The 243,912-nt window shown below is 51.2% G+C and overlaps 9 protein-coding genes, 1 long non-coding RNA gene and 1 pseudogene across 12 annotated transcripts in view; 6 read left to right on the plus strand and 5 right to left on the minus strand.

Moving 5' to 3' along the window:
* Ankmy1 (ankyrin repeat and MYND domain containing 1) overlaps positions 1 to 13,783 on the minus strand; it is a 52,235-nt gene extending 38,452 nt beyond the window's left edge. Inside the window, exons 1-3 of the mRNA XM_032899781.1 lie at positions 13,536 to 13,783; positions 4,023 to 4,182; positions 656 to 842 (exon numbers count right to left, since the gene is read on the minus strand). Coding sequence (XP_032755672.1) covers positions 656 to 842; positions 4,023 to 4,165 — 330 coding nt within the window. The 5' untranslated portion in view covers positions 4,166 to 4,182; positions 13,536 to 13,783. The remainder of the gene's footprint in view (positions 1 to 655; positions 843 to 4,022; positions 4,183 to 13,535) is intronic.
* Dusp28 (dual specificity phosphatase 28) lies at positions 9,802 to 11,485 on the plus strand. The gene is made up of 2 exons (XM_032901659.1): positions 9,802 to 10,517; positions 10,668 to 11,485. The coding sequence occupies exons 1-2, from the start codon at positions 10,149 to 10,151 to the stop codon at positions 10,788 to 10,790; spliced, it is 492 nt and encodes a 163-aa protein (XP_032757550.1). The 5' UTR covers positions 9,802 to 10,148; the 3' UTR covers positions 10,791 to 11,485.
* A 45-nt stretch (positions 13,784 to 13,828) lies between the features above and the next one.
* Positions 13,829 to 23,380, plus strand: Rnpepl1 (arginyl aminopeptidase like 1). The gene is given in 13 exon segments (XM_032901658.1): positions 13,829 to 13,960; positions 13,963 to 14,435; positions 17,709 to 17,849; positions 18,467 to 18,618; positions 19,005 to 19,121; positions 19,347 to 19,582; positions 19,784 to 19,852; positions 19,855 to 19,896; positions 20,275 to 20,387; positions 20,661 to 20,769; positions 21,373 to 21,603; positions 21,683 to 21,825; positions 22,344 to 23,380. Coding segments are annotated over 13 exon segments (2,169 nt in total). The 5' UTR covers positions 13,829 to 13,923; the 3' UTR covers positions 22,650 to 23,380.
* Positions 23,381 to 36,048: 12,668 nt separating this feature from the next.
* Positions 36,049 to 48,300, plus strand: Capn10 (calpain 10). The gene is made up of 12 exons (XM_032901660.1): positions 36,049 to 36,347; positions 39,251 to 39,382; positions 40,561 to 40,757; positions 41,529 to 41,746; positions 42,849 to 42,990; positions 43,681 to 43,847; positions 44,072 to 44,334; positions 45,111 to 45,313; positions 45,456 to 45,717; positions 47,181 to 47,380; positions 47,567 to 47,612; positions 47,863 to 48,300. The coding sequence occupies exons 1-12, from the start codon at positions 36,207 to 36,209 to the stop codon at positions 47,890 to 47,892; spliced, it is 2,001 nt and encodes a 666-aa protein (XP_032757551.1). The 5' UTR covers positions 36,049 to 36,206; the 3' UTR covers positions 47,893 to 48,300.
* A 2,339-nt stretch (positions 48,301 to 50,639) lies between these two features.
* On the minus strand, positions 50,640 to 50,718 carry LOC116899778 (annotated as a pseudogene).
* Positions 50,719 to 52,213: 1,495 nt separating this feature from the next.
* Positions 52,214 to 53,214, minus strand: LOC116899652. Its single transcript, XR_004387747.1, has 2 exons — positions 52,969 to 53,214; positions 52,214 to 52,277 (listed from the first exon to the last, which is right to left on the minus strand). It is a non-coding gene; the product is annotated as an uncharacterized LOC116899652 (long non-coding RNA).
* Positions 53,215 to 53,321: 107 nt separating this feature from the next.
* On the plus strand, positions 53,322 to 73,604 carry Gpr35 (G protein-coupled receptor 35). The gene is made up of 2 exons (XM_032901661.1): positions 53,322 to 53,480; positions 72,662 to 73,604. Exon 2 carries the CDS (start codon positions 72,672 to 72,674, stop codon positions 73,590 to 73,592), a length of 921 nt encoding a protein of 306 aa, XP_032757552.1. The 5' UTR covers positions 53,322 to 53,480; positions 72,662 to 72,671; the 3' UTR covers positions 73,593 to 73,604.
* Positions 73,605 to 91,091: 17,487 nt separating this feature from the next.
* On the plus strand, positions 91,092 to 95,879 carry LOC116899654 (aquaporin-12). Its single transcript, XM_032901662.1, has 3 exons — positions 91,092 to 91,698; positions 92,977 to 93,093; positions 95,582 to 95,879. The coding sequence occupies exons 1-3, from the start codon at positions 91,092 to 91,094 to the stop codon at positions 95,728 to 95,730; spliced, it is 873 nt and encodes a 290-aa protein (XP_032757553.1). The 3' UTR covers positions 95,731 to 95,879.
* Positions 95,880 to 98,920: 3,041 nt separating this feature from the next.
* Positions 98,921 to 183,488, minus strand: Kif1a (kinesin family member 1A). Of its 2 annotated transcripts, XM_032901665.1 has the most exons (50): positions 183,369 to 183,488; positions 164,993 to 165,156; positions 159,363 to 159,439; positions 158,353 to 158,532; positions 157,659 to 157,724; positions 156,796 to 156,974; positions 155,523 to 155,634; positions 154,395 to 154,472; positions 153,571 to 153,636; positions 152,926 to 152,943; positions 150,043 to 150,118; positions 148,600 to 148,678; positions 147,715 to 147,857; positions 147,220 to 147,246; positions 145,860 to 145,993; positions 144,599 to 144,678; positions 144,230 to 144,305; positions 142,434 to 142,513; positions 141,919 to 142,025; positions 140,832 to 140,915; positions 138,633 to 138,813; positions 138,488 to 138,560; positions 138,216 to 138,309; positions 137,322 to 137,470; positions 136,784 to 136,962; positions 135,054 to 135,191; positions 134,050 to 134,304; positions 129,323 to 129,441; positions 126,470 to 126,555; positions 125,504 to 125,642; positions 125,236 to 125,404; positions 124,984 to 125,074; positions 124,469 to 124,587; positions 123,603 to 123,658; positions 122,738 to 122,846; positions 122,212 to 122,278; positions 122,029 to 122,113; positions 119,522 to 119,627; positions 117,296 to 117,322; positions 109,163 to 109,277; positions 108,117 to 108,250; positions 107,014 to 107,075; positions 106,515 to 106,660; positions 105,908 to 106,108; positions 105,306 to 105,383; positions 104,767 to 104,891; positions 104,002 to 104,154; positions 103,237 to 103,429; positions 102,333 to 102,451; positions 98,921 to 101,893 (listed from the first exon to the last, which is right to left on the minus strand). In XM_032901665.1, the coding sequence occupies exons 2-50, from the start codon at positions 165,096 to 165,098 to the stop codon at positions 101,851 to 101,853; spliced, it is 5,379 nt and encodes a 1,792-aa protein (XP_032757556.1). In that variant the 5' UTR covers positions 165,099 to 165,156; positions 183,369 to 183,488; the 3' UTR covers positions 98,921 to 101,850. The 2 variants fall into 2 exon arrangements, with proteins under 2 accessions (XP_032757556.1, XP_032757555.1); XM_032901664.1 differs by lacking the exons at positions 117,296 to 117,322; positions 157,659 to 157,724; positions 158,353 to 158,532; ... (1 more) ...; positions 164,993 to 165,156; positions 183,369 to 183,488 and adding an exon at positions 110,374 to 110,397 and having other exon boundaries at positions 134,050 to 134,328; positions 156,796 to 156,994.
* A 27,663-nt stretch (positions 183,489 to 211,151) lies between these two features.
* Positions 211,152 to 221,112, plus strand: Agxt (alanine--glyoxylate and serine--pyruvate aminotransferase). The gene is made up of 11 exons (XM_032899633.1): positions 211,152 to 211,490; positions 211,572 to 211,764; positions 213,198 to 213,262; positions 213,804 to 213,904; positions 215,047 to 215,117; positions 216,068 to 216,152; positions 217,068 to 217,163; positions 217,826 to 217,895; positions 219,777 to 219,872; positions 220,257 to 220,385; positions 220,758 to 221,112. The coding sequence occupies exons 1-11, from the start codon at positions 211,260 to 211,262 to the stop codon at positions 220,863 to 220,865; spliced, it is 1,245 nt and encodes a 414-aa protein (XP_032755524.1). The 5' UTR covers positions 211,152 to 211,259; the 3' UTR covers positions 220,866 to 221,112.
* Positions 221,113 to 226,472: 5,360 nt separating this feature from the next.
* Positions 226,473 to 236,405, minus strand: Mab21l4 (mab-21 like 4). Of its 2 annotated transcripts, none has more exons than XM_032901667.1 (6): positions 236,270 to 236,405; positions 235,064 to 235,789; positions 231,539 to 231,764; positions 230,155 to 230,308; positions 228,646 to 229,002; positions 226,473 to 227,754 (listed from the first exon to the last, which is right to left on the minus strand). In XM_032901667.1, the coding sequence occupies exons 2-6, from the start codon at positions 235,590 to 235,592 to the stop codon at positions 227,662 to 227,664; spliced, it is 1,359 nt and encodes a 452-aa protein (XP_032757558.1). In that variant the 5' UTR covers positions 235,593 to 235,789; positions 236,270 to 236,405; the 3' UTR covers positions 226,473 to 227,661. The 2 variants fall into 2 exon arrangements, with proteins under 2 accessions (XP_032757558.1, XP_032757557.1); XM_032901666.1 differs by having other exon boundaries at positions 235,064 to 235,813.
* Positions 236,406 to 243,912: the final 7,507 nt, after the last annotated feature.

The raw sequence follows: 243,912 nt of genomic DNA on the forward strand, positions 1-243,912 counted from the left end.
AGACTGCAAGAGGATGGGGAGGACATATGTAAAATATTGGTTTCAGGGCATGCCACGGCTGCTGTGCTCCGAACTCATAATGTCTGTGGCTACCTGCACAAGACCTGCCTCAGATTCCAGTGCCCCAGTCCTAGATGAGGAGCTATTTATTGGCAGATAATGGCTGTGGGGATGAGAAAGTCAGTTCTTGTCTGGGTTGTGGCCACTGGCAGGTTGCCCTCTGCTCCAGTGGGGAGTCCCATAGCCACGTAAATGTGAGGAACACTAACTGGACACAGTGAGCAACTTAAGAAAAGAGAGGGGACGTTACGATGGGAAGGGGACATGTTGGATGGGCTGGGACATTAAGTTGGGAAGGTGACATGTTGGATGGGTTGAAGAGAGTGGAGAGTGGGTAAAAATGATGAAGACAAACTGTATACAGGTATGAAACTGTCAAAGAATAAATAAGAATATTTTAAATAATAAAACATTCACCTAGAATTAAAAAAAAGACTATCTTCTTCAGTCATAGCTTCCCAGACCCCACACCATGATGTGGAAATGTGCAGAGAACTCTGGAGTTCTGTAGAAAGCCTTAGTCCTATCATGTAGGTCACTTACAAGGTCCACTGCACCTGCTCTCAGGAGAGAGAACTCTGCTGAAGCTACCTACCTCGCCTGTGGGCCAAGAGAACTCGCCGTGTCCAAGCTTCATGTCGAGTCCGAACTCCCCTTTGTAAACACAGCCATCCTGCCATTCCTGAACCCCTTGGATGAGATGCATGTAGGTCCCCTTCAGCTCCTCCTCTCCCGTGGTGCCTTCAGACTCTTCATCCTCTCCGAGATTCCCTGGGTGGTTCCTGGAAAGACAGAAGGCTCGAGGAGGAGCAATACAGAGCACTGGAAGAGTCCCTCTACTCAAAGCACTGCCCTCCATCCCACACCCCTCTCCAGATAGCCCCAAGGCTCCAGATTTCCTCAAAGAGAAACTGAGGCATACAGGATGTGATAATTGCACAGGAAATGAAGTCTGAAGAAGGGGCACAAACTGACAAGAGTAAGGACAGGTGAGCCCCTCTAGCTATTTCCAGACAGATGTCCCACAGAACAGTTCTCCCTTCTGAGCTGGCAGGACGAGCTCCAGGCTGGGCAAGAAACAGACCCTTGAACACACAGGTAGGTCCAGGAAAGGTCTGAGGACACCTGGAGGGGTAGTAAACTGATAGGCAGAGGGACAGATGCAGAATATGTATACGACAGTAGGGAACGGCGTACCCAAGGCAGGTTTGCATCACCCTGGACCTTGTGTTGAACTCGGCCTAAACCCACTCCCCTCTCAGCCTCCTCTCAGCTCTCGGGATGCTATGTGCTGATGCCTCTGTTCTGGAGACTCATCCCAATGTCTGGCTGGTGGCTAGGCTGGCAGCACACAACACGAATGGGATCTCTCAGACCCCATGATGATTACTAACCTTGGTTGTCAACTTAACTATAACTGGATCAACTAAAACCCAGGCAGTTGGGCACACCTGTGAAAGATTTTCTGGATTGGACCATCTGAGGAGAGAAGATTCTTGACAAACCAGGGCCATACCATCTGGTTGCACCGTCTGGTTATCCATGTTAAAGGACATGGGAGGAGGAAGCTTTTGCTTTTGCCTGCTTGCCCTCACTCTTGCGGGCAAGTTCATCTATCCTGCTGCCGAGGCGTTCCTTCACTTCTTTGGTATTACAATGAAGACTAAAGATACACAGAGGAAACGTCCACCTGTGGTCTGAGCAACTACCAGATTCTTGACCTTTCTTTCAGGAGACGGCAAATGTTGGATTACTCAGACCATAGCCTGTAGGCCACTTCATATATATATCATATATGTGCGATCATATATATCATATGTGTGTGTATATATGTATGCATATGTATGTATGTATAATATAAATATATTATATATGTGCTAAATATTATACATGACAGAATATGACATATATACTCTGTCAATTCTGTTCTGTTAAAGAAGCCTGACAAGCAAACCCCGGACCCAGTACACTAGCGAGCTCTTGAGAGCCTGTGAAGGGCCATTGAACCTAAGCTCAGCATCCACCCAATAAAGAAAGACTCCCACTGTGAGAAGACGAACTATTTGGTGTATTATATTATTTCTCTATCATTATACAGAAAGAAGCCAGGAAGGACAGACGCTCAAACTCTCATGATAAGGCACTGTTGTAGGCTGTCATAAATTCTTTACTTTTCCCCTGTCCCACAGGTCTTCCTGTGGCACCAGCCTGCCTCGGGCTTAATGTGTAGCCTATGATGATCTTGCACTTCAATCCTCCTGCCTCCACCTCCGAGGTGTGGGACTGCAGCCACTCACTGCCATGACAGGTTTGTGCAGATCTGGAGGGGTTGAACCGGGCTTTGTGCATGCTAGGCAACCTTAGAACTGAGCCTTGTGCCCAGCCCTGAGTTGGGATCTTAAGTTGGAATCATTAAGGATGACCAGTAGCTCAGAAATGTCCTTCCTATGGGTAAGTGATCCAAATAAGTTAGGCTCGGGGCCAATATGACTATTCTCATAGGAAGGACACCTTCTTTGGGGGCATTGGGGCACACAAATGGGAGATAAAATACACAAGCCAGAGAGAGGTCTCTGAAAGGACATCGAGCCCGAGGCCCTTCGCTCTTGGGCTTCTACCTCCGGTGCTGTGTGAGGGCGGAGCCTGTATTGTACCATCTAACCTTGGCACCTTTTAAAACAGAGATATTAACGAAGTGAGACGACCTGGCCTGAAGTTCCTCCTTTCCAACATGGCACAAGGACCACTTGGATAATTTTTGGAAAAGGCTATCAATAAGAGGAAAGGAAGGGAATGTTTTTCCTGAAAAAAAAAAAATAATTGTGAAGTCAATCAAGAAAATTAGACCATAACTGAGAGAGCTATTAAGGCCGGTGAAGAGGCATCAGAGATGGGCGGTCAGCTCAGAAGAGGCCCAGTCACCTGGCTCTGCCATTTCCAATTGCTCAACCTAACTGGGCTCCTGGCTCCCGTCACGATTTAGTTTCCTCAGCTGTGAGATAGACACTGTGTAGTCTGCTGGGCAGCTACTGCAAACCACCTGGTTTTATGAACTGGAAGCTTCAGGCCCAGGGATCAGTGTATTTGAGCTCATGAAGTCTTGCGTCCTAGAACCTTGTAGATGCGCGCTCCGGTTGGTCGGCAGAGAAAAGATAGAGAGGCAAAAAACAAGGCAGAGCTCCAGTCTGGCCCCTCATGTTATAAGAACTCTAGTGCTATCATGAGGCTTCACCCTCATGACCTCGTCTGAATTTAATAGCCTTCCCAAGTCTAGTCTCCAGGCACCATCGAATTGGGATTAAAGCATCAACAAGTTTTGAGGTGCAGAAGCATTCGACCCCCAGCCCATTGCAGGGGCAAGTATGGTGAGTGCCGGGCAGGTGGGGGAAGGGGGGCATTATAGCAAGGCTCTGCTGAGGTTCCTGGCCCAAGCAGCCTCTACAATTAACAACAGAGTAGCAAAGTAGGGAAGGGACTATGCTGCCAACTGGATGGAATGGACTCATTCCTTCAGCGGCCTGGAAGTGGATTCTGTTGACAATCCTAAGATCAGGAATGAGATACCAGCTATCGCTCCTGCATCATTTTTCCCCTTGGATCGGTATAATATTGAGAGTTTTCTCTCTCCAGGGACTAGGCTAGGGAGGGTAAAAGAACCTTTAGCAACTTAGTAGTCGTAGTAGTAGTAGCTACAGCAGCAGTAGCAGTAAAAAAATAGTATTGCAGGCAAGGTCTCACTAGATGCCCTAGATGCCTGGATTGCCCAGTGTAGGCCAGGCTGGCCTTAAACAGATTGAGATCTGCCTCTGTCTTCCCAATGCCATGATTAAAGTAGGGTGCCACCACGCCAGGCTCCCTTTTTAGGGAATTTTTAAGGACTGCCCAATATTAAATTCCAGCTGATGCTTGACCGACCCCATGGTGCTAGTTACACCTCTCTGCCCTCGAGGGCCCCCCTGCACCTTCTGGAGAAGAAGGTGTAGCTCTTCGAGGAATCCTGGCTCTCAGTGTTAGGAGTCCGACCACTTTGCCCCTCCAGACCTCTGGAGCTGAAAGTTTTCGAGCCTTGGGAGTCCAGGGTAACAATAGAACGAACCTCTTCCATCTCTCTCCTCTTCAAACCTAGAAACAAATCTTTGATCACAACTCGCCCTCAGGACCGTGGACAGTGGCAGCTGGAGGAACTGCCCGCAGTCCTATCCACTAAGCCCTATCCTCTTAGGAGTCTTCTAGTAGACCCCTCTAGCTCCTGAGGGATCATGGCCTTCAGGGGTGGGAGTGGGGACAGGTTTCCCTAGTGTTCCCAAGAGCGGTCGCCACTGTAAGGGCCGTCAAGACCATGTGGGATCTAACCTTGCCCACTGACCTCAGCAGACAGACATTTCGGTCTAAATCACACCAAGCATCTCAGAGCAGTGAAGCGTCTCAGAGTAACCAGGTAGACTGAGCACAAAAGCGCGTCACGTTGCCATGGAGACGTCCCTCCCAGCCACAGCCAATCCCGAGCCAAGTTGTGCTGACTCCTCCCCCATTCAGACCGGCTGGGCAAACCTCGCTAATTGGCCAATTCTCGAAAGCAGTGTGATTGCTACCGGCCTATTTCAAACACCACCAATCCCTGAGCTGAGAAAGCAGGCTCTGCCATTGCTAATGCCTTCTGTGCGTGCTGGGTCCACGTGTAAGACGCTCTGTGAATTAGCCTCTGAGCCAGAAGCTACCAGCACTCACAAAGAAAACGCTGGGCGGAAAACACTGGGGCCAAGGCTTCCTTAAGGCCTTCTGAGTGCTAAGTCCAGCTTTATGCAGTGGGTGGAGCCTGGTCCTGGCAGAAGGGAGAAAACTCAGGGAGAGGGGCTTCCAGGACAGGATGCACAGGAGTACATGTCCAGAGGCACAGTGAATGGCTGGATACCAGTGTGGTGAGGTCCCATGGACCTTGAGAGGAGAGGCAGATATGAGGCTGGGCCAAAAGACATGATGTGCCAAAATTATATTTCTTTTCACATATGCACACATGGATACTTAGCATACAAAGATCAAGAAGCTATATTTCCAGTTTGTCATACACGTTCCCCAGGCATAGTGAGGGCTCATCCCAGCACTTACGAGGCTGAGGCAGGAGAATCACTGCAAGTTAGAGGTCAGCCTGGACCAGAATAAGACCTTACATCATCCCAAAATATGCAAAAGGAATGTTTTCATAGTATGCTAACATTCGTTTTAAAAAAAAAAAAAAAAAAAAAAACCCTAGTAACACTAGCTTTTTAAAATTTTGGCGAATTGGTAAACTTGGCAGATTCCAGGGGTTGATGATTGGAAGCGGATCTCAGGCCAATTTGCTTTCAGCAAACTGGCGGCTTTGGTTGCCAAACTGGGTGTCTGCAAACATGAAGGTTCCTACTGAACCGCCGCTGTCGCTGTAGAATTCAGTGATTCACTGGCTGGAAATGAGGCTTTTCTACTAAAACTGCTGAAGACCGAAACGTTGACAAAGAAGACGACTTGAACTCTCCACTTAGACCCGGGTTTGACACTTGGAAGCGATGGTGAGAAAAGTGGGATTCCCAAAGGACTCTGTCTCGATTGCCTAGAAGGCGACTTTAGGCTCTCACAAAAACTGGAAGACAGACAGTGCAGGGTGCCACTGATGATGTGTACCCATCAATTGGCCCAAGCCCAAAACCATTGTCCGAGAAAAGCACATAAATATATGTGACATGTGCTGAGTGAAAATTCTATTGTTTGAGGGGGCTGGCCTTGCTGCTGGCGTGTGTGTGTGTGTGTGTGTGTGTGTGTGTGTGTGTGTGTGTGTGTTCACCCTGTTTTGGCCCTTGCCTTTAAATAACTTAAGACTGACTAGATCAGGTGTGAAAATGTCTGTACATAGGGAGCCATAGAAGGATGAGGTAAAGGCAGGCTTTCTGATCTACCCTGGCATTTCTGAGTCAACCGATCTTCAGCAGGCCTGAGGAATGGTGTCTGTGGGCCGTTCCCATATGCTGCTGCTACAGTAATGTGGTCCATACTCAGGACTATTGAGTATGAGGGACAGTAGGGGCCTCACAATCCAGGCTGAAGGTTGAACAGCAGGGCTGTTCTACATAGAACTATGCTGCCCCATGTGTCTTCTCAGGGGCTTAAACTTTTAGCTTTCAACCCACGATAAGACTGTTAAAGACAGCAACACATTATCCCAAGACCTCTTTTATATTGTGGCAAAAACAGCTCAGAAGTGGTCCATAAAGAATTTACCCACTACATGCATACACCCAATAATTGGCTTATTCTGTTCTTTTCGCTATTTGTGTTGAAAACTAAGTATGTGGGTCATCACCTGTCGAACTGGTTTGTCAACTCACACTAATAGTCAATCAGCACAACTGGCCAGAGTCAGGACTCCTCTCCAGAAAACCCCAGCTTCAGAAAGTATATTCCAGCTACCCTGGGGATAACCCAGAGGTACACAGACTTGGTAACCAACACATGAGTTCGGTAGAGTTGAGCATGAAATATGAGATCAGAAACTTTGGAACAACACCCACCTTCAGTACCCTCTAGGGAAGCATATGGAGAAATCTCAGAATAGGATTCCAAGTCTGGTTTGATTCAGTGGTCCCAAACTCTACCGACTGCTTCTCCCAGTCCCCTGCCTTTACCCAAAGTTGGCCTCCATGCTGGCCACTAGATAGGACAGAAAAGACTTTCACACCCCTCCTCATTCCATCAGCCCAATCCCATTCCTGAGGCCCTCTGTGATGGTTTGAATAAGAATGCCTTGCACGGACTCATGTTTGAATGATTGATGGGTAGTTGACGAAACTATCTAAAAAGGATGAGGTGTTGGGAAAGTATGTCACTGGGAGAGTATGTCACTGGGAGTGGGACTTGTGGTCTCTAAAGCACCCACATTCCCAGTTAGCTTCCATGCTTGCTCGATCCCCTGCTCCCCCCACCCCACCCCCGCACCTGTGGTTGTTTCATTACTGCCTCTGAGCCGTACCTGCATGCTTGTTTTATGCTCTCCTCCATGATGGTCATGGATCCCTTTACCGTCTATAACCCTGAGCCCCAAACTAAGTGCTTCATTTTATAAGTTGCCTTAGTCATGAGATCTTAGCACACAGCAACAGAAAAGTAACCTAGACAGCATCACAGAGTGAGCCTTCCCTGACATATGGGAACATCCAGAGCTGGGGATAGAGGAATCTACACCTGAGTGGGTGGCCCCTATAAACTAAGGGAATATCATCAGTAGAAAAATACCATACCCAGCTAAAGATTCCACAACACTGACTAGACAATCAGAATACCCAGACCACAGAGAGCTGGAGCGTTACAGGTCCAGAGTTAAATGTGGGCTCTCATTAGTGCCCCCTAATGGCCATGCATTGCCCACATCTGCTTCTGGCAAAACCCAGCCTTCCTCTGGAACTTGTGAAGCTGGTTCCCCTCTACCAAAGGAGCCATTTACTTATGGCTGTCAGAAGGGACAAATGGCTATCCTATTAGCACGCCAAAGCACATGCTGGCCTCCAGGCTCCCTCGGTATCTCAAGTATTGTTACACATTTCAGAGTCCATGCTTGGTGTGTTTTATAACAAAGAAAGAACCAGGGTATGTTTGATAGACAAGGTATGGTGAGGTGGAAGGGGGTGCCTCTGCGGGCCATGCTGAGGCATCCCTTTCTCCTGAGGCACCAGCCACACAGTGGGTATAGCATAGAATAGTTTATTCAGGGCATGAGGAGGGGAGTTGAGGGAGTAGAGACAAAGGCAGGGCAGGGGGAGAGGGGAGTGGGGAGAAAAGGGGAAGAGAGGGAAGAGAGGAGAGGGCAAACAATCCCTTTAACACTGAGTCAGGCATACTTGGCTGTTGCCAGGTAACTGTGGGGCAGAGCCTAGAAGGAACGCTGGCTTTTCTCACCTGTCCCTTGCCCCAAACACCCCCAGCTCATAGGCGTCCTCCCGCTTTCCCATTGTCCTTATCACCCTGATGTTTCAGCTATGCTCCGTCTTTTGGCCCCTCTTTCTCAGTCCTCTTTTCTCTTTCTCTCTTGTTCTTCTCTCCTCCCAAGGCCTAGTCCAGTCTACTGGCCATGTTCAGTCTCCTCCCTCTCCCTCCCTCCCCCCTCCCCTCTGGGTGTGGGGGGGGGCGGTGCACGCTCTGGACTCTTCCAGATGCCTCTGGCTAGACTCTCCCCCATTTCTACAATAAAAACCTTCTGCTGGGCACATCTTTAATCCCAGCACTAGGGAGGCAGAGGGAGGAAGGTCTCTGAGTTTGAGGCCAGCTTGGTCTGCAGAGTTCCAGGACAGCCAGGGCTACACAGAGAAACCCTGTCTGGAAAATACAAAATAAATAAAAAATAAAAACCTTCTGTTTAACCATACCTTGGAGCAACCATGTCCTCAATATATACATTAAAATGTGTGACTATTAGGTAAAACTGTTGGACTGTACTGACAGACTACTAGCTCCCTCCAACCCAAAGGCTAAGAAACGTCACCAGAGAATATCTGACACCTATGCCAAATTTCCCCATTCTGCCGTAACCCACTCACCTGATGTTTCCACCGATGTATTTGAAAAATGCCTTAATTTTGTTCTGTGGCTATAAATGCTGCTGAAACTTTCTACACTGGAACAAGCAGTCTGGGACAATCTGAAGCCACACTGCCAGCCAGAGCCATTTATACTTTTTTTAAAAACACTTTATTTATTCTCTCTGGCAATTATTTATACCTTCTTAGACAACAGTTCTTTTTTTAATATTTATTTTATGTATATGCGTACACCGTCTCTGTCTTCAGATATACCAGAAGAGAGCATCGGATCCTATTACAGATGGTTGTGAACCACCATATGGTTGCTGGGAATTGAACTCAGGACCTCTGGAAGAGCAGTCAGAGCTCTTAACGGCTGAGTCATCCCCCCGGCCCAGGGTCATTCATACTTAACTCATTCCCTTGAGATTGGAACTGTTTTCTGACCACATATTGCTTTCCTGTCCCAGTCAAGTCATGTCAGTTCCTTCCTTAGGGAGTCAAAAGCGTAAGATAGCTGCTGCTAAGGCCTCCTCCACCTGGAGTGGCAGCCAGGCTCACCTGGGTGCTTAACACAAGAGGAGGACCAGGCTACAGGCTACAGTCAAGACCTGGGAGTCACCAAGACCTAGTAGTAGGAAAACAGTAATTTTTTTTTCCTTTTTGGCAAGATTTTTGCGGATAGGGATGTAAGGCGTAATTGAAACTGACTTCTGGTTGCAAATTGTAACCATGAAAATGAAACCAAAAGTCGTCACTATTATAACAATATTGAAACTGAAATTAACTAAGTATCTAGGGCTGTGAGATAGTGGTACTTCACGAAAACTAGTCTCTAAAATTCTGGACATTCGAAAAAAATGACTCTCATAGACACTAACTACTTTTATTTCTTAATTTTAAGATTACTTCTGTGAGCGCTTGTGTATATGAAAGGGCACACATGCGCAAGCACGCAAGCGCGCGCACGCACACACACCGGGCAAGTCAGAGGACAACTTGCAAAAGTCCGTTCTCTCCTTCCACTGTGTGGGTTCCAGGAATAGATAGAACTCGGGGTTGTCAAGCTTAACAACTGTGAGTGCCTTCACCCACGGAGCCATCTCCACAGTCTCACTTTCCTTTGGGAAGTCACAGTACTGACCCAAACAACTAACGGTTAAGTTTTTTAAAAGGTCTATGAAGACACAAATTCAGTGGTAGTTTTATTGTATATGAACTATGTTTTACAAAGAAAAACTTGAGGGCGCCAAGGAGCAATTTGCTAGAAAGTATTTAACGAAAGGGAATAAAGGGGCAACTGACCAGTGGCCTGCTGTCCTGGGCAGAAGGCCCACACTAAAGAGGCTAATCATCCGTCTAGACCAATGCGGATGACAGGGCCTCCCAAATCGCCAGCTGCTGTCCCCACCCACTGTCAACAGCCAATCCCGAGCCGAGGACAGGAAAGGCTCCGCCCAACGAACTAGTGAGGTCGCCTCCTAGTGGCCAGAGAAAGGACCTCGCAGCTCGCGGCCCCTAGATGACCCTAGGGTCGCAGGGGTCATGGGCACCTCTGAGGCCGCACAGCCGCCGTTTGCGCGCGTCGCCCCGGCGCTCTTCATCGGGAATGCGCGAGCCGCGGGTGCGACGGAGCTGTTGGTGCGCGCGGGCATCACTCTGTGCGTCAACGTCTCCCGCCAGCAGCCCGGGCCGCGCGCACCCGGAGTGGCCGAGCTGCGCGTACCCGTGTTCGACGACCCAGCTGAGGACCTGCTGACACACCTGGAGCCCACTTGTGCCGCCATGGAAGCCGCGGTGCGCGACGGCGGCTCCTGCCTCGTGTACTGCAAGAACGGCCGCAGTCGCTCAGCCGCCGTTTGCACCGCCTACCTAATGCGGCACCGTGGCCACAGCCTAGATTGCGCCTTCCAGGTGCGAGCTCCAAGGGGCGGGTCTTCCGGGGCGGGTCCCACAGAGAAGGAGTGGTTTTTCCGGGACGGGCTCCACCCTTCACACTCGGGGCGGAGCCTCTACACCCTCCGCTGTCGGTCAGGTCTCTCACCGGAGCTCTCTTGATTACAGATGGTGAAGAGCGCCCGCCCGGTAGCCGAGCCCAATTTGGGTTTCTGGGCTCAACTGCAGAAGTATGAACAGACCCTTCAGGCTCAAGCCATCCTGCCCCAGGAACCCACTGATCCGGAGTAAGCCGCACCATTCAGCTGCTGGGTGACCAAGTGTCTACACTTTTTCCCTTTTCCACTAGGCAGCTGGCCTCGGGTGTTGCCCCATCTTGACGGTAGTACAAGAGTGTCCACTGAATAGCGAAACTTCGTTTATTCGTCAGGTTTTGGTCAAATCCAAACCAGCAAGCACGTTTTAGGTAGAGAAATTGCGTGTAGAGTCTGGGAAGCCTACAGACAGTTGATAGGGAGCGACAAACCAGGGTCCTAGCTGCCTGCTCCAAGGGAGTGCCTGGGTTAGTAGGCAGAACCTCTCTGCCTCCTGAATTCTTTCTGGTCCCTTAGACCTGAACAGAAAGTCTCCCAGCAGATCATGGGCCCACCATCTTTGGCTTACAGCTGCTATGCTGTGGAAGGGAGGCGGTGCGGACGGCGGCTGAGCGACTGCGACCTAGCATTGCCAAGCTTCCATTATGCCCTATGCACCATCCTCCCCAACTGGCCGGCAAGCCCATCAGTTGCCACCTTGTGTTAATTGCTCTTGTAGTTCACACAGCCTGGTTTAGACATCTGTTTCCATAAGAGCCCTGCAAGTGTAGTCAGGCTTTAAAGAAGTAGTGGGTGAAGAGCAAAGAACAACCTGGGCTACGTGTGTAAATTACAGATGTGTGTCCACCGGTTAATCGGTGAATAAATAAAATGAATAACCACCTCCCCCCAGTTGCTATTTATGGTTTCCCTGTTCATGGCCTCTGGAGCCTGAGTGGTTCGTCTGCATCAGCTTCTTCTTGCAGGTCATAGTCTGTCACCATCCAACACAATAGCCCCTGTTTGCCTCCCACCTTGTAGGGAGCACCAGCCCACAGGTGTGAATGGCTGGCGCTATCCATTTCAGGACTGCCGCACAAGCTGATCTGACCACTGAGCTTCCTCCCCCATGTCTCTTATGCTTATCCCTTAAAGGAACCATTGCCACTGTCCCCATTCAGCCACTGAAGCTGCAGTAGCTTGCGGAGACCAGGGCTCTATGCCCAGGTTTTCCCCCGGATTGTGTAGCTCATCCCTGCTACCTTCCAAGAGGCCACTGCTCTTCCATCAAGGTAGGGCATACCTCCTAACCTGCCCTACCAGAGTCAAGTCACTTAGAGGTGAGGAAGGTACAGGGACATAATGCCCAGGTTGAAAGTTATCTGTGGAGTGTATCTGGAAGTTTTTATTTCCACCCGCCCAGTTCTTGGAGCTATTCAGCTGTAGCTTTAGCCAGACCCAGCTCTCTAAACCTCTGCCTCAGGGATTACAAGGGCCCCTCTCCAAACACTTCTTAGGGTGGGGGATTGGTGGGCGGGGTTGGAGTGGGGAGTGTGCCTTGGGTGTAACACTGACTGTAACCACAAGGGGGCTCTCCTGGTAGTTTATCAGTGTTAGAAGGACAGGTTCTTGGACTGGGCACCATGAGGATGAAGGCATTTGAGGACTTGGAGTTTGCAGTCTACTGACTCCACATTGCAAAATGTCCCCTTGGTCTCCAAAAAGCCAAGCTGGCTCCTTATATAAATACAGGGTAGCAGCACACCCAGCACACTGGTAGAAGTGGAATATCTGGATCAAGGCTGCCCTATATCACAACTTCTGTTTGCAGAAGGAAGTATCACCAAGACAGAAATGATAACACCCGCAACTTCTGCAGGTACAATTTGACACTGGGCTTGGGGTACCCCTACAATCTACATCATTCGGACAAAAGGAACCCAAGCCTACAGGGCAGTCCAATTGAGTTGAGAATAGCTTAGTAGATAATATGGTGGACAGGCTTCTGGACACCTGACAGTAGCAATAACCTTAACTCTGTGGTCTCTTCACACTTTTTAACCCAGCTGGCTGCATACACTCCATATACAGCCAAGGATGACTGGGAACTATTGATCCTTTCATCTCCACCCCCCAAGTGCCGGTCTTCCTCCCTCTAATCCTTCCTTGCCTCTGAATGATGGTGTGAGCTTTGGGGTTCCTGCAGGGTCTGAAATGCGGGCTCCAGGAGTGATTCCATGTACTGCCAGCTAAGGGGACGCATGGAGACTTGAGGGATCACTGCTAAAGGAAGCCATGCTTCCATGTTCAAGCCGCACCTGCAGCCTGCTCTCCTCTTAGCTGTGCCTCTCACCTGTGGAAGAAGGGCTGGACCACTTGCCTTCTATTTGGGGAGACTGAATCCAGACAGCTGGGCACTCCTCAGAAATGACACTACAGCCACACTATCAGAGCAGGAGACAGAGTGTCTCTCTCCTGAATATTCATTCCCCCAGCCTTAAAAGTCCCTCTCTCTCAGAATCTGTTTCTGCCTGCCGACGATAGATAACAGGACACCTCTGTCCACACCTTGTGTTGGTCCTGGTATTGGACACCTCAACTTTTGAATAGTCTTGTTGCGCTAGTCTAAAATGTCCCTGCAGCCCTGAAGCCCTTACATTGGCGCCTCAAGACAGAACTGCGTTCATCAGTGTTCTCTTCACTCCACACACACCTCGACAACAACCAAAAGCCGATCCTAAAACTTGGCCAGTGTAACTGACAAGCTTCTTTTTATGCCTAACTTGTATCTAAATGGCCACACCTGTACGGACTATGTACTTGACAGGGGTGCATTTTCCCCAAGTTACTTTGCACCCCATGGCTACTGCCCAGGCTAACTGGAGGACTCAAGGGGGAATCGCGTCAGGAAAACCATAAGAATCGTTCCCGGAGTCTGAGGACGGACTGGAAGAGGTGTCACCTGCGTCCCTGGGAAAGCGACGGTCCCGCCTACAAGACAATCCCGCAAGTCCTAGCTGCCAGCGCGCAGCCTGAAGACGCACAGCCTTCCAGGGCGTCCTGCCTCGCGTTCTGCTCCGCCGATCTCGCCGTCTCGGTGCACAGGCCCGGGGCCGTACACAGCGCCCCCGGTGGCTGCCGAGTCCAGCCTGAGCGGGGCGGCGCACGGCGCGGGGACGGGCCGGGCGGCTCCCGGCGCGACTTCCTGTTGTGCCCGCGCCCCGCCGCTACCGCCGCCGCCACCACCACCGCCACCGCCACCACCACCGCCACCGCCTCCCGAGCCCCTCGCCCACTGTCCGCGGCCTGCAGCGGCCGCCGCCCATGGATTTCACCTAGCGTCGGTGGTCATGGCGGCGCAGTGCTGCTGCCGCAAGGCGCCCGGCGCCAAGCCGCGCCCGCCCGCCCGCCGCCGGAGCCGCCGCCCGCCCTGGACGTGGCCTCGGCCTCCAGCGCGCAGCTCTTCCGCCTCCGCCACCTGCAGCTGGGCCTGGAGCTACGGCCCGAGGCGCGTGAGCTGGCCGGCTGCCTGGTGCTGGAACTGTGCGCGCTGCGGCCCGCGCCCCGCGCGCTCGTGCTCGACGCGCACCCGGCCTTGCGCCTACACTCGGTTTCGTTCCGCCGCGCCTCCGCCACCTCCGAGTCGCCCTGCACCTTCGCCTTCCCTGCCCCGGGGTCAGGGCCCCCGCTGCCCGCCTTCGCCGATGCGCCTGGAGCGGAGTCTGCCGGCTGCCCGCTGGCCTTCAGGCTGGACCCGTTCACCGACTATGGCTCCTCTCTGACCATCACACTGCCTCCCGAGGTGCAGGCGCACCAGCCCTTCCAGGTCATCCTACGCTACACCTCGACCGACGCCCCCGCCGTGAGTCACGCCCGGGTGGGCATCAGGATTGTGGGTGGTCAGCAGGGCTCGGAAGGCACCCCTCGCTTCACTGCTGGGTCACTTCACCGCTGCACCCTGCTCCTGGGACACCTGCAGAGAGCGAGGGGCAGCCTGGCCCACGAGTCCGCCCGCGGTAATTCCCAGATGTTGCCTACAAGTTCTTGGGACCTTTGAGTAGAGCCCCAGGTCCAGGTCCGGTGGACAGTAGAAAAACACAGTGTGTTTCTCAGGGGGAAGGGGGAAAACGATGACTTCCCGTCTTGTACCCGTGTCTGGGTACAAGAGCAGCTTCTGGTGGGGCTCTGCTAAGCCAGCTGTAAGAGTCCAGCATTGAAGGGTGTTCTGAGAGTGCCTGATACAGAAGGGCCACTCTGTGACCTGGACTTTAAAAGGGCTTGAGGACACCCAGGTCTGTTCTCTGGAGGTGGAATGAGGGACAGTGGGTGACAGACAAGGCCTTGTAAGCGGTGAGGCGTGGCTTTGGGCTCCCTGTGCTGTGCTGTGACATGCTGGGGCAGGTGTGCTCTACTTCGCAATTCTGCACCGGGCACCCACCATCCCACAGGCCCTCATGGAAAAACAGAGAATGTCGAGCTAGTGCTGGGGCAGCAGTCAGTGGGTTTGCAGAATGGAGCAGGACCTTTGACTCCTGAAGCATGGTTCCTCCCCCAGCTCCCCAGGTAGTAGAGAGTGCTCATGTGACATCTACCATGGATACACAGGCAGCAGCTCTGCAGGGTCCTTGGAAAGTCCACCTGCCCCCTCTTGGGGAGCCCAAAGGAACAGGCCAGGAGCCACCGAGGAACAAGTTGACATCTGGGCAGAAAAAGGCCAGATGGGATTCACATCTGTGGGCTTCCTGCACTCTTCTCACGAGTCTGGATTGGGGCTGGCCACCTCGTCCCAGAGTCCCTCCTGCCCTGTGCCTGCAACCAACCAGTCAACAGGGCTCAGCCCTCTGCTGCTGTGCAAGGCCTCTGCAGATGTTAGGCCTGCTTCTTAGCATGCTGGGTGAAAACTGACAAGTGAGCCACTTCCTGGCTGCCACTTGTGGATGTGCGCTGTATGTGTTTGCTCTGCCATTAACAGCAGAGGGGTGGAAATGGAGACCTCATTGCTGCAATAAATAGACGAGGCCAGGGGACAAGGGCGCCCTGATGTATGGGGGCTGTGGTTGCTCCAGACAGGGAAAGCTGCAGGGTCCTCACAGTCTGGGTGGCTCCAAAGTAACTCATGGAAGCAGATTGGCCTCTAACCTCAGGCGCCTACTGTTGTTACGCATGAGCATTGAGGAGCTCAGAGCGTGCATCCCCATCTGCCCTGTGCCTAGTGAGGATGCAGCGGGAGCCATTATGTTTTCCCAGGAGGCCCTGACAGCGGCTCCAACTCTAGGGGCAGCAGTTTGGAGGTACTGAAGATTCTAAGGCTCCTCTGAACCCCAGGCCTTCATTCCCACCCCAGCAAGAACAGTTTTTTTCTTGCCCCACAGGATCTGAAGTTGGCTCACCCATTCTTTACCCACCATCCAGGGGCAGGGCAGGTGACTCCCACCTCTAAGGTAGTATCATTAGTGTCTGGAAAGGCACCTTGCCCACCAGAGCCAAGGCATGGTAATGGAGGTATAGGGCAAAATGTAGGCAGAGCCTAAGGGTTCAGTGGAAGAGGAGAAGCGCTGAAGTGTAGCTGGTTTAAGGAAGAGACTGAGGGGCGTTTGAGAGCCCGTGCTCCCAGAGTGGACCAAGAATCCACCAGCCACAGGATCTACTGCAGGAACACTCCTCCTCCATTCAGGTCTCTTGGTCCCAGACCTCTGGAGGCTGCACTTAAGCAGCTCCCAGCAAAAACAGAAAGACACAGCTGCAGGGTTGCTGGGGAAGCAGACAGTGCTAGGAAGAGGTCCAGAAACACTAGCAGACACCTAACCAGGTCTGCATGGCAAGCACCCCGCTCAGGTCTGTGACCTGTTGACAGGCAGCTTCCTGGGAGTGGAGTCTATGGGGAAGGTATCAGTTTCTGGATCTGTTGGGGTGAGAATCTCCCCCCAGATCTGGGGTCTGTGAAGTAGGCATACCCCAGGTCTGTGAGGCAAGGCATTACTCCCCTAGTCTTGACTCTTCAGGAAAGGCACAGCTAGGGTCTATGTGCAGACGGCTTCCCAGATCCTGGGTTCTGTGGCATAGTCCTCCCCACCCCCACCCCAGGTCTGGGGGTGTGTAGGGACAGGAATTCCCACACAGCTCTGGGGTCTGAAAGCAGGCATCTTGTCTGGGTCTGGGCTCTATTAGATAAATAGCACTCGCGCACGCGCGCACACACACACACACGGTCTGGGGTCTGTAGGGCAGGCAGGGTCTGTGAAGCAGGCCACTCCACCACATACTACCTCCCTTCATCTGGGGTCTGGAGGTCTCAGCGTGGGCTCCGTCCCCCGTGATGACAGTCAGTCTTGACTGCACTTCTATTCAGAGAAGTGTTTGGGGTGTTTCCTATCTATGGCCCCTACAGGCCCTTGATAACCAAAGTGAAAAAGTCACTTTGTTTCAACAGTCCTGTGATCCTAGTAGAGGGCAGTGTGTGGGCAGACATTGCCTTGTGGCTGGAGTTTCTTGTGGGGGCAGGACCTGACCTGGTCATCTGAAGGGTCTGAATGTCTCAACAGTCATGGCTGGGAAAAAGGTTGTCTAGGCCAGCGACCTTGGCTCTGAGAGGAGGGGGGGTGAGAAATTGCTGGGAATGGCTCTTTGCTGCAGCCCCTCCCTCTAGGAACTGGCCTCAGAGGCCCTCCCCTTGACACTCCTGTCATATCAGAGCATAGTTAGTCTGCGTTCTAGCCCCACAGATGGACCAGCTCTGACTGGCTGACTCCCTCTACACCAGTGAAAGGAAGCTCTGGTTTCCCATGATTCCCTGTATTCACACTCAGCTGTTAAGTTTCCCTTTGGAAGTTCAGCCAATGCCATGGTGGGCATTTTCCGTCTTTTCCCAGGCAGGCAACGGGTGGGAGATATCATAGCTGGGTCAGCTCCAGACATGTGACCTCCTGTCTGGAACAAGGCTGGCATCTGGCACACACCCAAACTGGATTCGGCAGTTGCTGCCAGGGGAGGGGAGTGAGTGTCCCAGGTGGGCAGGCAACGGCTGCAGGAGCAGATGTGGGCCTGTAACAAAACGGCAAGGGACTTTTCCTCAGGCTCTATACCTCCAGCCCTGGAGTAGGTGACAGTGTCTGCCTGTGTTTCACCTCACCTACAGATCTGGTGGCTGGATCCAGAGCTGACCTACGGCAACGCCAAACCTTTCGTCTTCACCCAGGGCCACTCTGTGTGCAACCGCTCCTTCTTCCCGTGCTTCGACACGCCGGCAGTCAAGTGCACCTACTCAGCTGTCGTCAAGGTCAGGACCTCGGTTGGGGTTGTTTCTGCCTTCCCTGGGCATTGTCCGAGGCCGGACCTTACAGCAGGCCTGCAGATGGGCTCTGGCCACCCACTTCTGTACTCTTCCTGCTTGCCTACACTGGGATCCCAGCTGCGTAGTGGGACAGTCACACAGAGAAGTCAAAGGCAGGCCTTACGGAGGCCAGGCGAAGGGCCCAGGGTACAGCACGGATGAAGACATGGTGCCTGACTATTGGTTTCCAAGACCTCTAGACCTTCAGGATTCGGGGGAGAGTCCTGAGTTATAGCCAAAGCATGGCAGCCTCCAACTGGAGCAGATTTAGGGTTCTAGTGTGCAGTCCTCTCTCAAGGAGACATGGTTCCTTGACACAACCTCTGAGACTACCTGATAAGAATCTGAGGGCTTCCTCATTGATATGAAGTTCCCTGATCTGAGTTGTGATGGTCACACCTGAGGGGGAAGGGGGAGGGTCCCTAATGGGACCATAAGGTCCCCTGTCACAGACAAGGGGTCCTCTGACCTGAGTTGTGGCGTCCCCTACTAAAAGTGTGGTTCCCTTTCCTGGGAGGTGGTTTGTATGATGGAGTGCCAATCCTCAGCCTAGCCCATTGCAGGCCCCGTCAGGGGTACAGGTGCTGATGAGTGCCACTCAGAGCGCGTACGTGGAAGAGGAAGGCCTCTACCACTTCCACATGGAGCACCCAGTACCCGCCTACCTCGTAGCCCTTGTGGCTGGAGACCTCAAGCCAGCAGACATTGGGCCCAGGTAAGGCCCCTCTGCACCCTGCTACACTGTTCTGGGCACCTGGGCCTCGGGAAGAGCTCAGAAGGCTGCAGCCTATGCACACGTCTACCGCGTGCCTCTTCACCCACCCTCTTCAGACATAAAACTAACTGACCCATCCAGTGCCCTGCCTAGCGGTTGGTCAGCACTCCCGGGGCTGCCACACAACCAGCTGTACCTTCCCATCTCTACCAGTTCCTTCATTTCACTGACAAAAGGATCAGAATTCACCTTGGGTTCCTTAAGCAGTTCCCCTACTTGTTGAGGGAAGGACCCTATCCAGGAGCAGACAAGGCAGTGGGGGATCCAGTAGGGGAAGTGAACTCTGGGCTTTTCGGCCTCAGTCCTCCTTCTCTGCCTTGTGATAGGAGCCGTGTGTGGGCTGAGCCATGCCTCCTACCCACAGCCACCAGCAAGTTATCAGGTGTTGTGGAACAGTGGCTGAGTGCAGCAGAGCGATTATACGGGCCATACATGTGGGGCAGGTATGTCCGTCCACTCCTTTTCCTGGCTGGCTATGCTCTTTCCCCCAGAGAAAGACATAGGGCTAGACCGGGAACTCCTTGTCTGAGTTCTCTGTCCTCTCTGTCTCCTGGAGAGGAAGGGATACTGCCGGGCTGGGCTGCCATCCCAGGTGAAGCATACATTTGTGGGTGTGGTGAGTCCTGGTCAGAGCCCCTCCATTCCTCACCCTGCACCTATGGGCACAGATATGACATCGTGTTCCTGCCACCCTCCTTCCCCATCGTGGCCATGGAGAACCCCTGCCTTACCTTCATCATCTCCTCCATCCTTGAGAGCGATGAGTTCCTGGTGATTGACGTCATCCACGAGGTAGCCCACAGCTGGTTTGGCAATGCTGTCACCAACGCCACTTGGGAGGAGATGTGGCTGAGTGAGGGCCTGGCCACCTATGCACAGCGCCGCATCACCACGGAGACCTACGGTATTGTCTGGGGCAGCTATGGCAGGGGTAGGGGCCTCAGGCCCTCTTAGGCACCAGTTGCAAATGGGCACAGAGCCCTGCCTAGCCTCCAGCTTGACAGCATCTAGTCGTCTCTGGGGTTGGGAGGTGGGTAGAGAGTGGCAACCCTGATATAGGGCCTCCAGCCTCCCTGACCTCCACCCTTACTCTGACTCCACTCAGGGGCTGCCTTCACCTGCCTAGAGACAGCCTTCCGCTTGGATGCCCTGCATAGGCAGATGCGGCTTCTTGGGAAGATAGCCCGGTTAGCAAGTTGCAGGTCAAGCTAGAACCAGGTACTCTCTGCTCCAGGCTCACTCTGGGAACCCGTGCATGGCATCCCCAGGCCCTCCTTTACCTGCTGTTCACTTGCCTTGCTGGGGCTTCTCTGCCTCACCGTGCCTGAACTCCTTCCAAGGCCACCCTGGGTATCCATAGCCCCCAGGGAAAACCTCTTGGATGCCTCCACCTACCACAGTCCCACAGGGTCTGGGAACTGGTTTCCATGGAGCAGAGCAAACTCCATCTGTGTACCCAGGATGTGGATACTCATGTGAAGGACTGCGGCCCTCCTTCTTGCCCGATCCTCAGTACTAGACTACTGCCCCCGGCCCAGCCCCACCGTGCAGGACACGAGTGTCAGGTAGCATCCCAGACAAGGCGTTTCTCTGCAGGAGTGAATCCCAGTCACCTGATGAACCTGTTCACCTATGAGAAGGGCTACTGTTTCGTCTACTACCTGTCCCAGCTCTGTGGAGATCCCCAGCGCTTTGACGACTTTCTCAGAGTAAGTACATAGGCCCTACCACCTCCTGTCCAAAACTTCTTCCGGCTGGCAGAGTTGTTCTTCTCTGAGGATAAGGGGACCGGGGGATCAGACTGGGACGTGGCCTGCTGAGGTACTGTCCCCTCCTTCTCCTACCCTTTCAGCAGGGCCTGTGGGTCACGTGGACTGTGATGTACATCTTTAGAAGATGTCCCAGTGTGCCGACTCTGCTCTGCCAGAGCTAAACATCCCCAGCCTTCCATACCTGCTAAGGCCATGTCCCTCATCTCACAGGCCTATGTGGAGAAATACAAATTCACCAGTGTGGTGGCCCAGGACCTGCTGGACTCCTTCTTGAGCTTCTTCCCTGAACTGAAGGAGCAGAGCGTGGACTGCCGGGCAGGTAAGGCTGCCTACTCTGCTGCAGGCCCAAAGGCCAGGAACTGAATGGCAGCAGTGGCTGGAGGGAAGCCCGTCGACCACTGCTGCACTGTGTGGGGTCTAGGTCAGGATGCCGCATGGTAGGGATCTCCTGAGGATCTGAGGGCCTGGAGACTGAAGGAAGCACTGGAGGAGCTAGTCATGGAAAAATACTGTGCTAGAGGGTTTCAGAGTCTAGGAATGGTGTCCCTAAGTTTCAGAAGTTGTATAAGTGCTCTGTGGGGTTGTTAGGGGTCCTCAGAGCCTGCGTATTCAGCAGAACAGTACAGTGCAGTGCCTTCTCCACCCCAGTGCTATATATAGAACAGGCATATAGCAGGTGAAGGTTCCTTGGTCGCCAACCCAAGCTTTCTGGCCTCCCTGTGTCCATCATAGGAGCCCTTTCCAGTGGCTCCAAGGGGAAGGCACAAACTTCTAGGAAAATGCTCATTGTCTTTGGTGACCCTGGGTCCTAGAAGAGACCCCCTGCTCAGGGATACCCTTCGGGCTTGGGGTCTCCCTGGCAGGCTGCTCTGGTGGTCCCTCCCCAGCCTAGGCAGGGACCCCAGGCCTGGTCTCCCTGCAGGGCTGGAGTTCGAACGCTGGCTCAATGCCACAGGCCCACCGCTGGCTGAGCCAGACCTGTCTCAGGGGTCCAGCCTAACCCGGCCTGTGGAAGCCCTTTTCCAGCTGTGGACCGCAGAGCCCCTGGAGCAGGCAGCAGCTTCAGCCAGTGCCATTGACATCTCCAAGTGGAGGACCTTCCAGACAGCACTCTTCCTGGACCGGCTGCTTGATGGATCCCCGTTGCCCCAGGGTAGGTCCCACAGTCAACAGGGTAACCTGGGAAAGGGGTGTGGATCCAGCACGGCCCTAACCCGCCCACCTCCCCACAGAGGTGGTGATGAGTCTATCCAAATGCTACTCATCCCTGCTGGACTCCATGAACACTGAGATCCGCATCCGCTGGCTGCAGATCGTCGTCCGCAATGACTACTATCCTGATCTTCACAGGGTCCGCCGCTTTCTGGAGAACCAGGTGCGACTCCATGCCCCGGCATGACTAGGGGTGGGACAGCCTCTCCTCACCCATCAGGCTCTTCACTCAGGCAAGCCAGCCATGTTCTGGAGAGGAGAATAGAAACCATCAGGTCCAAAGTGAGAATAGAGGGGCCTCAGTACAGGAGAGGCAGGAGAAAAATGCAAGACTAGCTCAGAGGGTGGCCCGAACTCCACCACAGAGGGGAGAGTTGGGTACCAGAGTCCAGAGATCTCCACTGGCATCAGCCTTGATCTAGCTGGGCTGTAGGTCCACCTTCCAGGTCTGGATAAAGGGCCATTCAGACTTCTCAGGCAGAGGCTAATCTCCACTCCTCGCCCAGTCTTATAGCTCAAAGTCCGAGACAGCCCAGAGGGAGAGGCGAGGGGTGAGACTGATGAGAGCACTGTAGCTCGGGAGTCCAGCCCGAAGCCATCCTGAGCTTCTGGGGCACATCTGGATCTGGGTGGTGGAGGGTGCACAGGGAGCCTGCTAGCGTGACCAGGTGCCTTCCACAGATGTCGCGCATGTACACCATCCCACTGTACGAGGACCTCTGCACTGGCGCCCTCAAGTCCTTCGCACTAGAGGTCTTCTACCAGACACAGGGCCGGCTGCATCCCAACTTGCGCAGAACCATCCAGCAGATCCTATCCCAGGGGCTAGGCCCCAGTGCCGAGCCCAGTGCAGAGCCCAGCGCGGAGCCCAGCGCAGAACTGGGCGGTGCTGAGGCAGACACGAACCCAGACTCGCCAGCCCTGCTGCTCGGGGACGAGGCCCCCAGCAGCACCATCTCTCTCAGGGACGTCAATGTGTCTGCCTAACCTTGATGGTGACTGACCCTCGACCTCCCAGACACCACGATTGTGCCTTTAGTGGTCCGGGCCGCCTTGACTGCGCCTTGGCTCTGGCCACGAGCTCTGCCCGGGACCATAAACCCCTCCCATTGGCTCCAGGCCTGGGGTATGGGGGAAAAGGATCTTGTGTCCATCGATGCCCGTGGACCAGGGCTCTCCTTGTCCCTGCTCTCTTGCACTGCAGGCCCCAGGGATGGCCTATGCGCACTATGCCTCCTGTTTCAACACTGACAGCCATGCCTCACCCTGGAAGCCAGCATCTGCTGACACTGCCCTGGGGACAGTGACCCCAGCAGTCCCACAGCAACAACCACAATGTGCCTTACATGTGCCAGAGACCCAGGATGCACGGTCCTAGAAATGTGCTTTCCTGCAGAGCCCTAGGTCTGGTCCCCAGGCTGGAAAGTCTTGCTTGAGGGCCAGAAGACAGAGGGGCAAGGACACAGGTATTCTGTCAGTGTGGGGGTAGGAGACAGAAGGAGAGGCTAGACTTCTCAAACAGGCCTCTGTCTCTGCACTAGGAGTCCAGGCCCCAGAGGTACAGGGAGGGATGGCCTGGCCTTGTGGCTACTGGGGTACCCTTGGTGCTCTCTGTGCCTGTCTGCTGGGAGAGACACCAGACTGTGAGCTTCAGCCTGGGACCACTGCAGCAGGAACCATGGTGACTGTCCCATTAAATCTCCACTCTGCAGATCTGAGCTCCCTTCCTGTTTGTCACTACCCTGTCTTTTGCACCTACTCAGGTACCAGGGGTAGGGCTGGAAGAGATGAGACCCGGTCACCAAATTATGGTCATAGCCTGTCCCAATCACCTCAATAGATGTGAGAACCTGACCCTGAAGGCTCAGGCGGGGATGGAGGTTTAGGGGGAAGAAAAGGTGGCACCTTGTTATTCTCAGCTCCTCAGTCAGACCTGCAGGACCCTAAAAGGAATGTTTGTTACCCTCATCTGGATGTTCATCTCTGTGACCCCGACCACACCTCTGCCTTATCACTGGGGCGCTCAGGCCTCCAACTGTAGAGTTCAATAGAGGTACGATTCCAGGGACCCGCAGGAATGCTGGGACTGGACTCTGGCAAGCTGTGAGGTCAGTCAGATGTCTCAGCTAACAAAAGGGAAGCTCCACGTGACCAGTGGAGCCACTCCTTGTGGTTGCTCAAAGACAAGCTGGTGACAGAGCCACCACTGGGACCATTTGGTACTCTGCGTCCTCCAACTTTAGCAGTGTACTGTGGCATGCCTTTTGTCACAAGCCACTGCCAGACTCAGTCACCGTCAACTTCACACATGGTTACAGGAAATGTTAAGATAAGTAACTTGAAGCCTCCCACCCACTATCCAGTCACTAAATGTCCCATTCGCCTTTCTCCTCAGGAATCTCCCCTCAGCGCAGACAGTCAAGTCCTCTAATCATACACCCCAAATGAGTCCAGGACTCAGGGTCACCTCTCCTTTGACAGTGTACGTGCATAGTACCCACCACGGCACTGCCTGAGATTCTAGACTACTCAAACCATCCCTGGAAACCAGCACCGGTCAGAGAGGATAACTGCAGAGACACCTGCAGAAGAGAAAGGTTACTATTCTTCATTGTAACAGTATCTGATGGAAACAAAGAATAATTTGTTGTTTTAGGCCCTGGTGGCAGGAAAGACTCCCTCAGGGGCAGCAGGGGCTTGCTGAGATCTTTCAGTACAAGACAGCAGAGAGCAGTTCAGAACTACAGGCAAATATAACTGGAAGGCCAGCCCCCAGGGACTTATTTTTACCAGCCAGGCCCTATCTCCTTAAGGCTTCATAGCCTTCAAAATAGCACTATAAACTGACGGCCAAGTGTTCCACATCTGAGCCTGCACTGGGAGCGAGAGGTATTTTCAGACTTAAAATATAGCGGGCAGCTGGAGGATGCATGCCAAGAATCCTGTGTATTCCATTCAGCTCTGCTCGCTTTGGCGGAAGGGCCACAACCCAGAGAGCCCACACTTGAAGACAGCTACACAGCCCTCTTCAACAGCACAATCTCTCTCAACTGTTCCAGCTTTCAAGTCTGTCGTCACCAACTCGTTCTTTGACGATACAAGTTGACACCTTCGTGATCTCCCAGAGTATTGATTCTGGATGCTCCAGCTGTACCCACAGTGTCCTCCAACCACTACTTAGATCTGCATAAAATCAGAAATGACTCCCTAAATTACCACCTAGGTTTAGGCCGTGGTGGCAGGGAAGGATGCTGTAGGTCGAGTGCCTGTCTAGAATGCCATCCTTGACGTCGGCAGGCTATGGCTCTGCATGCCATAGAGGAGCACACTTTCAGCCACGCCCTTGCGTTCCTGATCTCCACCTGTGCCCTTCCTCCGGCTGGCAAAGCTGGGCTGCCTTAGAGTTGCTTCCCTGTAACAAACATCTTGCTAGGGCAGCCTGTAGCAGTCAGCACAGCCAGTGTTTTCAGCACTGTGCCTACCCTACCCTTCCAAACACTGCCTGCCTGTGAGTCGTCACCAGTGAGCCTCAGCGGGTGCTTTGTTCTCACATCCCATGGCAAACCAACATTTCAAACCCCAACATTTGCCTCTACCCACAACGTACCCCAGTCAATACCACACCTGCCCAGTGTCCTGTTGGGCAGCACCCCTTCTCCTGGAGGACTTTTGCATAGAGGCTAACATACACCCCAACCACAACGATCAGACCCACAAAGGGATGGTGGGGGTTTGTTCCCCCCTCCCATACCTCCTGCTCAGGGCTACCCAGGAATCTGTACCAATGGAGGGGAGTTTAAGTGTTTCCAGGCAGTGCACCAGGGATTAAAAGACATGGAGAGGGTCTTGCCTATAGTGCGAACTCTTGAGGGTCATGTCCCATTTCTGCTCCCACAGACCACTCTGACCTGTGCATAGGAGTCTTTAGCAGATGGTATGAGTTACCGTCAGAGGAGCCGAGGTTGAAAGGTTAGGGGATATCTGCATTTCAAGAAAGTCGGGATGAATTAGGCAGGTAGGAGCATGGTATCTATGAAGTGTGAGTAAAGGTCAAAATAAAATAAAATAAAATAAAATGGACAGGGGACCTGGAGAGATGGCTTAGTGGTTAAAGGCACTGACTGCTCTTCCTGAGGACCCTGATTCTATTCCTGTGTCACCATAGCTACTTGCAACTGTCTGTAACTGCAGTCCCAGGAGATCTGATACCTTCTTCGGACCTCTGTGGGTACCAGGCACGTGGGGTGCACAGATGTTTATGCAGACCAAACACTCACACATAAACTGATTTTTTAAACATTTTTAGAGGCCAAGCTCCTGATGGAAGAGACTGGAATCTGCAGAAACCTGAAGCGGTGGTGTGAGGAGACAGGGGGTCTGCGTGTAGTCCCTGCGTTACCTGGAGCCTTTACCTGGATCCTTGGGGCCCAGCTAATGTTTTCTGGGACCCTTTCTAAAAGCTGTGTTTCGTGTAGCCTGGAGTGGCCATTAGCCCTCTCCTCCACTCAGGAAGTGTTCTGTAGAACTTCCGGCATAAAGACAAGGCACAACTGAGATCACCCCGGTTAATGCCAACAACACAAAGGACAACATGAAACAATCCAAGCTTGCACTCAAAACACCGCTGGGGAACACGGGCAGAGAGCATCAGAGCAGACAGCTCAGACATAAACAGGACAGGGTGTAAATGCACCAATAGGAACAAGCCCGATGAAACAGTAGTAATGGCAGTAGCATAAATGCCAGAGACTTTTAATTAATGCTTCATAAACAGCACACCAGGATTCACGATTGCGTTTTCATACTCTATATACTGCACTCACATATTACCTTCTCATGCCCCCTTCTCCACGAATTTCCTCCCATTCCCTCCCTTTTTCGCTCTCTTCTCCCCTTCCTTCTTTAGTCTGCATATTAGAGAAAGTTTTTTTTTTTTTTTTTTGGTCTGAGTCTAGCTTCTTTTTATTCTGTGTACGTGAGTGTTTGTCTACATGTATGCAGGTCCTCTGTAAGAGAGGCCAGTCTTCTTAACCACTGAGCCATCTCTCCAGGAAATTCCCCTATCCCCCAAAATATTTCTGTTAACATGATAATCCCTAATTCTATCAAATTCCCTGCCAACGACATAGTTTCATAGTTCTCTGTGACTGAGTAATACTCCATTATAATTATTTACCATGTTTCCTTTATCCAGTTTATCTATTGATGGGCATCTAAGCTAATACCCTATCCTGGTTGTAGTGAACAGTATGATAATAAAGATACGCAGGTATCTCTGTTGTAGACTGACTTAGAGTCATTCCAGTACAAACCCAGGAGTGGTTTAGCTTAATCATCTGGTAGCTGTATTTTTAATTTTTTTTAAAATAACTTCCACATTGCTTTCCATGGCAGCTGCACTAGTCCATATCACTCCAGCAATTTTTTTGTTTTGTTAATTATATTAGCTATTCCCCATGACAGAAGTTCAATGTAGAATGTTGTTTCTTGGATTGATTTAAACGGCTACATGTGTCAATGTAGTTTTTTTAATCTGGATGCCCCTGACAACTAGGGATGTTGAGGGTTTCTTTGTGTATTTATTGGTCATTTGTGAGTTTTATTACATGCATGTATTTGTTGTGTGTGTGTATGAATGTGTGTCATTGGTGTGCATGGGTCAGAGAATAATTTGTGGGAGTAGGTTCTCTCCTACTGTGTGGGATCCATGGATCAAACTCAGGCCTTCGGACTTGATGGGGACCATCTTTACCTGCCAAGCTACCTCATCTGCCCCTGTATCTATTCTGTTGAGAACTTTCTATTGAGTTCACTTGCTTATTTAGTAATTTAGGTGATTTGGGTGAGGTTCAGTGTATCTATTTCTTGAGCTTTGTCTTAAGATTTCATTGCTGTGAAGAGACATCATGACCGAGGCAACTCTTATAAAGGACAACATTTAACTGGGTCTGGTTCACAGTTTTAGAGGTTCAGTCCATTATTATCATGGCAGCCTCTAGGCAGACTTAGTGCTGGAGAAGAAACAGAGAGTTCTACACCTTGATCTGAAGGCAGCTAGAATGAGACTATCTTCTGCAGGAAGCCAGGAGGAGGCTCTCTTCTACACTGGGCAGAGCTTGAGCATAGGAGCCTCAAAGCCCCACCCCCACAGTGCTGCACGTCCTCCAACAAAGCCACACCTACCTCAACAAGGCCGCACCTCCTAATAGTGCCACTCCCTGGGCCAAGCATATTCAAATCACCAGAAGCTTCTTTATAGATGCTACAGATAATATCCTGTCGATGTACAGTTGGCAAAGACCTTTTTCCGTTCTAGGCTATCTCTTCGCGTTGTTTTCTTTGATATACAGAAGCTTTTTAATTTTGTTCAAGTCAATCTCTCATTCCTGTTGTTGCTTTATAGGCCATTGGGCATCTTTTTCAGGAAGTTTTTGTCTGTGCATATATCTTGAAGCATTTTTCTCTAGCAGTATAAAAGTCCCAAGTCTTATAGCAAAGTCTTCGATCCATTTTGGTTTTCGTAGAAGGCAAGAGAGCCATCTAATTTTATTCTCTTAGACGTGGATGTCCTCTTCCTAGCACCATTTGATGAAAGGCTGTCTTTTCCAGCACGTTTTTGAGCACCTTTGTCAAAAGCTGGTGTCTTGGCAGGCCAGATGACTCAGCATTAAAAAGTGCTTGCTATGCAAACCAGGAGTCCTAGGTTCGATCAATTCTCAAAAGTCCTCTACAGGTAAAGGGAAAGGACAAACTTCACAAAGTTATCTGTCTTAGTTAGGGTTTTACTGCTGTGAACAGACACCATGACCAAAGCAACTCTTATAGGGACAACATTTAATTGGAGTGGGCCTACAGGTTCAGTCCATTATCATCAAAATAGGAGCATGGCAGCATCCAGGCAGGCATGGTACCGTAGGAGCTGAGAGTTCTACATCTTCATCTGAAGGCTGCTAGCAGAATACTGGCTTCCAGGCAGCTATGATAAGGGTCTTAAAGCTCACGCCCACAATGTCATACCTACTCCAACAAGGCCACACCTACTCCAAAAGGGCCACACCTTCTAATAGTAACACTCCCTGGGCCACGTATATACAAACCATCACATTATCTTCTGATCTTCATACATGTAGATCATGGCAAGCATGTGTGCACACACTCAGCAGGTGGGGGACTGTTGTGTTTTTTTTTTAAAGATTTATTCATTTTATTATATATAAGTACACTGTAGCTGTCTTCAGACACATCAGAAGAGGGCACCAGATCCCATTACAGGACCTCTGGAAGAGCAGTCGGGTGCTCTTAACTGCTGAGCCATCTCTCCAGCCCGACTGTTGTGTTTTTAATCAGATGGCTGAACAGGTTTATTTCTAGGTCCTCTGTTCTATTCCACTGGTCTCTGAGTCTGTTTGTGCCACTACCATGCTGGCTTCTCTACTATGGCTGTGTAGTATGAAAATTTAAAATCAGCGATGCCAATCGTTTTGCTGTTTCTTCTCAGGAAGTTTTATATCATATGAATTTTGGGACATATTTTCTATTTTGTGAAGAATGCCCTTGGATTTGATAGGAACTACATTAAATCTGTCAGCCATTTTGGTAATAGGGCCATATTAAACTTTTTAAGCTGAAATGTTGTCAGAATGCTCACGGTGTAGAGAATCATGCACTCCTTGTTGGCTTTTGCTTCAGTTCCTATTTCCAGGTTTCTGCTCTGTCCTTGAGTTCTGGCCCTGTGTTCCCTCATTAATACACAGTGTACTGGTTGGTTTTGGTCAAATTTGATACAGACTTAGACATATCTGGGAGAAAGGAATGTTAATTAAGAAAGATCCCTCCACAGGAAGGGCCTGAAGGCAAGTATGTGGAGTATTATCTGGATTAAAGATTGGTGTGGAAAGGTCCAGTGCCACCCCTGGCTAGGTGGTCCTAGGCAGTAGAAGAAGACAGGCTGAGTAAAACCGTAAGCAGTACTCCTCCACGGATTCTGCTTTAGTTCCTGTCTCTAGGTTCCTGTCTTGAGTTCCTGCCCTGACTTCCTTCAGTGATAGACTATGAGTGCAGGTGTAAGCAAAACAAATCCTCTCCTCGACAATTTCCTTATGGTCCTAGTGTTTTGTCATAGCAATAGAAGCCATAAAGGCAGTTACCTGGAATTATAAGATTAAATAGAACCTTTCTTCCTCAAGTTGCTTTTGTTTTATGACAGCAATGGAAACCCTAAGACAGAAATTGGTACCAGAAATGGGGTGCCGTTATGACAGGTCTATGTGTTCTTGGAATAGGCTGGAAGATGATGCTAACAGCGGTGCAGGTGACAGGGCCTGGCTTATGACATTTCAGAGGGAAGTAAAAGCTCTACCAGGGAAGTCTAAGTGATTTTTTTGAATTGAAAATGTGTGCTTCTGGTCAGCTTGTGCTAAAGAATTGGCTGCGGTTAATAAAAAGCACAGAATGACTAAAATTAAACCTTTCCCTTTCTGGGACAGAGCTTGGAAATTAGTGGTGATTGAGAAGAGACCAGGGTCATTAAGGTGAAGTTGTGTGGGAGTATTTCCTCAGAGTTATTGCACAGAAGCCACGCCCCAAGAGGAGGCCAAGGCTGCATCTCCTGATGGTAGCCGGACTTGGTAGCGTGTGAGAATCACCCAGGTAGTCGGTTTTGAAGGCATGAAGGAGTCATGGAGAGTGGTTGAGGCTTGGCATTGTGTGGCAGGGTAAGAATCACAGAAGAGAGCCCAGGAAAGGCTATTGTTGAGGGTGCAGCCCAATTACAGTGGAGACCCTAGCATATGGAAGGTACCAGAAGCATAGGATGATTGTGAGGGACAGCAGCAACTCAGAGTGGAGCTGGCTTGAGTCTATGAGACATGTTTCGTGTGTTATGGACGGCAGAGCTAGTGAGATGGCTCTTTAGATCCTCAAGTTCCTTAGACCCCAGAAGATTGTCTCGGAATCTGACACTTAGCTTTGCACTGTTGGACATTGGTTTTGCTATGACTTGGGACTGTGCCCTGGTTCTTCCCTCTGGGAGCAAAAGAAAAAAAAAGTTCTTGTTTTTGTTGTTTTATGGTAGCCCACAGTTGTGAGACCTTGGGTATTTTAGAGATATTTTGAAATTTTAGAAAGACTTTTGACTCTTTTAAGGAGACATTGGACTTTTAAGTGATGGAAAGGCACCAGGCCTCAGCAGATGGCCCATGTGGGTTTCTGGGGGTGAACGGTTCCTGTTCACATACCTAAAGTGCCTTGCATTTCAGATCTGCACACGGAACTCTGTATGTGCCTAGCCCAGGTTCACATCAGGATGCTTGTACCCTGTTCTGTCTCACGAGCTTCCTAAACTCATTTTGGTGTGTTTGTCTCCCAATCCTGCAGGACCTGCAAGATTCTGTCTCTCTTGACAACCAACCTCTAGCACTTGCTGGCCTAAACGTGCTATGTGTGGGCCATTCTGGAATGTGTGGGCCTCTTTCTTCCTCCCCAGTTCTGGAGTTACAGACATGCTGCACTGTACCAGCTACAACTTTACCCTTCAGCGTGCTTTTTGTAGGAACCTAAGCCTCTCCTCCACTGAAGCCTCAGACACTGCGAAGGGCTTGTCTCTGACCCCCAATGCCAAGTGTGATATATGTTTTTAGTTGACAAGAGTGCTGCCTCCGTTCACTCACCCCTAGAGTCGTGATTCCCACTACCCCCTAAATGAAACGACATTGTGACAACAGACGGTGACATCCGAGGTGGGTCACAAAACATGGTGGCATGCACATCTGCCTTCTCTTGAAGTTTCCTCTGGCAAAAACCTGCCCTCATAATCAGCTTGTGCAAAGATGAATTATGGTGGCCACACAGTGAGGAAGTCGGGCGTCACTTGAATTTGGAGTGCATGCCCTAGCCCCAGGCAAGCCTGCAGATGTGTTCAGCCCTAGTCTTACATTTTGACCTTATGTTGAGAGACCTGAAATCAGAACCGAGAATGGCTTGCTCCCTGTCCCCAACCAGAGGAAACTCTGGGACGGTGTTGGCTGTTTCGTTGTAGGCGATAAAAGCAGAGTCCCTGATCATCTTCCCACAAAGACCCCACAGTTTTCAACAGAACAACTCCATTTAGAGTGAACAGATCCCCGATGAATAACAGATGGTGATTTTGCCCGACCAGCTAGATCACTTAGCAGTATTACTGTCTGCACCAAGTTCTCAGTACCTTGGTCTTTGTCTGCTGCCATGGCACCATGTGATTACAAGCGAACTTCAGCAATTAGAAGCACTCCAGCTGCACATGTTGGCATTTGGAGGCTTGGATGGGGTACCCGCCTTTGTATTTTCTGCACATCACACCAGGAAGATCTTGGCCGACTCCAGGCTGCCCCGTGTGTGTATGCCCAGGTGCTTTTTCATCTACGACTTCATTTTAGTCACGTTTGAGGATTGAGAGATGTGATATAAAGCAGATGACTGGCCCTGGGCTCTGTGGGTGGGCAGTGAGGTGAAGTTGTTAGGAAATAGGCTGAGGAGCATTGCCCCTTGTTGGAGACCTAGTCTCTCACTGGGATCTGAGGCTTGTTGAATTAGATTAGGTTGAGTTAACATCAAGCATAGAGGTCCCAACCATGGCCCTCCAGCCTGGAGATTGTAAGAGCATTGTGGTAGTTTGAATAAAGATGGCCCCCATAGGCCCATAGGGAGTGGCACTATTAGGCCTTGTTGGAGTAAGTTTGGCCTTATTAGAGGAAGTATGTAACTAGGGGTGAGCTTTGAGATTTCAGATGCTCGAACTAGGCCCAGTGCCTCATTCTCTTCATGCTGCCTGTGGATCCAGATGTAGAATCCCCAGTTACCTCTCCAGTAGCTTGTCTGTCTACATGCCACTGTGATTCCCGCCATGATGATAATGGATTAAACCTCTGAACCAGCCCCAAATGAATGTTTTTCCTTTCTAAGAGTTGTGGTCATAGTGTCTCTTCCCAGCAATGGAAACCCTAACTAAGGCAAGTGTGTTATCATGTTCAGGTTTGTGTGCACGCTAGGCACTTTAACCACTGGCCAGGCTATTGTCCCATTATCTAGATCTGGAGCACACCCTGCTTTCAGAACTTATGACCTCAGAGCTAGGAAGAGGGGTCAGAATTCCTAGATGACTTTAGCAAAAAACAAAGAACTGAAACCAGTGTTATTATGAGAGTATAGAAGCTGGAAAGTGGGTCCCCAGCAAACAAGTTAGTCTACCAAAGACTACAGTACTCATCGTCTTCTCTGGCTGCTGTTGCCGGTCACTGAGGGCACGTCAGTTCTCTCCTCTCCAAGGCCGAGCTTGCCTCTTACTCTCTACCACTACCTGCGACCTAACCTGGTAACCTGAAGGCTGACCCTACTTTCATCTCTGCATCTCCATGAGAATGTGTGACCGTCAGAGAAATGCTTAGCTGTGACCACGCAACAGTGGACATATAGGACTTCAGAACAGGATCTCCAGAGGTAGTCAGGGGACATTCCCTTGAAAAAAACCAGAGCAGAATGGTTTAGAAAGCAGCAAGGAGGACTCAGGTTTCAAAGGGTTCCAAGACATTCATAGGTGTGTAAAATGCTTTGATTCTGTCTTCCCACTGGAGGTTGGAGTGATGGTGGACATCAGTGTAGTGAAGGATTCTCACATGATGCTGTGACGTGGCTGGAAGCTCATAAGTTCCTTGCATGAAGAACCTCTGACTGATAAATTTTCGTTGTTATTTTGAGACAGGTTCTTGCTTTGTGTCCCAGACTGGCCTCATAATCCTCTGGACTCTTGTCTGAGTGTTGGGATTAGAGGTGTTCCCCCACAGCCAGTTTGGGCTCAGACTTTAAAGTGCCCAGCCGGCTTCACACTTCTTTTCATCTGTCCACCTAGACTACTACTAGTTCTTCTACCTTAGGATCTAAGCCCAGGGGTGGAGATGGGCTGGGAGGGAAAAGAAAGCCCTTTCCAAATCAGCTTCAGGAACAAGCCTACGGTCTTAGTCAAGGTTTTTATTCCTCAAAACATCATGACCAAGAAACAAGTTAGGGAGGAAAGGATTTATTCAGCTTACATTTCCACATTGCTGTTCAACACCAAAGGAAGTCAGGACTGGAACTCAAGCAGGGTAGGAACCTGGAGGCAGGAGCTGATGCAGAATCCATGGAAGGGTGTTGCTTACTAAATCGCTTCTCCTGGCTTCCTTGGTTTGCTTTTTTTTTTTTTTTTTTTTTTTCGGAGCTGGGGACCGAACCCAGGGCCTTGCGCTTCCTAGGCAAGCGCTCTACCACTGAGCTAAATCCCCAACCCCTTGGTTTGCTTTTCTTATAGAACCCAGGACCACCAGCCCAGGGGATGACACCATCCACAATGGGCTGGGCTCTCCTCCCTTGATCACTAATTGAAAAAATGCCTTACAGCTGGGTCTCATGGAATCATTTCCTCAAGGGAGGCTCTTTTTTCTGTGGTTGATTCCAGCTTGTGTCAAGTTGACACACAGAACCAGCCAGCACAGGCACATACGCGGAAGAAAACAGGTCATAGGGCTCTAGAATGAGGGTTAAAACAGGTCAATTGATAAGCTGCCCTGACACCATCTCTGACTAAAGTACAACCATCCTGCGGGTCTAGGCTACTGTCTTATCAGCATCAGCTGCCTTCCTGTCTATACTGGCTAGTTTTATGTCAACTTGACACAGGTAGCGAGTTATCAGAGAGGATGGGGCCTCAGAAGAGAAAATGTCTCCATAAGATCCAGCTGCAGGGCATTTTCTTAAGCCGGAGGGCCAGCCCATCGTAGGTGGTGCCATCACTGCTCTGGCAATTCTAAGAAAGCAGGCTGAGCAAGCCATGGAAGGGAAGCCAGGAAACAGCACCCCTCCATATGGAATGTGAGCAGAACAAGCCATTTTTCTCCCCCACGTTGCTTCGGTCTTGTCTCATCACAACAACAGTAACACCGAGACACCTTTCTTCCCAGATTCTGGAGGTAAGGCTCTGCCTGTGGCCCAGCCCTGAATGTGGCCTTAGGGAGCTGTTCTCCTGAGCTAACCACTCCTATGAGACTTCTGGGGGTGAACCAGTGGTGCGTAACTCTTGAAGGATGATTTGTCACAATTATTCAAGACTTCCTGGAAAACCGAGCCCAGTCCCCTAATGATTAGGTTCAACTCTAGGGCAGCTTAATATTGACCTGAGTCAATATTAAGTACAAAATGAAAAAGCATTCCAAAGAAATGTTGGGCTCTGTGGCTACTCCTCTTTTATAACCTCAGTAAGGGGATGCCTTGCACCTCAAATCATGGTGCTGAGACTTGGCGGAGCCAAGTAGCTGCCCCTAAGTACTGCCACAGCCGTAATTGTTGCTAATGCAGGAGCAACTGTCTAAGTTCTGAAGCAGCAGGTTATGGGTAAAAGCTTGACCTGATTGTTCCTCTTTCCGCAATGGGTACTTGACCTAGTTAACTGCACAAACCGAATTTCCTTTGACTACCTTTTATCCAAGACTGAGAAAAAGTGGGCCAGAGGAGGCAAAAATCAGAGCAGCCCTAACAGGCAGCAAACGGCAGTCTATACAAGGTCTGAAGCCTCTTCATCTCCCTTCTTGTCCCTGTATGAAACCTCTAGGCTTGATGAAATACATATAGTTGGAACAGGAACAGAGAACAGCCCCTGGCTGGTTTGCGTCCTTCCTGGGAACTGGAAGAGCAGGTCCCAGAAGGAGAGTGCTATCACTGTCCTCCTGGCAGTGAATAATCGTGGAGCCACAAGTCCAGGTGGTCACCATCAGTCAACAGAACCATAGCCTGGCCATTTAGGGGTTCAAAGAATGCTACAGCCGCATTCCGTGGCCATGTAAGAATTCACAGCGTCTAATTGTTTTGAGACGAGTGCCCGAACCCGGCAAGTTACAACCCCAATGACACCTCTGCCTCCCCAGGACAACACACCCGCCACCACGACGGAGGGGTAACAACAGGATTTGCTGAGCCACTTCCTCACTGGTTCTTTCAGAAGACAGGGAGGAACCACCGGTGTGCCAACTTCCTGCCTCACACCGGAAGGAGCGAAGCATGCTGGGAAGTAGACAACGCCTGTGATCAGCGATATGTGCTGGAAATGGTGCTGCACGCTGGGATAGCACTGGCAAAGCGACCTAAACCAAAGTGACTTTTCAGTTTCCTGTGGTCCCTTAGACTCCGAGTTCAAGTGGCTACAGCCACGTTGTCCGGGAATTGAAGCAAACTGATATCAGACTAGCGCGGCCCGGTTAGATACAAGGAGACCACGCCCTCTCGCGAGAGAGGACCCGAGTCCAGCACGACTCGAAGCTGGAGCGCGTGCGTGATTAGGCTGCTCTGTCACATGACGCAAGCGCGGTTCCTGGTTGGCTCCAGCCCGGTTACCTAGACAACGGAGCTTGAGGCGCTAGACAGCTCTGCACCAGTAGGTCTCGCGGTTAGCTCAGCAGCCCAGGTTTGCAGCGAAGGCCGCGCACTCGCTTCCGGGCGGCGACCGAGTCCACGGGCCGCAGATGGGAGCCCAGGGCGCCGAAGATGCGGGCGGTCCGGGCCGAGACGCGGGCGCGGGAGCTCTTCCGGGACGCCGCATTCCCCGCCTCGGACTCCTCGCTCTTTTACAACTTGTCCACGCCTCTGGCCCAGTTTCGGGAGGACATCACTTGGAGACGGCCCCAGGTGCAGCGGGGTCCCTGGCCTGGGCGGGTATCGTGGATGCATTTCTCACGGAGGTGGACTCCGTGGTTAGCAGGACCTCTTCTTCAAGCCCATTCAGAAATGGTGATAGCCAACCCTGAGAATTCAAATGAGGTCGTTACCTCTGACTCAGGAGGACAGAAGCAATCGCACGGCTTGTCTTTTATATGTTGCCTTGGGGTTTCTACTAAATTATACTACTACCCAAAGTCAGGTAGTAGGGAGTTGTTTTAATATGAAGAAGGGGTTAGAGGTAGTATTTCCAGCCTCTATCCCACCACCTAAGTTTAGTCGGGTGTAATTCAATGTACTACGACAAATCTTTCTTAGCTATGCACTTTGCTTACATTCTTTCTAGTATCTTTTGGGATATGAACACCAAAAGGCAGCACAGAACACAGGAAGCATTGTGCTTAACGATTGGGAAAAATCTAAGCGGCTGCTTTTCGGGGTTCCCTTAGATGGCACAGGCAGGTGGAACTATGTATTGTTAAATAGATAGGAAAGTTTCTAGTCACCAACCAGTAGTTTTGGGGTCGACTGGTCCATTTATTGCAGATGTATTCAGTTGCACAATTGTAGTTGCAGGTACAAATCTATTGACCCAGAGAAGCTCAGGGTGGGAGCTGAATAAGCTGGCACAACCCCTGGCCATTATAACAAGCACAGCTCCCACGCCATCAGCCTTGGTCACTTGCAACATACATGTGGATATGCGCCTCTCAGCAAGTTTTGGACTTGGTGCAGCTCAAATGGATGGATGTTCAGGCCTAGTGCTTTTGCTAGTGTTTTAGAAGTGGCTTATCAGCTGAAAGACTACCCAGGGAACAGCCTGTCCCACTTGCATATAGCGCTAACAGTGACAACTGGCCGGATTCCAGCCCTTGTGCAGCAGCTTGGCACAACGGCCTTGATAGGCATCCTGGCTTTCTTGAGCAACACTGAGAGGCAAGGGAGAGAAAGAACCCTGTGGGCTATGCCCTTGGGGTTTAGGTTTTGTTTTTACTTTAAAAGGGGGTGTGTGTGTCAAAGGATGTACATAGTCCCACAGTGACTTGATGTACAGGGCAGGGTGGGGGGAGTGGAGGGGATAGGAGGGCGTGGCACCCAGAGGGAGGCTTCTCTGAAGAGAAATGTTGAATAGGGGGAGGACTTTTGTGAGCAGGTACTGGGAGGAGAGGAAGGATTGATAATAGGTTATAAAGTGGATAAATAAAATTTAATAAATGAATTTCATGTGGTGGCTCACAACCATTTGTATGTCCAGTCTGAGGGAATCCAGTGCAATCTTCTGGGCTCTGAAGGCACTACATGCACATGGACACATGGACAGATTCAAGCAAAACACTCACACATAACATACAAATGGGTAAATATGTTATAGGCATCAGGAGAGACCTGTGGAGGGTTTTCAATTAAGGAGTGAGTTTGTTGGAACTGTTCTTTGGTGACTAGGACACAGGATAGTTATTATCTTCGTGTTCTTTTCAACACTTTTATATTGTAGCCATGTGAGTGTATCTATACGTAATTGTAGCAACAGTTGTAAACAAGACAGAAGAGCAGTGGGAGGGAAATGATGGACAGGGCAAGAGTAGGGGCTGCACTTTCAGTAGTCCTTGAAGTCAGGATTGACATGCAGATGGGCATTGCGGTAGACAGCTTTGGGAGTGATTTCTTGAGTTATTGAAATGGCCCTGAGCAGCAGGTAAGTTATTTACTAACAAGCTTAATGACCAAAGTGTGGTCTCTGGGACCCACATGATGGGAAGAGAAAACCCATTCCAGTAAGTTGGCCACTGGCCTCCATGTTCACACTGTGTCACAGGCAAGCACACATGATTTACATATAGATGAAAAGAGAAAGAAAGAAAGACTCTTGCTCCCTGGCCAGAGTGATAGATGGGTGGTGGTTTTCCTCCCTTGTCCGAGTGGAGTTGTCGGGTAAGTGGGTCAGAAGCTCAGGAAGAGTATGACAGCTGGGAGAGGCCGTACCAGTCCAGCTTGGAAGAGCCACCCAGGACCTGAGTGGAAGGGGCAGAGGAGGGTCTCGAGACTTAGCCTTAAAGCCTACTGTAGAAATGTGCATGTGAGCACCCTGATGGGCAGTCAGCAGCAGGCGAGATGCAGCAGGCTGTGACGTCACGTACCAAAGGCGCGTGTGGCATAATGGAGCTGGAGGGGGTCCCCATGCCCTTGAGGGAAGTTACTGAAGGACAGACAAGACATGCCTGTTGTATCTGACATCACGCAGGTGAAACTGAGGCAGTGTGGGGGATGATTGACTTGCCGAGAGTGAAGGGAGGGGCAGCAAGATTGGTAATTTCTCTGAGAAGCTGTCACTGAAGGGAGCCTAGGAAGGGAATACTGTCCTGTTAGATGTTAAAGATAGGAGAACTCCTTCCCCCATGGTCTGCCTCTGGAATGGGATGCCTAAACAGGTAGAAAGGAGAGGTAGCAGAAGGTGGGTAGGCGGCCAATGGCTTTTATGAAGCAAAGGACAGGTTTGGTAGCTGAGGTGTGCAGGCAGGGGGAATGAGAAGAGAGACAAGGCGGAAGGTATGTGGGAAACTGAACCCAGTAGATACACAGTAGACTTTCTGCAGTACAAAGGACCCGCCTGATATTTGTCACCACACATTTATAGAGTAGAGCTGATATCTAAACTTATTTAAAAGGGCCATCCATAATTGAGATCTTGGTGTGGGAGAAGTGCAGCAAAGGAAAAGCTGAAGGATAGGGTGACAGAGAAGTAATTTCCCCTTCCATCTGGGGCTGGAAGCTCAGATGATGAGAAAACACTCGCAGAGCCTGTCCTGGGTTCCTGTGTGCTACGTGAAGAGTAGCTGTAGGCGTGAGCTCACTCTAGGTGGCTTTGATTTCAGGACATTTGTGCCACACCTCAACTGTTTCCAGATAACCCATGGGAAGGACAGGTGAAGCAAGGGCTGCTGGGGGATTGCTGGTTCCTGTGTGCCTGTGCCGCCCTTCAGAAGAGTCGACACCTCCTGGACCAGGTACAGGCCACCTCAGGCTTCTTCCCACTCAGTTCCTTCTATGTGTATAGCACAGGAAGTTCTTCCAAACACAGGGCCTGCCGCAGCACATCTGATTCTGTGCAGCATGGGTGGAAAAGACAGTGACCCAAGTGTGTCCTGTCCACCAGACCAGAGCCACCCACACATTTGGGACACAAAACCAGGCCAAGCTAGCAGGCAGAATAGGGTCAGCAGAGGCAGCTGGTGTCTCTGGTTTGGAATTTGGTTCTTTTTTTTTTTTTTACTTGATTTCTTTCTATTTTTATTTTTTCAAACATAGGTTTTAAATGCCCACAGAGAAAAGGTCATTGCAACTGTCTTCTGAGATGCAGTGCTACATGTTTTAGGTTGTCTCATTGCTCAGTTAAGGCGATAGTGCTGAGGGGTAACCCAGTCGTGACTCTTGTGTCCTGAGCCCTGGGCTGAGCTTGTCACTGTCGTTACCTCCCTGTACATACAGCCTTGTTGGCATCTGACTTTTCTGTAAAGGAAGGCACTGACACCATCATCATCATGTTTCCTGTGTGTCTGGGTGGTAGAGCCAGCCCCCCACCGAGTCTCCCTCATGAGTGTAGCCAGCCAGTTTGGGGCACTTGGCTTTAGAAGCAGGAAGAGATGTTAGGCCTGTAGGTTATGGAAGCTGAGTGTAGCCGTGGTTCATGCCTTTGGTGGATCTCTGAATTCAAGGCCACCCTGGTCTACAGAGTGAGTTCCAGGACAGCCAGGGCTACACTGAGAAACCCTGTCTTCAAACACAAAACCACCACCACCCCACCCCACCCCACCCCAAAAAATTGGGTTACTCCTGTCTGCCAAAGCTTTGGATTCAGGTCAAATGCTTATTTGGGGCAGTGAAATGTTGGTTATAAGCTTTAGGACATGAGGTATTTATATGAAGTCTGGATTTTGTGTCTAGTTTGCGTTTGGTGTGATATGGACATAATATATATGACATCCAACAGAGCCGAGCCCTTTGCTCTCAGCAGGTGCTCACAGGGCTTCTGTCAAGGCTGTACGGCTAGGACACTGAGCAGCACAGGTGATGGTGGCTCTCGGGTGGCCCCGCAAGTGTCTGCTATGGAGGCTACACTGCAGGGATGCTGGGGAGCACACTGATGCTGACCCCATGCTGTCTGTCTGGCTTCTCCTTGTGTTAGGTCTTCCCTCCAGGACAGCCAGGCTGGTCTGACCAGGAATACCAAGGCTTCTTCACCTGTCGGATTTGGCAGTTTGGACACTGGGAGGAAGTGACCATAGATGACCGTCTGCCTTGTCTTGCCGGGAGACTCTGCTTTTCGCGGTGCCAGAGAGAGGATGTGTTCTGGCTTCCCTTACTGGAAAAGGCCTATGCTAAGTATGTGTGATACAAAGGTGACGGGGTCAGCCAGGCTTCAGCACCAAGTTGTCTCCAGAGGCCCAGCTCATCTGCCCTGGGCTACAGAGTCCTATGCATTCCTCAGGGTCTGGCAGCCAGTCCTGTGGGTCCTGACATAGACGCTCTGTGTTTAGGACTACGATTTGCCCTCCCTGCCCACTCTTTCCCTTCCATATTTCCCAGCACTCCACAGAAAGGTCCCCTCATTCCTCAGTCCCAGTGCAAAGATGCCCCCGTGTATGTTTCCAGACATTCAGCTCAAGTAGTTTGTTGTCCAGTTGCAGGGGAGCGAGGAGCTTGGTGTGGAATAGCACTTAATTATTACAGCCCTGCACTCCCTTCTGCATGGGGTTACATCCATCTTGCTGAAGGAGGCTGGCAGCTTGTTGGGCAGGTGTCTGAGCAGAGGGACTCAGAAGGCTAGCAGAATGTCATACTTGGGACCATGGGGTTTGAGCTTAGGGTGGAGCTTCTCTGCCTCTGCCCCTTTGGCCCTTTGTCCTGCCCTTTGCTGCCCACACTAGAGGAAGGCTGGGTCTGAACCTGGGCAGAAAGCAACAGGAATATAGCAGATGTTGGTGTTTATAGGTGGATGAGGGTATGATGCAAAGCAGAGAGGCAATCCTGGTGCCATGAAAGGGTGGGGTGGATACTTTGGGGGGGGGGGCGGGGTTGATCAATTGTGGGAATAGGAGAGCCAAGAAGCTCCCAGTGGCAAGGTCACACTTCCTGTGTTTATTGGTTTCCCAGGGTCCATGGATCCTATGAGCACCTGTGGGCAGGGCAGGTGGCAGATGCCCTGGTGGATCTCACTGGCAGCCTGGCAGAGAGGTGGAGCCTGAAGGACATAAGGAAAGCCAGCGGCCAGCAGGACAGACCCAGTGGTGGAGAGCACAGAGCCTGTCAGCAGCTACTCCGTCTCAAGGACCAGTGTCTGCTCAGCTGCTCTGTGCTGAGCCCGAGAGCAGGTGCAGCTCATGGCCGTAGTGCCCTCCTGTTAGCCCTCCTCCAGGGAGAGCAGCTCATGGCCATAGTGCCCTCCTGTTAGCCCTCCTCCTGGGAGAGGTTAGCCTCCTTTTCCTGGACTAGTCCTTTCATGTAGGGCAAGGCAGGACCTGCTTTGTGTCCCTGCTGCTCACAGACAGCTTAGAAGCAGTAGCAAGAACAGCATCTAAGCTGACCACACCATCATCCCTGCCCCAGTTGCTCACCAAGCAAAGGCCAAAGCCATTTTTTATCTTACTGACATATTAAGGTTCATGAGGTAAAGTTTGTGTATAAAATAAAGAAGAAAGAAAAGCTCACCTAAATAGAACTACTGTAAACCACTTAGAACTTTTTAGTGTACTTTTTGTTGTATACCACTTTTACATAAATTGGAATCTCTCCCCCCATTGCTGGACCTGCTGTGGTTTTTCCTTATCATCCAATAATGTTAGATAGTTTAGTTCAGATCTTTTTTCTTTCTTCTTCTTTTTTTTTTTTTTTTTTGTTGTTGTTGTTGTTGTTGTTGTTGAGTTTCAGACTTGCTTAGAATTTAGGTAGTCGGGCTGGAGAGATGGCTCAGCGGTTAAGAGCACCCAACTACTCTTCCAGAGGTCCTGAGTTCAATTCCCAGCAACCACATAGTGGCTCACAACCATCTGTAATGGGATCTGATGCCCTCTTCTGGTGTGTCTGAAGACAGCTACAGTGTACTTATACATAATAAATGAATAAATCTTAAAAAAAAAAAAAAAAAGAATTTAGGTAGTTGTGTTGGCCAGGTAGGTTGGTCTCAAGTCCTCAGTATGACAGTACTGGTTTCGTGTTTGAGAGCTGGCCCTGTGCTGACACCCATGGTGAGAACTGAGGCCTAGAAGAAGGAATAACTGTGGGCATCATCGGTCCCTGCTGGCAGGGAGCCAGGGCCCAGCTGTCAGCCCTCATGGCCTGTGTTTAAAAACAGAGCTCCTTAGTGCTATGGAGACCTAGGGCATCTTCCATGGGCAGGAAAGCAGGAATCTGTGTCCTGTCCATTTTGGGGTCATAATGATGCTGGTCTTGCACATGACTGGGCTGTTCTCACAGGTGCTAGGGAGCTCGGGGAGTTCCATGCCTTCATCATCTCAGATCTGCAGGAGCTCAGGAGTCAGACTGGTCAGGGTATCCTCCTGCTGAGGATTCACAACCCTTGGGGCCGGCGTTGTTGGCAGGGCCTCTGGAGAGAAGGGTAAGTACCGGGAGCAGGCTCATGTGGGAAGAGGGCTCGTACCCTGGGGGCATCCGTGCCCATTGCTAGGCTCACCCTTTGTGTCATGTCCACTTGCCAGGAGGGTGCTTGCCTTCCTGTGGCAAAGCTCACTCTCTCCCATTTTGTACTGAAGTGCTTGCTTTTTCTAGGTCTTGGAAGAACTAGGATCATGTAATGTTTTACGGGGTTTTACCTTGGGTACCTATAGGATAGTGAATACCTCGCCAGGGTTTGTTTGAGTAGGCGTTTGAGGGTGACTTACAGCTAAAGTCCTCAGTTCACTTTTAAGACCCAACTAAGCCAGGATCCCCTTGAGGCCTGAGAGCTCTGTGGCTCTTGGACCCGAACCACCCTCTGAGCCCAGGCTGGGTCTGGAGCCACTAAACTGAACAGCACTACTCAACATGACTGCTCCCCCAGACACTGAAGGCCGCCTTGGCTCGGATGGCCTTAAGAAGGCAGCTTCTTTCAGTGTGCAGTCCTTCTGGGAAGGAAAGGTTCTGAGGAACAGCCAGCACATAGAAGACACCTTCTATAGGACACTTAGCAAAGGAGTTTACTCTGCAGTGTATGGCAAAATTTTGGGGCTCTCTGCCCAGCCAGGGTTCCATTGCCTTATTTACCAGTTGATAATCCCTTGAGCTTGCACTGAAATGAGATTTCCTGCAGCGGTGAAGGGTGGAACCAGGTAGAGCCAGCTAAGGAGTCTGAGCTGCTGGCACAACTCCAGGAAGGAGAGTTCTGGATAGAGGAAGAGGAGTTCCTCAGGGAGTTTGATGAGGTCACCATCGGCTACCCAGTCACAGAGGCCGGCCACCTGCAAAGTCTCTACACAGGTAGGACCGCCAGCAGGAGTGGACCCTCCTCTGTGAAGCAAGGAGCCTGCATAGGCTGGCACAGCAGGGACTGGGTACAGTCATTTCTGTCTGATTGGGGATTTGGAGAAGGGAGCCAGTGTGATTATCAGAGGGTGAGCTGACTGCCACTGGGGTGTTTACCTTGGCCTGTGGAGCTAGCAAGATCCTCTCAGAGCTGACACGTATGCTCTCCCACTCACTAGAGAAGGTGCTGTGCCATACGCGGGCACTGCCTGGTGCCTGGGTGACAGGGCAATCAGCTGGAGGCTGCCGGAACAACAGTTGCTTTCCCTGCAACCCCAAGTTCTGGTTACGGCTCTTGGAACCCAGTGAGGTGTGTGTGGCTGTCCTTCAGAGACCCCGGAGGCGCTTAGTGGGCCAGACCCGGGCACTGGCAGGTGCCAGCCCTGCACCAGTGAACCTCCCAGGCAAAGACTACCAGGCTGTGGGCCTGCACATCTGGAAGGTAAGTGCATCTGCTGGTCCCATGGTGGAAAGATATGCAGACATATTGGAGGCTGGGGACCCAGGAGCTCCCATCCTTGGCCTTTCATTCCTCTGTCCATGTTCTCTGTCATCAGACACCTCTGATACAGCAAGAAGCAGCTGATTGAAGCTACCCACCCCATCCAGAGGTGGAGGCTAGCTTGCTCTCTGCAGCCCCATCTTCCTCAAGGGAAGAGTTTCCCATCATACTAGGACTGCTGCTTGCCTTGTGTACTCCACCTAGCTGCCATCCTCTGATTCCTCCGTTACAGCCTAACGTGTCTAGGGTACTTTTAGTGTGAGGCATTTGGTCAATTTTACCAACTGGTATCTATTTCCTAGAACAGGTAGGTCAGGACCGGCTCTTTGCTTATTACTCAGTGGCCGTATTTTAATCTTGTACATCTTGATACCACGTGACAACTCACACCACTGTTCATTATCCCTCTGCGAGTGTGGTCTGTGGCATGGACCTTTCCTCTTGCGAAGAAGTTACTGGAAAGCACCTTCTCCAGCATTCCCCAGGCTGCACTGGGCCTCATTGAACATAGCTCTGCATATGCCTGTCTGCCCCTTTGACAGAAGCCCTGGGTCTTTGGCATCTTCCCCTGACTCAAGCAGAGAATGCTGTGGGCTGCCTATAGACTTGGACTTTTCAAGTCTTCAGGGAGCTTTGCCTGAGCAGTGAGGAGCAGGGAGGCAGAGGCCCAGACCACAGGTGTGACTCTCCTTAGCCACCTGCCTCCACTCATGCAGGTAGAGAAACGGAAGATCAGCCTGCCCAGAGTCCTGTCTGCACCCCCGGTGGCTGGCACTGCATGCCATGCGTATGATCGTGAGATCCACTTGCGTTGTGAGCTTTCACCAGGCTACTACCTGGCTGTCCCTAGCACCTTTTTGAAGGATGTGCCAGGGCAGTTCCTGCTCCGAGTCTTCTCCACCGGGAAAATCTCCCTCAGGTGAGGAGCCAGTGCTAGCTGGGTCTCCTCCAGCTATGCTGAGGTCTGGGGAGGAGCAAGGGTGCGCTCAGTGTGAGGGTAGGACTTGGCAGGGTCCTTTGGACCAGGCTGCCAGTGCCTTCTGTGTTTGTCCTCTTGACAGTGCTGTCAGGCTGGCCACCAAGGGTGCATCACCTGGAGCAGCCCTGCCTGCAGGCGAGTGGGAGACTGTGCAGTTGCAGGGCAGCTGGAGAGCTGGCCAGACGGCTGGGGGCAGCAGAAACTTTGCCTCTTACCCCTGCAATCCCTGCCTCCCCTTCTCCGTTCCTGAGGGTGCTGGTCCCCGCTACATCCGTCTCACCCTGCAGCAACACTGCCGGCTTGGTGACAGCCAGCTCCACCCCATTGGTTTCCATGTCTTTCAGGTGAGTTAGGTTTGAGGAGAGGCCCACAACTGTGACAGAGGCTGGCTTCTGTCATTTCGGCCTGGTGGTCCAGCTGGCTGGCCTCATGAAAGACTCACAAAGAAAGACTATTCACTGGGGTCATTTGGGATAGTTCACCTCACTCCAAATACCCTGTCTGAGGTCATTCCATCCACTGCGTGCCTCCTACCTCTGACCCTGGACTCTGGACTTCTCTAGGGCTTCTAAGGCAGAAGCCCAGCCTTGAGGTGTATGTGGCCCCAGGCAGTTACCGTAGAGAGGCCTTGCTCACTTATGCCACATGCAGTAGTCACACACCCATGGGCAGTCTCACAGCCCATGCTTTCCTGTGTCACTCTGTTCCAGGTGGGACTGGCAAGAGCTCTTCTATGATGGAATCAGGTAGAGCAGGACAGAAGTCTGGGCTTCTGTTGGAAAGGGCCATAGACTCCAGAAGGACAAGTAACAGCAGAGAGACCTGTACTTGGCCACTGCCAGTCGCAGGACAGCTTGGTGGTCAGGCGCTACAGCCACAGTCAACAAGCCCAGAAGATTCTAGATAGATACTTGCACGGTTGAGGCAAAGTTCTTCTGGGAACTGTACTTTGAGGCTGTCAGCCCAGGGCAGCCATAGGTAATGGAGGAGAGGCCACACTAGAGGGCCTCAGCATGGAGGTTCTGTGATGGCCCAGGGGCTCTGCTTACCTCAGGTTGTCTGCCAGGCTGCTCTGGATGGGGAAGTCAGTGAGTCTCAGATCTCCCCAGGGTGCTTCTTTATCATTTCTGCCTCTCTGCTAGCAGGCAGGGAACACACTGACTGAGCAAAGTGTTAGTTGGTGAAATGGGAGAGGGGAGAGAAGTGCTGTGCTAGAGGTCAAGGGTCATGGGCTACAGATTCCATGGTGACAATATCGAGGCTTCCCATCCCATAAGGCTGTGTCCATTTGGGCCCTCACTTCACAGTGAGCATTGGCAGAGGGTGTATTGGCCTACGACGGGATTCACTCTTCTGGCTGGAAGCATGTATACCTGGAATGCAGGTGGCACAGCAGGGAGAGAACAGGATTTTTTCATTAAGAAAGTTCTGTTGAGGCGTGTCCGTATATCCCAGAAAGCTGGACTCCCGGAATCTTGAGTCAGACCACCTGGATTACAAACAGAGTGCCCTGGCCAGGGCCATCCAGTACTCCTGAGTGCTTTTGTGTCAGGGCCTGGTTAGCGTGTGAAACTGACTACTGAAGATCTGGTGTCCTTCAGGGTGGGTGCCCTTGGCAGGGCCTCTGACGAGAGTGTCCTGTCTCCATGGCTCTGCTCCTCAGCACAGTGGTTCCATAGGTCAAGGATTGAGACGCTCAGGTGCACCAGCTGAGCCAGGGCAGTGTTCCCTCAGCTGGTGCTATGCAAAGTGAGAGCAAACCATGCCACCCTGAGTAGGGCTCTATGCCGATTCCACTGTTGCCCAGGTTCCAACAGACCCTGAAAAACGGGATGCGTGTTCCCTGCTGCTCCAGGAGCCACTGCTAAGCTGTGTACCACATTGCCATGCCCAGGAAGTAAGCCGCCTCTGCCTCCTTTCTGCGGGGAACTACAGGATTGTGCCCTCCACCTACCTGCCAGATACAGAGGGTACCTTCACAGTGACCATAGCAACCAGAATAGACAGGTAGGTCTTCCATATGAGCCTTGTGCATGGCCTGCATGTCCAGGCTCCTGCCTTCCGAGCAGAGCCAAGAGGTGAGCCTGTAGGCTGAGACCCCCTGCCTGCTGGTCTAAGCCTGGGAGTAGGGCCTGGGTCTGGTGGGAGGAATGTAAGGCAGTTTTGGAAGATGACTAGACGTTCTTTCCACAGACAGTCCATTCACAGCCAGGAGATGCTGGGCCAGCTACTCCAGGAGGTTTGTATGTAGTACCCTTGCCTTGCTTGACTCTCCTGCCCACATCTGCTTGGTGGTCTGGGTCTTAATTCCCTCACCCTCCTCCCTTGCCTTGCTGCAAGTGACCTCTGAGATAAACAGTGCTGTGACACCCTCATAAAGAGCCACAGAATAGAACCCTGGGAGCTGGACTGAGTGTCATTCTCAGGTGGTGTTTGGAAGGACAGTGGGGAACAGGGGCTGGGCCCAACCTTTCCCTCTCCCCCTGCAGGTCTCCTTCATGGCAGTGATGAAAGCCTGACACAAGAACCTGTGTGCTGGCTGAGGCCAGAGTGGCTGTTTCTCCTGCACCCAGCATCCAGGCACATCTCCAACCAGTCATGAGCCAAGCTTCTCCTCAGCCCTGAGGCCTAGTGTGGATCTTAGGGCTAAAATAGGGTGCTTTGTCCTGGATTGAAGACATCTTGGGGTCCAGTGGGTACTGCAGGGCGGGGCTAGGACTCCCAAGTGGTATCTTCATTCCTCAGTGAAGGCCAGGAGGTCCCTGGGGCCCAGGTTTGCTGTGGAAGGCTTTGCAGAATCCACATTCCCTTCTTGATTTTGGAAGCCTTACACCAGGCAGGCAGATTGTGACAAATGCTAAAAACTATTTATTACTTGAAATATTTTTGGAATGTGACTTTATAAATAAACATGAATAATTTATGAATTGCTCTTGTTCTAAAAAGCCCAAGGCCCAATTAGCATTCTAGTAGCCAGCCACACAACTGGAAGTGTGCCAAGACAGGTGAGGGCAGCTAGGGCTCTGGAAGAGGCAGGGGATGGGAAACAAAAGATTTTGGCCATTTTGGACTCCTACTTTGGCCTTCCTGAACTGCAGTCCCACCTGGACTGTGACATTCAATCCCAGCAATATGCTGAGGGTATCAATCATTTCTATAAGTCAGTCCCAGTTAGGTGGTTGGAGTCAGGAATGGCTACAGTGAGTAGGCCTCCTCCACTTGCACAAGCTGGCCTTTACTGAACTGTTACTGCCACTCTTGTGTCCTACTGTGACAGGCTTGTCAGCATTGGCTGGACCCACAGACTTGTTAGATGTCTGAATACCCCCCGCCCAGTACACAACCATGGAGGAGAAGTCCACAGTTTCTGGGGGGACTTCTGGTCATACTGATGTGGATAGCAAGTATGTCCTTTGTGGGCAGGACCAACATCCATGATTGGCTTGGTCAGATGTCTGGCTGATAGCCCTCTACATCACCGGAGTTGATAAACTATACCATCTTCGGGCAGCTATTTTCGGTGCCACTATTATTGACAAGGGCTGTCTTGTCTTTGGAATTGGATCCTACAACCCTTGGTATTCACCAAGCCTATAGTGGCAGTTTCCACCTGTCCTGCAGAGATAGCTTAACTGGGGTTAGAGCAGGCCTGGGGGCTTGACAGAATATGACCCTGTCTTTCCTTTGAAAATAACCATTGAGGGCTTCAATCAGGCTGGCATCAGCCACCTACCGGTCTGTAGCTGCTCCCGAGGCATCCATCCATCCATCCCTCCATCCCTGTCACCTCGGACCTCTTGAGTCTGCAGCTACAGTGCTGAGTCCACCATCATATCCCCTTCCCATGTGCACAGCTCTTCAACAGCATAGACAGGACATTCACTCTGATCAAGGCCTGCTGTCCCCCCATCACCTATGACAAACTGTTCTTCCTGAGTAGTTAGTAATCCAGTCTCACAGCCTAAATTGTGGTTTTTCAGACTGAACCCCATTTTCTGGAAGTACACTGCAGAGCAGGACTGGGGGCAGCTTATTTGGGTAGAAACAGTTCTCTCCCTAGAGACACTTGGGCAGCCCCAACCTTGCATCCAGAGTCTTTAGAAAGATAGAAGCCAAAACCCCTGGCCTTTGGATTCTGCCCCACTCTGTGGCCTGTGCAAGGTTGCCTCCCAGCTAAGGTAGACCCCAAGGACCTGTTGAACTACCACAGCAGCCCTTCCCAGGGTCCACTGAGCTAACATGTTATTTGCTGTCCCTTTCCCCCAACAGGGGAAGTAGCTAGCTCCAGTAACAGGAAGACTGAGGAAGGATACTGTACCTTACAGCTCCTTAAAATGCCTGTCCTCTCAGGCTCCCCCAGGAACAGATCTAAGCCTCTGCAAAGTGGCCTTTTCCCAGCTGATAGAGGTGTTAGATCTGATGAGGGGTTGGAGGCTTCTGCACCCCCACAACCTTGCCCAGGATTCCACAACACTGTGCACCTTCACAAGTGTCACCACCTGCCAGTTTGCCACGGCTCCTGAAGGCCGCCTTTTGAGAACAGCCGTAGTACTAGGTTACTGCTCTTCAATGTGTATCACCCCAGTGACCTCCAGGAGGTGCCATTAAGCTGTGGGTCACTTTAGGATAATGGGGCCATTTCAGCTAGGCCCTGCCTACCATGGTCTGAGGCAGGGAGGATGGGGAATGGGTGCCAGGCTGTCGCTTCTCAGGACAGCCCTGGTTTTGAAGACTGAGCAGAGATGACTGTGGACACCGAGGAATGTTAAAAGGCTGCCAAGGGGAAGCTGCTCCAAAGCTCTGAGGCACCACCAGGAAGTCTGCCCTCCCCTGGTTGGCACCCTGGGAAGGTGTTCAGGACACAGGTGGAGACTGTTCGAGGGGTTTTAGTGTTTGTGGTGTTAGGATCAAGAGCTCACCACCCTTGGTATGCCAAGCCCTGCAGTGGCATTTCCCACTGTCCCCTGGCCTTCAGGACTAGCTTAACTTGGGTGGGAGCAGGCATGGGGGCTTGGCAGGATCTTGGTTGTCAACCTGACAGGAATTTGAGCCACCCAGGAACACCAATAGTGTGTCTGTTTTCAGAAGGTAACCGAAGGAAGCAGAACCATGCTGAATGTGGGAGCACCATCTGGTCTGGGGTACCAGATGAAGAAAAAGACACCAAGCAGAACATCAGAATCTGTCTATGCTTCCCGACTGGATGCCATGTGACCAGCTGCCTCGTGTTCACAGTGTCCTACTGTCTTAGTCAGGGTTTCTTTATGTTTCAATCGGACGCTTCACAAATTTCCATGTCATCCTTGCTCAGGGACCATGCTAATCTTCTCTGTATCGGTCCAGGGGTTTTGGGTTTTTTTTGTTTTGTTTTGTTTGGTTTGGTTTGGTTTGGTTTTTTTTTTTTTTATTTTTTTTTTTGGTTTTTGTTTGTTTTTTAGTACATGTGCCGCCGAAGCAAGCACTTAGTCAGGGTTTCTATTCCTGCACAACATCAGGACCAAGAAGCAAGTTGGGGAGGAAAGGGTTTATTCAGCTTACACTGTCCACATTGCTGTTCATCACCAAAAGCAGTCAGGACTGGAACTCAAGCAGATCAGGAAGCAGGAGCTGATGCAGAGGCCATGGAGGGATGTTGCTTACTGGCTTGCTTCCCCCTGCCTTGCTCAACCTGCTTTGTTATAGAACCCACGACCACCAGCCCAGCGATGGCACCACCCACAAGGGGCTGGGCCCTCCCACCTTGATCACTGGGGAGGGAGAAAATGCCTTACAGCTGGAAATCATGGAAGCATTTCTGCAACTGGGGTTCCTTTCTCTGTGATTCCAGCTTGTGTCAAGTTGACACACAAAACCAGCCAGTACAATTGACCCCTTGTCAACTTGATACACAAGCACATCACTATTAAACCTCAACCCTTACTTTCTTATTCATCCCCAAGATCTAAATAACTTTAAAAGTCACACAGTCTTTACAAATTCTTACGTATTAAAATTTCAATCCTTTTAAAATATTTTTTTAAAATTCAAAGTCTTTTTTCAATTCAAAGTCTCTTAACTATGGACTCCACTAAAATACTTTCTTCCTTCAAGAGGTTAAAATATCAGGGCAAACTCACAATCCAAAGCAAAATCAAACTCTTAACTGTCTGATGTCTGGGATCCACACATGATCTTCTGGGCTCATCCAAGGCTTGGGTCACTTCTCCAGCTCTGCCCTTTGTAGCACACACCTTGTCTTCTAGGCTCCAGCTGCCTGTTCTCCACTGCCGCTGCTGTTCTTGGTGATCATCTCATGGTACTGGCATCTCCAAAACACTGCTGTCTTCCGCTGCAACTAGGCTTCACCAATAGCCTCTCACAGGCTCTCTTCATGGTGCCAAGCCTCAACTCCTTTTCATGGCCCTTCAGTCTTGGCCCATCAATTGCAACTGAGGCTGCACCTTTACCTATGGCCTTCCATGGCCTCTCAGTACCGAGCCTCAGCTGCCCTTCATGACCCCTTCATGCCTTCAAAGAAGAGTACCACCTGGGCGACTAGACACATTATCAAGTCTAGCCACAGCACGAGGTATAGCCTTGGCTATCTCTGGAACACAGCCTCTTCGGGCTCTCAGGAAACACTTCCCAGAAGATTTCACATCAATGATGCTGGTCTCTTAATCACCACTAATTTCTTAGCTCCAGTTGACCAGCATCAACAGTCCCGGTAATGCAAAGGTTTCGCTTTAGAAGTTCTGGTATCTCATTCATCACAGCTGATTCTTCAGTGCCAGCTAAGCAAAACCACAGAATCTTCACGATCAAAAGAGCAACGGCCCTGATAAGAGTCTTTAATTTTTCGCTCTGAAATGTCACAAGCCAGGTCTTCATTGTTCCACTGTTCTCAACATCATCTTCCAAGCTTCTACAGAACATCCCACAGAGCTCATAACATCCCAATGGCTCTTCTAGCCCAAAATTCCAAAGTCCTTCCACAGTCCTCCCCCAAAACACGGTCAGGTTGTCACAGGGATATCCCACTATGCTGATACCAATTTGTCTTAGTCAGGGTTCGTATCCCTGCACAAACACCATGACCAAGAAGCAAGTTGGGGAGGAAAGGGTTTATCCAGCTTACACTTCCACATTGCTATTCATCATCAAAAGCAGTCAGGACTGGAACTCAAACAAGCAGGTCAGGAAACAGGAGCTGATGCAGAGGCCATGGAGGGATGTTTCTTACTGGCTTGCTTCCCCTGGTTTGCTCAGCCCGCTCTCTTATAGAACCCAGGACCACCAACCCAGCGATGGCACCACACACAATGGGCTGGGCTCTCCCCCCTTGATCACTAGTTGAGAAAATGTCTTACAGCTGGTTCTCATGAAGGCATTTCCTCAATTGACGCTCCTTTCTCTGATGATTCCAGCTTATGTCAAGTTGACACACAGAACTAGCCAGTACACCTACCTTCCCGCCGTGATGGACTATATCACTGCTCATGAACCAAAATAAACCCACCCTTCCGTTAGTTGTTTTATATCTGGCATTTTGTCATAGCAATGAGAAAAGTAACTAATACAGTGTCCTTATAGAAGGGACCTTAGAGTCCCCTTACCTCTCCCACCATATGAGGCTGCTGCAAGATGAAGAGGCATGAACCAGCCACTGGGTCTCCAAGACCTTGCTTTTGGGCTTGAAGCCTCGAGAAGTGTCAGGTGAGTCTCTGTTGTTTATAAGCCATTTAATATATAGAGCAACCCTGATGGGAACTACAGGTTTCTGGGAAGAGCTGAGGTTTCTCAACAGGACTTGTCTTCCGTGGTGTCCAGAGCCACAAGGTGCCTCCTGCTGAGCAGACTCTGTCTTTTGGTGACAGGAAGAGATGAAGGTGCACCTGGCCGATCCAGAAGGGCAGGTTGGGTGTGTTTGTATGAGAATGCCTCCTTCCTAGGAGACTTTGGCCCCTTTACTAGCCCAGCCCCTTCCCAGCACTGCTTCCTGCTCCAGGGCAGTGGGGAAAGGCTTCCTGAGGCTGTGTGTTGCCCCATCATGGCTGCCCTTCTCTGACCTTTCTCACCCTTCCTTCCTCCTGAGCGCAGTCAACCTCCAGGGTCCAGAGCCTCTAGGGTGAGTATGGAGTCCTGACCCTGAACATGTGGTCATGGAAGGGCAGCATGGGATAGGAGGCTAAACAGGGTAGGCTGGGCTGGTCGAGCCTTGGAGAGGATCTCATAGCTCAGTCAGTGGACCCCATGTCCTGCCATTGCACTCTTGTGATCCCCTCTCCCCTCCCTCCCTTTCTCTATCTGCTCTCCTCCCCCCTCCCACCCATAACCTTATTAAGCCTTACTAACCTACAGAGCTTCCTAGGTACGACTCCCTGTCTTCTTTTATCCTCTGATACTCACAGATTTACAGCAGCTCTACCTCCATCTGAAATTAATGGAAGAATCATCGTATCCTTGGAGATACACTGCAGCCTCTGGGCCCACCTCAGAGTCCTGGCTGGAGCTGCTGTCTTAGGGTTTTTCTGCTTTAGTAGGCTAGGCTGGCTGGCATTGCTGGCTGGGAGCATTTTCTGCATGTCCCCCTGAAAAGGAGCTTAAACTTACCCCTTTTCAGCGTCACATCCTCCCAGGCTTGCGTTCTCTGGCCGGGACCCCCAGTGCAATCTTGATAGTTGTAGTAAGAACCACAATGTTCCTGAGTACAGAGGAAAAATTTTAGCCTCTCCCTGCCTCGTGTGAAGTTTCCTGTCAGTTCCGTGTGGGTGTCCTTTATCGTGTGTGGGGAGTATTCTTCCAGTCCTAGATGACTAAGAGTTCTGTCTGTCAGAAATGGGGTATTTTGTCAAATATGTTTTCTGTACTTACTAAGGGGATTACATAAATCATATGAATTTCATTTTTTCCTATTATGTGATGAATTCTCTGGCAGATAATGTTAAAACTAACTAGCCTTCCACTCCTGGAGTACTGGTTGATGGCGTGCTCCAGTTTACATATTGTTGGGTTTAATTGCTGGGTTTTGGGTATGATTTTCACGGCTGTGTTCATGTGTGACACTGGTCGTAACACCTGTGTGCAGTTCCAGTGAGAGGTCAGGGTCTGCCTTAGAGGATGATGCCCTGTGACATTCTGACAGGAGTTTCAGTTCATCTTTATCCTTAAATGCAGGTGGACCTCACCAGGAACATTACCAAGGTGGAGCGTTTCCTTTACAGAAATATTTTAAATTACAAACTCAAGAACTTTAATGGATGTAAGCTATTCTACTTTGTATTTTTGATACTAACTTTGGCAAGGGGTGACTTTTAATAAACTCATCTATTTTTATCAAAATCGTCAAATATATTTGATTAAAGCTACCTGTTTTGATCCTGATGTTGGAAGTCTCTCAAAGCTTTTCTTTCAGTTCTCATATTAGTGATTTGTTCCTGTTTTGCTTTGAGCAATCTAGCCAGAAGACTGCCAGTTTTGTTTACCTTTATGAATAACAGCAGCCCCCTCCCCCAGGGTCTCTCTAACTTGTCTAGGTTACCACTGAAATTGCCACAGGCCAGGCCAGAGCAGCCTTGAACTCACGACTTTCCTCCTTAAGGCCCCAGCAAGCTGAAGTTACAGGCCTTCACTGCTAGGCCCAGATTAAAACCCACTTCCTTCTGCTGAAGAGGTGGCTCAGTGGTGAAAAACACTGACTCTTCATTCTCAGGACTCAGGTTCAATTCCTAGTATTCACACAGCAGCTCATGAGTATCTGCGGCTCCAGCTTAGAAACAAAACTAATGTCTTTGTTCTAACACATTGAATTATCATTTTTCCTTCATGTTTCCTTTCTTCTGTTTGTTTGGGTTAGTTTGTTGTTTTTCCAGCCTCCTAAAGTGGAATCTCAGCTCCTGGAATAAACCACAAATTGCCCTGAAAGCACAGCTCTGACGTCTCCCTAAGTACTGAGATCTGCTCTCATTGCCATTCGGTTCCAAATGCTTTCTACGGTTCTTCCAATCAACACTGATCATTGGATTGTTTCTAAAGGTGGTGTTTTGGGAGCATTTCAAGTTAAAATTGTAAAAATACCTGTTTTGGGTTTTTTGAGACACAGTTTGAGATTGGGATAGCAAACGTGCATGCACGCGCACCCATGCATGTGCATGTGAATGCATGGGTTTGGGTCCCCATGGAGGCCAGAATATCAGATCCCACTGGAACTGGAGGTAATGGTGGTTATGAACCACACAACATAGGAACTGAACTCAGGTCCTCTGAATGAACAGTGTGTGCTCCTAACCTCTGAACCACCTCTCCAGTCCCTTGTCAATGTTTTTGTTTGAGTTTTTTGAGACAAGCTCTTGTATGTTGCCCAGGTTGGCCATAAACTAGTTATCTTTTTGCCTCAGCTTCCTGAGTATGAGGGATTACAGTCATATGCCACAGTACCAGACTTAAAGCCTTTTAATTTTATAAAGACTTCCCTTACAGCCTGACATGTTGCCTGCTTTGAGAATGTTCTATACGTATTTGAAGATAGTCCTTGTCACTCTGTTGCTAGGTGTGGTGTCCTATAAATTCCGTTCAGGACGGGTAGACTGGTGCTCCAGTGTAACATGTTCTGACTAACTTTGGTTGCGTGTTCTGAGTTCCCATGAAAGACTTTAACAGCGCCAGTCTATTTGACATAATACACCCAAGCAAGCTTTTTTTTTTTTTTTACAATTCAAGCTCTAATCTTACAACTTCTTTGCTGTTTTATATTGTTTTTTTTTTTACTCTTAACTTTTCTTTATATTTAAAGTGAGTCTCACACAGCCAGCATATTATTACTTCCTGGTTTTAAAATTCACTTTAATAATCTTTGCTTTTACTTTACTTCTTTTTTCTCCTTTTAAGGAGTTATTTATTTTTATTTATATGAGCACACTGCATCTGTCTTCAGACACACCAGAAGAGGACATCAGATCCCATTACAGATGGTTGTGAGCCACCATGTGGTTGCTGGGATTTGAACTCAGAACCTCTGGAAGAGCAGTCAGAGCTCTTACCACTGAGCCATCTCTCCAGCCCTTTACTTTATTTCTAAGGGGGGTGTGTGTGCATGCGGGTGAGCATGTGCATGCGGGTGAGCATGTGCCGCGCACACATGTTAGAGGACAACCATCAGGAGTCCGTGCTCTCTTTCACCCTTTTCGAGGCAGATCCCTCTTGTTCCTTCATCGTGTGCTCCAGGCTTGCTGGCCTTTGGTAAGCTTCTGGGTAGTCTTGTCTCCGCCTTCTGTCTCCCACTGAAACGCTAGGACTACTGCTGTGTGCCGGTGCGTTCCCCTTTTTCCGTGAGCTCCTGGACAAAGCTCAGATGACCCAGCCGTCACGGCAAGAGTTCTCACCTGTGTTCCATCGCCTCCACTTATCTTTGCCTTTTAATTGGAGTGTTTGTTCGAGGCTACGTTTATGTTTGAAAGTGACCATCTTTGTTTTTTGTTTATCTCATCTACCTCCTGACCCCCCATTTTGGTTAGGGGTTCCCTTGTTTTCTATTCCATTTACCTCCTATATCAGCTCAACTTAGATTTTTGTTTTATTTTCAGTGATTATTGTAGGATTTATCACATGCGTAGTTAATTTATTGATGATTATTTAGAAGTAGGAGAGAGGTAAGGAGAGAGGATGGAAGAATCAGACTCAGGTATCCGGTGGAAGCAGTTGCAAGATCACCTTGAGTTACCAAATTTTAGGGGAAATTAGCATTTGGAGTGTTGAGAGGGATAGATGAGGAGGTCGTCTGGACACAAACTGATCGTCAAATATGTGGAGGCATCGGACAGAAAACACCTGTTAGGCAGACCCCTGTGTGCCCAGCTCAAGCCAGCGTCCAGGCTGGTGGCAGTTTGGGGTCAGAAGCAAGGGTAATGGTGGGATCAACAGGAGTGAGAGAATCTGCTATGACCAGGAAAGGGCCCGGGACCAAGAGGAGCTTCACAAGGAGTGTGAGAGGAAAGGTCAGAGTAGTTCGAGAAGACAGGTGACATGTGGGTCATGGCTGCCACAGAGGAAGTGGCTTTGTGGTGGCATGGACATCAGAGGGTTTCAGGGAAATGTTCAAGAAACCTCCAAGATCATTTTAAGTTCTGGCCCTAGATTCTGTGGTGGGTAAATAGGTTCATTTGTATTATCCAGAGTGTCACTAAAATAGTTATCAAAAAAGTCCTCAAAGTGAGGCCATATTAGCTTTGCTGGAGGCCACTGCAGGAGAAGCAAGGTAGTTTCTGCCAGGCATGCACTGAGGACCAGTGACCTGGGAGCCTTGAGGACTAATGCTTCAGTGGGCACGTGGTGCAATCCTCAGTCCAGTGCTGAGGGAGTTGAGGAAAGAGACCTGAGAGGGAAGATGAGCTTTTGTCTGCTTTTTGTACAACCGGCCCAGCCTGCTCTACCATAAGTAGGCAAGAGGCCATTTGGGAAAACCTTTATTGTGGCTTCATATTGTAACACCAAGGGTTGGCAAATGGAAGAGAAGTCTCCAGGACTGACCCCAGAAAGCAGGAACAGTGCTGTATATTCTAGCCAGAAAGGGGTGTGTTCTGTTTATCTTACAGCCCACACCTCCACCATCACCACCCTACATACATTCCAGTCATAAGCCTTGAATGTGTGCCAGTCAGGAGCAAACAAGGAAGGAAGTCCTGAATTCCTCCAGGGGAAAGATGTGCAGTCACCGGGGCACCAACCAAGGTTTCTATGGCTAAAGTATAGTCACCTAGAGTAATTACAGGCTGCTGAAGTGGTTGGGATTGGAGCAAGTCCCCCAGAGCAGAAGCCATGGTTACAGTGGTGTTTGTAGCTGGTGTTTCCTCAGAGCAATCATGAAGGGCTCAAAGCAGCTGTGCTGGCCTGATGGCAGCCCAGCCTGTCCTCAGAGAAGTGGTTCCGTGGTTAACTCTAGGCAGGTGGGGATTGTTTGGTTGGTTTGCTGTGTTGGAAGTTGAACCTAGAGCTTCTCACATACTAGGGAAGGACTCTTTCTCCGCGCTATCTCCCCGTGCTATCTCCATAGACACCTCCATGTCTTTACAATATAGATCTGCCATGGAATTAACATTCTTTTTTTTTTAAGGATTTATTTATTTATTCTATATAAGTACACTGTAGCTGCCTTCAGACACACCAGAAGAGGGCATCAGATCTCATTACAGATGGTTGTGAGCCACTATGCGGTTGCTGGGATTTGAACTCAGGATCTCTGGAGGGGCAGTCAGTGCTCTTAACCGATGAGCCATTCTTAACAGAGCCTGGCATGGTGAATTACACGCCTGTAGTTCTAGGACTTGGAAGGCTAAGGTAGGAGGGTTGTCATGAGTTCAAGGCAGTTCTGGGCTATCTTGTGAGTTCCAGGTCACCTGGGCTAGGGAGTGGAGCTGTCAGAAGTAGCTGGGATGGAGACAGGTCTATCTGTCACCTGCAGCAGCCTAAGGAGTTCAAGGAGTAAACTCAGAGAAAAGCAAACTCATGGTGCACAAAAGAACTTTAGGCCAAGCCAGTATCTAGTAGTGGAGCTTCCTAAAAATAGATGGACTACGGGAGAGAAGACGCCAGAGAGCGTGAGTGCGGGCTTCTTAGGGAGTTGCGGTTTGTTCAAGACAGTTTTAGCATGGTGACGAGGACAAGAGATTCAGAAAGGATAGAGCACACTCAAGAGAAAGCCATAACTGTAAGTGTCCTAGCACTAGCCAGACATACTGTTCTGGCGGTTGCTGAGTTGGCTCCTTGTCTTTTTTCCTAGTTTTCAATAAATGAGATAATATAGTTGATCAAAAGATGCCTTGCATGGATTACAAGATGGTGAAATATAAGCTGGAGCCACTAGAGTTGCACAAGGGCATCAGGACATGTCCTTTCACTGGAAAGAGGACTTCTGGTGGCATTCCTAGGAAGTCCTAGGTGTTGGGGGTTTGGGGGGAGGGGAGGAATGCTCTGAAGATAATTCACTATGTTATGTTAGAATTCTTGATTTCAGCTGATGAGAAGCCTCAATCAGACTCCGGGCTGAGGGGCTCCTTTTCATGTCTGTACTTTCCCCTGTCTTTCTATTTTACCTCAAGATCTTGTTTCCAAAAACCCAAAGCAAAACAAAACCCGTTTTCAATAGCTCTTTGCAGTGTCTGCCCATGGTGGTTTGTATATGCTCAGCCCAGGGAGTGGCACTATTAGTAGGTGTGGCCCTGTTGTAATAGGTGTGTCATTGTGGACATGGGCTTTAAGACCCTTATCCTAGCTGCCCGGAAGTGAGTCTTCTCCTAGCAGCCTTCAGATGAAGATGTAGAACTCTCAGCTCCTCCTGCACCATGCCTTCCTGGATGCTGCTACACTCCTGCCTTGATGATAATGGACTGAACCTCTGAACCTGCAAGCCAGCCCCAATTAAATGTTGTCCTTATAAAAGTTGCATTGGTCATGGTGTCTGTTCACAGCAATAAAACCCTAACTAAGACACTGCCCCTTAGCTAAACACCTTTAGGATGAGTTTTGTTCTGATGATTTGTCTCTGGACACCACACCCCTTGTTTTCCTCCTCTACTTCCCATCAGCCCCCAGCTACCTGGACTTCATGGCTTGCATAACCTTGTATGCACCACTGTCTGTGTCATTCCTTGCTCTGTCAGGAAGCCTGGGCTGGCCATGTATTTCTGCCCCCTCTCACTCCCTTTAGGACTCAGGCTAATGTCTGGCTTTTCTAGGCCATGATTCTTCCCCACTGTGCAGATGGATTCGGGGCTATCAGTACCAAAGCAGGCACCCAAAAGAGCCACCCAGCCAGAGTCCTGAGGAGGCTTCTGTTCCCTGGGAGTTCTAGGTCATGTCAAATTGATAGCTCAGGCTGTCCCGTAACTCACTCTGTTTACCAGGCTGGCCTCGAACTTAGAAATCCATCTGTCTCTGCCCACCAAGTGCTGACTGACCAGCATAGACAACATGAACTGTTTTATGTAGGGAACCCACAACATCCCCCATACCCATGCCTGTGATGACCAATATCACTGCCGTGTCTCCCACCTACCAGCTCACATTATCTTAATCACTTCACCAACACAAAGCCCAGAATGAGAAATGAAAGGGTCTTTTAAAAATATGGGAGCCTCATCACCACTGCTGCCCCTGGCTGGGTTGTAGCAGAGAAGAAAGAACCAATGGGCAGGGATCGATTCCCATCTTAAATTTAAAAGGGCAGTTTCCATAATTGAGCCAGGACCAGAGGTGTTGGCTGCAGGTCAGAGTCCTCTGTGTGATCTTTCAAGGTTGACCCATCACGACCGTGAGGCTAGGGCAGCAGGTCCTCCGAGGAAAGACACCTCCATGCATGTACCCCAGAAGGGGCTGCAGCAGTGAACTGCTGTCTCTACCAGGCAGGCTGTGCACACGTGGAGTCAGCCCTCTCCCAGCTCACTCCTCGTAGTGGCCTCTTCCCCTCCTTTGCTGTAATACACAGTCTTTCTCTTCCTCTCCCAGGTCAGTCCAAAGGCAAGGGCCTCCTGTCAGGTCCCTTAGCAGGGAGACTAGCCCCATCCTTATGTACCTGGTCCTTGCTTTGTGTCATCAGGACCAATGGCAATGAGGAAGTGGCAGTTTCTTCCTTCTTCTCTGACTCTGCCTGACCCTTGTGACATGTGACACAGGCTTAGTTATGATTGGCGTCCTGGCCACCCATCTTGATGCAGCAACTCAGTGGAGACCAGAGAGTCCACACGGTTTACACTACTGATGGGTCTCCTAAGTCTCTTCATCAAGGGCATCTTCCTTGCCCCACTATCTGCCACTTAGCTTGTAACTATTTCTTTTGTTTGTCTCTTGCCCTGAGCTTCCCCCCACAGGCTGATCCTGCCCACTTGCATGCCTTAGTGTCACTGCTTCTTGCCCACCCGTCTCCCAACAACTTTCAGGCAGGTCTAGATGCCCAAGCAGACGCTGGTGTTACTTGATTCCTGGCAACACCATGTTGTAGGAAGAGTGGCCCGCTCTTTCTGTGATGCAGCTACCGGTGAGCATCATGTGGCCAGCAGTCCCCCTGCCTCCCGACACCCCTGCTGTTCATGGTGGACAGGACTTACGCTCTCACAGCAGATCATACAACACATTGCCATTTCTGGATTTAGGTGAAGACCCCCGTCTCTGTCAAGAATATCTCCTCCTCTTCTGGCTCTGAGGAAACCCAACGGCCATGTTGTATAGCTGTCCCACAGTGTGCAGCGGCCGAGAGAGACTAGATGTTCAGGCGCTGAGGAGGTCTTTGTATACAGTTGAGGGTAGCCTGAAGCTTCATTCTACACCCGTAAGCCTGTGTGTTGTCTGAACTAAGAACTCTCTTGACCGTGTGTAGGACAGGAGAAGTATAAACAGGCACTCTCCATTCACACGCAGATCTATACAATGTCTACCTCACCTCATCTACCGTAACTCAGCAGATACTCGGCCGCTCAGTTCTCTCCTCAGACACAGAGTGCTCAGTGACAGGGCCATGCACTGAAACTAGTGCAGATCCGGGTGATGTTTTACAGATTGGGGAATATATTGATATATACACAAAACATTATTTTAAAATATTTGGAAATGATTATTGAAAGCAACGGTTTGGGGGGTCATTCTTTTTGCAAGCAGGCCGAACTGACCGGGCTTCGTAATCACTTGGAAGAGCGGAAGGGTTATTCTGTCTATTCCTATTACAAGTCAACGAGCCTTATTTTACTCTCACTGTTAAGGATATTTTAAAGTTCCTTTTTTTCCCTGTAAGGCCAAGTGTGGTAATACACACCTTTAATCCTAGCAGTCCTGAAGATGTGAGTGGATCTATGGGTTCCAGGTTCACATAGAGAATTCCAGGGCAGCCAGCGCTACCTAGTCAGACCCAGTCTCAAAAAGAAATAAAGCTAAGCAAGCAAGCAAACAAACTTCAAAAGCTACTGGCTCCATACAAACAGATATAAAGTATCTGGGCGTGGTGTCTTACACCTGTAATTTCATCACACTGAGGCAAAGGATCCTGAGTTTAGGCTAGCTGTCAGGATGTGTGTGAGTACACCGTAGCTGTCTTCAGACACACCAGAAGAGGGCATCAGACCCCATTACAGATGCTTGTGAACCACCGTGTGGTTGCTGGGAATTGAACTCAGGACCTCTGGAAGAGCAGTCAGAGCTCTTAAGCGCTGAGCCACCTCTCCAGCCCACTGTCAGGGTTTCTATTGTTGTGACAAAATAATCATGGCCAAAGAGCAAGTTGGGGAGGAAAGGCTCTGCTCGTGCCTCAAAGTCGCTATTCATCATCAAACAGCAAACAGGGCAGGAAGCAGGAGGCAGGGGTGGAGGCCAGCGCCATGGAGGGCGCTGCTCACTGGCTGGCTTCCCCTAACTAGCTCAGCCTGCTTTCCTATAGAACCCAGGACCAGCAGCCCAGGAATGGCACCACCCACAATTGGCTGTGATCTTCCCCCATCAATTACTAATTTAAAAAATGCCTTACAGCCAGATCTGATGGAGGCGTTTTCTCAATTGAGGTTCACTCCTTTCTGATAAATGTAGTTTGTGTCAAGCTGACATAAGACTAGCCAGCACACTGGCCTCGGTTTTACGGTGACATTGTGTCCTTTAAAAATTAAGAAGAAAAAGAATAAAAATTAAAAGATTATAAACTATCCGGGTCTGGTAGCAAAGACATGTTTTCCCAGACTCAACCTAGAGGCTGATACCAGAAGATCACAAGTTCAAGGTCTGAGTGGGATACAAAGTGAGTTCAGAACCAGCCTGGGAAAGTTAGTAAGATCCTGTATAAAAATAAAAGGTAAAAAAAGAGGGCCATAATGTTCTAGTATACTCCCTCAACCCCACCATCTCACACACACACACACACACACACACACACACACACACACACACGCACACACACACACACACTTAGAAAGACTTTGTTGTTGTTTTGTTTTGTTTTGTTTTGTTTTTCAAGACAGGGTTTCTCTGCGTAGCCCTGGCTGTCCCAGAACTGTGTTGACCAGGTTGGTTTTGAACTCAGAGATCCTCCTGCCTCTGGCTCCTAAGTGCTGAAATTAAAGGTGTGTGTGCACCACCACCGCCCAACTTAAAAATAGATTTTAGACACAGAATACCCTCTTGCCTCTTACAGCTCTGCAGTGCTCCATGCTGCCAGCCTTGCAAGCTCAAGTGTCAGGCTATGGCCACTCTGTAGGTCTGCACTGCATTGCTGACCCTGAAGCATTCGCTCATCATTTTCTCACCGTCTGGGGTAGATTCCTAGATATGAGGTTATCGGGTCAGATAATTATCACAGTTCTCGTCTTGCCTGACATCTAACACCTTAGGGATCAATGAGTCATGCCAGAGGAAGTCACTCAGATCAACACGACTTTTGGACACGTGCCCGTTTGATGGAGAGGGGTCACGGCGCCGTAGAGAGCTGCACTGGTGCCTGTCTTCCCTTGATCAGGCTGGATAACTTTTTCGTATCTCTAACAGTTCACGCACATGTGTGTCTATCGTCAGCCACATCTTGCTCAACCGTGGAGGAAGTGGCTCAGAGGGCTGGTGGCCCTGGAGTAGCTGTGAGAACCCTCAGTCCCGTGTTTCTCAAGAAGGTTGCCTTCGTGTGTCTGAGGCACCAACTAAGCCAGCTCCCGGCCCTCCCAAGACATGCAGACATGCTACCTTACACAAGCAGAAGGCTGGTGTCCGAGGGGAGAGATAGAGTAAGATATTGTAAGATATTCACGTCACACAACTCTCGTGAGCTGGCTTTTTTTTGTTGTTGTTGTTGTTTTTTTTTTGTTTGTTTGTTTTTGAGAAAGTGTTTCTCTGTATAGTCCTGGTTGTCCTAGAACTAGCTCTGTAGATCAGGCTGGCCTCGATCTCACAGAGATCCTGCCTCTGTCTCCCAAGTGCTGGGATTAAAGGCATGTTCCACTACTGGCTGGCATGAGCTGACATTTTTGTCCCAGATTTGTCCCAGTCTGAGGTCTCTGGCATAGGTCAGGACCTGTGAGCCTTTTTTTTTTTTTTTTTTTTAGAAGCCTGTCAAGGCTCCGTATTAGGAGGGTGGGTAGCTAGAGGGACCCTCAGATTAGAGGTGGATTGTGTGGAGAAGACTCTGCTAGAAGGGTATAGCGTTCTTGAAACCATCTTGAGGCTGGGAAAGACAGTTGGTGACTAGAGGGCTGTGAAGGGAGACAGCATCTCCAGCAGTGGGCCTGGCGTGAGGCCAGAAGGCCAGCCTTCTAGTCAAGAAAGGGGAAGGAGGGCCAAGAGTGAGGGAGGCAGTTTGAGGGCAATAAAGGGCAAAGAGGCTCTGATGTGGCAGAAACTGTCACGTGGGCAGCACCCACGGTCCCATTCCACTGCGTCAGAGGGGGTTCCACAGAGGTGTCTGGCAGCACTAAAACTGAGCAGCACTTGGGGGAAGGCCAGCCTGGAGTAGAAGAGCACTGCCTGAGGTGAGTGAACCACCAGGGTGTGAGACTGGACGTCAGTGAGCTTCCCCCTTCCCTCAGTCTGCAGGATCCTCCTGCTGTGATCTCTGGGCAAGGCAGATTCTCTCAGAGGATAATGATTCTTCTGTAGTCTTTGGGGTGTCTGTTGACCTAAACCATCTGCGGACACAAGTTTCCTAGAAGGAAGGATTATACCCGTATGTCTCTCAGGACACATTGGCTGCTGGAGGTGGGTGCTGGCCTCCTACAGAAGAGGGATGAGTGGGGCAGGAAGGACAGTGGCCGTTACTGCCACCACTCAGCACCCCCTCACAATACAGAGCTCTTTAGGACTTAGAACTCTGACAGCTCTCCTCTGGGCCCTCTCAGGAAGTCCATAGAACCCTCTTAGGACTGCTTCAGGATCCCTCAGACCTTATCGGTGTCCCCTCAAGGTCTCCTCAGGCTCCCCTAGAACCCTCAGGATTACTTCAGGCTCTCCTCAGATTCCCTTCAGGACTCTTTCAGATGTCCCCAGAAGTCTTTCATGTCATTCCCCTCAAAGCTCTTGTAAAGCTCCCTCAAAAACTCCTTTAGTTTTCCTTCAGGGCTCTCTCAGGGTCCTATTCAATATTTGAGGATTCTTTGGGCTTTCACCAAGTCTCTTGAGCATCCTATTGTAACTTCTTCCCATCAGAGCTCTCAACCATGGCCTATGGAAATTTCACCGGCAGAGGACCATAGAGCTAGCATAGCCAGAGGCCAGAGTTGCCCACTGAAGGAATGGACCTGGATATCAGATCTCTGTGCTGTCTGAGACAGAAGAGAGGCCGGGAAGACGAGAGATGATGACGGCAAGGTCATTCGGACCAAGCAGGGCTGCAGTAATTATGCCAGGAATATGCTTAACTAGTTACAGGTGGATGGAGAGGTTCAGCTTCTGGGAGCAGAGCCCCGAAGGAGCTTTTAGCAGCTCCTAGCACAGGCAGCCAAGTAGCAGCAAAATTGGAGCTGTCCAAGGGAGAGTGAGTACCTCTGAGTGGAAGGATAAGCCTTCATTTCCAGGAAGCCTGGGCATAGTCAGAGAGCCAGTGACTTCACTAGAGGCCGTAGGCTTCCCAGATCTCAGATATGACCGACTACAGAGAGCTTAACCTCAGTGCTTTTCCTGAAACTAAGTTGACTTCTTCTTTTTGCCTTTGCCACATTTTTGTTGAAATGATCATTTTAAATCAGTCCGAGTAGAAAATACAAGTCAGTTTGTGGGGCATGACAGGCACCTGAGGGGGGAGCAAATCTAGGCCTAGCCAGGCCTGCTCTCTTAGTTCCATGCTCGCACCTTTGTCTTCAGACTACCGGCTCTGTCGTAGCCCTGCGTGATTGCATAGATAAATCTCAGAGGCCGTAGGACATTTTTTGTTTAAGAAAGGATACAGAAAATGGCTGCCTAATCAATCCTTTAGGTCTCCTCACACTTTAGGTCTCCCCAGTGACTCACAACACAAATCACTTTCAGTGGTAGAGGTTCTTGCTGTCATAACAGAAAGTTGGTGGAGCCTGAGGGGCCTTATTTATTGAAGAAGGCCAAGAGAGTTGGGGTGCAGACATCAAGGGGTTATATGAGACAAGTTTCAGAGTGAAGGGACCCTACAACAAAGTTACTAGCCGTGTGGCACCATCTCCCTCAACTGCCTGACTGATTTGTCTGTCTAAACAACTGATGGACTTTGCTCTCCACAGACATCTCCAAGTTAGATGTGGGGTCATTTCTTTATTCTCGCAAACATATGGAAATTTTCAAATACGCAGAAAAGTTGGGGTGGGCAGAGATAACAGTGTCCCAGTCACTCATCCCCACAGAGCCACCTCTGTCAAGTCTGCATAATGAAGACCCCACTCCCTGTAGCCTTACTCTACCAGGGACTTTCAGGAGAGTCCCAGATCCTGTGACATCCATGAGACACTGCCTATTGCTCAGATGAGAGTTTTGTAAGAATTAGCTCCTAGACAAAAGTCTGGGCCTTGGCATACAGCTGCCGGACAAGGCCTACAGAGACATGGACCAGGACAGTGGTTTTCCCCAGGTTCCGGGGTTGGAGGTGAGAGCCCTAGCCTGGTACTTAACTGTACCTTGTCAGGATCACCTTGTAGAGGAGACAAAGGCACAAGCTCAAAGAGGAGGACAGCAACAGGTGGTCAAAACACCCAGGAGGAAATCGTGGCATGGAAAATGTCCAGCAGTCCCCACAGAGAGCCGGAGAGAAAGTAGAAAGCTGAGATTAGAGGGATCATGGATGCTGGGCCCTGAAGAAGGGCTGCTGGGTCCAAGGTGGGAGAGGGTGGATGGAGTAAGGGTGTGTTCAGGGTGTCTCATGGCCGCTTCCTGAAAAAGATACCAGGTTGAATGTGGGGGTGGGGGGTGGGGAGTGAGTGTGGGGAGGGGTGAGGGGGTTGGGGATGGGATGGGGTGTGGGGTGGGGGTAGGGTGGGTTGGGGTGGGGGATGGGGGGTGGTGACTTCCAGGTGGGATCTCATTGAGGAGCTGGAAAGCTTGAGATCCTGAAATGGGGAGAGACTTCAGTTCAAGTGGAGCCCAAGGGTGTCACCATTTTGGGCACCTTGTTATTCTTTGAGGTGGGGCCGGGACTTGTGGAATGAAGGGAAGTAGTCTTGACAGGCTAAGGACTGGTGTGGGAAGGACCCCGAGTGCGAGCTGAATGGGGGAAGAGAGAGAGAGAGAGAGAGAGAGAGAGAGAGAGAGAGAGAGAGAGAGAGAGGTGGATCCGTGCAGGGCCAATGGCTGAGAGAGGCTCACACCTCCAGCTGTTACCGACTCCCTTGTGAACTCTAGTCCACGAACCCATCCGCAAAATGACATTAGAAGCAGGGTCATGTCTTGGCGGCCTTTGAGGCAGCTGGTTGTAGAGGGGTGTTCCCAGGAAGCTGTTTCTTCAAGACTTGGTTCTGTGAAGAACTGAGAGTGCCAGGATGGAGCTGAGACCTAGGTCACATCCCCTCTGCCAGCCCTGCCTTGCACAGCCATGGTCGGGACACAGAGGACCCTGCCTTCTGATCTTGTCTCCTGGGGCTGGGTGATCGGTGTGTGGTCACATGGCCACTACCTGGAGCATAGCACTTAGGAGTCCCTGAAACAAACAGACTTCAAGAAAAACAAAACCAGTGCTTTAGGGGTTGTCTTAATAAGACAAATGCAAAGCTACCTGTGTAGGTTAGGGTCAGCAGTTCAGAAAAGGGCAGGCTCACCCTTCCTGTTCCTTTTGCCTTAGGCACTAGGTCACCCTAGGGAGGTGTATGGAGCGGAGGCTCCATCCAACCTCACATGGGCACTGGAGGTGGCTACAGTCCCCTGAATCCTCAAGGGACGTGCACTGCTCACTGCTGGCCACCGCGGGCCTGAGCACCTGTCTTAGTGTCCTTTCGCTGTGAAGAGACACCACCATGACCATGGCAAAACTTACAAAAGAAAGCGTTTAGCTGGGGGGGGGGGCTTGCTTACAGTTTTCACTGTTTTACTTGCTTACTGTGCATTATCGTGGCAGGAAGCATGGCGGCAAAGATGGTGATGGAGGGGGAGGGGAGGGGAGGGAGGGAAGGAAGGGAAGGGAGAGGGAGAGGGAGGGGGAGGGGAAGTGGAGAGGGAGAGGGAGACAGACAGGGCCTGGTGTGGGTTTAGCAGGTTCAGCATAGGAGAAGGTGAGGCCTGCAGGGCTGGGGCAAGCAGGCCTCAGGGAGAGCGCGCTACCTGGAAAGTGAGGCTGCTAGAGGCAAGAGGCACCAGGTGGCCTTCCGCAGAAGATACGGGTCTGAGGCTGTCCAACAGGGAGAGTGTAGATTTGGCATGGACCCTGAAACCTGACCAGGAACACCCAGGTCCCTGTCTTCTGGGAAAAGGGCTGGGCAGCCCCGTGGGACAGCGTGGGCAGCAGTGCCTCGAGTCCCCTTCAGAGCCCGGAGTACAAGTGGAGGCTTGGTGGGGTGTGGAGACAGCATTGTGGGCAGCTTGTGCCCTGTGCAAGAGAAGGTGGTGGCTCAGAGCTCAGCTTGATCTCCACGTGTTGAGTGCCTTCCTGGAATACACAGCCACAGAAGAGGAAGTTTCTGAGGGTGGGGCTGGGCCGCCTGGTTGGAGGTTTCACGTTGTTTCCAGAGCAAAGGCTTCGTTTGCTGCTTCTCTGTAGGTGTCCGCAGAGGTAGCAGGTACCAGCTTCCCTTCCAGAAATCCCCTCCATTCAACACAGCCTTAGGGCTGAGGAAAGCTGTGCAGGCCGTGGGGGAGGGGAGCAGACGCCTCCCTGTTGCTTTCGTCAGCAAGCCCGACAGCCTACTCCACTTACAGGCTGGCTTAAGGCGGACAAGACATCCCTGGCTGGCCATCCTCAGCCCCAGGGAGAACAGGTGTATGACATGATGTAGTTGGGGCTTCCACATGGGCCAGATCTCCAGGAGATTTATCACTTGCTGATGCCAGGCTGGAGGCTATTAGCTGAATGAGGTCGGACTGGGTAAGGCTGGGGGGGTGCATCTGTCAGATGATATGGAGCTGGGGTCCATAAGGTGAGGTGAGGGTGGGGATGGGCTGTGGTGGGGGTCCATTGTCAGAGGAGTAAAGCCGGGCTGAGATGGAGCTAATGAAGTGGAAATGGGCTAGGGTCTGAGGTAAGGCTAGAGCATCTGTCAGATGTGGGGTAGAGGTGGGGTGTGTCTGATGACGTAGATCAGAGTTCGTCAGATGAGTGGGCCTGAGTTGGGGTCTGCCAGATGAAAGTAGAGATGGGGGCTATGGCACGTAGGTGACGTTGAGCTGAGCTGTGGCGAACGGGTATGCTTGAGCAGTTGGGACTGGGCAGGGGACTTAGGTCCTCAGGGTACACTTTCTGGGGGAGCTGTCAGAGCACTTGCTCAGGATCAGTGCACAATTCTCCTTAGGGGTTGAGGGGAGGTGGGAGTGACATAAGCAGCTAGTACAAAGTGACTCAGGGTGTTTCTAGGCCTTGGTGCCGACCACATCAGAGACTTCAGACTCTACTCTGTGCAAGTGGTGGCTTGCACTTGAAAGCTGGAAAAGAAAACAGCTGTTTGCGCCTTTGAGAGGAGGAGCAGCAGGTTTCCCGCCCCATGCCTGAGGTAGGACCTAGGGCGTTCCCGTAGGGGTCTGTGGTTTCAGAGCCTATGCAGTATCCCACTGAGGATGCCTTATTCTTGCCCTCACGTCCCAGGCAGTGGGTGGGGCCCCAGGCCTGATCATAAGCGGAAAGCAGAGAGGTGCTCAGGGATCTGTGGGCCTCTGTCCAGGCATCCGGGTGACTAAGGGATGGGCTCAGGCTTTCTGCAGACTTCTTTGCTGGGTGGTCAGTGCTGAATCCACGGAACAGGCATCCACAAGGGAGCTCCATCTTGCCTGCAAAGGTAAAGGGCCTGCACCGTGCACATCTAGCCCCCCTCCCCGTGTCAGCCCCATATTTCATACCAGGTAGGAAGTTACTAGCCTAAAAGCACCATTTCCCTAGCCCAGCAACCACTGGCAGCTTCTCCAACCTGAACGGTGAGCATCCCTGCACTGGCTGTGTGACGGATGGCTGCGCCTGTTGAGGGCAACCCATGTGAAACTCTGAGGCGATGGAAGTGACCTGGCTACCGTCCCTGTGCTGTGCTGAGTCAAGGCCAGGACATGCTGGCTGTAGCTGGGCTCTGGGACTTGAAATCCTGAACTTTGTGGGGAAGTGCCCTGAAGGGCCAGGGTTCCCTGAGTAGGATGTTTCCTTCCTAGCTGTCTGTGCACCTTGACCTCTTGGGATGTTCGAATCCTTCTTCCTTAGACTTCTGTGTTGTCTCTTAAGCAGACAGAGGTTTTGGACTGACTCTACAAAATTCTGGGCCATTTGAGAAGTAACCTGAAAGTTCCAAGCTTGAGCATGTGACAGGAAGCAGAAGAGCTCTTGCCACTCACTTATACAGGCTTCAGGTGGCCGAGGAGCCAGGCCGCGCCCCCTAGAAGCCCAGAGGCAGGAGTAAGACTATGTGAGTAGTGCTAAGTTTTCAGGTGCAGGGGCCTCAGGTGTGAGCAACGATGCTAGCAGCGTGGGGTTCATCCCCTTAGGCATCCCACGACCCATTCTGTCCGACTCCTAGATACTCCTATGGGACACTGAACAAATTCCAGGGGACCTGTTCTGTTGGAGGCCCCACAGGCTGCTTCTGGGTGAGTGTATCAGCGAGTGAAGGGCAGACAGAAAGGAGCAGTCCAAGCCGGGGCCTCTGAGGAGCTCCTTGGAGTTCAGCCTGGTTCAGGATACCCCAGGAGCCTCAAGAATCTGGGTCGTATGAAAGGAAAAACAAAAACAAAAAACAAACCATGGTTCATGAAACCAAGATTGCTACCAAATAGGCCAGTCTAATCGATCTGGCAGATATGGAATCTAGACATAAAAATATGATAGCAGAATATTCATCTCAGCGGGAATCCGTGCTTTGCTTCCCTAATGGGCTGTAGGCTTGTAGGTGCCCTGGGGACCAAGGAGGAAATGAACCTTGACATGCCTTCTCCTCACTGTTTGCAATCACTGGGGTGGGTGCTTGTCCATTTCCTGTGTGGGGAAGGAAAGTGTGCCTTCCATGTTTCCAATGTTTCCAAGGCAGACAGCTTGCTTGGGCCTCATTCTCCCTGGTGAACGCAGCTCTTCTCCTCTGTTATCTTCCCCTGCAGGAAGCCCCTGTAGTAAACCCTAGACCTATGACTTACCCAATCCTGCAACCCTTCCTGGTCCTGGTACCCAACAAGGAACAAGGGGGCAGACCAGGCGTCTGGTGTGCCTGGGCTCAGCCTTTGCTGGCAGTTTCTTGGGTTAGTTCCCTCTCAGTGGTGGAGTCACACCAGCACCCCTCTGGTGGGGTAGCCAAGGCCAGCCTGGGAGTAGGGTGAGTGAGGGTGTCTGATTGCTATGCCACCTGTCAGACCACTGCCCAGGCCCACCTGGCTGGGGTTTGATGGGCTCAGTAACCCCCCTGGGCCTCACTGTAGAGAGTGGATAGGGGATGGGGGGTAATTTTGGAGACATTCCTGACAGTGGCAGGGACAGGGGCCTCTGAGTACACCCAGGTCCTGGAGGGACAGGACTATCACCTTTGAGAAGCCAGAACTCAGACATGAGCCTGGGATAGGCCCTTAGGATGATGTGGGCCTAGTGGTGGTGCTTCAGAAGTCTCCACAGCTTTCCAGAGACTATCTTGAGCTGTTACCCTCTGTAGTCTTCTCGACCGGGCAGAATGAGTGCTGACTATATCTGTCAGTCAAATGTAGGTGTCTTCTTACAGTCAGGTTAGGGGCAGAAAGCTACAAGGCCCAGTCTTGGGATCCTTAGGCCAACAGGAGGAGCTGCCCCTGAGGCCTCCCTGCTTAGAGCTGCCTGCTGGGTGAGGCTGGTGAGCCTTTGTCTCTGCCTAGGACTTGAGCTCTATCTGGAGAGTTGGAGGTTTCTTGGACAGTGCCTGTGGACATTCCTACTACCCCCGTCTCCTCGGCAACAGGCTGGTCCTAGGAGTTGGACTAAGGAGATGGCAGGGGTTGTTTTGTCTCTAGCTTCGGAGTGGTCCCTGCAACATTGGGTCTTCCCAGCAACTCTGGAGGCTTTGATCTCTCTATCGTCTAGTGAGCAGAGGTTAGGTCCTGAGGGCAACTTTGAGATTTTCCTTGTGAAGGGGAGTTTCAAGTGTGTGGCGCTGGCCTGCTCCAGAATTCCTACACTGAGGTGGGCAGGCCTTGGGACAGGGGCAGGGCCTTACTCTGGGGCTCCTCCCTCCACCTACCCTCACTGACTTCCTGACCCTCCTGCAGCCCTAGGACCATGAACAATACAAATTGTAGCATCCTCCCGTGGCCTGCTGCAGTCAACTACGTCTTCACCTTCTACTTGGTCTTGCTGCTGGTGCTGGGCCTGCTGCTCAATGGCCTGGCACTCTGGGTATTCTGCTATCGCATGCACCAGTGGACGGAGACCCGCGTCTATATGACCAACCTGGCCGTGGCTGACGTCTGCCTGCTCTGCTCCTTGCCATTCGTGCTGTACTCCCTGAAACACAGTACTTCGGACACACCCATCTGCCAGCTCTCACAGGGCATCTACCTGGTCAACAGGTACATGAGCATAAGCTTGGTCACCGCCATTGCTGTGGACCGCTATGTGGCAGTGCGGCATCCCCTGCGTGCCCGTGAGCTGCGGTCCCCACGGCAGGCTGTAGCAGTGTGTGTGGCCCTCTGGGTGATAGTGGTCACCTCCCTGGTACTGCGCTGGCGCCTGGGGATACAGGAGGGTGGCTTCTGCTTCAGCAGCCAAAATCGCTACAACTTCAGCACCACTGCCTTCTCGCTGCTGGGATTCTACCTGCCGCTGGCCATAGTGGTCTTCTGCTCTTTGCAGGTTGTGACTGCGCTGGCCCGAAGGCCGACCACTGACGTGGGGCAGGCGGAGGCCACTCAGAAGGCCACCCGCATGGTCTGGGCCAACTTGGCCGTGTTTATCATCTGCTTCCTGCCCCTGCATTTGATCCTGACGGTGCAGGTCTCCCTGAACCTCCACACCTGCGCTGCCCGAAACATCTTCAGCCGTGCCCTGGCAATCACAGCCAAGCTCTCAGACATCAACTGCTGCCTGGATGCCATCTGTTACTACTACATGGCCAAAGAGTTCCAGGATGCGTCCTTGCCGGACACAGCCTCTGGCACACCCCACAAGAGCCAAGATTCTCAGAGCCTGAGCCTCACCTAGAAGCAGTGAACGTGTGCCGTGAGCCACAGGAACCTGTGATATGAGCAAGGAGTCTCCGAATCAGCCTGAACCCGCTGTGCGGTTTGAGCACTCTAGGAGACCCAGTTGGTCTGGAGAAGCTGTATCTGCCCCTCTGAAAGGACCACAGGATTCTAATGTCCGACTTGAGGGACCCTGGACTGAGACCACATACCTGCCGCCCCAGATCGAGAACCCCTGGGCACCAGAATGTGGCCTTAATAGCTAGCCACCGAGTTTAGCTCTCCCATGGAGTTGGTCCTGGCAAGGTCCTCTGTCATCCAGATGCAAGTGATGAGAGGCAAAGAAGGGACATACAGCTCAGAGAGCCAGGAGACATCTTCCCAGAGGACCCTCTAATGGCTGTTTCCTTTTCCGACCTCTAAACTTCACACCACATGTAGGGTTAAGCGGAAGGGCAGCGGCTATGACCTGGAAGGCTGTCCCCTAAGGCCCATGGCTGTCAGTGTTGATACAGCTCTGGAGACCCAGCGCTCACAAAGTCACGCTCAGCAGTAACACCCCTGTTGCTGTCCTGAGCACTTTCAGTATTTCCATTCTGTGGTGGGCCTGTTGGTCACTGAGGCCAGTGGCTGTGGGAGGGGTCTACTGGAGCTTGTAGTGAGGAAGCTGGACATTTGGTTTGGTACCTGCACTCTCTAAGGATGTGGCCCCAGGTGGCAAGGGGTTTAGGAGTAAAGTATCAGCCCCAAAGCCAGCCCAAAGCCAGAGCGCATTTGGAGGTGTGGTAGCCCTGGGCTTCTCCCTCTGTGCTTTGATTTTGGTCTTGGCCCAAATGCTGCAGTCATACCCAGAGCCAGAGCCCCTCCAGCTCAGAGGAGGGGTCTGTCCCTCCCCATTCTCCACCCCTTTATCCAAGGCCTACTGCCTAACTGACCCCCCTTTTTTTGTATGACCTATTCTATAAAACCAAAAGTCTGCTCATCTTCCAGACACCAAAGAAAGGATTCCATCCAAGTATAAATTGGTGAACCGGTTTACTGGTGTTGCTGACAAAAGCATGGTGGCTCTTTGGGTGCTCCGTTACTGAGAAGCCCCACTCAGCATAGGTGACAATCCCCAAACTGTACCACTAGATTACCAATCCCCATGGCTAAGGTGTGAGGGAGCCGTGGCTGCAATCCTAGGCCTGCTGACGACCCTCATCTCCCTGTCAGAGATTGCTAACAGCTTCACGATCATCACCCTGCTTACCACAGTAGTGGTTCGCTTGTTTCTTCGCCGTGACTGAGGGTGTTCAGAAGATCGCAGCAGCAGCATTCCTGCTAGCTGATCAGCATCCTAAGCCCCACCCACTCTCCTCCAGTTCTCACATTCCCTCCACTCTCTCTTTTGCAATATTATCCAAAACTTCACCTTGGAAGGGATGATGTATCTATATGATATCAAAATATATAATACACACGTGTGTGCCTATGATTCTTTTCTGAGTCTTATGCCTCTAGACAACAGACACCTAAGTAGCTTGACTGTGAGAGAAAGCATCAGAAGGGGGAAGAAATAGATCGTTTGGGGCCCCCGCAATGCTCCCTAGTGTGCTGTAGTGGGTTCCCCGTCCACGGTACCAGCAGAGCACCCTGCCTTGATGCACATGGCGCACTACCTTCCTCAGGTAACCTCAGCTTTAGAGGAAAATCCCATGTCCCCGTGGGCTAGGCTTGGCCATCTGTTCAGATGATGCAGAAGACCTGGGGTGGAAAATGAAGGAGTCTTTACACAAAATATGCAAAATTAGCATCCTAAAAATATGAGAAAGTTAAATGGCTCATCTGGCAAAGGTGCCAGCGACCGAGCCTGACAACCTGAGCTCAGTCCCTGGAACCAACATGGTGGGAGGAGAGAACCATATAGCACAAGTTGTTCTCTGGCCCCAACACATACCCCAGAGAAAAAAACAAATGTCAAAATAAATAGTGCACTAGAAAAACCTGTTGGCAAAGAGGAAGGCTGAACCCCATACCGCTATTGGCCAAGGCCAATTTGAACGAGTGTCAGAGGTACTGGAGTAGGTGCTGGAAAACTCCTGTACATCTGGAGGTAACCTGTGACTTGTTAAAGACTGCATTTGGCAAAGTATTCGTGAGAAAGTTTGTGCTATATAAATAACTTCCTCAAAGCCTACTCCGTGTACCGGCTAGTTTTGTTTTGTTTCATCAACTTGACACAAGCTAGAGTCCTCTGAAAAAAAGGGAACCAGCCACGATTGAGAAAATTCTTCTGTAAGACTGGCCTGTAGGCAGTCCTGTTTCTTTAATGAGTAAGCAATGTGGGCTCTGTTCATAATAGCCAGAAACTGGAAACAACCTAGATGTCCCTCAACAGAAGAATGGATAAAGAAAGTGTGGTACTTTTACACGGAGGAATATTGCCCACCCATTTAAAAAGGGGCATTGTTATGGCCTGGTGTGGTGGAGCATACCTTTAATTCCAGCACTTAGAGAGGCTGAGGCAGGCTCATCGGTGAGTTTGAGGCCAGCTTGGTCTACAGATTGAGTTCCAGGACAGCCAGGGCTACATGTAGAAATCCTATCTCAAAAAACAAAAAAACAACAAAAACAAAACAAAAGGTGCATCATGGAATTCACGGGTAAATTGATGGAACTAGAAAAAGTTATCCTGAGTGATGTGGCCCAGACCTAGAACGACAAATTTGTCTTTGTATTTCTTTAAGAGTGGATATTAGCTGTAAAGTTGATGATAACCAAGCTATAATCTGTAGAACCACAGAGGATGAGGGACTAGATGGATCCATTAGGAAAGAGAAATAGAAGAGACAGTTATGGATGAATGGGGGTGCCGGAGGGAATACAGGGATGGACAGAGCGATTTGAGGGCTAGTATGGAAAGCTAACACAGAAAAGGCTTTACTATGTCTATATTAAGACAATCTGAATGAAATCACTAAAACAGTGAGGGAGACAGCGTCTCAACATGCCATCTCTTGTCACCAAATAAAGTTTCTAGTATAGGAATTGGATTGCATCTAATTGAGTTGTGGGCCGAAGGGGTCTCATGGGAATCTCCGAATGACCCAGGCTACTGCCTAGGCTATAGGTTGTTCTCCACAAACTGACAGCAAGGCCCCGCATCTACAGCTCACTGAACGTGGACAAGTCAAACTGGTGCCTACAGCCTTCACCCCTACACTCGAGCACCTTTGGTACAGGAAGGTAACCTGCGCTCTACTAAAAGAGAAACATAAACACCAAGTCATCCAGAAACCTTTTAATGGACAGTGGTGTCCTGCCTACAAGATATGCTAGGGTAATGGGGGCAAGTGCTTGTGAGAGTAACAACCAATGTCTGATTTCACGTGAGGCCCACTCCACTAAATGAAACCCATAACCAGCACTGCTAGAGTGATCAGGAACCAGAGACCAGACAGCCCAGGGATCTAGGGTAAAACCAAACACTGCTGTTCCGACAACCACAGCAGCAGCAGCAGCAAAAGACAGCAATAAAATGACGTCTAATGACATTCGGTTACACTCACAAATCAGTGCCTTGCTCAGCCACCGTTAGAGAAGCTTCCTCCTGCAGCAGATGGGAGCAGATAGAGAGACCCACAGACAGACATTATGAAGAGAGTGAGAGACCTTGAACACTTAACCCTGAATGGGATGTCTCCATCAAATTGTCTCATCTCAGGGATCCCTTAGGAGCAGGAGGCAGAAGGAGTTTAAGAGCCAGAGAGATGGAGAAAACACACACACACACACACACACACACACACACACACACAAGGCCCTCTAAATCAACAAGAGCGAACTGATGTGAACTCACAGAGACTGAGGCAACATTCAGAGGGCGGGACATGGGTCTGCACCAGTCCTGGGCACATACATTGTGGCTCTTTTATGGGATTCCCGAGTGCGGATGAGCGGGTCTCAGACTCTCGTGCCTCCTCTCACCCTCCTATTCCTTCTGTTTGTTTTGTCCAACCCTGATGTGATGGATTTTGTTTTATCTTATTATATTTGATTTTGCTACAGTTCATTATTATCCCTTTGAAGACTACTGGTTTTTTTTAATGAGAGGAACTGGGAGGCAGAAATCATAATCAGGATATATCAGGAAAAAGATCTAGTTCCAATAAAAGGAAAAATGACACGTCTTATATGGTTTTCTTAATGATGGACGTGGAGGGTCCCACCCATTTTGGGATGTAGAAGAAAGTTGAGCAAGCCACGGAGAGCAAGCCAATTACTTCCCTGACTTGCCTCAGTGCTAGGAACTCTCAACTCCTAACTACTGGGCTGAGGTACCTGTGTAACTATGTGTAGCACCCCTTTCTGGGCAGTCATGAAATGGATCTTCCAGAATCAGACAGGGACCTAAGGACAATAAATGCGGCCGTGTGGCTCCAATCCACTTTAACCGTATGTAACTTTATATGATACACAAGTATCTTTTCACTCCCCCCTTCCTAGTCCTGCCTTGTTGCCCATCCCTTCCGAGGTAGAGTTACTGTGTCTGCATTTCAGGTGCCCTTTTAAGTCTCTTTAAAACTCCATGGGCTCCTGTGGCATTTCTAACACCAAGTTCCACGTCCCATAGAAGCCAAGATCCTCAACTGTCTTTCATATAGTCTCTACTGTAGACTCCAACCTCACCCGACAAGTGTCACCTGAAGTATAGGGTCTTTGTTCCTGGAGATTAGCTGACAGCCACCACTGTCACAACCACTCTTAAGGGCTCTAGCAGTTTTCTTTAAAGACCCCCCCCCCACACACACACACACACACACACACACACACACACACACACACAATATAGTTTAAAGGACGGTTTAGCCTCTTGACTCCTGACTACTGAGCTAAGACACCTGTGTAACTCTCTACGTGTAGCACCCCTGTTTGGGCAGTCATGAAATGTATCCTCCAGAATGGGACAGGGACAAATAAATGGGACCAGGTGGTTCCAATTCTCCATATAGTTTGCAATCCTTTAGTGCTCTTGGGATAGATACCTTCTGTGCTGAATGGTTTTTGTCAACTCGACACAAACTAGAATTACGTGGGAAGAGGTAATCTAGATTTGTGGCCATGTCTGTGGTGCATTTTTTTTTTTTTTTAAATTGAGAGCGGATGTGTGGGCTGTGTGAGGGCCCAGCCTGCTGTGGACAGTATCACCCCAGTCAGCGGAGAAGATCGTGGGGAGTCTGACAATAAGAGGATTATTCCATGGCTTCCGCTTCAGTTCCTTCTTCCAGGTTCTTGCGGAGTTCCCGTCTTCCCGATGGGCTGTAACCTGTAAGGCAAAGAAGCCCTTTCCAAGTTGCTTTTGGTCACGTGTTCATCACTGCAAGAAAAAGAAAAAGCAAACTAAGGCGTCCTCTGATGCCTCCTAATTCGTGGCTTTAGGCTAGCTTCGTGTTCTTGCCTGTCCAGTTCCTACTTGCTTTCAGATGGTGGGACCTTTCCTGCCATCCATCCTGCCATCCAACCTGCCATCCATCCTGGGTAGTAGTCTATTGGTCTGTCTCAGCTTAGGGCTTTTTGGATAGGCCTAGCCCAGGCAGGACCTGTCTTCCCTTCAAGGTTCTCCTGGAAGTAGTCTCAGAATGCAATGTCTTACTGATCTGTGGACCAGCCAAGTCCATGTCAAAGGAAACTGCATCATAGAGAAGCTATGAGTCCCTAGCCTGACTCAGGAAGGCTGCATTCCTAGAGATCTTTACACAGTCTGCAGGCAGGGCTGAGACTCTCCTCTTAGCCGCATGGCTGGTCAGTCACCTCAGTAGCTGTTCAACTGCTTCCGTGACCCTAGGGAGGGCCCTGGTGAACTGTTTCAGCTTTCCCAGACATGTGACGTTTACTTCCTGGTGTTGCCGTTTCGGGGAGACTGCTGTACAGTGGTGATTCTCTGCTTCTTGACGGCAAGTGCCTGTTGCTGACTTCCCCCACAGAGATGGAGATGACCCTGAGGTGTTGGCTGAAATTAGCCCTACTTCCCCTAAGTTGATGCTGTGAAGGTATTTTATCATAGCAACACGGAAGTTACTGAGACACCGGCTTCTGCTTGTTGAACCTTCTGGCATGTATGTTTGATAGCTTTGGGTTACAGGCCATTGAGCTCTATATAGGATTATCTCGGGGAATCGATCGTTACCATCTACACTGACACTGTGTCTCACTACTGAGGGCCTCCTGACCTCCAAATGACATCACAAGATGACCTTCAACCTCCTGTGATAACCATCCGCCTCCTTCTCAAATATATAGCTCAATCCTTTCAGTCTTATGACTGTAGGATTCTGTGACAGGGGCACCCAGCCATGTCCCCTAGCACCCCTTCCCAGTCGGGAAGCAGCTCCAGAAGGAAAGAGATCTCTACTCTTTGATGATTTGACCCTGCTGATGGGTCAGAGGGAATGTAGAGATTTTAAAAAGGAAAAACAGTCCCTTTTAGATTCTGATAGTCTGGGAGACTGGTCCAATGGCTTGTGGTGCCTTAAAACTTTAGTTCCTATCTCCTAAAGAGCCTGGTGCTTTGCCTCAGTTTGTGTCCTAAGGTAACAAGCTGCCATGTTTTTATCTTTCCAAATTCGAACCCACTCACAGCTCAAAGAGCATGGCCACACATTGTGTCCCATCCTTCCTGCTCACTTACTGTGGACAGTCCCATCCCCAAGGGTGTGGGTTTACTCTCCCAAGTAATAAGACACACCCTGGAGCAAAAGGTCCAGGAAAGAAACCGAAACAAACCCCTCCCGACCCATTTGTTTGTTTTGTTTGTAATTCTTCTGATGTGCCAGTCCGTACAAAAGTAGCAGGACTATTATGAGGTGACAGCTGCCTTCTGATTGGATTTGAGGCCTGCTCTGCAGGAGGACATTTTTATGTCTGGCACTGTAATCCTGGCTGAGGAAGCATGGGCCCCGGGTAGGAAGAACCTGTTGTTACTTTACTGAATGGCCCTTCTGTCAGATTGCCTCTTAAACAGCACTTAGAAGGCTTTCAGCTTTGCCTGTCATTAAGGTCTGGGCCCTCCTCTGTTTCTATTAAAAGCCCTTGAAAGGGCAGGTTTGGGATTAAAGATTGCTCAGTGCTGTGGAGGACATAATCATACCAACAGACTAACTTAAAAACTGGAAAACAATGAATCCAAAACTACAAAATGTTCGGGGTTTAAATCTGTACGTGTGGTTTGTGTGTGATTACGTGTTGTCTACGTGTGTTGGGTTTGGATATTGTTTATACAATATGCAAGAGGCTTACAAATAAGTGGTCACATAGATTGATTTTTTTTCCCTTTTAGTTCACAGAGTAAATGGAGTGTTAGGCAAAACATCCTGGTTGGTAGCCTGGTGTGTAATGGTGATGGGAAGGGGTAGAGAGAAGAGGTTCAATCAACGTGGCCATGTTGGGAAAAGCAAACTGAGAAGTCTAATGGCCCTGTGTTCTAATTTAGAGTCCTCGCACGAGTTTTAAATAGAACTTGAGTCAGAGGTGTGCGGAAATGGTCAAGGGGTTATCATATTCTCAATTCTGCTCCCAAAAGGATGGTTCCTAGAAGCCCCTGCTGCTCAAGGGAAGGACTGATTCTCAGGTGATAATTTTGCTCCTGAGGGTTCAGCTTTGACATCACAGCTAATTGTCCTAATTCAGAATCCAGGAGGTGTTCCTGTTGGGGGACTTACCCTATATCAGTCTAATAATGGGACTTACCCTATATTGGTCTAATAATAGGACTTACCCTATATCGGTCTAAAATTAGGCCTTAACACTGGGTGTTCTCAAAAGCTAGGGGGCACTGTTTGACCCTTAGTGGGTGCATATCTAGGGTGTGTGTGAGCCTTAGCAATGTGGGTGAGGGGTTAACGGGTCAGGGTCAATGCCGCCAAAGCAGTGTGAAACACAAGCCCCATCCAATTAGGGGTCACTGGTGGGCACTATCAAATCAATCTCGTTTAGATCGTGTGTTTTTAACCTCCATATAAAATTTGAGTCTTCAAGGATACAGGAGTCTCGGAGAAAACTCAAATGACGTGGGGATTTCAGCAAATCCCTGCTACGCACGGTCTAAATCTCCCCAGTCACTGGCTATAAGAGAGTTTTGTGGTCCTTCTTAGGCAGGGTTTGTGGCCCATCAAACTTATTAAAATACTTATTAAAGACTTTAAAACCTGCACTGTTGTCTTCCAGCACCCCCACCCCCACAATTTCTGGGACCACAGCTCTCAGGAAGGAGTGCAGGTGGGAGAGTTGCATGCAGTGTGAGATCTGAAAGGCCTTACAAGAAAAGGGTAGAAGGTACTCGAGAAATACCTGTGGGTGAAGACAAGATGGCCGGAACGGCTCCGCTCACCACCAAGGCCCACCAGAACCGGCTGAAGCTCCTGGAACAGGCGCAAAGGCATTCTAGAACACTCGAAAGTGACCTGCAGGGGCTGGAGATGGCCCAGTGGTTAAGAGAACTGCTCTTCTAGAGGTCCTGAGTTCGATTCCCAGCAACCACGTGGTGGCTCACAACCATCTGTGATGGGATCCGATGCTTCTGCTCTGGAGAGAGTGAAAGTGACCTGTAACTCATCATGAACTACAGGTAACAGGACATATAAAGCCCACATTGTACAAATAAGCTACAAAGATGGGGCCACACAATGAACCCCCTTGTGCTGGTTTGTATGTGCTCCGCCCAGGGAGTGGCACTATTAAAAGGTGTGGCCCTGTTGGAATAAGTGTGTCACTATGACTGTGGGCTTTAAGACCCTCATCCTAGCTGTCTAGAAGTCAGTATTCTCCTAGCAGCTTCCAGATGAATATGTAGAGCTCTCAGCTCCTCCTGCACCATGCCTGCCTGGATGCTGCCATGCTCCCGCCTTGATGATAATGGACTGAACCTCTGAACCTGAAAGCCAGCCCTAATTAAATGTCCTTTATAAGAGTTCCTTGGTCATGGTGTCTGTTCACAGCAGTAAGACCCCAAGACATTCCTAGAATCCACGCTAGGTAGTTGACACAAACACCCCAATCCTTCCTGAGCCAAACGCTGGGCTTCTAAACTTTGTCCCTGCTACAGTTCACTTCCTCCCTTGGAAATGCATTCTTCTTACAATACTAAGAAACTCACTTTGTTTCTTAGTATCCCTATATCTCGGTCCAAGTCCTTGTTCTGGGATACAAGAGCCTAGAACCTCTCCAGAGGTGCACACCAGACCTGCTGCCCACTATCATCACTAGTACGAATGAAACAAACAGGCAGTGGTATAAAGTAGCATATTTAATCGGTGTGGCCACGGTCAAAAGAGGAACAGGTACAACGACCTCCCAAGTGATCTTTGCAATACTGACATGAGCTTTAGGTTAAAACAGAGGATTGGGGTGGGGGAGAGCTGTGTGTGACGAGGTGGTCCTGGCCAAGGTACGGCCTCATCCTCCTATATCGTTGCTCTCCTCTAGGGAAGCGGCCTGACCAGGGAGGCTTTGCTGATCTTGGAATCGGGTTTTAGGGCAATGAATATGACTGAGCTTTCAATCTTGAAAGTGGGAGATTTAAGACAGAGATGCCAAGGTCTCATCCTGGGCCTTGCTGCTTTCTGGGCCCAAGTGAGGAATCCCGTGCTATTTAGCGAAAGTCTCTAAGAGCCTGTTCTACCCTCAGCTGCACAGGGGCACCTGGGGTGGGGCCGGGGAGGCTGTGCCTCTGCAGCCCATCCCGGCCCTGGGGGGACGGAAGCCCCATAAGAATATGAATACTGTTCTTGGATGAGGCTACCTCTCGAGAATGCTGCTCACCCAATGGCCTCAGATGGTGCTAAGCACTACACCCACCTGAGCAAGGGTCCCTGGGGGCAGCCTCTGGTTTGGGTTCAGTAGTTCTGTGAGCAGAAAGTGACCAGCCTGAGCAGTTCTTACTTCTGGCTCCCCCGGCATGCCTGGGCCACTAGGGACCAATCCATTGTGCCTGATCAGGAGGCTCCTGACCCACCCCACCCCCAACCTCTGCCCAGCTGCTCATATCCAGAGAGAGAGGACAAACTTCCTGCCTTACACCTATCTAATCTGTTCCCTTGGGTAGGAGCCAAGAAAATTTTAGGACTTGACCTTATTACCTGGACTCACTGTGGTGGCCACACCAGGATGAGAACTGAGAGTGGTCAGGCCAGGGCCATTGCTGGGGGACGGGGCCCAGTCACCTCCTGGCACTGGTCCTGAGGCGTGCCCCCCTCTGCAAGGGACTGCTGTGGATCAGAGAGGATTGCAGGTCCCACCATCTCTCCAATTGAACATGGTGGTAGGTCTTTGGATAGGCCTAGGTGATGGGGGTAGAGAAGGCATTTGCTTTCCAAGGTTCCGGACCAACCCAGGGATCGGGCTTGGTGGGTTCAAGCCCGGGCACCACCTCTGAGAAATAGTGTCAAACACTGCCCACTTAAGTGCCCATGGAACTGCAGGTCCCCGGTTCCTTTGTCTTTGTGACATTGTCAGTCCAAATAGGGGACTAAAATCACCCAAATGCTCATCACATCACTAAAAAGAAAAGAAAAAAAAAGGCAGGGAAGCTGCACCTGCAGTCAGGAGAAAGCTCGATCTAGTCTGCTGCTGATATGCATGCAGAACTACTGGCATGAGCCTCGTGACCTGGAACCCGGAAAAGGTCATCGCCAGCCCCTTAGTGACAGCAGTGATTGTGTCAGGAGAGTAGGGGTGGGGTTAGTCAGCATTAGCATATGAAAGAAACCAATTGGCAGAAAAGTCTTGGACCCAATCCCTCCCAGGTCAACACATAGCAGACATACAATGAGCTCTACTGTACAAGTGACCCCTAGGCACTGGCGCCATTGAGCTTCTGACCTTTCTTCAAACTCTGGCCCACTTCTTCCCCTGGAGATGCTTTCTTCCTTAATAAACCACCTGTGCTTCCATTACTAGTCAATGGTCCCTGTCCAATTTCCTTTCACAGGAAACAAGAATCTGGAAATCCCAGTGAGCGCTGGTCAGATTCCACTAGCTGCCTATAGCATCCTGGCCCCGTCACCAGAGTCAGTGCCTGCCAGCCAGACCACTCAGGTGGTCTTGGCAGCTGCAATACCTGGTTTGCTACTTGCCTACGGAGATGTCCGAGCAGGGTGGAGGGATCCTGGCTACCCGCAGGCTTGCTGTGCTGAGCTAGAGTTGGGGCTGACGTAGGATCTGGGGGAAGACTCTGTCACTGAGTTGCATCCTAGCTGTGATAAGATTTGAGCGGTGTAAGGCAATTAAGACCTGAGGAGGCTTTGGTCTGCTCTGGACTGAGCATCAGAGCAGGGCCGCCGGATGACCAGTGCTCTGGGGTCTTTGTTGAAGAGCTGGAATAAAGGTAGCTTTGTGCCGTCAGTGAACGGCATGGTGCAGTCCTTCCTGTGGGTGGAAGCGGGCGCTGTTAAGTGCAGTTTTCTTTTCTGCTTTGGGCCAGTGTGGGCTGAGATACTGAGGCAGCCAGCAGCGAGCGAGAGGCCCAGGAGAGGAGCTGGGCCATGTACTTTTAAAAAGTGCCAGCAAAGGAGCGGAGACTAGGCACCACCTTAGTGCCCCCTTCTGTCAGGGGCAGTTGAAGGTCCATGGGGAGCATCTGTCTGTCATGTCGGCTGCCCACGAGCGGGGACTCTGCTCTTTCTGAGGACAGGATGCACATCCTTCACCCTCTTAGGTTAGTGTGGGATCACGGGCCTGGAGGTCTGCAGGCGGGCGGTTTTTGTTCTGGTAGCAAAGCCAGGGATCCTCATGAGCGGTGGCCAACCTTTTCTATAGAGGGCCAGATAGTAAACATTTTGTCTCCTTGGTAACCAGTCAGCCTTGGACTTGCCGAGTGAGAACAACCGTCAGTCACAAAATCAAGGGATGCCTTTGAGATTCGACAGCCAGCAACTTGCAAAGGAAGCCGGGAGAATGCCTGGCCCCACTCCACAGGTCCACAAGAGACATCAGGCTGATTCCTTTTAGCCACTCATGGTCTGCTCTACTTTAGCTCCAGTGTTTTGGTGCTGCAGGAGGTCTTGGCTATAGGACATGTTCAGTGCTGGCAAGCCCTGCCATTACAACAGCTCAGCAGGAATAAGAGTGATTGGCCTCTAAAAGGGCTACGTAGAGGGGGCTAAGCTTGTGGGTACAAATAACCCTACACACGTTTTGCTTCCCTCTGGACTGAGGGTAGCACAGGAGAGTAGGTGCCGAGGTTCCTTACCTTGGTCCAGCATGGCCATCGCTGGTTTCTTATCCCAGAAAGCTTGGCTTTAGGGCACAGCTAGACTCAGCAGCACCTCCTTTGCCCATAGAGGGCAAGTTCAAAGTGTCTTCAATAGAGAGGTTGTGTGAAAATACGAGATGGGGAAGGGGAATCTATGCACCAGCCGTGGACTGTGGACAGGACTCACTTTCTGAGGGGTGTGTAGGGGGAGGGGGCTCTGTCACACAGTGATCCTATGAGTCCGTCCTGGGGAGGCCAGTGGTGGTACTAAGGAAAGAGGAGGCCCTGGGGGAGTGGGGAGGCCTTGGAGGACTCATCTTACAGTGTAAAGGCAAAACGGGGGGGGGAGGGTTCACACAAGATAGGTAGGGTTGGATGGCCCCGGGGGTTCTGTGAACTGTGGAGCCTCAGAGAGCAGCTATCCACTCCCAGGAAGGGCTGCTGGCTAGACGCTTGCAAGTTCTTGTCTTGTCGAGTGCCCTTAAAGGAAGATAGGAGTTCAGATATGAGTGTCCACGTATGCAGTGTAGAAAGCTTCAGTGAGAAGGTCTCCGACCTCGGTTATGTTTTCTGAGAAGACAGCAGGGCAGCAATGTCTGCAGAGAAGCAGGGATGGGTGACCATGGAGGACACGGCAGCAGCCGTGTTCAGGTTGGGATCAGGACTACAGGCTAGATGCTGAGGCTGTGGCCAGTTAAGCCCTTGGTGCTCTGGGTTGTGCACCGACTATAAAGAAATGAGACAGTGTGGATGGAGTTAGAAGAGGGGATCAAGATGATGTGCTCTTGACCGGAAAGGGGATGCTGTTAGCAACATCAGGACCGGCCCTGCCACTCCAGGGGATTTTTCTTCTGCCACGGTGCTCTACGTGCATTCAAACCCCAATTTACCTATACTGGAGCATCAGCCTATAGGGGCTGTGAAAGGTGAGACTTCGCCAGCGCCTCCGGAACACAATGCACCAAAACCATTCTCTTGACATTAGAGATGAACAATCCCGGGCAGGAATTTAGCCTGTGAGGCAGAGAGAGCTTGGGAAGTCCGGGTTGCAAGTAACCTACAAGCAGGAGCTGACTCCAAGGCAGGCTGGTGAGCCCTGGGGGGTCTCCTCTGCTTCTTTGGAGCTTGGTGGAGATGGCATCAAATGTCAGGTTCAGGGAACAAAACCCTTGAGGCCTACTAGGGTGAGTATCTATGAACTGCGTGTTCAAAGGGGTGTGTTTTCTCAGACAATATGGGGCAATGGAGACCTGCCTGTAGTCTCTGGAAGAGCATCAGTAGTTCCTATGTTTGGGTGCAGGCTGTAATATTTTTCTATAGGGCTAGTATCTTCCACACAGCACTCAAACCTGTGGACAGAGACTTGGAGGAAATGCCAGGCCTGTCTTCACAGCTTAGGATATTCTCCTCAATTGATGGTAGCTCCAGTCAGTCCACCTCAGTGACTAAATGAACAGTTTGAGGCACCAACTCTATCTGAGGAAACCTGTTTCATATCACAGCAGAGGGCAGCACAACCCCTCACTCAGAGGCTGTTATCCCTGAGTACTCATCCAGGACGGAGGAATCGTTCTTCCCGTTGATGTGGACCTTGCCCCCGTTGGTGTCGAATTCTGACCATATTTGAGCTCATGCACCACTGAGTTCAGTCTCACGATCACCTTACCCAACAGCAGTGTGGAGAGGGTAGACATCTCTCAGGGTGGCGTGGCCATCCAGCAGGGTTTCTGCATGTTCTCATTACTGGGCCACTGCCCCAGGCCTGCCTAGGAGGAAGCAGAATTCTAAACGGTCCACTGTGGACAGTTGTAACTGCCACGGGGTGTGGCCAACCATTGATATAGGTGAGAGTGGAAGGAGTAGAATGGGCCAGGGATGCAGGTGAGGGAGAGATGGGCACCTAAAGCAGGAATGTCAGATGTCTGTGAGCCAAGGGACACAGAGCAAACAAGGACAATCAGAGTCCTGGAAAACCTTGGGTGCAGGGATGGCTGACAAATCCAGCTTGGGAACATCCCAGTGGCCCCATCCTACCCACAGGAACCCCCTGATAGCCCTGGCTCAACTGAGAGGCTGGAGAAAGGAGTAAGACAAGTGTGGAAGACCAGGTGCCATTCAAGGACCTAGGTACTCCAAGATGGATTCATGGATAAAGACCGAGAAAGCAAAGCCCATGACCATACCCAACATGCCAGTATCCAAGAACATTATCATGTAATCATCCCCAAACTTTTACCACAAACATCTGTGTGTGCACATACAGGTCTTGTCTCAGGAGTGAACCAGTCACTTGCTCCCCAGGGCAGCACCAGGCATTCTGCTGCGTCTTACTGGTTTCAAGAGGAGGAGAGCTCACAGTCCATTTAGGACTCTTCTCCACACAATCTGCATCTGGAGTTGCTGTCTTCAGATCTAAGGCTCCCTCCCACATCAGAGTGCCCATGCACAATCACCCTATGTCGCTCCATGACAACTATGAAGCCGGGTGAGAGGAGCATTATTATAGTTAGTTCATGAGGCCAGGCCTGATGGTGCACACCTGTAATTCCAACATTTGGGAGATAGAGGAGGATTAGAAGCTCAGCGTCATCCTCAGCTATGTCATGAGTTCAAGGCCAGCCTGGAATATATGAGACCCACTCTCAAAAAAGTATATAATAATGCACACTCATCAGGTACTGCCCTAAGCTCACCCCATCCAGGGCTCCAGCACGAGCCTGTGTTATTGCTTAGGCCAGAGCAAAAAAAGCCAGAGAAACATCAAAACTCATTTAGCAGTCGAAGCAAAGGTTCTCCTTGGGCTTCCTGTTACTTCATGACACTTATCGGCGACCACAAAATGATGTAATTACCTCCATATAGAACATAATACAATTTAACTTCTACGAAGTCATGTCTAAATTACGCAGGACGCCTAAGTACAGAACCTCAGGCCAGAATTATTTATCAGAATGACTGACAGCTGTAGTAGACAGTCGTAGTGCTGTGACTCTAGAACCCAGCAACGGGATGGGCTCTCTGGAAGAGGAGGTGACCTTCATCTGTGGTCAGACAGTGTGGACGACATGTGGTGTGGACAGATCTCTGCTCTCAGAGGAGGATCTGAGCTGAGGAGTCTTGGAGTCATCTGACCATCACCAAGGAGAATGGGAAGATAGGGGTACCTCGGCCAAGCATGGCAGCAGACGAACGAGGGGTGTGTGTGTGTGTGTGTGTGTGTGTGTGTGTGTGTGTGTGTGTGTGTGTGTGTGAGTTGTCTGAGGGTGATGCCAGAACTTTGGGAGATAGAGGAGGATTAGAAGCTCAGTGTGGACGCGCGGAGTACGAGTATGGAGGGGAGTGGAATGCACTTCAAAGAGTTCCTGCCTACCAGTTCTCTCCCAGAGGGAGGCAGAAGCAGGAAGAGAGAGGAGGGAGACATGCTCTAGGGTGTTTTCCCCAAGGGGTGACATTAACAGAACTGTCACCAATATTTCCCGATTTGAAGGAGACGCTGGTGACACAGACAGGGGGACCACAGTCCCCATAGTGTCCCCACTCTTCTCATTCCTCTAGTCTTGAGAGCCACCACCCACCATATGACCTCAGGAACGTACCTCCTATGTGTCTGTATCCAGTGAAGGGGCAGGGTGCTGTGCGGGGCATTCTCCCTGAACAAGTGTCGCAGGTCTTCATCCTGGCCTGACACATTCTGGGGTCTGAAGGAAACAGTAATGCTTCTCTCAGCTAATCGTTTTGCTAAACACTTGTTGGTGGTAAAAATTAGAAAGGAACGTAGTGATGATTTGCATATGCTTGGCCCAGGGAGTGGCACTATTAGAAGGTGTGGCCTTGTTGGAGAAAGTGTGTCACTGTGGGGTGGGCTTGGAGACCCTCCTCCTAGTTGCCTGAGGATGCCAGTCTGTTTCTAGCTTCCTTTGGATGAAGATGCAGAACTCTCAGCTCCTCCTGGATGCTGCCATGCTCCCACCTTGATGATAATGGACTGAACCTCTGAACCTGTAAGCCAGCCCCAATTAAAGGTTGTCCTTTACAAACTTACGTTGATCATGGTGTCTCTTCACAGCAATAAAACCCTAACTAAGACAAACGTTTTCTATCAGTTCCCACGAGACGGATCCACTGGCTCTGGCTGCTACTCTGCCACGCGGTCCACAAGCCACCCTCTTCCAGCAGTCTCCCTTTTAGCTGCCCTCTACAAACAGTTCCCTAAGGGGTAGTTACCACCCCCCTCCCCCACACACACACATACACACTCATCTCATTCTGTGGGCCCTGCGTGTTCTCACTCCAGAACCAGATCCTCACGCCCCAACTGCCTCTCAGCCACACATTTCTTTCACACACCGTCCTCTTTAGCCCGGTAAATCAAAGTTCCAGAAACTCGTAATTAGATTTACATGTTAAATTCTCAATCCACAATTCATCCACACAATACATTCACTGCCAATTGATAAAGATATAAACCGCCCACCTAGACAAGACAAAAATCAGTCTGGTTCACCTAAATCTGAGCCATCCCCCTCCATGGACTCCATCATGATCTCTCTCTTTCCTCCTCTCTCCTGCTTTACAAAAACTTTGTCCCCATCCCACTCTCTACTGTCCAATCACATGTCACCTTGACATCAACCTACAAACACTACCTCAAAGCCTTTAAAATGCGTTTTGTTTGATGTACACAGCCAGGCAGAAGAACAAAAGATACAGTGAAGTGGCCCACAGCTCATCTGTAGGCTTAGTGTCCTGCAGCCCAGAGCTCCTGCTAGGGCCCTGGTTCTCTAGGGGTTGCGGACAGGAACAGACCTGATCTATTTAGCAGATCCCAGTATGGCAAATATTTGTTGGCTATTTCCAGGAGTAAGGGACCCAGTGTGCTCTCAGATCGAAGCCCCGCCCCCCCCCAGAGGGGACATTGCCCAGTTGCAGAGAGATGAGGGGCCAGGTTGGGGTACAATGCAGATGTTGGAGGTGTTGTCCTGGTGCCAGGAGCCTGGGTATAAGTCACAGACCCCGTGGTGGCTTTGAAGAAAACGGTTTGTCTGCAGTGCCCCTGGCTGGTGAGAGAGGGAAGCCAGAGCAGGGCGGGAGGACACCAAGCCGGGCAGGTCCTCTGTGGGTGTTCCTTGCAGCACTTGGCATTGTGACCAATGGCGTCAGTTGTAAGGGGCACAGGTGTGGTGTTCCCAGTCGCCAAGTGCAATCTCTTACAGCTCCTCTGTCCTTGGGCTGTGGGGCCAGCCAGTCTCCCACACATCTGTCACCTTGCTCCTTGTAGAACCCAGACTGATGGCCAGTCTGAATGTGTCCCTCTCTTTCTTTTTTGCTACCTGTGCCATCTGTGAGGTGGCTAGGAGGGCATCTAAAGCCCTGCTCCCAGCAGGTACCTATGCCAGTTTTGCCCGGGAGGCAGTGGGTGCAGCCCAGCTGGCCGCCTGTTGCCTAGAGATGCGAGTGCTGGTGGAGCTCGGCCCCTGGGCTGGGGGTTTCGGGCCCGACCTGTTGCTGACCCTGGTGTTCCTGCTTTTCCTAGTGCATGGGGTCACCTTTGACGGGGCCTCTGCCAACCCCACTGTGGCCTTGCAGGAGTTCCTCATGGTGGAGGCGTCGCTGCCCAGTACTCTGCTGAAACTGTTGGCCCAGGTGCTGGGCGCGCAGGCCGCCTGTGCCCTGACCCAGCGCTGCTGGACCTGGGAGCTCAGCGAACTACACTTGCTGCAGAGCCTCATGGCTGTACACTGCAGCTCCACCCTGCGGACATCCGTGCTGCAGGGCACGCTGGTGGAGGGCGCCTGCACCTTCTTCTTCCACCTGAGCCTCCTCCACCTGCAGCGCAGCCTTCTTGTCTACAGGGCACCTGCCCTGGCCCTGCTGGTCACGGCCATGGCCTACACAGGTAAACTCTCTCCCCTCTCTGCTAGACGGAGCAGGACCCTAACCCCGCTGACCAAGGGGCCCACAAGCCCTCGGAGATTGGGCCCCTCCCAGGACGATAGGGGCTGGAAGGCTAGACCTGGGGTTGTGTGTAGGGGGTACCTGTACCGTATACCCGTCCCCGATTCCCAGCTGTCAGGTTCGCTACAGCTGAGGCAGTTGGAGCAGCTACAAGTTTCAAAACTGGGTCCTGGCTGTACTCTGGCCTCGCGTGCTCCTCCAACACCCCAGAAAGAGCAGCAAGCCTTGAAGTTCTTTCATCTCTGGTCCTTGCCCCTTCCTCACTCCATTGCAAAACAGCACCAGCCTCTCATGCCTGTGATTTCCACCCTGGACAGGCTGGCATCTTGACTGGGCCCTTTTGGTCCCTCGTGCTCTTCTAGGGGCTGCTCTGGGCCCAGCTCTGATTTTGTTTCCCAGGTCTCGTCAGCCCAGGGATCCACCTCGAGGGAGGCACCCCTAGATATGATGATCCCAGATCAGGGAGCACTGTAAGGCTATCGGCTAGCTGCTCCTCAGAGCCATGGCCACTGCAGATGCTGCGTTATGCAAGAGCAAAGGTTTCCCTTTTGTTCCAAGAAGCCAAGAGCCCAGAAAGCAGAAACGGCACAAGTCAGTGCTGAGCTGACCGAGCCCAGGACTTGGTGACTGGTACTAGGAAGACCGAGGGAAGGACCTCCAGCACCTGGCTGTGATGGGATAAACTGAGGCCAGCTGTACAGAGAACACAGGAGGGTGGTGATTTCCAGCAGAATGAACAGGAGCGGCTGTGTCCTACCCTACCAACCAGGGTTCCCAACTCCCACAGCAGAGCTGCCTGGGCCGGGCACCCAGGTCTAGGTCCCCGAGGCTCAGGCTCCCATCTGCCTGCCCAGTGCTTTTGCCCAGCTTCCTGGCATGGCCTGAAAGACAGTGGCTGCCTCAGCTGCTCCCCTCACCTCCGCTTCTCTTCCATGGCCACTTAGCTGCTGACTCCTCTACAGTTCTCCCAAGGCCTGCAAGTGACATCTCTGTCACTGTCACTGGTTTTAGTGCAATCGCCTCTCCTGTGACCTCTGGCCTTGGTGGAACCAGCCTTGTTTCTCTGGGACCATTCACATACAACAGGGAGAACAGCCGTTCCAAAGTCCCCAGTGCCAAGATCCCAGTCCCGCATCTAGTGCTGTGATCTCGGGGGCTGGTTCCGTCCGGCAGCCTCAGGCAGAGCTAGTCCGAGAGAATCCCATGCTTCTCTCCACAGCTGGGCCCTACACATCTGCCTTCTTCAATCCTGCCCTGGCTGCCTCTGTCACCTTCCACTGTTCTGGGAACACCTTGCTGGAGTATGCCCACGTGTACTGCCTGGGTCCTGTGGCAGGTAAGCAGTGGGAACAAGGCCGGCCTGGGTAGTGTTCATGGGCAGAGGGCAAACACAGACACAGACACCCAGGAGATCACTGGCTGCAGACTCACAATGGGGTCATCCTTCCTAGCTCCCTGGGGTCTTAGTGGGGGTGGGGTGGGGTGAACCAGGGTTTCAGATCTGTTCTCTTAATCTCTGCAGTATGGGCAGTTGGAGGAAGTGACTAAAATGGGCGTGTCTCCACTTGGACTGCCACAGAGGAGGGGGGAGTGTTAGGTGGAGAGTGGGGTATGGAGAGTTGGACCCTCTGAGGACTCTGCATAGGGAGAAGGCTGCAGTAGGTTCCCTTGTGTCTGGGGCTCCCCTCCCAGTGCATCTTCACATACCCAGTTAAAGCCGTCCTGCTGTGTGCTGGTACCATGGAGCCTCTGGGACGCATAGGCCATGCTTGGAGGATCTCATGCCCTTCGGGGCTGTAGACCTGGGTGCTCAGGGTCTGCTGCTCCTAGGAGGTCTGCCCCGTGACTCCTTGAAGTACAGAGAGGACCCCCTCCAGGCACCCAAGGTTTGAAAGAGAAATAGCAGTAAAGTCCCCAGGCCGGAGTGAGTCAGAGAAAGGTATAGCTCCAGGACCTGGCCAATTCTGGGGTTTTGGCAGTTTCGACCTAGGCAAAGGACACACCTCTCTGGCACTGGGTCTAGGCACTAGGCTTCCCCACACTGACCATGACCCCAGATGACTGAGGTCCACTGGAACCTTGGAAGGTTTCCACTCCTTCCAGGGCTACACTTGGCCGGACCAGAACAGAGCAGCAGCTCGAGGGGAATGGAGATGGAAGCCCCAGCTCTCCCCACCGACACAAGCTTGGGGTGATGACTGAGGTGTTCTCGCAATCTGCAACCTGGGTTCTCGGAATGCGAGAGGAAAGAGGAGCCTCTCTCTCTCTCTGCCCCATGGGCCACTCTTCTGCAGACTGCTTCTTGTTTGTCCCCTTGTTCCCTTGTCCTGCAGGGCTCCTCTGTGATTTTACAGCTTCAGTTGTTTTTTTGGTTTTTTTTGCAAGTGTATGTGCATATGTGTGCATGTGTTCACATACGTGAGTATTTATGTGGGTGCACATGCCTGTGGAAGCTGGAGGTCAACCCTGGGAGTCATTCATCAGGCACCATTCACCGCTGTTGTTGTTGTTGTTGTTGGAGAGAGAGCTCTCTGATTAGGCAAGGTTGTTTGGCCAGCAAGCCCCAAAGAACCTCTTGCCTCTTCCTCCCAAGCACTGCGACTCCAAATATGTGCCATTGTGCATTGATTTTGGACAAGGTAGCTTGGAGCCAGGTCTCTCCTTATAGCCCAGGCTGTCCTAGAACTCTTTATGTAGATCAGGTTGGCCTTGAACTCACAGAGGTCTGCCTGCCTCTGTCTCCTGAGTGCTGGAATTAAAGCATCACTCTACCTGGCTTTTTATACATAGGCGCTAGAGATCAAACTCAGGTCTTGTACTTATGAGACAAACACCTTATGGGCTGAGCCACCTCTTCAGCCCCAATATTTCAATTTTTAGCGTAACATTTGAGTAGGTCACCCCCATGCTTATCCTTCATGATGTGGGGTTTACTTCTGACCTGGTCAGCCTGCACTTGTGACCCTCCTGCCTGGTGCGACAGAATGATAGGCATGTACCACCATGCCTGGCTCCAGGAACCATCTTCATCTGGAGGTCACCAACAAAAAAACAAGTTTGTGGAGTTTAGTTAGAAATCAGCGTTGAGGAGCTGGAGAGGTGGCTCTGTGTTGTAAAATGCTTTTGTTACTCATGTGTGAGGAACTGAGATCAAATCACCAGAGAGAGGCGGGGAGGGAGGGGGAGGGAGGGAGAAGGGGGGAGAGGGGGAGGAGAGGGCGGGAGGGAAAGGGAGAAGAACAGGGAGAGGGAGAGAGAGGGAGAGGGAGAGGGAGAGGGAGAGGGAGAGGAGAGGGAGGGAGAGGGAGAGGGGAGGGAGAGGGAGAGGAGAATGACTTACTATTAAGAACGAGGCTGTTGTGAGGCAGCGCCCTCTGCTGGGCAAAAGCTGCAAGCTACTGTGTGCTGGTGCTCCTTGCTGCTTGGAAGCCCCTGAGCAGGGGCCCTCTCTGTCTCTGGACCCAGAATACCACATCTGCTTCAGGGGGTGACTAAGGCCAGCAGTGGAGTGGGAACAAGTCAGGCCATGACCTGAAAGCAGGCCTGCCCACAATGCCACACCCTGAGGCAACCTAAAAGAGAGACTGCAGTATAGAACTGGAAAATGGCGTGGGACATTTCCGTGAGGCATCCTGAGTCCTGGGTCCCCAGAGCATAATCTAGAAATATACTAACCTCCCATGGGTGCTCCCTGGGCTCTTGGCAGCTGAGCGCTAAGGGATAGGACCAGGGAAGGGGTGTGGCCAGAAAGAACGCAAGTAGGAGCCTACAGGGAGGGCCTGGGCTGTTCAGGATGCTCTCCGACCTGACCCCATCTCTTGCAGGGATGATCCTGGCTGTCCTACTCCATCAGGGCCACCTCCCACGCTTTTTCGAGAGAAATCTGTTCTACCGGCAGAAAAGCAAATACCGAACCCCTAGGGTGAAGCCGTCCCCAGGTTCTGTGGATACCAAGATGCTCAAAGGGGAGTAGTGGTAAAGGGCTGTGGCCTATGGGTACTAGGGCAGCAGCCACTGGGGATCTGGATGAGCTGCCTTGCTCACTGAAGCTTCAGTCACCTCCTGAGTCTTCTGGTCTCCCCTCCACAAAGTCATTTGCCAATAAACCATTGTTAAGACCCACCCGCCTGTCTCCCTCGCCTGAAGGAAGCTTCTGGAACGGCAGGTGTGGTCCTTTCCCCCTACTGCACGTTCTTCCCTAACTCATGTTTACAGAGTGATAATAAAAGGCAAGACCACAGAGACTGGCAAAAACCCACGGTTCGACAACCTGGGCCTAGATACCCGGTACATGCCTGGGAGTCCCCAGTCAAGAGAGGCCTGATTTTCCAGGAACCCCAAGGATACCAGCGGTGGAGACATCATTGAATGTTTCAGAGGTGTGAGCTGGGCACACGGCACAGTGCACTGCTATCTGTGAAAGTTTCCTTCCCTTAGGACAATGACTATTTATTCTCTAAAGCTAGGCCAAACCTTATCCCAGGTGTCCCTCTGTGGTGGGATAGGACGAGAGGACAGAGCAAGGGGACTGTCTGGGTTTCCTGGATACAGGTGAGGTCACATTGAGGAGAAGGAAGATCCTTCCAGGGCCTTCATGCCTGTCCCTTCACCTTCTCTAAAGGCCTCTCTGCCTACACATCCCGGCAGAACTGCCTGTCTAAAACCCCTATCCTTTCCCCCTGGGTTGGCGTGACTAACCTGGGAATGGGTGATGGTCACTGGAAGGGACTGGGGAGCCAGCTCTGTACGGCCTTTGGCTTGAGGAGCACAGAAGTGGTGACATGGGGCAGTTTGCCTACACTGGATGGGGATGCGGGCGCTGCCTGCATCCTGCAGGACTTTGTAGATGCGTCAGGGCTGGGGGCTGTGTCATAGTTGCTTCATCAGAAGCAGAGCAGGCATCCGGGAAGCAAGACAGCTCCTCACAGCCACAATGGACCCTGGGAGGCCAGCAGCCTGGGGTCCTCAGGGCCTGCACAGATGGCTAGGACAAGAATCCTGCTGTGATCGAAGTGTCAGGGTCACATTCCTATTCCACGATGCAGCAGGACCTGGGCCAGATGTGCAGAGCGAGGAGATAACACTGATGTGCAGGGAGGATGTAAGGTCAAGTGTATCTGGGCTGTCATGGTGACAGGATAACTTGGAGCCATTCTGGAAGCTGTGTGAGTGTTGTATGCACATGCTTGTATACATGTACACACACACACACACACACACACACACACAGGGTGGTATCCACACACAATTTTCAGTGGAGTGCATGGATGTTCGACCCGCTATTGTTTCTAATACTGTTGAAAACTGACCGTTTTCACTATGGTACTTCTTTGAAGTGACACGTTGAGAAGTCTCTAAAATGCTCTAGACCGATTTGTCGACAAAATAAAATGCATTTTTTTTGTGTGTGGAAAATCTATTTCTAGCAAAACCCACAAAAAACACCCTCACACATGTTGGCCAGAGCAATTTCACTTCCTCTCTCCCCTCTTCTGAAAATCTGTTTGGAATAGGCAAGAGAAACACTGATTTGTTCTGTGTGGGGAAAGGGGATAGATAAGGGGTGCGGGGCAGAGAAGCAGCCTGAAGGAATCTGGAGGGAGCCATGTGGCCATGGGCAATACACCTGGCTGTCTTTGAGGACTGTCCAACCCCACAGCCTCCGCAGACGCGTGGGATCAGGATGGTGGTGTCTGAGCTTGGGAAACGGCTGAGCTGGGCGGCCGAGTGCTCAGCCTGTGTGGTCCTCCACCCCAGTGAGAGCCGTCCACAGGGCTTCTCCCTTCTGGGTGCTAAGATGGGACTTTCAACATCTGAGGGACCAGGAGGAGGGACACAGCCTCCCTACTATTTAGTGTTTTGATTTTCTGTTTGTTCGTTTATTTGTTTTTGTGGTTTTCTGTGAATGTGCCCTTGCCCTGAGACGACTCCAGACCCTGGCGAGCCCCAATCTATGAAAACACCCCTTAATCTTGAGGCCAGGTGACCTCAAGTTAGCCCCGCTCAGTGTGGAGTAACCAAGTCACAGTGCAGCTTTCCAGATCCTGAGTGTCCCAGGGTCATGTTGCATCTCTGGGAATTTGGATGACAGTTTTGGAGCACCGGAGAGGGATCCAGCAAGATCCTCATCACTTTGGGACACTCGCAGGCTGGCCAAGCCAAATGAACTCAAAGTTAGAAAACAGCACGGCAACCTATCCACAGTTGAGGAGTGGATGCAAGGGTAGCCCCGGCCTTCTGATTCTTCTTGGTCTCCAAAGCCCAGACGCCTCAAACCTACCAGGTCTGAGTAGTACCCAAAACACCCACAGCAGCAAGAGACCTACGCAGTCCCACCTGCCACTTACTGCAGTACCACCAACAGCCAGAGAGTGGCACCACAGGAGACGCCAGGACACATCTGCTCTCCTAGGGTCCCAGGCTGTGTCCTTCGGAAGTAACCAACTATCACTTGCAGCACATTGGGATCCCATCCTCCACGACAAAATAGAAGCCAAATGGACTGTCCTCTCTCTCGAAGGGTTAAATAAGACAAAACTCCACTTAAAAAAATATAAAGAGGCCACTTGGCAGAAATCCAAATTCCTACAGGATCAGCATTTCTCGGAAACAAAGTTCAACCAACCATACGCTCACTTTTTTATTTCTGCCCAGAAACTGCAGCTCTGCATTAGCCAGTCACCTACGAATGTGAGGAAAAGCGATGACCCCTGGGCTCTTGACTTGTTGCTATTCTTTGGATTGTGTATCCATTTTCTTGAAACCCTCAAGACTCATTAGATACCCATGAACCCCCAGGGCCCCGGGAGAGACTCATATTAGCACCTTAGGAAGTTCTGGGACCCTGAAACCTGCACAAACCCTGTGGGCCAGAGATTCCAAGGGACCATACCCCAAAAGGCTGCTGGGGAACGGAGTGAGTAGCATACAGTGATGGTGCACACAGGTAGGGCTACCTGGAATAGGTTCGATCGGTACTGAGGGAAGTAGGTGGCCTCAGAGCTGGCACCTTGCATCTTTCAACACCTCCCCACTGCCTGCCTCTTGGTCCCCTAAGAAGCCACCCCTCCCCTCCCTCCCCTCTGGGGAGCCAGTACCATCTCTGTTTGGGTACAGGCCCCTGTGCGCATTTTCCGGCTGCAGACAACAGACAAGAGACATAGTGAATGGATGTGTGTTGCATGAGAGCCACATTTATTTCTTAATTGGACAGAGCCCTAAGTGCACACAAACAGTACAGGAGCCTACAGCTAACACTCAGTTGTAAACAGCAGGATACTAGTCATTACGTCAGGTGGTTATGACACAGGGCCAGGGGGCGCCCACAGCAACCACTTATGTACAGGTCAGGGAAACAGCCTCTTGAGTTGCAGGGGCCCCTCGGTATAGACAAACTACAGGAGGTCCAGGCTCAAGGAGAGACTCAGGTCAGCCATATCTGTCCATCCTGGGGGACTGCCTTGCTCCAGTCCCAGGGGTAGAGGAATGTCTTTTGAGGTCCACATGCTGGGTGGAGCAGGGGACCAACATCTTAGTCTTGTTCACATCTGTAACATCAGCCACATTCAGTAATCTGAAGATAGTTAAGGGTCCTCCAGGGACCAGGATAGAGGAAGCCATTTACAACAGCTGTGTGTGTGTGTGTGTGTGTTGTGTGTTGAATAAGGTGTTGGTAGGAGGCAGAAACAGCCCCTCCCTCTCCAGGAAAGATGATTATTATTCCAAACTAAGTTGAGGTCCCAGCCTGGGCAACATCAAGTATCAACACCAAACTGTCTGTGGAGGTGGTTTTCCGGATCCATCTCACCCTCTGTACCAAGCAGGAAACAGAGACCCCAGCTAGGAAGACTTAGTATCCCTAGTCCCCGTGTCATCCCTCCCCATCACAGATGTTGGACAAATGACCTTCCGCTGATGTGATATACAGGTAATTTGGGGCAAGGAGGGCATGAAGAAATCAGGTTTCCTGAGCTGTAGACGGATCTCTCGGTCCATCAGTTCTGGTTACTGGTTTCTGACTCAGGACCACCCACAAAAGCCGAGAGCCCATCTTGGTTCCCTAGACAATGCCAGGACAACACTGGGCCAAGATGGAATGGCCCCCGAATGGGGGCAGGGTGGGCACTACACCTCCCAACCTTTCTACAACCCGACCCAGGCACAGGTGCTCTGTAGGTTGGCTGGCCTCAGACACCCACCTGCTGGGTGGAGCCCGACTCTTCCAAGGCCTCAGCTTCAGGTTGGCTGACCTGAGCGAGCGTGGCAGGCCTGACTGCCTCTCTGCCTGCTGGGGGCTGTGTGGCTCCGTGGCCCTCGGGAACCAAGACATTGAAGCAACTCGCTCCTTCCCTCCTTTGAATAGGTCGTGAGCACCAGAGTGAGTTTCTGAACACAGCTGTCTTCTCTCCACTTTGTGATCTCAGCCTTCTGCCTCCAAGGTCCACCGTAGACAGCTCAGGTCACCTGGTTTCTAGTCTGGGTTTAACCTTGATTTGTATTCTTGGAAATAAGTCTTATTCTGCACTTCATAGATAGGGTCTCCTGACACTTGATGCTATTGACTCTTACCTCAAGCCCTGGGGGTGACGGTGGCCACCCATATGGCACCTGACCCCAGTGATGGGTGAATTCTCAGTTTCCGCTGGGCTCACACTGGATGGCAGGTGCACACACTACTTCCAGTATGAGCCCTGCCACTCCCCTGAATCTTGATACTTGGATGAAGGACAGGACCCTTGATAACTGTGCCAAGGGACCTTTGAAGCCAGAACCTTCTACGACCATCCAGACTGTAGAGATGCTGTGAGCATTGGTCTCAAGAGTATCCAGGTCATGTCAGTGCCATGTGGAGACAGCTTGAGATGATGGGGAACTTAGACCCATCAGTTGATCTAGAGGGGGGAGGGGCTGACCAAGGTGGAGGGAGAACCTTGGAATAGCTGGATGCTGAGTGTAACTGCTCCTGATAGGCCCTGGGGACTTCAGGTTTGGTTTCTGGCTTTCCAAATGGACATGGCATGAAAATTCCCCAAGCGCACAAGGTGCAGAAGGGTCCCTTTACCAAGACCACCGCAGGTCACCCTCATCTGCTTGATGGACATACATCATTCACTGAGTTCTCTTGCTGAGATTTACAGGAATGCCACACCCGGGGCAGATCACTGATCACAGAACCTTTCCAGAGCTACATATTCATTCCTCTGCTCATCGACACCGAGGCTACAGTCAGAGACCCCATTCTGAACACCCATGGTCTCTGTCACCCACAGCCGTGTGTAAACATGGCCGCCTACCCAATAGCCTGGACACAGCTCAGCTGGAGCCAGTCTGCCTTGCGAGGGTTGACCATACACCTCACCTGATCCTCCTCATTCTGAGGTGAAGCTGCCCACACCACCCTTATTGCTCCATTTTGGGAACCGTTCCCTCAGAAGTAGCTCACAACGCTTTCTGAACTAAGTAAGTTTCGGGATTTGCAGAACCCCTCACACACATACTGTACTAGGTTCATCTCAGACAAACGGGCCAGGACAGAGCTTCCCTATGCTAGGCCGTGGCTTGTTCACATCCCTCCCTCCCTCTGCCCCTAGTAGACTGGAGATACAGGTGGCAACCAACAGGGCCAGGCTGGGGGTGGGGGTAGGGGTGGGGGTGGGAGAGGGGAAAGTAGCCCCACATGAACCTTACAGCCCTACCTGGAGGCATTAGAAATAAATACTTATAAACAGAACACAGTCTTATAGTTAATGTCTCAGAGGACTGTTTCAACGCCACTAACTAATGTATATTAATTATAAGTCCGTCTATGCTTAGAAAAATATTAGAACAGCGGCAATACCCTGGGTCTCGTGCCCTCTGACCTTCCTGGCATTCCGAACTTCCCACCAGAGCAATTTTGGAAGAAACCACAACACGCACAACCTCCGGGGGGGAGCACAATTCGTCATGTGGTATAGGCCTCCCGCCAGAGGTGGGGTTGCTGGGCCCAGCACAGGTGTCCCCTGGTGGGGGAAGGGCTGAATGGCAGATGACAGAACAGATGGTAAGGACGGGGGAGTGGTCTGGGCCACTGGAAGTCCGGAAGGCTTTCGGCTCAGACCCGCATCTGCGCAGATCTCCTTCGGGAGAGCTTGGACCTGCAAGGGTGGAGTGGGAAGGGGAGAAGCTGTAGTCAGAGCCAAGAGTTGACCAGAGGCAGCTCAGCAGACCTCCAGACCATACCATAGTCCTGCGTCTTCCTTGATCCCCTTAGACTTGTAGCAACTCAATATTGAATACATCAGTGCCTTTGAGGGACACCTTAACCTCCCTCCCATGGCCCTTGGGGGGCACCTTATCTCCCCCTCCCCCCATGGTCCTTCATCAAGTCTATGACGTGGAAGGGGTAAGACTCATTCACAGGAGTCTGCATTCAGCTGACTTATTACATGAGCAGTAATGAACACAAGCAGGTACACATGCCCAAGAATGTCCCGGCCCCAAGAACATGGAGCCCTATGTGCTCCAGTGCCCTGGAGGAGTAGGCATCTGCTAGGTCTCCCGGTGGTTGTGTCCACCTCCCCGCCCAGTCCATACCGAATGGTCCCAGCCAGGAGTGGGTTGAAGGCATACAGCCAGTCGTGCATGTCCTTGTCACTATTGGCCTGCAGCAGGATGCCTCGGTGCTCCGTGCACACAGCGAACGTGTTGGGTGTCTGTAGAGGGAAGCTGCTGGTGACAAGGTGCTTTGGCCACATGGCCACTGCCACCACTAAGAAAGAACGCTTTTGGAAAGTTGCAAGAGTGGGTAGGTGGGAGAGAGGTCTAACCTGCCACAGCACGGCACCCCAGGGTGAGGTGGGGTGGGAGGCAAGCTTCTCTGTAAAACACAACCCCCTTCCTGACCACACAAGGATGGCAGCTCCATCCCATTCTGGAAGCCTCCAAGGTCAGGAGACTTGTTTCCTATGTCCTATGTTTGTGCTGCTCTGTAACCCCTGGAAACGAGTCTGACTTCCGTGGGCTCTCACTCTTGCCTGGGACCCTGGATGAAGTGCCCTTTTCATCTCTGCCGTCTGTGATGGGTGTGCATAGCAACTAGGGTCATATAGCGCTCTCTCGCTCTACACAGGGAATAAAATCCAGTGGGTACTGTAGGCTCCTTCCACATGGCCTGGAGAATCTTCCCTTCAACCAGCTGCAAGGAGCTGGCTCCCACATGTCTAAGGCACCGTTTGCTTGCAGAGAACTATGAGGCAGTGCCTTGGGCAAGAAAGCTTGTAGGAGCTATAAGGTTCTGCCAACCTCCCAGGGCCTTTGGGAACCCTAGGATGGGTGTTGGCAATGGCACGGATGAACGGCAATTCTTGCCATTACCAAGAGCCGTTCCTAGATGCCCTGCTGTGGCTGAGACAGGGACAGGCAGGGGCTATAGCCTAACAGAGAACAGGGAGCACCTCCCCGGAGGACTCAGTACTTCCGAGATGGGCCCTGACCGCACCTTGAGCATGGCCTGCTGGTCCTCGCTGTACTCCACCTGGGCTGTGGAGAGGTTGAGCACAAATCTCTCCACTGTGTCCTTGTCACTGTTGTACATGTAGGCGTAGGGACGCCTCACCACCACGAAGCGCTTGGCCCAGCCAGCTGTGTGTGGCTCCAGGAAGTGCAAGTATCCCTTCTTGGAGACGATTGGGCTGTGAGGCAAAGGCACATCTGTTGGCTCAGGAACCCTGGGCAGTCAGTTGGGGTAGGGGAACCAACAAAGGGAGACTCACACTCTACAACTCTGTGTTAGAACCTCAAGAAGGAAGACCAGGAATGGAGGGGTGGCTGACAGAACCACCATCTCACATCTGGGACAAGCCTCCAATTTTCAGTGGGGAGATTTGGGAGGAAAAAAGTTAAAAAGTCTGAGAGTCCAGTGTCCACTGGGTCCCCATCTCTGCCTCACTCACCTGCCCTCTACTCTCTGGTTGTTACCGGTTTTGTGCGAGAGGGTCACAGGAGCCTGCCTGCCTCATACATGGGTGAGGGGCCCCCAGACACCAAGCTCTGTACACAGGCCAGGGCTGGTTGCCTATTGCTAGAATACTTCTGATTCAGGTAAAACCCGGTGGGTACTGTAGCCTCCTTTCACATGGCCTGGAGAATCTTCCCTTCAACCAGCTGCAAGGAGCTGGTTCCCACACGTCTAAGGCACCGTTTGCTTGCAGAGGACTACTGAGTCAGTGCCTTGGGCAAGACAACTTGTAGGGACCTTGCATACCTGACTCGGATCTCTTGGATATCAGGGACCAGCAGTCTCTGGGGCTCCTTCTCTGTCTCTGTTGCCCGAACAGGGGAGGGAGTCTTCTTGGAGTCAAGTTCTGGAAGGAGCTCGGGCTCTGGGCTGGCGGGCCGGGAGCAAGGTTGGGGGGTCCTAGAAATAGAAAGTGACTCTGCCTTCTGCCAGGGCTCTTCAAGGGACTGGTGTTCCCTGGTAATGCCCTCCTAACAGCTGCTGGGGGAAAGTCCAGGGACTGTTTGGCTATGTCCACAGGAGGAGTTCCTGGGTCTCACAGAGTCTACCTCGCTCCAGGGCTGCTGGAGTGAATGAGAAGTCTCCACAGCGGCTTGTGGTACAGCGTGCAGCTAGGGCAGGATTTCCATTGCTGGGGAGACACCACTCCCTCCTCCAGGATGCTCTCCAACCTCTGTCCTGTGTAAAAGCTCACACACCTTCCCTTCCTCTCCCGTATCACCAGTGGCGGCTCACTGAGTATTTTAGGAGCCCTGCTACCTTTTCTGGGGGGTTATTCACTAATGTATCTTTTATTGTGCTAGCTGAGAAAGAGGGAGCTCGGTGCCCCTGCTTGAGCTAGATGGACAGAGGGACTTCAAGAAGGCCAACACATTCCTCTGCCATGCCCTACCTTTTCGTGCAGGGCCCATAGTCCCCTTAACCCTATTTCTCCATTCCTGAGTCCCAGAAGCTATTGCCAATTGGCTTTAAGGTGCTAGAAGCTTCCCCAGTAGTACGGATCTCGCTCACCTCACATCAGTGGCACCATAGCGTCCTTCAATCAGAGAGGGGCAAGTGGAGGAGGGAGTGAGCGTAGCCGCACCCAGAGGAGACATGGATGGGTCCCGCATCAGGGTGACAGACATCTCTGAGAGCTGGAGGAGACAGAAAGTCTTCCTCAGGTGGGTCTCTGGGCCTCCAGGAGGATGGGGTTTCTCTCACACACACTCCCACCTAGCCATGACTGTTCCTACCAGGGTTCAGACTGCCCTGACCCAGGTGAATTCCCCTTCAGAGGCTATAGGGGGTGAGGCATGAGACGCTGGGGGTGGGCGGGGGTAGAGGCCTGCAGGATCGGGGTTCCAGGATATATATAGTGTTAAGGGTATGGGAGGAGAGCAGGAGATAGAGCCTGGGAACCACCACGTGGTCTGCACTAGGTTGGGTCAAGCTCTCATTCGCACCCCGGTCTCCTCAGATTCCAACCCTAGGGAAACCAGCTATTCACCTCTGAGGGTTATCTCACCAGGCCTTGCCCTTGGCCATTGGCAACCAGAGGCCTCACCTACCTTGCTCTCGCTGGCGCTGATACAGACGTGGCTGTGGGTGTACTCCCTGTTGAACGTGTGCATGAGGAGTCGTAAGCACTGTGGACAGAGAACACATGGTCATCCCTGCACCGGTGGCAGCATGGGGCCACCATCCACCCTGCCCCAGACATGCTCAGACAGGAGATGATGAAAAACGGCAGGTTGAGGGGACAGAACCTGTACGCAAACTAGAGAACTCCTACCCTGCGCTCCTAGGAAGGCTATGAATTAGCATCACCGGAAGACACGAGGCCTCCCCTGGTGGCCTGGATAGCAACAAGAGGGGCTAGCTCTGAATAGAGACAGTGAGCTGGCTCCCCAGCAGTTCAGGGAACCAAAGGATGACAAGTCACACCTGGGGAGGAGCCTACAAAAGGCCTCAAGCTGAGGCTTCTAAGGAGAGTAAAGTGGGGTGAGGTGGCAGGCAGGGGACTAACTGGTCCCTACTCCTCCCCACTCCAGATTCTAGCAACTCTGACTGGAGCTGGCCACAGACCGGGCTGGGCCCCTGGGTCACCCCGAAATGACCAGGGCCTGTGAAGACGAAGCCATGGTCACATCAGCTCACCCGCCCAACCTACCTTGACGGCCAGCTCCCTCTGCCTCTCATTGGGAACCTCCAGAGGTGACGGCTGACCCTCGGCTGACAACGGCGAAGAGGCACCTGAAGAGCTACGGGACTCAGAGTCCTCACTGGAAGCTGGCGACAGCACCTCAGGCGCAGGCCGCTGTGTGGTCTCCAGCTTCTCCCGTAGGAGCAGGTAGTGCCTGGTCTTTTCCACCTACCGGGACAACCAAGGTGAGTGAGGGTACCAGCCAGGGCTGGCTACCAGGCACAGAAAGCAAGGTCCTCCGGTAAAGTATGAGAAGGTCTGCTGTGCCTGGTTATGGCTGGTGAGGGACACACTGCTGGCAGGACTCAGAAGTCCCAGGCAACCCGTGTGTTCTCCCTCATAGCCGGCATCCCCGTTACGCTCACGGGTCCTTTAGCGAGCAGCAGGGGTCTATGCCTCTGTTATCCTGCTCCCCACATACGCCCTGTGGCTAGACAAGCTGTGCCAGCTCCAGGGGGTGGCTTCCCTGGCTGGACCCAGCTAAATGGCTTCATTCTGGGTCACGGTTGGATGGTCGCACTGGTCTAGTCCTGCTGCCCTGGGCCTTTTGGTCCTCGGTGGCTCCCACACTCACCTCCTGTAAGAGGCTCAGTTTCTCCAGCTCCCACTGGTGGTCTAGGATCAGGCTGTCACTCCGGGGCCTCCAGCCAGCCAGGTTCTCCTCACCACGGACGTAGGCTACTGATGTGTCCAGCACCCGCCGGCGGCGGCGCTGCATGCCTGTGTGGGGATTGACACGCTCGCTAGCACTGACAACAGATGTCAAGGCTGGAGGCACAGGTTGGCTCCCCAGGGCCTTGGTCCACCCTGGGGCCACAGGACACCTTACACATAAGAAGCTAACAGTCCCTCTCCCATGGGACTATGGCATAGGTGGTTGCAGCAGCCAGCAAACTTGACTCCTCTCTGCCCTCCCATCTGAGGATGCCTTGGAGACTGGAGGGAAACTACCTGTACTTTGCAGGTAAAGTTCCTAACTTAGCAGAGGTCAAGGGGAGCAGAGGCTAAGGAAGCCAGGCATCCCAGGGCCCCGACTCCTGCCCCAGCAGAGAGGAATCAGGAAAGTCTCTTACCTGGGCTGCCTGCATCGGCCACATGGCAAAGGCTGAGCTCATACACACCAGTCACACGGTTGCTGAGGGACAGAGGGAGGGGACACACCATTACTAGGCACAGCTATGAGGACAGACAGACTAGGGACGACGGCGCACCGCTGGCTGACTCAGTCTGGGCACAGATCTCGTGGTGTGTCATATCCTGAGCTGCAGTCCCTATGCCAGACCTCAGCCTTGTGAACTAAATGGCCCATCTGGAAGCTGGAGGTCCTTGGGGAGTTGGGGCACCCAAAGGCATGAACACATTTGCCAGTTCCTCAGCAGCAGACACTATCAGTCCCCAGCAGTCCTCACATCTCACAGAGAGGCTGTCCTATTCCTGTGACGCCAGTTCCACCAAGGTCACAACACAACCCTCTCATAGAAACAGACCTCACTGGCCACTGCGTCCTTCCTTTTGGTTATGCCCAGTGTGGCCTAGACAATGGCTCCATGTGGTAGATTAGTGACCTGCCCTGAGTTGCAGAGGGCCTCACAGCTCCCGTGGCTCTAGCCCAGTCCCTACCACTGAAGGTACAGGAAATGACAAGAACGGAGGAGGATGGGTCCAGGGACCCGCAAAGCCACTTAACTCACATCTCACTTGAAGCTCTGTCCATAGTCCTCCACTACCCACCCTACCCGCATACACTCATCCTGCTTCTCCTATGTGCTCCAAGCAATCCTAAGGGCAGGGATTCCTGGGGTGGGGTAGGGGACAGGGCACCCATGGGGAGGTTGGTGTCTGTAGGCCTTTCCACTTCCCATGGAGAATAGAGGGTCCCCTCATGCCTGCTTGACATGACGAGTGTTCCCATTCTCTCCACTGACCAGCAGGGGCAACTGAGGCAGGGACCTCGATGGTAGGTTAGCCCTCACTCTATCAGTCTGTGCTATGAAGTTAAGGGTTTCTATACAAAAGAGTGACATTCTGCTGTGGGGGGACATCCAAGGCTGCATTTGAGTCCACCATAGTTCTCCATATGTTCAGGGTATGAGGAGGTAGTCCTCTCCTACTCCCTTGGCGAATCCCCATCTTTAATGTACAGACCCCCTTCCTCTACCCCCTCTAGTGAGCTCACCCTTCTGTGGCCCGCAGGCTCCCACTGCCAAACAGGTTGCGAATGGAGCGTGAGGCGGGCAGCTTGGCGTCACGAGAGTAGAAAACCATGCAGAAGTCCTTAGTGATGACAGCTGGCTGGGTGCAGTTCTCCATCTGCAGGACACGACAGAGGTCATGGGCATAGAGTGGTCCAGAGTGCCCGGGCCTTAGCTCAACCTGGCTCAATGCCCATCCATCCCTATCTTCAGTGGGATACGAGAGCTACTCCCTGGAGGCTGCTATCGCCTGCTCCTGACCCTGAGTAGATTCCCAGGGGAGGGAGCCAGGGTTCTGCTCCTCTCACCCCACTGCTGAAGACAGAGATTAGTAAGGATCTGCAGGGCACTAGACGTACCCCTCACCCCCGGGCTATGGAACCATAAACCGAGGGTACAGCCCGAAGTCTTCTGGCAGATCAAGGCAGCACTTGGTTATGCGCACACTTGAATATGAATTCCTTTTTGGGGATGCTTGCTAACCTTCATCTGCGCACAGTAGGCATTTTGCAGCCGATATGCCCTGAGTATGGGGTCAGGGCCCTGCTAGCATTTCCCAGGCTGCTCCTGAGGCAGCCCCCGTTTGTTATCTAGCGTGTGATCTGGCTCTGTGGAGAAGTGGCGCCCTATAGGCGGCCTGGCTCCCACCTTCTCGACCTCTCCTTTACTACTGTGTCCAGACAGAGGCACATTCCAGTCTATCCCTGTGCCTCAGAGAAGGGCCACAGCCCACATCTGTCCATGGCCTGGTGAGTGCAGTTCTGAGGGTAGGCAGGGCAGTGAATGGCTTCTATTTTTGCCTTTTCCGGGATATTGGTGATGGTGTAGCCATCCTCTAGTCTCAAAGCTGAAATCCACACCCTACAGATATAGGTGTGCGCTAGTCTCAAGCACTGCACTAAAAGCATATGGGTCTATTCAAGGGCTTGAAGCTTTCTCTGAGAAGGGCCTCAATGGATCTCCATGGACCTCAATGTCGCTTTGCAAGCCCCTCAAGCTATACGAGGTGTGGAGGATGTCGGTATCTTGCCTCAATGTAGGCAGAGAGTGTCATGTAGATTTTCTCCCGGTAAGGGGTGACTCGATTCAGCAGGAGGGAGTTATGCATGGAACTGTCCCAGGCTGCCTCAAACTGGTAGAAGGTCCTAGAAGAAAGCAGACAAGGTAAAAGGCAACGTGTGGGGATGCTCTCAGTGGGAACGGGAACATGCAGACAGAGAGAGGGGAGAACTTCAGGGAGATTACTGGAGCCAAGGGTTGGGAAACTTGGGTGGCGCCAAGAAGGGGCAGACCCCTCCTCACTCAGACCGGAGACCAAGTAGGGGCCACTATGGGGCCATTGCCTGGCAGCTCCAGCTTCCTCTGCTCCAGTGTGGACTGGGGGGAAGGCAGAGGAAGAGAGGGAGGTGCCCTAGTCTCAAAGTCTGAGCAAGGAGGCATCGCCAGGGATCTCCCCGAGTTGGCCAAGCCCTCCTCAGCCCACCCCTTCCATTAAGACTACAGCTACCAGGGAAAGGCCCTGGGGGAGGATGCTTGGAGTGGAAACAGCAGCCTCTGAGCTGCAGCATCTCGTGGGCTCCGGAGAGCGGTTCCACGGGGGGACAGCAACCTCAGGATCTTTCCTCTGTCCCTACCAACAGCTGGGGTGTCAGCAGGGCCCAGATTTTCCCAGAAGAGTTCAGGGTAGCTACCAGGAGCCCTGGACTCTGCATCTACCGTGGGAGGACTCCTGTACCACAATCCCAGTAGGCCCCTGCGCTGGAAGATGGCTGCTGTGTGACAGTATGCTTCATTTACTTTAAATACCCAGGGTTCCCCGGGAGGGAATTTGCCCCAGTTCGTAGCATAGCCACTCCCCAGTCCCATTCCCTCCAAGCATCCTCACAGACACACAGTTCACAGGCCAGGTGGCAGCACTCTCCCGCTACCTCATGGCCAGGCCTTTAGAGCACCAGTAGGCTCCCCGAGGTGCCTGGCCATGTGAGAGATTGGCTGGTGCTGCCTTTCTTCCTGTATGACACTGTCCAGGGAATAGGGTGTGGGGTCAATGGGTCAGGGACATGGTACAAAGCAGGCTGGACAGGGCCACTGTCAGACACATATCACTAAGGAGAGGTCTAAGTCAAGTGGAGACAGCGGGGAACCAGAACAGGGTAAAGAGCAGGCAGCACTGGAGGAGAAGGGGAAGGGACGGATAGACGGGATGGAGCAAGCGAGGGCAGGAGGTAATGGTGCCTGTACCTAGTGTCATTTCCGAAGGAAACGCTAAGGGCGCAGCCAGGACACACGCACACACACAGAAGAGAGCGAGACGTCAGAACAGGCCTTCCATGGCCAGCACAGCTGCTGAGGGAACCCCTGGAGCCCCAGCCCGGCCCGACAGGTACCCCATATCCTCACGAGGTTGCTTCCTGCTGTGACCACAAGGGTCAGCTATGTATCTCTGCCCGGTCCCCTTGTACTTCAACAAGGTGACCTTCGGAACCAAGGAGCTAACACGTGACTGAGGAGCGCATGGGGTTGGCATGGGACATCTTGGAGCCAGTGTCACCATTGCAATGATGTCATAGACCAGCCCTGTCACGTCTTGCTTGGACTTTGTGCTTATATCTACCATCCTTTGCCTTCGAAGTCTCTGAAGTGACCTCAAGTTCCTGAATGGTGCACGCATGCGTGTTTGTGTAGACAGACACCCCCCATGTCCTTGGAAAGAGTATGGCCTTCCCAGCTTAATCTCCCCCACAGGGGACTGAGCCCCAGACTTATCCTTGCCTCTCTGCCCTGAGTGGAACACGCAGAGGAATAAGTCTGGCCAGACCAGTGTGGTCTCAGAGCTCATCTTGGGGGTACTACTGGAAATTCAGTGGTTTCTGCCAGCAGGGCTTAAGGTGGCCTTAGTTCAGGCCCAAGTGAGAGCAAACAAAATTGGCCCTTGAGTGCTTGGAGGCCTCTGCAAAGCCCAGCATGCCGGCATATCTTTGAGGGCTTGAACGAGCGGTGCCTATTTGAGGTGGGCATGACTCCGTCTGCAGCATTTTCTCTGGCAGGACTGAATCTTTCCAAACATTGTACTGTCTTCCAGTGGCTAGGTGGCCAACCAAAACAGGATCCAGGATCAACACAGCACATTGCAAGTCACTTCCAAATGATGGTTGGTTACTGGCCTTGGAGGTCATCTGCTGTCCCTTGCAGTAGGCTACATACACGGGTCATGTGACTAGCCTCTACTTGCTACCAGCCATGATTTACATGCTCATGGGACACAGACTCTGATGCCCCAAATGAATGGAAGGTCTGGAGCTTCCTTGTGTCCCTTAAGCCTCTGCTGAGGGAAGTCACCCTGCCCATGAGTGTGTGAGCTGGGGGTTCTGCTGCCTTTGTGGGACCCACCAAACACGCATGTTGTTATGTGGGACCCGTGATGAATTACCATCAATCAAAAGAAAGAAAAGCAGAATTCAGAGAAGCTAAGGTGGCCTATGTAGGAGAGCCCAGGTCAAGGACAATAGGGAGGCCCTTGGAGGCCACAGGGAAAGCTCACCCCACATGGCACAGGATCCACTTTGGATCACTGAGCACCAGGTACTCAGGGGAAGCCTGTACCCCCTCCACACAGCCTCTCACTCCTTAAAGTCTGACATTTAGCCAGTTTGGAGATGGGTACCCCAGCACCCCTGGGTCAAAATTTAAACCCCATCGTGAGGCATCCACAGGATGTAAAAGAGTAGAGATGCAGCCTCCAGTAGAACTAAGCAGGGTTGACTGAACTAATGGCTTCAGAAGAGGAGACAGAGCATACCATGCACCTCCTGCGTCTTGTGACACGAGGCCTTTGTACAGCAAGAGGCCTTCTCCAAGTGCAAGTCTCCCAACCCTTAGTGGACCATAGCGGCTGGTCACAAGGCAATCCAAACAGCCAAAACCCTATATCACTCAGGAACGTGTTAATATGTGGATTCTTGAGCATCCATCACCCCAGACTACTGAGTTAGAAACTCTGGTGTCTCCCTGTGAGCAGAGAATTTCGGAGGACCCCAAACAGCCTTGGCTATCATTCTTCTGTCCGTCGTCCTCAAATACAGCTTAGCAAGCAGGCCTAGCACAGGGAAAGTCCCTCCAAGCCCCGTCACAAACTGCTCTCGCTACTGCCCCTCTGGTGCCACCTGCACCCCCGTCTGCTGGGCACACTCCCTTGGTGTCCCCATAACATGGCCTTCCTCGGACCCCCTTCTAAAGGAAAGGGTGTGAAGTGGCTAGTCTACACCACGCAGAGTCTGAGGCAGGTAACACAGGGTCCTCAGAAGAGTAGCCAGCAAGGCTCCCATAGCCAGAGCCCAAGGATAGAACAGCCTCCAGGCACCAACATCCCGCCTCCAACTGGTCACTTGACCTGGAGGGACATCAGGAGATCTACTGGGTAGTTCTCTTCTCTCCCCATGGGACACAGCTGCCTACAAGCAGGACAGCCGAATTCAGACCTGTGGTACAGCAAGCACAGTGCTCAGGTGGAGGACAACCCACGTGGGGAGCACTGCAGATTCACTATGTAAGTGTCGTCCACAGGGAGGACAGTGGGTGCTGTGGAGCACTTCCTCCATCTGCCTCCATCACCATCACAGCCAGGCTGCAGGGACCTAGGCAAGTGACCCCGGGCTGCCACACGTTTGTAAATTAGGAACGTGCGTTTTCCCAGTCTGACCAGAAGAGCTGGATCAACAATAGGAGCCCAGCTCCAGGCCTAGCTGCTGATACATCCAAAGACAGCTACACTTCTTGCCCAGCCTCCAGAGGGCGCTGAGCACCAAGCTCTACGGAGCACCAGGTCCTGCTGTCTGTGATATTATGAAGGGAAGCGTACACTGTCAGACGAAATAGATCCCCTCTTGTCGCCTACGGCAAAGGATAAAGCCATGAGGGAGGCTGCTCCCCATAATTGCCTGCAAGTAACTGTCACAAGACAGTAAATAAAAAAAAAGATAAGCTCACACAGGTAATTCTGCGAGTATAGTTGTCCAACGTATCTATTCAACTGATGTCTCTTGATATTGATCACTGTGGCTAAAGATGACTGTTTCAAAACACCTGATGTGATATAAAAAAAAAAAATCCTTAACACATTTCCTCTTGTTTCATGCTCTCTAAATAGGCCCGTGGGTTACTATGACAACGTGAATTCCCATGCACGTTCGTAAATAAATGTTTTCACTCTTTGGCAAAGCTCTCCACCTGCTGCTGATCTGATGGTTATCGAAGTGTATTTAAACTGCCCTATGTCTCTGACCCTTAAATCTTAAAGGTATCCCAGCCACAGAGGGCAAACAAAGTAGGTATCACTGTAAGTGGACTTCCTGAGGATCTAAATATAAAACTCAAGGCCTAAGACTGCAGCCAGAAACCCAGGCGTGCTCTGGGAAGTATGTTTCTAGAGGGGGAGACTGAGGTCCTCCAAGGGAGCTATGTCACACACTGACTCTGTCACTTGTCCCCAGAGTAGAACAGGGCAGTTCCTTCCCTCATGGGGCTTGACTGTTGGCAAACTGAGAGCAGAAGTGTTCCAATGACCTAGGGTCTGACCTTGGAGATCCTGCGTTAAAGGTCTGGGTATGACACAATACAGTCGAGCACAGACCCCACCCATACTCCAGATCTGATCGCCCAGGGCACAGAAGTGACCACATGTAGCTGGACCCTCTCCCAGCACAACTGAGCTGCCGTCACCCAAACAACACCCTGGGGGTGGGGGGTGCGGCTGGACCAGGCACCTTAGCAAGCTGCACTCCAAACCCTCCCTGGAGGTTAATGGTGGCTTGACACCTCTCTAACTGGGTCCTGATCACCCTGGCCTACTCTCTTCACTCTTCAAGGTCACCCGTGGCTCCTTCGAGGGTTCCATCCTTTGGGGCATTATGAAGCGAGAGCCTGAAGTCTAACCTGGAGACATATTCAACGATCAAGACAGGGAAAGGGAAGATCCAAGACAAGCAGGTGAGGAGGGCAACCCAGACAGGGAAGTGCTGTTGAGCATGAAGCCAGCCAAGGATGTGGGCTGAGAAGCTGGTGGTTCTGTAGAAGGGGTTACGTAGTCGCAGACACCTGCGGCCTAGTTCACAGACCATGGGGATGCACAGGAACCCAGGACAGCAGCGTGTGAATCTACCCAAGATCCATCTGGTGGGTGCTGAAACCATAGCCAACAGAGGCAGCCAGAGCTGGGGATGCCTTCTGTCCCTGGAAGAAGGCCACATCTGCAGGCCCAGTCCTGGCAGTCACTATCCTTGGAGAAGGAGGACTCTGGCCAGACCTACCTTCAGGGAAATTCTCATCAATTGTTTAATCTGACCAAGAGAGTAGCCAAGCCCTTTGCCCCTGGCTCTCTTCTTGTATTCTTAGGACCCCTTTCTAGTCCCAGCCTGGTTGAACTCCTCCACCCCGGTGCTCGATCTCCACTGGGCCCACCCCTCAACAAGGAGGTGCAGGAGTTGGGTCCTCACGCAAAGCTCTTTGCTACCCACTCCTCTGGGCCTCAAGGCAAGGACAGAGCCTGCTCAGTCAGCAACGGCAGTGGGAATGCAGTGAATGAGTATCCACTAGGCTTTGGGTCTCTGGACCCACAATTCTTAACGTCAACCCAGATGCAGCTAACAGGATTAAGGGATTCCCGAAAGAGCAGAGGCTATCAGCTCACAATATATCAGGGGAGAAAGACGGAAGAAATATCTTTCCATGAGACCCTTCACCTGGCCCTCTCCAGGAAGCTAGAGAACCCGCAAAGCACTAGGAAAAGGAGTTCTGAAACCTGGCAGGCAAGAGAGCCAAGATCCAGCAGCTCTTCTACTGCCTAAGGACGTTCCAGAAGGACTTGTTGCCCCTTAAACCCATTCAGGTGAACCCCATAAGTAAGGGAGGCAAAATGTGAGGCCACTGGAAAGAGCACAGGATGGGTGGAATGTCAGATCGAATGTCTTATAAAATGTGGGTAAGTAAGAAACACCTCGCTAACATTCCACAACTCTCATGGAGGCTCCATGTGTGACCCGCGGTGTCTTGGTGTGGTTCCTCGGCTGTTTAGGATAAAAACCACGAATCTGCTCAGGAGCTATGCATTTTTACACAAATGACACTGTCTGTGACAATAGCTCAGTGTTGGGACTGAGCTGAGAGCTTTGCATGAATCGGCTGATTTGTCACAGCTACCACTACTCCCTATCCTCAGGGGCCAACTAATTTCCAGGAGGTGTTGGCAGTTGTCCATCTTTAGATAGCAAATGACTCAGTCAGGCTGCCTCTGGTTCAGCTGTATGGTCCCAGAATCACATAGGATAAGGTTCTTCCCCTTCATAACCACGATGGTAGCATTGGCCACCACAGTGGACCTCTGTCCTGTAAAACAGTCTAAGGACTGACTCACTCCTTTGCTTACTTCCTTCTTTCCTTCCCAAGAGGCCAAGCCCCAGGCCTGTTACTATCAAATTTATTTTTAGAATAGGAGGGACAGTTACAGGAAGATCAAGCCCAGGTACATAAGCAGGAGACCTGTGGGCTAAGGAAGAAACCCCAAAGAGAAGGAAACCAGATTTTCTCCTTTGCTCTGTGCCAGTATCTTCTGGCTTATCCAGAAGCTTCCTGGGGGGTGGGCACTAGATGTTTATAGCTGGGGCTCTCTGGTCCTGTCAAGTAGGAGTCTCAAACACAACAGAAGCCACCAGCAGGTGTGAACCCAGCTCTGTATGGGTTTGAGCATAGGTTACTTGCCTCCAGAGCCAGCCCACAGGCCACCTCTTCTAGTGAGCTCACTCAGCTGATCTTGGTCGGGAGAAAGAATCAGAAATGTACAGGCTTGGTAGGGCTATGTCCCCTGCTTGAGTGTGGCCGCCACTTCAGTTGTCTCATGATGAAGTTTCTGCCTTATTTAGCCCCAGGTGCCCCCAGGGAGGGTCCATTCAGCTCCTGACCCATAATAGCATGTAGAAAAGATCTAGTCATTAACTCAGATGTGCCCCCCACCCATGACCCAGAGAATATGCTTTGGAGAGCCACAGCTCCACCCAGAGGGTCTCCTCCTGGGGCCCCCACTCCCAGGTATTTGGACAAGATAACAAATGAATGTTATCTGCACTGACTGTTACAACTGTGACCAGACAAGGACATAGCCTGATGTCCTGGCTGTGCCCACTCTCTTTAGAGCTCCTTTTAGGTGGTGTAGCTTAAAGATGTAAGCGTTCATGACTTTAAGAAAGCTGACCCATGGGACAGATGACCACCATGAAGCTCTGGCCACCATCCTGCAACTGTCCAGAGGTGACGCCTTGGCTGCCCATTCAGAGCAGCCCCTATGTTCTTCCTGGACCCCATATGGACTCAAGACTTGGAGGGTGTCCTTCTCCAGTGGTCACTGAGCCCCATCATAGGTCATTGTGTGCAGGGACTTGATCGAGCCAGGTGAAAGGAAGCTACAGCAATCTGCCCTACCAGGACCCAGCACTGAGAGCAAGTCTGAAGTGGACACAAGCCTTGTTCAAAAGCCTGCTAATTTCATGGAGTTACCTCCTGCCACTTCCAAAAAGCAAGGCTGAGGCCATGGCAGGGGTAGCGAAGCTAGATTGATGCCCCTTTTCCTGCCTTGGACTGGAAAGGGCTCCTGGGCAGCTGTGGAGCTCATGGGAGCTCGAGTCTCCTGGCAGTGGGTCCTGTCTGCCCCTTCCCCGTGCTCCCAGCGCTGCCTGCTACGGCCCCTTGCAGGGAGTGGCTGGCCCTTGTGAGCTGGTGCAGCCCAGCAGCCGGGTTGTCCAGCCTGCATGCGGGAGATACCGGCACCCACTGGTGCCCAGGTTAGCAGAGAAGGCAAGGCTGGGGTGAGAGGAGCGGGAGGCCAGCCAGTGTCTACAGAGGCAGAAAAACTACAAAAGCAGCCGAAATCGGGAGAGAAGGCTAGAGGGGGCAGGAGAGACTCAGCCAGGAAGATGGGGCTAGGGGAAGGACGTGAAAACAAAACCAGAACGATATTCCAAGGAAATGAAATTAAAGGAGGGAGAAACAGGAAGGAAAGGTGAGCAAGTTATGAGTTGAAAAAAAAAGCTGGAAATTAAAAGTTCGGGGTGGTGTAGGTGACCGGGGAAGGGGGGAAGGTCGAGGCTGAAATCAAACCGAGGGACAGAAATGGTACCTAGGTATGTCCGAATCAAGAAACTGCCTGCAAAACACAAACAACCACACGTTAGTGAGGGGCTGCGGGTGGGCAGCGGGACAGCAGGGGGGAGCAGCAGCAAGCGGCAGCAGGGGGCCGCCTGTGGCTGGCAGACCCATTCAGGGTCAGGGAGGCTGCGAAGCAGGGACCGTGGAGCAGGAGGAGGCCCAGGTGTGCCAAAGCGCATGGTAGCCTGAGGCCCTGGGCAGAGCTAGGCCAGGCCCAAGCCTCGTCCTCTGTGGAGTGGCTGGTCTCTGGGCAGCCTGGCCCGCAAAGGCTCCTAGGATGTCAGCCATGTCCAGGAAACAAGAAGCTGGCCCCAGTGGGCCCTGGGAAGGAGGCCATGGGCTAAGGAAGCGTGCCTGAGACTTTTCTGAGGTAAGGAGGGCTGGGGTTGCACCAACAGGAACAGCAAGGGCAGGAGCCAAGCGAGGGGCCACATCTGTGCTCCCGTGTTTTATCTCCCATCCTCCCAGCACCCAGGGCCTCTGGCCTAGATGTGGGGTCGGACAGGGAACCAGGACAGAAGCTAGTCAGTTCAGTGCCGGGGCTGAACCCAAGTTCTGCCAACTTAGGTACAATCAGTCTTGACCTCCCAATCATCTCCGCGTAGCCAGGGTCAAGGACACCTCAACATCTGGGCTGGTGGGGAGACGACAGGAAGACCCCAGCAGCGAGGTCTTCAGTCCAAGGAGACGAGTAGGTAGGGAAGCCCAGGGGCTCCCACGTACCCACGGATGATCCCACCACTCATCCTTTCCCTCCAGAGTGGATGGTCAGAGGTCAAGGGTTAAGTCACACCCAGACCCCAAAGCATCCCTTTAGCACTCTGTGGCAGACAGGCTGTCTAAGCCCCCACCCTTGCCTCTGTGGTCCTCAACTCCCAGGCCCAGGCACAGTGGTCCACACTCGTGGGTAGCACCCATATTAAGAGTAGTAGGCCTCTCTGCCTCAGCAGGGTGCATGTGCAGAGTAAGAGGCGATGAAAGAGCTCTAGATCCCGGTTCCTGTCATAGTCTGGCTCCCTCCTAGTTCTTGCTGGGAACTCCAACCTCTCCCTCAGAGTGCCATGTTCCTAAGAAAACACCTCCAGAAACGCAGACTGAGGACCAGAGCCACGAGTGTGCTCGGGTCTCTGTCCTGTCCTGTCCACTGTCCTGACTGCTGACAGCCCTGCTCTGCCCTGGGCTGGCTCCCGCTATCTATGGGAGAGAAGGACTTCTTGTGGCTCCTCCCCAGCTGTTTGCAAAGAAGTGGAGCTCTGGTCCCAGGAGCTGGAAGAACACAGACCATGCCCAGGATGCTGGGACCATACAACGCCTCATCACAGGGGCGATCCTCCCTCGACCCTCCAAGGGTGCCACACCCTCAAAAAATGTTTCTCCACAAATAACTCTTGGGTCAGCTCCTTGGCACTGCACCAGACTGGGGTCTTACTGGGGAAGAGCCAGGCTGGGGCTCAGGCCCTGCTAAACATCACCACAAATCCTTGGAGGACTATGTCCCGGGCGGTTTTGTCCAGTTGGGCATCCTGCCTGGCAGGATGACTCGTGCAATGCCTGACCCTTGGCAGCCTTTGTGAGACCTATCACACCCATGCACCCTGGCAAACCTCACAGTCCTGCCAAGAACACCTTAGGCTCCATTACCCATCTCCTGTTCAGATAAGGATGGGAGCTGGGACAATCTGGAGCTTGGAAAGTGATGAGAAGCATGTGACAATTGGTGACCCACGGTCACTCCTCTACCCAAGCGGTTCGACTGCAAACTCTTCAGGTTCTGGATGACCTTTACCACCACCCATTCCTGGGACCCCTGCCAGAGACTTCCGACCTGTCCATACCAGTGTGGCCCTCAGAACCATGGCCTTAGTCTCCCATCCCATCCCACCAACCATCTACTCCCACAAACGCTCAGGGACAGGACTTAACTCACGCTCTAAGCCCGTGCTGGCCCCCCGTCAGGTGATGGGATGGCATGAGTGTGTAATCCAGGAGTGGGGGACATGCAATCAAGTGAGCAGAGAGACTTGGAGCCCATGGGCATTCACTCGCTACACTGTTCCCTTAAATGTCACAAAGAGGGCTGGTAGGCTCGGAGCTGGCCGTGGCACAAGCAGCTGGGTGAGTGGAGGCCATGGTATAGGTTGGTGGTTGACCTGTGTGGGACTTGTTGTGGTTCTCCCACCTTTCTCGTGGTACTCACCGGTCATCCTGGGCTGGATGGACGTATCCTGATGACAGGATGTTGAGGGACAAGATGTTGGGGTCAATCAGAGCTTCGTCAGTTTCTGGAGTATTTCGGATGCGACCTATGGGAAGGGCAGTGGCTGGGTGTCAGTGCCTAGGAAACCTAGTAGTTGGGGTATGCTGAGGCCCTTGGGACAGAAGCCAAGATGGCAAGAGAATTCCCTAATGACTACAGGTCATGAAGTAAAAGGCACCAACCAAAGTGGGCAGGGAGGCTGAGGGGGGCAGTCCTGGTGGCCCCTGTAACATGGTCATTGCCTTCCCCTTCTGTCTCCTCCCAGCCTGGCTTTTATATTTACACTTTCTGGTGGAACTCAGCTGTCTAGTTTAGCAAGCTCAGGCAATCTGTGGGACCCAGAGACCTAAGAAAGATGAGGGGGATGGCCCTACCCCATTTTGTGCTTTCCTCCCTGCAGTCTAGCTACTTCCCTGTGGCTCTGCAGCAAAGGATTCTGGGAGAAGGCAGTCTAAGGTCCTCCAGCCAGCCCTTTCTTGATGCCAGATTCTCCAGTGTCTGGGATTCTCATGGCAGGAAGGAGTTTAGGGCAAGGAGAGCATCCCCAGAACAGATGCTCACCCTGAGGTACTGACCTCCACAGAGCTCTCTGCCAGAGGATTTGAGAGGCATACTTAGGCAGGACCCAAGAGGGAGTTAGGGAATGGGGTAGGGTCATCTGCATCCTGCAAAGGGTCACTTGTATTTCTTCCATTTTGCTGGCCCCTCCCCATAATGCCCACATCACAGGGCCTTAGAGACCCTTGCCTTCCAGGGAGGGAGGCTAGGCTTGGGGCTCATCTCTAACCTGAATGGGACCGGATCAGAGTAGTTATCTCCCTACTTCATTTAAATCCCCAGTTGCCACCCCAAAGCAGCAGCTTTTGGTATCTGAATATTTATAAGAGCAGGAGGAAAAAGATGAAACTTAAGATAGGCTGGGATGCCTATCTGAGTAGGAGGACATGGTGGGTGGGATGCCACTTGTACTCGCTGGTTTTTGTGTGTTAATTTGACACAAGCTGGAGTTATCACAGAGGAAGGAGCCTCCCTTGAGGAAAGGCCTCCATGAGACCCAGTTGTAAGGCATTTTCTCAATTATTGATCAAGGGGGGGAGGGCCCAGCCCATTGTGGGTGGTACCATTGCTGGGCTGGTAATTTTAGGTTCTAAAAGAGAGCACGCTGAGCAAGCCAGGGGAAGCAAGCCAGTAAGAAACATCCCTCCATGGCCTCTGCAGCAGCTCCTGCTTCCTGACCTCCTTGAGTTCCAGTCCTGACTTCCTTTGGTGATGAACAGCAATGTGGAAGTGTAAGCTGAATAAGCCCTTTCCTCCCCACCTTGCTTCTTGGTCATGATGTTTGTGCAGGAATAGAGACCCTGACTAAGACACCACTGGAGGGCAGCATTGGCAGAGCTGCCCCTTCCTGGTAAAACTTGGTTCAGAAGCCTGACCTTAGTCTTGGAATTGAATCTCTGTTTGGATTCCTCCCATAGGATCCTTTGAGCATCGATTTCATGCTTTTTCTGATCCCTGACACAAAACTTGCAAAACACAAGTGTCTACTCTGGTACCCAGACCAACTATCCACAACCCTGCAGAAAGGGGACACAGGATGACATCTCTCTTGAGCTTCCACCTGCCTGGTCAATAAAACCAGGACTGGGAGAAGCTTCTAGAGAGATATGCCTCAGCTCAAGGGTAGAGAGACTACATACTGGAATGGATATCTACTGTGTCCCCAAACGAAAGTCTGGAGGGCATCTTGGTAAAGCAGAGTTCAAAAGAAGAGGTCACAGAGAAAGATGACATTCTTGCCCTCCCTAACAAGGTGTGTTAGAAACCTGACCCCATAGCACAGCCTCCTGAGGAGACAGTCTACGGCCATACCACCCTGAATGCGCCCGACCTCGCCTGATCTCGGAAGCTAAGCAGGGTTGGACCTGATTAGTACTTGGATGGGAATACTGGGTGCTAGAGTGTCATTAGCCAAGCTGAAGTCATCCTAGAGTGAGTGAGTGCAGTAGCCCAACTTCCCATGCCTGGTATGGGAATGCAGGGAGCCCACCCTGTCATGCAGAGGATTAGAATAGTTCTCTATAAGCTAATGACACTCAGGACTAGTGCCACCTCCCAAGGCCAGGCAAAGCAGAGAAGGACCCTGTGGTGTCCCAGGCATCGTGCTTGATGCTGGCACCCTGATTTCCACAACTATGACACCCAGCCCTTGTCTGTTGCTTTAAGCCATTTAGTTGTGGTTTGGCAACCCTGGAAGGGCCACACAGATTAGGAAGAAACTTGAGTCTATAACAGATCCAAGGCTCTCCCTTTTGGGTGACAGGCTGAGACATAGAAAGACTTTGTGACCTCATCAGAGCCACTCATCACAGGGCAGTGCAGTGATTAGAACCCAGGCACTTGTCCAAACGAGTCCCACTCCCAAGGCAACCTCTGCCTGCCCCACTCACCCACAACCAGCTCTCGCACTTCCTTCCAGCGGATGTGGCTTCCTGTCTCGTGCAACAGGGTCACGGTTATCCGTCTCTGGATGCCCTGCCAAATGCCAGGAGAGGGGACAGTCAGTTGGCACTGGGGATGAGACTTCTGGGAGGGGGGAACAAGTTTTGAGGTGGGCAGGTTAGGCTCCCCACCTGATGGAGAAGGAAGGTCCCCATGCACGGCATGCCGCCACGGTGGTCTACCACAGCAGGGATGTAACTGGAAAAGACGGTGGTGGTGAGATGCAGAACGCCTTCTCTATCCCACCTATAGCACAGGACCCGATCCCATAGTCAGCAGAGCTGAAAAAGAGAGCACTGACTACCCCTTCAGGAGAGCAAGTAGCTCGGTCCACAGAGTCAGGTCCTTCTGGGCTGGCTCTCTACAACAGCTCTCAGGGTCTCATGCCTCCCCCATCCCTGCAAGTCAGACATCTACACCCAGCGACCTAGGTAATGCCAGGGCTCCTGTACTGTGCCTCGAGCTTGGGACATTCATGGAGAACCTGATCCCAGGCCTCCCCAGACAATCATCTCAGAGCCCCCTGACCCTCCCTTTCCAAGTTAGCCACTGTGATTCTCAGCTGCTATCAGAATACTGTTTCCAGTGCCCTCTCTTCTCGCATACTCTTGGGCCTGAAGCTGGTGCCCAACATGGGCACAGTGGGTACCCACTCACTCGCCATTGGCTTCCAGCTCGCAGATCTCGAAGTAGACCAGCAGGTCATACTTGCAATGGCAGGGACCTGGGGAAGGCCGTGTCATTGTACTGAGCTTAGTGGCGGGCACTAGAAAGACAAGAAAGCGATGCTGTAATGGGGGATCGGGGAGAGAGCATTAAAGGTACCATGGGCAACAACTTTCCCAAAGAGGTGCCCATTGGCATACACATGGCTAGGTCACCCCTAGTTTCAGGCAGTCAGGCATGAGAAATGTGTGGCATCAGATGTGTAGCCACTAATGCTCTCTACACCCAATTATGAGCATGTGGCCTTACACACCTGCGTATGACCGTGGTGGCTTGACTCTAAACACCACAAAGTCAGCAGACACTTGCTCAGAAGCCCTATCATGTAGGCAGGATCTCTCTGCCTGGCCTGTTACCTGTGCTATCTTTGACTATAGCAAAATGTATCAGTCCAGGTATGTTTTGCCAGCACCCACACCTTGCCTAGCATGCCCTAAACTCAGCTCTGCTGGCCCTCCAATATGTCTACCTCCTGACAACGTCTGCCTCCGAGTATTCTTGGGCCCAACCATGTCTACCCAGAGTCCCTGCTCTGAGCCTTTCTTCCACAAAATCCCCTCTGAGTACTCTTCATGTCACCAGACACTGGCTCTAAATATCTCCTTTGTGGACTAGGGTGACCAAAAGAGCACAGACCTAAAAGCTATACCCTCCACAGACATGAAGCAGGCCAGAGGATGCTTCCTATGGCATCCGCAGCCTGGAGGACCATTACATTCACAGCAGGTCCAACCACACTTGCAACCATCGTGTGGGCCTTCTCGGCTCCCACTGCACTCAGGAGACCCTCACCTACCTGGCTTGGATAGCGGCATGACCCTGGGGAAGTGGCGACGTGAGGGCCTCAGGGGGCTGTGGAGGAAAGCCAGAGTGAGCAGACCTCGCTGGTGTCTGTGAGTCCCAGCTAGAGTGGGCAGCCCAGGGCAGGGAAGGGTGATAAGAAGCCTATCCATGTGTCCCCTATATTCATGTATCCCCAATATCCATGTATCCCCAATATCCATCTGTCCTCAATATCCACATGTCCCCCATCCACGTATTCCACAGACCCAGGAAGAGCCCAGGTCTCGGCACATACTTAGATGGGACAGGAGAAATCTTAGAACCCCTGAATCATCCTAGAGCTTCTACAAGGCTCCAGGGACTCAGCGACCCGAGTCATCTCTGCTGTCTCTCTGTTCAGTTCCCGTACTCTGCATATCCCTGAGCTGTGAGGCCTGCTCAGCCAAGAGGGAGAGGTGGAGAGGAGCAAAGGCTTGTCAACACATCTCCAGACCTCGGGACGGCTACCTTTCCTGCCCCAACTTCTGGATCCAGCCAGGTAGCTTACAGATACCTGAACCTCACAACCCAGGCTCTTGAGACTCCCCAACCCGCTTTCTCCTCCACCCTCCACCCTCGGAGACTAAAAAGCATGAGGGAGTCAGGCAGATGTTCCCTTCCCAGAAGTGGCCAGTGGGCAGCAAAACCTGGCTATCCCCTGGATGCTTCCCACGCATGGCTAATGGCTAAAGTTCGGACAACATGGTCCTTAAAGAACCCAGTTCCAAAGGGGAGAGGCAGGCATGGGCCATGGTCTGCCCATCTTGGTCAGCTAAGGAGGAGGAATCATGGGCTCTGTTGCCTGGAGACAAGGGCACTTGGGTGACCTAGGCAGCAGACCTGAGAACATCCTTGCAAAGAGGTGGGAATGGATGCTGTTGGTAGTGCCCGAAGACCTCGAACACAATGGGCTGGCTCTTGATGTATTCGATGAAGGACTTGGTCACCTCTACTGCAATCTAAATGGAAAAGGGGGGAAGCATGGGTCATATCTGTAAGTGCTCAGTGTCCATAACAACTCCACACTCCAGGCCCAGCCCTTAGCACAAATCCCAGTTACAACTTCCCTGATATTCTGTCTTCATGTCTGCCCAAGGATCATTGTAAGCAGCTTTCGGGAGCTCTGTGCTGACCCAAGGCTCCAATTTTAAACCTATTACTGACACTCTGATACCTAGCTGTAATGTCAATTTTCCAGCGTGGCATTGAAGGTTCTACAACCTGATGCCAGATGGCCTCCAGGACAGACCGTTCAGAGGAGAAAGAGTGGATGGAAAGGGAGAACCCTGCTTAGCCTTTGGGTTAGCCTTAGCATTCAGGCCTTTGGGTGTTGGGGGATAAGGGCCAGCACTTACATTCTGAACATGGTAGAAGCCAAGAGGGGGTCCCCTGCCAGTGTTCTTCAGGGGTTCAGTGGAGAAGGCCTCATCGTGGCGGTGGATAAAGCTGAAAAGAAAGAAGTTGGTGAGAGGACTTACAGCAAGGACCCATGGCCTCACCGGGCATTACATGAGACCGAGTAATCCCTAGCATAGCCTATGTGGGCCGCACACCCCTCAGGACAGTTCCTACTTCCCAGCAGCCCAGGGCATAGACAATGGGCTCACTTGAACTGGCAGAAGATGTCAGCATATTCGGCCGAGATACTGGACGCCTGCAGGACTGTGACCCGGAAGGTGAAGGTACTGCCCAGACGGAGGTGGTCCAGGGCTGTGTCTAGGGGTCCATCCAGGGCAGCCTTCTCTGGGCTATCTAGGAGGCCTTCAGGAGGCACAGCTGTTGGGAGCCAGAGCAGAGCGATGGGGTCTCAAGGTTTCGTGCTCTTCAAGCCCTGGTCTCACACATGCATGATCCGCACAACGGAGCTGCACCCACCTGAGCAGGTGTTGTTGTTCACTTCATCGGCTGAAGGCCCAGCATCAGCCCCCTGACCCTGGCCTTCTACAATGCGCAGCTCCTCCTGGGAGGTCCCTGAGCGGGACATCCCCACCACAGGGCAGGACTCAGACTGGAACTGTGAAGACAGAGACAGCTGGAGAGCTAGCTGGCTACGCTTAGGGAACATTGTCACAGGCTATAGGGATCTGTTCACTGGGGCCTGGGTCTCTAGCATCCTGAGCCAGACTTGCCACTGGCCCCTAGGTGAAGCACCCACCTCTCTAGGCCTCCATCCCCACGGCCGTGAGTGACCCTGACACTCTGGTTTAGGTGAGTTGAGAGAACACTCCACCTGCCTCTGTGCAAAGACATAGTGAAGGTCTCCAAGGAATCACTCCTGGCCTTAGTTCTGCCCCCCAGGTCACCAGGCACTTCCTGGGGGAGGTCACAGGCAGACTCTTGGATACCCTTACACTGAGATCTTGAGTCAGAGAGCCAAGTAAGCACTCTGGGGAGGGGCACTATATGGACTCAACCTCTCTACTGTCTCCTGAGATAGTTCTGTCTGTGAGGACCAGAGGTGGGTGGCTTCAATGAGGTCATCCCCATTCCCATAGGTGTTGGGGAAGGCAGGAAGAAGGATGGTAGAAAATCTAGAATGTTGTGGGGACCCCAAGAACGTCTAACCCAAGAGAGGGGGGAGTCGGGGGTTGCCTATTCTAAAAGTTGGCTCTACTTACCAACTCTATGCCTTGCTGTGTGAGACTCAGGAAGACGGATGGACCAAGTGGGTCCTGACAAACTGGGGAAGTGACATTGTGTGTTTTGGACAGCAAGGGATGGGACAGACACGGTGCTCAGGGAGAGGGGGAAAGACCCATGGAGCCCTGCTAAGGCTGGCCCTCAGAGCCTAGGGGTCAGTGGAAGGGGTTCCCCAGTGTACAAGGGAAGCCTTCGTAGTACCTTTTCAAAGTGCTGGTCATCGAAGGAGATTTTAGCCGTTCCTGACTGACGGACACCTGATCCATAATCCGGAGCCTCCTCATCAGCTGCAAGAGGAACAAGCAGGGGTTGGTCAACTTGTTTTCCTTAGGGGACAGAGTGGGGACAAGTGGCCCCAGGACCTTAGAGAGGATATAGTAATACATGACCAGATTTTTGTTTCTAAGGCCGTTTAGCCATCTAGTTTTTGTTTGTTTGTTTGTTTGTTTGTTTTTTGTTTTTTGTTTTTGTTTGTTTTTTTTTTTTTTTTGGTTTTTTTTTTCGGAGCTGGGTACAGAACCCAGGGCCTTGCGCTTCCTAGGCAAGCGCTCTACCACTGAGCTAAATCCCCAACCCACGTGATCAGATTTTTAATACCTGCAACTCGGTAGTCACCAGGACACACTGACCACACAGACACACAGGTAGGTTCTTACCAAGGACCACTAATTAGAGCCAAAGCCTTACATAGTCTGACACTGACCTACCTGATCTTGGTGCTCAGAAGAGAACAGGAGGGTCCTGATACACCTCTGCCACCCTCCTCAGAGGCCATGGGCCCCACTGTGCCACTTCTAGCACTGGGGGTAGTTCTGCTAACAGTGTCTGATAGCCAGGTTCAGTGGGTTACTGAACAAATGGGTTCAGTGGACGAGCCACAGGGCAGGGAGGGGTGGCAAGGTTGTGTGTTTCCTAAATTCCTTTCTTCCACTGCCAGATAGGGAAATATTAGTGGCAATCCCAAATGTGGTAAAATCCAGTGGTCTTCATATAAGATTTGGGGACCAACACAGATCAAATTTCATTGCAGCCCCGTTTGCTGAAAATATGACTTGGGGGAAGGCAGGGCTGTGGCTGACGAAAGCCTGAGCTCTGAGCCCTATGCGCCTTCCCGACTGTAAGACCTCATCTGATTCTTGGGGGACCCACTGAGTCGCAGTGAGTTTAAAGTGGTAGCCCTTGGAGATAGGGTCACTCACCAGCCCTCCTAAGGATCCCCTCAGGGGCCCTTCTCACAGAGAACAGAACAGGACAGTGACTGTCCTCCACGAGGGCTGTGGGCAAGCCCCTTGGACTCTAGAAACACAGGGACAACATGGAGACCTCTACCCAGTGTCGTGAGAGCTGCTAGGTGAGAGAGGAGGAGGGCCTGACAGGATAGGGGAGGAAGGCCTCAGAAAGGAAGTTGTTCTGGATGCTCCTGTTCCCTAAGTGTGGGTGTCGCAGTAACATTCTCCTTCCAGCAACGTGGCTAGGGTGGCACTGAAGTCCAGGCTCTCACGAGCTCGCAATCCACCTGCTCCCCGCACCTTGCCAGGTGGGACCTCTGAATCAGGGCCAGAGGAACAGTGGCAGAGTCCACTCATCTAAGTAGTCGTGAGCACGTCACGGCTGGTGACAGGTGGGAGCCGGGGTAGGACTGGGGGTGGGAGGAACTTTTAGAAATCACAGGCAGAGGAGCAATACAGCCAATTATTAACTTAATTAGAACCAACACCACCTAATGTGACCAAAATACCAGGGAAGTGATTAGACATTTCAGACTAGAGGAGAAAGAGGCACACGGTGGCTCCCAATCATCTGTAATGGGATCTGATGCCCTCTTCTGGTGTGTCTGAAAACAGCGAGTATATTCAAATATAAAAAAAATAAATCTTTGAAAAAGAAAAAGAGAAAGAAAACCCGTGGCATGTAAGAACCTGAGGGTACACGCATATCAGTAGTATTTGGGGTATGAGAACTTGGGGCTATGAGCCTCTGAGGGTATGAGAGCCAGAGGTCTAGTTGGGACATGATAACCTGGCGGGAATAGGACACTCTAGAGTAAGTGAGAACCTGGGAGTAGATAACACACTGGGGTGTTGGCTTTCTCCAGATCCTCCAGGCACCCATACTGTGCACCCCAGCCTAACCACAGCTAACCTGTAGCTCCCCACGTAGCCGCACTCTGTTGCTTTACCTCACCCTCTCCCAGGGTGCCTGGGAAGCCAAGGGCAGTGAGGATCCCAGGAAGGGAGACCATGGTCTAGGGCAGAGAACAGTGACTTTGAGCTGCTGTTAGGACAGACACTACCACTGACTTGCAGATACCTTTTGAGCCATGACCCTCACACTGCTCTCTGGGGTCTTACAAACGTTCTCACCGTGCACGAAGTACATTATAGGCCTATAGGTGAGCAAACTGAGACCCACGGGCCCCTGCAACGGCTAGTCCTAGTACCACCTGGCTGCGATGGAGGGAGGGGATAACAAGAAAAGTGTCTGCCTTTTACAACAGTCTCTGTTTTCAGACCCACAAATGAGCCGTAGCTTCCGGCTTAGGCCTGTGCCTAAGACCAGCACCTAAGCGGGGGAAATAGAAAAGAAACTGAGGCAGCTGCTGAGAGAGCTACTCTGACAGGGACTAGCAGTCTGCAGGCTCCCTCGGCTATGTGGAAAGTGAATGGTAGACTACGCTGGCAGACAGTCCACACTGCTGGGAGGCACGAGGCAATCTCTGGGTCCCCCTGAACAGTGGAGACTCTGGCTCAAGGCAGATCAGGCTCAGGCATCTTGGACTGATCCAGATAGGCATCCCTATCTGATCCAAGACTCTAGGAAGCCAGAGCCAAGGGCTCAACACAGGGGACTTTCCCTTCAAGCTCCACCTGTCCACTTGCCTGGGAAGGTGGAAAAAGTTTCACGTTGGTCATAGGGAGGCTGGGGGTCCCAGGGAAGACCAGCTTCATATTAACTCCTGCATAATATTATTCCTCCCCCCTCTGCCTGTAAAGGCAGACATTCCCCAGCCCCCAGGGACTCGGGGCCACACACTACCCGATCCCATACACACACCTGAGATGGCCTGCACCGCCACACGGAGGAAGCCTTTCACCTCTCCCTTTTCGCTGACGATGGCCACGCGGTGCACCAGGGGCACAGGGTACAGCAGGTTGCTCAGGTATACGAAGGCCCTGCAGGAGCAGAGCCACAGTCACAGGCGACCCTCAGAGTGTGCTTTGATACCAGTGACACCAAGGCCGGCTCACACACAACATGAAGCTGCAAAGCAGAGCAAAGCCGGCGAGACAGCCAGGGCGAACCAGCGCAGCGAGGTGGGCTGGGAACAGGCAGGGGGCGGGGCAGCGAGGTGGGCTGGGAACAGGCAGGGGGCGGGGCAGGGGGAAGGTTTTCAGTGCTCAGAGGAGACAGGAGGTGGAGACACAGAGAGGAGGGAGTGGCCTCAGCAAGTAGAGGGCACAGCCCAGCTCAGCCAGGACGTGGCTGTCTGAGAAGAGAATAGCCGAAGAGAGGGTTTCAGCCTGCTTCAAGGGCTGAGGACCTGGGCCGAACAGGGACATGCTAATAAGCTTCAACCCTTAGAACTCTGATGCCTGCTTCCCATGGGGCGTCATCAAGCTTCTCAACCTTAGACCTCCCTCTACAGTTCACCTGGAAGTCAGGCACAACCTCGCTCTAAGTGTCACCCTCCTCAGGGCAGATGCAACATGGCGTGTGTGCCTGTCACCCAGAAGCCTGGGTACTGCCCTAGACCTCCTTTCTAGTCAACACCACCACTTGCTAGAATCTTGCTGGAGCTCTCACTGCCGCCCTGCCTCTTACTGTCCCAAGAAGGTGGACTATACTGTCACATAGAAGTCCCCACACCCTCAATGACGCCCAAGCTGCTTACAGAATCATCCAAGCCCCAAGAGGTCCAGGCTGGCCAGCTCCACCTTACTGCCCTGAAGTTCAGCCTCCATCTGGCCACAGGGGCCAATGGCTCCCTGGAGCATCTGTCTACTGTCATGACAACAGCCCGTTTTCATTCTCCTCTCAGCTCCGTCTTCTGACTTTTAAGAATCTATCTGTAGACTTCCTGGTTCCTGAGCTTCTTTGTATATGGTAGGGCCTCAGCAAATCTAGCAAAAAAAATCATCTAAATCAGGCCTCACACGGGCCTAGGATAGCCTCCTTGGCATCCCTCCATGGGACTCACTTACCCTAGCACAGTACCCTCTCAGAAAGAATGCTGGCCCAAACTCTTTTACTCTGTGTATCAGTCAGGGAATTGCTGCAGAAAGGATGTGGAGACCAAACTGAGGAGTGTGTGTGGCTAGCCACAATGGCAGTCAGATGAAGGCCTTGTGCTGGGTGTTCAGGACTCCTGAGCTAGACTGAAACCTACCTCTGCCATCTGAAGGCCCCGATACCCTAGGCTGCCTCACCAGAGGGCTCAAGAGGCAATGGCACAGAGACAGCTCTAAACCAACAGGGTCCGGGGTCCAGGCTGTTCACACGGGATCTGCCGGAATGGCAGAGGAAACCCTAGGTCCATGAGCACCCGCAGAGAAGCTCATAGATCTCACACACTCACTGCTTGACCTCCCCCACTGTCTGGAACTAGTTCTACCCAGGGAGGTAGAGAGATAGGACTGCAGTAGATGGCTATCCAGGCTCTCTTTGGGGCCTCTTGTAAAGTGGGGTGACTCCTGAGAAGTAGGGCTCAAAGAGGAAATACACGTCCTAGGACAGCTGCTGCTTCCCAGCACCTGGAAGGTAGCTTACCACTTATGTCCTAATAATGGGGCCCCTCCATTTAGCTAGCTGTGTCCTCCTCTTTTATGGATGTAGAGTCTAGAGTCTACACCATGGCCCATTAGAGTAGGCACTCGGGCCCATTTCACAAGAGAAGAAACTGAGGGATAAAAACGTCAGGCAGAAGCCAGGGCTGGCAGCAAGGGCCAGAGCTAGGACAGGACCCTCTAGGTCACTCATTCTCAGTCCTGCAGATCATTGCTTGTCAGTGCAACTAATCACAGAAGAAATCTTGTATTGCACCTTTAGGAACTTCCTTCCATTGGGGGGAAGGGAGGAATCTAGGATGCCATGGCCCACATCCAAACTGGAGGAAAGACGTGGCCCACATCCAACCCACCCTGATCTCTTGTTGGGAGCTGGGGTTATGTATCAAAGAAGTATCATTTGTGACTAAAGCCTCTAGATGCTCCCTGACCTCATGATCTTCGGACAACTCAAATGGGAACTGTGGGTCTGGCTTCAGCTGTGGGGTCAGATGTTGGCAAAGGCAAAAACAATGCAATATTCAACCTCCCCTTCCCCCACTTAAATGACAAGCCCACTTGGCACTGTAGTGAAGTCATTCAGCTAGATGAGCTCTCTGAGCCTGGACTGCCTCCTAGGGTCAGTGCTGGCTTGGAAGGGGCCACAAAAAAAAGGGGCTGAATCTGGAAGATTTCTGTGCCCTGCTCTGTGTAGGACTCAACCAGCCAGCCCACCTGGGAGATGAAGGCACCCAGGCACCCACAGCTCAGAGCAGGGACAATGTACTCCAGTCCTCATCCTATCTGTTCTCCAGGTACCAGAAACAACTAGAAACTAGTGTCAGCCACTGCAGGGTCAGAACGCAGCTCTTGCCAACCTTCCCAGTCACACACCCAGCTGCTCTCAAGATCGGAAGAACTCTGCCCACGGCCATACCGGTAAAGGCAGGAGGCCACAGCGCAGACCTAAGAGGCTCAGAGGGCTGCACCAAGCTGTTCAGCATAGCCTCTAGCTGGGTCAACATTTACTTATCCGGTGCCTTCCCTAGCTCCTCCCCCAGACCCTTAACTCTGGTTATCCTCTCTTGGTTATCCTCTCTGCAGTGCGCCCCCTGCCCCCATCTCCTGGAAGTGTGTTGAGTGTGCAAGGAGAGCCTCTGGGCCCACTTAATCTGCTAACTCACCCACAACCCCAGGCCACCTGACACCTGACCATCAGAGACCCTGCATGTGAGGAGGGTCCCTGGCTATGCCCACGAGAGGGCCTGCCCAGGACCCAGAGCACCTTAAAGCAGGCTAAATGCCCGGGAGAGCAGAGGAGGGCAGGACGGGCAGAGCGGCACGTGTGGCGAGAGGCAGGAGGGAGGAGGCAGCGCTAACCACAGATTGGTGAGGTACAGAGGCACATGCTGGGACCCGGGGAAACCTTTCCAGGGGGGACAAGAGTGGGCACCCCAATTTTGCTTAAGCTTTGGAAAGAGAGCCAGCAGCTACCAGAGGATTAAACGAAAGCCAAGGTGGAGCCTTCCTCAGGGCTAGGCCTGCATAGCTGCTGCGCGGAAAAGCCAATTCTTGCCAAACCAAAAGGTGAGGGTGTTGCCAAATGAAGCCTTGCACAGACCACCCCGTGATACAGGGGGCCGGGCCTCTCATGGGTGACTTTTGCCAAGTTTGGTCATTTTGTGAAATCTCAAATCCACAAGAGGGGAAACAACATTGGAAGGACCCAGCTCTTTTCATGAGACTGCAGAGACCAGACCCCATTTCTCCTCATGTCATCGTTTCCTGTGTCTCCTGACTGACCCTTTGCCTACCTGACACCTGGAGCCACTCCCAGGGCCCAGTGGGCATGGGAGGTCTGGTGCTATAGCCCAAGGCGTGGTGAGAGAAGCCTGTCCAGAGCTGGCCCAGAGTCTGCATCTGTTGCCTAGGCCCAGCAGGGTAGAAGTCCAGACCCAGGGCATTTGGGAAGGGGATTCTACTCATTTGTCCGGTTGGCTAGTTCATCATACCTAACACTAGCTGATGACAGAAAAACTACTCAGAGCAGATCCCTGCTACCTTCTGAAAGGGGGAGGAGGTCTCAGGCCATCACTCCCACTCAAGGAAGGAAGGAACTCCACAGAAAGCCCATAGTCTACAAGGGACCATCCTCAGACTTCAGCTTTCGATACCTGTGCTCCGAGATCGAGAGTTCTAAAACTCCCGTAGCGCTACAAGCGATCTTATGCTCCAGGAGAAGATGCTATTAAAACTATGCCTGTTCCATGCAGGTAGGCTACAAGCCCTAGTATTTCTGAAGCCATTTGCCTTAGTAATGGAGCTAACAGCTAGACCTACGTCCTTGCGGTCCACTTCCCCAACCTCAGCCTCTCTCACCTATCCCAGAAACCAAGTGGCCAGGGCTTCTCTGTAAAGGTGACATGCCCATCTCACCATGCTAGCCTGGGAGGTCACGGGCTTGGGGCTACTCTCATCAGCTGGGCTCCACAAGATTAAGGCAGGTAGAGGCCCCTCCTCCCTTGCCCATGGGGGGGTCACAGCCCTGCAACTTCTCAGGGTACCTTCTCTTTGGACTACAGTGGAAGCTGAGTCCCCAGACAAGGGTTTGGGACAGCCTGCCTGCGGACTCCTTTCTTCCCCTCTCAAATACCCCCTAAGCCCTGCACAAGGAGTCTATGGCGCCAGTCTTGGCCACTTCCTATGGCCACTCCAGTAACTATCCCAGCCACCTAGGGTGAGCACCAGGAGTTCTTGGCTGTAATGTGTGTTCCTATCTCTCTGCCACTGGAGCCAGACTCTTCCCCGCTGAGCCAGGGCATCTATCTCTCCAATGTGCCCATGTCCCGCCATGAAGACACAAGAGGGAACCTGACTCCCTCATCCCCCTCAGAAGCTAGCCCTGGCCTGCCTGCCTGCCTGGCCTAGAGGGTCGGGTGTCTGCCCTGATACCCACAGCAGTGCTCCTGAGGGAAAGAGCTGGTTCCTCCCCAGCATGCGCGCCTCAACCTCACCAACCTTCCTACTAAACTGAACAGGGGGGGCCGGTCGTAAAACGGGTCCTGGCCGTCGCACAGCGTGTGCTCCGGAAAGACGTCGTCCTCCAGGTCCTCCTCCTCCTCCTCCTCCTCCTCCTCCTCCTCCTCCTCCTCCTCCTCCCCCACGCTCTGCTCCTCGGCAGGCTCGGTGGTGTCGGAGTCGGGGCTTGAGAAGGTGGGGGAGGGGGTGAGAGCAGCCATGCGCTCGCTCATGCATGTGTTGAGAAGAGGGTAGCTGTTGCAGCCAGAGATGACTGAACTGAGGTTAGTGCGACAAGACAGAGAGAAGTTAACACCAGCTACTCCGGGGGGGAAGGTGGGACAGGGTTGGGAGGGACAAGGAGCACTTCTGTTTAAAACTAAAACACCAACCATCAAGAAACGCTGCTTTAAGAGACAAGAAACGAAAACGCACCCTGTCTGGGCTGGGAAGAGAAAACAAAACACAACACCCCAAACTAAGGACAACAAGACCCATGGGGTCGGTAGAAGGTTCTGGAAAGCACCACCAATAGGTGTGAGTGAGAACAAGGGTCCAAGCTGGCCGTAGCCAAAACTCTTGAAGGACCTCCTTGAACAACATGGGGTCGGAGGCTGGGCGCAGACACCAGATTGGAAAACAAGGGGAGAGGCAGTAATCTCTAATCTTACCTCTGTGTTCCCGCCCCTCAAAACATCAGTGACCCGGAATACCTGATTCTAGAACCCTGGGTGCTTGGGCAACACGCGCGCGCGTGCGCGCGCGCACACACACACACACACACACACACACACGAACGGACATGTAGCACAGTAGGTATAGGCAGTACTACCAAGATGGCACTCCAGGTTCCCTAGAAAAGCTGGGTCTACAGGTATGTGAGGAGGAATGACTAAGGGAGTAGAATGTGGCTTCTTTCCTGCAGGCGAGGCCAGTTCAGGGTCTGGGCTCTGACCCCACCTACCATCTCACTTCCTCTACAAGGAAAGGGAGGAGGTGCCCACCTGCCCACCAGCCGGAACCAGGGGAAGCGGTCATAGAAGGGGTCTCCACCAGTCACCACATTGTCACAGTCCTCAACGACGCTGGAGGGGACCTCTGCAGCCCGGTCATACATTTCCCGCATCAGGTCCAGGCGTTGCCTGTTGGGGTTCAAAGATCATATATGATCAGACCAATGGCCAGAAATAGCCTAGCACCCCATTACTCCTAGAACATCAGACTCCAGTGTCCTGTCCGGGTCAGTGGCCCAGAGTTCTGCCAGCTAGAAACCCCTCTGTGGTCCTTAGAATTCAGCATCCATAGGAAACTTACAAATGAGAAAAAGTTCACCACCAATGCCTCCCAAACCCTCCTCGGTGACAGCAAGGCGAGCTGAGCAGGCACACAGAACACGACAGCAGAGAACCGACTGATTTGTGGTGCCTTAGGGCAGCTGAGAGCTGACAGAGAAGCAGGCAACTCAGAAATAGGATTCGCACTACAGCCCTGAAAGCTCTTGTAGTGAGCTCTGGTGAGGCAGGAAGGGAATGGAGAAGACAGTACTTTTAAATTCTTTTTCCCCAGGGGGGCAAACAGTAGGAGGAAGAACATGAGCTTGTAAACTCTAGGGGCCTCTAAAGGGATAAACGCCCACTTCTGATAGTCATACATTTGGCCTAGCTTTCAGGCACACGCAGATAGAACGAGAAGAGGCTATGGCTGCTAATCATGCTTTCCTGTCCATATTTCCCATCCTCGGAAGGCCTGGCTGACCGAGAAGAATCCTCTCTCTCTAACTCAGAGGTTCTCAACCTCCTGATGCTGTATCGCCTTAATAGCTCATATTGTGGTGATTCCTCAACCATAAAATCATTTTCACTGCTACCTCATAACTGTGGTTTTGCTGTTATGAATTGCAGTGTAAATATTTTGTGTTTTCCCATGGCCTTAGGAGACCCCCAGAGGGAGTCAAGACCCGTGGATTGAGAACCACCATTCTAGCTCATCCCTAGGGAGATCCAACAACTCATCAGTGAGCCTGCCTTCTACATACAAACCAACAGACCCTAAGTCCACACCCACCTTTCCTTTTCTAAAGTCTTACACACTTGACCGATGTTCTCTCTGCTTTAAGTCACCTAGGACAGCAAGAGACTAGGAGGACCCCTTGCCCAGAGCTGGCCTCATTCCAGGAAGCTGGCCCATAGAGACCGGTTGCTCCATATTTTCCTCAGATGTCCAAAGAACATTCTGCTTTTCCCACTCCTGGCCTGGCCTGGTGTCCAGGCATGGTGTGCTCCCTATTTCCAGGGCTGTGAGTACATTCTACCCTTCTCATGCAGATATCTACTTCATCGCCCGGTCGCTGTTGTATGTGGAACTTGGCATGAATTAGAGGAAGTGTCCATGGAGGCAGAAGTCCTCTTACAACACACAAGCATTGGAGAAGTTCACTTATAGGAGCTCTTTCACTTGTCAATGTCCTCAGCTTTCTAAGGACTGAGACGACTTCCCTCAGGCATGCAGAGTGGAGAAGCCAGGGACCCCTTGTCCTCTGAGGCCCTTGGCTCAGACATGGCTGGACACTGAGCCACCTTCCAAGCCCCTCTGCTACCTAACTGCTCCTTTAGTACCAGAACAAAACCATTAGGCCAGGAGACACAGTTGCACTGCTGTGAAGCAGAGCCCAGCCTGTTTCTCTCCCCAGAGACCAGCCTTATCCACCATCTGCCTCACTGCCCATCCTCTGCACCTGAGTTTCTCTAGCGTCCAGTAGTGAGTGGCCCCATTCTTCTGGTCCTGGACCTCCACGGCCACGATGGTCCTGGGGAAGGGTCGTGTCTCTCGGTCTTTGGCAGCTTCTGGGGGCAGTAGGTCTGGCGGCAGTGGGGAGTACAGGGTATCTGTGAGGAGGACGAACTGGAACTGGACCTGTCAGGGGCAGAAGATGACATTCATCCACCCTGTGCTGAGTGGAAGCTAGGTTTCCAGGGGGCTTTGCTCCATCCCCCTGAGAGCTCAACTCTATATTCCAGAGTTCACCAAAGCATCCAACCGACTGTTGAAAAATGGCTGCCACCACCACCTCCCATCCCCACCCCACCACCTGCCTATTGACTCCCAAGCAAAGCCAACAGGATTATTTATTTCAGCCAGTCCCAGTGCCTCCCTCAACCACTCATACTGGGTACCCCCTGTATACCCTAGGGTCAACCGAGTGCTGGGACTGTGTTGTGACTGTAAGCAACTAGACCATCACTCATAGGGAACCCGCCTCTGATGGGTCCCACCTTCTTCTTTAGCTCCACACTGATGGCGTTGGCCTCCTTCAGGAAGATGGCATTGCCCCACAGCAGGTCCCGTAGAGAAGTGAACTGGTACCACTTCCATTTCCGGAAGGCCCACAGTGCCAGCTCACACTCCCGCTCCGTCCACTGGACTGTGGGAGAAGCCATGTGGGTCATCAGAGAAAGCCACAATATAGCCTACCATAACCTCTGAAAGGTCAAGATGCCACAGGACTAGCTCTGAGTGGATCCTGTACTCGGTCCACACTAAAGCTGGAGTGGCCAGTTAAAGGACAAGTAGTCCCTCCATAGTCACTGTAACCCGACGAAGATGTTGAAGGGCAGACTAACTAGAATAACTTGCTGGGTTCCAGCCCTCTCTTCCTAGATAGAGCCTCTGAACAGCTCCTCCCCTGCTGGGCTGGGGCCCCAACGCTTGCATTCCTGATTTCACACTATTCCTCTTGGAGTGGAGAAAGTAGACCCCAGGAGAAAACCCAGTCAAACAAGCAGTGTGGCAAGGCTCCAAGTCACCCAAAGATTAAGTAGGCTTCCCAAATGAGCTTCCCATGTATGTTGAAAATCAAAGCCTCTCTGTGCACCACTGTGCGGTCTTTGGTGGGCCCCACAGAGCACATAGTGAAGGGGATGAGCTCTAGTCAGCACCCATGGTTCTGGCCCACTCCCATTAGCAAACATGTGGCCTATATGTGTGAGATGTGTGGTCACTTGTTTCAGTACAACCTCCCAAATCCTGCCTGTATGGTAGCACCCAGGATGAATGAGGTTTATCTCCCAGGGCAAAAGTTTAGACCAGTCGGCCTCCGGTGAGTCACCTGAGACCTACTCTCTCAGGCCCTGTTGGCGGGGAGCCATACCATCTCAAGAGTCCCTTACCTTCATCCTCTGGTTCTTCCTCCTCCTCGTTCACCTCTGGGTAGTACCTGGAGTCCATCTGTTTCTGTAGGGCCTCCAGCTTACTCTCATAGTCCTGAAAAGACAGGCAGGACTTGTGGCTCCACCATGGAGACTGAGATAGCCTCAGCTCAGCCGCCAGAGTGCAAGAGAGGGGCCAGTCCAGTAGAAAGTGTGGCCAGAGAGGGCACAGGCCCACTCTCCCAGTGTGCTAGAGCAGGTAGGGCGCTGTGAATCTGAGTGGGCATCCTCACCAGCCTCTGCTGCTCCAGCAGGTATGTGGCCTCCTCCCGCTCCCTCCGGTACTGGTCCTCCAGCTCCTGGAGCCTATAAAAAAGAACACCAGGTGAACACAAGGCCATCAGACACGGCAGGCAAGCAGCCGGCCCTGGGCCTCACCTCTGCTCCATCTCCTGCTTCATGTCAATGCCCTGCTTCTCCAGCAGTTCCCTCTGGGCAAAGGCCCAGTCCACTGGCTCAGCGGGTGTCTCTGCACAAGGTGTTCGCTCACGCTCCTGACGAGCCTGCTCGGGGTGGTTAAACCGGAACACGTGGCTTTTTCCCATGATGATGCGGTTTCCTGGGAGATTGGAGGCAAACCAACGTATGGATTCTAGGTGCTGGATTCCAGGGATGAGAGACAAAGGGAGTGGGGAGAGAGGCACTTCCTCTGCCTGGGTATCCCAGTGCCATCTACCTGGGGAAGAGCACCCAGCACCCCAAACCTTGGCTCCAAATCACCTTTTTCCTTGTAATGGGCCATTTGACTATGTGGCTTTGTACTTGGTAAAGTTTAGAGACAAGGGCTACAGAAGCCCAGAAAGGATTAGGACACTGATAGGAAAGCAGATGCAAAGACTGCTCGCTGAGGTTTCAAATGAGAGCAAGCCTTTTATCTGGACTTAGGGTTGGAGGCTATTCCCACTGCCTTCTGGCAAGGAACATGGATACATTTTATCCATGTACTAAGACTATGTGCGAGGCTGAATCTCAAAGTGTTGGACTAATTAGCTTAGTGGAAGAAATTTCAAGGCGTCAGAGCATCCAGGCAGCAGTGGCACGGGCCTGAATGGCTGCTTTTAGCCAGGTTTATAGTAAACATGTGGAGCAAGGACCAGAGCAGAAAGATTTAAAAAACCTATAAAGGCAGCACATATAACATTAGAGCCAAGGGAGGTGTGTACACAAGCCTGTCTAGTAAGTTCTTCCCCGTATCCAGGCACTTGTGCGTGTTCAATCCTCCTGAGCAGCCCTTGAGCAGACAGTATAAAGAGAGTAAGTGTAATGAGAGTAAAGACTGTTGCTGTGAGGACTCCAAGATTCTAGAGATGCCAAGGACACAAAATGTCTTTTGAGGAAAGCCATGGACCACCAGCAAAGCCATCTCAGGAAATAAACTAAGCCTTGTGGGCCACAGCTGGAGAGGCCTTCCAAAGCATCATATATTTCACCACATGCCCTGGCTTCTAAACATGGAGCCACTTACCATTTGCCCTTCTGGGTTTTTATCTTGCCCCAGCCCCATTCCTCCTTGATGTTTTTTCTATTTCTCTCCTTTGGTATGGGAATGTATGCCCTGCCTCATCATATACCAGAAATATGTCATTTCCATTTTGGTTTTACCAGGGCTCACCAGAAAAAATTGTCCCAAGCCTAAGAGGACACTTTAAATGTGGGCTTCTAAGCAAAGGTGGAACTTTAAATGTGTGAAGACCCTTGGAGACAGACGGAATACGCTTTGCATTGTGAGGCACACGCAGGCTGGGAGACTAGGAGGAGAAAGCCATGGGTTCAATATGGCATCTCCTTCAAAGGTTCATAGGTGGAAGGCTAGGGTCCGGTCAGTGGCACTATAGAGAGGTGATCAGATCATGATAGTACTAACTTCATTGATAGATTAATCTATTGATGAGTTCATAATTGATGAGTGACTAGGGGGTGGGGCTTGTTGCAGGAAGTAGAGGGAGTGTCTTATTCCCAGAATCTTCTTGTTCTCTCCTCTGCTTCTTGGTTACCAAGAGGTGAGTGCCTCTGTCCCGCCATACTTTCCCACAATGATGGCCTGCCTCACCACAGGCCCAAAGCAGTAAGCATGGGATGAGCCTCTGAAACTGAGCCAAAAGAAATCCTTCCTTCCCTAAGCTGTTCTGTCACAGCAACAGATGGTGACAGACTCTCCTGTAAGTCAGTTCCTTGAGATGCCCTCCTTACAGTGCTTAATCGCAGGGAACTGGTGCTGGGAGGGTGTTAATCTCTCCCACTCTTACTGCTCTGTAATATCACAGTTTGGACGAGCACCTGTCTATTGCCTGTCCTCTCTCCTGAGCCTAGTCACCAAAGTGGCCATTCAGGACCTCCCACCCTGACTTCCCACGCACCATTAACCAAGTATTCTGTGAGTGGGGCCTCCTCTGCTTTTATAGTGTCAGGTCTAGGCACTCTAGGACTCAAGTGCCCAATTTGGGAACTAGAGAGTTTCGGGGGGCTGAACTGGTGCCCATAGTGGAGCTACCTTTTTCTGGGAGCAAACTGTGCTCAAGAGAGAATGAGCACAAAGACCTTATCTACCCAGCAGTCCCCTGGAGCTCCTATCCGTACCTGACCGTAGGATGCTGGGCTCAGTGACTTTCTTGCCATTCACATACGTATCTGCTCCTTCACAGGGCTCCAGGGTCACCACAGCTACAAGATAGAGAAGAGAGGCAGTGTGAGAGGTCATTACTTCAGTGGCTCAGTTCTCCTGGCCCCTGGTAGGCACGAGTCAAGCTCCTCATTCCTGGTCATAGAGTCTGACCATGACCCTTAGAGGAGCCTGAGGGTCCCATCCACTTAGTAAAGGAGAAAATATCAAGAAGGGGACACAGTCCAAGGCTGAGGAGCAATGCTGGGCTTGTCTTCTCAGGTTCTTATTCAGGTCCATAAGTGGGGAGAATAAGAAATAGTGACTAACAGGTCCCCAAGAGGTCCTACACTTCTTTGACTCATCTTGCACAGGAGAGAAAAGGGGATTTATGGACAGGAAAATCTAGGAGCAACAATTGTCCCAAGCACCATTTTAGGGCCACCATCCCAAGGTGGCCAAGTTGGAATTCAGGAATTCAGTACTGGATCTACAGGCCCGAGGACGGTCAGGTGCCTTCTGCCTTGGGCACTAGCCCTGTACTCAGAGGTATGGACAGCATCTTTACATCAACACAGCAGGTCCAGCACTGCGGCAGCACCATCTTCTACAGGGCAGTGGTGGGCAGGCAGGGAAAATAGACAGCTGCTCCCCAGCCAACAGAAGAGCATGCTTTAAAAACCAATCCATGGGACTCACTGTCCCTCTGCCCGTATACATCACTACCTGCTCCTATACATACTTAACGTTCTCCTTGTCCCAGCAACTCGCCATGTCCCGGCCTTCCAGCCTTCAAGCTGGCTCCCCAAAGCAACAGCAACTTGGCCCCAGGAATAACCAGGCCTTTCTCAAACACCTTACTCATAGAGGGAGCCACGCAGCTGTCCTCAAGAGTCACACAGACCCTGTCCAGAAACTGTGATTCAGGATTCACTTAGGGCTGGGAAGCTGGGTGAATGGCGAGTACCTTCCCCTCCCCCAAACCAGAGCTGGCCTCACCAAAACCTGGTCAACGGGATGGGGGTGGGGGTGGGATGGGTGGTGGGGGTGGCACATCAACGCTACCTTCTCCGCCTCCTCGGGAGTCGCTCCGGAAGATGCAGTGTTCCTCCTTGATGAAGTGCCCACTCAGGACAATGTCTTGCCGCCTCTCTGCGTCTTCTCTGCCCACTCTGTTGAAGAACCATGAGGCAGCAGGGCAAGCAGGGCAGCAGAGCCCCAGCACACCCACTGCTGGCTTACTCCTACAGGCAGCCTCCCGGGGGTGCCCAGGGGTCTTTTTTATTGTACATACCAGGATGTATATACTATGGGAATACAGGGGAAGCCAGCAAGGGTGGGCAAGAGGCCACCAGTACAGCATAGCTCTAGGCAAATCCAGATGGCCCCCAAAAGCACTTTAAGAAAAGCATTGTAGGTCACATAGGGCTGATACCCAGCTCAGCTCTTATGGGGAGCCCACACTCCCACACCCATTAGACCCAGGCTGGCTGGACAGGACGATTAGTGCCTTCGTCTTGTGATTCCACCCCCTCAGCTGCTGACCCTTCTCTCCAGCTGGCGACCCATCTAGTCCCTACCTGGTGACGCCATCTTTGATGTAGTAAAGGAGGCATTCAGACATCAAAGGATCCTCGTTCAGGTTGACAAGATGAGGTGTCTGGAGAGAAACAGAAGGGTTACTCTCCCAGAGAGGAGCAGAATCCTCACAGTCCTACCTGTCCTCTACTCTCCTAGACCTGGGCTTGTTGGGGACATAGCGGCTTCCCCATCCTGGCAGAGAAGAAAAGAGACATGGAGGACAAGTGTCCCCAGGGGACCTTTAGTAGGGCATCCAAAACCCCAAAGCCCCAAGCTCAGATTGGCAGTTCCTTGTCAGGAAAAAAATGAAGGGCAAAGAAAGTTCTGGGCCCAGGTTCAGCCCATCCTTACAATAATAGTTGGTTTGGTGGGCCCAGCGCATGAGTATTTTGTGGGGAGCCTGGCTGCAGGGAGATCTGGGAGACATAGTTCTCAGTTCTTGAGAGGCCCCAGGTAAAGTTTAGATAGAATCTAAGGTAACCCTTACATGGGTCCTGGATATGTAGGGCACGGGCTGGTTCCAAGGCTGGCCCTGCGCTCTCTCCCTAGGCTCCAGAAAGCTTTCTCCAGGGGACAACCTGGGAACTGAAGGCTCTCCACTGAAACTATCGCCAAGCAGGAAGACCCTGGCCAAGGAAGAGTCTCCCTGGAGCCTGGGAAGAGCCAGATGGTGGAGTTACCGACCACTGAGCTACCCAGGGCCTGTATGTTAGCTTCCCAACTCCAGGTCATGATGCTGGCCTCCCATCTCCCATACCCATTGACAACGCCTTCTGCCTCCTGTCCCAAATCATTCTTGCCTCAGGCCCCTCTCCCACAGCTTCTTAGGAGCCGTCTTATACCCATGTCCCAATTGAGGATCTTACAATGGGGAAAAGGTGCCAGGATGGGATGGCTTCATGTTTCCCTCAGGGCACCCTGGGGTGAGCCACTGCCACACTAAACCATCAATCCAAGTGCACCCTTGAACAGGGGTATAGAGTCCTGGCCATCAGCAGTGGCCGCCCTCAACTAGTCTATCCAGGAACAACTTGGTACTTGGAAGTCAAGGATAATGCTAAAACAAGGGGTTCTTTGACATAATGTACTTCACATTTGAGCAAGTTAAGTGAACCCTTCTGTGTGTGCTCGGTGAACCAAGCTATGGTGCCTCGCAAGGCCTGGGTAGAGTTCACAGGGACACCTACCTGTCTCCATCCACCAACCTGCCACCTCAAGCTATCATTTGATGCATTGTTCCAAAGTAGCCTCACCTCAAAGGCAGGACAGCAGATTTTAGGGAGGCTGTCCAAACAGGTGTTTGGCCCTATCTCTCAGATGCCCAGACCTCTAACTCTGCTTCCCCCAAAGCAGCCTTTCTTTAACAGAAAGGAGGCCTAGAAACTGGCCTTGGCTGGGGACCAGTGTTATCTTCATGGACTTTCGCTTCTCTACCTTGCAGCCACTGGAGCTGCTCTGGGAAGAAAGGCCAGAAGTTTCCAGGAGCAACACAAACTCAGAAAGGAGGAAGGTCCGCAAAAACTCACTTCTCCAGCCTGGGACTTAGTCCCAAGTCCTGTTCTAATCTTGAGGGACTCAGTCCAAACCTCAGACAGTTCAGAGACACACGGGATGTTACCCAGCCACCAGGATGACCCACTACACAATGGAAAGTCTGAGTAAGGCTGACCCATGCCTGGGCCAGAACCCCATCCTGCTGCTCCTTCCCCCAGGAAATCACCTCCTGCTTTGACATCCACCAGAGGTCAGTGCCACCTTGTACACACTGGCATAGTACCATGGCCCCAGCTCCTACCTTTTTGGGAGAAAACACTCCCAAGGTGCCACCATCTTCCCTCATGGCCACACCCATCTCGGCCAGCAGGGCTTCCCTGGAAGACAGAGTTGCAGTCAGCACAAACTCAGAGGCTTCCAGGACTAGCCTCACCCTGCCTGACCCACCAACCAACCAGGATCTATCAGCAGTGCCCGGGCAGTGTCCACTGGTGGATCTGTGCTGACCCAGAGATCAGGGCTCAATCTCCAGTGGCCAAGGCCAGGTTAGCTGCCTGGACTAGACAGCACAGATTTGTCCCATGGCTGGAATGCAACCTCCCCCAGGGTTTGGGTTTCCAGGGCTGGAGGCCAGGACTCTCGGGCTCTGCCCCCACCTTGGGCTTCTCACCTCTCCATCCGGATGGCTTCTGTCCGCCGTAGCTTCTCCTCCCACGTCTCATTGAGCTCAGCAATGATCTTCTCTGTTTCCTGGGGAGTGAGGCAGAGCACAGTTGAGATCCCAGGGCGTGCGTGCACGTGTGGGGACGCTGTCACAGGATATAGGGGAGCCAGGAAAAGTGACTGCAGAGTGCTAGGGTTCAAACTCCAGATACCTCCCACCCCAGCACGTGAGACTCTAGGAGCTCAAGGTGAACTACAGCAGACATGGCTCTTCCTGCGAACATGCCCCAGAACACAGAGAGCAAAACAAATCCGGAGGGGAGAGAGAGCAAACTCTCCTGGAAGGCACTGGAAAGCAGGTCCCAAACAGAACAGATCTTCCCAGGGTATGGCAGCACGTCTCAATGGCACTGTCCCTTGGTTCCTTCCCCCTTATGTCCTAGAGGGCCCAATCCTTCAGGTGGGTCCCCAAGTCTCAAGTAGGTCACCTGTCCCCTACCTTGGAAGCTTTATGCTCCTTGCTTCTTGGTCACCCTATATTACTCCTCACACTAGCCTCTGTCCCTTGCCTCCTTGGTGTCTCGGTGCCACCCCCTCCTCCCACCTCCCCTCCCCCAGGGGTCTGGGCTTTCTGTCCGGGAGACACCGCACTATGAGTCTGAAAACACAGAGCTAGCCAAGCCCAGTGCTGGGGACCATGGGACACACAGGAGAGGAAAGACATCCAGCCTAGAAGTGGCTCAGTGTGAGCACCCACCTCCCCGCTCTTAGTGAAGACAGCTCAGCAGATGCCAGGTAGAGGTGCTGAGACCCCCCAGTGGCACTCCAGAGGTGAAATAAGACACCCCTATCCCAGACACTGCACAACTCACTGCTCCCTGTATCAGTGCCAGCTCACCCAGTCTCAAGACTCAGTGCAAACCCTGTGCCCTCCCCTAGCACTCAGGGTCAAGGCCACCCAGAGAGGTTCAAGGCACAGTTTACTGTCCAGAAGGCTTGTTCATCCTCTGACCCTCATAACAGCCCAATGCCTGAACGCACTAGCTATTCTGGCTGCTGTGGGTGGGCGGGCACAGTGTACCAGGATGGCCACATGCCAAAGACTTCCGTGAATCTATACTCTGTTCCTGGGAGGTGAGGCTGGACACAAGGCGGGGGGAGTCCCAGAACTCACGAGCAAGAGTCCTCCCTCACTTCTCTAAGTACCTTGTCCCAAAGCCTGGTGCCCATCGCCCACCCAGGAGTGCCCTGGACGAGGTGGCCCTCACCTTCAGCCTTTCAATAGCCTCCTCGCTGCCTGGAGCAAACAAGATGCGCTCGTGGAGACTGGACACAGAGGCTGCACGGCTGGACAGGGCTGAGAGCGAAGATGAGGGGCTCATGCCCACCAGAGCATTGGTCACTGTGGAGAGATCGTTAGGGGCTTGGCTTAGCTCGGCCCCACCACAGTTACGGCTACAGTTCTCGAGATCGGACATGTCTAAGGCTTGAAGGGAAGGCAAGAGAGAAAGGAGGAGAGAGGAAGAAGCAGTTGGGGGGAAAGCAAGAGGCAGGGACAGGGAAGGCAAGAACTGGGAAACACAGGCAAGGCACAGCAGCCTGGCCCAGCTGCCCAGGGCAAGCGCATGCGAGGTCTCCTGTTACCCTCATCCCTGCCACTCGCCTGCCTGACCTACAGGCCCCCTCTTTGTCCCTCAGTAGCACCCACACCCTCTGTACCGCATTCCACTCCACGTTCCCTCTGACTCGGGCTGTTACACAGCTCCTGTACCTGAATCCAAGGCCCACGCCTGCTAGCCACCTCACAGCACTCCTGTACCAGAGGCCAGGAGCTCACCTAAGCTCACTCAGGCACCCCTCCTCCCTCCAGTCCAATGTTCCTTTTCACTGTCTGTGGATGGGTTGCACTTCTGTTGCAGACCCGGCTGTATTCCCAGTGGACCCAGAAGGGTCCCAAAAACTACCTGGAGAAGGTGCACGGAAAGCACTCCTGAGGGACCCCCTACTCTTCCACCACCCCAGAATTCCATCACCCCTAAAGGTGGGGGTTTGGGCTGTGACACTTGTAGAGGTGCCAGGCCCTTCCCAGTAGAAGCAGACACACAGCAAAGCGGCAGCCAACACAGGACAGCACGGGGCACTGGGGAGGCAAACCCCAAGGATCTGGGCCTCAGATGAAGAGACGCTGTGGGGCAGGACTTGGCACAACCATTGCTACGTTCAGCCTCAAGAAACTTCCAGGGACCCAGATGTGGGGATAGCTGGAGCGGGCAGAGGTAAGTCTAGGCCAGAAGCCAGGATAGCATGACTTACTGGACCTCCAAGTTCTCAGGCTCTCAGATAAGACCTTTCTAGGCCCATGAGCGCTCAGGAGTCCAGCCCTAGCCACTTCTGCCTGTGCTCTGCCTCAGTTTCCCACACAAACAGGGATGAACCAGGAATGTGGTTGGGAGGCAGAGGCAATTTCCATGTACCAGCAGGTACTCCGATGGGGGAGGACTGGCTTTACAGCCCTGACGTAGCGGAGGTAGAAGAAGTAGTGGGGTTCTCCCTCCCCACCCGTGCTGCCCTGTGGCCCCCATGGCTGGGACAAAAGCAGGGTACTGAGCAGCAGTGGGGAATACACACATTTGGGTCCTCCAGGCACAGTGTTGGCTATGGGGAAGGCAGGCAGGGGAGGAAGAGACAGAGAAACAGAGCCGTTTGTCTCCCAAGGGTCCATGTACCCACCTCACAGAGTGAATAGCTTAGGATAAAGGAGTCTTCAGTGTACTGACATAGAACCCTCAGAAATCCCAGAAACTGCAACTCGCCCATGGGCTTCCAGGAAACACTCCGTGGCCTGCTTGGACCAGCTCCAAACCCAAACCATGCAATCCATCCAGGTCAAGGCCAGAAAACCTAGCCCTGTCCTCGCCCACCCAGGCCTCCCACCCCGAGGCATTCTGCCCAGAGCCGGAGGAGGGATGCGGCTCAGGGCAACTTCGACACTTCCTGACAACTGTGGCTATAACCAGCAGGGCACGAGTAGGAGGCGGCCCCAGGAGAGAGGGCATGAGGCCCCAAAGATCCCTAAGTCTGAGGCCCCTGCCCTACTCGGGGCAGGCTGGCACGGACACTCACTGTCAGTGATATCGCCAAGACCTTGGGCGTACAGCAGGTCTCTCAGCCTGGTCACCTCATCCTTCAGTTCTCGAATCAGCTTGTTGTTAGGGTCCTCATTGATAATGGCGTTGCAGCGGATCTGTTTGGCCCGGTCTGCATATCTGGGCAGCAAAAGAGACGGAGGGATTAAGGGACAGGTCTGCATAGCAGGCCCAGGGGTATTCAGAGCTCTGATGAGCAGCTGGAGAGAACATCTTTGACCTAGGCTAGCAGAATGAGAACTCACCCCACTACCCTAGGGGATAGCCTCTGGAACCACGGACCAGGGAAGACCTACAGGTGGGATAGCCCAGCCTGCCTTGTCTACCTCGGCTCAAGAAAATTAAGGTACAGGAACCGAAGGCCCAGAGTACTGTCCTACCCCATCCCGAGACCCTGGGACCCGAATCTGATAGTCAAGGGTGGAGAGACCAAATCTAGAAGAGGGATGCAAAATGCATATGTTAGAATGGCCACACGTGTGTGTCACAGAAGCACATGTGAATGTGCCGTGACACAGGCTCCACTTCCTACAGAAAGTGCATACTCCAGAGAGGCCAAACGTCCCCAACTCAATCAATCAAGCTGCCTTCTGCATCCAGGGTGCCCAGCCCTTAGTCGGGGATCTTGGGAGAGCTATTCAGACCTCATTTGCTAATGGAGTCTTCACTCCCACAGCCAGAAGTATGGCTTTTCCAGACTGGAAAGACAGCCCACAAGATTGAACCTGGCGCTCTGGGACAGTTACTGCTGGCCTCCGTGTCCTTGGCGAATGCTGCCTGAAAGAACACCCTTTTGCTGGTGCTTTTAGTCTGAAGCATGGAAGGACCTGTTCTTACCCCCAGGACGCCCCGCAGAACGTACCTCAGTGTGCTGAGGGTCTCATCATAGTTGATGTCCGCAGGGCTCAGGGCTGCCACCATGGCTGTCCTTGAGTTGCCGCCTGTGGGGAGAGAACAACCAGTTCGTACACAAGGTCCTCTTAAGGCAGCTACAGGTAGAGAGGATGAAGCCCATGGAGGAAACTGAATTTCTCACTAGCCAGCTCCCAACCATTTCCTCTACAGCAAAGATAAGCCAGGGAGAGCTTTTTGTTTGTTTTTGGTATTTACTCCAAGATTTTTGACCAATATCTTCCCACCTATTTTTATCATTTCTACTTAGGATACTGGACTTGATATTTAACATCAGATTCCTAGCTTAGGATATATAATAACCAGAGAAGAAACAGTGGCTCTCAGACTGCTCCTGGTTTGGGTGTTGGATCGGGAATCCGGTTGGGGACAGTTGGCTCAGCAGTCCTGACACAGTTCGGTCTACAGGACTACCACGTGTCCATGCTCTAAGCATGCCTATGCTCTTCCCTGCTTGACCCCAGAGAACTGTGTCCTTTGGACCACATCCCTGAGGTGAGGCTCTCCAGTGAGTCTCCTGCAAAGACGGTGAGGGAGAAGGGCTTGGGCACAGACCCCGAGAATGGCTCTATCAGGGGTTCTCCCTGAGACCTTCCTCCAGGGCCAAAGCTGGCTGTGAGCCTGGGAGGGGCCTCCTGCTTAGGTCTCATCTCACGTGAAGGAGTAGACGACTGTGACAACCCTCCTGTCCTCTAACTAGGGACCATCCCACCTGCCCCTACATGCTCCCATATAGTCAGGGCTTCCATAACATGGGATGCTGGCCTGAGCTGGACCTCAGTGTAGACAGCTGTGACATACCGGAGAGTCCCACTTAAAATTTAGTTTAACTCAGAGTGTTGGTTTCTCCAGCCAGAATGTATGCATGGAGGACCTGAAGGTTATTGTGGTAAGGATGGGCCCCATGCTATACATTCAACAGTCTTCATCTCTCCATGATCTCTCCCAACTCAGAACTCAGGCAGCAAGAAGACTAATGTCAGCTCCTGAAGCCCTTGCAGGTGAGCAGGGCTCTCAGAATCAGGGGCTACGCTACACCCCTGTTAAACAAAACTAAAGGTCCAGAGAAGGGTGAGGATGTGTTCGGGTGTCATAAACAAGTTCACTCAGGTAGGTGGACACCAGGACCTGTGTTCTATGGCTCCCTAAGGCCATCCTAGGCCCCGAGACTTGCTTTGGTTCACCCACCTTTGCCCCTGGCTTTCCAGAAGGGCTGTACTGTGAACAGGCTATACTACGAACCAGCTGGCCCTTGTGGGGTTACTTAGGACTTGCCCAGGAAGGGCAAGAGGCCTTGTTGTGACTGAGCAATGTTTCTGTCCCCACAAGGAGATGGGCATAGCCTAGAGTGGAAGTCAGAACCTGGTTGACCAGAGAATTGGTTCATGCTCACCCAGGTTCTCCCGGAGAAGCCATGTCAATACGGAGTCTCGGTATGGGATGAAATCTGTCTTCTTCTTTTTCTTGTTCTGTGGGGACACACAAGTCCAACCCTGAGTCTACTGACACGGAAAGGTGTCAAGTACCACGTTCTTAGTGCCTCCCCACACTTCACCCGAATCCTGGGGTGCCACCGCCAGGCAACTCCTGTCTGGGCTGGACTCAAGGCTGTTCTAGCAATCTTTCCGGCTTCTCCTCCTGCCACCCCTCCTGCTATGTCTAGGCCACTCGACTGGACTCAAGCCCAGGAATCCTGACATCGCCAACCATTGTGTCTTCCCCTGCTCTGCCAGGACAACAACCCCTTCGAGCAGGGTGAAAAAGCTTTGCCACTAATGACGTCCTCCCAGTGTCCACCCAGTCTTCTCCCGTCACTCAGAACTCCCCCCTGTCCTTCAGAGGTCAACTCTGAGCCCCTCCTGTAGTAACTTGCTCTCCCTGTGCCTCCTCCCATCTTGGACATCTTGCACACTCCTGACCCCGCCTTCTTACAGACACTCTGTGAGTGAGTTAATCATTTTGTAAATTATGGATACAAGGTTACTGTCCACTTTCTCATAGTTTATGGTGCGTTTGTCTAAGAATTGTTTGTTGAGCACCTGATGTGGCCAGCAGACACAGCCCCTGGCCTCTGGAGCCTCCACTCTAAGGGAAGCACACCGATGCCATCTCGGGGGCTGTTACATTTCCTGGGGTGCAGACACAGCTCATCGCTGTTCTTTAGGATGACCCCTAGGACGAGCGCCACTACCTCACACGGGTAGAAAATGTGAACGTTCTTAAGCCACGCTGCCAACGTGGGTTTCAGAACTGCTGCACTGACGTCTCTGTGAGCAACAGGTAGGAGGGGCACCTTCTGTTTTGCCTTTGGAAACTCAATACGAGAAAAAAAAATTCGGTTTGGTTTTTAAATTTCTAGTTCCTGAGGTTGAACTCTCCGTCATATGTCGTACTTCTTGTTTCCACAGAGTGCACACTTCACTCCTTAGCCACTTCAGCCAAGGAGCCCAGCAGTTCCCCATGGCTCGAGTTTCTCATTCTGTCCCCTGGCCACCCTGTCCAGTCATCTCTGCCTCCTTCCAGAACCACTGTCTCTGCCACCTCAAGCCGGGATCGCTGCCACACCTGTTTTCTACTCTGCCGACTGTCGTGACAGGTCACCTCCCCTCAATCTCCATTCATGCCGGAGCGCGGTCTCACTTAGCGCTACCTCCTATTAAATCACAATCTGCCAAAATGTGGACCAAAGACCTCACACCCGTCCTCAGACCACTGTCATGTCTCGCCATCTACAGCTGCTCCTCTGTAGTTCTGTTCCTCAACCAGAAACTTAAGAACTCACTCCGTTCCTAGAAGTCTCCATCACGGTCCCTCACATAGCTAGTCACTGTTTCCATGAGGTCCTCCACTGTCTCCCTGCTGCTCACTCAGTCCCTCGTGGCTAAACACACCATTCCTCAAGTAGCTCCTGACAGCACAGGTCACCAGAGTACTGCACCACTCCACCCAGGTTCCCCACACAGTTCTCACAGTCTACCAGCCATGCCCGGTTTCTCACACAACCTTTCCCCTAAAAAGCTTCTGTCCCTCAGAAAGTTCCCTCACAGAATCCCTGACTGGGCTCTCCATTTTCCAGTCTTTACAATGTTCTTAAGTTACACACACACACACACACACACACACACACACACACACACACACACTTATGGTGGTCAGAAAACAACTCATGGGAGTTGGCCCCCTCTCAGCACATAGGTTCCAGGGATCAAAGTCCAGTAGTCATGCTTGGTGGTGAGCACCTCCATGCTCTGAGCCCTTTCCCCAGCCCCCTTCCTTCTTAAAGTTATTGTTGGGGATTTTGTCACAGCAATGAGAAAGGAATCAACACACAGACATGTTTCTTTTCCATTTCTTTAAAACCCTTACTCTATTTCAAAAACCGCTCATAGACTTCTCAGTCTCACAAAATCCACACTCCTGACAACTCCTCACACAACTGCCATGTAGCTCCCCACAATTTCCCAATTTCATCTCGTCTGCTCATAATAATAATAATACTTCACACCCCCCATAGACAGTTTCTCAAAATCCACATGATTCATCAGTCCCTGCCAGAGTCCATCGCCAAGTGCCTCGGGGCATTCCCCCGAGGTTCCTCACAGTTCCTCAAACAAATCTCCAGACAGTTCCTCACCACTTTCTGTATCTCTCCACCCAGACAAAGTCTCATTTGCTCTCACTTCCTCACGCTTCCTTGTAGTCTGCCCTGTAGTAGTTTGCAGTCGCCCACACAGTTCCTCGTGTTTCCCCGACATAGCTCCTTGTGTTTCCCTAACACAGCTCCTACCTTCTCACGAGCTTGCTCACAGGATTCGACACAGCTCACCTCTCCCATTGTCCCTCATTGTCTCCCACAGTTCTGTACACACACCAACCCTTCCAACTCCATGCCAAACCCGCTTGCCCCGCTGGCTCCTTCCGCCCAAGGCCACGTTTCTCTATAAAGCTTTCTATCCATCCGGATTAAAGAATTTCACTTTGGGATCACCACCGAAGGCCATTTTCCCCTGTGTCACGAATCCACCCTAATTTGTAATTACATTTTCAGGTTTCTATTTGTTGTGCCTCTCTGACTGGGGAGACTTATTTGTGTTGTTCATCCCAAGACCTGGCTGCTAGCCCAGGTCCCAGCTCTGAAGTGCACACGTTCACGGTTTCTTCATTAAGTGAATGAATGGGGTGTGGACTTTACTGTTGAGACTAGCATAGTGGGGAGCGGGGTCAAGGGCACCCCACTTCCAACCCCTCTCCCTTGAAACTAAATACATCAGCTTACCTTATTGGGTCCAGAGTCCTGAAAAAGAAAGGAAAGAACAAGGCTAAGAGCCTGGAGCAAGGCTAGGGTGCAAGGGGTAGAGTGGGCAGAGAGGACAGGCTGGCTCCAGAGGCACTAATTGTAGGCAGAAGCCTGAGCTCACGTCAGGCATCTGTCATTCACTGCCCAGACACCCTAAGCTGGTCATGACAGGCAAATCAAAGAGTGTGACCCCTCGGGCTGTTGTCTCCCAGCAATCTTTGTGTCCTCTTACGAATTCCAGAATAGGATAAAGTCTCTGGAATCCTTCCCTGTGTGTTACACCAAGCTGACACAGTCGGGCACGTCAAACCCAGCTCTCACCTCCAAAGACTGTGGGCTCCCTCTAGAGGGCAGCCTGTACCAGACCAACAGCAGTCAGAGCTAACCACTGCGCTACCCATGCACAAGGCTACCCAGCCGTCCTAACAAGGATTGCTGTCTCATTATTTGGCTTTGTGGCACTTGTGCCATCCCCATCTGGGCTTTCCCTTGAACCCCTGCTACCTCTCTAAAGAGCCTCAAACGTGTGTGAAAGATGCCCAGCTTCTCCCTGGGGGCAGGCGAAGGTTACATCTCTCTAGTCCATCCCACCGGTTTAGCTCCAGAAGCCTGGGGCCAACTCACCATTTCAGCCAGAGCAGAGATGACCTTTCCCAGGGTGGTCAAAGACTTGTTGATGTTGGCTCCCTCCTGTGTGTAGAGAAAGGTGGTCAGGACGGTAGGTGGCACCTGGAGCCTCTTGATCTAGCGTGATCTCCTGGGGACTGATCTGTGTGGCTCGGGGCTGAGGCTCCTGGCCCTGAAGCTCATCTCCGAGGTCACTAGGCCCAGAGGATTCTGGGACAAGCAGCTGGTCAGAGGTCCAGGGTTCCTGCTCAGCTTTTACCAGCATCCTAGTTAACCTCCCACACATCCCTACACAGCACATCACAGAGGCCCTTCCCAACCAACAGAGTGTGACACGAGTCAAAGGCGGGGGGTACTCAAAAAAAGCAAAAAAAACAAAACAAAACAAAACAAACAAGCAAACAAACAAACAAAGTGCTCCTTCCTGACATGCAAGACTGTTCCCAGAGAGGCTCTGCCCTCAGGACCCAGGCAAGCCAGCTCAGCCCACTGCCACCCTACAGCCTGTTCCCTCTGGGATGGGAAGCAGAACGTACTGTGTGAAGGACACTACAAGCTTACTCTCTGGCTGGCGTCTGCCCTCATTTATGAGATCTGGAGTGTGAAGATCTATGCTGTCTACTGAACACCAAAGATTCCGGCCCATGTACCCACCCCACCATCCCTGTTTAGACTTGCCTTTGGTGGCAGGCAGCCCAACCTTGCTCTGACCCCAAACAGACCTCCTGTCCAGCCCTCCCTGGAGCAGCGCATGCTTAGACACTGGACCTCTGGGACACTGGGACTCACCGCTCTTTCTGGCCGTGATAGCCTGGCCTTACCTTGAGTCGTGTGCCCTTGGCTCCCGTGGAGTCGGCTCGTTCACTGCCCGCCAGGTCCACCAGGCTGATTTTGCTCACCTGGAATGACAAGTGCATTGAATACAATCTCCTGCTGCAAGCCCCTGAGGTGAGGCTGCGGCAGGGCCATCTTGCCCCTCTGGGGACAGTCTCATGAGCTTCTTGAGGGGCTATGGCCACCACACCCTTCCGTGGCATCCTCCCATCTTTCCTTCTTCACCTCTGCTCACAGCTTTTTTGATGCTCTATCCCAGTTAGGCACCTCCCCAGAAGCTGAACATACCGCCCGTGGCCCTGCCTCCTTGGGCCAGGTGCTCCATACGGCAACAAAGGAGGTGGGACTCAATTGGGTATTGCCATCCATTTTCAAAGATGCCTCTGGTCATCTGTGCTTGAGTTTAAACCCAGACCCACAAAAGGCCTTAGCTAGTCAGTCACACAATCCCAGGAAGGCACAGCCTCTCCTCACCAGATATTGGACACAAAGAGACCATCTCAGAGAAACCTGGCAGTGAAACCTTGTCCTCTCAAGGAGCCCCTGATTTCTCTGCCTTCCTGAGGCTCTTACTATTTCATGGGGACAGAGTTGGGAGCATCACACCAGGTGCAGGTGTCCCTAACACTGTCAGGGACTGAAGTGGACCCTCCTTGGCTCCTCTACAGAGCTCTTTCCCCAGGATGGAGAGAATGTTTGCACAGGGGCGCCTTCAGGCAAAGGGACATAGAGACCGATGAGAGGCTCAGAATGGCCCTAATATCCATCCAGAAGCCCACGGATCGAATAATTAAGATAAAGACCCCAGAAAACAGCACCCAGACAATGTTCTGATCCACTGAGCATGCGAAAGTGTTGCTCGCAGGAGGGGCTGGAGTGTGGAATGCCAGAGCTGTGCTCCTTCAGCGTAGGCACTCTATGCTGAAGAAGACGCTGTCCGCCACATGTCCTGTTTCCAGTGTGGTCCCCATCTCTCCAGGGAGACTGAGAGACTCTGCCCTGCTAGCCTATATCAGGGGGAGCTCATGAACACCACTGTCACCTTCCACTCTTAGCCCAACTATGGTTACCACGCTAGGTGGAACCCACTCCCCCAGACCACGCCACATGCTCACTTTCTCTGTGGTGATGTTGGTCTCCGCATCATGGCGCTTCTGGGTGAAGATGATGTTGAAGACGGCGTGAGAACGGCTGCTGGTCTCATTCATGTTTGTGGCCGCCACAGTCCTGGGAGCAGGAAGCTGCTTGAGGTTATCTGTCCCTTACCCAGAGGTCAGGCATGCGCGTCACCAGAGGTACAGTGTGCTCACCTAGGTCACTGGGACTCAATCCTCAACCTGCTTGTGACCACACTGCCTGGCAGAACTCAAGCCTGGTTTCTACCTTTTAGTCAATTATAGAGGTGCTCGACCCTCAGATGCTGTCATTTATGTTGGGGGTACAGTGTCTCAGATGCTTCCTGCTACTGGGAATCAATATCACCCAACTGGACAGAAGTCCTCACAGGTGCTGGTGTGGCAACGCCTTTCGGAAGGGAAAGTATCCATCAACCATCTGTGTTCCTCCAGCCACTCTGGGGAGCCCAAAGAGTGTCCCATGTCCTCAGTAGCCAAAGACCACAGAAGGGAACAAGGGCCAACCATGTGGCTCTTTATGGTAAAGAGCCAAGGCTGCCCGACACAGGTGGGGGTTGGTCCCAACACTGCCCCAGCCTTCCAAGAACCTCATAGAATCTCCCAAGATGGAGTTCACAGCAACAGCTTGGAACTCACCTCTGGTATGCAAAGGCCTTACATGCACTGAGGGACTTTATTATGAACAACCCTGAGGAGCTGTTAGAGGTAATTCAGGACACACACTTGCACACCTGTGCTCAAGCGTGCACACACACAGATACACACACACACACACACACACACACACATACACACACACACACACAGATACACACTACCTCAGGAGCTGAAGGCAGTCACCTGAGCAACCCGGGACAACTAATGTGCATCGGTAGGATCATCATGGTGACCAGTGTCCCAGGCTAAAGGGGGTGGGTAGATTGCTTATGGCCACCATGATGACCCTCACAGTTTCTAGACCTAGGCCTGACCTTGAGCACAAAGACCACCTCAGGGATATTGGTGTTGCCAGAGCCCTGTGGTTAGAGGTGACAGAGCCACACAGCCCATTGCTCAGCCCAGGAGCAGCCCTCATGCAGGAGGGAGCCAAGGCCTCTCTCAGGCTGACACAAGTCCTCAGTGATGAGACACATAAGGTCTTTTATCTTCTTGGGAGCCACCACACTGATTTATCATGAGGTGAAGCCAGTAGTGCTCCAAGGACCAGGCCAGAGGTAAGAGTGTGGTCAAGGAGGACAAGTCATCCTCATACCTGGCCTTGTTCCCTGAGTCCATGAGGTCCTGGATGTCATTGTAGGAGGTCACAGCCAGCTTGGAGAGGTCCTCCACATAAGGCCCCAGCAGAGGGTGCTCCCTCACACGCAGGTTGCCTTTGTTCTTGGGGTTCAGGAGGTCGCGGACTCGCTCACAGTAAATCTCCATGTAGCTGACCTGCAGAGCAACACCATCAAGACCCCGAGTGAGGCTGAGCTGTGCCGTCAGTCAGGACCCCCAAAGGGAGGCTGGGCTGCACTGTCAGAGCCCTGTGGCAGGGTCTGTGGCAAAGTAGAGGGTTGATTTCTGAGTAGGGCACACAGGGGATCCAGCCTGTGGCCTCTGTGTGAGTGTGGCGTCAGCCTACCTCTAGCTGTTCAGTCTTCCTTCCATGTAACTGACCTACAGGATCAAGCTACACCCTTGGGGACCCCAAGGCAGGACAGTGTGATGGGCAGGGCACACAAAGGACACTCAGCCAGGGTCAACCTTCTTCCATTTGCCCAGTCCTCTCCCACTCAGAGCCATCTTGAGACATATATGCTAGTCAGCCACATAGCATAAGCCCCTGTGGTTACCCTGAGGCTACCTCAGCCACAGTATAGCCTAGGCTTTGTGGCTCTGTGGTGTCTGTCCCTGTACTGGATGCAATAAGAGGCTATGCCATTAACACCTTCCAGGGGTCAACTTCCCATCACCCCTAAGCTCTGAGTCACCAAGTCCCATGTGGGCATGTGGACAGTCATCCTGGGGATAAGTGACAGGAATAGATGCTCGTTTCAGGTCAGAAGAGCATTGCCAACCACACCTAGAACTCCCCAGATCTACACTAGGAAACAGGTAGCAAGCAAGGTGTCCTACCTCCACGGAGTAGGACATGTTGTCGTTGGTCGTGTCATTGATTCGAGAGAAGAGGTCTTCACAGAGCTTCAAAGATGGAGGAAAACACGTTAGCTGATGAGGGCTGGTGACCCGGAGCCCTGTCCCTCATGGTGCTGTGGGTCCCTTGTACCCAGGCAGGGTGCTACGTGGCAAGACTCCCTTGGTCCCTCCAAACTGCACATTCCAACGTAAAGGCCTGAACCCAAGCAACCAGTCTTCTTACTCTAGTGTTTCCTGGTTAATATCTACCCTTTCCTAGATTATGTTTGCAACCCTGTCCTCATCTGCATAGAGGGCGGGGTCACCGTCCCTTGGCTGCCCCGGCGTTCTTCCTTCTCTGACCAGGACAAGTGCTGGCCCAGACTCTGAGATCTTCTATCCGGGAGGAGACAAGGGCTGGGAAAGATCAGACTTTTAGTGGCTTCTAAGAAGCCATCTGTATCTTAAGAATGTGGTCACACCTTAGGCCACCAGCCATCTGCCCCTGTCCTCACAGCCCCCACAGAGAACATCTGTCCAGCCAGTGCCTTATCTTGTGCGTATGCCCCCAATGGGTACCTTCAAAGGCTGACCACCTTCTGCAGCCCATGCCAGGCCATTCTAACTCCCTCCTAGCCCACTCCTTCCTCCTCTCAGGCCACCTCCCACTATCCTTTCTAGGCCCCAACCATGCCTGTGGGATGATGCCTTGCTGGTCCTTCTCTTGTTTGCCCATCATGGTGTAGGACTTGCCAGCCCCTGTCTGTCCATAGGCAAAGATGCACACGTTGTAGCCCTCAAAGGCATGCTGTAGCATCTCTTCCCCAATGTCCCTGTAGACCTGCTTCTGAGAGGCATAGTTGATGTCCTCGGGCTGCAGAGAGAAGAGATGTAGCTTAGGAGAGTGTGGGCTCTGAAACTGTGCCTAAGTCCTCAGAGACCAAGTTGGGACAAGGCTGGAGGTGAAAAGCTGTGCTTCAGTACATAGTAATCCTGACTGGGGGTAGCTTCCTGAGGGGTCCTCTGAGTCACAAATGAGAGACAGGGGGTGGCTGGGTAGTGGAGGGGGGCAGGACAAAGAGATCACAGCAGAGTAAACAGTATGTGTGAAAATCCAGAGGTAAGAGCTCAACCCAGCCAGTTCATGTGACAGTGGTGGATTTGACAATAACTAAATGGGATGGCCTATGGCATCAGGACAGGGGATTCCCCAGGCAGCACAGTCAAGCCAAAGGGTATAACTGTGAGGAAGGACTGGACGGGGAGCAGTGCTGGGGAATTCTGGGACCACATTCAGAGAGACAAAGGCCAGGGAGATTGACGGAATGGACTGCATGTTTCCAGAAGGATCCAGGAAGAGGTGGAACATGGACAGGGCTTGATGTGGATTGGATGTGGGGGCTGGGGAGGGAGGTGCCCAGAGTCCACATCTCTCAGCTTTTGGGGATGCTGGAGCTTACAGACAGGGCTCAGCTTTGGGATGTCTGAGTTTGGAAAGGGGAGAAGACACAGCTGTGATGCTGGGGGTGTGAGCAAAAGGATCTGGTCTTAATAGGTTGATGGCCAACTCAGAGTGACCCTCTAGGTGGATAGGGTAGAGTCTTCATCCCTTTTATAGGGGAACATGGAGCTTAGGGAGGTCTTGAGACCTGCGCAGGGCTAGCTTTCACGACGCCAGCCTGCCTCTCCCCAGACGCAGCTCACCGAGGTATGTGACCAGTAGGAGTAATCGAAGCTGAAGCTCTTGGGTGTCTCCTTGGGCTGTTTGGGGTTGACAATGGCTGCAAGGGACACAGATAATAATGCTGGTTAATTCTATGCAATGAAATCCCAACCATCCAAGACTGCACCCTGATCGTCAGAGGGCCCCAGGCAAGTCAGGCCCACAAACTAGATGGGACCAGATATCCATTTGCAGGCACACAGGAGTCTTTGCCCCTCTTTTTGGAATAGACTCACAGATGCCAAAGGGCACCACCAGGCCACATCTGTTTTCTGGTGACAGTCATGTACAGGCTCCAGCCTCCCTAGTTTAGGGTTCTACAGCCTACTGGTCTACCTGCCCTGCCTGGCACACTTGTACCTCCAAAGTAGTTAAAGTCTAAGGCACCCTGTGCCATTCCAAGTCCTATCTCTTATAGGCAATCTTTTTTTTTAAAGATTTATTTATTTATTATATATAAGTACACTGTAGCTGTCTTCAGATACACCAGAAGAGGGCATCGGATCTCTTTACAGATGGTTGTGAGCCACCATGTGGTTGCTGGGAATTGAACTCAGGACCTCTGGAAGAGCAGTCAGTGTTCTTAATCGCTGAGCCATCTCTCCAGCCCCTCTTATAGGCAATCTTATGCCTACACAGTTCATCTGTACATTTATGGGGGGCATGTGCACTATCCTACAGATGGGGTGCTCATTGCCAAGCATATCACAATCCTTTCCTCTCCTGCTGTAAGACAGTATCTTCTAGCCTTGTTGTTACAACCCAGGGCCTGCCCCTGACTTGTTCCTCTTGAGGTATCATTGTGTCTGCGTCCTCCTCCCTCCTCACAGAGTCCACAGCCCAATTCTAGAGACCTCGATGGCTAGAGCAGCATCTTAGTCCCACAGCACTTGTGGGTCCTCCGTGGCCATGGGAAGGGACTTGGTTCCCACTCCCTGAGGTTGTGTTCCCCAGATTGTCACAAACATAATGCCTGTGTTGATGCAGACTTGAGGACACCAGGACAGAGGTACACCCTGCTCTGGGGTCTCACATCCATAAAGGACATAGCCCAATCAGAGTCACCATCATGTATGGAAAGCAAAACTCTCCACCCCCACCCCTAGGACTTGTCAACTTGGGACCAATTTTTCTTAGTGAGAATCACAATATAACCCTTAGAATACCCTGGTACACCCCACCAGCCTGCATCCAAGATGACTTCCTGACGTATGGGGAGGGACAAGATGACTTTCCTGAGTGATGACGGAAGTGTTCTCCCAAACCTGTACTGACTTCAAAGCGAACCCCCTGGTGTGTCAAGGTGACTTTTCTAGGAGATGGGAGTCGTTGCAAAAGGAGTTTATTCAAGGGACGTCATCAGAGTGGACCCTGCTCTAGTATGACTCACAGCCTTACAAAAGGGGATAATTTGGAGACACACACATGCAGGAAGGACACTGCATCCTATAATGAAGGTGGAAATCCAGTTGAGACCTCTAAAACACCAAAGCCATCGGTACTCTGGGAGCTCAGAGGGGACCTGGGGGAAAGATCCTCCCTCCCAGCCTCAGGAGGTCTCATCCCAGACTTACACTTGGACTTCAGCCTGCGGAGTGGCTGCGTTGTACATTCCTGAAGTTAAACTGCCCTTCCACAATTTGTCATGGCAGCTCTGGGAAGCTGAACACCCCTCTGGTCATGCAATCCTCTGCCACTGTAACAAGCTCAATGGCTGCCAAGGCTCTCGGCAAGCATCTGGTCCAAACATCACTGGAAGCCATCTCTCCTCAGAACTAGACCCTAGACTAGAGTTCTTCCAAGCCTAGGGCCTTTGGAAGGCCAGTGAGAGAGCACAGTGACTGGCCATTTATACCATGACTGCCTTGAGAAGACAGGAGAGTTAGTTGACCTAGTTTCATGTCTTTCTGTGACACAGGAAGAGTGGCTTCAACATAGCCAGAACCCAAGCACAGATGAGACCGGTGGCATGGAAGCAATCTTAGTGCCTTCCTCAGTACAGCCTGAGCTGGACCTCTGAGACCCTGAGGAGGAAGCTAGGACACCATTGTCCCACCCTCTATCTGGTCAATTCGCTTACCCCGTGGACTGTGGGTCAGGGCCTCTATGTAATCCCAAATTCCCTGCCCTGGCCCCATCCTCACTCTTGAACAGGCCTGAGTTCTGACTTATATGCTCCAACTTCCCCATTCTTCCTGACTCTGATGGGGTCTTGGTATTGGGGTCATCACCATACCCCATATGGACCCTAAGCTCCCTGAACTGAGGCCCTCCTAGGACATAGGAGGGGTGCAAGCTCAGTGGAGATGGGGCAGCAGGCAATTAATTTGGAGGAAAGGTCTTTGCTTCAAGCTAGAAAGGAAGCGTCCACTGTGGGGCCCACCTGGCACAGAACTCTGGACTTAGACCCTATTTGCTCCTGCTCCCCACAACCTGTCTCCCAGATCCTGCAGTCTGTATTAATAGAAATACCTTCAGTCACTACAAATGCTCTTGAGAAGGAAGATTTTCCCCACAGTTCACTCAGCCCAGAGGGCCTGGATAACCAGGCTGACCAACCACAGCCCCCAGCCCAACCTTCAGAGGCCTGTTTTGTGCCAACAACCCCTCCCCCAACAGTCCATTTCTCACAGAAGCAGAGCGCATTAGGCCAGAAAGCAGCAGGCTCTCCTGGGGAACCAGGAGGGGGTCGAAACAGGGCCACGCAGGCCCAGAAGCCAGTACCCTAGACCAGCTCATTAACGGCTCCATCCATCCCTTCAACCCCTTACCAGGGCTGGGCCCCTGGGATCCAGGTTCTTTCAAGAGAAACTGCACAATGCAAGGCCTGTGGGGCCTGCACAGGGATGGCCACCCAGTGGGGAGGACAAAAGTGGGGGGTGGGGGCAGTGTGCAGAGTGGCAGAGGGAAAGAAATTAATTGGGCACTTTTCTCAGAATCAGAATGTTCCCCTGCAACCAGGAGCACAGCAGAGAGGGAAGTGTGTGCCGAGCAGATCCAGTTGCCCCCTGAGCCCAGAGGTTTCTCTGTGTGGCTAGAGGGTTCAGAAGTGACCTGGATTAGGACTCTGAGGATTACCCAACATCAAGTACTCCTTTGCATAGGTCAGGAAACTGAGGCCTAAAGAGATGACCCATCAAGGTCAGTCCCAAGAGCACAGTGGAGTCTCTCCCTCCCTGGCTTTTTTACCCTTAGCTCTCCTGGAATTCAGTTCAGGGTACATCCTGAGATGATTCGTTAAAGAAGCCCAGGGACCTGTCATCAGCCTGCCCTGAGGCCCTGCACAGGGACACAGCTGACCCAGAGCCCACACCGTCTCCATGTCCTCTGAGTATAAAGTATAACTTAAGGAGAGCAAAGCCCAAGGCGTAGCCTGCCCCATTGTATAGTGAGGATACGGAGCATAGATAAACCCCACGAACTCTACTGACTGGCCCAGGCTGGCTGTGTCAGCGGCAGACAGATGTACCGATGATGTGACTGCTCGCTCTCGAACGTTCAGACAAAGAGCGTTATTTACCCAGATGACAATTACAGAATAGCTAAAGGTTCCTGGGCATTCATATCGATCCCAAAGTCCTCCTCCTCCTTCAATGGGCCCGGTGGCCACCCAAGGAAGCAGACAGGGACGCATGTGAGGCCCATAACTCCAGCAGCCACCTGCGAGCTAGGAAATGATAGAGCAGGTGTTTGCACAGGTGCTAAACACCACATGAGTTCTGTCATCATCTGACACCCTGAGAAGGGACCACGTAGGTAGCTGTTGGTGCCAACCATTGGGTACAGTCTGGTACCAGCAGAAGCTTGTGGAAGACAGTGGACAGAACCCACATGAGACCCAGGCTCACATGACTACCAAGCCCAGACAACCCTGAACAGAGGTGATGACAAGTTCTTATCCTAAAACTTAAGCTTTTTTTTTTTTAGATATCAGAGATAGCTTGTTTTATTAGTATTATTTTCCACTGATCCAGTAACTAAAACACCTCGAAAGGGTAGATGATGCCAGTTATTTGCCCTGGTACCTTTGGGCCCAGGAAGTTCATCATGGTGTGCAGACAAAGGGCTTCCAAGGTTGTTTGTGCTTTTTTCCATAAATTGATATATATAGATATCGATATCGATATAGATATCCTCAGCCAAATATTCAGATTCTCCTAATTTTAATTGCTTTTGTTTGCCATGGTCCTATAGTTCTCAAGCAAGTTACAGTAGCATTTAAGGTCTTCCAATAGAAGGAATGGTAAAAGGAAACAAAATGCATTGAGCAAGGGAAGCACAATCAATAGCCAATGGCCTGCTCGCTTTTTAAGGTAGACTGTCATCAGCAAAGTCTACTCAAACACTGGGCCACTGGCAGAGGACCCAAGAGAGCGCAGCCAACCTAGGGAGTCAGAAGCAAGGCTAACAGCTCCCCTAGTGGAGGAGTGGAGGGACTGCCTCGACAGATGGCCCTGCTGAGTCTGGGTGTGGTTGTCAGATCTGGAAAACCCAGAGAGCTTCCCACTGTGATGGGCCCACCTCTCGGCCTGTCAATCACATCTCATTAGGAAATCTTCCCCATAAAACAACGATCAGACAAACGCTTCGGAGACTGTCCTACCCTCAAATAAAATCCTGATGCTTATGGGACCTTTGGGGGCAGGTCTACGTCCCCAGCATTATGTAAGGGCTACCCTCTGGTTTACTGCTTCATTCTTCCCAAGATTAGACCTCCCACTTGTCAGAGTCTGACATGACCAAATGAGAAACATAGCAAGGAACAAAGTGGGCACCTGGAACCCAATAGCTATGACCGTACTCAAAGTTAAATAGTGTTGACTTCTACCCCACCCCCTAATCCATATTTCTAAAACATCAAGGTGTGGTCTTTCTTTGGAAACTGCCATCACTATGGTACCCAAACTGGGCTTAAGCTAGTCTCAGGTGATACTGCCGCCTCAGCCTCCCAAGTAGCCAAGACTGTAGGCTTGAAAGGAAGATGGTAAAGACCATGATTAAAGTGGAGGCAGACTGAACTAAGTTATGCCTTAGGTCCCTGAGGACACAAAGGCATCCAGGTACGGTGGCACATGCCTGAGTCTCGGGCCAACCTGGAATTACAATATTTAAAATTGAGGTGATAGTTCAAGGACAGCCTGGGCTACATAAAATTGAGGTGATAGTTCAAGGACAGCCTGGGCTACAGTGTGAATATTTATCCAGTTTAAGATATAGTCTGAGACTGCATCTCTAATCGTGAACACAGGGACACAGAGAGCAGGGAGGCCACTCGTGACAATGTGGGCAGAAGTGAGAGCAATGTGGCCACAAGCCCAGCCAGACGACAACCTCCAGACACTTGGGAGAGCATGGTGCCTTGAATGGAGGGGAAGCACCCTGCCCACACCTTGATCTTGAATGTCTGGCTTCCAGAACCCAAGAACAAATTTCTGTTTCCACAGTCCCTCCTCTGTGGTCATGTTATGGTGAGCCCTGGGACGCCCATACACCACGTGGATGAAGGCTCAGGACTTTCAGATCTAGGCTAGGTTGGCTCTTGGGTCTGACTAGTAGGCATGGTCCCGTGTGACCAGCAGTTGATGGTGTAGCCATCATGGCCAGTACTTACTGGTGGTGCTTCCAGACATCTGAATGATGCACTTGGAGTCGCGGCTCATTTCCCGGGAGTTGAAGGGGCGGACGCGCACCGCCACCTTCACAGAGGCCCCGGCCATTTCTGTGGAGTTGGGGGTCAGTCAGCAGCTGCAGTCGCCCCAGAGAGGGCAGAGTCACCTGTTGCAGAGAAAGGGAAACACAGATTAGGAGCAGTATTCAAAGAGGCCAGACCAGGGTGCTGGCTGTACCCTTCTCCACTCCCTTCAACCTCCTCCAGTGACGGTGTGGTGACCAACCAACAGGACACGGAACTGGAAGCAGGCGGCTACAAGTGATTTTAACAGCACAGAGCTAAGCCAAGCATAAGGGGCCCAACAGCGCCAGGACAAGAAGGTGACCCTCCAGTGAAGAACACTGTCTTCCCTCTCCTAGCAGCTGTCACTTGAAAATGGCTTCTTGGTTATGAATGGGACTCTGTGCCCTCTTCGCTTTCTTGGTGCTGGCTTTTTTTTTTGTTTTTGTTTTTGTTTTTTTTTTTTTTTTATTTTTTGGTTTTTGGGTTTTTTTTTTTTTTTTTTTTTTTTTTGGTCTTGGTTAAACTTGAGCGGATTTTGAACGTGAGTAACACTGGGTATATCAACCACACTACAGGGCAAGCTGCACACTTAGGAATAGTTGACAACACAAAACAGACTATGTTATTGGTTTTTGTTATTTTTTTTCCCTTTGGGAGTGGGGCGTTGAGAGTGTGTGTGTGTGTGTGTGTGTGTGTGTTTGTTTTAATTTAATTGTATCTTTTTACTTACTCACTTTACATCCCCCTTCCCCCTCCCCTTCTCCTCTGAGCGAGTGCCCCCCCCAGGCATGCTCTCCACCCTGTGTTTGTTTTTAAGAGAAAGAGTATCAAGTTGGTATAAATAGGGAGAGAGCTCGGAGGAGCTGGGGAAGGAGAAAGAATATGACCCAAATACGTTGCATAGAAAATTTTAAACTGAATTAAAAGGAGAAGGGAGTGGGGATCTTTAACCTGCAGGGTTCCTCAGGCAAGGGTTAGAAATGGACGGGTCTCAGTCTGGACCTGCTCCTGTCTTTCTCTAGCTATATGATTCACCCTGGGCTGGAGGTGAGTCTGATGTAGAAATGGTTGAAGCCAATGACCCTGTACGTCACCTGGAACTGGGGCTTGAACTGGGGCTCGATGGACCGCCCCCCTCCCAGTAAGCAGCTCCTTCAGGGGCTGCAGGAGAGGGACAGATCTCCCTACCGCTGAGTGGACAAATCCACATAGAATGAAAATTGGTGGGAGCCGGACTTCAGCTCACTCCTTCATGCCAGCCCTGCAGCCCCGGGCACAGGGCCAGCCACTCTTTGATGCCACCTTCTGCAAGTCTATGCATGGGCACCCAAGAAGGGCAGACGGACCGTGTTTCCCTGTGTTGGCTAGGGAGGAAGGTGGGCACAGGCAAGCCTGTGAAGTCCCTAGGCCTCCTGTACGCCACAGCACAGCTCGTGCTGTTCAAGGAGGCCTCCTGTGATCGAATAACCCCAGGCCCACAAATAGGAAATCATTAGAGAGGAAGAAAATGTTTATGAGAACAGATGACGTAATAATGCCTTTCATTCTCCTCAAATTTAGTTGCACAGATGCTCAATTCCTGTGACCCAGATATTCCAACAGGATTTTCAGTGAAATCTGGCAAGATAAGACTTTTGGAAAACCCGAGGACAAAGAACGGGCCACACCCCGCCCCCAGCCGTCACATACGCTATGAAGCTGTGCTCATTTCAAGACGGGCCATGGCGTCTGCTCTAGTTTTATTTCTGTGGCTGTGATGAAACAGACTAAAAGCAGCGCTGGAGAGGAAAGGATCTATTGTCTGATACTTTCAGGTCATGATCCATCCCTGAGTGAAGTCGGGGCGGGAGCCAGAAGCAGAAACCATGGAAGAATGCCGTTTGTTGCTCACTTACAGGTCCATACCCAGCTAGCTTTCTTATAAAGCCCATGACTGCCTGCCTAGGGCTGGTGCCGCTCACGGTGGACTGGTCCCTCCTGCATCAAGTAATAATCAAGAGACAGTTCCCCCCCCCCCAGACATTCCCACAGGCATCCTGTGGCATGGAGAGATTTAGGCAATTCCCCAATCCTGGTTTTCCTCTCAGATGACTCCAGGTTCTCAATCTGTGGGTCGGGACCCCATTGGGAGTCTAATGACCTTTTCGCAGGAGTCACTAAAGGCCATTAGAAAACACAGGTATTTACATTACAATTCATTAACAGTAGCAAAATGTTCGTTAGGAAGTAGCAACAGAAATAATTTTATGGTTGGGGTCACCACAACATGAAGAACTGTATTAAAGGGTGGCAGCAATCAGGAAGGTTGAGAGCCACTGGTCTAGGCTGTGCCAACCTGACAATCAAAGCTGACACCCAAATGGGTGTGTGTGTGTGTGTAGAAAGAGCAGGTCCATAGGCTGATATTCTCTCTCTCTCTCTCTCTCTCTCTCTCTCTCTCTCTCTCTCTCTCTCTCTGTCTCTCTCTGTGTCTGTCTGTCTCTCTCTCTCTCTCTGTCTCTCTCTCTCTCTCTCCCTCCCCCTCTCTCCCTCTCCCTCTCCCCCTCCCCTCCTCTCTCTCTGGAAATAGTCACTTTTTACAAGATCAGTACCTTTACTGACCTTCATGGGCACTGCACACATGTGGTACACAGACATACATGCCGGCAAAGCACTCGTCACACACATGCAATGAAAACCAAATTAAGGTTGGTATGGACAACTGGCCGTGCCTCATTTAACCATAAGCTGGAACTTTCTTTTGGAAGCATAAACACGCACGGCTGTTCCACTGGAACAAAATGCTGCTTCAGGAAGCTGGCATTCCTGTCCCGGGGCAGGTGGGCATGCGGTGCAGATGAAATGCTCAAATCTGCAGCAAGTTACTGAGGCAATGTGGGGAACAGGCCCAAGATTCTAGGGCAGGGGCTACAGGGGCCTCAGGGACAGAAAACACTGAACAGAGCTGGCTCCCAGCCCATTTGCATTCTGGACGCAGGGGTGAGAGGCTGAGAGACTGGAGTCTTCCAGGCGGAGAGCTGTTGCTGAGTGACAGAGAAACCTGCGGGGCTGTGCTTGAGAAACAAACAGGAAGCCAAGATCTCAGAGGACATGGAATGCTGAGGTGGACACACAGACAGCTCTGCCCGGAAGATATCTGACAAGTTCCAAACCCACGGTATAGAATTTAAGAGCTCAACCCAAGAGCATCGGAGAGTCAAAGACTTCCACAGTGTTAGGCAAGTGCTACAGACTACAGGGGCCATGGAGCCAGTCTGGGAGGCCCAGGGATGATCAGCACAGCCCAGCAAACTAGGCCCCATCGATGAGACCTGCGACCACCTGGCCTCAACTGACCGGACACTGAAGCTTCTAGAAGAGGTGAGCCATCTGCAGTGGGGCACAGCAATGTCAGGGCGTGAATGGCATCTCCATCAGGAATGTAAGCTCTTATATCAAAAGTCACAAGGCTTGTGGCTGGTGAGATGGCACAGCAGTTTAAAAAGCTTGCTGCCCTCACAGAGGACCTGGATTCAGTTCCCAACACCCACATGGCATCTCGAAGTCATCTGTAATTCCAGTTCCAAAGGATCCAATGCCTTCTGGTATCCTCCAAGGGCTCCGGGCATGTCTATGATACACACATATACAGATATGCAGGCGAAATACTTATACGCATAAAATGTAAAAACAATCAATATTTTTTAAAAGAGTCTGGGAAATGTCACTCAAACAAAAAGTTGCAGGGCATAAAGGGACATGAAGAGGAAAACCAAAATTTCAAACGGGGAAAAAAAATGCATACTCTACCACTTTACAGGCCTAGAAATTATTCACATAGACTTAAAGATAATCATGACCATGTGTTTAAAACACACAGGAAAGGAGACAGGATGTCGGTAGAGGGAAGAATTTCACCGGAAGATTAGATTTCTGTTTGAAGTTGAAAAACTATTTATCTATGTACATGAGAGTTTTGCCTGGTGCCATGAGGCCAGAAGAGGGCATCAGATCCCCTCAACCTGGAGTTGGTTATGAGTCACCACGTGGGCGCTGTGAAGGAAACCTGGATCCTTTGCAAGAGCAACAACTGCTCCAACTTCAAATCCGTGTCCCCAGACCCAGTTTGGAAACTATAAAGAATCCCAAGGAAATTCTCAAACTGAAAAAAAAAATCCAATGAGTGAAACAAAGAGGTGAAGACACTAGACAGAACCGTCAATGAACAAGACAAGCAAAAACATGGAAGTCGGTGGAAAGTGTGTGATGGAAATCCAAAAACTAAAGAGGTCAGAGGTCAGGTACAGTGAGAGGCTTAGTCTGAATGTCCCTCTCAGATTCATGCACTGAGACCCTAAACTCCAAGTGTTGGAACGTCTGGAAAGTCGTTGAGTCAACCAGTGCCCTCCTTTGACCTCTGCAAGCACGAGGCATTCATGCGTGCAAGCAGGCAAAATGTTCAAACACATAAAATAAATAAATCTAAAAAAGAATATCTAAAAATATGGTAAATATGGCACCTTAGCCTGGTTCAGGGTTTAGATGAAGCCCCCAGCTTGTCCCCATTGAATGTAATGTTCCTCGCAAGCTTATTGCTAAAGGGCTTTATCGTGTAATGTTCAGTATGTATCTGATTTGTTTGTTCATAAAGAATGTTGAATTTTATCATCTGCCATGCTTTATCTATTGAGACGACATTTTGTCCTTCATTTTGTTGATGGTGACTGGCTTTGGGGACAGATATTGAACTATCTTTGCATCTCTGCAAAGAATGTCCTATTATCTTGGAGTTACAGATGTGGCGCTGGGAACTGAACCTTTGCATTGAGCAACCAGGGCTCTCGACCACCAAGGAGTCTCTCCATCTCCATCATTTTACAGTGTAATATTGGGGAAGATTTCTACCATGGTTTGGCCTCCTGGGTATTTTGCTGACGATTTCGACTTCTATGTTCATCAAGGATCTTTCCTTTCTTTCTTTCTTTTTTTTAAAGGATTTATTTTTTTTTCTTGATGATGGCGTTCTTCTTTTTGATGTGTACTGATTTGGTTGTTCAGTCTCTCTGTGTTCCCTCCTATCTGTCATCCTCACAGAAAGCCCAGCTCTCATCTTTAGGTCTAGTTCACTTGCTTTTCCAATGGAATTTCAGGATAGAGAGCATGAATGAGTGAACGCTAAAACCAAGACATTGAAATAAGCAAAGCACGAAGGGTAAATGCTTTAACTGTCTCTTCACACAGTGCTTGAAACAGCGAGAACTGACAGGGTAATCCCATTATTTTGCTAAAGAAAGATGACATTTTAAAAAAAACCTACACAGGTGAAATAATTGACACAGGAAGTAAAAACTGGTGACTTTTCTAAATAAACTTGGTGCGTTGTTTGATTCTTCTGTATGCATATTAAACTTAAAAAGAATTAGTTTTAGGGGTTGGGGATTTAGCTCAGCGGTAGAGCGCTTGCCTAGCTTTGAGCACAAGGCCCTGGGTTCGGTCCCCAGCTCAAAAAAAAAAAAAAAAAAAAAAAAAAAGAATTAGTTTTAGTCTGGGGAGACAAAGGTAGGTGGGTCTCTATGAATTCAAGGGCAGCCTGATCTACATAATGAACTCCAGGATGGTCAGGGCTACACAGAGAAACCCTGCCTGGAAAAACAAAACTGGGCGTCAACACACACACACACACACACACACACACACACACACACACACACACACACATCTGTAATCCCAGCACTTAGAAAGCTGATGTAGGAGGTTTGGAGCCTGAGCCACATTTCCCAAGCACACAAGAACAAAAGACTCATTTTTGGTTGTCAAATATGTGTGTGTGTGTGTGTGTGTGTGTGTGTGTGTGTGTGTGTGTGTGTGTGTGTCGATAAGAGTAAGTTTTCTCACTAAAATGGACATTTCTCAATAGAGAGAACAGTAGAGGTGACAGCCACCTCTGGCCCACATTACGGAGCATCTAGAAATCCAGGACAAATAACACATCAGAAACAAGTGAGAAAATTACTCAGGGAAGAGAACTGAATGAAAAGTGCATAAACAGCACTCCTGAAATAAGGGTGCCTTGTCAGCAGGAAGGCCAGCGCCCTTGTGGATGCCAAGCACCAGAGAACTGGAACCACTCATGACATTACCACAGGATAGCCAAGCCTTCAAAGCTCCAGTCTCAGGGACTGCAAGGCTGGAGAGATCAGCACACTATTAAAGGGACACACACAGCAGATTGTATCAATGACATTGAGACACAAGGACACGAAGAATGGAAAAGCACGAGTGTCTAAGCTGGTCCTCCATGAGTCGCAGTTTCAAATTGAGGTCCATGGCATCTGAGCTGATCTCAGCATCAAGTCTGAAGCCCCTGTGAGAACAGTCGCAGGTCTTCCTGCAACGTACCACCACCCATGCTCCTCGTCTCCCATCTCCCCAGCGCAGATGGTTAGACATCTAAATCCTGGATTACTGAGCAATTAATTTTACTAGAGTCAAGGGAGAGGGGCAGGCAGTAGAAGCAGGCAGGATCCCTGAATGACCCTAGATTTTTAAATGCCCAGACACAGTTGCCATAATGTTTACTGAAGAAAGCAGTAGTTTTAAACAATAGGGTAAAATGTGAACTTTTAGAAATTTAAAACTTAGCAGGCCACAAAGTAACTCCCAATAACTTAGACTGTATCAAATGGATCACTTCCCTTGAAAACAAACTAAACGTTAAGAACAAAATCCCTAACCCACATATTAAGAAATTTCAAAAATAAACTTTTAAATAATGTATCCACCAAAGAAGTCATGGTGAAGCTACAGAAACTTTTAGTAAACGATGACAAAAACACTATCAGCCACCGTAATGAGGCTTCTACTTCCAACCAGGATGGAGTCTCAGGGACCAGACTAAGCTCTCAGAGTTTGGGTGAGTGAAGAAGTTGGATAATTCTGGAAAGGAAGAGACTGCTCACAACTCCATATTTGCCTGTGATACCCCTGAACCTTGCAGGGACAATTCATGGTCCCGTGACCCAGAGACAAAAGGGTAGAGCAGTTGAAGGCTAAACAGTCCCCAAAGCTTGCACCAATTAGGGAGGCATGCGTGATGCAGTCAGCCAAGATACAGAGCCCTCTCCACCCCAGGCATTCTGTGGAGACCCCCAAAAAATCCTGTGGTCTTGGGGTGACTCCACCTCCCTGCAGGAAGTCTACTCTAGATATCTACTCTAGAAAAGTGTAATGGGCTCTGATAGACAAAGCTCTCCCTCTAGAGAGCTGCAACTTGCCAGAGCAGCATCCAACATGCTCTACAGGGAAAGCGTCTAACTCAGAACCACGTAGGAAAAAACACACACACCTAGAGCCAATACATATTAGATGTGCCAAGAAGCAGGAAAAGCTGTAGCTAGGAAAAAGCCAGTCAGCAGAGACTCAAATTTTTCTATGTTATTAGATAAAAGTGAATCAGTTACTTAAAAAATTTACCCACAAGCCCAGCACCATGGTGTGTGTGTCAGCATTTCCAGCAAGGAAATAAAACAGAAAGGCAGAAAGACCGACGGGCCCCAGGAAATTGATACCAGTCTGGGCAACAGAGCAAACCTCTACCTCAAGAAAAGAACTAAATTAAATACTATAAATAATAATAAGTATATAAATATTACATATATAAATATTATATTAATATTTATATAAATATTATATAAAATAAATATATTTCCCCCAAAACAAACTAGTAAAACTTTTTAAGTGTGTTATACCATACATTTTAAAAATAATAATTCAAAAATTTTTCAAAAGATTTACTTATTTAATGTGCTCTATCTGCATGTACACCTGCAGGCCAGAAGAGAGCATCGGATCCCATTACAGATGGTTGTGAGTCACCATGTGGCTACTGGGAATTGAACTCAGGACCTCTGGAAGCGTAGCCACTGCTCTTAACCACCAAGCCATCTCTCCAGCCCCAATAATTCAAATTTTATATAGACTGCAAGAAAGAGGGCAAAAAGGGATGTATACAGAGAGAAAGAATATATTTCCAACTTATTCTCTGAGAATAACATAACTTTAGTGACAAATTAAGCAAGGAAAATTAGAAAAATAGATATCATAGGTCAATCTCATGGATGAGCATAGATTCAGTCCCAGTGAGTTAGCACTGGAGTGGTAAGATAGTGGGTTGAGGCACTAAGCCAGCCATCTGAGTTCAATGACAGGCACCCATATGGTGAAAGGAGAGAACTAACAAAAATTGGCCATGGCTCTCAAGTGCACAAACACATACAACAGATAAGTAAACTAATTAAAAATGTAATTAGCAAGAAAGCCTGGACCTCCTGAAATATTGACATAAATTCTAACAATGGCACCTATCCACACCCAAAAAACTTGGTGGAATGTATGATACCATCTCCAGGTATTTAAAAAAATAAATGAATAAGTCAGTAGTCTTCTACACCCGTGTATGATAACTCTCAGCAACATTTGAATAAAATTAATTTTTAAATCCCAGAAGCCATCCACTGAAACCCACCCAAACATTACACTTGTCGGTGACTTGAAATAATGTTCCTCTATAAAAAAACTTAGGACCAGTCCGTCCATTTTTGCTTAACTGTTACAAAGGTTCCAGCCACACAGCAAGACAGGAAAAACAATAAACAAAGCCCAGAGAGAGAGAGAGAGAGAGAGAGAGAGAGAGAGAGAGAGAGAGAGAGAGAGAGAGGAGAAGAGCCTACTTGCTCATTTGCATAGACACCAAGATTACCCACAAAGCATGAGTAAGTGCAAAGCTTCAGCAGCATTGTTGGAAATCTATGTGTCAATACACGCCAGGCCAGAGAGTTAGAAACAGTTTACAACACCATTTAAAGTAGAAACCAAGCTACAAAGTACCTAAAGATCGCCACTAAAGACCCCATGAAATTTTCATGAAGAAAAATTTAAAACTTGGCCAAAAACATGACAGAAGATCTAAATGAAGAGCTATGACCTTTTCCTTTCTGATTTTGTGCACCTGTAGTGAGTGTGTGTGTGTGTGTGTGTGTGTGTGTGTGTGTGTGTGTGTGTGTGTGTGTGTGTGTGTTGCCTGCAGGTGTATGCGGTGAGCAAAGGTCTCACTGAACCTGTAGCTTGCCCATTCGGCAAGGCTGGCTGGCTTGCACGCCCCAGGAGCCTTCCTACCCCTATCTCCCCAGCACTTAGATTACAAGATTGGTGCTGGGGACTGAATTCAAGCCCTGTTTGCCTGGCACTAGCTGAGCCACCTCCTGGGTTATGACCTTTAGTGAAGGACAAAAATCTCAAGAATGTTGATTTGTATGTAAATTAACAGAACTTCAGCAAATTCTCAAATGATCTCTTAATCTCTTTTCTTAAACTTGGCAACTTGCTTCTAAAAAAAAAAAAAAAAAAAAAAAAAAAAAAAAAAAAAAAAAAAAAAAAAAAAAAAAAAAAAAAAAAAAAAAAAAAAAAAAAAAAAAAAAAAAAAAAAAAAAAAAAAAAAAAAAAAAAAAAAAAAAAAAAAAAAAAAAAAAAAAAAAAAAAAAAAAAAAAAAAAAAAAAAAAAAAAAAAAAAAAAAAAAAAAAAAAAAAAAAAAAAAAAAAAAAAAAAAAAAAAAAAAAAAAAAAAAAAAAAAAAAAAAAAAAAAAAAAAAAAAAAAAAAAAAAAAAAAAAAAAAAAAAAAAAAAAAAAAAAAAAAAAATGTGTGTGTGGGAGAGTAAGACACAGGGACAGCAGTAACAAGTCTGAAGGGAAACAGACCATCAATTCACTGTCCCAGGCCTTCGGTTTGCATCTGGACCACGTGACTCCGGCTCACACTGGGAGGTGACATGATCTTTAGGAGAGGACGTGATGGGTGGTCTTCCAGTCACTGAGGGAGTTCTTGACTGGAATAGACCGTAGCCCCACTCTTCTTCTCTCCTAAACATGAGGTCAAAACTGGCCTAGCTCATAGTGAACTGCTGTGATGCCTCCACACAAGCCCAAAGCAATGTGGCCATTCAACCTCAGACCTAAACCCTGAACCTTCCCAAACCTCTCCCTTTGTAAGTCAATTCTCTTGGGTGTTTGTTGTAAGAGCAGCTAACACATTTGGATTCAGCTACCTGGAGTCAACCATGACCAAAGAATATTAAAAGGAAATTTTCAAAGCTAAGCACTTTCTACGCTTTAAATTTGTTAAGGTTTACTATTATAATAGCTTCACTGTATTATGAACTAATGTTAACCTTCAATGTGCTTATTCCATAAACTAAACTTTATCAGATGCACATGTATAGGAAAAACAGGTCTCTATGGGGCCGTAGCTCATGTGGTTTCAAGCATACACATTGAGTCTTGGAATGTGTTCCATGCAAATCAGGAGGTAGAGTGCAGTAGTGGAACTGAGAGGGAAGCTGGTTGTGGTGAACCAATCCCTGTAATCCCAGCACTTGAAAGGGAGACAAAAGGATGAGGGGTTTAAAGTCATCTTCCACTCAAAGCAAGTTCAGGATAATTCTGAACTGCCTGTAATCTCAATTGGATGGATGGAGGGAAAGAGGGAGGAGGGGAGAGAGGGATGGATGAACAGATGATAAATAGATGATAGATTGATAGATAGATAGATAGATAGATAGATAGATAGATAGATGCTAGATTAGATAGAGAGATAGATGATGGATAGATGGAAGAAAGAAAGAAAGAAAGATAGATAGATAGATAGATGATAGAGATGGTAGATGATGGATAGATGGGTGATAGATTAAATAGATAGATATAAACAGATAATAGATATATAGATGATAGACAGATAGATGATAAATTGACAGATGGATGGTAGTTGATAAATAGGAAGATAGAAGATAGATAGATAGATAGATAGATAGATAGATAGATAGATAGATGTTTGATTGATAGATAGATAGATAGATAGATAGATAGATAGATAGATGTTTGATAGATAGATGATAGATAGATAGAGATGATAGATAGATGGCAGGTAGGTAGGTGGATAGACAGACAGACCAATAGATAGATAGATGGATAGACAGACAGACAGACAGGGTGATGTAGGGAGGGATAGAATCCCATCCACACCAGCCTGACTGAAAAAATGGTGAGCTAGAGTCAGTAAGAGACTTAACTCAAAAGAGAAAGATGGGGGAGAGTAGAGCAGGACACCCACACACTCCTCTGGCCTCTGTGTACCTCTGCATGTGCAAACATGGGCGAAAACACCTGCACATATGTGTGTGTGTACACACATATATACACATACACACAAAATAGTAAATATCTATATATTTAATAGTTTTAAAGGGTAGCTAGGGTGACATCATCACACTACACTCCAGACGGTGGGGAAAGGGTGACCTCTCTCAAAGGTAATGTGCACAGTGGTGGGGAAGGCTAATGAGGAGCTTGGGAATGGCAGAGTCAGAGCCTTGGGGGCTCCTGAGCCAGGGCACATAGCCCACATTGGGGCATCAGAGACATCACTATCAATGTCTGAGAGTGGCAAGGTGCATCTGTATATTTCAGTCTTCTGTATCAACATGGGACAATGCTGTGCACAGGGAGAGCAAGGAAATGTCAAATCCCTGTGGACAGTGGGCAGGAGACAACCATGATGCAATGGTGAGATCACAGCCACGACTCAAACCTAATCCCCAGAGTCATGTGTTAACACATCTTTAGGATGAGGAAATGGGTTAACGGATCATCACAGCAACAACTTTAATATAAAGTCAAGCTCTCTGGCACACTTATCTGCCTTGAGTGGGATAGTTTCAGCTTTTAGATGCAGAATAAATCCTTCACCTTGGCTGAGTGAAGGCAGGCTCCATGCTCTTTGACTGTGGGCCAGATGAGCCCCTATGTTTTAGTAGTTCTATGGTCTCAGGTATTGCAGATAGCTGCAGAACTTGAATCAAGTCAATGCAGAAGGCAGACAAGTTGGGTGAGCATAGTAGCAGGTGCTCTTGGCCACCAGGGAAGGATGAGTCTGCGGAGAACACATGAGGGCCTCCCTAGCAACCTAGCAGTCTTTACCTAGAGATCTACCTACAGTTAAGGTAAGCCAGTGGGCTGATATGTACACACACACACACACACACACACACACACACACACACACATACACACACACACAAGCACGCATGCTCACTCGCTCACACGCCAGAGACATTGAAGAACATGGCATCAACAGGTTCTTCTTCCTGAACACTGAATCATTTCAAAGAATATGAGAGGGGTAAAAAATCTGAAATGGGGTTTTTACTCATACCTCAAAGGATGCACAAAGTCGAAGACAGGCCAGGCCACACCCCAAACCCCCAAAGAGTGAGGAGGGAACCCTCAACCAATCAACAATCAGGCCTGCGGGTCACACTGAGACCTCATAAAATGGGAGAAAGCGCAGTAAAGTCATCCTAGCATCAAGAATAAAGACCAGGGATGCCCGAAGTGATCCAATGAAGCAAAGGCTGGGGGTGGGGGTGGTACTCCTGTGGTGCTCTTCCCGGGGTTCACGCTTAGGCACGCAAAGTATCCACAGGGAGGGGAGAGGCGCATGGCTCAACCTGAAACTATCCCACCCCCCTTAGAATAAATAGTGTCACTGGGGTCATCTGCAGGCGCTGTATGCTTTTTCTCCACAAGTATTAAAGAGCACACATGACCTTCAGGGCAGAGTCTGGAACCAAAACTCTGGGGCTGGGTAGGTAAATTGGAAGCAGCCACCCCATCGGCTGGGACTGAGCCTGTGAAGGATCCCTGCTCCCACTCAGAGGAAGCAAAGGACTCACAAGCGCTCCTCAGGCACTAGGCCCCAAGAGGTGTGTGTACCAAGGAGGACCCCAGCCTCTCTGAGTAGAGCAAATGTATAAACTGCAATGCTTAAGCAAAGCAGCAGAATATGGCGCCCATAGGAGAGGGAAGCCACAGACACACTAAACAGCAAACGAAGCCTGTGCTTACACACTCAACGCGCTGTAGAAAGAGCCATCTTCCGCCATGGGAGCAGGACGCTAGAGATGGAAGCGGTTGGAGTTAACAAAGGCAGTGTGTTAGAGGCAGAATGGAGAAAAGGTGACACGCAGAATATCAATCCAAACACTGGAAAGCGACATCGTCGAAAAGTTACCCGTAAAACAGAAAAGACCAGGAGGCAAATGCGGAGGGGGCGGGGAGGCAGTGACACGGGGATCTGAGGAAGAAAAGGTGGGAAGAAGAGGTTCTCTTTGAGGCTCACTGATCTTCCATTAGAATGGCCCAGAAGCATCGTTGACCACAACCTCACTGAGACCTATCCAAGTGCATGGGTAGAACGCCGTGGAAAATGAAGATTCCAGGGAGAGGAAAGTTACAGAGGAAGACTCTCATAAGCACCTGGATGCCCAGGCCTATGGAGCCGTATCCTCCAGAGTTTTGAGGAAATGAGTCACTGCCAGGGTGAGGATGGAGCAGAGCCCCTCACACTCACGGATTCATGCGTCAGTCATTTACAGTCTCCCGAGGACGTGCCCCAGCAAAGCAAGATAGAAGCCATTGACAGACAGCCAATGGGGCCTAGAATCAGAGACTCAACCGACCAACTGACAGAAGGTGATGCACCGTGGCTAACAGTAATCAGCCAGACAGAGAGGTGGCTCTCAGGCCTGGAGTGTCAGGAAAGAGGGGTCTCAGCAGAGCTGTGGAAACCCGGAGACAAAAGAAACCCACACAATTAAAGAAAAGGTTATCTTGGGGTCTAGAAAAAGAGAAATCTCTGACCACGAAAGTCCTGCCAGGGGCTGACTCAGTGGTTGCAAGCACTGGCTACTCTTCCAAAAGGACCTGGGTTCGATTCCTAGCACCCACACAGTGGCTCACAGTCATCTGTAACTCAGTTCAGGGACACCGACTTCTGGCCTTCTCAGGTACCAAGCACGCACAGACATGCATGCAAATAAAACACACGTACACATAAAATTAAACTAAAATAAATGCACCTTAAAAAAAGTCATCCTGAAGTATGGAGGTAATGCACAGGCAAACAAGACTGCAGACCAATGTTCCTCTGCACTCCTCCATGCCCTGGAATCACCTGCTGTAGTTGCTATGGCCCTGCCCCATGCTGGGGCCCTGCAGCCAGTGGCCCTGGACTGAGAAATGAGCAGAGAGTGAGAGCCAATCACACAAAGCTGCCACGTTTCCCCTACCCAGGGCAGCAGCCTCGGAAGCTGATGCCCACTGGCCCTATCTTAGTGTCTTACTTTGAACTGGTGACAGGTAGGATAGGAAATTGAGGCTCACTTGAAGGTGAGTGGATGTAGGGAATCCTGGCACCCTACTAGGTCATTTCTGGGCATCTCCATCCCCTCAAGGGGAGGGGACCGTAGGGATAGTCAGGGAGCTCCACCCAAAGGGAAGGAAGCCCTGCCAAGCCAGCCTCAAAAATACACAGACCCAAGACTACTCCAGATGTCAGTGTAGCCGGCTGCTAATTCCGAGCTTTTGCTATCGAAGATGGTACTCACTGAGTCTTACTGGATGGTCGGAGGTGATACTATGTGTCCTACCCCCCTGAAAGGAGCAAGGAGTGGGGATGTAAGAGGATAAGGGAGGACAGATGAGAGGGGTTGAAAGTGGACAGAAGGCACTAAAAGAGCAGCAATGGGTTGCAGTCTGGAAATGTCAAGCATGACTTCCCCTGAGCCTCAGCGTCTGCATCTGAGTAATGGGCATGCTACTGTTTCCTCACTAGCATCCGAGAACATCAGATAATGGAATGCACTCAATAGCATAGTTCAACTTATAGCATATATATTTCCCCTGCTTTCTTCCTAGCTCTAAGCCTACAAGGAGAGGAGAGATGGTGGGAGAGGGCTGGTGATTTACAGCAAGCTTTCTGAAGGAGGCAACACCCAAGACACCTTTCAGAGAGGTCTAAGGCTGGAAGAAGAGAGCTATTCAGAAAAAGATCCAGAAGGGCAAAACAAACAAACAAACAAAACAAGACCCCAGTGACTCAGGGATGCTGAATGTATGTGTCTACACATGTGTTCGTGTGCATGAGTGTGACATGTGCAGATGTGTACATATGTGAAGACGCTATGGTGTTTGTCTTTGGTGTGTGTGGCCAGCCCCGCAAGGTAAAAGTGGAGCAGATAAAGCCCTTAGAGTCTCAATGACCCTGACTGCTCCTGAGGCCCCCTCCTTGAGCTCACCTTTGGTCTGTCCCAGCACAAGGTTAGTGGTACCCAGGAAGTCCTAGATGGGTACCAGAACCCCTGATTCTGTCTCTGCCTGCCAGCCACCCTTAGATGGGTAACTTACCACCATCTCAATCCACGATGTTGAGAGGTTAGATGAGCTCAGTGGGAACCAGCTTCTAAAGGACACTGGCAGTTGGAACAGGGGGATACACAGCTACTTAATGTCACTGGTCCTAAGTGCCTACCTGTTTCTAGAACCAGGGCTGTCATCATTGGCTGCGAGTCCCTGGCATTGGGTAGGACTAACGATATTTAGGTAGGTGGATGTGAGTCCTGAAATCTGAGCAGGAGGCCAGCATATGGCGGGACCTCCAAACCATCTGAATGCTATGGCCTGCCCACCCTACTCCTGGGATAAGATTAAATGCAGGGTGTATAGGCTTTGCTTGAGGGGAACTCAGGAACTGAGTACCAGCTGAAGGGACTGGGGTAGGCACTGAGAGGAGTCAGGAGGCCAAGGAATCAGCACGGCCTTTGCTGATGACCTTGACTGGGTCCTCCATCCCTGCAGTACCCTCACCTACTGGACTGGCTCAGCCAGCCCTTCCCTGAGTCACCATGAGCCGGGGAGAGTAGTAGTCAGTGAGGCCAAGTACAGGCCTGTGGCCCTGGTTTGGGCTCAGGAGTGAAGCGGCAGGCAGGCCAGCTACATCAGGTGTGGCTGGCGAGTCTCTGTACTGTCCAGTGTGGGCAGTGGGAAGTCTAAGAACCCTGGGTTTGCCCATGCTCTAGGGAACATATAGGCCTCCATATGCTGCAAACCACAGCTTCGTCAATCTGCCAACTCAGTGGTCTGGGTTCATCACGGTCCACAGGTGATCACTGAGCCCCTCCCAGTTCTTAGAGAGATGGACTCTGCCCAAAGGCAGTTTTTGTGTGGGATGATCCTCCATGAAACCCCCTGGGTTGCTCCTAGGGCTAGTCAGCCTGGTCGGCTACCCTGTCTTTGCTGCCCCTCCCCCCAAACCCTGCACAAAAGCCCACAGGAGGACTGCCTGCTGCATTTGCAGAGCACACAATCAACAGAACAGACAGAACACGCTGGATCCTGAGACCACCTCCCCACCCCCTTACTGGCCTGGAACTGAATCCAGCACGGCAGCTCGGGCTTTGTGCAGAGCACAGGTCTCCACCTGTCTGAGGCTGGTGCAGTCTGCAGGCTCCATGCTCCCTCTGAGTAGGGCATTAGAACAGCAGGCGGGGTTCAGGAGAGTGGGGACGGACCCCACAGGCATAGTGCCAGCTCCTACTCTCACCCTGAGATCTCTGAAGGCAGCCTCTCTGATCAGTGGCCCACAAACCTTGCAAGAAGGACAATCTGTCCTTCAGACTCACCCTCACTACAAGAGGAAGCCTCTAGTAGAGGTTCCTGCCTTAGGAACAGGGCTCTCCTCAGGTTTTACACCCAGAGGACCTTGAGATTCCTGCCGCCCTCTGCCTTAAAAGACCTGGATAGTGACCCCACCCACCAAAAGCAAGGAACCTCCTGAGGACTAGGCTCGGGCAGAGGCTGAGATCTGAGGCCCGCCTTGGACCCTGCAGCCCACCTCACCCTGCTGCACCACGACCCGCTGTCAGCTCCGCGCCTGCCCTGCCCACCCCTTCCCTTTAGCCTGACTGGGGCAGGTGACCAGCCACACCTGCAAAATGGCCGCCGCAGGTGCGGCCCCAGCCCCCTGAACCCCACAGCTTCCCTGCAGCCGGCGCTGCTTCCTTAGACAGAGGGGCTGGGCACGTTGCCCTGACAGCCTCCTTCGGCCAGCTCGGAGTGACCGCGTCTTCCGAGGGAGCTTGCGCTGTGTCTGCGGGTCCCCAGGATTGGACTAGCACTAGCCCTGCGGGCAGCAGCGACTCTCCGCACCTCCTCCACCAGCAACCGCTTGATCCAATCCTCTTGCCCTAATCCCAGCAATGCGGTCCCTTCTTAGGAAGGCTAGCGACTGGGGTACGGGTCCTCTGGTCTCTGGGGAAAAAAAAATCCCCATTCCTGGGGACGTGGGCGCGCATCGGGTCCGCGCCCGGGCGACGTCGCGCCGGCGCCCAGCAGGCCCCATGACTTGGCAATCCCTCTGTCCCCTCCCCCTCCCGCTCCTGTGGCCCCCAACAGCCTGCAGCTCACTGCACCGCAGACCCACCCTCTCCCTTCGCCCTAATGTAGTCCCTGTCCCTTCGGGAGCAGAGGGCGGTGGCCTTCCCCAGGGAAGCAGTTGGGGAGAGGAATGGCTTCATGAGGGAATGCGAGGGTCTTCACCGGCAATGTTCCTATAGTCAACTGACGCCAGACGCCCGGAGACCTCTGTCAGCCCAGACGACGCGTCCCTCAGCCCCCTCCCTCGAGCCCGCGACCACACCTGTTACTGGGGCACTGGCTTTGTAGCCGCCAGGCGTGTCTGCGGGTGGTTCCTCCCGCACTGTGTCTTTCTGGAAGGGAAATGGGGTCTCAGGAGGGAGGAGCGTCCAGAGCACTAGGAGTGATGGGCAGTCACCAAGTGCGCATTAAGCCGGTGGCCTGGCCGTGGCGCCGCATCCCCCGCCCCGCCCGCCTGTTTTGCAGTCGGCTCCAGCATCTGCCCTCCCCCACCGGGGACCAGAGCGGCTGCCCGGCGCACTGTCCCCTAGGGCCCGGATCAGCAGCCGCGCCCCGTCCCGACACCCCTCAGCCTCGTCCTGGTCCCTACTCCTCATCCCTGCCTCCCCTCCCCCGCGGCTCCGTCGCATCCCTCTGGGTAGCTCCTCTGCAGTGGAGGGATAAGGGGGAAAGGAGGCTGTGCCCAGATCTGCTTGTTCCTCGAGCTGGCAACCTCCACCCACATGGGCCAAGGGTCGCGCCTCAGCAAATAAGTCTTTTCTGGGACCCCTGAAAAGCTTCGCAGGGAGCACGGACACCCCTGAATTCGCCCCTTTGTTCTTCTAAGAGGCGGAGGAAGGTCGGGGGAAGGGAAGCCGCAGCTCCAAACCCGCGCTTCGGGCTGCGACAAGGGCATTGGCGCTGGCCCGGGATCTCCCATCCGATGCACATTTAGTGCGGGTTCCGGATGCCAGGGACAGGTGCGGGATGGTGAGCGGGAATGGCGACAGGCCGAGTGGGCAGTAGCCTTACCTCTCGGGCGTCACTGGCGATGGCCGTGCATGGGCACTGGTACCGGAGAGGGTCCCCGAGCCTGGAACTGATGCTTCTTGCTGGCTGCTCTTGGTGCTGTGACGGTGGCACCGCGTGACGAGCTCCGCGCCCCCGGCCCGGCCCGCCCCAAACCCCTCCCGACGCGCTGGTTGGCTGCGCGCTGCGTCCGAGCCTCTGCCGCCAGCTGGTTTGTCGCACAGGGAGAGGGACGGGCGTAGCGGCCGCAGAAGAGACGAGGTTGGAGCGGGAGGGGGCTGGGGCTGGGCTGTGACATCACCAGTGAGAGGTGGGAGACGGCCGCCCGTAATCGGGTGCAGCACCCCATCGCTCAGCAGTGCCTTTCATTCCCAAAGGAAAGGGACCCGGTGGCGCCCAGCTGTATCTGCCTGCAGACCCCGAAAGCTGATTGCTTTCAATTGAAATCATAAAAATTGTAAAACATCCATCTGTAGGGACGAGAGACATCAACAAGAGCTTATCGTTGGGGGACAAAAAAAATCTGGGGTGGGGTTGAGGCGCATCTTTTACTGAAGAGGGATTAGGGGCGGGTTAGGGATCTGGACTCCAAGTGTTAACAGGTGGGTCTTAAAAATGTCTTCTGGCTTTTGGGCCAGATCACCACCGGAAAGTCAGAGCATTGCAGACAGCTCTGCTGACAGAATGACGCCACAGGCTGACCTGCACCTCTTTCCCTCCCACATCCTTCCGTCAGGTGGAGACCTCCTCCTTGTCCCTCTCCCTGTACCATGGGTCATAGGCCATCATCACACACTGTCACTCCAGCCTAAATTCCCTGGACCTCAACCCTGGACGCCTCCCAGGATCTTCAATGGCAAACCCCAGCCTTCACCAAGTCTCCTTGAGTTTTCTTTTTTCAGTAAGGGTTGGCTCGCAGCTCGGTGAACTACAGGGCTGACCACTGCCCAGGGCTGAATAAATCGGATAAAGTCTATGGTCAGCTCACCCACCAGGACTCCCCGCACTGCGGTGGTGGGAGTGATGACGTCATGTTACCATAAAACTAGGGTTTCCAGCTTCCTCTTCAAAAAAGCCCCTGCCAGCAGCATCCTTTGCCCCTGGCAATTGCTGGGCCCTTTAAATGATTGTTCACTTAATCCACAGCAGCCTGAGGGAGGCGGTGCGCAACCTCAGTTCGCAACTGTGCAGCAAGAGCCCTGTAAACAGACCCTCCATCTTCTGACTGAGACTACCCCCCTTTCCTATCCCCCCTTCCAAGGTCCGGGTAGGGGGAAGCTTCACCCCTTTCTCTTCCCCAATATCACCCGAATAAGGATGCCTTCAAGGAGGGCAGGAACAGAAGGTCATGGTGTTTATGACTCCATTTTTCACTGCGCTTCTTAATCCTGGCAAAGCATTTTCTAGGCATTCGTCTCGTTTGAATATTTGAATTGCTAGTATATGGAGGGATGCTCACTACTTTGGTCCTCGCTGTGACAAAAGCGACTAACAGAAAGAAAGGGTTTATTGTAGTGCACGGCTTGAAAAGGTATACTGTTCATCGCAGCGGGAAGGCGTGTTTCTGGGAGGGCGAGTTAGCAAGAGCCAGAGGCAGCCAGTCCGGTCGTGGCCACAGTGGGGAAGTAGAGAGTGAGTGATGAATGCTGGCCTCAGATCACTTCCTTTTTTATCCAGTTCAGGACCACAGCCCGTGAGACAGCGCTGCCCATGTTTAGGATGTGTTTTTCTGAAAACACCTCTTAGACAAAGTCCTCCTGGTAGTTTAAACTCCAGTCAGGTTGCCAGTGGAAGACGACCACCACACTGTTCTTAGGACTATTGTGTCTGTTCTTTTTTTTTTTTTAATCTATGATGTGGTGTGTGTGTGTGTGTGTGTGTGTGTGTGTGTGTGTGTGTATTCCTTCCACTTTATGGAGTGTGTGATGCATTCATGAGTGAGACCACACGTGTGTGCAGGTGCATTGTATGTGTGCACATGCATGTAACAGCCAGATGTTGATACTGAGTATCTTCCTCAGTTGCCCACCCAGAGGTTGCTAACTTGGCAAATCTATTTTTTCAGTTCTATTCAGTTCTCTCTCTCTCTCTCTCTCTCTCTCTCTCTCTCTCTCTCTCTCTCTCTCTCCCTCTCAGATTGGGATTACAGGCAAGCCACCACACCTACCCAGCATTTATACAGAGACAGGTTGGGTGGAGGGGAATCTGAACTCCAGACCCTCATGTCTTTGAAGCTAACACTTACCTACCGAGCCTTCTGGCCAGCTCCCATTTCTTCTTTTCAGTATACTTTTAAAATATTGCCAAAGTCCAAAATTAGTTTTGTGAATCTTCTTGGTTTACCCTTTATTTTTACTTATTTCTGTTGCCCTCTGCTATTTCCTTCATCTTTGAATTCTGTTTGAAGCCCTTTCAAGGCCTGTCAATCCTAAAATTCCAGTATCTATTTAAAGTAGATACAGTATCTATTTATAGCAGGACTCCTTCTACAGTCCTACTGTGGACATGTCTAACACATGTACTCCTATGTTTTCGTTATCATTATGATCTAAATGTTTCTTTGTGTCCCTAGTGACCTCTCTTTAACAATTTTACCTTCCAGTTGTGTTTATATGTAATCTTTTGTTACCACTTTCCGATTAAACTTTATTACAGTGAGACAACCAAGTATGTTCGGTCAAGGTCCTGGCCAGAATGTATGCATACCACATGCATGCAGGAGCCTGAAGAGACAAGAAAGGGGCGTTAGATTCCCTGGAACTGGAGTTGCAGAGAACCGTAAGCTTCCACGTGCGTGCTGGGAACTGAATGCTGGCCCTCTGTACCGCAGCCAGCTGAGCTGTTTCTCCTGTCCCTGTTAGCTTTTTATGCTAAACTGTATTTCTTTTTTAACTCATTCTTGGAATTTGGATTATTATTTTACTGTATTTTATTCTTTAATTTATTTGTTTACTTGTTTCTATGATTTTGTGAGACAGGGTTTCTCTGTGAAGCCTTTACTGCCCTGGAACTCACTCTGTAGACCAGGCTGGCCTTGAACTCAGAGAGATCCACCTGCCTTGGCCTTTTGAGTGTTGGGATTAAAGGTGTGTGCCACCACAGCCCAGTCAATTTTTGCAATGTTTAAGTCTCCTTTGCTTCTACTTTTAAATCTGACTTAATCCACTTATGATAATCAGCTATATTGTCATATATAAAATGTCCATTGATTCAATAGTGTTATCCTTATTTCTCACTGAGTATACGGGTCTTCTTCGCTGAATTACGCTTTCTTTTATTCTTATGGCTATTGAACGTAACACTCATTTTTATTTATCCTGTATACCAATTATATTTTAAATATATGTATGCTTAAGTGTATGTACACCCTTGTGAAGGTAAAGGAGGGCAGAGGAAGGCATCAGATCCCCTGGAGCTGGAGTTATGGGCTGTTGTGAGCCACCCAATGTGGATGTGGGGAATTAGACTCAGGTCCTCTGCAAGAGCAACAAGTGTTCTTAACCGCATAGCCATCTCTCCAGCCCCAACAAGTCATCATTGTCATTGTTGTTGTTGTTGATGAGGTTGATGATGATGATGATGATGATGATGATGATGATGATGATGATGATGATACTATCTAAACTATCTAAAACAGTGTTAGCAGATGAGTCTGGAGGTTTCTGACACTGCAGAGGGGTGACTCCTGAGCCTTGGCCCTCTGGTGAGGGCTGCAGATCATTGCTGGAGCAAAGTCTTTATCCCTGATGCCTTAAGAGCTTCCCACAGGGCTCCACCTTCTAAAGGCTTCCTGCCCACAACGCCACCTGGAGTCAGTCCTTCCTTTGTGTGGGACGCAGCTGAGAATGATCTTGAGCCTCTGGTCTGCTGTGTGCCGTCTTACCCAGCTCCATACTTTTTTGAAACTTTTTTTTATATCTATATTATTTATGAGATGTAAAGCATTCTAACATGAACCCAGGCTGGAAATTATTCCAAAGCCTCGTGAGGCCGGAGAATTGCAGTGTTTCCAGGTCAATTTGGCCTACAGAGTGAGACTTTACCATATATGCACATATACACTCCACAGAGAAGGAGAAGACAGGGAAGAAACACTGTGGACTGGTGTACTCGAAGAAAACATGAAAGAACACAGAAACATAAAATTGGAACAAGAGAGAAAATAACAGCTTTAGAGTTAGAGAAGCACTCTACACAAATAACTTGAAAATATGTATGAACTGAGTGGTTATACGAATAAATCAACAGTACCCAAGTGAGCATCATGGGGAGCAGCACCCCCACAGGCTTGGCCAGGAGAATTTCACATTCTTTCAAACATAAAAATAGTCCAGAATCTCCTGGTGTTGACTAAAGTGATCTACAGCTACGAAAGGAAGACGCCTATGAAAGTCTATTTTGAAGTCAGAATAATGACTGGTGGGGAGGCCTTAGTGAACCCCCACATGTTTCCCGGTAATAATAACATAGTAATCCCACCATGACAGGTAAGAAACCAGTACTACATTACATGCTACATTGTGGCTAAATTCTTTGGATGGAAGGGGTCAAGACAAGGGGACATAGCTAAGCACTCAAGCATTTGTCTGTCTTATGTAAGGACCTAACTTTGGTCCTCAGTACAAACATAAATAAATAAATAACCCTTTGTGGGGAAAGATGGCTTTTTCTTCTACTACAGAGGAAAGAGATGCCTTGTAGGGTCTCACTGGACAATTTCAGCCTTGAGACAACCAGGGCAGGTGTCAACCCAACCCTCCATCAATTGTGTGACCTCTGCAGGGTTTTAGCTCCTGGTCTAGACCTCCTCTGCTACTGGGAGAACAAAATGGCCCTCAGGCAGCAGTGTGAAGCAGAATCTACTAGCACCACCAGTGAATGCTGAGCCTGGGGTTGGGCACACAGGAAAATCCAAATAAACAAGACTTAGACTGGAAAGGCAGCAAAACAGTTCCCCTTGCCATGATGATGTGCACTCGCGCTTCGACTCAAGCATCAACTAGAAAATAGAAGAAAATGTGGTTTAGAAGATAAATATTTAGAGCCATTTCTGTGCCCCCAAAGTTTCTACAGGTCCTAAAGTTCATTGAGTATAGGACCATCTTTTGTTCTGTATTTTTCTCCTAGACCAAATCTTTGGTTCCCAGACTGGGCTTCTCCTCTCAAACCTTCAACAACACGGGGTATGTTTTGATCCAATGAGCAAAATTTGGTGTGCTGTTGGGCAATTTCAGGTTTGTCACAGAAAGCTTAAACCATGGCCGGAAGCTGGAAACATTCAAACCCATCCACTAATCCTTGGGGGTAGCAAGGCTAGAGATAAGTTCATATCCGATCACACCTACCGGATGCTCCCCCACCCCAAGCTTATACCTGCTTTAGCTATTCTGTTACAGCATCCAGATTGACTTACTCCTCAGCGAGATAGCATTAAGAAGTGGCGTCTTGGGCTGGAGAGATAGATGGCTCAGTGGTTAAGAGCACTGACTGCTCTTCCAGAGGTTCTGAGTTCAATTCCCAGCAACCATGTGGTGGCTCACAACCATCTGTAATGGGATCTAATGCCCTCTTCTGGTGTGTCTGAAGACAGCGACAGTGTACTTATATATAATAAGTAAATAAATCTTTAAAAATAAAAGTGTCTTAGGAGAAAGTTAGGTCAGAAGAGCAGAGCCCTCGTGAATGAGATTCCTGCTCGATACCATCTAGCATGAACTGTTCCTGCAGGCTTTATGTTTGAAGTTTTGTTCCAGATGGGTGGCACTGGTTTTGGGGGTCGTGGAATGTTTGGGAAGAGGGGCCTTTCTGAAGAAAGTGGGCTACTGGGGTGTGCCTCGAGATATGTGACCTGCCTTGCTTTTTGTCTGTGTCCAGTTTCTTCTTCCACTGAGACCCGGGTACATACTTCAAGAAGCCACTTGTTCAAATGCCTTTCCTGATTGACAAACAGGAAGCCAAAATAACACATTCATTCTTCTGAAATTATTGGGAGTTCTGGCAGATCACAGCTTAAAATACATTCCTGTCTAAAGAAGAGATGGCCTCGGCCAAGGGAAGCCACCCTACTTAGCTGAACACAATGCTTCTAGAGGGACAAAGAGTATGAAGGAGGTCCCTGTCCTGGCTGGTTTTGTGTGTCAACTTGACACAAGCTAGACTCATCAGAGAGAAAGGAGCCTCAGCTGAGGAAACGCCTCCATGAGGTCCAGCTGTAAGACATTTTCTCAATTAGTGATCAGTGAGGAAGGGCCCAGTCCATTGTAGGTGGTGCCATCCCTGGGGCTGGTGGTCCTGAGTTCAATAAGAAAGCAGGTTGAGCAGGCCATGAGGAGCAAGCCAGTAAGCAGCATCCTCCATGGCTCTGCATCAGCTCCTGCCTCCAGGATCCTGCCCTGTTTTGAGTTCCTGTCCTGACTTCCTTTGGTGACGAACAAGCCAAGTAAACCCTTTCCTCTTCAACTTGCATTTTAGTCAAGGTGTTTCATAGCAGCAAAACCCTTACTAAGACAGCCGCCTAGCCATGAATTAAGCACCACGGACAATGAGATGACAGATATCGCAGCCAGATGGCTCTTGTCCACATCTTTCTTTCTTTAAATTGCAAGTGTATGACGATAGAGGAAGATGTGAGATGTTCTAGTTTTCTCCCTGTTACTGTTTTAAACATGACCCAAAGCAACAAGGAGAGAAAAGGGGGTTTTCAGTTTACAGTTGCAATGCACCATGAAGAGAAATCAGGGCAGGAACTGGAGGCAGAAACCTGCATGTAGGAACTGAAGCAGAGGCTATGGGGGTCGTTGTTTAATGTCTTGCTCCCCCAGGCTTGCTCAGCTCAGCTTTTCTCACAACCTGGAACCACCTGCCCAGGGGTGAGGCGGCCAACGGGGAGCTGGGCCTTCCCATGTCAGTCATTAATCAAGCAAATGTCTCACAGATGTGCCACTGGCCAATCTGATGGAGGCAATTTCTCAATTGAGGCTTCCTCTCCCCAGATGTCTGTAGTTTGTATTAAGTTGACAAAAGCTAACCGGCACCCTGGGATGTTTCGATAAATAATTTAGAGATGGGTGTGAATAGGCAACCCTGCTTCTTGTTTTGTGATGTTAGCAAGACTACAGAGCCTGCTGGGAGTGGGGGGTGGCCTTACCTCTCCGTTTCACTTTTAAATAAGTTTGAACTTTTAATTTTTGTTCAGTTATAATACTCTCTCACTGGTAAAGTCTAGAATTACTGATGAAAAGGAAAAATTTCACTTTCTTTCATTTTAAGTTTTTCAGTAACGTTCTGAAGCTGTTCTGCTAAAAAGTCTTCCAATAAGAACAGAAAATGTTTGAAACACCTTACTAGAGATCTAGACATCTCAAGTGTCATGCCAAGTCATGCCAAGCAAACAGCAGGTTAAATCATGTGACGTTCCTGTTGTCTCAGGCCTATGACCGTATTGGGAAAGGTTCAGCTACTCTCAGGACCCCTTCGCTGTCTGTGGTTCTTTGTGTAGATGAGGCTTTGAGGACTCTCCCTGTCCACTTAACCATCTCTGTTGTCCTAGTTGGGCTGTTTTGACAGTCATGCTGGTGAGACTCCTGTTGCAGCATCTGAAATCCGGAGGAGACAGCAAACTCACAGAAAACTCCCTGATCCTCTGGCTTTTACAAGCTTCCCCTTCTGTAACGATCCCTGAGCCTTAAGTGCAGACATTGTAGGGGCTGGAGAGATGGCTCAGCGGTTAAAAGCACTGTCTGCTCTTCCAGAGGTCCTGAGTTCAATTCCCAGCAACCACATGGTGGCTCACAACCATCTATAATCAGGTCTGGTGCCCTCTTCTGGCCTGCAGGTGCATACATGCAGGCAGAAAGCTGTATGATGTATACATAATAAATAAATAAATGTTTAAAAAAAAAAAAAGTGCAGACATTGTAGATGCCGGGATCCACAGCTCTGCATTTTGATTGGTTGTGGGTTTCTGTAATGGTCTCCATCTGCTGTAAAGAGATGCTTCCTTCACGAGAGCTGGGTGTAAGGACAAACATTTAGAATGTAGTTATTGAGTATGCTTTTTTTTTTTTTTTTTTGGAAAGTGGTGGTTGTATGTTCTCCGCCAAGAGCCATTACCCTACATAAAGAACTGCTGCGGGCAACTAAAGATTGCCACAAACTGGAGCGGTAATCTTCCCCAGGAAAGAATACAGCAATTGTTTACCCAATACCAAATGGTCAGGTCTGTAAACATACATACATACATACACGGAACATACAGACTGAACAGGTTGTCCTTATGCATTTAGGAGTGTGTGTGTGTGTGTGTGTGTGTGTGTGTGTGTGTGTGTGTGGTGTGAAACAGTTAATGAAATAAGAGGCCATACATTTGAAAGAGAGCAAAACGGGGTATACGGGAGGTTTTGGAGGGAATAAAGGGAAGGAGAAATACTGTAATGGTGTTATGATCTCAAAGAAAAAAATGTAAGGTCCAACCACATAAAAAGTCATAGAAAAACAAGTCAACACATCAGAAGAACTCAAGTTCTCAGACAAAAGGGACAACCAACCTTTCAGAGGCTGCCCACCAAGACGAAAGTGGAATATAGCGGATCTGACCAAGCTGAGCCTTGGGGAAGAGAGCTGAGGCATCCAGACAGCTATTGAGAAGGTCTAGGGGAGATGGGATTTGGTGGAGATTGAAATGGGAAGGCAGCAAAATAACCATCTCACCCAGGACCCCCGGAAAGACCTGCGGAGCATCCTGCAAGGCACAGGGCGGGTCAGGAGGCCGTCCTACACCCTGGGGAGAAGGGAAAGGCTAAGAAAGATCCCTGAAAGTCTCTGAAACAATATTTGAAGTTGTCCTGTCTTATAGATGCAAAGAATCAAATCTAGAGATCAAGGACAAAAGAAGCAGAGTCCAGGCTTGGAATCCTTTCATTGAAGGGTGAACCTTGAAGGTTTATAGCCAGATCGATCCGGAGTTTGAGAGGATGCTGATAATTCAAGCTGATAACACTTGGCTCTGCCTTGAGCCAAGCCCCTCGAGCCACGCCCCACAGGAGGCCCGGTTACCGCAGTAACCTCTTTGGTAGTTGCTAGACTCCCTGCCCCGCCCTTCACTAGAGCGTGTCGCCTTGGCAACTGTGAGGCAGACTGTGGGGCGCGAGAGATCTCCAGCTTCGGCTTGCCTGGCTGCTGAGGGAGGACTGCTGGGTCCAGCAGGTTTCTGAAGTGGCCTCGAGTCTGGGGGCCTCTGAAGATTCGCATTTGCTCACTGTGGGGTCGGGACGCAGCCTCACAGATGGAAGCCTTTAGGGATGCAAAGCTTCGTGGTTTAGATAGGAAAACAGATCAAGATAGGAAAACAAGAGGAGGGACTTCCTCACCCCACCCCCACCCCCACCCCGAACCCAGGCAAAGCTTCATCTCATACTAGGTCTTTCAGGACCAACTCACCCCAACTTTGCTTGGATAGTTCCCTAGGGTGACTGAAAGGCATTAATGCTGCCTCTGTGACTGGTCTGGGTTTGCCAAGAACCCAGCTCCCTGATGGCCTCAGCTTCCTTCTTCTGCTCCAGGTGCTGTCTGGCTGCTGGACCAATAAGGCAGGCCTTTCCTGTAACCTACCATACTTTTTCTTCAGCTTTTCCTAAGCCGTGTTCCCCATGTATTTACAATGCTTTGTACTCTTTGAGCTATTTTGTACTTGGCATATTTAAACGAATCTTTTAAAGAGGGCTCTTTAGGTTTTTTTGTTTGTTTGAACAATTTTATCTTATAGCTATGATCTTATATAAAGTGGCCAGCTCTAATTCTTAGGAAGGATTGGTGTCTAAATTATTACAACACAAGTTTGCTCTGGGCTGAGGGTTTGGGTATAGGAAGTCTGTCCCTCTGTGTAGGACTTAAGTGAAGTTTGTTAGGTGGAAGCCTCGCTGACTTCCCTGAGGTGGTGTCTTAGTTTAGGTTTTATTGCTGTGATGAGACAACTCTTGTTTTTTTCCATGTGGAGAGGTTTAATGAGAGAAGAAGAGTAGAAGAAGGGAAGAAAGGCTGACCATGGGCACATGGAGGGAAGGGGGCGAATGAGGAGAGAAGGGACAGGGAAGAGGGCAAGAGCAGAGAAGAGAAGAACAAACAGCAAGACAACTCTTACAAAGAAAAGCATTTAATCAGGGCTGGCTTACAGTTCAGAGGTTTAGTCCATTATCACCATGGTAGGAAACATGGCAGAGTGCAGTCAGACATGGCTGGAGAAGGGGCTGAGGGTTCTACATGTTGATCTGCAGGCAGCAGAGGGAGACCATGTGCCACACTGGGCATAGCTTGAACACAGGAGACCTCAAAGTCCACCCCTAAAGTTACACATTTCCTCCAACAAGGCTACATCTTCTCCAACAAGGTCATACTTCCTAATTGTGTGACTTCCTATGGACCAAGCGTTCAAACATACAAGTCTGGGGCCATATCTACTTAAACCACCACAGCTGGCCAAGGGTGAGCTGTTGGACATACCTAATGACATAGCACAGATTCTGTAGTCTCCCTGTACACAGGGAGGGAATGAGGACTAACAAGTGTCTGTGAGGAATTCAGTGCAATACCATGGGTTGGCACCTACACAGGAAACTCTCCTGTCTTGCTGAAGGCAGATACATAGGCTCAGAGACTGAAGCTAGGGAGGTGCTACTGTGAGGTGCCAGGGTATGCTGGGTACTCTGGGGCAGGGCTAGGGCATGCTGGGCACTCTGGGGCAGGGCTAGGGCATGCTGGGTACCTGGGGCAGGGCTAGGGCATGCTGGGTACCTCTGGGGCAGGGCTAGGGGCATGCTGGGCACTCTGGGGCAGGGCTTAGGGCATGCTGGGTACCTGGGGCAGGGCTAGGGTATGCTGGGTACTCTGGGGCAGGGCTAGGGTATGCTGGGTACGCTGAGGGGGCAGGGATGTTGGGTACTGGGGGGGTTTAGGGTATGCTGGGTACTCTGTGGAGGGGCTGGGGTGTGCTGGGTACTCTGGAGGGAATAGGGTATGTTCCAGAGGTGCCAGAGTGTGGTGGCCCAGCTCCTTTCCACCTCTTCCATCCACCCACCTCTGCCAGACAGTGTCTCCTCCTCAGATAGCTGCAGCTCTTGCTGAGAGCTTTGGACCCCACATTGTGTAATGTGGTGGCATGATGTGGTGGGAGCAGGTCCTCTAGGGGACCCATGCTGAAGTATCCCACCCTTGAGGTACCAACCATATGCCAGGTCTAGTATAAAATGAAGTTTATTTGGGAGCATGATAAGGGGATGAGAAGGGAGTAGAGACAGAGAAAGAAAGGGCAGAGGGAGAGGGGAGGTCAGAGAGAAGGAGAGAGACCAAATAGTCCTTTTATAGCAAGCCAGGCTCTACCTGGCTGTTGCTAGGTAACTGTGGGGGGGAGCCTAGAGGAAATGCTCACACTAAGCCCCCTTCTGCAGCAGTGGGTCTGTTCCTCACCCTTCGGGCTGGCACTTGTGACTGGGCTTCCGTTCTCACTGAGCCCCTCAGTCCTGCTGACCTCTGCATTATCCTCCGCGTGACCGAGTCCCCCCCCCATCCCCCACCCCCACCCCCCTGCCATTCTCTGACACGTACAGGCCGGCTCTAGAACCAAAGAGCACTGACATCATTTTAACTAATCCTGTTAAAATCCTGCTCCCCCAAAAATGTCAACAAAGAAACCATGTAGGTAACTGTTTTCTGAGATCATGGTAATAACAAAAGCACAGTCAGGGGGAAAGAAAGTCCAACATCTTGGACGTTGAAAAATGTACTGGGTTTAAGGAACCAAGAAAGGCCTTCAGAAATAGATAAAAGTGAGGCTCTTCTTCACATTCTAGAGGGACAGAGCCCCTGCAGCAAGGGGAAGCACGCAGAAGCAGTCAGAGAAGCTAGGGAGGGCTGGGAATGGCGGACACACTTCAATCTAGGTAATAACAACCAAGCTTGACACAGTGCAGGCAGGAAGAGAGGATGGGAGAGAAGGAGGGCAGGGGAAGGGAGGGGGGGTCAGAGGTGAAACTCATGAAGCTCCATTGGTAGAGTGTCTGTCTGGCCTACACCACGTCCTGAGCTCAAACCCTAGAACTGCACAAAGCAGGCATGGTGGTCAGGAGTTTAACGTCATCCTTAACTACTTATGATTTAAAAGAGAAAATGGGGGGCTGGAGAGATGGCTCAGCCGTTAAGAGCACTGACTGCTTGAAAATGGAGCTGTATTTGGTCAAGAAGTCAGACCCTGAAAATCAAATGCTCCATGTTCGCACTCACAGGGGGAAGCTGAACAAGCAGGTTTGATAGAAATCACAGCGCAGTGGCCACTCGAGGCTGTGAAGGTCCAGAGGAGGGGGAGAGGAGAGGCTGGGAGTGATGTCAAAACACAGACGGGAGGGGTAAGGTCTACTGCTCTGCTCTGCAGCACAGTGTGGGGCTAGAGGTAACAAGGATTTGTTGTATAGTTTATAAGGAGCCAGAAGACCAGAGTCCCAGATATAGATATAGATATATAGATATGTATAGATATAGATATTGATATAGACATATAGATTAGATAGATATAGATATTGATATAGATATTGATATATATTGATGTTGTGTGTATATATTGATATCTAGAGATATGTAATATATTCTGTATATATATTGTGGGTATATATACACTGTATATATATATACGGATATATATATACACTATATATGTATATATATTCACATAAATAAATATTTAAGGAGGTGCAAGTGCTAATTGCCCTGATTTGACAGCTACATCCTGAATACATCAGATTATCATACTATATCTCATAAGCATATGCGGTTACTGCATGCCAGTTTCTAAAACTGAGATGTCTGTTATGAGTCTGAGGCAATAGATATATGGCAGTGATGGATGGACAGACAGAACTGAAATGACTGATGGTGGACTTCGAGTAAATCAAAGCTAAGCTATCCTAACCACTGCCCCCATCCACACTCAGTGCCTTCTGCAGTGTCTGCTTTCTGTGTGAAGACAGGAAGGTGCCAGCTCCGAATGCCAGAAGGGAGGAAACACGATGACTATTTTCAGAGAAATATTGTTGCCACTTAGGAAATGCAAGAGAATAAATAGGAGACATTAGTAAGTAACCAGACACCAGATGAACCAGAAAAAAACCATCGGCAGCTGCAGCAGTGAGGAGGAGAATGACAGGCAGGGAAGCAAACAGTAAACACAGTAAACAGGAAATGCACACAAAGATGCTCAACCAAAAGAAAAATTAGGTGCTGGCAAGATGGCTCAGAAAGTGAGCCGGTTTTGTGCTGGTGAGCGCTTACCTTTGTGCTTGTCACCAAGCCTGATGACCTGAGTTTGATGCCAGCACACAGTCAATGGGAGGAGAGAACCCACTCCTTCAAGTTGTCCTCTGAGCTCCACATGTCCTGTGTGTAATGTGCACTCGTGAGTGTACAAATGCACGTGTGCGCTCACACACACATATACACACTAATAATAATAACACAACAGTGTAAAAAGAATTTGAAGCAAACTTTAAAGTGATGGGCTGCAATCTCATGGCCTATTGTACTGGTTGTGTCAACTCGACACAAGCTGGAGTTATCACAGAGAAAGGAGCCTCCCTTGAGGAAATGCCTCCATGAGATCCAACTGTAAGGCATTTCCTCAATTACTGGGCCCAATGTGAGTGATGCCATCCCTGGGCTCGTAGTCATGGGTTCTATAAGAAAGCAAAATGAGGAAGCCAGAGAAAGCAAACAAGCCAGTAAGTAACACCCCTCCATGGCCTCTGCATCAGCTCCTGCTGATGAGCTCCTGTGTGAGTTCCAGTCCCGACTTCTTGGCAATGTGGAAGTGTAAGCTGAATAAACCCTCTCCTTCCCAACTTGCTTCTTGGTCATGATGTTTGTGCAGGAATAGAAACCCTATGTAGCTGACCATGCCCAGCTGGCAAGCTTCTGGCCAAGGTTGAATCCCACACACCTAAAGACCAAGGAGTAAAGATGTGCTCTCCAAAGCCCCAGCGATCCTGTTTCAGAGGAAGAACAGAGAGGTGTGCTACAGGACACTCATTGCCGTGTTACTGAATGTCCCCAGATAAACCAGCACTGACGAGCCCCTCAGCAGAAGGCAAGGCAGGGGAGGTGATGGACAATGTGCTTGCAGTAAGATGGACAAAGTTCACAGATAAGTTCACCGCATGCAAAGGTAGGTGGAAGAGACAACCAACTAGCCATTTTCTTCATGGTTCACTGCAGATGCTGCAGCCTGTTGCTTACATATCTATAACAATGTAAAGTCTTGAATGCTCGAATTTGAATGGCCTTCAGCATCATCTCTAGAGAGGTTGAGGGCTCGATCTATGGCCTATTTCTGGCTTTATATAGAAAGCTCAAATATGTACAGTTTAATCAACTCTGAAATACCCAGCAAGAGGAGGTCTCTTTCCTGGCCCCAGTCAGTGTCTTCCAGGCCCAGAGGTGATCTGCTTCCTGCTCTGGAGTCTCATAGGGGACCATGCTGTTGGCAGTCCTGTGCATGCCTGGATTTTTCTCTCTACATGCATCTAAGACTCATCCAGACCCGCTGCTGTACCTACAGTTTCCTGCTTCCCCCTGCTGGGTAGCCAGTTCTGGCTGGCCCACTCCTCTATTGGATCTGTAGGGTTTTTCCAGTCTTTGGTGGCTGTGAACAATGCCAGGCAGTAGACAGACATAGCAGTCACAGTTGACCTGAAGGAGCTGCAATGGGTAGTACAAGTGTTTGTGGCATTCACCCTCACTAGAGGGTTCCAGTCACCCCACATTCTCACTGGTATTTGGCTTTGCCAGTATGTGTTACTTTAACCATTCTAGAAAGTGCGTTTCCTAATGAGACCAAGACTTTTTGTGACCAACAATACTGAGAACCTCTTCGTGAACATCTTTTCATTTGTGCATGAATATTCTTTTTGTGAAGGGCATGTTCAAGATTTGGCCTATTACAAACAGAAGGTTGAACACTTGTCCTGTCCTTCCTTCCTTCCTTCCCTCCCCTTCTCTTCCCTTCCCTTCCCTTCCTCTTCCCTTTCCTTCCCTTCCCTTCCCTTCCCTTCCCTTCCCTTCCCTTCCCTTCCCTTCTTTCCTTCCTCCACTCTGTTTTGTTGAGTCAGGGTCTCACTATGCAACTATAGCTGACCTGGAACTCACAGAAATTTGCATGTCCGCCTTCAGAGTGCTAGGACTAGGACACATGCCACCTCATCTGGGCATTTGGTGGTGGTGGTGGTGGTGGTTGTGTTTTTGTTTTTGTTTTTGTTTTTTTAATGACTGAATTGCAAGACTGAAATTCTAGAAAGAATGCATTCACCAATTATTTGGGATATTAATATTTCTTCCAGCTTGAGGTTTCTAAATAATTTTTATTACATTTTATGTACTTATTTGGTACGTCTGTCTGTGTGTCTGCGCGTGTGCACACTACAGCACTCACGTGAAGGTCAGAGGACGACTCGCAGAAGACAGTTCTTCCACCATGTGGGTCCTGAGGATGGAACTCAGGCCTTGAGCTTGGTGGCAGGTACCTTGGCCAAGCCTCTTGCCAGCCCGACCTGGGGCTCTTCTCTCCTTCTGATGGTTTTGGTAGAAGCCCAGCTTTTTCCTTTTACGGTTAGTACTAGTGCTTTTGTGTGTCTGAAAAAGATCATTGGTCTCCGAGGACGCAAAGACGTCCTTCAGTGTCATCTTCTGGCAACCCATCTGTCACCTTCAGTGTCAGTCACACAGACACTGACAGGCCCACAGACACGGCATGACGAAGCTTGATCCCCTCACTGAAGACGCCTCTCTCCCCCTTACAGCGTCACTCTCTCGTAGGGCCCGCCCGTCAGGCTGCGTCTGTTTGTGAAACTTTGCTCTATCCATTGATCCGTTTGTCTTTCCTCTTGCCAGTGCCGAACTGGTTGGTGACTGCAGCAACCCACAGCTGTTTCTGTAAAATGGGAGGTGGGGGGTGGGGAGGAAATTCTTAACATTTCCTAAATGTGGGGATGGCTTCATGAGTTTGAAACCTTTAAAGTGTTTTGAAACAAAACGTGTGGAAGGCAGATCAGATACGTCCACAGTGGAATTCAATAAGTCACAGAATAAATCTAACTACAAATAAATGGGTCTCTCTCATACACACATGTTGCTTCACCTTATATCAGGAAAAGAAAGCTGCTGGGGGACAAGCCGGGTGCAGCCCCTGCCCCACAGGCTTGGTGTCTCTCTGTAGACTCCGTCAGAGGGGCCTCAGAGGCCCAGCTGTTATGAAACACATTGCACATAAGGTTTTCTTGCAGTCACCGGGTCAGAGTAGTTTGTAGCACCTGCCGGGTAGAAGGTTGTGCTGGTCCTGAGCTGCTGACCCCACCTTATTTAAGTTCCTTTTCTATGGTCCCCGCTCACACTAACCAGAGCCAGGACGTGGCTTTCCTTAGAGCCCCACACTGGAACACCCTGTCCTAGCCAGGAAGGGCATACCTGAGCCCCAGACCACCCATTTCCAGGTGATATTTCTTGACTTTGGGAAGAACTGTCTCTCCAGCCTTGGTCGTCTGTCCATGTGTAAACCAGGAAGCCCCTGGAGCTCCATCAGAGGGACTGGGTGCCACCTCCACCAGTGCACACCGCTTAAGGATTCCATCCAACCTCACAGGTTGGAAGATGACATTGCAAAAACCAAACCAGCTGCAGAAGACTCTGGGAACGAGTCTTTTCTTAGCTCTTGGCAGAAGAAAAGTTGACCTTGGGGGAAGGAGTTGAGGGATCGATTCCTGTTTGTTTTGTTCCCCAGGAGGATGTCTGAGGGCAGCCAGCCCACGGCAGCAGCGGACTGTGGTTCACAAAGCATTCTCCGAGTTACATTGATCCCTGCTTTCCAGGGCCAATTCTGCCTCCTACCTCCTCCCCAGGTGCAATCACAAAGGTGTGAAGGAGAGAAAGGCAGGGGAGGGTCTGTCGGGGGGACACTGGGGATGCTGGAGACCAAGGCATGGCCTGTAGTGAGAATGATGACAGAAAGACTCTCAGGCCAGCATGATGTGAGCCCAGTACATAGGAGGGGCTCCAAGCAGCCTGTCCAGTTTCACACCTGGGTAAAGAGGTGAAAGTGAGTATATGGAGATCTGATAGGAAAGAGAATCAAGACTGCAGGCAATACATTCCACCAGTGTAATACCTGTTGGGCCAGTCACCCACCCACTGTCCAAATGTCCTCCGGGGGAGGGTACCTCAACTGGAAACTGATCTCTTGAAGATCAGAAACCCCAACTCAATGTCAAAGCCATGGCAGAGCACACACAGAACCTCAAGTCTCTAGTGGAGAGGTCCCTTCTGCAGGCCAGCATTATCCACTACCCTATCTGACCTCCAACCCATTCACAGGATACCTATGGGAAGGTCATTGTCCTGTGCTGGGTTTCCTGGTCTCTCTCTGGAAGCTATGAGGTGTAGTTGAGTAGGTCCTACTTGGGTACAGTACACTCATGGATTGTTCTAGAGTATGCTAAAACTCTGCTTCCCATGGTGGTTTTATGGTCATTCCTTTCTAAATGGACCAAGCCAAGGTTTCTCTTAATGTTCCTGGGTTTCTGCTCTGTGGCAGGCAACATGTTTTGCCTGAGGTTCTTCTATCAGCCATGCAGGGATATCTTCTCAGATAAGGGTTTGCTGGGTCCTGAGACCTCAGAGCATGGGTTATGGCCTTGAAGCCCAACCTCTTGATGATGATGCATCTCTGGTTTTTTATCTCTGAGACAGGAGGTTTGGGTCTGGTTGTGAGAGGGGCTCTGGGAGAGGAGACTGACTCTGGAGGCAAGGGCCAAGGGCAGCATGATGGAGTACAAACAGCATTATCTCAGCCTTTCCCACACACTTGCCCCCTTCCTGGAGCTGGCTGTTGCCCAAGCACTGTGGTAAATTGCTTCCTAGTGGGGCTGCTTCCTCCCCAGGGCCAGAGGACTTTATAAATCTCAGGCTTTGACCTAAGCAGAGTCCTCATGTCTCAATGTCTCTCCCTGGTGGGGAACTGAAGCATAGTTTAGAAAGAGACATATTATAAAAGTTCTGCCAAACCCTCAGGCCCACGTCTTCTCTCCTGTTTATACTGGCACTCTTGGCCCCTGTCCCAGGAAGGCATCACTCTTGGGACCATCTGACAACTTGTCTTAGGACTCCCCACCCTCAGGAAATCTTGTTCACAGTTCACAAGAGCTAGTTGTGACTGCAAAGTAGAGATAAAAGAAATCCCGTCCCCTGACCCCCAACTTGTCACCAATGAAGCAGATGACGTGCAAAAGGAAGAGTCAGCCTTCCTGAAGCAGGCTGTGTGGAGATGGTTCAAACAAACAAACAAACAAACAAAGCATTTGAGCTGAGGGGAGCCAGGAGACGTCAAGCAAACTTTGGTGAGGAATATTATAGAACCCACTGTGAACGGTAAGACCAAATTGAGGGGCAGTCATAGCACTTTGATCCAGTTTCTTCAAAAGGTCCATGGTGAAAAGACGTTTCTTACTTTTTTTTTTCTTTTGGAGCTGGGGACCGAACCCAGGGCCTTGCGCTTGCTAGGCAAGCGCTCTACCGCTGAGCTAAATCCCCAATCCCCGTTTCTTACTTTTGAGAGTGGGTTCATTTAACTTACAGTTTAAGGTTACAGTCCATCATGAGAGAAAAAGACAGAGTCAGGAACCTGATGCAGCTGGTCATAGCACAATCGCAGTCAAAGAGCCAAGAGAGAAGAATTCAGGAGTACAGTTCTCTTTCTTCTTTATTTTCAGTCTAGGAATTAGCTCAGGGAATGATGCCACCCTCAGTGGGCAGATCTTAGCATCTCAACCTAATCAAGATATGCCCCTCCCCCAAGATATATCTTGACTGCATTGGTTGGGGTAGAAAGACAAGCCATTTCTTGAATAGACCTAGGCAGTGTAAGTAGAGTGAGGAGCTGAGCAGCAGTGTGACTGTATCCATTGGTCTCTGCTTCCTGACCACACCATCTGACTCGATGCCTCAAGTTCTAACTACTGTGATTTTCCCACAACTATGGACTGTACTTGAATTAAGAACTGAAATAAACCCCTTTGCCCTTAAATGACTCTTGTAAGAATATTTTCGAACAGCAATAGGAAAAGAACAAAGACTTAAGGCAGTGGTTCTCAATCTTCCTAATGCTTTGACCCTTTAATACAGTTCCTCATGTTGTGGTGACCCCCAACCATAAAGTTATTTTCACTGCTACTTCATGACTGCCATGTTTCTATTGTTACGAATTGTAATGTAAATATCTGTGTTTGCTGGCGGCCATAGGTGATAACCCTAACCCTGTGAAAAGGTCGTTAGACACTCCCCCCCATGCCCACCAAAGGGGTCTCAACCCACAAGTTGAGAACTGCTGACTTAAGGGAAAGCAAGCATTACAGTGGGAGCCTGCTGACCAGAGCTCTGACACCCTAGCACATCTATAAATGCAAAGGCCAGTCCCATCCTGAGCTCTCAAGACACTTGCTGACCTGAACCCCATTAGAACAGAGAAGCTTCCCTATGTTGCACAGCTGAAGAGATAACCTAGTAACACAGCCCACCCTTATTTGAATTCTGATTCTATCAGCCCAGGTTTCAAAAGGTACTTTGTAGATAGTTAGAAAAATATGTCTGTGGATAGACATTTTGATGACCTAAAGTAATTATGTTCAGGTTTGTGAAACTGATGAGGACCCCAGAAAGGGCCTGTAAGAACTTTCCTTGTTTTGGGATGCACCCTGAAATAATGTTTAGGGTTTATCACAAACTCCCCAGCAAAGAAAGTTAAATAAAACCTAGAAGAGGTGTCATGAGGAGAAAAACAAAGATGGCAAGACAGCAAGGGGTTGTGAGGCTGCTGACAGGGTAGATGGTAGACCAACTAAGTGGTGTTTGTAGCAGTGGATGATTGGTGTCTCAGATCAAAGGCTGACAATGGTCTGACAGAAGGCACGGTGTGTGTGTGTGTGTGTGTGTGTGTGTGTGTGTGTGTGTGTGCGCTGCACTGGGCCAGGTGGGCTGGTCTGAGGGAGGTCCTACCTAATGCCTCTCTTAGAGACCTGATCCACTTGCCACAGGGCCAACCCAAGTCCTGATATAGGGGAGAGAGCCCTCCTTTTCCCAACTGTGGAATAAGGAGACACCCAAACATTGTCTAATCAGTGATTCTCAACCTGTGTGTCAACAGGGGTTGCATGTCAGATACCCTATATGTCATATATTTACATTGTGACTCAAAACAGTATCAAAACCAAAGTTATGAAGTAGCCATAACATAATTTCATGGTTGGGGGTCACCACAACATGAGGAACTGTATTAAAGGGTCACAGCATTAGGAAGAGTGAGAACCTTTGTTTCAACTGAATCCTCATCCTATGGGAAAATAAGCAGAAGCTGGCCAAGGGATGTGGATTAGCAAGCAACAGGGTTAGTGTCCCAGTTAGGGATGGAGGATACAAAGATAACAAAAGTAGCTACCCTGTGTGGTGCCCGGAGTCTACCTAGAGTGCCAGTGAAGTTCTGGGCTTCAGTCATGCTGCAGGGTTAGCTGGAAGGGTGTATCTGGGGCCATAGGAGCCGCACCCATAGGGTCTGCCTGCTCTGTGGACACTAGACCAGTAGCCAGGTAGGCCTGGGGGATGTCTCTCATTGTAGAAAGTTCCTTCTGGATTCTCTGAGGACCACAGAGTCAGAGGGCTCTGAGAGAGTTGGGTTGGCTGGACAAATAGGCCTGCAGCATAGCCTTGTCATCAAGGGGCAGGAAACATCTGGACCCCACAGACATGACCACCACCAGGGCTTTGAAGCCACCAAAGCCACCTGAACTCCTTTGAGTGACTCTACTGGAGGCACAAGCCCTTGCAGACTCTTTCCACTCTGCCCATTGCTCTTGACAATCCTCAGTATCAGGGTGTACTCCTGGCTTACAGCACGGCCTGCTGCCCATGTGCCAACCTTCTCTGTGCCTCTGCAGAGGCTGCTCCACCCACCAGCGGTGAAGTCCATGGAACTGCCCCTCTGCCCCACTTACTCTGCTCCGGATGCTCTGTTTGCCAAGCCCTGGTCCAGCTGGGTCAATGTGAGGTGAGACTCCCTGCTCTGTCCTGTGGGAGCCACGTCACAGCCTCACACATCTGTATGCTCACAGACTATGCCTGCCAGAGGCCATTGATGCTGGGCTCTGAATTCCTTACGCAGAAGGTCCGTGTCCAGCTTCCTAAGTTGCAGTCTCACAAGCCGATTGCAGGGTCTATGCCCACATGTCATAGCCAAGGCCCTGTTTAGATGCAGGTCCTCTTTAGACCTTTCTGCACACACCCCCCCATGTTATGGGTTGAAAGTACCCCAACCCCACTAACACTCGAGGGTTAAGGAATTGCCCTCACTAGTAGACCCAGTCCTTGAGAGGTTCTGACATAACCTATGGATTAAACCATTGATGGATGACAGACCATGTTTCTACGGGACTTTAACTTGTCCTGGATCCCTCTCTGTCTGTCCCTCAGCTTCTTTGGCAGCCACAGGATGAGCTGCTTCTTCCCCACACTCTAGTGATCATGGTGCTTTGCTTCACCACAAGCCTGGAAAAGCTGAGCCACTGGGTGTCGCTGTTTCCATGGGCGCACACAGTAATCATTCTGGTTGATAACGTCTTGTGGATGGTGTGTTCCGGTACAAGCTTTCTGAACCTCAGGATCCCCTACCCCAGAGAATCCCTCTGAGATCTCCTATCCTGTGCCGCTTCACTGGGCACTCTGGGCTTCTCAGGGCCACCACTGACCTGGGTGCCAGGCAGGTGCCTGCTATGTTGAGGCCATTGTCTTCTGACACAGAATCATACCATCTTTCAGGGGCTTTCTTGGCTGTAAGAACAGGATGCACACGCCTTTTTAATTTACTAGAACGATTCACTCACAGCTGTGGCTTATTACAAGGAAAGGGTACAAAGTTCAAGTCGAAGAGGCAGGAAACATTAAGACCAAGGGAGCCTTGGAGGATTAGTGGAACTCAAAAGAGGGGTAAGGGATCGTAAGAGAAGCCCAAGAGAGCCCAGAAGAGCCTGTGGGCAGTCAGAAGATTCCAGGAAAGGTTGGGGGAGACCAGGAGAATCAGGGAGGGTCAAAAGCATCCCAGGAGAACCCAGGGAAAGTCAGAGAGTCCCGAGGAAGACCAAGGGAGAACAGGGGGTAAGGAAGTGTCAACAGAATCTGAGGGGATCCCAGGAAAGGCCAGTGAGAGTAAGGGAGGGTCAGAGCAATCTCCTAGGAGACCACAGGATCTTAGAGAAGTTTGCAGAGTCCAGGGAAGGTCAGGAGAATGTATGGAAGGCCAGAAGACCCAAAGAAATGTCAGGAGATCCCAGGAGAGGCCAGAGAACCCAGATGGCAATGGGTTCCCAGCGTCTTCTTTTGAGTTTATCTGTCAATCTTCCAGAATCCTTCAGATACTGGTGGACAGCACCACTTCCTGATCCCCCCACACACACACACACACACACACACACACACACACACACACACACACACACACACACACACACCATGTAGATCCCAGTGCAAGTTAAGACAGTGGACCTGATCCTCTGCCTGTTGGACAATGTCTCCAAATGGTGAGGCATGGGAAGACTGTAGGGCCCGGTTCTCAGAATTAGAAGCCTTCACAGCCTCAGAAAGTTTCGAGACCTTTCTGTAGAAACCGGGGGAGGAGGGAACTGCTCCTGAGGCAAGGCTGGGCGTGGCAGAGCACCTGCCTGCTTACTCAGCCTGCCCTTGACTGGCAGGCAGCCATAAGGCATTGTAAATTCTTGCCATGGTTTGATATTGACAGAGCACTCAGGAGTCTGTGGTTTAATGAGGGTTTGAATAAGGAATTGTCCCTTCCCCTGTGTGTTCCCTACTCCAAAGTTTCAAAAGTCTTTGAGAGTTTACCAAGGAAAAGAACAGTGCAAGGCTGGGAAAGAGATGGTGATGCCCCTCAGAGGAGTAGTGGAGTCAAAATGAGGTACGGAAACCATAGAGAGAGCAGCCATTGAGGCCTGAGGACCCGGGTGGGGCAGAGGGTGGTATGGACACTTAGGACGTGAGCAGCCGTGCACTTCGGAGTTTGGTGCCTACAGGTGTTGGTGACAGAACCCTAGGTGAGCCAGGCTTTAGAGATGACTAATGTCCCCTCTCCTGCCATGGCTGTGATGACAAATGCCCAAGCTGTCCGAGATCAAGGTGTCTGCAGGCCTATCTCCAAAGCCTCTAGGCCTGTGTCTTACCTGCTTCATTCACTTTCGTGCCTGTAACTGTCCTCGGCTGTGGCTGCCTCAACAGGTTTCTGAGTTATCGTTATCACCACCACCTCCAGGAGGTCAGGCCTCAGTCTCTCCAAGCTCGCAAGGAGCCTCCTTCTGCAGTCCCTGGGTTGGGGGATTTGGGAGGGTTTTGAGGATAGAGTTGAAGATTCCTGTTCTAGAGACCCAGGTAGGCTACATCATGAAAACATGCCTGGACCAACAGGGCAGGGAGAGGAACACTGATGGGCTCCTGGAAAACCCCTGATATTCCAGCTCCCAAGCTTTCTGAGTTTTAGGGTTGTATCCAAATTCCCAAGGAGGACCCCTACCCCTTGCCCATCAAGCTGACAAGGGTGGCATGAGGAGTGAGCATTGTTTCAGGGTCCTGGGGCCCAGGAGGGAGACTTGGTTCCTACCCCAAACTTGTTGGGCCACAAGACCCAAGTTACCCCTTTGAGACAGAGCATCTACACCCCTGCCTAGAGACACAGAGGAGGATCTGGAAGATGCAGATGTGTCTTGTATAAGTCAGCACAGGAGGGTAAGAGAATGAGAGACCTGTTAGCATAGACCTCAAGTCTTTTTCAAAGGCTTAAGCTGTCTTTAAATTGTTTTACTTATCTTTTCAGAACTTTACAGATGATAGCGTTTTTATATCATTTCCCCCTCCCTCTCCTCCTCCCTACTCATCCCATGTCTCACACCCGAGGGCCCCTGACATCTACCCTAAGATGTGACACCTCTGTTCAGAGAAGTCCAGCTCCGTGTTTCCTTTTTCTAGCTGGATTCTAGGCCTTCCACTGGTATCTCTCCCACGCCGAGACTGGCATGTGTGTCTGCATTTCATGTCTGGGTGCCTTGTGTCCTGAGTACTGGGCACAGGTGAGGAAACTTTGTCACATTTGACAGGTGGTCAGGACGTTGGCCTGTGGTACTTGTCACCACCCACCAAAACAGGCACCCGGGGCCATTGGGTCTGGTTAGGAGCCACTTGGTGGCATTGATTCTGAGGGACAGAGACCTGGCAAAGACCAACTTCTGCCACGTAGATCCTGACCTGAAGAGGGAGACTTGGGCTCGGTCCGCCATCCCCATCGGAGCTGCAGAGCGGCCAGATGGCTGGTGGACACTGGGAGTTCTCCCCTCCAGCTAAAGACAAATCGAAGGGAAGAGAAGGAGGTGGGTTTGATCAAAACACATTTCACGAGTGTATAAAATCCTCAAATAGTGGAAGTCACTCCCTTTAAATCAGAAAAGCTAATACATCTCTTAATAAAGACTCTAAAGACAGAATATTATGGGTTTTGGTTTCTTTTATATGTTGATAACTAAATATTGTTCATCGCAAATATATACTTATACTGGCTGTCAGAGAGATGAACTCTTTGGTCTCAATGGCCACTCCAGTCTGGAAGTCACAGAACAGTGTCTTTTGGAGGCATAGGCAGAAACAGGCAGCCTGTAGGAGAAGTAAGGGGCCCTACGACAGAAGCAGAGACGTGAGAGCTTATGTGGTACACTCCAGGGTCAAGGAACACACTACCTTAGCATATGAGTTCTGGACCCACAGGCCAGAGCAGCTGCCTTTACTGTGTCAGATCATGGTATGGAGTGTTAAGTGCCGAGCCCCCTTTGGGACTCTGTTTGGACCCCTCAGTCCCCTACTGGGACCCCTCAGTCACCAGGCTTTCCCAGATCTGACATACCCACCCTTGAATACACGGCTGGCCTTGGCCCATCTGTGACACACTTTGGTTCCCATTTGACACATCGACTCCAGGATGCTTCTTCCAGCTTGACGTGGACGTGGAGGTTGGCGCTGCCAGAACCAGGTGATCTTCATATCCATGGAAACCAAGGTCGTTACCTGAGTTGATGTTTGCTGTTGTCATTGCCCCAGCTCCCAATCAGTGCGGGGCCTGTGACAACACCCTCCTGGAGTTGCAACAGCTCCTCTGGCTCCTGGCTCTGTCGCACAGGTGAGCCTGCTTCAGCCCTGAGCAAAGTGCATACCTCCCTGGCTCAAGATGGGCTGCACCCATACCTCTCACAGTGGCCCTTCACTTTCTTCACCTCCCAGGAGCCATCCTGGGCACGCAGAGCTGCACAGTGTTTGTGAGGAGGTTCTGCAGGGAAGGGACAGATGGCAAACGTGTCGTGTTACACATACACATGTGCTCGGAGGGAGGTGCTTTTGGCCTGAAGGAGGACTTCCAAAAGCATGTAGATATGCCTGCATGGGCAGTAATGGACAGTTCCCAGGACTCCAAGCAGGAGCAGAGCCAAGAAAGGGGAAAGCATTCTAAAAGGGAGACATAAGGACATGAAAGAGACAAAGCCATCCAAAACCCAAAAGAGCCAGCAAGAGATGATTGACCAGAAAATCCCTGGCATTAGGGCTTGGTGGAGCTGGGTAGGGGTCCTGGAGCAAAGAGGAGACTCAGAGGTGGGCCCAGTGAGGGGGCTGCCCCTGGGGAAGTAAGGACTGCTCAGAAGGCAGGTGGTCCTTAACTATATCACTGAGTCTAGGGCTTGGCAGTGATGGCTTAAATACACTTGGAATGAAGGAAGGAGATGACCTGAGCCTTGAAAGTTTGTGCAAAGGCTTGGGCCTTTCCCAAAGGCCTATCACAGGGTGAACCTGGAATCCCACAGCCCAAGTGACTGACCAGTCAGCCTTCTACCCTGTGCTCTGTCCAGCTTAGGATTGAGTCCCTGGGGCACCACTGCTTTCTGGCTGGCTGTGTTTGTATGCATGTGACCTCACTGTCCCCAGCTGTCAAAGTCCAGGGTTGCGCCTTCAGATGGGCCTCGGGTCCTATGAGGCTACAGCCTGACTTCTGAGCACCATGAAGAAATTACCACTGCTGTCAGCAAACCTAGTCTTCAGAGGTTAGCATCCACACTCTGCCCACTTGCATGATGGGATACGGGGGCGGGGCCTCACTAAAGCAGGGAAGGGGGTTCTGTAGCCTCTTTACTTCCCAGAGCCCCCAGTTTAGGATGGCTTTTCCTCTTTAGAAGCCTGAGTTTCATTCATTCTTCCTGAATGTTGACCACACACACACACACACACACACACAGACACACACACACACACAGAGGAGAGAGAGAGAGAGAGAGAGAGAGAGAGAGAAAATTAGTTATGAGTGTGAACTTGACTCCAGAGACTTCTGACAGTGAGCGACATGAGAAATCCTTGTGCCCAAATTGTCTGTGAGTATGAGAATAAGTTAGACTTGGTGTGTGTGTACGAGCTGGTGTGAGCTGTGTGAAAGCTTGAGTGTGAGAGTCAGTGTGTGTGAGTTGGCACATGTGTAAGAGTGTGAGAGTTTATGAGTTCTGTAAGATGTGTGTGTGAATGTGAGTTCTGTGAGTGTGACCTGTGTGTGAGCGTGAGCGTGAGAGGGAGGATGTGGCGGAGTCTCCACACACACATATCCATTTGCTGAAATGAGCCTGTTCATCAGCCAAGCCAGGGACAGCAAATGCAGTCTCTGGGCCATAGTGGACCCCATACTCTTTTTTTTTAATATAAATAAAACGCACACACACAAGTATGCATGCACATATGCATGAACACATACACACACAAGCACACGTGTACATATGTGTGTGTGTGTGCATGAAACATACATATTCTTGATAAAGATATACCTTTACTGGAACAAAACATTGCAGTTAGAGTGTTAAAATATTCTCCAAGTAGCTGCTTTCTTTTCTCTTCCTCTCCAACTGCTGAGAGTGAATGGACAGACTTGTCCACCAGTATAAAGGCATATCTGCAATTAACCAACATATAAAAATGTCACATTTTGTCTTTGAAATCTTTTTAGAGGATTTATGTACTGATTTTTCTGACTTCAGGCATGACTTTTTTTTATTACCTGGGAATTTCATATATGCATGCAATGTGCTTTGCTCAAACCCACTTCTCTTTCACCTCTTCTTTTCAATTTCTTCATTATCCCCTCTCCACTTTTCCATTCCCAACTTCATGTGCTGTTTTTTGTTTTTCTTCCTAGCCAGCCAGATATCCAGCATGAATGGGGCAGGAGCTCGAGAATCCCACCCATGTGAGGAGCTACTGGTGACTGGGGATGCTAGGGAGAGATGGTCAGTTCTCTTCAGGCCCCCGAGAGGCTAGCCCACGCTGCAGAGGGTAGTCCTACACCTTGTATGTACAGGCAGCACCAAATAAATGAAGCTGTGTTGGAACACAGCCACACCCATCCTGGCTGCTATGGAACCCCGGGGCTCAGGCGGGTGATTGCAGTACATCAGTCCTACAAGCCTCAGGCACTTGCTCTCTGACTCTTGAAACTTTCAGACCCCCAGCTGGGCTGGGAGGGGAGCCAGGGAGAGGGGTGTGATGTTCTTCATACTGCTGTTCTTTGACGGGACACCAGAGGCTCCCCTCCCCCTGTGGAAGGTTCACACCTCCAACTGTCCTGTCCACCCTGACAGAAGGACAAACATCGATCAGGGTCAAATTGACAATAAAAGGGCTGGAGCAAGCAACAGGGACTCACCAACCAGGCCTCGCCTCTGAGTTCAGCCCAGAGCTAGCTGGGAAATGTTCCGGATGTTGGCCAAGGCCAGTGTGACGCTGGGCTCCAGGGCAGCAAGTTGGGTACGGAACATGGGCTCGCACCAGCTGCTAGTGCCACCCCCAGAGGCCCTGAGCAAGCCCCTGTCAATTCCTAAGAGGCTCTTGTTGGGTCCGGGGCCCTCCAACCTGGCTCCTCGCGTGCTGGCAGCTGGAAGTCTGAGGATGATTGGCCACATGCAAAAAGAGATGTTTCAGGTAGGCCTTGGTGGCAGGAGGGGTGGTGATCACTCGGTGGCAGGCAGAGGAGAGGATCTGACCTGTGTGCTCACTGTCTAGATCATGGATGAGATCAAGCAGGGCATCCAGTATGTGTTCCAGACCAGGAACCCCCTCACGCTGGTTGTCAGCGGCTCAGGACATTGCGCCATGGAGACTGCCCTGTTCAACCTCCTGGAGCCTGGGGACTCCTTTCTTGTGGGAACCAATGGCATCTGGGGGATCCGGGCTGCAGAGATCGCTGAGCGGATTGGTAAGGGAGAGTGGTCTGTGACCTCGGTTATTCCTCCAGAGGCCTCCCGGGGGGATCCTGAAGACATCTCCACCAGGCACTCCTCCGCCTCCCTCAGATGCTGCCTCCTCCAGGCAGGCACCGAGGCATTCTCCCAGCCTTAGCAGACTGGCTTTGTCCAGTTAGGACAAGATGATTTCTGGAATGTATAGAAGAGGTGTTACAGAATGTAAAGACCCTGATCTGAGCCCCAGCAGCTCTCTGGGGGTCTTCAGGAAGATTGGAATTTCAGAAGTTCATTCTCTCCCCAGATCTGGTCATCTGTAGATTGCGGACCTAGAAACAGTTCTTTCTCCATAGTCTGAGATGGAAGAGGGTAGGCACACGCCTAGACGTCTGTGAGACTCTGGCATTTGCGAATGGCCCACAAGGCTCACAAGCTCATGGCCACACAGTTGATGGACACCAGTCACGCAGGCCCTGAGATCTAGGAAAGCTACTCTTTGCCCTTCACTGAGACTTGGTGGTTCAGGTTTGTCCCCTGCTAGGACTCTGATTGTGAGCAGGTTCATAGCATGGGACTCAGAGACAAGAGTCAGGATGGGCAGGTACTTGGATCCTGGTGTTCCTAGATCCACAGGTCAAGGCCTGTGGATCTTCTTCATCTTCTCACCCTTTCCAACCTTCCATCAGGTGACGTGGGATATCTGTGAATGGCACTAGGGTTAGGTAGGATCCCATATGGCCTGTGGTGCTCAAAGTCACCTCACATAGATACTATTTGTGTGATAAGGCTGCCAAGAGCCTCCTCAGCCTGAGGAGGAACACCTCCCCACCCCCCACTGCCCCTGAAGCTCTGGACTCAAAGCCCTGGAGGCCTGGACAGTGCTGTATCTGTGGGAAAAGCAGGCCTCACAGAGCATGCCCCACTTCACCTATGGTATAGCCATGTGGGAGCCAGCATGAGTGGGGTCCCCTACACTGTGTGTGTGTGCGTGTGTGTGTGTGTGTGTATGTGTGTGCATGCATGTTTATTGGCTATATTATTTATTTACATTTCAAATGTCCCTCTTCCCCGGTTTCCCCTCCTCAACCTCTCCATCCCATCACCCCTCCCCTTTGCCTCTATAAGGGTGCTCCCCTATCCACTACCCACTCCTGCCTCACCGGTCTAGCATCCCCTTACACTGGGACATCAAGCCTACACAGAACCAAGTGCCTCCCCTCCCACTGATGCCCGACAAGGCCATCCTCTGCTACATATGTATCTGGAGCCATGGGTCCCTCCATGTATACTCTTTGGCTGGTGATTTAGTACCTGGGAGTTCAGAATGGGGTGGTCTGGTTAGTTGATATTGTTCTTCCTATGGGGTTGCAATCCCCTTCAGCTCCTTCGGTCCTTCCCCTCCCCCACACTATGTCTAACTCATGACCCGTTCTGTCCCTGTCCTCAGGAGCCCGTGTGCACCAGATGACCAAGAAGCCTGGAGAACATTACACACTGCAGGAGGTGGAGGAGGTACTGAGACACAGGGTCATCACTGGAGGGGTTGGGCTGGGATTCTGAAGCCCGTGGTTTGACTTCTTGGTGTCTAGGACTGCCGTGGGAGGGGCTCCTGTACCCAGGATCAGTTAAGAAGTCTTCCTCTGTCTAAAAACAAAACGGAGTCTGGGATGCAGTCCTACGGGCAGGGCCAGCGAGGCCTCAGGCTGTGTGTGGTCAGGGAAGCATGACCCATTACTGAACTCTAGGGTGCCAGCCCCTCAATGTGGGGTCAGGCCAGACCCAACCTATAGACTCCAAGGCAGGGAGGATGCTGGCCACTTTTCTTACCGTGCCTTCCCCTCAGTTCCCTCCATCAGCGTGCTTTGACAGAAAAGGGGTGGAGCATATCACCTACCTATTTCTAAGTTGGCCAACTCAATTACGGAGAGAGCTGGGTATATGTGGATGATCCTGGCCCTGCCCCCACAAACTGACGTCCCTCTGTAAGGAGCAGGCTGACCCAGGGGGAGGTCTCCATCAGCCCTGCTCAGAGCTGTCACCTCTGTTCCCTCAGGGCCTGGCTCAGCATAAACCAGTGTTGCTGTTCCTGACCCACGGGGAGTCATCCACTGGTGTGCTGCAGCCCCTGGATGGTTTCGGGGAGCTCTGCCACAGGTAAGGCTGGCCTGGCCTGGCAGGACCAGGGCAGAGCAAAGCACACAGCCTGTCTGGACAATGTTGTCAGGGAGCTGCAGGGCTGCCGGTGACAACTGGCACTGTCCCAACTGCCACCGTCACATGGTATGGGTGGGTTTGCTGCAGGCTGAATGTGTGTAGTATCATCATTTTATTTGATGAGGACCCAGAAGCTGGGATAGGACCATGTGCCCTGGAGCCTGATATCACTACAGTGGTACTGACCCAAGGGGCGTCCCATGACTGGCAAAGGCTGGTGCTGCCCAACCTGTCCATCTCAAAGCCTGCTCCCACCTCATCTAGAGTGCCCTGTCCCCTTGCCTCTACTTCTTCCCCACCCCACACAGGGGTTTACGAGAACTGTTCCAGGACATGGTAGGCCCTCTGTAAGAGAGCAGAACTGTCTATAAAGCTGACCACAGGCCAGAAGAGGACCTTGCCAATACTATAGAGGGTTATCATGGTGGGATAGCATCCTCAGCGATGTGGAGCCCATATGTGCAGGACACCCCCTCCCACTGAAAGAGCCCCGGAATAGAGTCCTGTTCATGCTTGAAGCCTAATTGGATTGGCTCAAGCCTTGTCTATCACTGTGCTTACATGGTTCTAGGAGGAAACCCGGGCAGAAGGGGATGACCATACATATGCAATGTTGCTTGAGCTGGACTCTGGCCTCTGAAGGCTGTGTGTCTGTGGCAGGTGGCCAAGTGTGTAGCTATTGGTAGAGGGAAGAGGGAAGCCCGGACCTTTGCGCTGCCAGGTTGTAGGGACCCACGCTAGCTCTTGGCACTCAGAACCCTGGTTGCCTAGGCTGATGCTCGTTTTTCTCTGAGAAGCCCAGCAGCAGAGCCATTTGGGTCATGACCCACCCACCCAGGCCCCTGGACCTGGCCAGCGCTGCAGCTGCTTCTGGCTTTAAGGAGCTGCTTCAGGGAGGGAACCCCACACATGAAATGAAAGGGACCCTTCCTTGCTTCCCTGTTTCCGGGCTGCCCTTCCAAAGACTTTCAAACCCTTCCCCCAAGCCCGCTCCCCACCAGATGCTCAGTTCGTGCTGAAATCTGAACTCCCATGATCCCTTCTGCTCCACTGTGCTGCCCCCATACTCATGATTCCTCTAGGTACCAGTGCCTACTCCTGGTGGACTCGGTGGCATCATTGGGCGGAGTCCCTATCTACATGGACCAGCAAGGTAAGAGCATGCCTTAGACACCCCATATCCCAGTCTCACACACACTGGCAAACTCCAAGGCTACAGAAGACTCAGTTCTTGCAGTCCCACCACCAGACCATAACTAGGTTTATGGCCCTGTCTCCACAGGCTCTGGCAAAAGAGGTTATGTAGCTTGTACTGTGCTAGCCAGAAAGTCCGAACAGCATGGCAGGGTCTCTGGCATGGGTCCTGGCTGCATTGCCTCATGGAGGTTAGCAACATAGTGGGAGTAAGGCAAGAGGAAGAAATCACAGGGTGAGGAGTCAGGGACCAGGGAGGGAAAGGCACGCTCTTTCCTAACAGCCTTTCTGAGAACTAGGCAGGGTCAATTCCTGCGGAGAGTCAGTGACCCAATAACACCCCGATAGGCCCTGCCTCTCAGAGGCCCCAACCCTCCCATTCCACACTAAGGACCAACTTTTCAATGCATCACCCCTTGGGGACACATCACTCACATACCATATCCCTGGGACAGCACAGACTCTGAAGTGAGCCAACAGCCTGAGTTCGGCCAGACTGTGAGACAAGGTGTCGGGGTGCATCAGGCGGCAGCTGCTACTCGGGGTGTGGGGGGTTAGGAGGCTCTCCTGCTGCAGTAGGAGCAGACAGTACAGGAAGGGCTGGGCTTGTGTATCAGATGCAGTGAGTCCAGTGCTGCAGATGTCAGGGACACCCAGCAGATACCATGCTGTTTGACTGTTCACAGAGATTAGACAGGCCATGCTAAGAGGCTCCAGCCTGAGGTCATAAGTATGACAAAACAGGGCTGTTATCAGAAGCCAGGTTTCTCCTGTACCCCTCCTGGTTTCCACATACCAGTGAAATCTTGGTCCACCAGGCACAGAGCATGGTACAGACTGGACAAACATACCTATTTGTTGAACTCTTCTGTGGGATCTCAGACACCCCCTTTCCCATCTCCACCCTAGGCATCGACATCTTGTACTCTGGCTCTCAGAAGGTCCTGAATGCCCCACCAGGAATCTCCCTCATCTCCTTCAACGACAAGGCCAAGTAAGGGGTCTGCACCTCACTTTGGGATATGGATTCTGATGGGGGCATGGCTGGACCTGAGAGGGAGGGAGGCAAAGTCTCCATGTCGAAACTCCACCCTGCTCTCTCTGCTGGGATGTCCTAAAAGTCAAGATATGCTCTGCAGATGTTTCACGGGGTAACGGGGAGGACGCATGCCAGGGCCTGGGCTGTGGGGAGGATCAGAGGCTAGCACTCTGGAGGTTCTGGAGGTCACTCTAAGGGGTGATCCAATGTGTCTGGATGCTTGGAGCCCAGTTCTCACCCTTCAACCTCGACTCGGCTTCCTGGGGTTGGCATGGGAGCTGCCAGAGACAGGCACAAGCCACCCCCCACTCTAGTCCAACCATCAACTGGGGATCCTGGCATCTAGATCCTGAGCCTAGAGAATGGGGATTGGAGGGAGAGACAAAGTCATGAAAGAGAGACCTCAGTGGGTAATGCCCGGCAGCCCGACACCAGCCTTTGAGTCCCGACCCAAGCGGGTCGATTTTGGTTTGGTCAGGAATTCTTCCCGGCTGCCATGCCGGACAGGGCTGAGGGCTGTATAGGAAGAGGGGAAGGTCATCAAGAGTGGGATGAAGGTGGGGAACCTCACCTGGGAAAGCAGTTTCCCTAACAGAGGAGGCAGGACAGATCTGTGGCTGGAGGTGGGAGAAACGAAGAGACCAAGAGTGGTGGGGTATTGGTTCTAAGTACCCACCTGACAGTCACAGTCATGGGGACCTCAGAGGGTCAGGCAGTCTGAGGAGCTCAGGTCCCTCCTGGACTCACAGGGTCCCATGAACTCACAAGGTTCCACAATAGGCTATCTGCCTCTGTACCCCACATCTGTGACACAGGAGAGCCCAAAAGCCAAAGGCAGGTACTCAACTCACACTGGCTTCTCTCGTCCAGATCCAAAGTCTACTCCCGGAAGACAAAGCCAGTCTCCTTCTACACAGACATCACGTATTTGTCCAAGTTGTGGGGCTGTGAGGGCAAGACCAGAGTGTGAGTATTGGGCAGCCCAGGGATGAGGGTGGTGGGGTGACTATCCATCCCGAACCCGGCCTCTTATCAACCATGCATGTCAAGTTCTGCATTCCAGGCCTTTGAGCCCCCGTGCTGTAATTGAGGACTCTTGTGCTAGCTAGCCATTAAATTCAGGCCTCCCTTGTTATCTGGCCCAGAGGCTGAGGCCTAAAAACCACCCCACTACCATTTCCATAATCCTTATCCTCCATTTTTTTTTTTTTACCTGACTCTATCTTCCCACTCCAGGCCTCAGTTTACCTCTCTAGGAAGCTTAACCAGAGGCTCCATAGGCCACCTCAGTCATAATTGTGAGAGGTCTTGTACAAAACCAAGACAGGGTATCAGAATGATGCTATAGACTATTTGGGGAGAAAGTGTCCAGTGCTGGCTTCGCAAGAACATGGGCTCCTCGTGGGAAAATGGCGGTCAACTGTGTTCTTTTTTCCTTCCCTTATGTGTTGCCAAGCCTTGTGCGGGCCTTCCCTTCCTGGCATTCCTGGCTCTGTGACTCTGAAGCAGGCTGTGTTCCTGGGAAATGGTTGGCTCCTGCAACAGAGACTGAGCTGTCAGAGTGGGACAATCGGCTCCTGGTCCAGTCCCTGCCATGACACTGAAGCAGGTTCTTTTCTATTCCCCAGAATTCATCATACGTTGCCTGTCATCAGCTTATACTGCCTGAGGGAGAGCCTAGCACTCATTTCAGAGCAGGTAACAGCAGGGACTTCCCCCTAATGGGAAAAAGAAAAACAAGTGGAGAGGGAAGAGAAGGGGGCCCTCAGGCCCGAGTGCACCTCAGACTGGGTACACTGCCGGACGCTTCCTCTCCCATGACTCCCTCAGGTTCCCCTGGAGAAAGCAGACAAGAGGGAAGACAGCGGTGAATCTGTGTGCCAACAGACCCAGGCTTGGAGTAGGAGAAGCTATGGTGTAGCTAGCAATCTGGAGGGCCTCTTAAGGGGTGGGGGAGACAGGGAAGGACTGGCTTCTTCAAAGAGGAAGCTGGAGCACTGGCTAAGGGCAGACTGGGAAGACAGAGCCCAGGACAGACGTAGGCACACTCTGGTCTGACCCTTCAGTTACTCAGCAGATCACAGTGGAGGTCGGAAGGGAGAGGCTCCTTGGAACGGAGTGGGGGCTCTGAGAGAGGTAGGCATGGTGAGAGGGGACTCAGGGGTGGAGCGCATACAGCAAGCAGTTGGCAGATCAAGGGCTGTCTTAGTCTGTTTGTACCCAGAATACCCTATAGCTAAATTTATTTGGCTGATAATTTCTAGAAGCTGGGAAATCTAACTTCAAGGTCAGAGGTTATATTTACTCCATTATAACAAGTCTGAAGATTTCACCTGGGCCAGATGGAGCAAGGAAAAAAAAAAAAAAAAAGCTAAAGTCTCATGTAGCCCAGGCTAGCCTCAAACTTAGTTCCAGGCTAGCCTTGAATTGCCAATTATCCTGCATCTACCTCCCATGTTCTGGGATTATAAGCATGAACCACCATGCTCAGCTACCTTGGGTTTCATTATAAACGTCACCGACAGACACTCCTGTGCTGTTAGCCAAGATAGTTTCCACACGAGCCCTTGGGACACACCTGGCCACTGCAGTTCTCACCAGAGAAGGGGTTGGCACTCGGCAGGCAAGTGCAGGTCCCAGGCCAACTGGGTCAGCGGTTACGTCGAGCACAAAATCCATCCTCAGGAAATGGAAGTGAAGTGTGGCTACAGGCCCAGTTGGTCACATAGGTCACAGAGCAGAAAAATAAATAAATAACCAAAGCTAACCTGGCCACCTCCCTCTGAGTCCTGATGTCTCTCACGGACCACTGCTAGCCATGGGGGCCAGGAAGAGTGCTGGGCTCTGGCTAACATGTTCGAATTCTTAAGACCACTCATCAAGTCGCTGCATGAGGACTGGGTTAGAGGTGAAGTGAGCCATGATCTAGACGGTCACCTACACCCTGGCTAGGACTCTGAGCTGGGGGTGCACCCCTGTGGAGCAAAACCTAGGGGTAAGCTGGTAGGAAAAAGTAAGAAGCCATGGTGGTAGCCAAGTATGACTCAGGATCGGGAGTTTGTGGCTAGCCTGAGCTACATATAGAGACCCTGAAATGGAAGAAGGAAGGGTATTGGGCAAGAGGTCAGCTCAGCGTGCTAAGAAGATGGTGAGATCTAGTGGCCAGTGAGAAGCAGTTACTGATGGGCAAAATATGACCTGGGAGTGATCGTGCAGGTCAGAGTAGGAAGGACTCGTCCTAGAGGTCCCATAGCATATTTCCTCACGTCCAGGGTCAGAAGGAATGGGACCTGACTCTGATCACACCAAACCCACGTGGCCAGCAAGCCCAGCTTCCTCGAGTGGCAACCTGCCCTTTGAAATGTGTCCTGCCTATCTTCCCAGGGCCCACTGGGTGCCCATAGGAGACCAAGACCCACTCCTCTCCCTCCCAGACCCAGGAAATATCCTTTCCTCTAGCCAGCCCAGCATAGACTCTTGTCTCCTCAGAGTCTGGGGTTCCAGAAGAAGTTGCCCAGTATATCTAGGCAATAGAGGGGTTCGCACCTGCCAGCTGTCATGGCCACCTTTTTCCCGTAGGGACTGGAGAATTCCTGGCGGCGTCACAGGGAGGCTACAGCACATCTGCACAAGTGCCTGCGGGAGTTGGGCTTAAAGTTCTTTGTGAAGGACCCGGTGAGGAGCCCGTGGGAGACTGGTGTTGATTGCCTGATCCAGGCTCTAGTCCAGTGGGGAGGGGGAGGCTGTGGTCTATTGGTGAGACCAAACATGTTTCAGAGGGACGTGAGCTTCCTGAAGTGGCGATGGTGGTTGGAGGGGTGGAGGGGTAAAGGTGGGGGCAATCTCTTTAGGCCCTTGGCAATCTCTAAATGACTCCTATTCTGCCATGGGCGTCCTATGGCAGCCAAAGCTGACCCTCAAGCCGTTTTCCTCTGGCCCTTTTTCTAGACTCTAAAAGCCAGCACAGGCCCAGCAGCCTGAGCACCACCATAGATATGAGTGTTCCTGGAGGCTAGGAAGGGCCCCAGTCTGTATGGCTAAGCCTGGCACTTCTTGCAGGAAATCCGGCTACCCACAATCACCACTGTGACCGTGCCTGCCGGCTACAACTGGAGGGACATCGTCAGCTACGTGCTGGACCACTTCAACATTGAAATCTCTGGTGGTCTTGGGCCCTCTGAGGATAAGGTGAGGAGGCTTCTGGAAAACCGGGGCTTTGTAACCAGAGGCACTAGTCCTGATGCACAAGCCAACTGTGTGGGGTCACTGCAGGGCATGATCGCTTCAAGTAGAATAGCCTCAGCCTTCTCCACCATGGTAGGGAGGTCGCACATCAGCTTTACCAGGTCCACTCTGAGTGCTGAGTGACCCTCCCTGGCTGTACCCCTGAACTCTATGCTTTGGGTACAGTGGGGAGGGCTGGCTCTGGTTCCTGTGTGGCATGCATGAGGCCACTTCCCTTCTGCATACCAGTTGGATGCTGATCCCATGTGATGAAATCACCCACCTAACCAGAGGCTGCAGACAGAGGCTGACCTCTGCCTGTTCCATCCCTATCAGGTGCTGCGGATTGGTCTCCTGGGCTACAACGCCACCACAGAGAATGCGGACCGTGTAGCAGAGGCCCTGAGGGAGGCCCTGCAACGTTGTCCTAAGAACAAATTGTGAGCATCGTCTCACCAGACTGTGCCCTCCTGGAGGGGCTGGGAATATAGGGAGAAGGGGAAGACTGTGCAAGCCCTCCAGCCAGCAAAGGCTGCTGATGTAACCAGGCGGGAAGGGTCAGGGCGAAGCTGCCCCTCTCCCCACAGATGGAGCCTTGTGGACACATGATGCTAATCACCTTCTGATGGAGCTGCAGTCTGCAGGCCACTGGACTTGGGGAATATTCAATAAAGTACTTGCCAGACATCTATGACCGTGTGTGGCTGGGTGTGGAAGAGGAGCCTGGGACCCCTCCGCTGCCTACACAGCCCCAGTGTGGCCTCCCCCCGGAGCTGGGGACCGAACCCAGGGCCTAGCGCTCTCTAGGCAAGTGCTCTATCGCTGAGCTAAATCCCCAACCCCCAGTGTGGCCTTTTGAAAAGAACCCCGTACTCTAGAGTCTGTACACAGATCTTTTCCCAGGGCTGAGGATACCATCATTGATTTCCAGATCACTCACCCCGACACATACAAAACACACTCTCATAATGCTATCTTCAAGTGAATCTACAAAAAACCTCACTCATAAAGACAAGACACCCACAGACACATGGCCAGCCCCCCCAATCCTCTACCCTTAACCCTGAAGTTTCATTTTCACCTGAACTGAACTGAGCCCCAGTTCCCCCACCCCAACACACCTCTCTTCTGGTCCAGTTGTCTAGCACACTCACTACCTGGAGCATACTGGATAGCCATACTCAGAGCCCCAGAGAGGACGACTGGAGAGTGCCCCTTACCAAGGCTAGAGCCCCTCTTTTCAGGTTATCAGCAAGAATGAATGCACCTCCCGGCAGAGAATGGCTGACCTAGCTATGTCTATATCCCTGGTACAACTGGTCACAGCTGTGCTCTGGGCTAGGTTCTTGAGCCAACAAAGGCTGCTGCCCAGTGGTTCCCGGTGACCAGAGGAGACAGTCTTGAGGGACACAAAGCTGTAATCAGTGCCATAAGGGGACCTGGAGCAGAGCGGGGAGGGGCTCTTGGAGAGGAGACTGGAGAGCCCAAGCCCCAGAATGCCCAGGGCCACATGGTCACTTAGAGCCTGGTCTTTGTCCAGAGAGCAGATCTATCTTGGTTTGATCTCCCAAGAGGCAGTTACTGAGGTATACAAATGGTTTTTGCCTGAGAATGGACTCAGGATTCACCCAGTGGAAGATCCCCTGCATCTGATCCTATAGGTCAGCTGAGTCACCCATGGACCACACATATTTTCTAATGAGAGTCTGCCCAGCACCTTGGATCTTCCCATGCACCTGTGCCTGACTGTCCTCACCTGCATGACTGCACCATAGACATTCTGTTTCTTTACCTGCTGGTGATGGACACCTGATTCATTTGATACACACATTTGATACACACAGCTGTAATGGCCTCCTGATTCAAGGCTTCCTGTAACTGTATCTTTTTACTGATTCTGAGTAGATGAGGAAGATTTCAGTTACAGGTGCCTTGACTAAGAGAAACTATGTATAAGAGCTGCAGCCATTCCAAGTTCCTGCCCTGGTGGCTGGCATCCTTTTGTTCTAGCAGCTGTCAAACTAACTCGGTTAGATGCACCCTCCCCTGGTGAGTGACAAGTTTCTTTTCACTTGTCGCTGGCTACTTGCAAACCGTCTTCAGAGATGTGTCAGTTCAAATAGTTTGCTCGCAAGTAGGCATGTAAGTTTTTTCTCTTTTGGTTGCTGGTTATACTATTCCTTGAGTTCCCCTGTGTGTGTGTGTGTGTGTGTGTGTGTGTGTGTGTGTGTGTGTGTGTGTGTGGTGTCCAGCAAACATGTCTCTGCCCCTCCCCTCCCCTCTCCTGTTAGGATTACAGGTGTTCACAGCAGTAAACAGCTTTTGCATGGGTGCTCGGAATCCAAACTTAGCTCTCCATGCTTGCTTGATAAACACTTTACCCACTGAGCCATCTCCCCCACCCCCATCACACACACCATAATAGATTTTTTAAAATGTATTCTCAACCCAAACAGATGTTTGTGTCCCAAGGGTTTCCCGGCTGTATAGCTTACAAGTTACCTATTTATTTTCCCAATGATGACTCCAAAGAGTAGGTTATGTTTGATTTGGGTGCAATCCTGTGGGTTTTCTTTCTGTGGTCTGTGCCATTCATATCTCACCCCAGAAGTTTTTCTTACTCAGAGCTGTGGTGGATATTTCTGTATTTTCTTTTGAAGTTATTGTGTGGGTCTGTTATTTGTTTCGATGAATGGACATGGGGCAAAGTGCATCTTATTCATAGCAGCCCAGTTGTCCCAACAATATGCTTTGTTAAACAAACCTTGCTTTCTCCATCCTACTGACCTGCCAACCCCACAAAGATTGACTGTGCGTGTGTGGGTTGGTTTCTGGTGTCTGTTCTCATCTGGCTGCTTTTTCTGGTCATAAGTCAATCTGCATTAGCTCAAAATTTGCAGCCACCAATAAATCTAATTGTGAAACAATCCCCCCTCTCGGTAGGGGTAGGGGGGAGAGAAATTTTCTTATTCTAAAACCTTTGAATTTCCATAAATTTGTGGCTTGTTTTGTTCGTTTCTACAGAATGGCTTTCTGGGCTTATGGTTGGAATTTTCCAACTCTCAGGTTAAGAACAGTAGGAATCCTAGAAATATTGTAAATTTGATTTTATGAGCATTCACTTAGATGGTTTTAAATTTCTCTAAGCAATGTTTCAGATTCTCACTGTAAAGGTCTTGTGTCTACCTTTTTCCGTTGATCAGTCTTGCTAGGAGGTATTAATTTATCAGACTTTTCAAACACCAGTATTTGCTTATGTTACTTTCCCTCTGTTGTCTGTTCTCTGTTCATTTCTATAATATTATCCTCTTCTGGTAATATTGACCTCTTCTGCTTTTGATTTACTCACTTTAAGGTGTTTTTTTATTATTTATTTTGCTCTGTGTGTGTATAGAGTGGCAGCGGCAGCGGCAGCATTGGTGGTGATGGTGGTGGTGATGATAGTGATGGTGATGGTGATGGTGGTGATGATGATGGTGGTGGTGATGATGATAGTGATGGTGGTGGTGGTGATGATGATGGTGGTGGTGGTGGTGATGTGATGGTGGTGGTGGTGGTGGATGGTGGTGGTGGTGGTGGTGGTGGTGTGGTGGTGGTGGTGGTGGTGGTGGTGATGAGTGATGGTGATGGTGGTGATGATGGATGATGATAGTGATGGTGATGGTGGTGATGATGATGGTGGTGGTGATGACGGTGATGGTGATGGTGGTGTGGTGTGTACATATACCACAATGTATCTGTAGAGTCCAGAGAACATCCTGCAGGTGTTGATTTTCTCTTTCAACTTTGAACCCACGTTGTCGGATTTGGCAATAGGCACCCCAACCTGTTGAGCCATCTCACTGGCCCTCCTTTGAAATTTTCGCTATACTTTTGGTTGATCAGCAATCCTTGTCTATTTCTTTGTGGGTTACTCTTGGTTTTCTGCGTCTTACATCGGAAACTTAGGTAGTTGATTTTAAGACACATCTTCTAGGTATTTCCCACTGAAGTTTTCCCTCTGCACACTGCATCAATGTCAACTTTGATGGGCAGTGTTTTCCTTATCACCAAAGACAAAAAATTTTGATATTTTTGGGACTTAGTCTGAACCATAGATTGTGTTAATTCATGTTGTATTATTTTCAAATATTTGGAAATATCTACTTGTTTCTTATTTTTGTGTCTGTTGAGGTGAGGCATCATATTGTATGTGGAGTTTGGCTAGTGTAAATGCCCTAACACCTTTTCCTGTGATGGGAGTGGGCTTCTCCAGACAGCACTCCGGCTAGCAGGTGATAGGTCTTCCGGTCCTCTGCACACTTGATTTCTTTTCTATCATGTACTGAGAGTGGGAAATACAATATATACTTGGAAATATATATCCAAGTGTCCCCATGTCCCTGTGGGTCCTCATGGACTGTGGAGGCCTTAACTTCAGGACTTCTGGACTCACCTTGTACATCATTTGCAGCCTCCTTCATCCCTGTAATCTCTTGTCTCGCGTCTGTGTTTCTCATGGGCTTCTTATCTCCACAATTAAGGAATTCTTCTATTTCCTGAAGCTCTGTTTCTGGAAGGACCATCCCTCACTGTTGCTTTCCAGGACTCTAAGTCCCCAGGGAAGTCACCAAGGTCAGCATGAGATGAGGGAGAGGCCCAGATACCAGGCGAGATGACAGGGAGGCCCAAGCCACTGCCCTTGTAACTTATCCGTCCCCTTACCCTGCCTGGGTTGGTCCCAGGTAGTCTGCCTCCATTACCTCCCAAATCCATGCTGCCTCGCCACTGACCGCTCCCACCCATGTCAACACGAACACGGGCCAGTGACAGTGGGAAAGGGGTCATTTAGTATCTTGGGCTCCTTTTGTTGTGCTTGGCACTCCCTTGTCTCAGGACCTCAGCTCCCATGGTGGGGTTTGCAGGGATCCATGTATCCTTGAGACTCTGGTCATCCTAAGACACAGATTGCCGTAGTGTAGACACTTGGAGTATGCCGCTCCCACTCAGAAGGGATAGCCATCCCAGTCACTCAGCTGATGGATATTCCTAGGTGAGGTGCATAGTCTTCACGATCCAGAAAGGTCACCAAGCACCAAGGCAGACAGGACAAAGTCGTGGCCTGTGCTAAGCCTCTGAGCCAAGAGCAGACCTTGAGATGGTACAACGCTTCCCCCACCCCCATTTGGCTGATGGAATGGGAGCATTTTATACACCTGTAGGCATATCCAATCTGTGGTGACATGTGTCCTGGAATAGCTATGGATGTGTCTGGTTCATCTTTAGACTACAATGTCATGTAGAAATGGTAAATGTTGAACACCTGTGTAAGGTACTGAAGAACTCGATGGTGAGCCTCCTGCCTCTCATCTGCATGGGACCACCAGCACAGAACCATTTTGTAGCGTGTTTCCCACAGTCTGTCTCTTGTCCAAGACTGGAGAGATAGTGTGGGTAGGATCCAGGATTTTCACTGTCCTCTTCCAAGTAGACTCACTGTGACTTGTCCTCTCTTCTAATGGGAACAAAAAGGATTTGTCTCCTGCTTTGGTGCCTACAGAGAAAGTTCCAGAGACCCTGATATCCTATTCTACCATAGATTACATGTCTGTCACAGCATCTTGGTGACAAATTACCATTTGGCGAAGTTTCTTTGACCCTGACACTCATGGCAGCCCACCTAGTTCTTACTGAGGTTGTGTGGTAAGCTTTAAGGAGTGCTGCATTCTGCACCTGCACCCCTCGTATGCTGGGTTTTGTTAGACTATTTAAAGTACAGTGGGCTAGAAATAGTCTCAAAACATTCCCCAGGGTACTGATGCGATGGCTAAGTGGATAAATGTCCCCTCTGATGACCTGAGTTCAATCCCAGGACTGACCCACATAGTAGAAGGAAAGAACCAGCTTCTACGAGTTTACAAGTTGTTCTCTGACCTCCACACATGAGCCACGGCACTCTCATGCACACACACACACGCACACACATACACACACACACACACACACTGATACAAGCAAAATAAATATATAAAATATAATTTTAAAATATAATTTTAAAAAATCAGCTTGGTGTGGTGGTGCACATCTTTAATACCTGCACCCTGGAGGCAGCAAAGGATATCTCTATGAGTTTGAGGCTAGCCTGGTCAACATAGAGTTCTATACCAGCCACCGCTACATAGTAAGACCATGCCAAAATATAGTGTCCTCTTGGCCTTTCCTGTGGTCACAGCTCTCATTCCTGTTACATGGAGCCATTGTGACTTACACTCATCACTGAGGAGGTGGCCAGGGTGGGCCTGGGTCTATTTAGCCCCACAATGGAGACAACATGCCATTTCCCTTGTGTCAGTGATAGCTCGGGCCCTGGTCCTATGACTTTCAGAGGCCCCCGCTTCTTGCTCTCATTGTGTAGTTACTCTGACAAAAGCTGTTAGTCCTTGAAAGACACCGGGACACTGTATGGCCCGTACACATGTGGGGTCCTGGTTCCTTCCCCAGAGCCCGGAGTGCAGTCTGCAGTTCTGAAGCTGAGGAGTAAATGTCACCAAAGACGATGGAGAAGAGCCGTCTCTGAGGTGAGGTATTTAGAGCACCCTGGGCTCCAGAAAAGCTGCTTAAGGCCTTTAATGAGAAGATGTGAAGGGACTCACAGGATTCTGGGAACAGGGAATGCTCCTCCAGTGACAGAGAAACAGGTGAGACCGGTATGGGGCAAGGGGAGCTATGGAATTCCTTCTTCTGGAGAGCAGGGGTGCCTGTCTGGGGGAACATTCTCTACCTGAGAGTGGAGAAGGTTTGAAACGAAACATTCCTTTGCAGATGAGCCATTCATAGCTTTAGATGTCTATATTTGCACTGAGAGATACAGAAAGTAGGGGACCCTCTCCACACGGTACACTGGAGCATTAATGAGTTCAACACAGAACACATGGTATTTCAACCTCAAGGAGTCGTGTGGAGCACAGGCAGAGCAAACACCCGTGCTGTCTGGTGCCTATACATGTTCTGTATACATGGATGGACTAACGGGTTTCTGGGAAGCAGATACACATTCACCTCAGGCTCAGTCTGGAACGTGTAACTGCCTCACATCCCCAGTGCTGGGTGCTCAGACTCTCACAGCGATCCCTTGAACAGGAGTCCTTGGGGACTAAGTTCCTCCACCAGTCACTCAAAGAGGTATCCCTGATCCCCATTCTTTTCCCAAAAGTTCCGGGGAGCTCTGCAGGTTGGTAGAGACTGGGTCTCCCAGTCCAGCTCAGCTGTTCTCACTCCCCATGGTCTTGGTCTTCTGGAAGATGTTCTGCATGGCTGAGATTCTGTCCTTATCCTGGATGTTAAAGACCTGGAACTGCAGTGGGCAGGGACAGAGGGTCACAGGTAGCCAGGCTAAACCTGTCTCAACCATTCCCTATGACCACCCTCCCTGTTGGTACCCACCTGGGCCAGCATCCATGAAGATGGACCTCTCCAGCATCCCTCTTCCACCAGCCCTGCCTCACACAATGTATCCCTGACACAAGCATGACTCCCAAGGAGATCCCACTGAGGTACATCCCCAATCTTCCCCCATTCTGCCTCCCAGATCTGCTGAGAGCTTCACATAGGCCCATCAATCTGGCCCCAAAATGGGGTGACAGTTCTTGAATGGCGGTGGGTAGGTTATTAACTTCCCAGCAGGTAGGTCTTCCCAAAATAAAATGGAGACTCCAAGTACCACAATGTCCGCCCCAGGTCACTGCTACTAGAAGAGAGAGTTGACCAAAAAATGTCAGACTCAAATGTGCCTTGGAGGCAGTATTTGGGCCTGGGATGGGGGTGGGTTCCTGCTTTTGCAGGGAAGCAATGGGTCTTGTGGGTGTGGTAGGCACCTCTGAACATCTCTAGAGAAATCAGGTCCCAAAGGACATGGCCATTAGAGTGCCAAGACCAGAAATACACAGGAAATGAACCCAGGAGGTCCAGGGAAAGCCATAGCCCCAAGGTGGAGGAGGATTCTGGGCATTTGCACAGTGTGGTGTAGGGTAATTCTGTGGACCACAGGGGCAGTCTCAGGGACTCTGCCTTGGATTCCAGAGAGCAGTGTAACACCTATGGGGTCTCTCTTGAGGTAGCACTTCATGTCCTATCTGACTCTAGTCATCCAGAGGCCAGGCCATCCTTGAATTCCTGACCTGGGAGGGAGTGGTCAGGATACAGGACCAGGGCTCTATCCACTCTCTCCTGCAACAGCTGCACCCACCTTATCTAGCAGAAAATCAAAGTAGGCTGTGGTCCAGTAGGTAGGGTCACTGGCAGGGAGCTGCAGGAGGGCCTTGACACCATTGTCAATGCGTGGCGGACGGCTGTGGCCCAGGTGGGTGACATGGATTCGCAAGGACTCTTCGGGCTGACTGGCGAAGTGTTCCACTTGTTGGTAGATGATGCCAAGGTCCAGGCCACTGTCCTGCAGCAAGTTGCACTCCGGGTACAGGAAGTGGGGCAGGTTCCTGGTAGCCAGGCAGCAGAGTAGCACTACCAGCTGGCGGTACACTGAGCCCTGCAGGTCTGCCCAGTCCTCTGGTGCTGGGAACAGCGTCGAGGCCCACAGCAGCACTGTCTGCAAGACACAAGGTCAGACCTGTCAATGTGTGGCTGGACCAGTTCTCCACCACCTACCTGTCTACCAGCCCTGCACTGGCTTACTTCCAACAGCCCCTCCTCAACATCCCGGAGTGCCCTGCCCATCCTAGCAGCTCCCATCACCTTCTCCCTCCTCTGGGCTTCTCTTCCCACCCTGTGCTAAACCTCAGAACTTCAGAACTCCCTCAGCACTATCTGAGGGTTCCTCCATCCTAGGGGTTTCTTCATGTCCCTCCACTGAGTTCATTCTCTGCAGACCACGGCAGGGCATTAGGCCTCCCTCCTCCCTTCTGCTCCAAGCCCCTTACTAGATACCTCCCCACACCCCATCACCCAACTGCAAACTGCATTTCTGTCCCCTCAGACCCCTTTCTTCCTCCAGCACCTCTCAGTTCATTTGGACACCAGGGTTCTCTGTGTATCAGGCACCAGTGACCACTGGAAACTGGATCCCCACCTCAGGCAGAGGTCTGAGGAAGCAGTGAATGGCTTACATCCACACAGGAGAGTCTCCCTAGAGCCAGTGTCTGATGACAAATCAATTCACCTGTCTCTTAACACCTGGACCAAGCAGAGGGTCTTGTCAATCACAAACACATGCTCTACAGGGACCCCAAGACTTCACAGCCCTAGCTGCTTTCCCCTCACTGTCCTGGGGACTCGGAATAATCAGGGGACCCTACCCTTGTTCCTTTCTTGTTCTTCTCAACACAGGACAAAGCCATAGCAGCATATAGATGTGGCTGAGTATTCTGCCCCAGATAGCATAGAAAGGGGGCCAGTGGTCCCATGGGTACCCAGTCAGCTCCAGTCCATAGTGGAATCTGGCCAGGACTGTTCACAGAAAGGGAAAGGACTCAGGGGAGAGGTCCAGCTTTGAGCGGCCCAATCATGTTTCAGGTTTGCAGGACCTCCCACATGGCCTGTCTAGGAATGGGCCCAGGCAGCCTGATACGCCTCAGTACTGCTACTCCACAGTCATACCTACGAGACCTCCCTCATGAGCTACTCCCGGGGGAACCCTGGAATCCTCCCAATACCTGTGACTGTTTATCATGGGGGTTACGGTCCGCTCTTGTGAAATCACAAATGTGAGCAACAGAGCAAGGTGGTGAGCTACCATGCATACCTTCAGGTGGTCAAAAGTTAGGCCATGGTTCTGGCTGCCACCTCGCCAGCTCTCTAGGTTTACGCGGTCGAGAATGGAGAGGCTGTCCAGGCGGTGGCCAGGGAGGGAGCCTAGTGCATCAAGCAGCCGACTGAGCAGGTAGCCAGTGGAGATCCTGAAAGCCAGACCCACCTGTCAGGTCTGGGGTTCACAGTGCCCAGCACCCTGTGTACCACCAGAAAGAAAAGGCCTGACTGCCGCCACTCCTCCGTCCTACAGAGAGCCTCTTGAGCCCCATGTGAGGGTCATACCCTTACTGTGGCCACTGTGTGGCCTCAATGGCCTCTGTCTGTCAGCAGTTGGGTCAGTTCGTTAGCTTGCACATCCAGGTATCAGACTCCTCATCAAAGACTGCAGAGATTAGGGAAGACCTCAGCCAGCTCACCCTTTGCTTACACAGGGGAGATCAGTGGGGCCCCAGCCTGGCAGGGGGTTGTGGGCTCTACTCTAAGGTTCATCGGGGAAACAGAAGCTTGCCCCCATGGGAGCCAGTGGGTGGATAATGTGTGTACGATTCTCGTACACCACAGGCGCTCACTTCTGTACTTGATGGGCCATCATAGGGTAGGACCTCCCCTCCCTAGGTCTTGGTCCTAAAGTTTCCGCAGAGGTGAGGCAACAGGAACGTCATGTTCTGTTCTTTATGTAAGACGGCTCTACCCTGCCCTGCCTTTCTCCTGCCTTGGTGAGCCCGTGTTCACTCAGCACATTTGGCACGGGCTCTGATCTGCTTGAATGGGTCAGCTAGGATACGGGGTAGGGGGCCCACAGAGCTCTCCTCAAGTTTCAGAAGGGCACACCAACTTCATCCAGGTCACTTATGAGGAATAGTTGCTTCTAAGATGGCAACACCTTGGGCATGTGTCTTGTGTTAAGTCCCCTGGCAGAATCACTGTGACCCTGTAAGTGGGTGTCAGTCAATGGTATCAGACTTAATGGGCCCCAGGTCCTGAGTCCTGGTTCAGTCTCCCATGGACTCAACTTCTGTCTCCCACATCCTGTCACAGACACTGATCTAGTAGCAAGTAGCCCTCACTGACCTCACAAGCTTCTGGGGTCCATCTCAGATGGGGGAACATTCTCAGAGGGGCTCTGTAGGCTGGCAAGGCCACCCCAAGTGAAGGGTATTAGCAAGCCCCAGAGCATGACCCAGCCATGCCTTCCCTTCGGCTCTCTGTGAGTTGTTGAACATTAGAATCCCCCTGAGATTCTAGCAACCTCGGCATGACACAGACGTCCACAGGACAGAAGCAGAAGAATCCCTCAGATCCTCCCGCATGAGGTTCAGCAAGCCTTAAGATGGTTGTCCTTCTCTCAGGGCCCAAAGGTCCAGAGCGGCATCTACCTCCAATGCTGGGCGTTAGCTGGTACCAGGTCCACCCCGTGGCTGGCAATTCTTCTCAAGACGCCCTCAGGAAATCCAAGCTTCAGCAGGGCCCCCTCCAAGGCAGGCACCCTGTGCTTCTTCTTCACCACAGGTACAACGTTGAAGCGGATCTTCCTCCAGCCGCTGGACACCTGCAGGGACAGGCGCATCTGCCCTCCCTTCAAGCTAGCAGCGTTCAGTGAACCTGCAACAAGCCACCATTAATCTAGGCCCCCTCTTCTGAGCCTAACCCTGCGTTGGTCCGGGATACCCTACCTGCTGTCTTAAATGCCCTTCCCTGAATCTGCTTCCCTTCTGCCTACCCATCCACACTGAGGTATTACATAACCCACCAGCCAAGCTGTGTTGCAGCATCCTTCATAACAACAACTTCCCTCGTGAGCCTTCTCTCTGCTAGGCCCCTCCCTCAGTCTTGTTGCCTGAGCCTGCTGCCCACACCTCCTAGACCTGTAGGATCTGCTCCTTGTTTGTGGTCAGGTTCCACCAAAAACAGCTCCACCCATCCTGGATGGAGCCAGGAGAGAGCCCTGGTCCCGAGAAAAAGCACTGGGCCTGATGGTGCTGATCTGGTCCCAGCACACTTAAAGCAGGTGTTTGAAGAGTTGGGCTGGTGGCATACCCTCGAGCTCGCCCCAACCCCTACCACCCTGAGCAGCTCAGAGCCTGAAGCTCTTTGCTGTAAGGCTGTGATAGAGGCCTCCCATTGCTTCACTCCGAATCTTTACAGTCTTTAATGAAAGCCAGTGGGGTGCTCTTGGGCACAGCAGTGCATTCTGGGAACTTTGAACCCCTAGACACTGATTGCTCCAGAGGATAGGCTTCAGCCATAGTGCCACCTACAGTGTCTGCAGACTCACATCCCTCCTCCAGCCAGTTGTGCCCAGGAAGGACAAAGTCGAAACAGCCCAGCTCACCCGAGGAGAAACAGAGGCAGGAGGATTGATCCCAGGCTGGACTTCTGATCACAGCCTGTGCTCACCTCACCCCCTACACTAAGAGCCTCCCTAACAGCTCAGGTCTAGAGCCACCCTACACATGTATGAGTGCATGCTGGTCCTCATACCATACAGGGAGATTGGGCAGCAAACCCTAGGAAGTCTTAGGGTAAGGTTCACAGGAGAGAACTGCCCAGGTTGGGAAAGGCCTAGGTGTCCTGGGAGGAGATACTGGCTTGGTTGGCCCCATTTCCAGGCTGTAAAAGAGGGAATATTTCAAGAGTGACATGGCCAGGTTCTCTTCTTTTTGAGACAAACCAGCAGCAGAGACAGCGAGGGATAACAGAGACACCCACACCATCACACAGGCTCAGGGTGGAACCATCTCCTTCCTCTCCCAGCGCTTTATCTTCCCATGTCTACTGAAGAGCCTGGATCATAGGCCAGAAAAGCCAACCCTTGGGGAGATGGGTGTGCTCAACAGAGTCCCCAACACAAGCCTTGTAGCAGGGTCTCCATTGCAGAAAACAGCCTGGCCTCCTGTGTATCCCACCAGCACCCACCATCTGCAGGATGGCTCTTAGGGAACCTCTGGGATTCTCCATTCCAATGAGCCTCAGCTTCCCTATAGGGGGAGGGAGAGGGACCCTCCCAGGGGAGCACTTAAACGCCTGTGTGTTCCTCTAGTCACACATTTTTTAATCCGTAAAATGGCAGCCTGGAAGACAGCCAGCCACACCTGTTCTCACTAGGCCACCTCTAAGCCAGCCCTGGCTGGTCTCACCGGTTCCAGGGAGTGGATAGCTGAACTCTGTCACCAGCAATAGCTTCCCTTTTAAGGGATGTGTTGGAAGCGATGCCCGGAATTTCCCATGGGCCCATAGCCATAGGAACAGGAATGGGCCTAGGCTGAGGAGTCTCCTCTCTCAGCCAGGAGGCAACCTGGCCATGCAAGTAGGGCGGGCACTAGGGATTTGAATGGTCCTCGATAGACCATAACTTAGAAGTCTCCTAGTTGCACTAAAAGGTGGGTCTGTGCCTTAGCAAAGTAGGGGGCCTGCAGGAGACAGGGCCAGCTGGCAATGGCTGTGTTAGGTCAAGCCAGAGACAGTAATGGTCACTCTAAGCTACGTGCTGAATTAGAGGGTTCAAGAGATGACCCGGTGAGATGCCTGAGGAACTGCAAGACGCTAGACATTTAATAGACAGTCTCTGGCCACCCAAAGGTCAGTCTTCCGCTGTAGGACACCTGGCCCTGCAGGTCTGGGAGGGACTTCCCTGAGAAGCTGCCCTCCAGGTGTTGGAAGTCTACGAGCCCAAGGGTCTTCTGACTGCAGCAGCCTAGACTGCAACATAGGTACCCGGCTGTGGGTTCTGCTAGACGCCCTTCTCCAGAGCCCTCGGAAGCATGAGATACAAGTCCACTATTACAGGCTCCCAGGCCCCAGGCCATGCAGCCAGACCAGGACTCCACACTGTAGGGATCCCAGGCATCTTCCTACCCTCTGGAGGAGGCTACTACCCTGCTCACTGATGACACAGTGCAAATACCAGGAAGGTGACTTGGGAAGATAAACACATGAGAAAGTAGCATCGGCCACCATCACAGGTCTGTCTCCTCCAGCCCAAAAGCAGGACATTCTGTCTTGGCCTCCAGCCCCTAGGAACCTGATGTCCTCCTGATGCTGACCCCAAGAGGATGAGCATCATCACTTAGGGTCCCCAGGTCCAGCCATCTTTTGCAAAGAAACTAGTTGCTTCTCACCGTGCTGGGGACCCTTCCCACCTGACACCCCAGATAGCATGATCAAGATGAGCAGCAAGAGGCTGAAACTGGGTCTCTGGCACAGTTGAAAATAGCCACCCTAGAGCCATTTTGGGCTCAGTGTACCAAGTTAGTGACTCAGCCATAAACTGAAACAGGCATGCACCCATGCCTCTCTATATAGAAGCAAGCCCTCACAGGCGTGTACACAGGTGCACACTCAACGTCCATTCACACGCCCACATACTCGCATGTATGCACACTAACATGTGTTTGCATCCTGAAACAGTCACACGGCCAAACTCACACACAACCTGATAGATGGTGACTAGGGCCAAAGAGGGGACAGTTGCAAGCATCAAAGCAGGGTGCAGCAGGTAACAGGCTGATTTCCTGGAACCCTGTCGGAGACCTCATCAAGCAAGCTGGCCAACGAAACAGCTGGCTTGCCTTAAACTTTAAGACATTTATAAAGGGACACTCGTTAAAACGCCTTCCCCAAACAACCGTGCGGAAATCGGTCACATGAGACTCACGATCTGCTTTCTCCAAGGTGCTAGGGGCGCAAAGACCAGAGTTAAGTCTCCTAGTTTGCAGACCCCCACAACACCCCAATGACAACTCACACTTCATTCATGTGCACAGGGAGGACACACACCCAGGGACCTGTATGCAGCCCACACGGGCCAGTCCATACCCTCAGCACTCAAGCACAGCGGTCACACATAGGTACAGACGCAGTTACATACTTGTGCAGAGTACCTCCCCGCTCCCCACAGTTACCTGGCGGAATGAGTCTGTGGTGCTTGCAGTGTACAATGGCAGCCACCAGAAGATCTTTGAGGACACACAGGACTTTACTGGGTATGATGTGGCCACTGCACTTGTCTCTGTCCTCTGAGGAGACACTGAAGATGTCATCAGTCATCCATGGCTCCAGGCCAGATGACTCCTTGAGGACACCCAGTCGGCAGATGGCAGGGCCATCCCCTGGCTCCCTGGCTTCTGACTCCTCAATCAGGAGAGCCTCAGAGTCCACCCCCAGGAGCACCTCCACATCCAGTGGGTCCTCCGAGGAACGCAAAGCAAACTGGAAGGCCTCTAGGTCTCGAGAATAGTCAACAATGAAGCGGGAGTCCAAGGCATGGGCACGTTCCAGCACCGTAAGCAGGATATTCTCTGCTCTCTGGTAGTCCTGGACACGGGGCGACTCCCGTGACTGGATGGCCAACAGGTAGTGATGCCACAGGGGCACCTGCTCGGCCATGTCAGGAGCAAAGACACAGGGAGCAGGCATCTCGGAGCCGGGCATCCCTGAGCCAAGCCGCAGGCAGCAGGGCCCTGGTGGCCCTTGGGGACCGCTCTTGAGCTTGTGTAGACTGGCGAGGAGGAAGAGGTACCTGCCCAGGTGAGGAGCAGGTCTGCAGGTAGGGCTCAGCTCTCCTTGGGCAGAGTTCCAGAGTGACAGGCTTCCCGCAGCAGGTTAAATAGCTGAACCAAGGCCAAGGCCTTTGAAGTGGGGTGAGTCAGTACCTAACAATTAAGAGTGTCACAGGGGGCTGGCTGTCCTGGAGGCGGAGGCCCAGTTGCTTACCACTCTCCTCCCGCTCTGCTCCTTCCTGAATCTTGGGCCCCAAACACAATGGCCTAACCTGAACAAGGGGGTGTGTACCTACCTTCACACTCCTCCCCAACCCAAAAGCTAATCACAGTGTCTCTGCGAAAGGAAATGGGTCTTCCTTGCCCTGCCTCCCTTCCCATGGCCCAGAAGGTAATGGCTGCCAGACCCTGTGTGGGTCCAGGCTTCACTCAGGAAGTTTGGAGAAGAACAAGCCTCAGGCCAGACCTGGGCAGTGTCTCCTTAGCATTCCACAGATACCAGTGGAAATCAACTGTCCTCCATCTGCCATCCATCTAATTGGCCAGTTCGGCCCCTCAGGCTGCCTGTCCCACCCTTCCAGCTTCCCTCTAAGAAGATCTAGCACTCACCTGGCCAGGAGCTGGGCCTCTTAGGAGAAGCAGTCTCCGGTTCTGCCTCATGGCTGGAAAGTCTCACCATACAAACCCCTCCACACCTGCAGGTGCCCTGCCCAGTGCCTCCTCCCTGCTCAGAGTTGTGCAAGTCCAGACTGGCAGGAGGGAGCCGCCCCTATCGACCCTTGGTCCCCAGAGGAGGCCCAGTGCAGAGGCAGTTCTGGTCTGCAAACAGCCTACAGGTTGACCGTCCAACAAGCACCATAGAGACACCATCAATGCAGCCACACTGTGAATGCCTCAGACCCCAGGCAGCAGCAATAAGTCAAGAGTTACCAGATGGCAGGGTAGGAAAACCACCCTGCTTAGAGTGGCTGCTCAGAGCCTCTGAGGGGTTGCCACCTGTGAGCAGGCTTCTGCTAGCCTCCCTCGGCAGAGACAGGCTTCCCTGCAACCTGGTCTGGCTCTGTCTATCTGGCTCTGTCTATGGGGCTGCCTGGAATGTGGCTGACTAAGGCTGTTCAGGTTCCAGAGTCCTGACTTCCTCTGCCTTCACACTGCACTTGCTATGCCCTACCCACAGTGTCCCCACAGCCGTGATCTGTGGGAGCTGGGTCCCACAGCACTAGATAATCCAGCTCTGTGGCAGCCTCAGCAGCCAGGCCAGGCAGTTCCTTCCTTGCTCAGAACCTGGGCTTCTCCAGCTTTTCTATATAGCCTCACAGAAGCCTCTTAAAGTCACCTAGGAGACCAAGCTCCCCCTGAGCAAGGTGTTACCTAAGCTTCTTGCCCTCTATGCTTCCCTTCCCCTTCTGTGACCTGGAATGCCCAACAGGTCAGAATGCTCTCTGTCCTTCCTTACTTGGGCCTCTAGTGAGGAGCCACAGTGAACTCCCCATGACTGGGACAGAATCCACCTCCTCCTCATCATCATCATCTTCCTCCTCCTCCTCCTCTTCCTCCTCCTCTTCCTCCTCCTCCTCTTCCACTTTCTCCTTCTCTTTTTTTCTCTTCCTCCTCCTCTTCTTTCTCCTCTCTCTCCTCTTTTTCCTCCTCCTCTCCCTCCTCCTCTTCTTCCTCTTCCTCCTCTCCCCCTCTGTATATTACACATCCGGGCTTGATGTCAGCCTTCAGAATAGACAGAACAGATGTGAACATTGAAGAGCTTGCCCCAGGTTCGGCTTGGCCACATAAGGATACCACAGGGATGCAGTGGAGAGAGGAGGATGGAGGTGGGGATGGTGTTTGGGACCCACAGGAAGGACCCAAGCCTGCCACTCTGCAGACCCTAGAGTGTTGATATGTAGAACAGGTGAAATGGAGGGGACAATGAAGCCAGAGTGGTCAGCATAGCTCTCAGAGCAATGGTTTTCACAAGGTCTTAGTGACTAGACCACAAATGTATTGATTCACCCCTCAGTACAGCACAGGGACAAGTACACTGGTTCCACACCTCTGGAATTCCCAAGTGCTCTGAGAAAGACTAGCAGGGAGGGGACATTCCAGTCTGAACAGAATGCATGAAATGGATTTCAGAAGTGTGCGGTGTAGGCTCCACATTCCCTATCACACACAGCCGATGGCTCTCTACAGACTGCACGGATGTTGTGCAGAGGCACTGTGAGTTCCCTAGGCTACCGGCTCTCTATAGCAGACCTGGATCCAGGACAGAGAGACTGGAAGTCTTAGGTCAAAGTACCAGTGGCTGAGCTCCCTCAGGAGGCTCCGAGGGAGCATGGTGGGCCTTTTTCTGAATCTAATGGCTACAACTGCCTCTGCCCCAGTCTGCTGGAGATCCTACCCCATGTTCCTCTACCTTCTGACTGCTTCTTATGAGGAAAACTGAGGTGGTGTCCAGTGTCACCAAATAAAGTTTCCAATCCTCATGTGTTCCTTGTAAGAGCCACGTACAGGCTCTGGCACAGCAAGTGGCCAGTTGCCAGCCTACCACAAGGAGCTGGAAAGCCAGGGCTTTCCTAGCTTTTCTCTCCACATGACCTCACAGAAGTCTTCTAAAGTCACTCAGGGTACCCAGTTACCCCTGAGCAAGGTGCTGCCTACACGCCTCCTCATCTGGTTGCCTCTCCCCTCCTGTGACCTGGAGTCACATGCCACCACACTAGGACCCAGGCACACGGACTTCCCAGACCACCACTTCAATCCTCTGCTAGGTAGTTTTGTGCCAAACTCCAGGTTTTGCAACAGTGACCAAAAGGAAGCACACAAGAAGGTAGGCACCAGCTGTTGTCCTAAGATAGGTCAACTGAGGTCCACTGACGCTCGTAGTAGACTCTGGGAGAGGCCTCCTCCTCTTTTGTAAGCAGTGATATTTCTCTCTGGAACTCTATGGTCTGACAGGGTTCCTCTGCCCAGAGTACCTGTTGCCCATTAAAGCTCAACATGGACACAGAAAGTGAGGATCCAAGGCAGATGTGCTCAGAGACTCTGTGTGGCCCACGGAGAGTCACTGTCCTTTACAGACTCAACTTCTTGACCAAGAATGAGGGAGTCACATGACATGTGCTCCCACCTGCTTCCATACTCTGACAGTGCCCATCAGATTCTTGGCTGCCCAGAGGCCCTGACACAAGCAAGCCCCTCCTCTGGAGAAGCAAGAGACCATGACGAGATGGGTGGTTCAGGATCCCTGATAGAACAGCAGGGCTCTCTGTGCTGAACAAATCCTAGTCCTCTCTCATGGCCTGTACCCATTGCCTGCCACACAGCCTTAGAGTCTACTCCAGTGTAGGCAACTGATAGTGCACACAGCAAGCACCCAGCTAAGTCAGGATTGCTCTGAGATGCACATGGGACTTGCAGGAAGGGTCATAAGCATCACACGTTTATACAGAATGGTAAGACCTGCATCTTATTTGCTCAGTCTGCCCCCACTGCATGAACTACTCAGAAGTAGAGTGTGTGCGTGGTCACTGGGAAGGCTCAAAACAAGAGAGAAGGAAGACTCTCTCTCCAACCTAGTGACCTAATGCTCACAGTAGCCGACGTCATTTGTTTGCTCATGGTCCAGTCCCACGGCCCACCTAAGGGTGCTTATGAGAACTCCAGGCTTATTGTATGTGGTATAAGCAAGTATCTGAGGCAAATGCTCTTCAGGAGGCACAGAAGCTGGGGACAAGGGGCTGGGGCTGGTCTGGAGGTCAATAATAACCTGGAGGGAATGACAGAGCCAACGGGGTGAGCTCCTGCAGGGAGGTAGGCCTGGGAAACCTACCCACACCAGAGCTGCTGGTGGGTGGCCACCTTGCCAAGGGCAGAGTTGAGAGAGATCTGCTGTGCCTGCCCCTAAGCTGGACCTCAAGAGAAGACAGATGTCCTATCATGCTACAGCAGTGGCTCCCAACCTTCTTAATGCTTGCAACCCTTTAATAGAGTTCACCTCCAACTGTAAAATTATTTTTGTTACTGCTTCATAACTGTAACTTTGTTGCTGTTAGGAATCATAACGTAAATATCTGATATGAAGGCCCCGTGGAAGGGTCATTTGACCCCATAAGGAGTCATGACCCACAGGTTGAGGACCACTGTCCTAGGCGGTGAGGAAGAAACTATAGGGAAGACCCATCTACTAGATGTCTTCAAGGCTAATGTCAGCCCCAGGCTAACTGACAGACTGGAGCTGAGCTGCTGTTTGCGGGGACTGGAATGATCCAAGCTCAAGGCTGGTAGAGCAGAGACTGAGGGGGAGGCGGGATGATAGCTCCCAGGGACCTCAGCATCACCAACAAACTTCAGAGGGGCTCCAGGCAGGAAGTGAAGCTACGCCTTTCCAGCCGTTTCCCTTTCTCATATAGCTAGAGCCTCAGAGCATGACAACAGGGGGTTCAAGCCATAGAAAAACTCTGCTATCCCACCTTCCCCTGGTCCTCACTTGGTCTGGAGAGAGGCAGTGTCAGAGCATGGACCCAGGTGGGAAGGTTTTGCAAGAAATGGAGGCTAAGTCCCCATCTATTCCATCTACCTGACCAGCATCCATCCATAGAGAGGAAGGGCCAAGGCCACACAAGGAGACCATCTTCCCGTCTGTCCTCCATTGCGTTCTTCCTTGCTCTTTCTTGCTGCCTGTGTAATTCAGGGTTGGCTGTACAGCCCCTCCTCAGTCTTCACCTCCTCCACCAGCCCCCCTCAGACCTCAGGCCTCAGGCCTCTATCAGAATGATCTGGGCCGGAGGCACCTCTGTCTCCACACATAGGAAACATATAATATGTGAAGTCCTGGTGTGTCTGGTGTTTTTACTGGGGCTGTGGGACACACACTTTGCTAACCCAGGACTGGGATACCACCGTCATCCACCTGCAGGCTGGCCTTACTATCACCCCACCACTGCCCGATGGAGACACCGTGAGCCCTGGCCTACTGCTCAGCCACAACGGGGTTCCAACAGCCCTGGTGCTGAGCAAACAGAGGTGCGGGGGCTGGGCTATGGGTTCAGGGAAGTAGGGGACACGAGGTAGGTGACGTCCTAGCAAAGGGGAAGGACACCAGACTGAGGGTGAAAGGGCATTTGGGGGGTAGTCTGTCAGGCTGAGGAAGCACACTGTGTTCCACCCCAACACACAGGGCACACAAGGCCAATCTGCCTGTCTGGGGGCAGAGGGGGCCATTTGCTCAGCCCAGGACAGACTAGAAGGAGCCAGTTTGGATTCAGAGTCTGTGGGTGCAGTCTCTGCTAGTTCTGTCCTTATATTCATGTTTATAAGAAAGGTTTTTGGGTTGCATATGGGGTTTTATAGAATAAATATGCACAGCATTTATCATTTTATTAAAAAGTACGTGATTCAGGACATTAAAATGTTCACATCATGTAGCCGTCACTAGTACCACCCACTTCAGAACTCTCTTTTTCTTTCTTTCTTTTTTATTTTTGAGACAGGGTCTCGCTATGTAGCCCTGGCTAACCTGGAACTCACTATGTAGACTAGGCCAGCCTTGGGCTCACAGAGCTCCACCTGTCTCTGTCTCCTGAGTGTTCCGTATGCCCCACCATGCCCTGCCAAACTCTCCTTTTCTCAAACAGAAACTGTGTGTCCATGAGACACTAGTTCCCAGCTCCTCCCTAGCCTCAGCACCGAATGAAGAGAATCAGTGCTTCTGTCTTGAGATCTGAACTTCTCCGGAAGCTTCATGTAGATGGAATTGCTCAGTCCTGTCTTGTCTTGGCTGGCTTACTTCACTCAACCTGATGTCCTCCAGGTCCATCCCTGCCACAACGTGTCAGAACGTCCCTCCTGCTAAATACAGCACAACCGTCTACTGTGTGGACAGGCCAAATACTTCTTATCTAAAAACCCATCAGCAGACACTCGGGTTGCTAGAAACATGGCAGCCAAATCTCTCCATCTCTGTTTTCTGTTCTGGGGACACACCCAGACGTGGAATTGCCCAGTCACGTGGCATGTGTTTGAGTTTGGAGGAAGTACCATCCGGTATTCAGCAGCCTCTCACTTCTCATTCCAGCAGCAAGGCCACCAGTTAATCCACACCGTCACCTGCTTCTTTCTTAATAGCAGCCACCCTAACAGGTGTGACGTTCATCTCAGTACGGTTTTCCCCCAATACCTAATAAGGGCATACATTTTTGTAGGTTTACTGGCCCTTACATATGCCCAGCACAGAAACTCCGTAACCATTCTGTGTGTTGCTGAGTGCTAGAAAATTCTTATATATTTTAGATTTTTGATTCCTTTATCAGGTAGAGGCCTTGAAAGTATTTCCTCACATAACACCCCGTGTGCTCTATTTCTCTTTCTTAATGCTGCCCTCCTGTGCGTAATGATTCGGTGTTGATGGAGTCCAAATTATCTGCTATCGTTGACATCCATGTTTGTACGGTGGTATCCAGGAAGTCACTGCCAGATACGGTGTGTTGGGCCTTCCTCATTTCATTCATTATGCTGTGGTCCTTGCCAAGCTGTGAATGACCAGCAGTCCCACCCCCTTTCCTGCAGAATTGCCCTCCCAGTCCTTCTCCTGGTTGTATCTTAGTATTTTTTTTTCTCCGTTCCTTAAGAATGCGTGGCAGAGAGCAGGTTCCCCGAGTCCCAGAGAGCAGTCACTATCTGCGACCATCCACCAAACATCCTTTGAATAGTCTGTGTGAGCATTGAGTGGGTGGAGGGTGATGCTCTCCTCTGCCCCTGGGAACCCTCAGGTTCTCCTTATCTGGGCCCCTCAGGTACAGTTGGCCTCCCTTCTGTATCCATCCCCAGCTTTATGAATTTCATAATTTGCCGTCCCTGATCCAAACCTTCTTAGGGTAGGAAAGGGACATTTAAGTCCTCATGGAGTCCTGTATGTACCTTCTGTGAGAAGGCCAGGTGCCCACAGGCTCACCTGCCCTGGCTCTGCGTCTCACTCAGCAGCCAGGAATGAGGATGGTGTCATTCAGCTTCAGAAGTAGCTCAGATGCCAGGCCCTGGAGTGGCTCTGGCATCCCCTGAGCACGGTTCACGCGAGGGACAACTCTCATGAAGAGGGTGGAGGGCACAAAGGAATGCGATGTCCTGTCCTTGCCTCACAGCCCCAGGATAGCCTGTCTGGTTGGAATTGCTCTGGAATCTGACTTGCTGTCTGTGGTCATCTCTGTCCCTTTGGTGACTCTATGCCCTAGAGACAGGGTGGACTGCTCTCGGGCTGAACTCAAATGTCCAGAGGCAGTAGCCATTGCTCATGGAGAGTGACTCTCGAGGGCAGCCAAGGCTGGTCTGGTCTGGGTTGCAGCCCCTTTGCTGTGTGTGGGAAGAGCATGCCCTGTAGGCTTTATCAGGAAGGGGACCCTGGGCACTGGACTTGTCCTGAATCACCGCAACCCAGACACTGTACCAAGACTAATATCCCACTATCGCCAGTGTGTCTGCCTGTCCATGCCTGAGGCCAGCCATGATGTTCAAGTTCAGTACCACAACAGCTATGACCCATCCTCCAAGGAATTGGGAATCTAGGGTTTGTTGTGACCTGGGGCCATTTCTGGTAAGTTTTCAGGTATGGTGGAAGGAATGACGGCCAGAGTCTCTCTGAAAAGGAGTCTCCCTCCAAGTACAGAAGTATTGAACAGCCTGCCAGACAGGTAGCCACAGACAGGGACAAAATCAGTCATATGCTGTGAGAGTGGAGACTAGGGCCAGAGCATGTCCTTGACAACTGCAGCAGGACTTGCCCCCCAAACCTCAGGAAAGGAGGCTCGGGGCTCTGGGTCCAACAGTCCCATTAGTTAGGAGAAGGGTCAGGACTCACCGAGGCCCTCCTGAGACCAACTTACAGAACATACTCTGGGCTTGCACTGGAAATTCTCCTTATCATCAACAGCTCTGGACCAGAAGCTACACTCCTGGACCACACAAGGGCCCAGACCAACCAGTATCCAGAGTGCAAGGATGGAGGTCTTAAAGCCCTGTGCATGGCCAGGAGGGGTGGATTGGTGACCAACATCAAGGGCTTTGTCCACTGGTAGAGTTCAACCTAGAGGTTGGATGTAGGGGTCAAAAGGGGTGCCTGTGTGGGAAATAGGGTGGCCCCTCTGAGAACCAGCCCTCCTATTTCTGGGACACCCCCCCAGGACACCTCTTTGTCATGAGCATGCTATGCCGGAAAAATAGACGAGAGTGCTTGTGGTTTCTATGTGAAAAAATGTACTGACTAA

This window comes from Rattus rattus, chromosome 4 (genome assembly GCF_011064425.1).
Source record: "Rattus rattus isolate New Zealand chromosome 4, Rrattus_CSIRO_v1, whole genome shotgun sequence".
NCBI classification, from domain to species: Eukaryota; Metazoa; Chordata; class Mammalia; order Rodentia; family Muridae; genus Rattus; species Rattus rattus.

What these genes read in the sequence shown, in the direction of transcription:
- LOC116899654 (XM_032901662.1), top strand. Translation starts at nt 91,092, where the DNA reads ATGGCCAGTCTGAATGTGTCCCTCTCTTTCTTTTTTGCTACCTGTGCC. An exon ending in CACGGCCATGGCCTACACAG is followed by an intron (nt 91,699 to 92,976) that starts GTAAACTCTCTC and finishes TTCTCTCCACAG; the next exon opens with CTGGGCCCTACACATCTGCC. An exon ending in CTGCCTGGGTCCTGTGGCAG is followed by an intron (nt 93,094 to 95,581) that starts GTAAGCAGTGGG and finishes CATCTCTTGCAG; the next exon opens with GGATGATCCTGGCTGTCCTA.
- Mab21l4 (XM_032901667.1), bottom strand. Translation starts at nt 235,592, where the DNA reads ATGCCCGGCTCCGAGATGCCTGCTCCCTGTGTCTTTGCTCCTGACATG. An exon ending in CCACAGACTCATTCCGCCAG is followed by an intron (nt 231,765 to 235,063) that starts GTAACTGTGGGG and finishes GGCTTGTTGCAG; the next exon opens with GTTCACTGAACGCTGCTAGC. An exon ending in TTGATTTTCTGCTAGATAAG is followed by an intron (nt 227,755 to 228,645) that starts GTGGGTGCAGCT and finishes TGCCCACTGCAG; the next exon opens with TTCCAGGTCTTTAACATCCA.
- Capn10 (XM_032901660.1), top strand. Translation starts at nt 36,207, where the DNA reads ATGCGGGCGGTCCGGGCCGAGACGCGGGCGCGGGAGCTCTTCCGGGAC. An exon ending in CTGGAAAAGGCCTATGCTAA is followed by an intron (nt 40,758 to 41,528) that starts GTATGTGTGATA and finishes TTGGTTTCCCAG; the next exon opens with GGTCCATGGATCCTATGAGC. An exon ending in CAGGGCCTCTGGAGAGAAGG is followed by an intron (nt 42,991 to 43,680) that starts GTAAGTACCGGG and finishes GATTTCCTGCAG; the next exon opens with CGGTGAAGGGTGGAACCAGG.
- Dusp28 (XM_032901659.1), top strand. Translation starts at nt 10,149, where the DNA reads ATGGGCACCTCTGAGGCCGCACAGCCGCCGTTTGCGCGCGTCGCCCCG. An exon ending in GCCTAGATTGCGCCTTCCAG is followed by an intron (nt 10,518 to 10,667) that starts GTGCGAGCTCCA and finishes TCTTGATTACAG; the next exon opens with ATGGTGAAGAGCGCCCGCCC.
- Agxt (XM_032899633.1), top strand. Translation starts at nt 211,260, where the DNA reads ATGTTCCGGATGTTGGCCAAGGCCAGTGTGACGCTGGGCTCCAGGGCA. An exon ending in TATCTACATGGACCAGCAAG is followed by an intron (nt 215,118 to 216,067) that starts GTAAGAGCATGC and finishes TCTCCACCCTAG; the next exon opens with GCATCGACATCTTGTACTCT. An exon ending in TGTGAGGGCAAGACCAGAGT is followed by an intron (nt 217,164 to 217,825) that starts GTGAGTATTGGG and finishes TCTATTCCCCAG; the next exon opens with AATTCATCATACGTTGCCTG.
- Gpr35 (XM_032901661.1), top strand. Translation starts at nt 72,672, where the DNA reads ATGAACAATACAAATTGTAGCATCCTCCCGTGGCCTGCTGCAGTCAAC.
- Kif1a (XM_032901665.1), bottom strand. Translation starts at nt 165,098, where the DNA reads ATGGCCGGGGCCTCTGTGAAGGTGGCGGTGCGCGTCCGCCCCTTCAAC. An exon ending in GACTCAGGGAACAAGGCCAG is followed by an intron (nt 155,635 to 156,795) that starts GTATGAGGATGA and finishes TCCTGCTCCCAG; the next exon opens with GACTGTGGCGGCCACAAACA. An exon ending in CCAACATCACCACAGAGAAA is followed by an intron (nt 154,473 to 155,522) that starts GTGAGCATGTGG and finishes TTGTCATTCCAG; the next exon opens with GTGAGCAAAATCAGCCTGGT.